The 283,769-nt window shown below is 41.0% G+C and overlaps 15 protein-coding genes across 36 annotated transcripts in view; 8 read left to right on the top strand and 7 right to left on the bottom strand.

Annotated features, from left to right (window-relative positions):
- rph3aa (rabphilin 3A homolog (mouse), a) overlaps positions 1-36,361 on the bottom strand; it is a 38,690-nt gene extending 2,329 nt beyond the window's left edge. Inside the window, exons 1-16 of one of the 3 annotated variants that reach the window (XM_074690274.1) lie at positions 36,215-36,361; positions 31,327-31,482; positions 11,316-11,444; positions 11,029-11,158; positions 9,333-9,416; positions 6,849-7,005; positions 5,546-5,749; positions 5,234-5,440; positions 4,966-5,045; positions 3,493-3,567; positions 3,091-3,200; positions 2,768-2,894; positions 2,200-2,253; positions 1,665-1,816; positions 721-802; positions 540-636 (exon numbers count right to left, since the gene is read on the bottom strand). In XM_074690274.1, the coding sequence (XP_074546375.1) occupies positions 540-636; positions 721-802; positions 1,665-1,816; positions 2,200-2,253; positions 2,768-2,894; positions 3,091-3,200; positions 3,493-3,567; positions 4,966-5,045; positions 5,234-5,440; positions 5,546-5,749; positions 6,849-7,005; positions 9,333-9,416; positions 11,029-11,158; positions 11,316-11,431 (1,675 nt within the window). In that variant the 5' untranslated portion in view covers positions 11,432-11,444; positions 31,327-31,482; positions 36,215-36,361. The remainder of the gene's footprint in view (positions 1-539; positions 637-720; positions 803-1,664; positions 1,817-2,199; positions 2,254-2,767; positions 2,895-3,090; positions 3,201-3,492; positions 3,568-4,965; positions 5,046-5,233; positions 5,441-5,545; positions 5,750-6,848; positions 7,006-9,332; positions 9,417-11,028; positions 11,159-11,315; positions 11,445-31,326; positions 31,483-36,214) is intronic. The other 2 variants (XM_074690273.1, XM_074690275.1) reach the window with 2 other exon arrangements.
- An 8,776-nt stretch (positions 36,362-45,137) lies between these two features.
- ptpn11a (protein tyrosine phosphatase non-receptor type 11a) lies at positions 45,138-68,373 on the bottom strand. Of its 2 annotated transcripts, none has more exons than XM_074689724.1 (16): positions 68,101-68,373; positions 67,220-67,342; positions 58,108-58,302; positions 57,604-57,796; positions 54,539-54,658; positions 54,344-54,457; positions 54,164-54,260; positions 53,974-54,071; positions 52,350-52,508; positions 52,108-52,239; positions 48,869-49,023; positions 48,698-48,765; positions 47,911-48,062; positions 47,702-47,820; positions 47,483-47,588; positions 45,138-46,012 (listed from the first exon to the last, which is right to left on the bottom strand). In XM_074689724.1, exons 1-15 carry the CDS (start codon positions 68,112-68,114, stop codon positions 47,519-47,521), a joined length of 1,809 nt encoding a protein of 602 aa, XP_074545825.1. In that variant the 5' UTR covers positions 68,115-68,373; the 3' UTR covers positions 45,138-46,012; positions 47,483-47,518. The 2 variants fall into 2 exon arrangements, with proteins under 2 accessions (XP_074545825.1, XP_074545826.1); XM_074689725.1 differs by having other exon boundaries at positions 53,992-54,071.
- A 3,023-nt stretch (positions 68,374-71,396) lies between these two features.
- Positions 71,397-75,916, top strand: tmed2 (transmembrane p24 trafficking protein 2). The gene is made up of 4 exons (XM_074689726.1): positions 71,397-71,774; positions 73,153-73,345; positions 73,806-73,913; positions 74,429-75,916. The coding sequence occupies exons 1-4, from the start codon at positions 71,595-71,597 to the stop codon at positions 74,551-74,553; spliced, it is 606 nt and encodes a 201-aa protein (XP_074545827.1). The 5' UTR covers positions 71,397-71,594; the 3' UTR covers positions 74,554-75,916.
- Positions 75,917-77,291: 1,375 nt separating this feature from the next.
- On the top strand, positions 77,292-82,717 carry ddx55 (DEAD (Asp-Glu-Ala-Asp) box polypeptide 55). Its single transcript, XM_074690708.1, has 14 exons — positions 77,292-77,523; positions 77,644-77,694; positions 78,596-78,682; positions 78,770-78,861; positions 79,411-79,473; positions 79,593-79,742; positions 79,849-80,038; positions 80,118-80,200; positions 80,300-80,431; positions 80,526-80,618; positions 80,974-81,088; positions 81,311-81,479; positions 81,587-81,879; positions 82,436-82,717. Exons 1-14 carry the CDS (start codon positions 77,407-77,409, stop codon positions 82,628-82,630), a joined length of 1,830 nt encoding a protein of 609 aa, XP_074546809.1. The 5' UTR covers positions 77,292-77,406; the 3' UTR covers positions 82,631-82,717.
- On the bottom strand, positions 82,691-85,858 carry eif2b1 (eukaryotic translation initiation factor 2B, subunit 1 alpha). The gene is made up of 9 exons (XM_074690710.1): positions 85,524-85,858; positions 85,337-85,438; positions 84,971-85,107; positions 84,007-84,123; positions 83,503-83,615; positions 83,356-83,424; positions 83,184-83,259; positions 82,928-83,053; positions 82,691-82,846 (listed from the first exon to the last, which is right to left on the bottom strand). Exons 1-9 carry the CDS (start codon positions 85,534-85,536, stop codon positions 82,691-82,693), a joined length of 909 nt encoding a protein of 302 aa, XP_074546811.1. The 5' UTR covers positions 85,537-85,858.
- Positions 85,859-87,828: 1,970 nt separating this feature from the next.
- bcl7a (BAF chromatin remodeling complex subunit BCL7A) lies at positions 87,829-97,066 on the top strand. 2 transcript variants are annotated; one of them, XM_074690797.1, is made up of 6 exons: positions 87,829-88,012; positions 90,553-90,634; positions 90,790-90,886; positions 93,229-93,378; positions 94,771-94,874; positions 96,659-97,066. In XM_074690797.1, exons 1-6 carry the CDS (start codon positions 87,921-87,923, stop codon positions 96,731-96,733), a joined length of 600 nt encoding a protein of 199 aa, XP_074546898.1. In that variant the 5' UTR covers positions 87,829-87,920; the 3' UTR covers positions 96,734-97,066. The 2 variants fall into 2 exon arrangements, with proteins under 2 accessions (XP_074546898.1, XP_074546897.1); XM_074690796.1 differs by having other exon boundaries at positions 90,790-90,901.
- Positions 97,067-99,817: 2,751 nt separating this feature from the next.
- clip1b (CAP-GLY domain containing linker protein 1b) lies at positions 99,818-143,363 on the bottom strand. Of its 2 annotated transcripts, XM_074690108.1 has the most exons (23): positions 143,230-143,363; positions 138,092-138,293; positions 137,467-137,907; positions 137,251-137,381; positions 136,998-137,122; positions 136,693-136,894; positions 136,350-136,547; positions 134,805-134,908; positions 132,880-132,940; positions 131,191-131,295; positions 128,317-128,478; positions 127,936-128,031; positions 124,472-124,529; positions 124,298-124,383; positions 121,147-121,221; positions 110,580-110,686; positions 105,381-105,426; positions 105,150-105,193; positions 103,179-103,281; positions 102,892-103,057; positions 102,764-102,819; positions 102,555-102,667; positions 99,818-102,423 (listed from the first exon to the last, which is right to left on the bottom strand). In XM_074690108.1, exons 2-23 carry the CDS (start codon positions 138,180-138,182, stop codon positions 102,189-102,191), a joined length of 2,805 nt encoding a protein of 934 aa, XP_074546209.1. In that variant the 5' UTR covers positions 138,183-138,293; positions 143,230-143,363; the 3' UTR covers positions 99,818-102,188. The 2 variants fall into 2 exon arrangements, with proteins under 2 accessions (XP_074546209.1, XP_074546210.1); XM_074690109.1 differs by lacking the exon at positions 131,191-131,295.
- Positions 143,364-144,648: 1,285 nt separating this feature from the next.
- On the bottom strand, positions 144,649-145,632 carry LOC141805785 (hydroxycarboxylic acid receptor 3-like). Its single transcript, XM_074690976.1, has one exon. It carries the CDS (start codon positions 145,630-145,632, stop codon positions 144,649-144,651), a length of 984 nt encoding a protein of 327 aa, XP_074547077.1.
- A 383-nt stretch (positions 145,633-146,015) lies between these two features.
- denr (density-regulated protein) lies at positions 146,016-151,189 on the bottom strand. Of its 3 annotated transcripts, none has more exons than XM_074690386.1 (8): positions 151,024-151,189; positions 150,256-150,368; positions 149,850-149,869; positions 149,651-149,735; positions 148,589-148,669; positions 148,248-148,364; positions 148,009-148,148; positions 146,016-146,344 (listed from the first exon to the last, which is right to left on the bottom strand). In XM_074690386.1, exons 2-8 carry the CDS (start codon positions 150,356-150,358, stop codon positions 146,300-146,302), a joined length of 591 nt encoding a protein of 196 aa, XP_074546487.1. In that variant the 5' UTR covers positions 150,359-150,368; positions 151,024-151,189; the 3' UTR covers positions 146,016-146,299. The 3 variants fall into 3 exon arrangements, with proteins under 3 accessions (XP_074546487.1, XP_074546486.1, XP_074546485.1); XM_074690385.1 differs by lacking the exon at positions 151,024-151,189 and adding an exon at positions 150,846-150,963 and having other exon boundaries at positions 148,589-148,679; positions 149,652-149,735; XM_074690384.1 differs by having other exon boundaries at positions 146,017-146,344; positions 148,589-148,679; positions 149,652-149,735; positions 151,024-151,187.
- A 490-nt stretch (positions 151,190-151,679) lies between these two features.
- On the bottom strand, positions 151,680-155,083 carry LOC141805586 (uncharacterized). The gene is made up of 3 exons (XM_074690703.1): positions 154,341-155,083; positions 153,900-153,969; positions 151,680-153,700 (listed from the first exon to the last, which is right to left on the bottom strand). Exons 1-3 carry the CDS (start codon positions 154,928-154,930, stop codon positions 152,948-152,950), a joined length of 1,413 nt encoding a protein of 470 aa, XP_074546804.1. The 5' UTR covers positions 154,931-155,083; the 3' UTR covers positions 151,680-152,947.
- Positions 155,084-155,406: 323 nt separating this feature from the next.
- Positions 155,407-162,960, top strand: ccdc62 (coiled-coil domain containing 62). Of its 2 annotated transcripts, XM_074690670.1 has the most exons (13): positions 155,407-155,795; positions 155,889-155,929; positions 156,252-156,386; positions 157,411-157,603; positions 158,007-158,173; positions 158,390-158,491; positions 158,606-158,777; positions 158,980-159,081; positions 160,401-160,489; positions 161,014-161,114; positions 161,835-161,997; positions 162,455-162,628; positions 162,746-162,960. In XM_074690670.1, the coding sequence occupies exons 1-13, from the start codon at positions 155,723-155,725 to the stop codon at positions 162,809-162,811; spliced, it is 1,578 nt and encodes a 525-aa protein (XP_074546771.1). In that variant the 5' UTR covers positions 155,407-155,722; the 3' UTR covers positions 162,812-162,960. The 2 variants fall into 2 exon arrangements, with proteins under 2 accessions (XP_074546771.1, XP_074546772.1); XM_074690671.1 differs by lacking the exons at positions 155,407-155,795; positions 155,889-155,929 and adding an exon at positions 155,952-156,018.
- Positions 162,961-163,413: 453 nt separating this feature from the next.
- On the top strand, positions 163,414-176,732 carry hip1r (huntingtin interacting protein 1 related). The gene is made up of 33 exons (XM_074690472.1): positions 163,414-163,649; positions 163,919-163,982; positions 165,276-165,418; positions 165,524-165,580; positions 166,143-166,223; positions 166,312-166,388; positions 166,466-166,527; positions 166,619-166,759; positions 166,842-166,899; positions 166,979-167,054; positions 167,141-167,278; positions 168,142-168,264; positions 168,361-168,544; positions 168,846-168,934; positions 169,084-169,200; positions 169,315-169,413; positions 169,647-169,841; positions 170,191-170,301; positions 170,386-170,580; positions 170,680-170,827; positions 171,005-171,091; positions 171,181-171,288; positions 171,390-171,526; positions 173,009-173,119; positions 173,207-173,265; positions 173,355-173,385; positions 173,463-173,525; positions 173,826-173,926; positions 174,015-174,120; positions 174,255-174,375; positions 174,498-174,559; positions 175,822-176,475; positions 176,571-176,732. The coding sequence occupies exons 1-33, from the start codon at positions 163,569-163,571 to the stop codon at positions 176,604-176,606; spliced, it is 3,915 nt and encodes a 1,304-aa protein (XP_074546573.1). The 5' UTR covers positions 163,414-163,568; the 3' UTR covers positions 176,607-176,732.
- A 1,632-nt stretch (positions 176,733-178,364) lies between these two features.
- rilpl1 (Rab interacting lysosomal protein-like 1) lies at positions 178,365-194,542 on the top strand. 3 transcript variants are annotated; one of them, XM_074690575.1, is made up of 9 exons: positions 178,365-178,954; positions 183,744-183,891; positions 184,527-184,645; positions 185,067-185,303; positions 188,628-188,678; positions 188,767-188,924; positions 189,640-189,744; positions 191,261-191,348; positions 192,514-194,542. In XM_074690575.1, exons 1-9 carry the CDS (start codon positions 178,667-178,669, stop codon positions 192,517-192,519), a joined length of 1,200 nt encoding a protein of 399 aa, XP_074546676.1. In that variant the 5' UTR covers positions 178,365-178,666; the 3' UTR covers positions 192,520-194,542. The 3 variants fall into 3 exon arrangements, with proteins under 3 accessions (XP_074546676.1, XP_074546675.1, XP_074546678.1); XM_074690574.1 differs by lacking the exon at positions 191,261-191,348; XM_074690577.1 differs by lacking the exons at positions 188,628-188,678; positions 191,261-191,348.
- Positions 194,543-195,690: 1,148 nt separating this feature from the next.
- Positions 195,691-223,944, top strand: tnpo1 (transportin 1). Of its 3 annotated transcripts, XM_074690097.1 has the most exons (25): positions 195,694-195,916; positions 196,611-196,722; positions 198,444-198,519; positions 199,049-199,198; positions 201,682-201,788; positions 210,985-211,118; positions 211,746-211,827; positions 212,237-212,359; positions 213,621-213,739; positions 214,032-214,092; positions 214,449-214,617; positions 214,902-215,054; positions 215,167-215,392; positions 215,516-215,687; positions 215,903-215,989; positions 216,083-216,190; positions 216,731-216,889; positions 216,970-217,057; positions 217,150-217,248; positions 217,920-218,015; positions 219,501-219,576; positions 220,275-220,374; positions 220,466-220,540; positions 220,648-220,787; positions 221,971-223,944. In XM_074690097.1, the coding sequence occupies exons 2-24, from the start codon at positions 196,618-196,620 to the stop codon at positions 220,753-220,755; spliced, it is 2,673 nt and encodes an 890-aa protein (XP_074546198.1). In that variant the 5' UTR covers positions 195,694-195,916; positions 196,611-196,617; the 3' UTR covers positions 220,756-220,787; positions 221,971-223,944. The 3 variants fall into 3 exon arrangements, 1 of the variants encoding a protein (XP_074546198.1); XR_012599700.1 differs by lacking the exons at positions 219,501-219,576; positions 220,648-220,787; positions 221,971-223,944 and having other exon boundaries at positions 195,691-195,916; XR_012599699.1 differs by lacking the exons at positions 220,275-220,374; positions 220,466-220,540; positions 220,648-220,787; positions 221,971-223,944 and having other exon boundaries at positions 195,691-195,916; positions 217,920-219,188.
- Positions 223,945-226,097: 2,153 nt separating this feature from the next.
- On the top strand, positions 226,098-282,426 carry fcho2 (FCH and mu domain containing endocytic adaptor 2). Of its 10 annotated transcripts, XM_074689912.1 has the most exons (30): positions 226,098-226,274; positions 237,801-237,892; positions 244,118-244,192; positions 244,298-244,439; positions 246,923-247,075; positions 247,241-247,345; positions 248,938-249,036; positions 254,300-254,396; positions 257,704-257,748; positions 259,399-259,468; positions 259,556-259,580; positions 259,697-259,753; positions 259,880-259,939; positions 260,132-260,305; positions 262,449-262,473; positions 264,119-264,157; positions 264,834-264,873; positions 264,981-265,066; positions 269,561-270,052; positions 270,566-270,681; positions 270,765-270,894; positions 271,028-271,114; positions 271,317-271,376; positions 273,735-273,846; positions 274,553-274,708; positions 276,748-276,880; positions 277,304-277,503; positions 277,592-277,656; positions 278,029-278,193; positions 279,440-282,426. In XM_074689912.1, the coding sequence occupies exons 1-30, from the start codon at positions 226,242-226,244 to the stop codon at positions 279,460-279,462; spliced, it is 3,156 nt and encodes a 1,051-aa protein (XP_074546013.1). In that variant the 5' UTR covers positions 226,098-226,241; the 3' UTR covers positions 279,463-282,426. The 10 variants fall into 10 exon arrangements, with proteins under 10 accessions (XP_074546013.1, XP_074546017.1, XP_074546016.1 ...); XM_074689916.1 differs by lacking the exon at positions 271,028-271,114; XM_074689915.1 differs by lacking the exon at positions 271,317-271,376.
- The last annotated feature ends 1,343 nt before the right edge of the window (positions 282,427-283,769 follow it).

Genomic DNA, 283,769 nt, shown 5'->3' with positions numbered 1-283,769 from the left:
TATAAACATTCTGTAGTATTTAGCTATAAGGCTAAGGCTATAAGATTTCCCTCATCACACACCAGTGAATCCATGGACATGCTCCCTGTACCTCAAAGAGCTCCTAAATCCACAGATCACAACACACTCCCTCCACTCCACCCACTCAAACCTCTACCACACACCCCGGACCAGGTTGAGGACTATGGGTGATAGGGCCTTCTGTGACAGGGCCCCACATCTCTGTTATGCTCTACCTGACACCCAAAGAGCCACATATTCCACTGACTGTTTTAAAAAAGGGGCTAAAAACATTTTTTTTTAGCAAATCTTTTAGCTAATTTTGATGCTTTTAGGGTTGTCTGTTCTAAGCTATTTTTTATTGCTCTTTTCTTTTAAACTGTGTTATTGCCCCCTTTTATCTTTTTTAATTTCTTATTCTCTGTTTTTATGAGGTTGTAACCCTTTGAGATCCTTGGATGAAAATGGCTTTGTGAGTAAAACGTATTATTATTATTATCATTAGCTGGATAAGTCACAGTGATTGTAAGATCTCTTACCAATAAAATCGTTTGATTTCCCCATGTCATAGTCCCAGACAGAGACGTCCAGGGTCTTCTTAGCCAGCTCTCCGTGCTTTATTTCATAACTGAATTCCTGAAACATGGTAAAACAAGTTTATTTTATTTCTGTAACAGAGCCGCTGACACATTATCTGACATCAGGTTTTAAATTACCAACCTCATTATACTCTGGATTCAGGGTCTTCTTCTTTATCTGTGTCTTGTTCTTGGCTTTCTTTCCCATGTCCGGCTTCAGATTTCTACCACACAAAGAGGATTAAAATTAGATATTATATTTCAAAAAAGAACAGCTGAAATACACAACACCTGTAGGTGTGTATCTAAAGAGTGTGTATTCTGCTTCCCCACATTGTAATCATGGATTTAAAGCCACAATCCTGTATGTTCAGACTAAACGTGTGCAGATTTTCAAACTGCTACAAAAATCCCTGAATCTGTCAGTAAATTGATAAAAATGATCCATTCTAAAAATAAAACACTGGATCTTTGCCTGGCTTGCATTAAAGGGGTGGACCTCAAACACCAAGGTCTGTCCATAGTTTTACAGGACTCTGGAGGGCTGGCCAATCAGAGGAAAGGGGGTTTGTGGATCTGGGGACCTTAAAGAGACAGCAGCTAAAACAAGGTGTTTCAGACAGAAGCTGAAATAAGAGTTTTCTAAAACACCAGTGAGACAAAAATAGGGATTTTATTAAGTTATGAATCACCAAGATACTACGGGGGTGCCAGAGGGACAAAAAAGACTTAAAATTTTTAAAAGTTAAATTAAATTAATAAAATCAATTTTACTATTTTATCAATAATTTAATTTAATTTAATTTAATTTAATTTAATTTAATTTAATTTAATTTAATTTAATTTGTTCTTTGTTGCAATGACAAATAAAGTTCTAGTCTGTTCTATTCTAAAAAGTCAAATACTCCCTCTTTGACAATCTGTTCTGAATAAATCTGATGTCTCACAAAAGTCTTTTAATGAACCTTGACAGTAGAGCCAGGAGACGGTTAGCTTAGCTTTGCAGAGGACTACAGATCAAGGTGAAAGAGCTGAACCCCAGGAGGGAAGAAGACGGATGAGGATTCAGCAAACAGAAACACATACACTTTCACAAAGGGGTCAGAATATCCGTTTGAGTCCATGGCGGCCAGATGAGCACAGCGGACCACGCCCACGATCAGACGGCCCTGCTGGCTGTTGTAGGTCAGTGACACCAGGATACGCCCCCTCTCCTCTGAATCATCTCCCTCATTCACCTGCAGACACACACAAACACACACACACACACACACACACACACACACACACACACACACACACACACACACACACACACACACACACACATGAGAGGTGGGTTAAAAAAAAACTTTTTGATGTTTTGTTTTCCCTCACGAAGATCAAATCTGTACCAGGAGGACTGAGCACAAAGCTTTGCACTTTATTTTAACATCAAGAAAGTGTGTGTTAGCCTGTGAGGGCTCAAAAAAGGTTTTATGTGTTAACAGAGTTTTGGATTTCTATTTAAAGTGATGTTATAACTCTGATTCAGTCTTCATTTTGCATCCTGGACCGTGAGCAGTAAATGGATACAGCAGATGAAGTGATGAGCAGAATGTGATTGGTCAGAGTGTCTTACATCGTCCTCATAGAGTGCCATGCCCCTGGACTGTCCTCCTACAGCCTTCTTCACCTGAAAAGAGACAAACATCTGAGTTTTCATCTTCACCTCCAGAAAAATCGTTACTTTTCCTCCTAACACTCAGCTGTACTTCTCAGCTGTTTGATAAATGTCTCCTCTGTAGCTTTAACTCCAGCCTAAAAATCAGCATCATGACCCCACATCAGCTGATAAACCTGTTCTACTCTTTACATCCATCCCTCCATCCCTCCATCTGTAAGTAAAGGCTGGTTTTTGTCTCTGAACAGATAAGTGGCGCCACCCACTGTTAAAAGAATGCAATATAATATTTTTGATTTTTTAATTTTTCATATACACTTCCCTTACAAAAATAAGCTATAAAGATTCCTGCACTGAAGCCAACAAATAAATAACAGTTGAAGATAAATGGTAACCTCACTTCCTGCACCTGAGGAGAACCTGTAAGGTGTTGATTTGGGTGAACTGGTCCTTTAATTTGAACGCACTGAGAGCTTAATGTTCCCTGTCTGATAATTTGGGACGTCAGAGTCGTCCTCGAGCTCACCGGGATCACTCGCTCCAAACAAACGCTGAAGTTCTTCTTCTGATCAAACTTCAGCTTCTTCAGGGCGACTCGTGTCTCTCCGATGAATTCATTGTGTCCAAACTTGTCTTCATCACTGACGGAGAGCCTGAGGACAAACACACACACTTCAGACTCTTTCTCTTCTTCCTCTTTGTTTCAGAGCGGTTGGATGTTTCAGGCCGTGCAGAGGTCACCTGCTTCCCTCTTTCTCATCCTCTCATCCTCTCTTTTACTCACTCCTCCAGCTCTGCGTGGGTACGGCTTAAGGAAAAGGAGGATGAGGAGGATGAGGATGATCTTACCGCAGGGTTTTTCGTGTCATTTCATCATCGGTGATGCCGTGGTAGACCAGCGTCTCATTCCACACAGGGTTCAGAGTGTTTTTCAGCGTCTTGGTGCGAAGTTTGTTAGACTGAGGAGTGACGAGATGAGATGAGACATGGAGAGGAAAGAGAGATTTAGGACATTCATTTAAAAACAGACACATCAGAAATCGTTCCTCTGTGTCTGATGTCATGAAATCAGCTGATGGGTTTTACTACATCGGGTCTTTGCAGTTCATCTTGACTTCAGGAAGTCCTCCTGCATTGAGCTGAGAGTGAGCTGATTTCACTTTGATTCTCAGCTTCATGAACTTTTTAAACTCTGATAAATGATCAACCACAGTCTTACAGAAACCTTAAAGGTGTAAAAATCATCCTGACCTTACTGGCGCCAGGTAAGAGATGCAGCTTCACGTACGGGTCAGCCAGACCGTTAGAGTCCATCGGTTTCAAACCCTGAGACACACACATAAAGAAATCATTTCTGAAAAAAACCACTAAATTTGTTTCCAAAAACTTTGTTAGTGAATGTTTTGCTTTTATTTCCAACATATGAAAGCGTCACTGATTTAAAATGTCTGTTCATTTTTAAACTAAGTGAATATCTTGTTATTGTTTTCCCATCTTGTGTAATCTTTTCTTGAGCTGCTGTTTCCCATCTGTCTTAAACTATCTTGTTCTGTTTCAACTCAGTTCATCTAATTCCTCTTGTTTTACCTAATATTGTTTCGTACTGTTTTTTGTCCTATCAGTGACTTGGGACTGAACAAGATAGAAGATATGAAACAAGATCTACAAAAATAAGACAAGATGTAATAAAATGAGGCAGAAAAGAAGATAGGTTACGACAAGATAACAAGATAAGATAACAGAGATCAGTCAACACAAGACAAGATATGAGGGAATTAGACAAGTATTCATTGCCTAAGATGATAAACAAGATGAAACAAGATCAGCTTTGATAAGGTGAAGAAGAGATGAATCCTCATCATCTTGTTTTGTCTTTCTGTTTTGTCCCACTTTTTCTTTCATCCTTTACTTCTGTTTTATCTTGTTTTGTCTTCTCACATGTTTTACTGTCTTTTATCTTGTTCTTGGTTTCCTATCCCATGTAGCCCTGCTCTCTTATCTTGTCTTATCCAATCTGGCCCCATCTTGTTCTCTCTTTTTCCTTCCTTTTTGTCTCCTCTTAATGTGTTTGCAATCTTGTTTGTGCTATCTTGTTCCATCTTGTTATTCCTGTTTCACTTAATCCTGTCTCATTTTCATCCTGTTTGGACCAATCTTGTCTAACATGCCTTCAGTCCAATCTTATTCCATCTTGCCCTTTGTTTACAGATCTTTTATAATCCTGTTTATCTTGTTTTATTAAATGATGTCTTGTCTCCTCTCATCCTATCTTGTCTTGTCTTGACTTGTGGCCTTTAACGCATTTTTATCTTTTGTGTTTCCTGTTTGTGGTTTTGTTAATCTTGTTTTGTAACTTTTATCTTGCCAAGTCTTGCCTCCTCCTTTCTTGTTTTTCTTCCTCATCTTGTTCTTGTTTTTTCTTTTTAGTCCATTTTTTCCACAATGTTCTGCTCTTTTTTGGTCTTGTCTGTTTTTGTCTTTTAGTATCTTGTTTTGCTGAGCTGAACGTGACATCTTTCTTAGACTAATGTTTTCTTCCATCATCCTGTCCTGTCCCATTTTACTTTTAACAGTCTCTTTCATCTTTTCTTTTTACCTCTAGTGTTGTTCTATCCTTTCTTGACCTTCATCATCTTCTGTGATCTTGTTCATCATTCCCTGTGAGTCACATCTTGTTTTGTCTCCCCCTGTCTGGTCTCACCTGTTACCTGTTGGTGTGTTTACCTTTGCTTTGATGATGCAGCAGTGTAGACTGTGGCTCTCCTGTTCGTAGAGGAGACTGAACTCCAGAGATCCCAGCGTAGCTGCAGGAATAAACACAGGATCAGTTCAGAGATACAGAACCTGTCTCCTCTGAGCTCTGAAACAGATGAACATTGATTTGTTTCTCTTCACTGCTCCTCTGGGATTATTTACAGCTGCGGGAACAGGAGGAACAGTTTTGTCATTTCACTAAGTGAACAGTGTCTTTAAAGCAGATGATTCTTCTTACTGGCGTCATCTGAGTCGTACTCGTCCTGGTCCTCTGCAGGCTCTGGTTTGGGTCTCGGGGGAGCGGGGTTGTTGACTGCGGGCTGGGCAGGTGGGGAGGCTCTGTTTGTGGAAATATTGGATGAAATAGAGCTGCAGACAGCAGGTGGTGGAGACACAGCCTGGGCCCTCTCTGGGGTTTGATTTTCCACCTCTGCAGGAGGAGCTGCTGACGTAATGGGACACAGAGGCTTTAGGAGTCATCTAAAAACATCTTCTGCTCTGCTGCTGGTGGAAAAGCAGCACGATCTTGGAAAGAGCAGCGTGACTTTACCTGAGGAGGGGGCAGCTGGTGGGGCGTGGGCCCGAGGTGGTTTGGGGGCGAGTGCCGGTCTTTCGCTCTTCATTACAGCCGCTGGACGAGTCTGACTCTCATTATAGCTGTCAGCTGTTGTTCTTGCTGTCTGCTCCCATTGTTCAGAGCCAGAGGACTGCTGCTGCTGCTGCTGCTGCTGAGGCTGTGAGTCTGCACCCGGCTCTGAGGACACAAAGTCATTAACATCACCAAACAGCACCAAAACCCAGAGAAACAGCTGCTACTGAAGCGACTGGAGCAGACAGACCTCCTATCGCTGTTCAACAGCTAAAAGTTAACAATAAGAGGACAAACCAGGGATCTGACAAAGTAAAGACAAAAATGGCACCTGAATTTGAAAAAAAAAAAATCAGAAAAAAAAAAATAATAATAATAATAATAATAATAATAATCATAATAATAATAATAATAATATGAAATAATTCAATCAACTTTTCTTTTTTTACCCACATTGGCAGATTTTTTTATTGTCCTCAGTCATAATGTTTTTCTTCTAACATCTTGAAATCAGATTTTTTTTTTTCTGGACTTGTCAGGTGGCTCATAATAAGTCCAATGGAACTTTTTTTTTAATTTTTTTTTACAAAAAATTAAAAAAAATTAAAAAAGGAAATAAACACTTTGTTAAATTTCAGTTTTTGCAGTGTTAAGAGTTTGAAAAGCTATATTACAGGTCTAAAAATATGAAAATAGATGTGTGATCTACAGCATATCTTAACCACTATGACTACACATGGTTTTAAGTGATGGGTACATTGTGTGTTTATACATAAACCAATAGAAGCTTCATTTGAAGATCATGGATCATCATTCGTAAAACATCAGAATTCTAGTTTTTTTAATATATTTTATGATCTTTATAATTTGTAATAATCTTTACAGTGCGATGTCATGGGGGTAAGAAGTCACATTAAAATCTAACTCCTAAGAAATGTTTTCAGGTATCTAGCCTGAGCTTGCTTTGCAAATGTTTTAAGGATATTTAAGGATTTTAAGTTATGTTATTGAATATTTGAGTTTGGTTCCTAAGATTACTGTGTAAGTTGTTATAATTAAGGCAATAAGATAAAAGAAGTAATTTTACATCAAAAATCAAGTTGACTATGACTGAAGAAAACATTTTAAAATGTAACTCATGCTAACATCAGATCAGAAGTCTTGTTATAAACACATTTAACTGTTTGTGTTGAATATCAAACCCTTAAAGAACATGATATGAATCGGTTCATCACTTTCAAACATCTTTTTCACTTGCTCATACCCTGGTGTTGTGTCTGAGGTTCCTGGGATCCATTGTAACCTGCTGGGGCAGAACCGTTCTGAGTGCTGGACTGAGGAGGTCTGGACAGAGGGAGGGGGGCCGGCAGACTCTGTTGCTGTCTCCCTTTGAAGAACCAGGCTCCTGAACGCTTCTGGACCTGCAGGGGCGCACAGAGACCACCTTGACCCCTCTCAGACAAACTGTACTCCTGCATGCTGATAAACTGCTCTCTGACTGATTTTAGTCTTTTTGAAGTGAAACTGTTTCCTGAACCAGAGGAAGGAGAGCAGAGAGAGGATCAGCTGCTGACAGCTCTGTGAAGAACTGGTCCTGCCTGTCCCCTCTCAGGTCAGACTGACCAAAGACTCAGGGGGTGATGGTACTCAAATGCAGATACTTTAGTTTCTGTTATTTGTCTGTCAGCTCGTCTATCTCTGCCGTCTAACTTTAATCCTTTGACTGTGTCTGTGTTCAGATTCAGTCACATTCACCTTCATTGTAAAACTATAGCAGCGGTAAAACTTGGATTTGCCACTAAGAGCTCCAAAAAGTGAGCTGACGGAGCTAAAGTTTTAAAACTTCAGATTAAAAAACTGTTTTATGATCATTCTCACTCTGTTTTCACAGTTAAAGATTTTTAAGAATTTTCTCAACCACCTGCTCTGAAATGTCCAAAAGTTGTACGTCCAAACCTCAGAGTTCTCCATCTTTTGCCTTGGCTGTGTCATATTGTTTATCGTGATATTCAAGATTTCCTCCCAGGGGCATAACCAGACTTTTTTGACAGGGGCACAGACCCCCTTGTGCAGCAGGTCCACCATGAGGCTTTGTGATTCTTTTTCTGTGCACCTGTCTAAAGAAATCTGTGTGATGATATTTCTATGAGTTCAGAATTTGGACACTTTCTACATTTTTACATCTGCTCCACAAACATCTAGAGCAAGGGTCTTCAACCTGCGGCTCTGGAGCCTCAAGCAGCGGCTCCAAATATAGAATTTTTATTTTTCTAAGAGTATAGATGATTAAAGACATTGACACCAAATAAAATAACTTTAGCATTTTGTATAATGAAATATGCGTCACCTTTTGCAATAAAGCTTTCAATTTTTTAAAATGTTTTTGCAAATTTTTGAACTTGAATTTTTCAACTTTTTATAATTTAGGAAAAAAACATTTTTGAGGACTTTGCTACATTTGAAAAAAATATATAATTTTTTTTTCAAATGTAGCAAATTTTGGAAATTACATTTTTTGAAAACTGGTGAAATATTGGCTTTTAAAAAAAAAATTTTATTTAACTTTTTTTTTTAATGTCAAAATTTTTGAAAAATTTTGTAAATCATTAAAGTGTTTTGAATTGTGCAAATTGTTCTTTTAAAAAAAAATATTTGCAAATTTATCAAAAATTTAAAAAAAAATAAGACATCACAGTTTCAATTTTATAAACACAAAAACTTCTTGTTTAGTTATTCACTCATTTTTATTTTTCACTATTTTCAGAATTCTAGACACTTTTTGTCTTGATTTTAAAGATAAAGTAGATTTTTTGGCTCCTGAATGACTTAAATCCAGGTGAGCTGAAGCAAAATGGCTCTTATGACAGTAAAGGTTGCAGACCCCTGATCTAGAGGAAATGTTTCTAACATGCTGTCAATAAAAGTTTGGATTGTCTGAAAGAATTCAGTAAATGCTTTAAGTTCAGTACGTGTGGATATTCACTGAGCTCCTGTCATGTGGTAACATTTTAAAAGGGTCAGAGATGAATCTGAAATGATGACACATCATAGCTGAACCAAAACAGCTCATCAGTGATCACTTACAGTGAGGTGATGATGAGTATGTCTGTCATTCACAGCTTGTCTTGTGTGACTCAGAGGTTCAGAGACTAAGAATTGTAAAGTGTTGGACACAGTGTTTTCATTAAACCTCAGGTGTGGAGTAACACAGGTCACAGTCTGTGAGACGGTGTGACTGTCCAGCTGACTGATGTTTTATGAGCAGGGTAAAGTGATTACTCTGAGGAGTGGAGGGGATCTTATTCCTCTCCTGTAGGGAGCAGAAATGTGTATTTTCATCCCACAGAGGAGTTCTTCAGTGTGTGACTGACAGGAGAGAGCATTTATTTAAAGAGTCAGAGCCCCCTGAGACCCTCCAGGCCCCCTGAGGCTGAGACCTGCATAGACTCAGCTCCTCATCACAGCAGGGTTGTGTAACGGTGTGTTTTATGTTTCTCTGTCTCAAGTTAAAGCTGCGTTAGAATAAACCTCTGCTTCTTATTTATTTTTCTACGTCCACGGCTGTCGATGGAGGGTGGTTTTCTGGGTCACAGTGAAACGCAGTTTAATGTGAGTCTAAAAGGCAGAAAATGGTTTGAATCAGAGGAAAATCTGCAGCTGTGTGTCAGATTAAAGACATGATGGTTCCATTTAGACATCATGATTCTGCTTCTCTCCTCCTCTTCCTCCTCCTCCTCCTCCTCCTCACCTCCAGATGCTCGTGGCAGATTCTGCAGAGCCACACAGGACACGACCTGCTGTTGCTGGAAATCCCACATTTGCTGCATATGTGCTGTAAGGAACACACACACACACACACACACACACACACACACACACACACACACACACACACACACACACACACACACACACACACACACACACACACACACACAGGGTTATAATCCTGCACAGATTTAGTGGATGCTGATGGACGGTGGTGCACACATGTATTTTACAGTTCAGATGGCTTTAACCTCTGCGAGCTCTGACTGAGAGCAACAGGAAGCAGAAAGTGATGTAAAGAGCAGAGGAACACGCCGCACGTCACAACACGTTAGCACATGACCTGCTCACTCCACAGGACACCACTTAGCATCCACACAATACTGTAAACACTAATCTCCAAGGAGAGGACCAGGATCAGGACCGCAACCAGTCAGAGGAATAAACTCAAAGATGAGAAAAACCATGAAAACAGTTTCCCCTCTTCAACATTTATTTTCTGTGACTCTCAATAAAGACAGAGGTTTGAGTTTTACATGAAAAAGCAGATTTAACTCTTAAGGTTTGACATATTCTTCACATATTTCTCAGCTTTAAACCATATTATCAGATTCAGAGTTAGTTCTCTGTGGATAATAAACAGTGTCCGACTAATTTTTTTTCTAACTTTTTTTTTTCTTACAATTTTAAACTCTCTGGTTCAAACTTTTGTCCAATGTTGGTTTTTCTCTTCTGTGGAAGACACTCACATTGTTTTGTTTTTTTTTCAGTCAGGATTTATTTTTTTCTATTTTGTTTTACTCCTATAATACATCCTTAAAATCATCATTAATTCTTTTTTTACTTTATCAAAAAAAAAAAAAATCATGTAATTTCTTTTTGCTTTTTAATTTTTTTGTTGTTGTTGTTTAATATTTACAGAGTTTTAAGATTAAACCAAGAGTCTGATTTTCATGACCGGTTTATTTCTGTGACTGTTTTTTTTTTGTTTTTAAATATTTTTTTTTACTCATTCTGAATTCTTATCCATAATGTTTTGCATTATTTTGTCATTCTAATGGCAGTGGTTCACATAAAGATACGTCTATGACAAAACATCCTAATGCAAAAGTAACAAAAAAAAGGGTAAAAAATGATGTTTTTGTCAAAATATTTTCTCTTATTTTCCCTTTACACTCAAAATTTTTGTTATTAATTCTTTCTGATAGTTTTATTTTTGGCAATCATTATTGGTTTTTTTTTGACATTTAAGCTTTTGTCACTATTGACTTTTTTGCATTTCATTTTGTCAATGTTAATGGATCACTTTTGATGATTTAAGTCGACTTCTTCTGACTTCTTAAAAAATGATTTAACCATTTTAACCTTATCTTTTCATTTATTTTCTGAATGCTAAATCAATACTTCAAAAAAAACAAAACAATTCCATTTCTTTTTATTGACTGGTTGAGGATGGAAGTACTCTTATCATCTTTATCGTACTGAGCTCTCGACATCTTATCTTTGTTTCTGTGTCTGTGCAGATTTCACAAAACTTTTGCTCTTTGTATTTTAAAGAATGTCAAAACCATCTCCCTCCATCTTTGAGTCTGTCTCTGTCAGTCTCTGTTCTTTCTGATCTCTAGGAAGGAGTGTTGTTCTGGTTTGGTGCCGTGCAGGGAGGATGGAGCACCTACGTTTTTGCACTGCACACAGAGAACAGCTGAGACCCCCTGCGGTCCAAACGTGGCTCCACACAGCAGGCACTGCGACTGTCCATCACCGCACGCTGTCTTCCTGATGTCATCCAGGCGGTTGGAGAGACGCCTGTGAGGAAGGTGAGCACAGACACACACACAGACACACACAGGGCTCAGGTTTATCATCCAGCTCAGTGGACATCTGTGTGAGGCTGACTTAAGAGACCCAGAAAGACCCTGAGAGACCCTAAGAGTGACTTGACGACTCTGAGGTTTGTACTCACTCGATCCTCTGCTGCTCCGTGCTCTCCATCATGGCCGCCCGGGCCAGCACACTGTTGATGATCTCCTTCTCCTCATCTGTGAGATCCTCCCCCGGGGGCCCGCCAGACATGTTCATCGTCCTCCTAACCCTGGACACACACACACACACACACACACACACACACACACACACACACACACACACACACACACACACACACACACACACACACACACACACACACACATCCAGATTAACACAGCACGGACAAAAGGCCTAAAAAAGTCCAAAGGTGCAGAAGTGAAAGAGTAAAATCTGCAGACTGAAGCAGAAACATTTTGGGCTCATAGCAGAGAGAGTCACACAACAACACACCAGTTAGTAACACATGGATTCATCTTTAGTGAACAGGAAACAAGTTCAAAACACATTTTCGAGTTTGGGTAAATTTGAAGCCAGTGATTTTATCTACAGAGGCAAACAGAGCCACCAAGGATAAATTATTTCTCTGGGTTTAATTTTGATTCCTGTCAGATGAGATCGAACCACCATTTTTACAAGCATTTGACTGTCATCAGACACCAGGATCAGGTTTTTCATCAGGAAACACACACATACACACACAGATGCACAGGCTGAAAGAAGAGAGAGGAGGGATGCTTGAGACCTGGACTCCTATAGATCTCCTAAAGTCCTGTAACATGTGAGGTGGAGCCTCCATGGATCAGACTACAGCTCATACGACACAATCTTGCACCTTAGACTCATCAAGTTCCTCCAGACCTCTTTCTGCCACCTGGTTCAGGACTGTGTGTCCAATGTTGGAGCCTAAGACAAGAACAGGATCAGTATGGACACCCCGGTGGTCTGCAGCTGTGTTAAAGCTGTGTCTGTAGGTGTGTGTGAGATAAGGACAGAGGTACATAAAACCCTTCAAACTATGCAGAGGCAACAGAGAAGCACTAATTTCTGCTTCAGATCCTGAACGACTTCAATGTAAAAATAGAAATACAGGCTTCTTACAGGCCTCCCTGGGGAGGTGTTTCAGGCCTCTGGGAGGAGACCCCGGGGCAGACCCAAGACTCGATGGAGAGATGGATAGATTATATCTCTCAAGTGGCCTGGACTGTGTTTGTTATTGCCATTGTTAATTCAGTTGCCTTAGTCCGAGTTTGAATCTGTTTGAATTTACAGTTACCTTCGCCAAGTAGGTTATGTTTTTGGGAGAGTTTGTCTGTGAACAACATTACTCAAAAATTGATGTTGAAAAATTTTTTTAGGAAATGTTCAAAATGGGATAAGGAAGAAGTGATTAAATTTTGGAGGTGATCCGGCTCACCGTCTGAATCCAGATCCAGGATTCTTTATCATTGTGAGATAGGGCTGTTTTCACCTTAAGTGTATATAACTCCACCATAAATAGTCAGATTGCTTTGCAAAACAATACAAGACAAGGTCACCATAATTTCTGACAGATGTAAAAGTATGATCCAGATCCTGACAATATTCTGGATACTAAGATCTTGAATATGAAATGTGTTCTGGGTCATCATAATTTTCAACACTGTCAGGAAACAAATTATCGTACAAACCTGCAACTAACACCAAATTGTAGCAGACAGTCTGCTGAAAGGGAGTATAACATTAAAGTAGGACTACAGTGTTGGTGACAATCACAATATGCTTGGCAGAGGTCTGCGCTTTCTGAGTGCGTTGTCCAACCGTATGTCTCCTCTTGTTTGTCATGGCCTAGAGCTGGAACAATGGATGGATGGATGGATGGATGGAGGCTTCTTTAGTGTTTCTGGACACATCACAAAAATAATCAGTCTGCAAGTTTCAAATTTGATGGGAGTTTTCTTTTCCTTGACAGGTTTGTTCTGGTTTTGATCTCCTAGGTGTTTGATGTTGTCATTTTCATTCTCGTTGTCAGAGTCATTTGATGGCAGTTCAAACAAGGTAAAGGCCTCAGGATGGGTGTTGCTCATCTTATTGGAGGCCTTGAGTGGTCTACAGAGACATCAAAGTTACTAGTGTCAGAGTTACAAGAGAGCCTGGGAGTTTTAGAGTTGGAAAGACCTTTCTTGCAGGGAAAAGAAGTAGAAGATGAAAAGGAGAGTACAACAGAGGAATATAATGTGGTGATGTAGAAAAAACATGTATCTTCATATTTTGGACCTTTACTGTTTGTGTTTTCTGTTAAGTTGTCTAAGAACTAAAAGAAACTACAGACTGTAGGTATCTGATGTGTGATGAATGGTTCAGAGTTTAAACTGAAGTCTGTGAGACACTCAGCCTCCAGCATCAAGCAGCAGAGGCAGCTCCGTGTCGTACTCTCCTGTGAGACACAGGTTTTATAGTCCATCGGCCTGTCGGAGCGCCATGTCTGCAGCAGCACTCTTTTTAAAAGGTCTGAGAGGAGCTAATGTGATTAGCCCTGATTTATGTCTCAGATGTACCCCACCTACTGCTGCAGAGCCTCTGGTGCTTCTCAAACATCTGCTGCTCGTGCCCGAGCGCGCAGACACGGCGTGACTGCTGCAGATGCTTAGGAATCAGGCGTTAATTGAAGCTGACTGTGGGAGAACTGTTAGCTGTAATGTGTTATTGAAGTGTGGTCTGAATGTGTGAGCCTGCAGACATTTCTCACTGCAGAGGCAGAGAGAAGCTCGCTCATTATCTGCTCACAGGAGCGCCGTCCAGAGGGAGGGCGTGACCTCGGCTTCTCCCCTCTGGTCCCACCCGCTGCTCAGGAAAATGACACCTCCCTGATTGACTGATGCTGCAAAAACCCAAGGACGGCATGGAGGAAAATTTGAATAATACACGGAGAATATTCAGTCCTTAGTAAGCACATTTCATTGTGTGAGTGAGAAGAGCTCTTTAAGGAGTTTAAGAGGTGCCAAACCAGGAAATGATCAATGAATCAGACTTTTACCGGCCAGAGCTACTGACTTTATAATCTGCAGGCTGAAGCTGTGTCCAAGCATTAATCATCACAGAGGATCAGTGTGTGTGTGTGTGTGTGTGTGTGTGTGTGTGTGTGTGTGTGTGTGTGTGTGTGTGTGTGTGTGTGTGTGTGTGTGTGTGTGTGTGTGTGTGTGTGCGTGTGTGTGTGTGTGTGCTCAGTCAGAATGTTTTAATGCCTCACTCACTAAACTGCTCAGCATCCTTCATCCGTCATCCGTCTCTGGAAGTGTCCGGGCTCTTACGTATGTAAATGTCAGGAGGTTGTTCTCATCGTGGACGAAACCATGAGCTGACAGATTGATGCTGATGATGTCAGTGAGTGTGTGTGTGTGCCGTGTTTGTGTTTGTGTGTGTGTATGTACAGTTCTGAGTGTGTGTTTGTGTGTGTGCTCCTGCCTTGAAGGGATCACGGGGAAAGAGAAAGGTGGGGTCAGAAAGGAAATGTTCTAAAATGGCAGACACATTCAGCCCGTGAGTCAACAAACACACACACACACACACGATGACACAGATTCACACACACGCAGTCACATACTGTCATCATGCATCACATCACTGCAGATACAGCCTGTACCATACAAACTGGTCATATACTAAGAAAGGAAAGTTAACAAACAGCACTGAAAGACTAAGAACAAGAGTTACATTCTGATAAATAAACACGTTTAGGCTAAAAACGCACACACACTTACTTGTTTTTATCTCGACACTAAGCTGCGAGATCAGGCTGTCTAAATAACATATAAAACAAAAGTAAGACGTAACACGGGTTTCTTTTGGGAACGTGGAAGAGAAAGTATAAGAGATAGCAAACAATTTCAAACCCCAATTACAACACTGCAAAAAACTGATACTTATCAAGTGTTTTTGTCTTATTTTCAGTAAAAAGTAGCACAATTTCAGTGTTTTTAGGAAAGGTTTTCACATTTTTTGGTGTGTGTTTTTTGAACGATGACAAGCTGGAAGGAAAACATTTTTTCAAAACATGCAGAGTAGAACTTACAGATATTTGCCTGAAAATGTAAGGAGTAGAAGTTTAAAGTCAACTAAAAAAATAATTACTCAAGTGAAGTTTAAATACCCTAAATTTTTACTTAAGTAAGGCAACGAAGTATTTCTACTTAGTAACTTGATCCCTCTGAAAATGAGCCACATTCACCTGACTAGTCCAGAAAAATGTCTTGTTTGAAGTTGTTTAAAGACAAAAATGAGGTCTGAATATCTTTTAACAAGTCAAATAATCTGCTAATGGAATCAGAAAAAATTGCTTAAAAATTCACTTGAATCTAGAATATCTCAATACAAGTAACTTTTCTCTTGTTCCATTGGCAGATTTTTTTGACTTGTTACAAGCAAATCAGACCTCACTTAAGTCTTATAACAAATTGAAACAAGACCTTTTTCTAGACTGGTCAGTTGAGTGTGGCTCATATTTAGATTAAAAAGACATTTTCTACTGAAAATAAGACAAAACACTTGATAAGATTTCAGTTTTTTGCAGTATAAAAATCTTGGAAACTTCAAAAAATGTTGATCAAAAGAACTTGATGCAGAAAATTCAGCAAAACTTAAACTAGACACCTGCAGCACGTTAAAAAAAACTTTTGACAGAGTCAACCAAACCAGTAAACAGGTTAGACATCTGTGATGGCTCCATTGATGCTGGAAAATATCTACAAGTCTAAGAGCGACACATGCTGCCATCCAGACAAAGAGCTCACAGATTTCAGAGACACAATGACAAACCACATTCTGCAAGGATTACAACAGCATGGCTCTGTAGTAGAAAAGTCCAGTTAATAAACTGAGCTGAGCAGCTGAAATCCTCTGTTAGGACAGAATGGGAATAGTTGCTAAGTTGCTGGGTGCCAACCTGTTGCAGCTCTCTCTTCCTTGCGTGTTTTCTTGTTGTTTTTTTTATCTCTTCTTCATCATCTTTGTATTTGGAGTGGATCTTTACTTTGTATGGCTGGCTTGTTGGTCGTGGACACCAAACTGGTTTTGTCTTTAGTAATAATTTTACTATTTTTGCTCCTGTGTTTGTTGCAAGATACTACATGTAACCATGGCTGCATTATTTATGAAATCAGCTGTTAGCAGCATGTCAATGCTAACTGGTGCAAGACCTGATGTTCCCCCACAAGGTGAGGAGAAGGAGGTGAGGACGACGTGCTGGTTCTCAGGTGTGAGCTCAGAAGTGACGACATGGACCTGTCCTTCCATCCATTGTTACTGGGAACGTAAGATCTATCTCCAATAAGATGGATGAGCCCAGCAACAGAGGGAATACCAGAAGGCAGAGTAGCATCATGCTATTCACAGACATGGCTAATGGAGCTAACATCAGACACCAACACCACATTGGAAGTGCTTGACCTGCTGTGAGCAAACAGGATCCAGGAGACAGAGACTGAACAGACTGCTGAAGAAGCTCAGTCCTGGACCCTGTGGAGGTGGAGACTGGCTGAACTGGAGAATGATGGACAAGCTGTCATCATCTATTTTCTTATGCACTTTTGCACCAGAAACTGCTCTCCTGGCTCACAAATGTTACCAGAGAGTGTAAAAGAATCTCCAGCTCTGAACGACCATCATTATTCTTGGTTCAGCACACCCAAAGAAAAACTTCTTTGTTTTCTGCCAAACATCCAAAGTTAAAGGTCAGCACGCGCTCCACAGTATAACTGATGAGTCATGTTAGGATTACAGTCAGGGTCAGTGCTTCTTCTCTCACATGCACACACACACACTCAGGCGTCATGAATCGTGTATTGATCAGAGCCGTCGCTGCCTCACAGCAGATCAATGAGCCCTGCAGCAGCAGGACATGACACTTCTGTGTGAAAGTCATCCAGAGAAGAGGACACAAACTGCCCACACATGACAGCATATCAATTAACTCTCCTCCACCTCCTGAGCCCTCACTCAGCCTCATGTGAAGCTCTGCAGAGAGGCCTCAGTTTGAGCAGACAGCTGAGCTTATTAGAGTCGAAATTAAAGAAAAAGATGGGGACAATAGTCAGACAGAATGAGCTCCAGCAGTACGTAACACAACAACATCATCAGCATAGAGACAGATTTATAGAAAGTTATTTTAATGCCTGATTCTGCTAACTTGGGGTTTCAAAGAAAGATGCCATGTTGTTGTTGTTGTTGTACACGCTACTCACACACATGTGCAGGACACATCAAAGGGGCTATACAGCCTTTATCCACAGGGGGCGCCATAATCAACAAGATCCTCACAGGAGCTTTGGAGTTTCAGAAGATGTCACTGTGGATATAATCTTAGACATCAATAAGTAACACAAGAAAAACAGGCTAAATATAAATATATATATATATATATATATATATATATATATATATATATATATATATATATATATATATATATATATATATATATATTTTTTTTTTTTTTCTTTCTTTCTTTTTTTTAAAAGGTGTTCTCCGTTGTAGCGGCAAATTTTGTAATTTAAGTGTCTGGAAAAAATGTTGGCCACTTTTTCTTTAAATTACCAAAATTATTCCTTCATACTCAAATTATTCAGCAATTAATTAACTTTGTATCAATCTATAAAAGATTTGCAGCTGTTATCCAGGTAGACACTTCAGAGTCTTCTCATTTCCTAAACTTGTGAAATTTGATCTAAAAGGGTGTTTGCCATCGATCTTTCTACTGTGAGTCATTTATTACTCTATTTTTTCTACAAAGGGTTCTGTGTCATGTCTCTTCTTTGTGTTAACATCACACATTTTAGTCCAGTCTTGTCTTTTTTTTTGTCTCGTCCTGTTTTATCAAGATCTATTTTAATGGCTTCTCTTTGGCAGCATGTGTGACTGATGTGTGACTGTTTACACAACAACGGTTGTACGTTAAAACGCAAACGTTTTGTTGCATTTCAGCCTCGCGTTTAGACGGAAACAGTGTTTCAGCTGACCCAAAACGCAAACTTTTGAAAACGGCCTCCAGAGTGGGATTTTTCTGAAACGCTGCCGACACCATTGTTGTGTTAACAGTGAGCCGGCGTTTTCAGTGGAAACGATGGCGTCGCACTCCGTCCTGTTGTCCTGTTGTATGCACTCGCTGGAGTGCATACAACAGGACAACAGTACCGTTGTTACGATCGTCGCAAACTACCGTGTTGTGCTTGTCCTGCTCAATCTGCTGAATCTGCTGACTGTCTTCATACAAAATGTGCATCTACTGCTCCACTTTTGCACTTAGTATTCCCCAATTCACAGTTATAGCACCACCTGCAGGCCTGGCATGCTTACTACAGCGTTGTCAGTCCCTCAGCGTTTCCGTGTCAACACAGATTTTTTTCACTGCGTTTTTGCTGCATTTTAGCGTTTTCAGATGAAACATTGTCGTGTTCATAGGGCTTTAACTGAAACAAAGAGCGATGCACAGAAGGGGGCAGACTCTTTCTTGGGGAATGAACCTGTGTTCAGGCACAATTACACAAATTAAAGTAAAAAAAAAACAAAGGAGAGGGCGCTCGAGACAAAGGTAACAGAAGACACCATGGAAGCTGAACAAATCACCAAGGAGGAGCTGGAGCAATTGGAAGTTGATGCTTGAAAGAAATTATAAGGTTCAAGGTCTGAAATTGGAAATGGACTTTTTAAATCAAGTAAAGGAACTACCTTAGGATGCCAAATAATTTACTTCCAGCTGCATGATGCTTCAGGGAGAATCAGAGACGCCCGGCAGAGAATCAACCACTTGGAGGAAAGAAAAATATAAAAAAAAAAACAAGCAATAAAGCACCTGTTATGCAAAGAAAGATAAAAAAAAAAAAAAAAAAACATTACTATCTGGAGAAAAAATCCCAACAAAATAATGTAAAGATGTTTTAGCAACAGGAACTGCTAATATTAAATCTAACAGGTTTATATTCTTGGCAGGAGCAGAATATTAGAAATGCTTTTTAAAGGAAGTGAACCAGCAGGAATATCTCAAACCTCAGTGATAGATGGGACGGAGTAATGACATATGGTGTTTCTATTATATACAGTGTATTATGTAAAATGGTGCTTCAGGCAGCTTCCTCTGTGTGTCCATGATGGGGGCTGACGAGGGTCTCTGTAAGCACCACATGAGAAGGCCAAACCAAGGACACGTGTCGTCACATGAAGCTGATTTACACTCCTTTTACAGCTCCAGCTGACTGCACAGCGAAACGAGCTCCACTGAACGAGGTACTTACATGTTACTGTGTGTGTGTGTGTGTGTGTGTGTGTGTGTGTGTGTGTGTGTGTGTGTGTGTGTGTGTGTGTGTGTGTGTGTGTGTGTGTGTGTGCACGTGTGTGTTCATCCGCTCCATAATTCACAGGGTGAACTGAGTGTTAACGACCAAACGATGACGAGCTGTGTTCATCTCTGCACCAACAGTTGTTTTCTCATCAATTGCAGACGGAGTGATATGAAGGCATGAAATGATGCACACCGAGCTCTCACACCAGGGCTGAATAATCTGATCCTAATGTCTGAGCCTACTTACAAATCAAGACAAAAAACAGATGCTTCAGACATAAATCAGTCCATCAGCCAGTCTCTTCTCCTCTTCAGTCTAAACTGAAATTTCTCTGGGTCTGTATCATGGATTGTCCTGACATTTGGAGCAGGTTTTTGTGTCTCTGGGAGGTTGAATTGATTTAGCTTTGGGGTGTCTGTGACCCTCCTGTGTTTACAATAACACTGACATGGATCGTCGTGAGTTTGTGTTTGCACATCTTGGCTCCCCTTGAGAACAGCAAAACACCTCCAGAAATCCCACAGACTGCCCCTGGGGGAAAACAAATCCTCCTGCAGAGAGCGTTTCCAACTAAACACTCAACACAGACAATCAATGCAAACCTAAAGATAGCTCTAAGGGCATAAAGACCTCTCCACTCATGACAGAGTCTACGGTGAGACCTGTGGAGTGACATAACAGAGAGTGGAAAAACAACAGCATGATGGGCTCAAAGAGCAGAGACTTCTTCTTCTGTTCTGTTTGAGTTCAGTCCAGAGGAGACTCTTTCAGATCAGAAAGTAACACCCCCCTAAACTGGGTCTGCAAGATAAAAACTTGCACCACTTTTGGGTCGTTACATCTCACACAGATAAATGTGATCATGTGTTTCTAGAAAGTCTCAGTTTCATAGTAAATATGAAACTGAAGAGGCTTCACTTTGTCTTCTTACTCATAAACTTAAACTTCAGAGACATTAATTATTCCATGTTTGAACATTTAATGTTATACTACAGTATCATTATACTTCCATGTCGAAGCAAGAACTGAATAAAAAAAGAGCAGAGACTTTCTTTTTTTAAGTCCATTAACTTTCATATTGAATGTGAAGGATGTTGCACTCTTCCAGAAATGACTGCTGATAAATTTCATTTCCTTTAAATTAAATCCCCATGGTTAGACCTGTTCACATGTTTCTGGTAGGTCTTAGTTTCAATGCAAACATTAAACTATAAAAAGGTTTATAAGAATTGAATTAGCCAATACTTTCCTCTTTTCTTTCTAGTTTAATCAGCAGTTTAAGAAGTGCTGTTTAGATCAACAGTGGACAAGAGACGTCTGTTCGCTTTTTCTTGGTGGGTCTCAGTTTCACTGTAAACAGTAATTCACACAGAGGCTTGGCTCTAGGGGACCGTTTATAGACAAAGGTTTTAGGCTGAAACGCAATTGTTGCGTTTCAGCCTCCCGCTGACACGGAAATGGCGTTTCAGCCGACCTAAAACGCAAACTTTTGAAAATGGCCTGCCAGCAACGCTGCCGTGTGGACAGTAAGCCGGCATTTTCAGTGGAAACGCTGACGTCACACTCTGCTCCTCATGAGCGCATACAACACCACCATTGTTACGATCGTCGTGAACTACCGTGTTGTGCTTGTGCTGCTCAATCTGCTGACTGTCTTCATACAAAATGTGCATCAGTTGCTCCACTTTTGCAATTAATTGTCCACAATACACCAGATGACCGGCTCAGCTCAACTTTGGTGGAGATCTCCCAAAAGCAGCTTCTGGACAAGACAGTTATAGCGCCGACTACAGGCCTGGCATGCTTACTACAGCGTTTTCAATCCATCAGGGTTTCCGTGCAGATTTTTTTTCACTGCGTTGCAGCGTTTTCAGATGAAATGCTGTCGTGTAAACGGGGCCAAATTCCTGATTTAGAAAAAATAAAATACTGTTTTGTTATGTTTTGGGATTTTTCAACCATATTACTTCATAGTGCAAACCATTTTAAATAACTCAAGGTGATAGAATTTTTTTTTTGAAAAACAAATGCATTGTCTGTTTTTAAACCTTAAACTCCCTTTGCTGTTTTTGTTGTTGATGCTATGTTCACACCGTGCCCAGCTGGTCGCTCTGAAGCCAGCTCATCGTCTAAACATCCAGAGATTCCTGCAGAACTCTGGATGGGGATGCAGAGGAGGCAAAAACTAGGAGGGAAGAGAGCTGGAGCGAAATGATGGAGGCTTTAGGAGAGGGAATACAAGTTTCTCTTCTCTTACTATGGAAAACGTGAAATCTCGGCTAAATGAGATGGAGGAGCTAACAGGACAAGTTTGGGGAATGCAGTATGGTGAGTCCCATGGAGATATGGCTGTATCAGGATATTGACTGTAACCATCCACAGCTTCAGGCTGTCTAGGTTTAAAGTTCAGAGATTATTACAACTACTCTTGATTTTACTTATTTAATATCTAGTCAGTATTTATTCCTCATTTAGCTGTACTTTATGTTTCTTTTGTGATATTCTTACTTTACTAATTGTAAGGGAAACTGTATAGATTGAATGTCCCCTGGGATGAATAAAATGTTTCTGATTCTTTTACATGAGTACAGAGGATGGGGAACTTTCATTTGGAGTAAACTTTGTACTATTTTCCTCTACATTTCTTGGTCTCAGGTTTGTTTGAGGTTTGTCTCAGGAGTGTTTGAAAGTTTGAAGTGTGTATTGTTGTGTTGTTTAATATTTGCTCTTTCAACTCCTCTTCCTCCCACTGTCTGTTCCTCAGCTGCAGGCGAGTGTGGTAAAGTAGGTCCTCTGTTATGGTGACCTTAAACAAACCAGCTTTAACGCTACTGCAAAATGACATCTTCACACACACATGCGCACACACACGCACACACACACTGGATCCTCCCACAGATGAAGAGAGGAAATGTCACAAACACTCAGCGGTCCAGAGAGAAGCATCACAAAGTGACGTGAGGTAAGAGGAAACTACGGTGTTTTTAGCTCCATGAGTCTGTGTGGGCTGACTAAGAGCTGCAGGGCCACACTCACACACACACATTCACACACACACACATGTTGGTCACATCAGCACACTGCTGAACACACATTGTGTAAGAGCGTGTGTTAGCGCTGCAGGGAGGAGGACTCTGACAGATTGCGTCACCGTCCTGTGTTTCTGTGACGCTCTGAGTCTCTCTTCTTCAGAGCGCTCTGACTTTTCCAACGTTTCATATTCATGTTTCATGTTTGGGGAGAACACGGAGAGAGTGCTTACGCTTCATAAAATAAGCATCAGTCAGGCTCACGGAGCCAACACCAGATTAAATAATCCATCCATCCATTATCAGAGGCTGCTTCAGTGGGAACATGTGAAACCAGGACATCCTCTTCTTCCTCCTGAGGTGATCCAGATCCACTGAGGGTCTCCCTGTGAGCTCTAATCCAGATGAGGTTATAATCTCTTCAGTCTGTTCCTGGGATTATCCTGGGGTCTCCATCAGACGGATGTTATTGTTCATATTCAGCGTGTCAAACTAATTTCTCTGATGAGCAGTAAACTCTATTTAGCTTCATCCCTCACAGGTTGGTTTTTGTGAATGATAATAGCAGAGTTATTGGCGTTAAACTTACAAAGACAAAGCTCAAACCACCTCAACAAGACTCAGAGGGGTACAGACTCCCTCCAGATGTCTCCTCATTCACAACTCTCCCTGAAGACCACGAGAAGTGAAGACGTGGACCAGTGAATCAAACATATGAGTTTTCCTTCCTCTCATCCCCTCAGTCTCATATTGAACTCCTCACGACCTCGTAAAGAAAACAAAGCTGGAGGTCACCGTCTGATGGAGCCAATATTCTCCGTCCTCTGGCTGAGCCTTTAGATCCTGTCCATGAAGATCAGGATCAGGATCAGTGACAAGGGACAACCTCAGCCAAATGTCTGCGGGTTTGTTCAGAGTCGTGTTTATTTTACTAACCGTACTTCAACATTTCAGTCTTCCTCTCAGAGGACCAGAACTATGAAATACGGACGAGTTGATGATAGAGAAGATAAAAATGAAAGCTCCAGCTGAACGAGAAACCTACTTTCTTAAAAAACAATGTCAAAAGGAGGAGAAATCCTGCAGATGGATAATTGAGGAGAGCTGATTGGTCAATTTGTGGCTTTATTGAACCATATTTCAGACGCCTTTAGCAACAAAGAGTTTGGAGGCTCTGTCATGGAAGCACATATTGATCTTACTCCTATCAAAGAGCAGGGGGTACTGTCTATAGACTGTATAATAAAAGTTCTGTTCCTAAAACAGACTTCCAAAGCAAATCTCTTTTTCTTTTTTCAAAATTAGGCCTTATGTCTTCACAATTCCCACAGTCCTAAGATCTGTCTTCCAAAATCAGTTTTTTGTTTGTCTGACTTCAGGAGACAAAAACAAGGGTTCACCATCTACAAGCTCTGCTTCAGATGAATCAGCCTATTTTATTGTTTCTTGCATGATTGTCTGCTGCTGCTGATTGGAATAAAATAACTTATTTATTCATTAATTTTCTATAAAGTGCTTTTAAAAATCTTGTGGGTTAGGGCTTAGATTGGAGGAAAATGTGATTTTTCAATCTAGTTTTGAAAATTTCCTTGAAATACTGGAGCACTGGGCTGTGGGAACACAGGGCTGTCCCTATGCTGCTTGGTACTGCTGTGAGTCCCTCTCCATTCAAAACCAATCACAGGCAGTCAAGCCCTCCTCACCCGTCTGCACAGCAGTCTCTCCCAGCTGCAGCCAGAGCATGCGACTGCATGCAAATGCAAAAAACAAGAATGGAAAGAAGAAAGTCTGTTTGTAGTTCTCAGGATACTTGCAGTGTTTTTTACTCACTTTTTGTCGCTTGTACAATGTTCATCTCCAACAACGTCGATGACAAACGCATGCAAATGTCCAATTATGCAAACTAGGCAACAATGTCATTCAGCAACTTTTTGACAGCCAGTAGCTATTTTCCTTACTAAGGAGTTAGCTACACTGGCCAAAGCTGTAGGCTGTATAATTAATGGACGTAGTTTCCCTGACGTCACCTATCTGTTTCTGAAACAGACTTTTGAAGCAGATTGGCTATCGCTGCCATATTGGAAGTGACGGGGGCTTCAATTACAGCTATAGGGAGCATGTCAGTCACATGAGCTGTGCTGTGCCTCTGATTGGACAACCTCACAATCATAATATCCCTTAAACTAGAAAGAAAAAAATTACAGTGAGGGATGTACAGTGTGTGCTGATAGTGAAATTAGGGATTCAGACAGGAGACATTTTTTGAACCAGGCTGCTAATAGGTTAATTCCTGGTGTGAAAACAGCTTTTTTTTTTTGGCTTGGTGTGTATGTGACCTCTGGTACTTCTAGAGCCAGCAATTATCTGTTAATCTTGCAGACTTCTCGATGAAGAGCTGCAGATGTGGCTAAAGTTTAGTTATCTGTGGCCAAACATGTTTCTTCTTCTTCTCTTTCCAAATCAATATAACTTCTACTTTCCAAAAAATTTGTCACGAGCAGAACACACACAGTGTAACGCTTGGTTCCTACCTGTTTAAATTACATACACACTGTGGTGAAACAAAATTAAACCACAATAAATATCATAAGTAACATAAATATCATAACATGAATAAATAAATGACATAAATCATATTTATGGCAGCTCAACGCGTTGATGAATTCTGAATAGAAATGTGCTGGAATCTCCAGATAAAGCCCGATTATGCTTCAAAAGTGCAGTGACAGAGTTTTCAGGACAGAACAAATGCTGCTGCGGGGCACAGATCAGTCTGTGGACTTTAAATGAGGTTAGTCATCTTTAAAACGCAGGTTCATCTCAGACTAACGTTATTTACGGTACACAGAACATTCCCCATGGAGTCCACACGCTCCGTACCAACACGTCTGGAACAGTTCAGCTCTCTGACAGACACGCAGCATTCATCCCCATGCCGCCACACAGCTGTCACTTCTACAGTCAATCCTTCATCATTTAGTCCTCCTCCATTCATCCATCCATCCATCCTACCCTCATCCCTTCATCCTTCATTCCTCTGCTTCCTCAGCTTATGGAGCTAAGCTCTGCAGAGATGTTTTACCTCCCTCTCTATCCGGTGTGTGGTGACTGTGGTTATGGCGAAGGTTAACCCTTTCATAAACACTCCCTGAAGCCCCCTCCTGATGACTCCTGGGTAAAGCCTGCACAGATATCAGAGTAATCTCCTCCTCATCTCGACTTGCCGGCTAAAAGCTCTGACGTCAGACAATCCGGTCTGTGTGGCTGGTCGATGAAACATATATGTCAGAGACTTCACAGCCTTTTTGTTGTTCGAGGAATGAAAGCAGATATTTCTCCAACAAACAGATGAATCTGTTCAGCTCAGCCTTCAGCCTCTACGCTCCAAACACATCAAACACAGCAAACACAGCGGCTCAGCTCAGGACCTGTGCTTCAAGCTGCGAGGCCACAGGATCTCCTCAGTGTCACGCTGAACGCTCTCCTCCACCACAGTTTGAAGCTCCTTCAAAGTCTACTGACTGCTGTTACATAAAGAGCCCAAAAGAGGAGAACAGAGAGGAGTCAGGAGAGGAGGATGGGTCACACAGACACCATGAAGACAAAGGTTTGGTTCAGGTATGATACAGATTTCAGCTCCTGGTTTCTTTTCATGTTACGTAACAAGAAAGAGGTAACCCAAAAAGAGTGGACTGCTGTCATCGTCAGTCGATATTTGGAGACAAATCTGGAAAAGTATGCAGCACCTGAAGTCCTACAGAGGTGAGAAGACTTCACTGGAGTCTGAGTCACATTAAACCCAAAGATGGAAACGATTTACTGTAAGCTGTGTCACTCCACAGGAAGTAGCACAGACCATCACTTGTAGATGTGTGTAAACTGCAGCCAGCAATGGTCAACCATCAGGATGTAGATCAGAATTATACTTAATTATATCAAAGATACCAGAAGATAACGCTGATTATCCTCCAAGTCTCTGCAGCATCCTGCTCACCATACAATCATCCATCAGTCTATAGAAACAACATTCAGGAGCGTTGGTGTGGGGAGCAAAAAGGACATCATGTTCCCGTGTTTGTCTCTCAGACAGAGAGGACAGCAGCAGCTGGTCCTCTGTTACTCCATTTTCCACCACACCAGATCCAGGGCTTGTACCTAAAGATCTGACTCTAGAGGCCCATTTAAGCTCAACGTTACTTATGGATATGGATATGGATACCGATACCGATACGGACGGAGCCTCCTGCAATCATTTTGTCTATATTTCTGCATGTTTCCATGAAACTTACAGATACAGATAGGGTAACCAGGTGCTTATAAGCCACATGTGGGACAAGGAGTGTTTGTGTGGGACATTGTTGGACATGTTACTTCAACGCTAAAACATAGACTACAATTTTAAGTAATGTCCATCTAACCCTGAAATATTAATATTTCTAATGAGACCAAGCTTATAATTATACAGAAATCAACTATTTGATTTGGTTGCACACAATATGCACATTTGTGTTTTGTTTTTGTTTTTTTCTCCCTTCAATGAAATTTTTCCTGTTCAAAAGACAAGGAAACGCATTTGTCACAGGAAAATGATACTCATAAAAACTATTAATAAATCGACTTTTCACAGCTCTTAAAGGTCAACTAGTCTGTGTGCAAAAAAAAAACAAAAATGCACAGGTGATGACATTTTAACTTTCTGCGCGGGCCATTTCTGTAGGTTTTATATCATGACGTGTGTCGCTTCACGAAACAACTAATCAAGATCCTTGAACACTCGCTGTGAATCACCCTGCACTGGTTTCAACCTTAAATAAACATGTTCCCAGCTCATTTTTCTCCCAGGGATTTCATGTTTCTCGACCAAAATCTGCAGTTTGGTGGCTTTTACCTTTGTTTTTTGTGTCAGTGGGCGGAGGTAAGGAGGTCGATACACTCCTGACGCCACATGTACATTTGACTGGCAGTGGACAAATGTAATGGCAATAGTCCTCTTTCAGCTATTGGATAAAACTCATGATTTCAGAAAAGAGACTGCCGCACGTTGGAAATGCGAGCAAGAGCCTATCAGATGCAGGACATCGTCTCAATTTGCGGTGGTTAAAATGCTGTGCATGCCCGCACAAAGCGGGACGCCTGGTCACCCTAGATACAGACCAAACGGAGCAGTACCATTGGAAACTGTGGGGGCAGTGTTGCTGTTACTACTCGAAACAAAGCTTTAGTAAAATACAAAGAAGAAATAGCAATGGCGAAACTTTCATGATGTATTTGACTGCCTCACCAACCACTGCCTGCTACAATTCTTTCTTTGTTTTTGTCTTTTATGCAAGCGATGCATTAGCAATACCCCTCTACAGTCGCCATGCTTGTTTTTGAGTTTTGTTGTCACAAACTTTTGACTCTGGGCTGCCCTACCCTGGTGGATGGGTTGGTTAACTGCAGTGCCAAACATAGACTGTATATAGAGTGGACAGCTTGGATCCGCCATTTACCATTGTACGGTTTTGAAGCCAAAATTGCTCCATCACAGGCTCAGCCATTGTAGCAGTTGTGCAGCCAGAGTCTGCGCAGTAGACTGTGAGGGATTCTGGGAGAATCTGAGTGGAGCTGGGTGATGAAAAAATTTTTTTTATTTTCTTTCGAAACTCTAATCACTTCTTGACTGTACCTCCCGACATATTTCACAATCCCCGAAAAAAAAATACATGAGAACGGCAGCTGCCAATCATCATTAAATGTGGTGTAAAGCCTCGTTTTTAACCTCGTATAACTAATGAAAACAAAACTTTTCAGAAAAAAAGAGGACTTTAATACAAGACAGCCAAATGATATCTTCAAATCACCACAACAATCGGACATGAGAAACATTTCTATGAGGCGTATCAATTTTTTAAAGTTTGACCACAGCCCATCTGGATTGACTGGAGAGACAGATTTTTACTGTAGCCAGCCACCAGGGGGAGCAGTTTTTGTGGCAACCTCACTTCAAGCTGAGCAAGATGACGTCCATTTTTTTTACAGTCTATGGTCCCAACGTAAAGGAAGGTTACATTGTTTGAAACTGAAAGATACACTTTCGTACGTAGAGGGAGTATAAATGGGCCTTAAACCAGAAACACCTCATGGACTGGAGGTGGAGTTATCTTGGCCAGATCTACACCACCTAAAACTCTGTTGTAACCAAAGGCAGATGAAAAGATTAATCTAACATTCATCCATCCAATAATTCACCCATCAAATCATCATCCATCCGCTCATTCAAAATCCATCCATCCTCCATCCTTCATCCATGCATGCACCAAACACTTTTTGAGTCATCTGTCAGATTAGAGCCGCCCTCCAGTAGATTATTTTAGAGTGGAACAATGATAAAGGCAGCTATAATTAGCAGCTTCACGTGTGTGTGAGTAACAGTGCTCTTAAATATGAGATTAAACGCCCATATGGCGGCTGTGGAGAGAGGAGGTCTCCGACTCTCTGTGCGTGCAGTAATGCACCAGGGGCAGAGCTGAACTCCTCTCAACCAAACTCAAACCTCAGGCTCATTGTTTCTGAGTGTCCTCCTCAGGTTCTATGTTTCTCTGAGAAAGAGGGTTTGTGTCTGAATGAGGTTGTCTGAAGGGGTGAAACCTGAGGTAGAATGAGGTCAGAGACCTCCTCAGATACTACACACTCATCAGTCACTCTGAATCCTCCTCAAAAAGAGATTGTGAGAGCGTTAAGAGCGTCTCTGACCGTGTCATGGCCACCACCTGACGTCCCTCTGCTCGGAGAAATGATAAAACGTGTCTGATGATGGGATGAGATGATCCTTTTGTCCTCTGGGATGGTCACTGTGTCACATTGGGTGATTATAGAGTCATAAATTACTGCAGGGACACGGGGAGAGATATGACAGATTACATGTCAGCCCTCAGCCAATAAGAGCTGACGTCCTTCACTGCACACATGATGTCACCTAACCACAAAGTGTGATTTACAGCATGTATTCAGACCACAAAAAAAGGTGGTAATGCGATATAACAAGACTTATTCTTGTTCACAGTGCAACACCTTCACATAAAAGACGTCACATCAGAACAGATCAGAATAAAAACACCCAGATTGGTGTGAGGATCACTTTTTTTTTTTTTTTTTTTTACATCTTCGTAAAGGGCCTAATTCTGGATCAGGTCTTAAAGAGTCTTAGTTTTAACTCTGACTCTGAGTCAACTTAAACCTTAAAAGAGTAAACTCAAGCTTTGACAAAGATAATGACTTAATTTAGACCTGTTAGTGTGAAAAGACTCAAGTGATGGAGATTTAACTGTATTTCAATCCAGATCATGGAAACCTCAGCTTGGACTCAGGTGATGGAGATTCAATTTGGACTCCAACTAAGGTAATGGGTTCTTATCTCTTGTTTGAATTTGGGGATTTCTGTGATGTGGACTCAGACCTGGACTCCACTGATTGGGTCCAAACACTGACTTCTTTTCACTTCATAAATAGGGTAATGAGGACAAATCACAAAATGTAAACTTGACCTGGACCTGGATTACAGTGGTGGTGACCCAACTGGGACTCAGACCCTGGAGAAGGGAACGTAACAAAAACCCCAAAACAGGTCACAAGGCCTAAACATTGACACACACTCAGGTAAAGAGGATGCAACTCAGTTCCTGAAATCACCCGTTAGTTTCTGAAGCAGAGTTTTGAAGCCTACCAGCAGTCACCATCAGTCAGTCAGGTCAGTCATGCCCTTATATGGACATAACTCATTAGTCTAAAGCCCTGTTTCCACCAAGCGGAACGGTTTAGATCAGTACTGTTTGGTATGGGTTGTCTCAGTTAAGCCTGATCCTGTTAGGGTTTCCACAGCCAACTGTGTCCCCTCCTGGTAGGCGGTCTGTAAGCTGGAGCTGGAGCCGGTAGCTGCATCAGTTAAATAACAGCGTGACGCCATAGCAGAGCAACACAGTGTACTCGGCTAATAAATCCAACGAAGAAGAAAAACTCAACACAGTAAACAAAGAACAGCGATGGAAGGCATCCACCAAATTGTCTTCTTTGTGAATGTCATGTAACTCTCTGTTACAAAGTGCAATCAAGCTTCGTTTCAGAGAAGTCTGTGTGCCGCCAGGAGAAATGCTGCCACTGTCGCTCAGTAAATGACAATTCTATCAACCAATCAACGGTCTGCAGTGTTGTAGCTCCACCTTCCAAGATCAGTTTGGTTTAGTCTGGCACCCATACAGATGGGTCCCAAAAAGTGGGACAGCTTGTTTCGGTTATTTGGGGATCTGTCCCGGGATTAGTCAGTGGGAACGCCATTAAATGTGCGCCGTACCAAGACAAACTAGACTGAACTGCTTGGTGGAAACGGGGCTTAATAACTTCATAAATAATGAGTCACAATAACTCCTCCATCGTTCGAGAGAAATCTATCAGACTAAAATCATGTTTTGAACCAGGCTGTAAACACCCTTTTTTCTTCTGTAAAGATGGGCTTTTTTAATGGGTGTGTATGTGATTTCTGCTGTTTCTGCAGACAGCCTCTAGTGGACACTTGAGGAACTGCAGGTTTTCACACTTCAGCTTTGGACGTTTTACTGTTAACCAGGAACAAATGGGTCCAAGTTAGTATGACCTGAAACTTTTGGATCATTTAGAATATGTGGATCGTGCAGAGGAGCAGATTTATATGTCACTGTTCACACACACACACACACACACACACACACACACACACACACACACACACACACACACACACACACACACAGACCTGTCCCTTGGTCTGTCCTCTCTGTGAACAGTGTGAGTGCCCTCGTGATAATCACACTGCGTGGGGCCTCGGTGGGTTTGTGCAGCACATCTGCTGTTCCCTGCTGAGCTCAGAGAGTTGCTGCACGCTGAACACGATCATGGCTCAGCTGCAGAGCTGAGGAGGAGGAAAAGTCAATTACTGTACATCTCCAACGGCTGAACGCTCAGATAAACCCGCTCGTGTGGAACGGAGATGGGGAAAAACGGAAAAGTCATGAATTTCAATCGATTACTTAAATGGATGGGCTCCGAATGGACTTGACCTCAACCCTGACTCTGTTTTATGATCACAGAGACAGTTTGAGCCACTTAAACTCAACATAGATCATCTATCAAAAACACAAAGCTGCTCACTTTTACTACCTGTAATGATGGCAGCTATGGACATACATGCTTAAACTTTACATTTTAATGTTAAAGGCAGGGGTGGAAGAAGAGTTCAGAGCTTTTACTGGAGGATAAAGATCCTCACAGGGTGTGAGGATCAATAAAACCTGACCTAGACACTAAATTGTCCTGCCAGTGCTTTACTTCTTATATGATGGCGGTAGATTAACATTATCACTCTCCTTTTTATGATTATTCATCTAATACTTCCAGTAACAACTTTATCAGCCAGGTTTAAAAGCCTTGGATTTAGTCAAACTATTGTATGTAATTAATTCCTTCTCATCTTGTTATTTCAGTGTGAAAACATCAATCAGCCCTTTGTTTGACGTGTTTTATGTATTTCTTTAAAGAACTCTACAAACAGCACTGAATCTAATAAAGCTCAAGGTCTTTGCACTATGAGTCTGTTTTTTTCAGATGCATTTTTTGGATCCGAAATCCGAAAAAAAAAAAAAAACGTCACGCACAGACACCGTGCACACTGAATTTGTATTAATTGTGAAAATTTGCAGCACAAGAAAAATTGAATCCTCAAGCAGCTGATCCTGAGCAGCAGCTGTCAGTATGTTTAAGGTATGCGTGCATGGCATGCACACACACAGACTCACCGTCACAACACTCACACAAGTCTTCATTCATCAACTAAACATAGCCCCAAGATGTGCAGAGAAAATATGTCAGAAAATGTGAAAATGAGATTTTGCAAGTAGCCTACGGTGTCTCTGAATAGACAAACTTCCTTGGAAACAAGCTGGGAGGATGCGAAATAAACGCAAAAAAAAACGAACCTGTAATCTGTAAAAAATAATAACGGACAAAAGTTTTGGATCGAGTATGCAAACATGATTAACATAACATGGGATCAAATTTATTTTTTAACATGTGCAACAAAAAAATGGAGTCAGTGTGCAAAGGCCTTCAGTCTCTGTGTCTGTCGTGTTTGTCATGTCTTCCTGGTGCACAGTCAGAGCTAAGGACGGATTCGTTTTGGTGGTCAAAAGTCAGAGGTCATTATGAACTCATTCCTCAGATATCTTGCTGGATGACAATGATGGAATGATGGTATTTCATATCACAAAGTTCAAAGGTCACTTCCACTTTGACCTCACTCTACTTAAAAGTCGTACCTCAGCATTTAACAGTGGCGTTCACTGAAAGCTGATATTTCTGCTTTCCTCAGAGAATGATGCCCTCAGAGGGATCAATTATTTTGACCTTTTTCATCCTTCCTGATGTCCACCTGGAATGATTTTGTGGCTTTTTTCATTCTGTGACATTTGCACTTTCAGCTCCTGTGAGGAGGTTTTGGCAAAAGGAACAGACTGAAATTATTATTGATGCCTCGTTTTGACCTAAAGCAGTGGAATGACCACCAGCAGGATGATCTGTTCGTTCTCTGCAGGAATATTTAAAGTCTGCTGCAGGGTCAGAGTCACAGAGGGATAAACAGACTGATGTTTATGTTTTTAAAGCCAAAAGTTTCAAACAAATGATCAGTAATATGTAAAAAGAAAAAACACACCAATACCTAAAAGTTTAAAACTTCGCCCACATTCAATAATAACATCAAATATAAAGTAAGTTTTGTTTTCTGTGTCATGCACTGCAAAAACTGAAATCTAATCGAGTGTTTATGTCTTATTCTTACTAAAAAGTGACATTAGACTTAATATGAGCCACAGGTCCAGAAAAATGTCTGCTTCAAGATATTCAAAGACAAAACCTAGGCCTGAATTGTTAGAATAGAAAAAGAAAGAAACCCTGTTCTTCTCTGTACAACAGACCGAGCTGTCCACACCTTAATGTCTTGTCAGCTCACTCCTTCCCTCTGATACGTTTTTGTAGTTTCTGGTGTTTTTCAGCAAAAAGCTCAACTCAGGACCACAGAGTCTTTAGAGAGGACGTCTGAAGAAGCACAGTGTGGAGAAAAACCAGCGACAGTAGGAGGTATTTCCCTGAGTTCAGCAAGCAGGGGGTGTTGAGCTGGCGTGAATTGTCCCTATTCAAGCACATTATCCACATCAGTCAGTCAGCACCTGAGAGCTCAGCAGTCTGAATAATCCACCAACACCCACCTCACACAAAACGCAGTCAATACGGCTGATTTAGGGTCAGGAGGGCGTTCAGCTGGGATTACAGAGAGCATGGGAAAGAAGAGAGGGACTCAATAAACGCCACAACACCAGAGGAGGAGAGACCAAATTATAAAACAAGAGCTGTAGCATCACAAATCAATTTTACACACACACACAGAATACAATCATGCTTTCTTCCTCCCTCTGTCCTTCCTCTTTCTGTCCTTCCTCCCTCTGTCCTTTCACCCTCTGTCCTCTATCCCTCTGTCCTTTCTCCTTCTTTCCTTCCTCCCTCTTTCCGTTCTCCCTATTTTTACTTTTCCCTCTTTCCTCCCTCCCTCTTTCCTTTCACCCTCTGTCCCTTCTCCCATTTCCTTCCTCCCTCTTTCCGTTCTCCCTATTTTTTCTTTTCCCTCTGTCCTTACTCCCTCCGTCCTTCCTTCCTCAGTGGTCTTTAGAGTTGACTAAACTGCTGCCATCAAGCATTAGGCGGGGAGCTGCGTGCCCCCTCACCCTCTGTGCTGCCTGTTAAGGCTGAACGCCTCCTCAGCTCTGAAACACCCTTCGAAACACGCTCTGAAACACACTCTGTTTAGACTGCCTGCTCCTGAGAATTTACAAAGCGCTCCTAAAAAGGGATCAACACTTAAATAATCGTCCTGATAAGACTGGTATCACTTCCATGTCTGAGTGTTTGGTATGAAGCCACACCTGGTACACAGTTAGCTTAGATTAGCACAAAAAGCGCGAGCAGTGCAAACAACAAACACAAAATCCAATGACCAGCAGCACCTTAACTTCACTGTTTATATTTGACATTCAGAAAGTTTGAAAGTGACAGGTTTAAACTTTGGTGGGTTGGTAATGACCTTTAACTTATTGATTCATTATCAGTCTGGTTGTGTACCTTAGCCTAAAAGAGCCAGGGCTACAGTTTGCTTAGCTCAGCTCAGGTATATATCCACCAGCACCTATATTTGGTCAAAACAAAAAAGGATGAGGTCTGGAGATTTGCTAATTGAAGTTGGAGCCAACTAGCATTAGCTGCATAAATACTTGAAACTAGAAGTTAAAAACATGGCGTAGCTTTGCTTTCTTTCAAATTGTAATAAAGAAGAATCTAAAACTGGCCCGATATCAGAGTCGCCCCATCCACGCAGTCAGTGCCGTGTTAAAACAAACTAAAGTTTGGTATCAGGTAGAAATGTGCCAGACTTAGCATACTGTAGCCGTACCTAGCTCTATCAGCTAGGTTAGCTGGCTGCTAGCATTTTAGGAATACAAAATGTCTCGACATTTATTATCAAATCAAATTTTGGAATTTAGCAATAAGTTGGCATGTTTTACTTACTAATCATTTGCTGAAGTCTGTTAGCTAAACTGTGCTGTTACATCTGAGCACTGGAGCTAACAGATCAAGCTTAGCATAGCTTAGCTTTGCGAGAATTAAAACCAGATGAAAGAGTTGATTCCGGATGTGTCCTGAGTTCCCTGATGGAATCAATTATATTTGGTAGCTTATATACAGTAATTTATACATATAGTAATTTTAACATTTTGTGCATTGGTATGCTTTATGTATTATTCTATATGTATACGTATATAATTGTTTCATACCTGATGTGTTAGAACAAATACTGGGATTTCTATGGAATAACAAAATATAGCCTGTAAAAGCACTTAAGTATAGGATGTGAGTGTGAAGTTGTGTGTATGGTAAATATATTATTTATTATGTAAGACATTTTTTTTTTTTAAACTTTTTTTTTTTTTTACTTCCCAAGGAAATATTATGAAACATTTTTTTTAAAAAAGAATGTATTGAGATGTGTAAAATATCAACATTTATTTAAAGATCCAGTCTCAGGTTAGCTTTATGAGATGTTTTTTATGGTTAAAAGAGATCTTTAAACCGATTAATATCATTTGGAAACAAGGAGAATTCAGCTCTTAAAGCAGGTTTTAAAGATTCAAAAATATATAAATAAATAAATGAAATAAATAAAAACATAAAAGTCAAGAATATTCCAATCTTATGAACATTTTTTTTTCTGATCTGGTTTTGTGATGAATTTTATGTCAAAGCGATTTCAACATTTAGTTGTTCTGAAGTGGATTTTGGAAGAAAAAGCCTTTTGGTGAAATTAGAAGTTTTGAAATTTCAGCTGCAAAATCATCATAATTAAAAAACTATTATTCATTTCACTTCAGCTAAACCACCCTAAAGCTGCAGTCTGTGTTTGCCATTTAAAACCAACAGGAAGTCATACATTTCCAAATAAAAGCCACAAAAAGGAACAGTTTACTATTTAAAAAATGTTTTTTAAAAAAAGAGGATAATTTCAAAATAAAAGCCTCTGAATTCTTAATATGTGTACCAACCTGAGGTTTCTGTACAGAAGTGTTGGTCCTCTTGTTGTTCCTCTCCTCTCTCTGGTCAGGGTGAGATCAGCTTCAGAGTCACAGAGAGGATCACCAGCAGCTCCGTCTCAGCATCCTCTCCTCTCCTCTCCTCTTCCTCACTGCCGACCTGCTCGACACACACAGTGTAGTAGAGCCTCGCTCCGCCTCCCTCCATCACCACCCCCCCATCCCCCCATCCCTCCCTCCCCCTTCCTCTCTTTTTCTTAAACCCGTCTACTCTCATCTCATCATCATCAGGAGATAAAATGGTGAGGCTATCATTTCTGGCAAAGTTGACTATAATTATTAAACAGCTTAAACAAAAATCAGTCACTGACCCTGCAGCTCATCTGGACTGTAAAATACTTTCATTTACCTTCATATAAACCTGTACACATTTACTTTGGATCAAAGCGTATCAAGAAATATATTAGCTGTTACTGCTATTGTTCGGACTGAGCTGTTTTTCAGGCCCCCGTAATTCAAACAAACACTGGGACATCTTATAAAGTCATCTTCAAATTGTAAACATTGCTCATTTTAAAAAAAAAAGACAACAGAAGAAATATGTCCATTACCATGTTAGCATGTTATCACCCAAAGTCAGAAAATCTTCACTGTTGATTCTCTCTGCAGATTCAACTCTGATGACAGAATCTCGTTAGAAATTTGAGCTTTGACTGAACTCATGAGCTCAGAACGTATGGGCTAGTCTAACTATCAGAAGTCATCTGATGAAGATCTAACTGAAACGAATGTCTGCTCAGCGGACCAATCACAGGGCTTACAGGTTTGCAATGCTTCAGCATTTTGTTATATTTGAGAGGAGATGCATGGCAGGTTATGTGTGTGGGTTACTGTGTAGGTAGGGGGGGGGGGTTGCAAACCCAGGATGTGGCCTTCAGTGTTGTTTCGATACAGAGGCATAAACGGTGCTTTAATGCTTGATAAAAGGCGCCCTGTGATTGGTCCTCCAGGTAGCATCTTATTTCCTGTGTTTATGTTTCCAAAATCACTGCACAGCGACTATAGCTTCCACCTCCTCTAAAGTATGTCTTCTGTTCTACTCCATTATACTTGCTTTGTGATTGCAAACACATCTAAAAGAATATCAACTTCATGCTTTCACACATGCAGCTTACCCAGAGAATTTTTGCATTTCTGCATGTGTTAAAACAGCTATTTGCCTTTTAAGCATAAAATAATCAAAACTTTATGAAATGCAGAGGCTGTAAATAAGAAGAAATCTTCTCTCCTCTTCTGATCACCATCAGATGACCTCTTGTAAATCTGCTTATTTCACTCTGAACTTTCTTTGAATTATGTCCCTGATGAAAGGTTTTATATCTGCCTGAGCGTGCCGACATCAGTCCGCTCATTGTAAATGAATCTGATGCTCTTATCTTTGACAGTAACATCTTAAAGGATCAAATATCCTTTCCTGTTATTGTGTGATCCGTCAAAGTGCTTCCTCATGTTTAACCCTCCTCTCTGACTGTAAACATGTGCAGAGAAGAGCTCACATCCATGCTCCGTGTGGGAATACTTTCTATTAGATCTATTTTTGGTCCTTTATTTCCCCTGAAGCTAAACAGCTGCACTTATTATGCGCAATACAATACAAATCCAATAGGCCGACTGCAGCGTGCAATTAGAGGCCATGAGGATTATGTAATTCTATTATTCAGACAACAAGCCAAGAGTTAACCTTAAGCCATTTGACATGAGCGGTCAGTGGAGCAACAAACGCTGTCACAGCGCGTCACACAGGATGAGTTTCACGCTGACTTGAGGAGTGTTCGCTCATGTCAGCATCTCTGGATTTACTCTGAGTCCCAGAGGAGCAGTTTCTGTCTCTGAAAGCTTCAGATGAAATTAAAAAACAGTCGGTCATCTCACAGAAGAGCAGAGTCCAGCCTGCTGTCGCCCTCCAGTGGACTCTTCAGCATACTGAATAATGATAGTTTGCCACAGGCTCCAACCCCTCGCTACAAAATTAGCCCAAAATTAAAGTTGACTCATGTTTGACAAAGAGCCAAAATAAGCTTTGAGTGAGAAACAAGATGTGAAGAGACAAGAGCTGGTGGGAGAGACGACAAACTGAGGAAAATAAGGAATTAATGAACATAAAAACAAAAATTAAAAAACACTGAGTGTAGCATAAGGAATACATGGCATGACACAAAGAAACAGAGACTAAACACACAGGAAGTCGGTTAACACAGGTGTGACTGAGACACAGGTGAGAATAATGAGTTCAGAGAGGAGAGATGAGACACAAGGATGGAAGGAGAAGCTAAACCAGACACACAGGGACAAAGATCACTAACAAGAAGACATACAGAAGAACTCCTAAGTACACCAAGAAACAAACAAAAAGACGCTCAGATAAATCCACAGAGAGAAAGAGCAAATCAAAGACAGATTACAACACAGAGAAAACCGATCTAAAAGAGCAACACGAGTGACATGTTCTCAGGCTGTAATTATACCTCTCTCTGTCAGTCAAGTAACATCGGGCGTAGTTCACTGATGTTGTTACATGTATTTCCCATGTTATACACATGGATACAAAATAACAGTGTTGGATGTTTAAACAAAAGGTATGCAGTTTCAAAGCTCTACATATTCACAAGATGTAGAAATCCCTGAATCTGTCTGTTAACTGATCACATGAGGATCTCCTGACTGGCTCATGCCCGGTACCTGGCGATCAGTATCAGTACTCAATGGTACCAAATTTCGGTACTTTTTTGTCTTTGTGTGGTAAAAAAAATATGAATTTGTTTAAAATAAAATCTCAATGTTTTTCAATTTAACATATTTATTCTTCAATATATAACCTTGCAATGCTGTGTTCATGTCCAGCATGGAAAATCACCTACTCTTCCACTCCCTCACAGTCACAAAGATGTGTTCGGGTAGCTAAACATGGCACCTCTCGCTACTACATGGATCGGTACTCAATACTTTTGACAGAATTAGGTTGGTACCCATAAAAGTTCCTAATTCAGTACCCATCCCTGAGGACAGGCCTCAAACACCAAGACCTGCCCATAATTTAATAGAACTCCAGAGGGCTGACCAATCAGAAGAAAGGGGGTTGTGGAGCTGGGAGCCTTAAAGAGACAGCAGCTGAAAAGAAGTGTTTCAGACAGAGGCTAAAAAGCAGTGAGGGGAAAATGGTGATTTTTATGAGCCGTAAATTATGTAAAGATATTACAGGGGCACCAGAATGAAGACTAAAAAAAGGAACAATAACCCCTCTTTAAAGGCAGAATTAAAAAGATAAAAATGACTTGCCTAACTTCAACAAATCTCATTGGCTAAGACTGTGTACTGTACTGTACCACATCAGATTTTATCCATCTGCACAGTATCATAACATACCAATGTAACCATAATATATAAATGGTGTCACATATTGTATTGTACTGTATCAGAAGTTATAGTTTGAATTGTGTCACATCATAACCTGCCCCATCAGATCAAGTCTTTGCATTGAGGCTTTAGGGTTGTTCTGTCTCATATCTCACGGTGTTATGTCTCATTTCGTATTCCAGAGTGATTTTTCAGGCTACAGGAGGATTTATTCAGAGAACAGTCACCTAGGGACCATGATGTAACCAGGAAGAGACAGAGCATGCTCACACCAACACAAACACAGGGAAACACCATTTTTTGTCTGTTCCTAAAAAAGCCCTCATTACCTTTCGCTGAATTAGAACATGAAGTGAACCTTCCCCTTCAGTGCATCCTGTCCACAGACTGACTCTTTCAGCCGTAGGTGTCTGAAGTCTGTAGCTTTCCTCACATTTTTACATAATTAAGCAGAGATTACATAAACACATGGTTAATTATATAATCCCAAACAAACTGGGGCTGAGGAGTTCCTCCACGCTGCCTGTCTGTCTCAGCTCATTACCGTGAGTTACCGCATGGTGAGAGGCGCTGCTGGTTACATGATGTGATGGAATGAGATCTGTAAATGGTGCAGAAGTGCTGCAGGATAAACTGAGCTGTGTTTGTACAGTAGTTAGAGCAGAGGACGGCCAAAGGGCTGCCCACCAACCCCCCAACAACAGAGGAGTGTGATTACAGAGACGAATGCTCAGGAGGCTGAATTAGGTCTGAACAAGCTGGACGATTTGTCTTCATCAGGTCCAGAGGAGACGTCAAGAAGACTGCAGGCTCCTTCAAACATGCACGAACTGGAAGTGGACCAGCAGACAACACTTTCCTTACCTTCTTTGAGAATAGAGACTGCTGTCATATCTGTGGATCTCTTTACACATGTCTCAGTTAGAGATATGTCCACTGTCTCCAAATGTTTAAAATGCAACAGTTCAGCTTTCAAAAACCAAAATCTACGCCAACATCGCCTGATTCAGTTCAGCTGACTTATAGATTGATTCAAAGATTCTTTAATCATGTTTAAGACCCAACGTGGACTCATTCGTCCTGATATTTCTGAGCCAGGATCTCAGAGCTCTGACACTTTAAACAGTCTGCAAGGGGATCAGTTTTTGTTTTGTTTTGTTTTTTCTTGTAGATTTATTTATTTTATTGCTTGGCTGCGTCTTCTGCCCACTTTTGTTGTTTGCTGTTCATGTTTTTGTGTCTACTGTGAAACAGTTTGTGACCAAAAAGGAAAGAACTGTTTATTTCCATTTAAGAAACAGGCTCCTGTTCATTAAATGAGTCAATTGTAAAAACTCCTAAACTGTTTGTCTGTGAACAACATTACTCAAAAAGTAACAAACTGATCTTGATGAAATGTTCAGGAAATGTTCAAAATGGGATAAGGAAGAAGTGATTAAATTTTGGAGGTGATCTGGATCACTGTCTGGATCCAGGACTTTTTTAAAGGATTTTTTTTTTTATCATTGTGAGATAGGGCTGTTTTCACCATATGTGTATATAACTCCACCATAAATGGTCAGATTGCTTTGAAAGACAATACAAGACAAGGTCACCATAATTTCTGACAGATGTAACAGTATAATCCAGATTCTGGCAATATTCTGGATACTAAGATCTGGAATATGAAATATGTACTGGGTCATCATAATTTTCAACACTGTCAGGAAACAAATTATCATACAAACCTGCAACTAACACCAAATTCTAACAGACAGTCTGCTGAAAGGGAGTATAACATTAAAGTAGGACTAAAGTGTTGGTGACAATCACAATATGCTTGGTGGAGGTCCGTGCTCTCTGAGTGCTTTTCTAGTTATTTCTTATTTTAGTTTCATGGGCTTTCACCTGTTGATGCTGATTTGTAAAATCAGGACATTACTTGTGAAACTGGTTTAACTCTGTATGATGGATAAGTGGCTTCATTACAAGCCTCAAGCACAGACACTTACTGTTACAATAAAACACTCTGCACTTAATAACATCAGTCCACTGATACTGGAAGTCTTCACGGAGCTGACGGAAAACGTACACACATAAAAAAAAAAATAGAGTGAGAGAGAAAAATGAATCCTTGTGAAATGAAAAGAGAACAACCACAGACAAGATGGAGATTGAAACATGAAGCTCTTTGTGGTCACTTTGTTTGGTCTCTGATGGCCTTGTTCCCTCTTTTCTTCATAAAGGTGGTTTTCCTCATTTAGCTCTGAGCTGCTGTCAGCCTCATCGTATCTGGTCCCATAAAGCAAACAGGATTAGGATAATCTGACACTGATCCCTGAACAGAGCTCAAAGGTCTCAGGTGATGTTTAATGTAATTATAACCAAAAACAGGTAAGAAGCAACACAAAAATCAGATTACACACACAAAGAAGAAGAAAGGGATTAATGTGATATATTTAGAGTATGGATGTGTAAAACTGTTGTTTTTGTTGCTGTGGTGTCTAAAATTTTCAGACTTTCTCAATATGTTTTTGTTTTGTGCAGTACAGGGTGAGGAAACATGCTGAAGCAGATCCTACAGACGGGTAAACAGAGAGGAGGGAAGTCATGTTATTGTGGCACATGTTGCCATTTATTGTTATTGAGTTTAGTTAACATGGTTAACTGCATTGAAAGTCATACAATAAAGCTGTGAAGCTTTGTGAGAGCTCCTCCCTGTGTCACAGAGAGAAAGCTGTAGGAATATACATACAGTATATCTTATTGGCAAGTAGATATGTTTTATTAAGTACATTCTCCTCTACCATCATGTACAATATACACGTTAAAAAATATAGTTTGTTTGCATTGCGGTCACCGTGTTTCCTTTTTTGATCAGGATGAAATGATTCACATTAAAGTGTTACAGGTTCTTGGATGGCGGTGGAACTAAAGAGCACTGAGTCGTTTTATTAATAGCTATCACATACACAGAGAGGCATATGCATAGAAGGCACATCTATGCATCTACATTGCTTACATGGTTAATGGAAAGCAGTTTTATCATCAGGGAAAAGAAGAACAAAGAATAGAAGACAAACACATGTCCACACACACTCACACTCTCACACACACACGAAACAGCACAATCACTCCACAAACTGTGGACGAGGAGGAACTCGTCTGTGATGATAAAACTGCGTACAGTACAACAACGTACAGAAGATCTCAGAACTCAGTCAGTGGATGAGGATCCCCCGGGAGGAGACACAGCCGGGTGTTAGGAGTCCACCACGAGGACGAGGCCTCCAAACACAAACTAAAACAGGTTTCATGATTCTACTGCTGTGGGAGAAGCTTCCCAATCTCTACATCAGGGGGTGGTGATGAACATCCCTCAAGGTGAAGAGGAGAAACACTTCCTCCTGTTTCTGTCCATTCTGAGTCAGCACGGTTTCAAAACTTCAATCATATGACTGCAGTTCCTCAAGGCGAAGAGATGGTGAGCAAATGTGCAGAAGATGGAAAGGCTTCATAAAGAGAAAAACTCAGGCCACACGTCTGAAACCGGCTCACAATGACCCCGAGCTTCAGACTTCTCTTAATACTGCAGCTAAATGCAAGATGGAGCGAGTTCAGGTTTGACATTCAGGGAAATTCACTTCTTTAATGAAAGTCAGATAAAAAGATCGATATCACTCTGTCATCTGTCGGCTCACCGTATCTCTTAAAGCCAGGAGCTAGTTATCATAGCTTAGCATACAGTCTAAACCAAATAGGCAGATAGCTAGCTGTGCTTTTTGACAGAGAACACACTTAATCTTTCATCCAGCTTTTGATTTTTACAGATTTAACCTTAAGCACAAGCCAGGCTCCCTGCTTTCAGCTCCTATGCTAAGCTAAGCTAACAGAATTACTCGTGACACCCTAGGGGTGGTATAAAATTCTTTCACTTTACTAATATGATGTCAGTGAAAAATAACTCCCAGGGTTTGGGAGCTGTTTGGACCTGTTTCCAATCTAAGTGCTAAGCTAACTAGCTTTTACCTGTTGCATGTATTTAGCATAAACCTAAGATCGTGGCACTAATCTCTTTGTTAGGAAGATTTCATGGAAAAACTATCAAGAGGTTGACGTAAAGGGACTCCCAGAGTAACCTTTGGAAAGAGTGAGGCTAGCTAAATCAACCTGTTCCCTGTTTTCATGCTAAGCTATTCTAATTAGCTGCTTGGTTAGTTGCACTTCTTTTTTACGTGGCACAAGGACTTAAATTTCTATTTATGAGGTGTATCTGTCCAAACTTTAAATAATCAACTGACAAAAAAAACTTTTAAGTTGTTATAATTGAGGAGAGACTTAATTAACACAACCTGTATCCTTCTTGATGCTAAGCTACGCTAACTGACTCCTGGTATAAGTTTTAAAACAGCTCCACTAAAGAGTAGATTTTTCTGGACATCTAGCATGTTGACGTTAATGTGTTTTTTTTTTGTTTTACAGAGAGTATTTACTGGAACTATTTCAAGGCTAAGCTAAGCTAACCAGCTGTGGCATCCTCTTCCACACGTTATGCTCGGCTTGGCTAATCAGCTGCTAAGAGCAGCTTCATATTTAGCACACAATCATGGCTCTCCTCACTGAAATACAGATTTTCACTCAAAACACCAACTTAAGCTTTTAATGGACAACAGCCAGATGGACCTTATTTCAATGCTAAGCTAGGCTAATCAACTGAAGGTAACAGTTTCATATTTAGCATATACCTGTTTCTGTACATGTTACACCTGAAAGGTATGCTGTTTTCACCAGTTTCCAGTCCTGTCAAAAGCTAGGCTAACTATCTAATGGAGCTGGCCTCCACAATTAGCATGATGGCAGCAATAATCTCTGTGTTTTAAGGCAGACGTTGTTGCCAACCGCCAGTTGAACCCTAACAGGAAGCCACATGCCGGGACATGGCTCAGCGACTCCTCAGAGTAGAGTCTCCAGCTTTAAGAGTCAGTGATGAGCTAAAATTACTAACTGTAGCTTCAATGTTTGATGTTTAAAATATAAGACTATGAACAAACTAAGTCGCCTTTCGTAAACAGTTTAAAAGAAGTAACTTTTATTTCCTGTCCCACATTAGTGACTTACTACACTCTTCATCTGTTGACAGAGCTCCTGGTTCACGTTCTTTGTGCTAAGATAAGCTCATTCGCTGTAACTTCATATCTAGTTGACAGACAGTTAATCAAGCTGAAAAGGCAAATTTCCCAAAGTGTCAAGCCTCTCTTTTTTAGTTTGATTTGACAGAGAGAAGAGATCCTCCTGAACAGAAACCTGTTAACATAACGGTGTGTCTGAGTTTGACTTAAAACAACGTTGACGATCTACAACCACAACAATAGCCATCGATACTGCCAGAGCTGGGAAGTGATTGCTTATTCGATCAGTGACTCTTCAAATTAAGTACGTGGTGCAGAATAGTTAATGGCAAATACACAAAAGGCAATCATCTTTAAGTAAAGAAAGAAAACATGAGAAAAAGTAATATGCACTTAAAAAACTTAAAAAAACAAAGTTTTTTTGGCAGCCGTGTGTCTGTGACTCCCCTGAAATCTGAACACATCATCTTACTGAGGCTGACTGAACTCCTTCAAACCCCAGATCAGATTATTATTTTCATTCCAGCAGGTGAATCAAGGCTTGACTTTCGCGGTGGATGCTGCTAAATAAAAGTGCAGCAGTAAGGGCATTCGGCTTGAGCTCAGGAATGGTTAACAAACAAACACTGAAGAGTTAATTCACACGCCGAATATCCTGAAATAAAGTTTCTCTGCGACGCCGTCCAGGCACCAGAGCTGTAAGGAATTCATGTCTAAGTTTACAAATCATCAGTAAATATGGTTTAACACGACAATGCCAATAGTTCTTCATTCAGAAACATGATTCTATAGAACACAGTGAAACTAGGCAACAAGCGTCCACAGATAAGGTCTCGTCTCCCTCTGAGACTTCAAATGGCTGAAACGTGGATTGGATCATTCGTGTTTGGCACAGGCCTCATTTCAGAACACTAAGTAAAATCTACATAATCATCCTTTGGTTAATAAAAGAAATAGAAAAGATGACAGATGAGCTGTGTGATGACGGTGTGTTTCCCTCTGAGGAGCGCTCGCTCTTCAAAGCCCTTGTTGGGATGAGATTAAAGAGCTAACCTGTGGTTTAATGATCTACGGTTTAGTGTGTTAGCCTCTCAAAGGCTCTTCTGACGATCACAGTGGTTAAGAATTCATCTAGAGGGCGAGCGACAGGCTGCAGGAGGACCTGGATCTGGGCTCTCCCAGTTTTGTTGAGGGGGAGGGGTTATTTTTAGTTCCATTGATCCTTGTCATTACGGTCGAGTCTCAGGCGTCAAGGTGTGGCTGGCAAAAACTGTCAGGTATCAAGATCCTGAAGAGACACAGAGAAAGAGTGTGTGAATGCTTTAAATAAAAAAAAAAATAAAGTTTGTTCTCTGAATCTGCTCTTTCTTCATTGACTTATTTGTGATTTCTTTTCTCTCTGTTTCATTTTCAGTATTTAAATTCTTCAAATTCTTAAACTATATTTGGTCAGGGCTTAGCTTTCAGTGATTGTAAAACTTCATGTCCTCATGAACTCTTGTTCAGGAAACATGAATGTTTTTGTGTTTTAAGATCGGGTTTGTTGTTGTTTGTGTGCATCGACTCCTCACTGTCTACTTACTCATATACTGTTGGCATCTAAGTCTCCTTTCTGTTCTTTTACTTCACAATACTTGCACTCCAATATTTTTCTCCAGTACTGAGGATTCTTTTGTAAATTTCTATGTCCTAACATTTTATTGGCTTAAATATTTTTTTATCTCGGTTTTATCATTCCTTTTTATTATCTGAGCAATTGTTTTATGTTTTATTTTCTTGAAGTTATGATTTTAGCATTTTAAACAGTAGACTTTAGTCTCATGTGCAATATGGTCTGTGTGTTGTGCTGTCTGAGCTCATTGTTGACTGCTCTACGCACCGTAATTCCCCCTCGAGGATAAATGAGGTTTTCCATTCAAGTCAATTCATCAGGTGTGTGTGCTCCCATGAAGAGCATAGAGGAGTTACAACTTGTGTTTTTTAAGTTCAATTAAAGCGTTTTCAGCTGTTTGTGAAACACACTAAAACTGATACAAGTCCTGATACAAGAAACTTTTTTAAGACTTATTATAATTTATTTATATTATTTTAAATGTTTGACCCCTGGTTGGTGGACAGGTGTCGGATTGAGTAGCAGCATTTAGCTAACATGTCAGTTTTATCTCTGACAAAGATTCATCCTAAGCTGAGTTTGATCATTTAAAGGAAGTATTTAATGAACCTGCAGCATGCATCAGTGCCATAACAGATGGGACTCTACAGCTTCATGTTTGACCTTTTTAAAAACTGTATTTTTCTTCAAAAAGTGTCTGCTCTGTCACTTGGGATGCTAAGGACTCAGTAAAATATCTGTGTTTGGAGAGTTGTGGGGCCCAGTCATGGAGCTTCCAAATCAAAGTCAAGCAGCCCCCTGAACGCACGCTTCCTATTAAACCGTGTTTTATAAATGAAACATTCAGCTGTACAGTTCAGCAAGTTCAGCAACAAACAGAAGGAGTAGGATCATCTGAACAGTTTTAACATGAACTGTATGTCTGAGAAAACATATCATCTCATTATTTACTCATTGGACCACTAGAGGGCAGCAGTTCAGTGGTGTGCAGCTCATGTTGGTTGTTGTTTTCATGTAGAAAAAGAGCCCGATTTACAACTGAAACCTTGCAGATTTAAGTTGTAAAAGAAAATGTTTGCATCCTGATTTCTCTGCCTGTGTATAGCCCTGTTCAGTCAAGGACCCTCCTCCTTTTCTGTCTCTTACCTGGAAGTGATGAAGCGCAGGGGTCAAAGGTGAATCTCATCTGTAGCTCTTCTGCTGCTGCATCAGGCCCACGTTCTCGTACACTCTGGAGCTGTCATCCCTCATCCTGACGACACATTACAGCACAACACTCTCATTAAAAACTACAAACATGGCTGTCTTAAGGGATGAATGAAGGGTAGAGTTCAGCAGCAGTTTGTCTGAAAGCAGGAAACTCACTCTGTGCAGGTGGGAGTAGGAAGAGGAGTGCAGGGAGGCAGAGGGCTCTGCTCTCCTCCGGTCAGGTCAGATAAAGAGTACTTAATGTTGGTGTACTCGCGTCCTTTAATCTTGCTTTTCTGTGGAGAAGGAGGGAAACAGGGAGGTTAGAGACAGGAGCAGGAGAGGAGACAGAGAGGTTAAAAAGGTGAGTGGTTTCCTGCCCACACCTGCTCCTCCTCTATGCGTCTCTGCAGAGTTTCTATGTAATGCTGCACAGCCATGTAGATGAACCTGTACTGAGCCTCCGTCTGCACCATCCCCGAGCGCTGAGACCGCACCATCTGGATGGTCTTTGGCACGTCGATGTCGCAGTCCACTCCTGCAGGAGGAAGACGATAATAAACACTGATGCATCTAGAGCTGAAACGATTCCTCAAATAATTTGAGGTACTCGATTACAAAAAATGATCGAGGAATTTTCTCCGCCTCGAGGAATCGTTTAATTTCAAAAAAGATCAAAGAGTGGCATTTCAAATAGAGCTGACGCCATATTTAGATAGTTTTCAGACCCCTCAAGCCACCTCTTTTTCAAAATAGACTCGCAACAAATCTAGCTTCTTTTCTGGAGTTTGGAAACTGATATAAAAACATGTATTGATCTGCATCAGCTGCTTGTATCTCATATCTCATCAGATTGCATGGAACTTGGAATTCATCACTTGATTTTACACTTGCTTGAAACAAATTTTCATTTGAAAAATAACTGCTCTTTAACTAAACAAAAATGTGTTTTATTCGATTACTCGATTAATCAATGGAATTTTCAGTAGAATACTCAAATACTAAAACATTCGATAGCTGGAGCCCTAGATGCATCTACAGACTCACACAACCAAAGAGGTCAACCACAGGACTCACATGTCTGACTCTAGTTTTTGTACGTCACAACCAACAACAGAGCACATTGAAGAACAGCTGCCTGCTGCCACCTGATACCTGGACACACAGACTGACCTTTTTCTCTGATCACATCTATCAGGATGTCGATCACTATAAACGTTCCCGTCCGCCCGATCCCTGCACTGAAAACACACAAGAGAGGAAAAGGAGAGGAGAGGGTTTTAGGGTTTAACATTTTCTCTCTGTCTGATAAGCGTCCATCTAGTGTGCAGCGTCTGTCTTTACCTGCAGTGTACCGCGATAGGTCCAGCATCCAGGATGCTCTCCTGCTTCAGGTTCACCTCTTCCAGGAAGTCCAGCACACCTCCAGGGTCAGTGGGGACTCCATGGTCGGGCCAGGCCCTGAAGTGGTACTGCCAGACTGTGCGTTCTGTGTTCCCCTGAAACACACAAAGAGGGCGCTCCGTCAACAGGAAGTGAATCACAGCTGTGTTTAAAACAGATTGATGTTAACAGGATCCTGCTCCCTGCTGCTTTTTATAATTCTGTTCCATCTTTTACAGATCAGACACCAAACCAGGTTTCAGAAATGAAACTCCAGCCTTTTTATTCATCTTTGTCTCCCTTCTGACAGTTTACGGTTCCTCCTGAGGAAAAAACTTTAAAAAATAATCCCTGCTCGGCTCATTTTTTAAAACACTCTGTAATTTCTGCAGCTCTCAAAACGTGACTCAAGCAGGAAGACTCAGAGCGTTTGTTGGGAGCTATTTCCAGCTGCAGATGAATCCACTTTTGATATCCAGGGTTTATTTCCAGCAGCAGGAGGGCGTGAGGGGACTGAATTAGCTACAATGCTGCTGTTCATCTTAATAAAGAGCGTGTCAGCTCAGGGAACAGGGAGGCTTATTGATGGACTTCATACAGCTGGAAACGGAGAAACATCACCAGGCTTTAACTCACTGATCAGCAGGGTTCAGGGAATGAAACATGAAATATTCTCAGTTATGAAGGTCATGTATGAAGCTTTAATCGTTCATTTAGTGACAAAATTTTAACAGTTTCTTTTATTTGCTGCTTTGATGAGTTCTCTGTCTAAATTAGTTTATTAAAGTTTAACATCGTCTGAGGCCAAACTCGGTGTTCCAGAGAGCCAAAGAAAGCATAAATGATTCAGACACATCCTCTCCTCTAAATCCTCTGTGGTGCTTCAGGACAGACCTTTCTTCGATGAAAATTATAATCTCAATGAGGCTGATTAGCTCCACACAACAGATCTATGATGACTAACTTTGTGTGTTGTATCATGGCAAGGCTGAAAAACTGAGCTGAGCATTGAGAGTATTCCTAGAGTCAAGGGAGGACTTCTTGAAATTCTTTTGAGAGTTAGTTTTGTCCTTTCTTAGTCTATATTTTGTCCCTCTGCTGCCCCCATAGTATCTTTACATGATTTAAAGCTAAAAAAAATCCCTATAGGAGGGTATGCACATGATGTCACAGCAAGCAGTAGTCACTGTAGTTACACCTACTGAGTGGCAGAAAGAAGCAGATGAGTGGCAGCGTTGGCTTACATACCGTCTAAACTCGAAAACAAAATAAAAATATGGGGAAGAGCTGTTGCGTGATTGACTGAACGAACATGTTTGAAAAGCAATCAGAGCTGTCTTACTTAAAACAAAGAGAAGAGAAACTGATAGGTTGCTGCAATTTTTAGAAACAATCCAGGCAATGAAAGCTGGATTTGAGGTTCCCATTTTGTGTCAGTTAACGTTAATTTATGCTGTATTTTTGGGTTAAAGCATTCCGTAAATTATGATTTCTCTAAATGTTAGCATTTTTTCATTCATCAAATTTTTCATAACTGGAACTTTTTTTTGTCTTTGTGTGATAATGAGCCTTGTGTTCAACATGATTTATAAACTAGCTTAAACTGAGGCTAACCCAGTTTTCCAAATAAGGGGAACTTCAGCACACGCAGCTGTAGCTGTGTTGTATACAATTTTTGATATTAACTTTACTTAAATACCATCTCTGAGACTAAATGTCTATTAATAATACAGTCTATGTTATTGACCAAAAGTACAAATAGGTCATTTGTGTATTCACTCAGGGCAATACGCTGAATACTGTCAATTGAATCATATAGAGGCTTTTGTAGCTTTCAGGCTTTACATTGTGTGTTTTCTGGCATTGAAATCAGACACAAAAAAAAGTAAGGACATGTTTTCTGGCTACATGTCTATATTTGTGGACCCCTGGTTCTTTGGTAGCTTTAACAAATCAACAATTTTTCCAGGTCTCACCATGTCAACTGCCGCTCTCCACAATGCTACGTGGGGTTTGTTTTGCCGCTCAGTCTGACTGAAGTGGGCGTGTCTCAGAGGGGAAGTGATGTGAACGCATACCCTCTATTTTTCTATTACTGTTTTTTTAGAAACCTATGGAAAGCTAAAAACCCACCCTTAAAGTGATACTCCGGGATGGAACAAGTTGGGTCCTATCACAAGGTTTAGGGCAGAAATTACCCATACAGCAGTGTTTTAGTGCAGCAGAAGCCCAGAGCGCACGCACCAAACACCCCCTCCCTGCTCCTCTTCCGGTTTCTTATGCATTCAGATGGGGCCATTTTTTTACTTGACCAAAAACACAAATAAACACACCCCCTGGCGCTGAATTTTCAGCGCCAGGACGAAGATACACGATGAGAACTAGAGCCTTATTTAGCTGTGTTTTTGTGTGAAAGTAATGCGCTGAAAATTCTCTAAATAAAGCATGAATGCAGACCTATATCAGATTTTTTTCAGTGGGAGTCTGTTTATTTGTGTTATTGGTCAAGTAAAAATTGGCCCCGTCAGAGTGCAGAGGAAACCTGCAGAGGAGCAGGGAGGGGGTGTTTGGTGTGTGCGCCCTGGGCTTCTGCTGCACAAAATCACTGCTGTAGGGGTAATTTCTGCCCTAAACCTTGTGATAGGACCCAACTTGTTCCATCCCAGATTATCACTTCAAAATATTTTCTCTCTTTTCAAACAAAAAAAGAGAGTCGATGTTTTTGTTTGTGCTGTGCATCTCAGTTTGATCTAATTACTTTAAACTTGATTTATGAATGTGGTACTGAAACACATACATCTCAAAAACTTTCAAAAAGCTACTTTTGGGGCATTTTTTGCCTTCATAAGGAACATGTGATGAGTAGAGAGACAGGGAAGACTAGCAGCAAATTGTCATTGCTGGGAGTTGAACCAGTGAATTACAGTCTCTGTCCATGGGGCATACTCTCAAACACTGAGGTCAAGGGCACACCTAAAAATAATCTTAACAGGAGAACATGCAGCTGTAAAAGGAGCCTTCACCTCATCAAAAGAGCAAAAACAAAACAAACAAAAAAAGTGGACTGGTGTGCAATTCCCCTGCTTCTACTTCTTCAGTTTGTTGTTAAGGTGATACTTTACTTTTCAGGTAAACTTAATTTATTATCCTGTGACCTGGCTCCTATGTGTCACACGTTCAAATAGAGTCAAAGAACGTACCTGGCCCACTTTGGACAGTTTGAGTTCTCGTAGGATGTAGTCGTGAGCAGCTGTCTCTTTGACGTTTCGAACACGCATCGCCCCGTACTCCTTTAGTGCTGACATGTCAGGCCAGTACTTCACACATTTACTCTGAGGACACACACACAAACATTCACTGAGGTTAGAAAACGACCTGAGCCAGATGCACACTCACTTCATACTGTTTATTGAATGTGGATAAGAAGATTAAAGAAGCGTACCTTGCCTCTCTCAACCTCCTTGGTGGTCATGACGATGACTCTGGAGTTCTCCTGAAACACCATCCTCCAGAAGTCACTGATGGTGTTCTGCAGACAGCCCTGAGTGGCGATGTAGCTCTTCTTCACCTTGGTGCTGTTGCACTTTGTGTCCAGCTCCGGCTGCACAGACACACACAGATAAACAGAGAGAGATCGGTCTGCAGCTGTGATCCCACATGATCAGACTGCAAACACATGATGACTCTCAGCAGAATGAGCTTTACATTCATACATGTCATACAAATACACAACAAAACTTGAGCTCCATGTCTTTTGATAGCTGAGACAGTCAGTGGCTTTTACTCAATAACATTTATTACCCAGATTTCCCACTGCACTTTTAGCTGTGTAAGATGCTTGATCTTGATTGGTCAATGATGATGATGTCGATGATGTTTATTGACTTTCACTGACATGCTCAAAGCCAGAAGCAAACTGTCATGTCACATCATGTCAAATCAATCCACAGAAAAAAGTTAGCTTCTGTTAGCATCAGAAAAAGTTAGCAACTGTTAGCATGCAGGCTAATCAACATGGATATTTTCATCCTGTCCATCAGTTGTGGAGACAGCAGAGGAGAGAAACTTTAGGTTAGCAGTCTTTACATAGAAACTTAAACCATGAACGGTGCTGATGATAGCAGCAGAGTTCAAAGGTGAGACTTTAGTTTGTTTTTAAAGGTGAGTCGACCTTAGAGCTCAGAGAGCCTATCCTTAAAAACTGGGTTCATAAATCATTTATCTTAATCTTTAAATCAATGCCAACGTGTTTGTTTCCTTAGTTAGTAGTCGGGTAAACCTGAGGGTCTATTTCACAACTACATGATTATCATATATTATTTCTTACCTAGGCAATGTCCACACATAGCTAGGCTTTTTCATTAACAAATATCTCCCCCTCATTTGTTTTTAAAAATACTTTGGCCCACACGCAGCGAGAAAATCCGCCTGTAAGTGCGGCTCAAAGCATGCCAAACCCATTTTTGGCAGTGTTTTCCAGACATAAAACCCCTGCCAGCCAATCAGAATGAGCCCCTGTCATTCAGCTGTGACATTTGAGAACCCAAAACTAACTTTAGTGACATCTACACAAAACCATGAAACCAGGGTTTTCGAAAATCTTCACTTTGACCGGAGTTTTCAGAAAACATAGTTTTATCTGATGTAAAACTGTGGTTTCGTTCGGATAACAGGCGTAAACTTTTAAAAATACATACGTTTTGCCAGATACCAGGCTACATGTGGACATGGCCTTAATTAATGCATTTAGTATCATTTAATAGCAAAGATTAAGTAGCAGTCGTTACAGCCTGTTTCAGGGAAAGTAATCTACAGAAGTGTTCACTAAACATTTTTGTTTCAAAGTTGTTTGACCGCCATAAGATGTAAGAACAGGGCTAATTTTTTTTAAAATACCGCCCTCAGTTTTTAAATGTTAGCTTTAAACTATCAATACCATCTTGAGATATCCAGGGTTATCACATGCTGTAGCCTGCATAACCACGTACATTATAACATAATATTATAAGAGTGTGTGAGAGTGTGTATGTGTGTGTGTGAGTCCCCTGAGGATGAAGTGAGTTTACCATGACAGCGGATACTACCATGATGATATTGGCGTTGATGTAGTCAGAGCCGGGCTCGTTGGGGTCTCTGTCATTCAGCACCACACGAGTGTGATCGACTGCAGAAACACAAACACACACAAAGGGTTAGCTCTCCTCCTCGTCCAATCAGAGGAATAGCAGTCTGTAAAGTTAGAGTAAAGTTCCTCACAGGGCAGGATGTTCTTGTATCGGTTCTTGTTCTTGTTCTCGGCTCTCTGTCCCTCTTTACGACTGTACAGCAGTTTGCACTCCTGCTGTTGTAAGGTCTGAAGGAGGAGAAAAGAGGAGGTATAAATCAGGATTCAAGTCAGAACAAAGAAAGCAGACAGGGACAGGTGGATCCACTCACCTCAAACTCCTCCCAGAAGCCCTGTTTGACCTTATCTGTGGCCTCGGCCAGTTTGCTGAGCTCCCGAACTCGGCTTTCGATCTCTGCAGCGTTGATACGAGTAGTGTTGAGAGGCTGCAGGAGGAGCAGAGTCAGGGTCAGGACGATGCTGTGTTAGTTTGGGTAAAAACAGAGGAGAATCAGGGTGGAGGGTACCTGTTTGAGCTGCAGCACGGTGCCCAGAGTCTCCACCATGGGGTTCTTCTTATAATGCTCCACCAGGTCAGTGAGGGAGTCAAACTTCTCCCCTCCTCCAACGTCGTACTTCAGGTCATGCTGAGGAAGACACACACGGATCATAAGTATTCACACAGGACACCAAATGACACACACTCACAGGATGCTTTACACGCACTGAAATACATTCGTCATGATCAGGGGTCTGCAACCTTTACTTTCATAAGAGCCATTTTGCCTCAGCTCACCTTGATTGAAAACATTTTGGAGCCACAAAATCTATTTTATCTTCACAATAAAAACTGTAAAGTGCATTAAATTATATTCATAGTTAAAATCTAGTGAGTAATTATCTAAACAAGAGGTCTTTTTTGAATTTATGAAACTACATATGTGAAGTTTTGTTTTTTTAATACATTTGTGAAAAATTTAAACAAATTGTGAAATAAAAAAAAAAAAAAAAAAAAATCAAAAATAATAATAAAAAAAAATCAAAAATTACAAAAAAATAAATAAATTCCAAAAATTTTAAAAATGCTTTTTTTTGAAAAGTCAAAAGTATAAAAAAAAATTGCACAAAATTTTTAAAAATGTTTTCTTTCTGAAGTTTCAAAAGTTTGTAAAAATGTCAAACAATTTTGAAAAGTCTGTGGAAAACAAGAAAAATTATGAATTTTTGAATTTGATAACTTTTTTTATAATAGTCCTCAACTCATCATTTTTGTTGTTTGCTTATCTCTTGCCACATATCAAGCATGCAGATTAAGCCAGCACGTTGGCAGTTAAATTAACCCATACACTCCAAATTAAAATCTGTATTTTCTTTCTGATTTGTCTTTTTGTAGATTTAGTCATATAACCAGGGGTGTTAAACTTGAGGTTAGCCACAGGCGCATAAAATTTGGTGGGCTGTTGATGTTGTAGGAGGTGAAGTAGAGCGTTGGCAGGCTTTATTGACAGATGTGATGCATATTTAGTTCAAAAAAAGGTTAACGCATGATTTGATTTAGTGTCAGTGTCTTTCACCATCAATACCCTCTGTAAGAAAAATAAAAAATCTTTATTTCAATAACAGTTTTTTTTAAAGCTACAAAGAGCCACAGCAAAGGAGTCAAAGAGCCTTATGAGGCAGCAGAGCCGCAGGTTGCAGACCTTCATAATGAAGCTGACAGGACACAGAGAGAGGAGCTGCAGAGTCTAATGACTGAACAATGATCAGCTGTTTGACGTGAGTCTGAAGATTTAATCTCTTAGCTTCTTCTTCTTCACTCAAACTAAACTCTTTGCTCCTCCATGTTTCAGCTCAGGATGTGACAACAAATCCTCTTTTTCAGGTTTAACGCTGTTACATTTCATATTGGTCTCTAATCTGCTTAAAGGTCCCACATGCTGATATTTTTAGCTGCTTATAACATGTCGTAGGTTTGAATTCATTAAAAAATAAACTGATTCCCTCTCTCTGTGCGGAGGATCTGCAGCCTCCAGGTTTCCAACCTCGGTATGATCAGAGTGAGAAGACATCAGGACTTTCCTCTCATGACTCAGTCTAACACCAGCACAGTTTGGAGATGTGAAATCTTCACATTAAGTTCCTTCATAGAGCTGTGGTGACAGTTAAACTTTGTCACAGTCACGCTGTGATCTATGTCCATCCCTCAGAGCTCTGGCAGTTGGTATCAGAGGTCTGTTCAGCACGGTGCCAGCCTGTCCACCTCCTGTTTCCATTAATTTAATGATCCCCATGTTTAAAAGTCATTACGTGTTAACGTGAAGGAAAATCAATATGAGCCACACTGTCCTACAGCTACAGCTGCACTCAGCGCTGAAGAGCTGCCTGAACACCAGGACCAGAGCCCTGCTGCACCTCTGTGTGTCAGGGGATCTAAACACTAGAGAGACTAAAACAAGAAGGAGAGCTTTCGAAAACTTTCCAGAACATAAATATATAGTTTTAAATCATTAAGACTACAAATTTCTTTTTCTCTTCTTAGTTTGTTGCTGCAGATAGTTCCTGATCATCTTAGGATGCTTCTTAGCCAGGCTCTTCATCTAAAATCTAACACATTATAAATTTCTGAATGTCAAAGTCAGTATAAGACAATTATTTTGATTTCAGTTTTTGCAGAGCTTTTTTTAAATGTTCCCAATGTGCTGCCCCTCTTGCTCTGCCACAACAGCCGTGTTGTAACAGTTTTTTAATGCTCATGAATGTTTGAAAGGTCTGTATTCTTTCACCAGCCATGATTTACAGAGCACGAGACCAGATCTCTGAGACAAAGCCGGCTGTTCTCCAACAATACTTCCCAGAGATAGACCAATATGGGTTTATTCAGGGCTGATAACTATACTGATAATCAGTAGTACATGAAGCCGATAACTGATATTGGGGGCCGATATTCATTTACAGTAAAAGTCGTTGGCGTTAAAATTTGAGACATTACAAACTCCAAAACTTTGTTTAAATGCCTTTAAGCATTTGTTTATTTAAATAAGTTCCCAGGATAAGCAGCTGTCTTATAAAGTTAAATGAAAACTTAAAAAAAAAATAATTTCTCCCGAAGTTTTCTACAGTAAGTCAAGTTTTCCTAAAAATGGCTCAGTATGTCACCAATCAGATGGTACTGTGGGTGAGACATTTCCAACAAGTGCTGACAGGGAGGCACGGCTGTATTGGAGCTAAAGTAGCATCGTCTCAAATTTAATTTCTTTTCTACCGTCGGATTAAAAAATAGGCCAATGCCGATATGCCTCAAAATGCTAAATATCAGTGCCGATAATCAGCCTGGCCAATATTCATCCCGGCCAATTATCAGTCTATCCCTGAAACTAAATAACCAAATCATCACGCTCACGTCTAAAGAGCCTCAGTCTGTGTGAGAAATGCATCTTCTGTTACAGTCCAAATATCACCCTCTCCTGATCGATATCACTGAGTCCCAGACTCACAGAGAAGGAGTCTTCGTGTATCAGCTGCAGGCTCTGAAGCCAACCTAACAAACAGCGCACACAGCAGACAGGAGGAGAAACAGGTGAGGTGTGTTTACCTGGCAGCGGATCATGACGTGAGTGACTTTGGGTTTGCTGTCACTGCTATCCGTCTTGTCGTCTCCCGTACGCACCGACAGGACGAAATCCCCCGGATGGCTCTGGCTCTCCCTCACCAGGAAGCTCCCGTTCTTTCCTTTCTCCGTCAGCAGCTTTTCAGCCTCCCGGCCTGACAGGTGTCCATGGAACCACCTGAAGAGAAATACGACACAACACTGGGACTCAAACAGCTACAAAGCAGATCTTCAGAGGAGGAAATGTTAATGAGTTCAGACATGAACACAGTTTTCTTCAGAGCCAATAACCTTGACACTTCCTCTTTACAGTGAGAGAAAAACTTTCACGCTAACTCCTGATCAAAGAAGGATGAAGTTTGGTCACTGGAGTTATTCAGCTTTCGAAATGACGCCATGCTTCAAGAGGAAGAGTTAAACAGGGAAACTTTCTACCCACAACAACAAAAATAAACAGGCTAACAGGTTAGGTGTGGTCTTATCTCTCACCTCTCTGAGGTGGGGTCTGCACAGTTCAGCGGGTACTTGAGCTCGATCACGTCCCCGTTCTTCTCTTTCAGCTGCCCGTGATGCTCCATGTAATACTGCACCAGCTCAGCCAGAGTGGCAAACTTCTCCCCTCCGTACAGGTCGTAGTAATCTCCTGTGTTCTGGATCTTAATGTGGGTGACGGCTCCATTTCGCCTGCAGAGATAAACGAGGCGGGTTAGAGAAACGATGCCTTCAGGGACTCAGATCAGACTCTGACAGGGGACTTCTTATCTTAAATATGAGCTTAAACAGTTCATATCAGATTATCACAGTGTGTAGAGGAATGGCTGAATGATGGGGCAGCAGCTCAGTCTGTAGAGACTCTGTGAATGAAGGGTTGTTGGTTAGAGTCCCATAATGAACCCAGAGACCAGGCTGACTGGTGGAGGGGAGTCAGATTACATTGTGCCCCCAAGAAGTATTTCCTTATTTTCAAATTAGCATCTAAGAGTCTCTTTGAATAAAACTGTAGGGGTCAAGTTGTTACTAGTGACATGTAACCCTACTTTATAAAACTGAAATATCCCTTTAAGAAGGCACCAAACTGCCTCCCATGGGCAGCCCTATTCAGATGTTGACCAACAAACATTTATCGTATCATCACCTCTTCAGCTTATTCTGAACTCAGCTGATTCGACTCTACTGTTGAAAATCCTAAAAAATAATTTCTGCTCTCTGCTTCTTAAACATTTAGACTTTCTCATGTTGTCCTCCTCTGTACAGTCGTCTCACTATTCTGGGAGAAAATATACTCAGGGGTAGGGCTGGGCGATATGGCCTAAAAACAAAATCTCCGATTTTTTCACAAATAATTTGATTTACGATTTTTTGACGATTTCTTTTTTTCCTTTTAAAGGAATCAATAAGTAAAAATGAAAGAGATGACGCAAAACCAGTATGACTTTAATCTTGTCAAAACTTAATAAAAGTAACCTTTATTTGACTCTTGTAATTGAATTTTCAGCTTTTCTTCTGTTTCAGTAACTTAACTTTGTGGTTTTAAAGGAGGCAGACTTATTTACATTCACAGAGAAAGCTGCACCATTTTGTACATTTTGAATTTAAAAATACTGCTAGGAAAAGCAGTACTGTTTCAGTGCACAGCACTATTCAGATATATTCTACTTTGAAATGATTAAGAAAAACACTTTGATTCTGTCTTGTTTCATTTTTTTAAGGCTATAGACTGTTTATCCTTTAATTTCAATACAAACAAGTAAGTAAAAATAAATGCTATTTATTCAAGTGTGGACTCAAAATTCATGCCTCCCTGCATAAGTCAGTGCCCTGGTCGGGGGCACCCCAGTCTAAAATGTCTGGTCCGCCCCTGCTTGACAGAGCGCACCTCGATGCTGGCTCGTTATGTTGCTCTGTTTGTCAGCGGATGGATTTTTGCTGAATGGAGGATTTAGTTGGTGGAATAGAGGAAGTTACAGAGAAAGACAGAACTCAGCTTTCCCCAGGTAAAAGTTTAAAACTTCTACGTCATGTCTGTCCGAGCAGCGCTGCTCATCATCGTCCCGTCTCCCTCCCGCAGTCTACTTCCACAAATCATGATCCATCCAAATCACCATAAGAGGGGATTTTCTACGGTAGAGTGAGGGTGTTCTGAGAAAAAGTAATGTATATTTCTTTACTGTCCAAGACTCAAAATGATCAGAGTATTAACTTCGAAGAGCAGCAGGTTTTACACGCATCATGAACATAAAAGGGTGCCGGCTTTGTAAATGTTTCAGTCAAAGATCTAAACAAACTCCTGAAAAGTGACGGATAGAAAACAGAGTATTGGAGGAAAGGGATTTGAACGTTTACTGACGAGAGGTCTAGTTTATATTAACCTCTTTGGGCTGTTGATACGGACCATAAGGAACACGTCTCCGTCAAGGTGTTGGGTCTCAGAGACGCACAAGAACATTTTATGACATTTAAGTTTCTGTTGTTTCGTTAGTGAACTGTTGCATCACACTGCACACACACGGAGTCAGCGCTTGCTGCGGTATAAAAGGTACGCAACAGCGGGGAGAAAAAAATTCGAATTTTTCATTTTTTAAATCGTCCACAAGAAAAAATTTGAATTAATCGAAATAATCGAAATAATCGATATAATCGATATATTGCCCAGGCCTACTTGGAGGCAACATTTTCTCACTTTTGGGAACCTTTTTAAACTTTCCATGAAATCTTAACAACCAAACAACTTTAAACTTTTGCAGAAAACAGATCCAGCGAAATGAATTCAGTGGTTTGAGCTGTGATTTAATCTGTTGGTGTGTTCACTCTGCTCTGCTGCCCTCACAAAGCCTGACGGATCATTTTAATGTTAATTTTAATGTGAAGAAATAAAACAGTCATGCACCACGCTTTCTGCATGTGTCTTTATGTAAAGCATGTCCATAGGGTCCTTTGTGTGTGAATGTGTGTTAGTGTGTGTGTGTGTACTCTGGCTGGTGTGTTTGTTTAACTTTTCAACAACAGAGTGGAAAGTTTAGATTCTCCCTCAGGGATGAATAAAGTTAGTCTTCTTTCTCTGTGTATACTGACTCCAGTGTGCTCAGCTGTTTTAATTCAGAGAAAGACTGAAGAGCTGGAGCTGTTCAGAGTGTGTTAGTGTGTGTAAGAGAGAGCAGCTCTGCTAGGAGACAGTGCGACAGTCTGCTATCATCAGTAATGACTTTGATGAGGGTCAGGGTTAGGGGCGGGTACCTTTCACATTTGAAGCCTGGCAATCAGTACTGGTACTCAACTGAACTACTTTTTGGTACTTTTTTGTGTTTATGTGGTAAAAAATATCGTTTTTAAAAAAAAATAAAATACAGTTTTTCAATTTCACATGTTGATTCTTCCATATATAACCTTGCAATGCTGTGTTCATGTCCAGCATGGAAAATCCCCTACTCTTCCACTCCCTCACAGTCACAAAGATGCATTTAGGTACCTAAACATGGTACCTTTTGATTTTAGATGAATCAGTACCCAGTACTTTTGGCAGAATCCGGTCGGTACCAATAAAAGTACCTAATTCTGCACTCATCACTAGTTGGGGTTGTATGTATGAGGCAGACAGGTGAGACACAACTCCATGTGGTCACTGGAGGAGGTCACTTCAGGGATTCATGATGATGCTCAGTGTGAACACCTGCACCAAGATCTGACAGGATCGCTCTCATCAAGGAGTCACTATCATTTACAGGTAAAAAGATCAATTTCAGGGGTGAGACATTGATTTTCGAATATTGGAATAGTCGTTTACATTAAAACAAATTAACAGTTCATGTGACAATGGCTTTTTCCTGTTTGTGGCAGGACAGTTTTTTGCCAGATGCTGAAGCTGTTTCACGTCAATTTCTCATAAAAGCAGGTCAAGCAGGACAGGAAGATGTATACGGAAACCACCTAAAATGCCCAGAATATCCAGATTATTGCCAGGGTCTGGATCGTACTTTTGCATCTGTCAGAAATTATGGTAATGATTATTATTGATGATGATGATTATTATGATTATTGTATTGTTTTGCGAAGCAATCTGACCATTTATCATGGAGTTATATTCACATATGGTGAAAACGGCCCTATCTCACAATGATACAGAATCCTTTAAAAATATCTTGGATCCAGACAGTGATCCAGATCACCTCCAAAATGTAATCACTTCTTCCTTATCCTATTTTAAACATTTACTGAAAATTTCATCAAGATCTGTTTGTTACTTTTTGAGTTATGTGTCCCTGCCCGTCCATGTGTCTAAGTGGAATGCTAAAGCCTGAGGAAGGCAGAGCACACACCCCCTCGCTTCTTCTACAGGGGAGAGCATCAGTCAAGCACCCTGGGGTCCAGAACATGGGGGATCAGTGAGGATCCATACGACCCTGGTATAATCTGATCCAGCATGAAGTAGGAGCTGTACTGGATTCAAAGAGGTCTGAAGAGGAAGAAGAGGCAGAATGAAGACGATGGAACAGACCAAACCTCTTACTGTCTGCTGATTGGATGATAGATGGGATCAGCTGATGGACTGTGGGCAGAGCCTGACTTTGTGGTGTCATAATGAACATTTTCTATGAGTTTTATTTCTGGGAAAAAAATACCAACAGGACAGTTTAAGAGAAAGATGAATGCAAGGATGCTGAGAGCAAAGAAGGACGTGCAGCAAAGAGACGTGGTCAGGAGTCAAACCATCAACCGCTGCAACGAGGGACAAACAGCCTCTAAACACAGAGAGCACACTTCAGTCATCAGACCAAAACTTCAAAAGCTAAACACTCAGAAGACTATCTGATATTTGAAGACTCTTTAAACTTTAATAAAACCCCTTTTTCACAGATCAGATCATGATGAAACCAAATGTTCAGGTCATTTTGGGAAATCAGATTCAGGTCTGTGAAGCAGATGACTCAGTGCTCCCTGGTGACTCCACATAATGTTAGCAGAGGGTATCAACTGAGCAGCTTTCAGCAGCTTTTTCACAAAGACGAGATCTGTTTTCCGTCAAACTCCAAATCAGAGAGTGCTGAAGTCTCAGATTGTGAACAAACCCAACACGTCTGACTCTGACCGTAAATCTGAACACCTCCTGAGGCCTTGAGCGGACTGATGTCTCTCAATGAGCCACGTGTGGATGCCTCCTCCATTATTAGAGACAATAAATAACAAACCCTGTGACGTGTCAGAGAAGCAGATTGACAGTGGAGTCTCTGAGAGCGAGGTGGAAAAGGAGCTTTCAGAGACACAGAGCAGATAAACTGAGTTGAGTCACTGTCGGTGACCACCACTACATCGGAAAATAGAAAAAGGAGAAGTTGTGGCCGACGTGCAGCTCAGAGACTGCGAACGACTTCTGTTACAGAGGATCGGAGACAGACGTGAGCCGGTCTGAGTGAGTCTCCCTGCTCAGAAACGTCTCCACGCCAGGAGTCTGACTTCTTCTGTTTCCAAAGGAAGTAAATCTAGTCCCAGATGAGAGGCTGCACGGCTTCAAAATATGTGTCTGTTACCAAAATAACATCGTCTCCATCAGCTGAACGGAGTTAATGATACTTCATCTGAAAAATTTATGACTCCACAGGCCCTGAGATAAAACCACGCACTTTTTTTCTATTAGCTAAGAGCTCCTCGTCCTTTTTGGATGACGCTGGATTCTCTCATTCTTTCAACACAGACTCAGGCTGAAGATGAGGCACGGCTATTTTTAACATCATCAGTCAAACGGCAGGGAAAAGTGAGAATATTTCTGCACATTTAAAGCTTGTTCGTGGATCTGAACACGTACCAACAGATCACATCAGAGCTGAAACCACCGACTCCATTTCAGTTTTTTGGTTGATGAGATCTCAGGAGAAGTTAAAAAAAGACTTTCTATTTGGTCTTCATCTTTAGGATATTTGGTGCTTTATCACAAAGATGAAGATAAGTGAGAAAGTCTTTAAAATTCAAGAAACCGGGAGCACAAAATCTGGATTTATTAATAGAGATGCACAATATATGGATATCAATATCTGTATCGGCCTTTGATAGTTTAACATATCAGCATCGACTGATGTGTAAAATTGGGCCGATATTTACTCATTAGCTGCTAGCCATTTTCATAGCATCTTGAACAAGCTTTCAGTACCCAAATATTTTTTTCTATGACTATGTAAACACCAAAACACCAAAACTACCTAAGAAAAGTGAACAAGGAAAAAAAGTTTGAAAATAAAGGAAGATCTTGAAAAATTCAGTTTGCATGATTTTCACTATATTCTATATGTATGTTTTATATATTACATATGTTCTGTACTATGTTTGCTAGGCGCCGCCCTGTTGGCTATGGCTGCCTTTTGCAGCAGCTCTCTCTTCTTTGTCCATTTCTTGCAATTTTTTCCTCTCTTTTTTGTAATCTTTGTATTTGGAGTGGATCATTACTTTGTATGGCTCATTTGTTGGACATGAACACCAAACTTTTTGTGTCTTCAGTGATATCTTTACTACTTTTTCTCCTGTGTTTGTCTGGAGATCCTACATGTAACCATGGCTGCATTGTTTACATGTGAACTCAGCTGTTTGCAGCCTGTAGCATGTCAATGCTAACTGGTGTAGGGCCGGATGTCTTCCCACAAGATGAGGAGAAGGAAGTGAGGACGACGTGTTGGTTCTCAGGTGTGAGCTAAGAAGTGACGACATCGACCTGTCCTTCCATCCTTTGTTATTGGGAACGTAAGATCTATCTCCAATAAGATGGACGAGCTAGCTGTACTAACCCAGCAACACAGGGAATACCAGAAGGCAGAGTAGCATCATGCTATTCACAGACATGGCTAACAGAGCTAACATCAGACACATTGGAAGAGCTTCACCTGCTGTGAGCAGACAAGATCCAGGAGACAGAGATGGAGCATGACTGAAAAAGCTCAGTCCTGGACCCTGTGGAGGTGGAGGCTGGCTGAACTGGAGAATGATGGACAAGCTGTCATCATCTATTTTCTTATGGACCTTTTTGCACTTTCTATACACTTTCTTATGTTTGTTTTCTTGATTGCTGCTGTGACTTCAATTTCGTTGTACTTGTTACAATGACAATAAAGTACTATTCTATTCACAATTTGATCATCTTAGATTGTTTTGGGTTTTTTTTTTACCACTATTGATATTAGTAAATATTGGTTACAGGCCACAACAGCAATATTAATATCAGATATTGGTATCAGCCAAAATCTCAGTGCATCCCTATTTATTAATACTCTGGATTGTCATAAATTATGAAGATGACAATTAAGAGATATATATGTAGCTCAACAACATATCAGATGATAAATGTATGGTTTCAAATTGCTATTAGACACAGAGTTGTTTATCATCATCATCACCATCATCATCCTTCATTCTGGGTTGTTTGTTGGTCTTGTAAACGTCTGCTGCTCTGACCTTATAACAGTCTGCATGTAAGTGGACAAAGTCTGTTTCCGTGAGTCAGAGGAGGAAGAATCCAGTTAAAATAATGAGCATTTAATTTGTTTTTTTATCATCACATCACATCAGCTGTCTGTGCCCCAGCTGTAAAAAAAAAAGGGTTCATTCACATTTTAAAACCTTTTACAGTGACTCATGATTGTTGTTTCTACTTTCTGTCAAAGATTCAGAACAATCAAAAAATTCTGCTTCTAAAGAGAAACGTTTAAAACTCCTGTGTACAAGGACGTTACAGTGTCAAAGTCAAATCAGAGGAAAAACAGTTTTCCTGTCCTGGACTCTAGTTTCAGAAACAGTCTCCAGGCAGAGAGGTCCTGTTTGTGAGCCTGTATCATGTTTAAAAAAAATGAAGATTAATACAAGTTTACCTCTTCATATCTCATCTCTGTCACTTCTACAAACACATGACTGTCACATGTGAAAAGTAGCGTTTCTTTATTTTTATTTTAGACACTGAGATATTATCTACATTGTCAGTGTCCTCCATTCCTAAGAATTCAGGTTTTGTTTTTGAAGCAGCTCTGCAGAGACGGACAAAAACCAGCTGCTGGTTTAGATTCATCACACAGGGTTCAACTGAAGGCGGGTGCACACTAAAGGATAACCAGGCTGATTTTTGTCCCGATCGCCTTATGATCAAAGCCAGCAAAGGCCTGATTGTCTGATGTCTGCAAATGACATCATGTGTGATTTTCCTGTGGTGTGGGGTGTGTTAAGAGTGATTTTGTCTGGTCAAAGCTGCTCATAATAATGAACATGTTTAATATTTGCGACTAAAAATCCTGTAGTGTGTGGGGCGCTCTGAGAGAAGCCGAGTAGGTACAGTGTGTAATGTCACATGTTCCTGTGCAGAGCCAATCAAGATGCGAGCTGACTCAGCTGACCGAAGAGGAACTAAAACTACGACTTTTTCCATAATTGTTTTTCTTTTTTGGTGTTATTTTTCCAAAATTTTAGAGTCCGAAAACAACCATCATTGCTTTTTCCAGTTCGTCCGTCATGTTTGTTTACACTGAAGTCACATTTACTACGCAAAAATTGGAATATTGAGCGTGAAGAAGCTGATACTCTGCTGAAGAATCGGTTAGTGTTGGTATCCTCGGAGTGCACACCACACACTATAAGATTAGAAGAGAAAGATCTTGCGCGATCTATGTTTTGTTATCATCAAGTGTGTGAAGGTTTGGAGAATTCTGTAATGTGCGGCAGCCTTTAGATGTTGAAAAGCAGTGAATCCAGTCAATAAGATCACTGGAAAAGCACAGAACCCACTTGGTGAACACTCCCCGTTTGTACATCTCACATCAGGTTGGAGCTTCAGACTGATGAATTAAACAATTCAATATCAACCCAAAGCTAAATTCTGAAAAATGACAAACCATCCATATTTATCAGCTGTGAACTAATCTATCTGTAAAAAATGTAAATGACCCCAATGTTTGTTTATTTTTGACTTTCGCAGTGCTGACAACTCCTCATGCTTCCTGTCTTTGTTTTTTTTGATGTGACTCAGATCACTGAGTGGTTTTCCTGACTCTGCAAATGAAGTGTTACAAACTGCAGTTCCTTAAGTGCCCACTAGAGGCTGTCTTCAGAAAACAGCAGAAACCACATACACACCCATTCAAAAAGCCAATCTTTACAGCAAATAAATAAACATGTTTACAGCCTGGTTCAAAACATAATTTTAGTCTGAGTAGTCAGACAGTGACAGGCTTCACATTTTGCTTCAGAAACAAACAGGTGACGCCACATAGACTACATTTTTGACCAGTCTGGGGATTTTTCCTATGAGGCTGAAGATAATTTTCCACCTTATGAAAAATGAAGTCAGTTCTGTTTCCCATCACTCCTCACACACAGCAGCACAGAGCCACAGAAACCTCATGTTATTATTCACTCTCTGTCAGGGGTGACGCTGGCCTTGTGCGAACAGCCTTTTACCAGCACACAGAGGCTGTGTATGCATGTTTCCCCTGCTCTACTCCCAACATTTCCTCCTTCTATTAATCTGTCCTTTCCAATAAAAAGTCACAGAAACACGACTTCAAACAGAAAATAACTGCTTTGAGATAATTGGAAGTGAGCTGGATGTTGTTTCCCACCATGTGCACGCAGCACTCACCGGACTGAGAGCGTAAAGTCTCCAGGGTTACTCTTACTGGGCCTGGCCAAGAAGCTCCCATCCACCCCTCGAGTCAGCAGGAGGTTTTCAGCCTCCACACCTGTGATGTTGGGGTGAAACCACCTGAAAGAGGAAATTGAAACTACAATGAGCCTTGTTCAGGAGTGGATGGTGATTTGTCTAATCAGCATAAAGTTAAAGTTATGTATTTTCAACATCTGAACTGAATCATCTCACTGTGTGGTCCTGAAGCAAAAAGATCTGTGTATGAGAACTTGTGCTCCTAAAAATGTCCCCAAAGTACAGCTCTTACACTGTGCAGTCTATTTAAAGAAGAGCATGGTACAACAAGACATAAACACACAACGTTCATATAAACACACTACAAACAGTAAAAACTGTGCTCCCTCTGTCTCTGAGTGTCTTTCCTTTCTCTCCCTCTTTCTGTGTGAGTTTTCTCCTCCTCTCAGCACACAGGCTCCTTTAAGCTGCACCATCAGCTATTTTTGGACTTTTCTCTGTTTCTCTTCCAATCAGAGAAAAAGCTTCAGTCCGGCTCGATCAGGCTTCCTCCTCCATATTGTCCTGCTGTCTGCTCTGGTGCCTGTGCTGTGGCTCACTTCGAGCTGTCTATGTGGAACAAACGGAGCTGTAAAAGTCTGAATGTTTCTGAACCATCTCCTCTCTCTGGGCTCAAACTCTAAACACCCGGTGTGTGTGAGCTCAATGAGGCGGCTCTTCCCGAGCTTTTCCTCTGGCATCAGTCCTTTCTTTCCAGAAGCTTCGTCTTACTCTGGGCTTTTTAATAGACTCAAAACCCCCTCAAACAGCTAAGTTTGGGTACAGTGACCAGCTCAGACCTTGTTTTCAGACTCTCTTACCTCCTGGATGTCATTTTTTCCTTCCTCCCTTCCTCGCTGGCAGTTAGCTTTAGCTTCAGTTAGCTGGTTTACGTTTCGACCGATTCTGCTTTGATCACAGAATAAAGAGCTTCATCAGCTCGAACCCGGTCAGAACGGGCGCCGGGGGCCAGGCATCGATCCAGACTTCAGGGACCAGACTTCAGGGACCAGATCCAGGAGCGGTCTAAAAACCTTCTGTAGGCCTCTGTAGACCTGAAGAAGACTACAGAGAGAGTCGATTATTGGTCGTCACCAAACATGCGACAAAACAGAGAGTGCGCGGTAGAGATGAGCAATTAGAAAACGAGCTGAACAAAATAACCGACTCCTTCATGTGAAACATGAGTCCTAACTATTATATTAATGTATCTATTTCAAAAAATACTTTTATGAAGTGCTTGTTGAAGACCTTTCAAAAAATCCATAAATCTAAAACATGAAGAAACAACGACAGTATATTTGGAAAGTGAATTGTATTTAATTAATTACTCATTTACTAATTATTTTATTCATATTATTTGTATACAAAGACACCATGTACGATATTTTACATTAATGTCAACACTTGATGCATTGTACCAGTTAACTTAAAGTGAATTTATATCTGCAGTCTCTTGGCCGGTCACAACTATACACCACATTGTTGTGACGCGCACACACACTCACACACACACACACACACACACACACACACACACACACACACACACACACACACACACACACAAATTATTTGTGTATTATTACTGTATTTAAAGGTATTTCAAAGTAATTTGGTTCCATTCTACAGGGGTCTCAGAAGTCAGCTCTAAAAACCTTTTTCAAAACATACAAAAAAATCATCCAACATAAAACAGAAAACAGTCCAATACAAGTGATACGTATATCATAAAAAAAATGTGATATGATTTTTTTTTAAAGTTTTCATTAAAGCAAAAAAATATTACAAAATCTAGAGGTATTTATGTAAAAAGAAAAAAGAAAAAGTTTCACATAATGAAACTGATATCTCATCACACACAAAAATATTTTAAATTGCATTTTTGTAGAAAAATATCAGAAAAGAAAACAGAAATGTGATTTGAATTTACTCTATTTTTTCCTTGAAAGTGTTCAAGTACATGAAAAGTTTGCGTTCTCTCAAATTTTTTTGTACCTTATGCAAAGTTTTTGAGATTTGTAAAAGGTGTTGTCCTTAAGTGTCATATTTAATTGCAGTGTGTAGTTGACCTTTAGGGCTACCGTAGCCTCCCACCAGTACATTGCATTTAATGCGCAGTATCACCAGATTTTCATTTTTTATTTTTTAGTATTCAGTATGTCAAAAATCTTGTAAATCAGTATGCAAAGTTAATTACAATTAATGTATCTCATAGAAGATAAGCCACTGGTGTTTCTTTAAAGGTTATAATTTTATACAATAATAATAGATATGTTTGGGAGCAATGAGAGCCGCTTCTTGTTTTGAGCTGAGCCAGAATTTGCGACTCACTGAAAGGAGCTGGACTTCCCATCAGTAGTGAGAGGACTTTTCTCATCTGTTCTTCAGCGCTCCTCTCTGCTGCTCCGCCCCCACCAAATAAACCAGAGCCCAGACCGTCTGTGGTGAAACCCTAAGATCAGGGGTGGAGCAAGACTTTAGCCAGACCTGGATGGCATGATGACACTTTGTGTAAATACATTTATTCATCAGTTTCATCTTTTTAACTCATATCTAATACTTTCACTGTTAAGGTGCATGTAAACGTTGTGAGGTGCATGTAGGAATAACTGGTGCTGCTTTCTCCAGCTTCAGTGTTTAACCCAGATTTTGAGTTACCAGTTTGAAATTAAAACTGAATACAACTAAAGTCGTATAGTCTGTACGTTGCGAGGTGGGTAGACAATAAATGTGGCTGTTTTTTTTTTTTTTTTTTTTTTTTTTTTTTTTAACTATGATTTTTAATTCAGTGATAGCCTCATCAAATGATGTAATATGCACTCAGTGAGGCAGGCACTTGACATACACTCATGAAACAAACTTTATGATGATGACCATGTCAAAGCTCTAATGACATCTCAGCAGTAGACGTGAGGTAATCTGCTGAACTTTCTGATGATGCCATCTGAAAACCCAGCCCGTGTGCAGCACTTCTGTCATGCTGCTGGAGCACTTTGAGTGATGAACCAAGGTTATTATGACATCTGACACAAAGCGAGGTCTCCCTGATGTGAGGAGACAGAGTAAATTGGTGCTGGCTGAGTAGAGACACTCTCATGTAGATAAAAGGACAACAAAGATGGACAAACAAAAGGGGACTTTTAATCACTTCAGAAGATTTTTTTTTTTTTTTTTTAAAGGGCATGGTAGTGTTTAATGTTTTTTTCTGTTTGGACTCATATCTATCAAATAGCTAAGGTCTCATACAGGCACACTTACATCCTGTCACACTGAACACAGTCATGGTACACTCACACACCATCAGCTACTGATCTGACCTTAAGTGCAGGACACATTACCTTCAAGGCAAGTAAAGAAAAATCCATACATTGATTCATAACAACACCAAAACATAACCCATTTCTCACCACCTGTTGTCAGTTGGCTGGCTGAGAAAGAGAAGTATGTTTCACTTTATTGTGTGTTTAATGCAATCAATTTACTGAGAAATTAAGCCCCAGATCCCTCCAGTTTTTCTTCATTTGGACATTTATATCGTCTCATGAGCGCACAAAGGTTTTCTATTTCCAGTTCATTTTGTAAACACATGTTAATGCTAACAAATCAATGGGCGCAATATGAAGTAAATACTTTTTGGGACTTCAGAGGCAATGAAGTAATTATCATTGTAAAATAATTTTTAGGGCAATTTATTTACTTATTATTTTTGCCATTTGTACAACCCCCTCACGGGAATACACTCACTGTGTGTTGTATTTGTTTCCCAAACAACAAAATTCTGTTCTTTCTTCTTAACATACTTGAATAAATTACTTAATTTTCAATGCTTTGGTTCGCTTCTTATTTATTTGAATTATGTCTTTTTAATTATTGTTGAATATGGGGTTTGTGATCTCACCCGAATCTAAAATGAATGTCATTTAGAGTAATACTTACTAAGTGTGGGGGGGAAAAGTCATTATATAAATACTAAAGTCTGATGATCAAAGAGTTGAGCAGAAGGACCGGACTCCAGATCAGCTCTGGCTGAATGAGGATCTGGTGAGGAGCATAGAGGTGAGGTGTCGTGTTTTGCTTCATGTTGGCAGCTTTGCGCTGCGCACGCTCTAAAGTTTGTCCCACTCCGCTCTCCGTTTAAGCCCGTACGTGGCAGTCAGAGAGCAGCACACAGCAGCTGAGGCTGATGCGGCTCATCTCCGCAGTTCTTCCCTCACACACACTGACATCCCGGTGTTTTCCAGGATACACTGAAGCTGGGAGGCTCCCTGTGTCTTCAGGTTTGTTGTGACCCCCGCTGTGACACATTTTAAACATGTTCACCTCCTCGGAGCTGCTGGTCCTGCTGGCCGTCCTCTCTGCCACCGCGTCCGGCTACTTCGTTAGCATAGACGCCCATGCCGAGGAATGCTTCTACGAGCGGGTCAACTCCGGCACAAAGATGGGCCTCATGTTCGAGGTAGCCGAAGGAGGCTTCCTGGACATCGACGTTGAGGTGAGATCTTTTATGATGATCATAAATGAAGAAGCTACAATGCAGGGATAATTATTATTTTTTAATTGAGCTGTGACTGAGACACTTCAGGCCTGTGCTAATGTTAGCCTGCGCCGTCTTCGTAACGTCAAGTGAAACTGCTTCTGTCAGACTGCTTTGCAGTTGTTTTACTGCCTGTCCTAAAAGAGTAAAATCGCCCGATTTAATCTCTATTGAATCCCAAGTCATCAGTTCATCTATTTTATGAATACGTTTTGGTTTGTTCTTAACGATACAGGAAGCACAGCTTTAGTATTTTGTCCGGTGTACTGCAGAATAGTGCTACCTGTAGAGATGCGCGACTCAGTGGTTCTTTGCACATCTGCGCATGCCCAAATCCTTGGCGCTTGTCATGAGTGGAGCGTTAGAAAGTAATGAGATCCCATTCTTTTAATAACGCTATAATTAATGATAAGATGTAAATATAAGAGTAGCAAGACACATTAATCTTGTTTTTGATCTGAAGAAGTAAATAATTTTACCGAGTGTCTGCTTTCTGCTCGCGCTACGAGAGCACTTATCAACAAAGTAACCAAACTCGACAGAACACCGGCTAGGTAACGCTAGCTAACCATGAAGCAAATCTTCAACTCGACCCCATCTGAAGACATAAAACTGCATATTTGTTTGGTCTATGTTGAATTGTTTCAGCAAAAGTGTTACCTGTATGTTTCTGAAATGCACATGACTGCGTTTTGTTGACGCATGGTGATTCCATATGTTAACGCTGGCCATTCACCAGGGTAAAACCATCATCATGCTGCAGTGTTCTTTCATGGACCAAGACTGGGGTTATACGTCTTTGATATGTATGCAAAAGAAACCCAAGGAAAAAAATGATATACATATTGATATAATAATCTTAAAGAGGAAAGGCTTATCTTAAACTTTATGGAAAAAATCTCAGTTGTTTGAATTTACAGCAGCTTTATGGTCATGATAGAAACTCATTAATTAATTATAAATACCTTGAGCTTTACTTTCTTAAACCTTGGTATCTGTTAGGTATTCAAGCATAATATTAAATCAACCACAACAGGTTCATGAGTGAAACCTTTACTACTACTTTTCGAGCAAGAGTCTCAAAAATGCGAGCCGTGCACATCCTGACAGATGGCATTCAGAGTAAACATAAAAGGCCACTTGTTTCTTAGCAAAGTCACTGAGTAGATGCACTTTGTTTAAGATCTCAGAACAAACAGCTTTTGTTTTGTGTTCTACAGGGTATTTTAGTATTTCTGATTGTATTTCAGTGGTTTCTGTGGGATTATAATGGGTATGAGATGTGTGCAGCTGTGTTTTTGACTCAGGTGTGTTTGCTCTCTCTTGTCTCTCCCAGATAACAGGGCCTGATGGTAAGCAGATCTACAAGGGTGACAGAGAGTCCAGTGGGAAATACTCTGTGGCAGCACACATGGACGGCACCTACAAGTTCTGCTTCAGCAACAAGATGTCAACCATGACCCCTAAGATTGTCATGTTCACCATTGACATCGGAGAGGCCCCCAAAGGCCAAGACATGGAGACAGAAGGTAGATAGAGGGTGAAGGGTGTACATTTGATTCAGTTCATCCTTAAATCCAAAGTGTTCTGACCTTATTCTTCTTTTATCTACTCTGTTTGATTTTTATTTTGGGGGTTTTTCTCTTTGTAGGTGGTGACAGCTGGGATGGTAGGGCTCAGGGCCAAAGTGCTGTTTCAAATAGACCTTTGAGTTTGTAATGCACTGCAGCGTTTCCTCTAACCAGTGTTGTTTCCATAGCATAAACTAATATTTTTGCATTTCTACTGGACACAGGAGGCTGTGCTGTTTGTGATTGGTTTGATTATTTGCACAGTGTAGGATTCATAAATGTCTCTGGGGATGGAAAGGCATCACCAGAGACATGTGTCACGAAAATGTTATGCATGAGTTGCATACCCCATGCATGTCCTTCGTACAAGATGAGCATGTCATGGCCTGAAACTGATGGATATTTCTGCCTATTTCAGCTCACCAAAACAAGCTGGAGGAGATGATCAATGAGCTGGCAGTTGCCATGACAGCTGTAAAGCATGAGCAGGAGTACATGGAGGTTCGAGAGAGGATACACAGAGCGAGTGAGTCATTAACTAACACTGGCACGCTTTGTCCCTTTTTTTTTTTCAGGAGACCCCTTCACAAAATGTCAAAATTTCTAATAAATCTCCAGTGGCTATGCTGGAAAACATTTCTCAAGTTGCTTCTTTAAACATGTACCTCATAGCAAGATGTTTACAGACCAGGGTGGTGGGAAAGGGGCAAGAAATATGTGAAGCAGAACATGCATCAGAAGCAGGCTGCAAATCTGTTTTATGGCAAACAGAGCAACAGAGACGTGCACTGTAGAGGGAAATCTTTGAAATGATCCGTCGACTTCAGGTGTTTTAATTGTTCTGTTACCTGTTCATGTTGCACCTGTCACATTAGCTAGTTATTACATAGTTTCTTCATATTTTCTGTTGTGTTTTAACATTACCACACCCTGACTCTGTGCAGGAAACTTCTTGGACAACAGTTTTCAGGCGATTTCTGCATAATGTGAAAACAGTGAGTGGTTCACTGCAGTCTGACACGCTGTCTTTCTCTCTTTCAGTCAACGACAACACGAACAGCAGAGTGGTGCTGTGGTCGTTCTTCGAAGCTCTGGTTCTGGTGGCGATGACGCTCGGACAGATTTACTACCTGAAGAGATTTTTCGAAGTACGACGAGTGGTGTAGTGTGATCCAGTCCCTGTGTGTCCTCTACTGCTTTTTCCAACACCAAGACAGTTATTTACACTCTGGATATGAGACTGGCAGTTTCGAGTAAAGCCTACTTATGATTGGATCTCAGATGGTTTTGTTTCCTGTTATCTATTTGGTTCCTTCTTAAAGATGTTATTAGTGTTTGTATGGAGCGGATGGCCAAATCATTTAAAGAAAGATGCTGTTCTGTTTAGTTTTAACACATTTTTTTTGTCCACTTTAAGCACCAGTGACCTGCCAGTTCAGATTTACCTGTGAAAGGTGATTCCGGCTCATTATTAGAAGTAAAGGCATTGAAATAAAAAGACAGAATGGGTGTGTATGGAGTCACCACAGGAGAATGTAGCCCTGGTTAAGATAGACACTGAACCTTTTCCTGAAACATAGAAAAGCACCACATTTAGTCTGAAAGCAGGACGTTTTGTTTCCTGCATCTGAGCCGAGTCAGACGGTGAATTGGCGGGTTTGTGATATTTGTACATTGTGTCTTTGCTCTAACAACAAATTGCACTCCTGATGAATGAGCTGAATATCTGAAGGATTTTCACTGCAGCGGGTTTTGAGGGAAACTGTAAAGCTTCTGTCTGTTAATTCATAGCGATACATGCCACGAGTGCTGAGGACGCTGCAGCAGATTTCTTTAGCGGGGACGCTGTGCAGCTCCCTCTGTAGTTCAGAAAGATGGGGGCTTTGGAATTCATAAGTTGACTTAATTTTCACACCCAGTTCAGTTCAAACTTTCACTTAGCATCAAGAGCGTGAAAAGCTAAGGTCATGTTGGATTTTAAACCCAACGACTCAGGAGAGCGCCTCCTGAGGATGGTGTGGAGAGTACTGAAATACATGTTACATGTTGGGTGAGGCTGGGTGGGTGCGTGGGTGGGCGGGTCTGACACCTAATGACTGCTGTGTGCTTTAGTTGCTTCTATTCTTTTGTTGGGGTCAGGGATTTTAAATTATGATTGTATAAAATTCTGAACTGTTGGTTTTTTTCATGGAGCATCTTCGGTCACATGCAGCTGTTTGCATGATGCCTTCAAATAAATCTCTTTACCTCGTTCTTTTCCTCCACACGTGGTAAAATCTCGCGTCCAAGGCTGCAGCTTCACATCCAGCTCACAGGTGCAGCATCACAGGTGCTGCGTGTCACTGAACATGCTCCAGTTTTGTATCAGAAACAATCCTAGGTGAGCTCAGGCAGGTGACCTGCTCTGTACACAGTCTCTCCTTTTTGTGACCACAAATAAATCTGATTAATGGATCTGTACAAATGTAGATTGGTTGTCCGTGGAAATTGCCCCAGGTTTCATAATAAAGCCAATATTCTGTACAATAACTCTCAAGTCTTCCTCAGAGTGTGGAGTCCAAGTCTTCCTCAGAGAGTTTTCAGAGAGAGTTCATCCTCTGTGCTTCATCGTTCTTAAACATTCATATAAAAGTTTTAAGTTTTAGTTCACAGATTCACAGATTAAATTTAGGTCACTGCATGATTAGAGGATCACCAAAGTGTTTGTAAAACAGGTTTAAAGTCAGCTGAAGGAGAAAAATATGCCCTAACACCGTCACATAGCAAATTATTTATCTAATGACTGTAAACTTCATTTTAAACTTACATTTTTCAAAAGAATTGTAATTCACAGGCAGACTCTTGCTTGTAATCCTTAAGTAATGTTGACTAGATTATAGCTTGATTGAATTAGATTATGTTGGATTAAATTATGTTAAATGAGATCTTGTTGGATTGGATTAAGTTGGATCTGTTTTATTGTCTTGTGGTGGAACTTTGTGTGGGACCATAGTGCTAAAGAAAGAAAGCCAATGTGCTGTTTGATGTGATGTAAAAAAAAAAACATGCATGGGTCAAATACGAAACATTAATGAGCTCCTGGAAAATGCACTTATTAAATAATTATTAATATAAAACAAATAAAAAAAAATAAACATGAAGCCTGAAACCATGAAACAATTTCACAGATTTACAGGCTGGGAACTTTCATGTGAAAACATTTAAAGAGGAATTATTTGACTCAGTAACCTGAAAAGCTGGTACCTTTGAATTTGTATGTCCGCTTTCTCAAAACGTAAAAACAACAAAATGAAATAAAAAGAGTATTTAAAAGTTTAAAATGAAGTTACTCATTTGAATAAAAATGATGTCAGCAGTTACACAAACTTAAGCTCATAGAAGAAAAAAACCTACAGACTTTCATCAGAGTCAGTTAAATATGACAGTGAGCTGTTTGTTACAGAAAACATTTACTAAACTGAACATATGTTTTTATTTGACCTCAGTGAATCCACTTTCTGGATCTGAGTGTGTTAAATGAACTTTAAGAGGAAATGATTAAACTCTTCTTTGTTTCCTTCATATAATGTAATAAATTATTCAACACTACAATTTTAAAGCTCTGCTTGAAGGGAATTAACAGCTATTAAATGAGATATTAACCAATAAACAAATTCACGTCTGAACAATAAGCAAAGTACTTTCTTTTTTTTTTCTTTATTAACTTGAATAAATCAGTTCCTATGTTGGGTTATTTACCACCTATTATGCCATTATTAAACAAAAGAAAGATTAATAAACATGTTTCGACCTCCGCTGTCTCTCATGAAAGCAAATAAAATGATGTTATTTTAAGTCTTTCTGTCCTAAAATCAGTCACAAAACCGTCCTGTGTGTCCGGAATCATGTCAGTGTACGCTCCTTAGTTCCTGCCCGGCTTGTAAACAGTAGCGCACCGGAAGCAGGAGCAGCGTGGAGTTGCCTGAGCGGAGGCTAACTGGCTAGCTTCTGTCCCTGGATTTGTTGGTCAGTGTCATTATATGTCCGTGATGGAAAACACGACGGACGGGACGTGGGACAGTTTACCTGTTCAGCTCCACGAGAGCATCCTGGAGACTCTGCGCGAGCTCAAATTCACTCACATGACACCTGTACAGGTAAAAGGAGGGCTGTATACACATGCTACAGCTCTCTGCCACACAGACAACACATAGTTTAATGTGTATTATCTTAATGAATTTTATTTATTGTGTCTGTCTCTGTTTGTATGGTGGCAGTCGGCCTGTATCCCTCTCTTCATGGGGAACAAAGATGTGGCTGCTGAGGCGGTGAGTGTTTTTATCCACACTAACTTCATCATCTCACATTGTTCTGCATGATAAAGTCCCTCCACAGCTGACATCACTGGTTTCTATACTTTTCTGAGTTCAAAAAAAACTTTGTAAATAATCCCAAATGTTGTTTTTGAATGTAAATGGAACTCTTGCAAAGTTCAGTCCACTTTCTGCACCGCACAAGGTGCAGCCAACATCAACAGCTTCTTGAACCTGAAGTCAGTGTCTGATTCAGAGCTACACATTCAGCTGATCAGGAAAAAGTTGATGAACAGGGACCTGCTCCAAAAACTACAAAACTACAACTGTGAGATCTGGGCTGTTACACACTCTTTGAAACATGGCTTCAGACTTGTTCTTGTGTCTGTGTTATCATAAGAAAGGCTTGTCTCACTGCATGTTTAAAACATGAAATCAGACTAGGGGATTAACACATCCTGGATCTCTCTCCGATACATGGGTTGACTTAACAAGACATTTGCAGTCCTGATAAACGGTGCTGTGAAGCTGGATACCAACTCAGTAATGAACCCGGGGCCTTCCACATTAAAGGGGTGGTGTATGCAGCCACTGACCAATCACAAACATGGAGAAATGGGAGAAACCCTGCAGAGCTGCCTACTTTACCCTGGAGGAGCAGACAGTTATTCTTCAGAAATACAGAGAACTCAAACAAATCATCCAGGCCAGAAAGCAACGCTGCTGCTGCAGTAAAAGCCAAGAAGGGATACTGGCAGAAAATTAATCACTTAATTTCACTTTATCGCGGCACAGACGTTTGATGCAGGGTGCTTCCTCACAGGATCAGAGCTCACAAAGATCTCAGTCCGATGTTTGGAGCTGCAGACGCTCTCTGTGCTGCTCTGACCTCTAATCAAAAGTCTCTTCACTACAGGTGACTGGGAGCGGGAAGACGCTGGCCTTTGTCATCCCGATCCTCGAGCTGCTCCTGAAGAGAGAAGAGAAGCTGAAGAAGATGCAGGTGAGGATGGGAGCACACCTGGGCTGCAGCCTTTGAACCTGCTGGATGTTTGGAGAGTTTCACTTTGGATGATTTTTCTTTCTGCAGGTCGGAGCGCTCGTGGTCACTCCCACCAGAGAGCTGGCTTTGCAGATCAGTGAAGTCATGGAGCAGTTCATCCAGAAGTTTCCTCAGTTCAAGTAAGAACCAAAGGCTTTCTTGACTTTAAGATGTTCGAGAGAAAGAAAACAGAAACAAGTCCAGGTATACTTTCTAGATTTGTTTACTTTCTATCAAGCCCTGATTGTTAAACTTCTCAGCCTTGATGCCTTTGAGTTTACCTTATAAAATTAAATATTTTTACTCCTTCTCAAGCTAAAATCACTTTTTTTATAAAAGAAAAAAATATCTTTGAAAATTATCTAAAAGAAAAGATGTACAGTAAACTGATGGAGGAAATGTTTGGCATATAGAAATTAACTCAACAACTATTGGATGTAATTTGGATGTTACTGATCATTTTAAGGGAACAATAAACAATAAAAATAAAATGAGCAAAGAAACTAGAATGTTTCAGAAATCAATTGCACTAAAAACTACAAAGTGAAAAAACAATCCTGTGGAAGAAAAAAATCTTCAAATTTTCTATGTAAAAGCAGCATCAACAAATCTCAACCTCTTGAGTTACTGTGGCTTTTCTTCGCTGTCTCCTTCCTCCTCTGAATATTTCTTTAACGTCTGTTTTTCAGGCAGATTTTACTGATCGGAGGAACCAACCCTGTCGAGGATGTGGAGAAGTTCAAGGAGCAGGGGTAAGCCGTCATTACGGGGCCTGAGGGCCACGACAAACACAGGAAGTCATCAAAAAAGATTGAAAATCTTGAATATCTGTTAGAACAAGAGAAGACATAACTCATATACTCTGTTTCAGTGCAAATATCGTCATAGCAACCCCAGGCCGTCTAGAGGACATGTTCAGGAGGAAGTCTGAAGGTCTGGACTTGGCAGGCTCGGTCAGGAGTCTGGATGTTCTGGTTCTGGATGAGGCTGACAGATTATTGGACATGGGCTTCGAGGCCAGGTGGAGGAATCTTTATTTGTTAGAGAATGAAGTCAGCGTGCTGATTTTAAATCATCTGTGGTGTCTGAGTCTCTTTGAATCATCCTTGTTTGTGTCTGTGTCCCAGTCTGAACACCATCCTGGGCTACCTGCCCAAACAGAGACGCACTGGTTTGTTTTCAGCCACTCAGACGCAGGAGCTGGAGAAGCTGGTGAGGGCGGGGCTTAGGAACCCTGTACGCATCACTGTCAAGGAGAAAGGTGTGGCTGCCACTGCTGTCCAGAAAACGCCGTCCAGACTCTCCAACTACTACACGGTGAGCTCAGTCTGGAGCCAGCTTCTACATCCACCAGCTGTAAACTGTGGCTTTATTCTCATTTATCCTGTCTTTACAGGTGTGTAAGGCTGAGGACAAGTTCAACAACCTGGTGGCGTTTTTACGGCAACACAAGCACGAGAAGAACTTGGTCTTCTTCAGGTCTGTTCACCCAGAGAAACATCAGGCTAAGTATAAACTCTAACTCTAACTCTAAAAAGACAAAGACATGAGCTTCTTCTGCTTCCTCTTGGTCCTCAGTACCTGTGCGTGTGTGGAGTATTACGGTCGAACTCTGGAGACTCTGATAAAGAAGGTCTCAGTCCACTGCATCCACGGAAAGATGAAAACCAAACGCAACAAGATCTTTGCAGACTTCCGCGCTCTGAAGAGGTCAGACTTCATGAATATGAACATGTGCTGGTGCTGGCTCTCTTTGTTATTCGTTGAAGTTGAATTTGATATTGATCTGTGTGTTTTCCTGCAGCGGGATCTTGGTGTGCACAGACGTCATGGCCAGAGGCATCGATATCCCTGATGTGAACTGGGTGCTGCAGTACGATCCTCCCAGCAGTGCCAGGTGAGAAAACAAACCTCAGCTTGTTCAAGTAAAAACAGGAACAAGAGGTAGATTTCTCCTCATTGAAGGTACAGTTTTATTTAAAACAGACCAAAAACATTCATTTAAGAAGTCATGATTATGTCACTTGTGTCAGCGTCAAACATATTTAGTGATTTTTGAGGATTTTGATGCAGCTGCACAGAGAGGAACAGGAAGTCTGAAAATTTCCAAACTCCAGAAACATCTGTCGTAAAGAAACAACTCTATTCTGGATCAACGTGTTTCTTAAAAAAGTTACTTTTGATAAGCTGTATGAAGTAGTTAGATCATGATTTAAGCTTCACCACTGCTCACCTGTTTCTCTGTCTCTCAGCGCTTTTGTTCATCGCTGCGGAAGAACCGCACGAATCGGAAATCAGGGAAACGCTCTTGTCTTTCTACTGCCGATGGAGGAGACCTACGTGAACTTCCTGTCCATCAACCAGAAAGTGAGTTCCCTTCAGACTTCACGTTAGTTTTCAGATTTATCTTAATTTAAGGCTTTAAGTTTATTCCAAGCTCATCTTAACCTGAGGTATCGCTGGCTGTGCCCCTGCTAAAAATCCTGAAGTTCAGTGTTTTGTCTGAGGACGTTGGGAGGAGACAGTAGCTCGTTGATCTCAGACGTGTTTGATCGTACATGGCGTGTCTTTGGTTGTTTCATGTTTTAGTGCCCGCTGCAGCTGATGCCCCCTATTGGTGATGTGGTGGATGTGCTGCCCAAAGTTCAGGCCATGTCTCTGGCTGACCGCGCCATGTTTGACAGAAGCATGAGAGCGTTTGTGTCGTACGTCCAGGCCTACGCCAAACACGAGTGCAGCCTCATCTTCAGAGTCAAAGGTGAGATCCAAACACCTCATGACCCAAGTTTATTTGCTTAAGCACTTTTCTACAGTGTTCCAAGGTACAAACATGATGCTTCAAACTACATATTTACTCTCCTCCAGACCTGGATTTTGCCACCCTGGCCCGAGGTTTCGCCCTCCTCCGCCTGCCTAAGATGCCCGAACTGAGGGGGAAAAACTTCCCTAACTTCACACCAACAACAGTGGACACAGAAACCATCCGCTACAAAGACAAAAACCGCGAGAAACAGAGACAGAAGATGCTGGCCGAGCTGAAAGACAAGGAGAAGACTCCACTTCCCAGAAAGAACTTCACCAGGAACAAAGCCTGGTCCAAACAGAAGAACAAGAAGGAACGCCGCAGGAAGAACGCCGCTAAGAGGAAACTGGATCAGGTATTCATTTATTAGATTATTAATTATCTTAATGTTTATTTTTAAAGTATTTATCATCTATCAATTTATGATTTCATCTCTGACTGAGGAAACTGTGGCACATTTAGATTAAACGTTCTCAAATCACTCTTCAGGCGTCTCATAAAACATCTCTGTTATCATGTTCTGATATTTACCTGTTACACACTCTGACAGAACTTTCCAGAGGCACAGACTTTTAGATCTCATGGTTTCACTCTGTAACTGTGGTTTATCATTTACTTTAATGAAGATTCCTCAGGACCAGAAATCTTCAGTTTGCAGCAGCTCAAGAGCTTTAAAGAAACTCTGAATTCAAATGTGACTCGACCTGTTTCTCTGGTTTTCAGCACCAGATCAGTTTGTTGTTCAGAGGGGGAGCAGAAACCTGGTGAACTTGTAACACTAAACACACCCTAGCCCAAGAGAAACTTGTGCTCCATGTTCAGAGACACGTCCGTAAATGTAACTGCAGAGGTATTAAACTGAATAATTCAGCCATGTTTTGGATTTACTGATTGTTTGTTTCTGTTTGCAGGACTCTGAGGCTGAGGATGAAGACCTGTCAGAGCTTTTAAACGACACCCGGCTCCTGAAGAAACTAAAGAAAGGACGAATCACAGCTGAGGACTTTGAGGAACAGATAACCAACGGACCAAAATCCAAACACAAACCAGCAGCAGCAAACTGCTCAGAGGGAGAGGACGTTGAAGCTTTGAGTGAAAACCTTTAAATAAATCCAAAAAACACCTTTTGATATTTTTATTAAGCATTTTGAGGCACAGTCTGTTTCTTATAAATAAAGTTTGATAAGTTCGTCGCTGACGGCCGACGGTGTGAGGACCCCCAGGTCAGTGAAGAGGAGCGTGATGAGGGAGGGCGGCGTGTAGTCGATCATGGGGTGCTCTTCTGACAGGTTCTGGACGCTCTTCAGGGTGTCAGCTTTGTACTGAGGAGGAGAGGAAGAGGAGAAGATCAAAAAATATCCAAAAGCATCATAAATACAGCTCCTAAAGTCTCAGAGTCACACCTTAAATTTATCAGGCACATCCTGCTGGTTCAGCGGATACAGACGGACGAACTTGAAGCTTTCTGCCACCACATAAAACGGTTTGTTGTGAGCTTTGGAGCAGACGGCCGTCTGATACGTGCCAATCTACAGGACAGAGAAGGACGAAGATTTTATGAATATGTGTAAAATCACAAAGTTTCTACAAAACCATTTAAAAAGTGTGATGCATTATGTGACTGGATAAATCCTCCTCAGAGATTGATATAATATTTACCTTGTTGATGATTCCTCCGCTCTCTACAACTCCCTCTGCACCAACAATCACCAGGTCCACCTTCTCCAACACATACCTGTGAAAACAGCATCAACAGAAACATGGCAGAAATGAGAAACGCATCAAAAAGTCAGAATAAGGAAGGAACTCGTAACTCTCTATGTGTTTTTACCCGACAGCTGCGTCCAGCACCACGGTCACGGGAACGTTGAGTTTCCTCAGAGCGTCCGCCATCTGTCGTCTGGATGAAGAATGGATCATTCACTGAGCGTGTGTCCTTTCACAATAAAACTCTTCAAAGTCTTTTTTTCTCACTCACCCGGCTGCGTCAGGCTGTGATTCAGTCACGTAGACAGAGAAACGTTTCTTCTCGGCTGCAGCTTTCTCCAGGACCCTGAGGACCACTCTGGAGGATGAATGAGTGAGGATTTTCTGAGGGGTGGAGAGAAATAAACACAGATCATCACTGAGCTGAATGAATAAACTCAAGGTTTATAAAGAGTTTGCTGTTTCTGAACTATTTGATTTCGACTTTCTGGAGGAGAGAGATGCATTCAGGGACAGTCAGGGAGTATAACCAAATGTTGTGCTCATCATTTTTAACTAACTGTAATTAAAACACTGTGAATATTTGTGGTCTGTTTAGTAGTTTTCTTTTTATAGATGATGACATTTATGTCGTAGATTTGTTCCTGCAGGGTTGTCCTTTAAAAGCAGATGATGTGAAATACGAATCAACAGGAGCCCAGATTAATTCATGTGTCATTTATGAGCTGTCTGCTCTGGCGTGCTTCAGACGCATCGAAAATGAAGTCAAACGTACAGCCCCGTCTTTGATGAAGGTGTGACAGAGTTTGGCAACTTTGCTCCTGGACAACGAGATCTTCTCGAGGAAGAGTTCTCCTCTCTCCTCCATCACCTTTTTACAGCGAGACAGATCCTGCAGAGAGGAAGGAGAGGAAGAAGAGAACAAAATCACATTGATAACTCTCAGGCTGACTGGTTTAAAGCTGAACTAACGAGAACAAAAAACATAACCAGATTTAAATGATGAGAAGTGTACAGAAGAATCTGAAACCTGTGGAGTCTTTGGTGTCCTTACGGAGCTGAGGAGGATACTGATTTTAAAGTAAACAGGTGAAACTTTACAACATCCCTATGGCAGAGAAAGACGCCAAAGAGATTGCAAACTGAGTTTTTGGTGAAATATTTAAAATATTTTTTACTTTTTCTTTCTCAATGTTATATATTAAACCATTTTGTATTTTAATGCTTTCATTTGCTGCTCAACATTTTTAGTTTACTGCTCTCATCTTCTTGTTTTTGACTCTGTAAAGCACATTGGGTGGTTCTTTTAATAAATGCTGCTTCATATATTAACTAATTATCAATCAGACAGTTTCTTTCTTATTCACAGACTTTGTTTCTTTTGACATTGGGCCTCAGGAGAGCTGAGTTACTTAGGATGAGCAACAAAAGCAAAACACCATAAAAATCTTTAACCAACATCCATCTAAATCTTCCCTTTAGTCGTTTAATCATTGTTCACACAGTGGTTGAAAAATTATTAAAGCATCTAAACCTCTAACTTAATCACCATTATCTCTGATTTGACCAGTGCTGTAAGTGTTTCCAGATATACAGTCACAGACTGGAGTAATCTTAATCCAACATGAATGCCCTACTGCATCTCTGCTACCCAAACTTAACCAACTGCAGACTTTAAGAGTTGTTAAATGTGTTAAGGACTTGAGTACTGTTTGTTGGTTTCTGGACAGGTAGCTCACCTGGTGCTCCAGGGATGTGAGACTGATGAAGCGAAGGAAGAGCTCTCCCCCTGAGGACACGGCCACAGAGGAGTCCACTCCTGTCAGGCAGGCTGTGGCCCACTTCAGGCTTTCTCTCAGGCCCAGGATGGTCTCACCTGAGGAGGTCAGGGTCAGGTTTTAACCAGCCACCACTACATTTACTGTTAGAGCTGTGGTCTAAACTGCATTTAAAGAGCAGGAATAGAGAAGTGATTACACTAAGTATTTCAGTTCGGTGCTTCTCTAACTTTGGAGAGTATGTAGGATATATCGAGTTTCATTGGTCTGTATATTTCTCAGGTAAACACAGTAGGTCTTTCTCACAGTCTGCTGGGGATGACCCACCTTTGTCTCTTTTGAGGAACTCGAGTAGAGTTCGGATCGCGGCCACAGCTGAGGCCATGTCCGGATCCGTCCTCATCTGAGTCCTGAAATACTCCACCAGCTCTGAGCAGGAAAACAGAGAAATTACGTTCATTTAAGCTCTGACACACCTGACATAAAGCCGTAATGTCTACCTTAAGTAACTAACCTTCTTCGTCCATCTTCAGTGTCAACAGAGATCCAGAAACCAGCAGATCTTTGGATCAAAAACAAACCTGCAGATGTTTCAATGAGTTTCGTCAGCTTGGACACATGCAGCTGCTGACTCTGCTTCACTTCAGCCTCCGTTTAAAACGAAGATGTGAAATAAAGTTTTTTAAATGTAATCTTTTCAGCCACAAATCCTCAGATCCTGTTTGAAAAATAAACTTCGATTAGTGCATAAAGTTTTATTATCGGTGTTTTCAGAGTTTTAGCATGTAGCTTCTCTACAACAGGGCTGCGTGTTCGTGTGTCTCACAGACATGACGTAACGACGTTTTCAACGTGCCTCCCTTCTGCTGCTGGCGCTCATTTCCGCCAGAGAAATAAGATTAAAATAAAATAAATGAACGCAAAATAAGTAAATAAATACTTACAAATCTCCCTTTTCGACTTAGTTTAGTTTCCTTTTTTAATTTATCTTATTTTTATTTTTATTTTACCATGGGGAAATGAACTTCAATAAAATGGGCAAGTAGGGAAAAAATAGATCTTGCCCAAGAAAAAATAAATAAATAACCTTCGGAAATGTTTTTAAATTTCTGCAAGAAAGACTTAATTGTAAAGAAAAGAAAAAAAATGTTTTTTAATACTGTCAATAATTATTTCTGCAGTTTTAATTTACTCCAGCAGAAGACAATGTTTTTATTTTTTATGTCTGAAAAACTCTAATTTAGGTTTACTTGTATGCTGGTCTAGATTTTTGTTCAGGCTGAAAAACAAAAAAACAAACAAACAAACAAACAAACAAACAAAAAACAGTTATCTGTGTATATAGAAAAATATAATTGAGAAATAAAAAAACAGTGACTGGCTGTTTCTAGTGGAGGACATCATGTCCTTTAAGGATGCTTTTCCGATTCAGATGACTTTATTCCCCTTTAGCAACACTTCTACTTCAGCACCATTTGAAATGTAAAACTTGAAATAGCATTGAGCTCACTTATGGCACAAAATTGGTAAAGCTCAAAATACTCTTCAACACACCTAAGAGGAAGTTCAGATTATAGGTAAGTCACATTTCAGTGCTGCTACATGTGCAAAGACTCTAACTAAATGTTAAATAAGATGTTTTTAATGCATGCTTTTGTAAATAATGAAATTGATTTGCTCAAAAATGTCAGAGGTTATCAAAATAAAAGGATCCATCCACGGCCTATGGAAAATTCCCTATTAACAGGCTGTGCATAAACCTCAAACAAACAAAAGACCTCAAATAACAGTGTATATTTTTTTTTTATCAATTTAGTGTCAGCATGCTCAGGCTGATCTTAAACAAATCACCTAAAAAGAATCACACACTTTATCCTCTTCCTGTTGACACTTTGGAAAAAATATTGGATTATATCCTAAATTAGTGAACAACATGGAGGACAGTTTTATTTATTTATTTATGTCAAACTTATATATATATATATATATATATATATATATATATATATATATATATATATATATATATATATATATATATATATATATATATATATATATATATAAAGTTAAAATATTAACATGTAAATATATATGGAAGTATCTATCAATTCTGCAAAGTGTTGGTGAAAAATATGATAAGGATAAAAAAAAGAGAATGAATACAAAACACTTCACACAACTGTAACATTAAACGTTTTAATTTGGGATTTTAGTTTTGTACTTTTTGTACTGGTGTTGGGTTTTTCACTGAAGTACAGAATTTGTTCACTGGGCTCGGAGATGATCTGTGTTTGTAAATCAGAAAACAACTTAAGTAGAAGCAGGGCTTTCTACTGATAGTTAACTTTCTATGTCTCATTGTTTATTTATATATTTTCAGTCACAAAGTAGTACTGTGACCTGAGTTCGGCCTTATCATTTACCTCAAAAACAAAGTATTATACAAGTTAGATATTAAGATTGTTCTTTTGGTTAAATCTCTAAGCCATGTATGTTACTGGAGGACTGGGAAGTACCATAAATCTGCTCTTAAGTGGGCCTCTTGGTACTTTCCACTGCTGTTCTTATCCACTTTCTTCAGAGATGGACTGTGCTGATAATGTAGTATGTATAGAGTGTTTTATTTTGACTTCTATTACAGTGAAAATTACAGATGAGTGAGTCCGGCACAGAGGACATCCATGCTGTTCGCAGGCTCTTTGTTCTCCTTCACACACACACACACAGCAGGAGGCTCATCTGTGCTCGGTGCAGCTGCAGCCTGCAGCCTCGCTCCCTCTCTGCTCCGCTCTGCTCCCTACATGCTACATCAGTCAGTCCGCGCCTGCGCAGACGGCTCCCCTGTGCTCCTCTGTGTGCATTGTGTCTGAGCTGCCGGAGAGCTTTAAAACATTAAACCAGCGCGGAGATGTCGGGACGGTCGGTCCGAGCGGAGACCCGGAGCAGGGCCAAGGATGACATCAAGAGGGTCATGGCCGCGATTGAGAAAGTACGAAAATGGTAAGAAAGAGGGGAGAAGAGCGGGCTTCGTTATCTAACAGGAGAAAGGCTTGTTGGGGGAGGAGAGGAAGGAGCGAGACGGAGTGAGGGATGAAATAGAAAGAAGAAAAAGGAGAATTAGTGAGCGGGAATCAGGGCAGATGTTGTCTGTGCTCAGGTGCAGCGCGGCGCACCGAGCGGCGCAAACCCGGTCCGTCCAGCAGACAGCGTGTACCCGGTGTTCCCTTTCTCTCTCCGGTTAAACGGCGAGGCTCGGACCAGAAGCCATTTCGATGCAGTCACATGAAGCCATTTCTGCCCGCTGCTCGGAGCGCAGGCGGAGGATTTTTGCGCCCAAACGAGCGAAAAGTGTCGACCCGCGAACATTTAGACGACAGCGCTCCGGAGTGAGAGGAGTTTAGTCCGTGTGGAGTTTAAATGAAGCGCTTTGAGTCGCCCTTTAGGCTGAGAGGGAGAAGGAGGCTCGGTGGGGGTTGGGAGATAGAGAGAGGGAAGTAGGCTGCATGGCTGAACACGTAGTGACTCAGTCTCTAACGTTAAACACTGAGAAATATCCGTTTAATCTTTATTTACCGACACAAACACGAAACAATATCCGAGAGAAGAGGCTGCTGTTCCGCCTGAGCGACTAACCCCGCCCGGGGATGTAATTTAACTATGTGAAATATTTTATCAGGTCGTTTAATCAAACGTCCCCAGGTCAAAGTCAGTGAACTGAACCAATTTTAACAAAAAAACACGATTTTATCCACTATATTTTCTAAATGAAAAAAACAACGCATTGAAGATGTACAAAATGAATTATAATACATTTATTCAACTTTTTATTAGTTGTAGTTTTTTTAGCAACAGTATTGAAATGGAGTGTGTGCACACAATCGAATAGTAAGTAACTAAAACTTGTTATAGTTTCCTTTTCGTTGTACTATACACATTTTCAGAGCATAATGTTCTTTATGTTTACGTTCAGAAACGTTTAAAAGCTAATTTTTAATTAGCTTTATGAAAAAATAATAAGTCAAAGAGAACACACAGGGTCTGTAAAAATCTGTTTTAATGTTATATTCAAAGCTCAAAACTACATCAAGTTACCAAAGCTAAACAGAAACACCACGTTGATTTGAATTATTTATTTAGTTCTTTTTAGAAAATCGATTTTTCTTGCTTTAAGATGGTGATAAAGTCATTTACTAGTAAAAGTATTTTTCACTTCTTTATGGAGAGAACCATATTTAACTACTTTTGAGGTTAAATATTGTATGTAATTGATAATACACACCAAAAAAAATCACAATCAAGTCAAATATTGTCAAAATAAAGTCCATGTGTTTTTAACAAATTAAGCTTTTCCTCTTGTAATCTATCACCCTGACGTTTTAAGGAGATAAAGCTGGAAAGTGACTTTTTAAGAACAGATATTTCCTTTCAGTACAGGCATGAAACTAATTTTCTTTAGTCTGTTATTTTTACTCTTTAAAACATCAGATTTGGACGGCAATTCTTTTTTTTTTAGTGTTCAAGGTTTGCAAAAAGCCAGCATGTTGTCTAACACAAGAATTGAACTTAAAAATATTGTTGAAGGGTTTACTTTTGGAAAATTTAACGAAGGATTACTTAAAGAAAGTAAAGAAAAGAAACTCTATAATAACATGTTGTTAAAGAGTTTCCAGAAATTAAATTTAAGCATAACTTTATTTGACAAATATAGTTGTAAACTACCAATTTAACTCAACTATTGTCATTTTTCTAATTTATGCACATCTTATTTGATACAACATTAGATAGAACTATGTGTACATTTTAGACTTAACTTCCAGTTTATATACATAAGAAAATATCTGCATCACTCAATAAAAGCTTCCTGCACATAATTAAAGTTTTTTAAATAAAGAACAGTCAGGAATCATTTTACAGGAAGAATACGGTACTTTAATTAGTCTTATTATTACATTCACTCACAACTTTTTCCTGTATTGTGTTTCATCTGTTGTATTTAGAGATTAACTGACTTAAGAGTTAATTTATTCAAACATATGTTCCCCTCTCTGTTAAACAAACTGTTTCACAGCAAACAGCAGATTTATTTTGTTCATTAAGAAAAAAGCCTCCAGCCTCTGAAATATAAAAACTCATTCTTCTTCTTCTTCTTCTTCTCTGACTTTTATTGTTGTGGAGTGAGTTAGAGCTTTTTTTTACTAACACAATCAGTCATTAGGCTTTGAGTTATAAGCTGTCATCAACTTCAGAAACAGTGATGTTTTTTAATTAGGTGAGTGTTTTCTGATTAGAAACAGAACTGGGACGCTAAAATAAAACAAAGATACAGAGCCAACCATGACTGTATTTGACTTTAAGCAGCGTTAAGCAGGTCTGTCCTCTGGTTTTTGGGTTATATTTTACACTTTACTTTAAAGTAAGTCTGCCAGTCCTGGTGACCGCAAACTGTGGTGTGTTTTGGTCTGCCGTCTTGTCATTTAGCAGTAACTGGGTGTTTGGCGTCAAGGAACCTTTGACTCAGCTCTGTTTTCTCCTCTGCTCAGGGAGAAGAAATGGGTGACTGTAGGAGACACGTCCCTTCGTATCTACAAGTGGGTGCCGGTGACAGAGCCCAAATCAGATGATGTGAGTCCACGATGTTCCCCCTTTGAATCAAGGACTAAATCTATTTTATAATGCATGAACACGTCTCTAAAGTCCCTCCAGCCGGCTGTCTAATGATTAAACACTGAGTGCTTTAAATTCAGCTCATTTGGGATGTTGTATTTTTGTCCTCGTAGAAAAATAAGAATAAGAAGAAGGGCAAAGATGAGAAATACGGCTCTGAGTTGACGACTCCAGAGAACAGCTCGTCTCCGGGGATGATGGACATGCATGGTAGGTGCTCAGAGGGTAAGACCGTGAATCCTGTTTGTTTCCTTTACTCAAGAAAACCTATAAGAGACAAAAACCTGGAATAGATTTAACCCCATTAGCACAGTACAGGATGACAGATATTTATTTTCATAACTGTAAAATATGAAGTAGAACTGAGGGACTGGTCATTTTAAGTGTGTGAAACATTTACAGCAGGAGTCCTGAGAAAGGTCAGCTCAGCGTCTCATTTCTTTCACATTCCTCTCTCTGGAGCATTTTGAGGTCTTTTCACGTCCAGGCAGACGTTCTTTTGAAACCACACTCTCTTGTACTGATGCAAAGTCAAGTTTTAGGTCCACAAGATGAGTTTCTTGTTTATAAGATCAGTTTTTGGTCTTTTTCTGCCTTTCTTGAGATGATATGAGAGAGATTGAGGTCAAGAATGTAAAGTAGAAAGAGGAACGCAGCATGTGGTTGAAGATGGGAGTTGAAGTCAGGGCACCAACTATAAAGATGTAAATCTGGAACTCTGAGATGTCCATGAGCTGAACATCTCTTAAAGTGATACTCTGGGATGGAACAAGTTGGGTCCTATCACAAGGTTTAGGGCAGAAATTACCCCTACAGTAGTGTTTTTGTGTAGCAGAAGCCCAGAGTGCTCGCACCAAACACCCCCTCCCTGCTCCTCTGCAGGTTTCCTCTGCACTCAGACGAGGCCATATTTTACTTGACCAAAAACACAAATTAACGGACTCCCTCCAAAAAAATCTGATATAGGTCTGCATTCACACTTAATTAAGAGAATTTTCAGCGCATTACTTTCACACAAAAACACCGCTAAATAAGGTTCTATTTCTCATCGTGTCTCTTCATCCTGGCAGACTACCTGCGTTTGTTTATAGCTGGCATGCTGCGCACGGACTGATACACTAAGTGGCGAGGATCTCCTTGCCAGCTGTGGCTCTGCATCAGAGGTAGCGCCGTTTTACGACACGATGAGAACTAGAGCCTTATTTAGCGGTGTTTTTGTGTGAAAGTAACACACTGAAAATTCTCTAAATAAAGCGTGAATGCAGACTGATATCAGATTTTTTCAGTGGGAGTCCGTTTATTTGTGTTTTTGGTCAAGTAAAATATGGCCCTGTCTGAGTGCAGAGGAAACCGGCAGAGGAGCAGGGAAGGGGTGTTTGGTGCGAGCGCTCTGGGCTTCTTCTGCACAAAATCACTGCTGTAGGGGTAATTTCTGCCCTAAACCTTGTGATAGGACCGAACTCGTTCCATCCCGGAGTATCACTTTAAGGTCTCTGAGCTGCAGCAGCTTCAGTCACCATGAGCTCGAATTTATGATGGACCGAACGTTGATTGTTTTTCTTTGCTGCTCAGTCACGTTCTGTGAGTTAAGATCACTCACTCTTCATTCTGTCCCTGGACATGTTGTCGTGTGGTTTTCACCAACAAGCTATCATCATGTGCTGCCATCTCTTCAAACATGCTAACATGCTAACAACACCAGCAACAGGAAACTGATAATCCTCTGTGTCTGAATCACTAAAAGCACAAACAGTGAGAATGTAAAAATGGATGACTCTCCTCCTTCTCCTCACTTTGTTTAAAAAAATAAATGCCAAAGTATAACACCTTCACATTGACTTCTTGAGGTGGTGGTAGATTCTTGAATCAGTCCCACATTTACCTCCTGATAAATCGTCTTCACTGTTCTGGTGTTTGTTTTATTGTCTCTCTCTGTTCCACCTGTACCATGATAATCCAGATCACACAGCACTGCAGGAGCCTCATTGGTCAACACAGCTGTCAATCATGATATCACATCCCCTCTTTTTATAACTTAAAGTTACTTTTTATGACACAATTTACAAACAGTAGCGTGATAAAAACTACATAATGACTTTGATCACGTGTCATAAAAGTTAATTTGGCCCATGTGTTGATTTTATAGTTTCACTCATGTTCCATTTGTTTCCATGGAGGAGGCAGGACTTATACTTAAAACTGCAGGTAGTCTGGAGGAGAGGAGTGTCACTCATTTTGGCCTCACCTCAGGGGGGCTGTTAGGCCATCAGTCTTTAAATCCTGTCTGATGAAACTTGCTTAGCACTGTTAGCATCAAGTTAGTTTCAGCTCATTGATTTAGCCTTTTGAGGAAGACAGAGATATTTTGATAAAAGATAAATTTAAGAAACAGGTGAGAGGTCAGGATTTCTCCCTAACATAAGGGAAAGTTTTAATTTCTTTAAATATGTCTGTATAGATGTTTTTTGTGAAGGTTTCAGTGCTCAGAATGTTGTTTAATCCCATGATGAGAAACTTAAGTCTAAAACAAATCCTTCTTCATGTGTTTTCAGACGACAACAGCAACCAGAGCTCCATCGCCGACTCGTCTCCGGTCAAACAGGAAAACAGTTGTAGCACGAGCCCCGCCCCCGAGCCTACCAACACGTCTCACCGCGAGAGCAGCGAGGCCAAGAGTGAGCAGAGCCCGGACAGCAAGAGGGGTCAGACTCACACACACACACACACACACACACACACACACACACACACACACACACAGTGGCACTTTTTACTGTCATGTGTTGTATGGACCTGTACGAGCAGGTCTCAGGTGTCTTGTGGTTGGATGATGAGCTCGTCTTGTCTTTGTTTCCTCCTCTGATCCCCTGAGTGTCTGGTTTCATCAGAACAGACGTGGTCGGACTCAGAGCGACGTCTCCTTCATCAGTCAGACTCACACAGTTTACTGGGGGACTAACAGCTGTGGCCTCTCTGTCTCCCTCAGGACTTCAACCGTCAACCTCGCTCTGCTTTCCTCTCACTCTGTTCCCCTCTTAGAGCCTGCAGGCTCTGACCTCTGCCTGTGTTTAATCTGAGGCTCTGAATCAGCCCTGGCCGGGTATCTGACTGACATTTACACAGCTCTTAAACTCGTCTGAGCACAGAGACGATCACAGATCATCTCTAGCTAAGGTCAGAGCGGAGCGTCGAGAGAGAATCAGACAGAGAGTTAGTTCAGCTCTCACTTTTAGACCAAACCACTGAAGTTATTGTTCTGAATGAATCATAATCACTCAGACAGAGGGAAGATGAAGCTGAAGAATATATCTTCTAAATATTCTTCTGTTGTTTGAGACGCTTATTACGATTTTTTTTTTTGCCAAAGCCCAACCCCAACACAACAGCAGCAGGATCACATAAATAAGAAGCTGGAAACTTTTTTTTACAGTAACTCCTTAAAAAAGTGACCAAATTCTTATTCTTAATGTATCAGCTAACAAAGAAAATTTTTGATGTAACCAAAGTACTTCCATGCTGTGTTTTCTTTCTTTTTTATGGTTTATTTTTTATGGACAGATACAGAAAACATGGACAAATTGGAAACAGACAATCACTACAAGCATCGCAACATTTTATATCAACAGCTGATATGTACCAGTTGTCTCTTAAGAGCTTTTAAGGGAGTCAAATATTAAGATAACTTACCCTGACTCTCAAAGAACTGATCCTTTTACAGCTTCCTCAGACCAGACTGTTAGTTTATCATGTTTGGGACTTCTACGTCACGTTCTTGTTCCTATTTTAGTAAAACAAAGCTGATCACGTCACTGTTACACATCACAGCTGACTCCGTCTGTCCAAATGTCCCTGATTTAACCCTTAATATTGTTTCTCTTTATCTGTTTTTTATTTATATTCTGTAATAAAGTCAAACAGGAGTCTTTCTGTCTGATACTGCTGCCCTATATCTGCCAATATGATGCAGTTACTCTGCGCGACCACACGGTGTCAGCACAGAGTCAGAGAGCAGCTTCAGCACACCCTCTGTGGTGTTTCTGATGTCACATGATGAAATGAGCTCCTAGTCTGATGTAGATGTGTTTGATCCTCAGGTAAGAGCACCCCATCAACAGAGACCTCAGAGAGAGCACAAAGTGCCAAGAGAGACAGTCTGTCCTCAGGAGACAAAGACTCCTCAGACAGCAAAGCCACTCAGGTAAGAAACAGAGCTCATCAATCTGCTGCAACCAGCCAACAGAAACACCCCTTTAAACTCTAATAACAGAATTAACTATAAACAAAGAGCTCTCTGTACTCAGATAATGAATCTGTAGACCATCAGCACGACAGCAGGAGGATCAGTGGGTGTGTGGACAACATTTAGTGCAGGGGGGATCAAAAAAGCAGAAACCAGTTAAAGAGAGATCTAATAGAGTCTAGGTGGGAGCTTTGAGAACTCTGAGACCATGAACTCTGAGTCCTCTGAGGCTTAAAGGTCTGTCCGGACAAATGGGAACATTAACAGACGAGATGATGATCATACAGCCCACAGCGCACTCATGTGTTTGGGAGGGGTAAGACGTCTTTCATCAGTGAAGATGTCGTCTCTTCCTGTGTCTTCATTTTGACTCCACATGTGATGATTTGACACAAACACAATAATAAGAAACCCCCAAAACAGAAACCTGTTTCTGATTCTCTGCTGCATTTTAACTCTGAGGCTGTGAATCTAAACACTGGAGCAGCGTGAGTTCAGTTTCTGGGCTCACCAAGAGTTCAAACATCCTCAAAGCTTCCCCTCCTGACACCTGCTCCTCGAGTGTGTCCGAAATCAGCCACAGACCAAAGAGACTGAATGATGTAGAGCCAGCTTGGTGAAAGGGAGAGAGAGCGCCCTCTGCTGCTAGAGGAGTGTATGATATAAATGTAACAATAATCATCATCAATCTCATGGGCTGTTTTCCAAACTAGCTACATGTGAATGTCGTGTGTAGTATATACAACACACTGCCTGCTGCTTCTGCCTGTAGTCTGTAGTCTGACTGATCTGCTGGGTCTTTTTGTTGTATTCAATGCTGGTTTTCAGTTTCAGAAAGCAAAAGTACAGCTGTTGATTTAATTTTTTAAAACTTTATTATAACAAAAAACAAACAAAACAAACTATGGGTTCATCTTGATATTCCAATTGTAAATGTGCAATGAGATTACCAGATGGAGAATTTTACATAAGCCAATCAGGCTTAGTCAAGATATTGGAACAATACGATAATTTGATTTATTATTTAAAGGTACACAGTAATTATATGTTAATGAAACCAAGCTTAGGAAGAGAATAGTTATTATATCTCAGTGAGGCGTCCTTTTAGGTAATTTTATATTTTTTTCTGCTCCTTTTTTAATTTCAGTGGTTTTATATTCATTTAGATAAACAAATTCAGGAGATTTCAGGGTCCCTGTATTTATGAATAGATACAGCAGAATTCATCATACTTGATCTTAATTTTAAATCATAAATTAAATAATTTCTTAAACATAAATCTGGAATGGATTGACTTTTAGTGTTACAGCTGATGGGAAACAGCTTTCGTGTTATCCTGTAGGAAATCCCCCAAAAAGTGAATTAGTGGTTAATATGGACTTAAATGATTTTCACAGAAGTAAAAACCTCTTTTACAACAAGAAATGAGAAGATTAACTGGAGTTTCCCAAACACAACTTCACTTTTATCTCACAGACCAGCTAACGTTAGTGTTGTTATATGGTAGATGTAGTGTCAGGCTTAACTACAGCAGGTGGCAGTAATTCACCTAAACCTGAGTGTCACCCTCAAAAATCAGAGAAAGAAGAAAAAGAGGGACTTAGTGCGGAGTTTTCTCTGTCACAAACCACACTCTGAATTTCCAATTTGGAAAACAGATTTATTTCTGATGTTAATCTGTTGTTTCGAAGATAACCTCAACTTCCTGTTTCTGAGCATCACTTCCTGTCTGTTTCCTGCAGGACCTGGAGGAGGAGGCTCCGCCCACTAAGAAAAGCAAACTGGAGTCCTCACCTCCAGACTACGAGGAGAGTTAAACCTCCCCCTCCTCTCTTTTCCTCCCTGTTCCCCTTTCTCCCTCCGTTAACTCTAGATGGGGCTAATGGACACACCAGCTCTCCTCCCTCCTCCTTCTCCTGCTCCTCCCAAACTAAACCAAAGGGAGAGTAGCTGTCTCTCTTCCTCCCTCCTCCCTCCTTCCCTCCTCCGCCCTCACACTCCTCTGCCACAGAGGGAGAATGGATATTACCTCTATTCACTGGTCCCCTCCGTGCTTCCTTCCACTTTTCAGTAATGCCAAGAGGAGCTCTGACCCCGGGGCTGCAGGCCCCTCTGTGACCAGGGGGGCGGCGCTGTCAGCGAGCTCCAGCCACCACCAGGCCAGAGCCCAGACCCTGACCCAGACCCTGACCTGCTCCTGTGACTGAGAGTTAACACTGGGACCTGACTATGGGCCGAGGTTAGACCGGGGGCTGCTCTGAGACCTTTTTACACACTGCTAATGCTTTAGCTCAGACGCTAACGCTGGTCTCAGATCAGCTGCTGAGGGAAAACCTCCACCCTGAGACCACGACACTTCAATCCTCCGACCCGACCCGCCTCCTGGTAGACTAATGTTCTCTCTTTGTTTAGAAACGTGTAGGGTTCTTTTCTCAGGAGGGTCAATGCACTGTTAAGGTTCGTCACAATCGATCACAGATAGATTTGCTGCTGTAGTGGACGTCTTTTTTCTCTATCCATGAACACTTCTCCGCTCACATCTTTTAAGAGATTAGCTCGTGTCCTAGAAGAAGAAGAAGAGATGGTACTGGTCAGAGTGGGTGAGGCAGGCGTAGGTAGCGTAGATCCTGACGGTGCCTTGAGCTGATTAAAAACTCATTTTAGGTCAAACAGTTTTGAATCACGGTTTGGTGCCATGTTTAGTTTTTCTTTTTGCCTTATCATTGTCACTAAAAAGCATTATCCAACCTTCTTACTCCACCGCTACACGCTCGTCTTTAACTGAAGGAATAGATCCACAGTTTGGAAACAGGTCACACAATGATGTTTGGTTTTCACCATCAATTCAAGACATAAAGTCATGAATGAGGTTTTCAGTCATAAACCAGGATCCTGTGTAGTCTGAGTGGTCTCTAAAGTTCCAGGAACTCTTTTTGTACTCGTGCCACCCTTCACTAACTCCTAATACTGCTGCTGTCAGCGACTGAAAGCGTTTAGCTTAGCATAAAAACAAGCTCAAAGGAGAATCAGCTGGATTCATTTTATCCACAGAAGAAGTAAAATCAGTTCTCAGTGCCTCAAGTTGAACTTTTGACACAATTTTTTCTGTTTTTTTTTTTTTTTTTTTAAATTTATTTCTAGGAACTCATTCCTCCTAAAGTTAGCCTCTCTAGACTTTGTGCTGAATCTTAATCTGACGGCGTGTTTTAATCGGCGAGCTTTAGAAGTTCTGTTTCATGGATTGAGCTCATGTAATGAGTCGGGCTGATGTAAAGTGAGCAGGCTGTTATGAAAACTAGCAACCCGACAGGACGAGCAGGAACTTTTGAGGCGTCTTGTTTCCGTTTCAGCCTGAGATAGAGAAATGTGTTTTTACCACAGAGCCAACAGGCAGGAGGAGAAATGTGCCTTTCAACAGAATAATTCAAAAAGACGTGAAGGATCAGGACGCCTCTGTCGCTGTGTTTGAGGAGTGATCACTTGAGAGAGAGTAGCCGGATAAAACAAATGGTTTTAAACAAATCACACAGATAACTTCACCTTAAACTGTTTAATGCATTTGTGAAATCCTATAAATACTCTTTTCTATATTAGACTGTTGACTGGAGCTACAAACAGTGAGCTGATGTTCAGAAGGTGAAGAGAGAACATCATTGCGCCTTCTATCTGTAAAAAAAAACAGGATTTCTGTTCAGTTTTCATCAAGCGAAGCCAAACTAAACGTTCTTCTCAATTATAATCATCACAGCAGCTGTTTCTAAAATGTGGAACTATTCCTTTAACTAGAATGCAGCCTGGAGTTTATACACTATCCAGAGGAACTCTTAGACGTCTGTAGTCCTGGTCCTCTGTTCTGGGTGTCCTTCAGGTGACTCTGTCCTTGTGGTTTTGGTCCCTCTGAGGTAGACTTGGACTCTAGACCCACCCGTCACTGATCCCCCGTCAGATGACCTCTGATCTTTGTTCATGAATCACTACTCCTCTCTGACCCTCACGTCTCTGCAGCTCCAAACTGAAGGCTCCAGACTCTGAGCTCAGATGTTGGTTCTGATCCTCCTTTAAGGTGCTGTCTGCTGGCTGAATCCACACACACTCACACACACATACACATACACAGATACACACACACACACACACTCAAACACAAACTAACACACACCTGACACCAAGGTCTCGGTTTTTGTGCTACTTACTTGAACTCTTTCGTACGGATTCAGACCTCGGACCTCTAACCTCACACACGTCAGACTTCATTTCTGGATGTGACCGCGTGGTTCTGGATTTGGGATCAAAGAAACCAATGACTTCATGACTTCACCGAGCTGCAGGAGAACTTTTCCACAGTTACTTGACGGGCTTTCAGAGAATCAGCCTCACATGGATGGAGAGAAAAGAAACCGAAGCAGAGTTGTCTCAGTTTAGAGGATGGATTAGCATATACCTCATTCCCAGTCCAGCGGCGCTGGATCTTAAAATGCTATCGTAATGACATTAACCGTTAGAAACCGTATCACGTACACTCGGTTTGGAAAGATCTCACTTCTGTTGTAGCTTCACCTGATTGAGCCGATTGCTTATAGTTTGCTCATAACTGTGTGTTTAAAAAGAGCTGTGAGATATTAAATCTTCTATGTGTGTGTGTGTGTTTTTTTCTTGGGACCATTTTTGTTTCACTTTAGATCTTGTACAGATTTATGGTTTGGTTTGACTTATTTATTCCATCAGTAGTGCTTGGTTTTTATCATGTCCAATGGTTTGTTTTCTTAATAAAAGTCACAAAACTGACTCTTTGTCTCTGTTTCAGTGTTTTTTTCAGAGGTTATTGGAAAAGCTGACACAGCCTGTCGTTAACTCGGTGAAGAAACAGGTAGAGAGGTGAATAATCAGAGCCAAACTCAGACTTGTTTGTTTTTCATGTATTTCTATTGGAGCGTTCAGGAGTATTCAGGACATAGAAAACAGTGACTCTTACACCACGTCAACATCTGTAAACTGGTTTCAACAGAACCACGTCTAGATGGCGCCATAGAAAACATTAAAACACTAATATCAGCACGTAGAAAGATCACAAGAAGTTTTTACAAATCAGCTTTTTTAACTTTCTGAAACATTGTGAATCTTCTCCACAGGGCAGAAAAATAAAATGTCGTACACATAAAAGCTTTATTTCTTCCCATGGCACTGTGTACACGCTGGTCAGTATTTACAGGTTAGTTACATCTTTTTTTTTTTTACACCCAGACGCTGAGATTCAATATGATCCCGTTTGTGCTTCATCAGTCCGATAAGTGTTAAAAGGAGCAGTTCAACATGTTTGGAAACACGTCTGAGCTCTCAGATGAAAACAGCAGAAACTAAACTTTAAACCTTTCTGGATTTGTGTTTGGTTTAAAGTTTGACTTATTTTCCATCTCATCTTTGTCTCAGAACAAACATGTTTCTGTAAATGTTGAGCATGTGCTTGAATAGAGCGCGGTATAAAACCAGACAGTACACAGATGAACCTTTAGTTTAATTCATTCCTTTTTTAAATCCTAAAGTTAAAGCGCCGTGCGTTTCTGCTGAATCTTTAAAGTGGACAGTGCAAAACAAAGTTAGTTTCAGTTATTTGAGGCTTCTTCAGGTTCCTCTCTGAGCCTCTGACTCTACAGTAGACCTCTGTCAGACCACACACCTTTAACCAGTGCTAGCTTATATCCTGTGTGAACATTAGGGGTTAGTGAAGGGATTAGACAATAAATTAGAAACAAAAAACAGATCCTCTGGGAGCTTCAGATGTAAACCTGCAGGAAATGTTGGCGTTTGATCATACTTTTGAAATAACCTTTAAGACTTCAAAATAAAACACAGAGGAGTCATAAACTGAGACAGGAAGTTTGCTTCAAAATAAAAGCTCCAGAGCTGCTGTCAGGCCTTTTCTTTCACCGACAACAAAAAATTGTTTAAACCCCCCCCCAAAAAAAAGTAAACACTTTTAACTTTTTATCTCAAGATTAATAGGAAGTTAATTTACAGTAAACCCACTCTTCAGGGCGGCAGGTCTCAGCTCTGTAAGTTCTGATACAACATCACGTTAGTGTCACTGATTAGTGAGTGGGATCAGGTCAGATCAGTTCAGGGAGACTTCAAGAGTTTAAAAAGAGGTACAGTTAGAAAAGTGTTTTAGATGTTGGTCATCAATTCAAAAAATAAAATCTAGTCAAAATTTTTATATTCTAAACAAAAATCCAACCATGTGATCGTGACTTTGTGAAAGAAGTCAAAGCAAAGTGTTTTTTTATGTCACTAAATTAAAGCAGAGAGTGGTAAAGATGAAATCTGGAGGTGTGGAATTAAGTTAAAAAAAAAAACTCTGTGATAAGATCTCAGTGTTCTGCGTTTTGGTAAAATTGTTCCAATATTTGAGGAAAAATTAAAGATATCTTTGAAACAAATTTGCAAAAGTCATTAAATGTTTTCAACAATGAATTAAAAACAAGGTTAAATATCTTGTGAGTGAATCTGTAAGAACAAAATTATTTTTCTGAATATCTCTTACAGTTAGGAGAAATTAAGTATTTAAAATATACAATATTTAAATATGGATAAAAACAGTGAAATGGTTTGACTAAAGCTGTAATAAGTTATTAGAGTTATTAGTTAAGTCTATATAACCATGTGAAGATTATTTTTAAACACATTGAGAATAATTACTCCTTAAATAAAGTCATGTTATCTTCAGGAAACTTATGAAGTGTTTTTTCCTCTGATCATGACCTCCACACGCCTTCAGGTTCCTCCAGGAGAAGGATTTTAAAACACACCTGAACAACTCAAGTTAAACGCTGAACCTGGCGTTGTCTCTGAGGCTGTTTGAAGCTGGAGCTGTAGAAACAGGAATGTAGAGTTTTAATGGTGCTTTAGTTTCCCTCAGCTTCATCTGTGCTTCTTTCTGATGCTTTGTTCCTTTTTTTTTAGTTCAATAACAAATAAGTCAGTGAAACATCTCAAATTTAGACACAAACTCAAATCAAAGAGCAGGTACAAAGGTGGAGTGCAGAGGACGGATCCCCCTCGTCAAACATGAATATTGCACCAAAGCAGCGTATTTGGACGAGCATTTAGAGGAGGGAGGGCTGCAGGGGGAGGATCAGGGCGGGGCTACAGTGATATGCATAAATACAGTATAAAAATACAATATATGGTCAATCTGTGACGGCGTGAGAGGAGAAAGAGAGAAGGGGGAGTCGTGTTTCAGAGAAGGAGGAAGGAGGAGGAGAGTTTTTGGAGCTACTAGAAGGTCTGGTCGTCGTTACACGACTCCGTGGCGTGTCCGAAGGCCTCGCAGATGTCGCAGTACGGCCTCTCGTCGGACGCCTTCCCATGATAGGTGGTGTGAGGGACGGAGTCAGGGCTTTGCGCCTGAGTGGGACAGTCCTCGGTGTCATGGAGGTCGAAGCAGTCGCAGATATCGCAGAAGAGACGAGGAGTCGCCTTCTTCTCCCGCTTCGACACGCCTTCAATGAATCTGATGGGGAGGAGAGGATGATGGGATATTTATTTGATGATATAGACAGACACTGACACACACTGGTGCGTTTAGGTTGAAACAGTACAAGAAAAGAACAGACGTCACATGATCCTCTGTAGACGTCTTACCCATCAGCCCCGTCGTTTCCGTTGAATTCAGCGAGCGCCAGCTTCTTCAGCTTAATCTTCAGCTCCTCGTTCTTCCGCTGCAGGTCCACGATCACGCTGTTCAGGAAGTTAATCTGATGCAGAGACACAGAAGAAGAAGAGGCTGTGAACTCAGACGGATCAGACGGATTAATGAAGCGTTTCTGGGAGAGTCGTGGTGGCGGTCTGACCTGGCCCTCGGCGAACTCCTTCTCCTCCCTCAGCTGCTCCAGAGCGGCAGAGTCACCTGCAGACAGAATCACCTTTAGAAACCCAGCGAGTAACAAAACCTTCATCATCATCATCATCATCTCCTGACCTGTGGGAGGAGCTTCCCTGTCTCCACCATCTGACCCCGGCGTTCCCATGAGCCTTTGCTCCAGGCTGTGAACTCGCCCCTGTAGCTGAGCTTTGTCCTTCTCCAGTGTCTCCACAGCCGACTGCAGCGTCTTAGCCACAGCGTTCTCACCTCGCAGCACAGCGATCTGCAGAGACCAAGACACCGATCAACCAATCAGAGATAACAGGAAGTAGCTTTTCAGAGTAAAAGATTTGGAAACAAAGACAACAGGAAGTTAATTTTTCAGAAAAAAAAGGAGGGGGTACCTCGTTCCTCAGAGTCTCCAGCTCTCTGTCTTTGTCTGACAGTAAGGATCCGGTGGAGTTCTGGAGGTTCATGTCCTGTTTCTCCTGGTGTGAGATGTTTTCTCTGGGGCAGAAAGAGGATAAAGAAACTATTTCCACTTTGACTTCTCCGGAACCTTCCCAGACATCAACAAACCAGAGCTCTAAAGGCAGCAGCTCACCAGGGTTCAGGATTACAGTCTTAGTTCGATTCATACATGAACTCCTCTTGAGACTGTACACTGTGTTTTTTTTTTAAATATTTTATTTATTTATTTATTTATTTATTTATTTATTCATTTATTCATTTATTTATTTATCTATTAATTTATTTTTGTATTATTATTATTATTATTATTATTATTATTATTATTATTATTATTATTATTATTATTATTATTAAATTGTTTTTATTTTATTTTTATTTTTTTGTAGGATTCAATTTTCAAGCACTTTTTCTGTTTCTCCTGTGGTAAATTGTGCAGTGTAGTAACCAGTAACCTAGTGGTTAAACTGAACAGGGCAGCTTTAGTATAAAAACATATCCAGAGAAACAACTCAGTGTTGTATTTTGTGGGTGACTCTGGCTTCAGATTCAATCCCATCAGATCAGAGACGTCCAGCTGACGCTCCGTCAACATCTCAGTTCATGACAAATGGATCTGGACGTGAAGCTGCTCGTTTCTCTGATTCATGTCTCCTGTTTCATCGATTTACCTGCTGGCTCACTCCGATATTTCTGCTCTGACTGTTCATCACCTCATCTTTGTTTCCCACCAGCCAACACCACAGAGCTCCGAGCTGCTCCTCTCATCTCTCCTCCATCTCTCTGTTGCTCTCCTCTTTCATCACAAACCACAAACAGGACTCTGATCCATGGCTGTCACTGCTCTTTGCTCTCTGTCTCCTCCTCTCTATCAATCGTTCACTCCTCCCTCTCCAAGCGTCAGTCGCTGCTTGCAGCTCTCAGCTGGAGGTCGTGAGCAACACGTTTTAATCCTCTGATTTCTGACCTCAGACGTGCAGAGGGTTTAAAACACGACCAAACAAACATGAAGAACAGATGTAAAAACTCAAAGCACATTAAGAGGAGAGCTTTTGAAATAAATCTGCAGATTTATTTTTTTTTCACGATTAACTGAACAGAGAGGCTCAAAGTTGAAGCTCCTATGCTTCTGAATGACTGGTCAGTTAAAAAAAACTTCACAAATAACCTGTTATAATAACTTCTCCCTTTTCAGTGTGAGCTAATAGAGAAATGATCTGTTCTCTAAAATCATGTCCTGAAGCAACATGTTTGTTTCTGCAGTTAGGATCAGCTTTTTAAATGGGTGTGTATGTGGTTTCTGCTGTTTCTGCAGACAGCCTCTAGTGGGTATTCAAGGAAATGCAGTTTTAACACTTCTGCATTGGTTTCATTAATTTAACACCAGAGGTTACCTCTTGGTCTGAGTTCTGTGAGGAAAAAAAGAAACTCTCAGTTGTTGTTTTCCTGTTTACAACATGTGTAAAATCTCATGAATATCAATGAACCCAGGACTTCGTTCCTGTAAAGAGTGATCTTTAACGTGATGCTAAAAGTCTGGAAAACATGAGACTAACTTTCAAAGTTTCAGAACTGAAGAAGAGTCTGTAACTTTTCAATGTTTGAGTGTTATTTTTACTTTTTTTTGGATTTTTTTTCTCTGCTCTTGTTCTTAAAAAAATGGAGGAAAAGTTTGTAAACTTCACATACTAACCAAAGTTTTCATGAAAACATGGATTGAAGAAACATCAAGTACAAACTGAAACCTGTGTCACTCAGAAGATAAAGATAAGTTCTAGTTTGCCTCAACTCTTTGTGGAGTAGAAAATATGAAGATTTTTTCCATAGAGCAACAAAAAGGTGACATCTTTTTAAAATGAAATGTATAAATAAAGTAAAAAAAGAGAATCAGGAGGATCAGTTCTTACCTGGTCTTCATGTCGGCCTGCTGACTGATCCTCTCCTCATTGTTCTGAGGACACACAGACGGAGAGGCGTTTAAATAGAAGATAAACCCGTCTGAGCTTTAAGACTTCATTCACAGCAGGAAGTAAATCCTCACCAGACCAAGACCTCTACATCAAAAGACTCTGCTCGTACCAGGACCGAGGAAACACGTTATACAACAAAAAGGCCTGTTAGGAAGAAAAGGACAGTACCTCCTCCAGATGCTGAGACTTCTGGGAGGCCAGCTTCAGCTCCTCACTGTGGGACAGAGACACAGGGAAGGGGAGATGATGATCTCTGTGATATCTGTGTCATCTGTTTAACATTCACAGAGATTTAATGACCTACACTGACATGAAACCAGAGCAGAGCTGACCGCACAGTTTAAGTCCTTACAACAGTTTTGCAGAATATCAGTGACAGGATGCAACAAAGACAGACAAAAAAAAAAAACCTGGTTTGCAGGAAAGCTGCAGGAAACTTTAACTTTTCTGTATTTTGAGGTGTAAAAGATTTTTTTTCCCTTGCATTTTTCATAAAACAAAGTTTCCATCAAAAGTCAAAGAGAAAAAAACTCTGAAACTTTCCAAAGTTTAATTTTATTTTAATTCAAGTTAAAGTGTATTTTTGTTTGTTGGTCACACAAAACAAAAATTAGAGATCAAGTTTTTTGTCGTGATTTTTATATCAGTGTATAAAACAGGGCCCTTTCCTTAAGGCTGATTTTCTGTTTATCGGTGGTACACAGACTGTAAAACAAATGGACGTCCGCTTGCTTGGCTCGAAGTGAGGTCTCCACAAAAACTGCTCCCCCTGGTGGCTGTCTGCAGTATAGGTTAGAAAATCTGGCTTTCCAGCCATTCCAGATGGGCTGTGGTCAAATGTAAAAAAATTAATACTCCTCGAAGAAATGTTTCTCACGTCCGATTGTTGTGGTGATTTGAAGATATCATTTGGCTGCCTCGTATTCATTTTCTGAAAAGTTTTGTTTTTATTAGTTACAAGAGGTTAAAAACGAGGCTTTATGTAAGGTTTAACAATGATTGACAGCTACCTTTCTCGTGTATTTTGTCCGGGGATTGTAAAACATGTTGGGAGGTAGGGTCAAGAAGTGATTAGACTCTCAAAAGAAAAAAACTAATTATTTTTGTCACCCAGCTCCACTCAAATTCTCCTAGAATCCCTCATCGTCTCTACTGCGCAGACTCTGGCTGGAATTGCTACCAATGGGTAGTAGTAGGTATCTGCTCTCATCCTGAAAAATTTCTCCTTCTTAAACCTCATGTTTGTGTTTCTCTCGTTATTTGTCACATGAAATAAACGTTATCACCTGATCAGGTAAAAGTCGTTTTGCTGAATATTTCGGGTTGCCTTCAGCAGATCCACAAGCTTCTACCAAACATTCATTCAGATGAAAGTTTGGGATGTTTGTGTTCACACATGAAGCGCAAAACAAAAACTGACCTAAAAAAAATAATATTTTTCACATTGGTATGAAAACAAACACATTTCTCAGGATTTATCTGGTATTTCTTGAGAAAACTAGTCTGCAAGGAGTTAAAATCAAATCAAAACTTTTTTTCCCTGATAAATATAAAAAAAATTAACTCAAGGCTTGACTTTTGTTTTTGTTGATTTGTAGTTTTGTAGATTTAACAAAAGATCTATGAGCTTGATACTGAGACTAAACCTGATGACTTCTTTCCTTTTCACACACCTGATCCCCACCCCGCAGCTCTCACTCCGTGTTTATTTCCTTTATTATTCCCTGAATGATGACAACACATTCAGCACCAGCTGTTAGCTCCTGCAAAAAAACAATCAGCATCCTCAGGTCCCCCTGGTCCTCTCTGGTCTCCTCCAGGTCCTGACTGAGCCAGTTTCCTAAAGATCTGCTCCATCAGGGTTTTGTGAGGCACTGAATGTTTTTTTTTTTATTCCACAGTGAGGATAAAGAAGTGTACAAACCGCACTAAGACTGAGTTAATCCTCTGATTCTCATCATTCACAGCATCTGTTTGTTCACATCTGCTGCTCATGAAGAGCGGCAGAGGATCCTCTCTGAGAGGATTTACAGGCTGTGACACCCCGCGGAGAAATTCACAATCTGCACAGAGATCCACTGATCATTCAGGGCACAGATAGCATCAGGTAATCCTAAGTCTGTGCATGAAATCAGGTGTAGACCTGAGACTTCAGCACAGACAGAGCTCTCTGGTTATTTATGATTCAGGATATTTCTGGGAGCTGAAACAGAATTTGCAGCCGGAGTTGAAATTAGCTCCATGTCGCCGTTCTTCAGCTTTGTGTCAAAGGATGAACTCGGAGGCTTTCTGAGGGACTAATAAGCGGTCTGAACAGCAGCTGGGTGAAATATCAGACTGATGCTGGATAATTACTCAGATGTGGCTCTACGGCGCCGGCTGCTCTCGAACAGAAAGGAGGAGGCTGAGACAAAGAGGAAAACAAGATTATTAGACGTGTGGTAGAGATGGAGCAGAGAAGCTGCTTTACACTCTATCTGTCTATGTGTCAGTCAGATAAACAGAAACAGACGGATGCTTCATTCACAGAGAGGAAGGGAGCAGCTGGAGCTCAGCGCCTCACATTTCACTCCTCGGATTGTTTCAGGCATCATCTACAACATTTTAACACAGAAATCTACGCTCCACCAAACACAGATGCTACATCTTTTTTTCTAATCAATAACAGATTTTCAGTCACCTGAACATCACAAACTCATCTTTTAAATCTGCTGGCGGAGGAGGGAGAACACCACCAGCAGAGAGCGGTGACGCTGCCGTAAGTGTCACTGTATGCACGTGTGCTGACACGAAATAAGGAAATAAAAAAGATAAATATCTCTGAAGTCAGCTGTGTTTGAAGATGATCGATCAGAGTCTGAACTCAAGTGGGACCAAAAACACAATCGAAACATCCGATCCGTGCAGATTAAAGCTGCTCTCTGTGAGGACACAAAGCCACATTGATTCACACACACACACACACATACACACACTGAAACACACACACATACTGCAACACACTCTCTGATGTCACAGTGAGAGTTGGGGCCGTGTTGGAGCCAGGCGGTCCCAGGAGGAGAGTTGGAGCGGTTACATAAGAGCAGAGAGAGGACGAGTGTGTGCAGGATGAGAGGTGTTTTACATCTCTCCTCTTTGTTTGCTGAATCTTTCATTGAAGCTGAAGACGCTGCTTATTTATTTTTTTACTGTAACTAAAAATATGTCCTGACATTCCTCCGTCTGCTCCCTCCTCCTCCTCCTCCTCTTCCTCCAGAACGCCTCATAGCAAAGATCAGGATTCAGCCAATTAGAGACATCTGCAGCTGTGACATCATCAGCTGCCATGACTCAGAGGAGGAGGTGTGTCGGGATGATGTAAAGACTCACACACACATGGACGGAGACATATCACATACATCCGCATGTGATGCTCACACACACACACACACACACACACACACACACACACACACACACACACACACACACACACACACACACACACACACACACACAGTCTATAAATAGAGCTCAGCATCAGGCTGGAGATTGAGGACAGACTCGTCACAGTGGGTAAAACACGCTGTAGGAAGGGAGACGCTGAATCAGAAACAGGTTTCACTGAGCATCAAAGTGTTCCGCTTTATCTCTCTTTCTCTTTTAAAGCAGGCAGCAAAACTTTACAGTAACGATCTGAACATAAGACAAGTACACCAGGAGACATGGGATCTTCCTACACTGAGGGCTGGGACTGTAACGATCACATCATCCTCTGACGCTTATAACCAAAGCTCCAGGGGATGAAACATGGAGAGAAACAGTGATCGTCAAGAGCACAGTGACCAAGTCATCCAAAGACTGAGGCAGAGTCAGGACACTGGTGTTAGGATTAGAGTAATTAATGCAGCAGGGACTTTTAACAGCTGATGCCAAAACACAGAGTCACAGAGAGTCTGAACAGATCTGTCTTTTTCTCTGCTGAAAACTGTGATTAACTTTGTAGTGATGGTGGACACAGGGGCATAACTTTCAGACAGAAAAAGGACAGAAGAGCAGAAGAAAGATAAACAGGGGAGTGATAGAGCACGAGCGAAAAGGCTAACAGTTCTTGAACAAAGAAAATTAGTTTCAATCCAATCCCTATTTAACTCCAAAATAAACACGTCTTGTTAAAAGTCACGTCTTCAGTGTGCATGAGACTCCAGGCCAGAAGGTGGCGTGGCAGTCCAATTAGAACAGATCCTCCTCATAGCATCTTAAACATAACCTAGCCTTAGGAAACTCAACCTAATGTACTCTAACTTAACGTAACATATCCCTGGTGTTGTGCCTTGGCATGTCCTGATCTCAGCTCCCACTTTGGGACCACTTAATGTAATTAGCTGAAAAGCCCTAATGTAAAAAAAATCCTAAAAATTTACAATCCATGAAAAATTAAAGGAAACATTGCACTGCAAAAAACTGAAATCTTATCGAGTATTTTTGTCTTATTTTAAGTAAAAACTGTCTTGTTATACTTAATATGGAACACATTCAACTGACAGTCCAATAAAATATCTTGTTTCAAGTTGTTAAAAGACAAAAATTAGGTCTGAATTGCTCTGAAAAAGTAAAAAAAAAAATCTGCCATTGTAATAAGAAAAATTTGCTTAAAACTAGAATAATGTAATAATATTAATACAAATAACTAACTTGTTACAAGCAATTCAGACCTCATTTTTGTCTTTAAATAACTTGAAACAAGACATTTTTCAGGACTGGTGATGTGAATGTGGCACAAATTAAGTCTAAAAGACATTTTCTACTGAAAAATAAAAAGAAACTACTTGATAAGATTTCAGTTTTTTGCAGTGTGGGAGGATTTCATTCAACGTTGACTGGTGGCTCTGTAGCTCAGACTTGATTTGTATTTTTGGCTCATGTTTACATTGTTAGTCATGACTCATGCTGTAGTGTTTCCTTTAACAGAGGCTCTAACTCTGAGGTTTATCTGGTTCTGTAGTTATTTTTTCTGCTTATCATTGTTTTCCACACCTTCTTAAACATAATCCCATAACAGCTGCATTTGGATTACTTTAGGCTTTTCACTGAGATTTTAAACGTGTTTTCAGGTAGGAGACTTACACATGAAGCCTCCCTGAATAACATGTTTCCAATTTCTGTTTAGACCCATCAAGGTGTTATTTCTACATGTTTGTATCATTATAGAGCTAAGAAATAGAGCCTTGTGTGTTTGTGCTAGATCATCACTTTCTAATAATCAGTTCATTCCCTGCAGGAGACACTCAGCTCTGTTGAGCTCACAGGTGAGGGTCACCTTTAGTGGAGACTCAGACTGGGGTCATCTTTAGAGGAAGAAACACTTCAGTTATCCCCAGTACTCACATTTCCTTGCAGAGCACTCCAATCCTCTGGTTCTCTGAGCTGCTGCGCTCCTTCGACAGACTCAGCTCCTCCTGGTATTTGGAGTTCTGCTGTTTCAACGCCTCGAGCTACAGAGACAAACACAGAATACAGGAACAGTCAGGGAAAAAAATATATATATACACACAACAAAAAGAAAAGATCACAAGACACAGAGATTTAAATAAAGCAGACAGAAAATAATCCTCCAGTCAGAGTGGTTTTATTCCTCCAGAGAAGCTCGGATTATCACAGAGGAACCTGTGAGTCCACATTTAATCCTGTCTGCACGTTTGCTTGGGTACTTTTCACTTAAACCACACAGAGGGACGACTGCCTGCTCCTCTGGTAGGTTTAATTCTGTCTGGAGAGTCACTCGTGTTTGATAGAATATCACAAACAGCTGGTTTGCTGCTTCATTTATTCTTTAATCATTTGGAGTTAATGTTTGACACCGAGAACAAATCAACAAATCTGAGCTGTAATCCCATCTGAAGAGGGAAATAACAGAACGCCATCAGGAGAGCAAACAGGCTGTTGTACTGTCAGCTACACGTGGTTTAGAGAAACTATCACTGGATGATAATCAAACAGGAGAAGGATTCAAAATGTGACAGAACTCAGGCTCCCTGTGGATCTGTAAGTAAACTCAGGATGACTCACAGCGTCCTGTTGCTCTGCACAGAGCCAGGTCTTCACTGCTCCCTCTCCTGTCCCTGCTGACCTGAACTCACACTGCTCCAGGTCCAACCTGACCTGATCATGGTACCTCTTATGGACGTCATCAGGGCGTTTTATGACACATGCATGGCTTTGCATCATCATCATCACTATCTCATCGTAAGTAGAGTCAACAACTCAGAGAAGACTTACATCTGTCAAACTTCTAGTCATCACTCCACCTCTGTACCACACCTGTCTAAACACTTTATGACCTCATATGCAGCACGTTATGTCACCATGGGTACCTGAGCTGGAGCTAATGCACCTGGAGCGTTCTGTTTGTTGCTGGGAAACTCAACAGTGATATAGCTGTGAGATCTAAATCTATATGTTAAGATTTATCACGCACTGACTGAACAGGGATGTCTTGATCTAATACACTGATCTGTTGGAGGATCAGATAGCCTCAGATCTCGTTACATGATCGGGACTGATCCAGTTTTTTACATGTTTCCAGCAGGTCACGCTTTACGGCTGCTGTAAATCAAACCACGTTGCAAACATGTCCGCTGTGTGGGACTACTTCTCAATGGAAAGCAATGATAGTAAAACATCGTGTAACATTTGTAAAGTGAGTGTTCCTCGAGGAGGTACCATCAGGGCTCACTTTAATACAACAAAAATGATTCATCATTTACAACAGAATCACCCAACAGAGTATGGTATCAGATCAGTATCAGCAAAACATATCATTAAAAATCAGATTGGATTCAAAAAATCTTTATCAGGACATTCCTAGTACTGACTCTGAGCAGAAGTGCTTCTTTAGAGAGACACAGGAGATGATGGTAAAAGTAGAAGAGGGGAATGGGATGGGGGCTTATAGTTAGAGTGCATGGGGCACCTACTCTACCAACTGAGCCAAACATGAACCACAAGAAGAGCTTTCTCTACATTTAAACTTTTCATACCAGCTTTTCTCAGACTTTTTTCAGCACTCTAGTGAAACTAAAAGATTCAAAGTGACAGGGGTAATGATGCTGATAGGAAGCTACCATCGACGTCTGAATGAGACTAATATAGTGCGTCCCAAATCGCATACTTCCATACTCAAATACTCAAAATTTTGAGTATACTGCATCAAAATGAAAAACAGTATGCATAGTATGCGAAAAATGAGTATGCAAAAGTACCCGGATGATGTACCCAAATCGACCTGGATTTTGAGTATGCAGCTGTGGACACTCAACGCACTCATTTCCTCCTCTGGCAGCAATGGCGGAAGAGAGCTGTGGTCGTTCGCTCAGCACGGTAAAAGTACAAATAAACAATACATACCGGGACATCTTCAGCCAGTAGGAGGAGGAGGAGATGTTGTTGGCGCCGATTATGGCGTAGCAAAGCGCAATTGAAATTCATTGTAATTACAATGAAAGATGGTAAGAGCTTGATATTTTGATCGTGTTATTAGCTGTGTTTAATATACTACTGAAAAGGCTTTGAAAATTCGCAGGCAAATAGTGGAGAATATTTGGCAGAAATACGCTGGAAGCCGGTCACAATTAGACGACGAAGAAGAAGAAGAGGTCGACATCATGTCGTCATTTCCGGTAAGTGCGGTGCTCAGCAGTATGCGATTTGAGACAGCACTACACCCTTAAAATTCGCGCTCTAAGCCAGTGAGTATGTAGTATGCTTAGTACACTCAATTTGAAAATTTTGAGTACACAGTATGGAAGTATGCGATTTGAGACACACTGTAAGTTTGTTTTTGTTTCTCATTCAGTCTGTCAGGCTTGAAATTAGAGATGGGCAATGATTCTCGACTATTTGAACAGTCTTCAAACAACCGAATAGTTCACTCGATAAACGCTTTGTCCTGTCTGCAGCATATCACAGTTTTATGCAGGATGCCTGAGATGTTAAGCATCAATTTCACAAAAACAGGTTGGAACAGGAAGTTGTGCATGGAAACCACCTGACTTGTAAAATAAAACAAACTGTGTCCAAACTAGATCGTGTTTAACTTGAAAACGTCAACAAACTGACATAATGAAAAGAGCCAGATTAGAAGTGAACAGGTTGGTGGATCCATTCAAATATGGATTGGGAAGTTCAGGAACTCCCATGAAAAATGAATGAAAATGAGGTAGAGTGCCAACTCTGCAAGGTTAGTCTAGCATATTACAAGTCACCAACAACTATGCACAGGCATGTGAGAGCAAGGCACACAGAGGAAAGTGCGGCACTGTCAGCAGATCAACATTCAAAGAAATGGAGGTGAATAAATGATCAGTATGAAGATTTATGAGGGAACTTTCTGCTTTCAATGTAAAATAATCCACTTTTTATAAACTGACTATTTTCTGCTCTTTCTTGTGTTTTGATGTTTGAATTTCAGCCTTTATTTTGTAAAACTGTCTTTGAACTTCATGACCGCCTGAAACCGAGCCGCTGGAGCTGCTTTGTGTGTTAATATGTGCAGTGATATTTAAATGCTCTTTACAGCGAAGGCTGCTAGAAAAAAAATAGAGCTCACATTTCAGTTTAATGATGATTTTTCTTTCTGTTTGTTGTGCAGTAATCCAAGACTGCAGCTAACGGCAGTTTTCATCAGTGACTGTGTTCTAGGATGTTATGTTGAGTCAGTGTCTGAATGTTTCCAGAATAAAAAAGATGGAGAAGAAGGATTCTCACGCCTCTCTGCTGTCTCTATTAAACAACTCTTTCAAAAGTTTCTGTTTTCTTTTCTTAAAGCTCATGTACTCAGATAGAACATCAGCTTTTACTGAACACCATGAACACACTTCTGACATCATATTATTTTTGTCATAAGCTTCAAAAGCTGCAGAGAGACCAGAGAGTTTCTGGGCCATTAAGTGAGATGCTGCAGCTGAAACTTAAAATACACCCTGCCTTGATGAGGCTGCAGACAGCTGAGGATCAGTCCACGTGAAACTAAAAATACAAACCCTCAGACTTCACCTCAGAAAAACTTCTGTCAGCACTGAAACAGAAACTGTTCCTGAGCGCTTCATCAGACATGTGCAGCTTCAAAACAGCAAAGATCAATGATTAATTAACAGGAATGAGTCTAAAATCAATGCAAACACACATCAGGCACTTGTATTAAGACATTATTCTAGTTTTAAGCAAATTTCCTGCCAAGTTTTTTCTCGTTTCATTGGCAGATATTTTTTACTTGTTACAAGCAATTCAGACCTCATTTTTGTCTTAAACAACTTGAAACAAGACATTTTTCCAGACTAATCAGTTGGATGTGGCTCATATCAAGTATTACAAGACAAAAACACTTAATAAGATTTAGTTTTTATGCTGTTTGCAGCTCTTCTGTAAGATCTAAACCTCACACACACACTAAACACAGGTATATCAACACATACAGACCAGACAAGCTGAGGGAAGAAATCACCAAGTAAAACAGAAGAACTTCAACATTAATCTGCTCCTCCAGAGTCAGATCACACACCCCAAACACTCACACATGCTCATACAAACACAAACACATGCAAAACGACAGCAGCTCAGCAGTGCTGGAGAACAATCCTGCAGCTTTACGATCACCGTGGTTTTGAATCCATTATCTACTAATTCACAAGAGTGACTTTAAACTGTTTCAACAACTGGCTTCAGATCAAACATAAAGTGATAACGTGTTCTGATTTTCACCGTCTGTCAAGCCGTCTGCTGTTTCTGTTTGCATACTGTCGGCTGTGACATCAGCTGTGTTGTGATGCCTTCACACGTGAGTCTGTGGGATCTCCAACGAGAGTCTCAGTGTGCAGAAAGACTCACAAACACACAGATATAAAAACAGAAAGCAACAAAGTAAATACTGGGTCACAGCATGAAATTCTGCAAAGTCAAAGTCCCCTGATCCTGCACACACAGATTACACACACACAGACACAGTGAGCTGCTTCTGCTCTGTGAGGAAAGCTGGCGGTCGTACCTGGTAGTGAGGCGAGTAGATGTTGGTGGAGTAACCCTGATGCAGAGCAGCTATGTCCATGTTGTGCTGGTTAACCTCTGCTGATGTTCACCTGATAAAACAGCTGCAGCGTTGTAGCGCTCCCCGCTCACCCCTCGTCTCTACAGCCTGACACAGACTAACACAAGCTGGGCATCAATAAAGCATCAGCTCTGATCCCCCGCCGTGCACGCTGCAAGAGGGGGAATGGAGAGAGTGTGTCGCCGAGCAGACTCCCCCCTTTCCTCTCCCTCGTCTCTCTCTCAGTCGGGTTAAAGGAGCTGGGCTCTAACATTATGTAAGCCTGGATAAGCTCCTCCCCCTCTTCCCCCTCCGCCTCTCTTGAATCTTGTCACCTTGCTCTCTGACAGCGTACAGAGGAGCGTACACACGCTCTGAAGGATTCACCTTCATTCACAGCCTCTCTCATGACTCACAGCAGCTGCTTTACAAACCTGACAACAACAAACAGACGCTCACAGCTCAGACTTTCTGCAGCAGAGGAGATGGAGATCGATTCCTCTCCGAGACAATCAGAAGAATATTAACCTCATCTGTTTTAGTAACCTGTTATCAATCCATTATCATTTCAGCAAGAGCACACAGCACAGTCAGAGTGTTCTCTGTTTGTCATCTATCTTTGAGTTTTGGACTCCAGGCTGCTGAAACAAACCATTTCAAGATTTTGTTTTGTTTTGGGGAACTTGCAAGGAGTTTTTCTTGTCAATTTACCAACTGAGCAGTTCAATCAAATGTGAAAACACCAAATCATAACTGAACAGGTGAAGTCCTAAAATAATGAACCATTTTCATAACCAGTCAATCCAGCAGAGACTCTCTCAGATGATTTACTGTTAATAAACACAGGGCAAAGTCTTTCTTTGCAGCTCCTGTGAGGACTTTTAGCTCAGTGCTTCCTCTGTGTGATCAACAAAACCTGAGATGATGAGCTGCTCTGTTCACCCATTTGTACCCGTTCATCATCAACCCTTCAATGAAGAGCTCCAGCTCTCATCCCTCATTATCTGAGTATAATTTATTTCTCTCTATAAACCGATGCCTGTATGCTGATCTGGAAAGCGTTTCTCTTCTGTGGAGGAAACACCTGATAAAGCTAACAAACTTTCTCTCATCTAAATCTAAATATAAATCGTGATGTAATTTCAGCAAACATCTGTAAAATAGGTGGAGATGAATAGTAAAAATAGATCAGCTTCTTTTTTAGGCTTTTCTTGCTAGAGCCAGCCTCAGTGCAGCACTTGTGTGTCTACAGTGAAACTAAGACCTTTGGTTGCAAACAGATGACTGGACTCTACGCTGAGCGACATATGAACCAGGAAACCTCGGTCTACACTGATGTTTCTGGACTGAATGTTCACTAAAAAGGAAGTCTCAACTGGAAGTTGTCTCACGTTACCTGCAGACTCACTCCAGAGGAAGTGAGAGCTGACACCTGTCCACACAGGTGGGGATCACTTATTGCTGTCACGTGATGATCCCAAATCAGTTGAAAATCTTTAATAAAGCTGTTAAAGCTATGGTGTACAATTTGGAAGCTTTGTACGTCTTAATAACACTGTTTATAGGGCTGTTATGGTCCTATGGTCCAATCTACACAATATAAAGACCAAAAAGAACGAAAAAAATCCATTCAGTATATCCACTGCAAAGCTGCATACTAGTTGACCAAGCCGAACCCCGCATGGCGGTTCAGATTGTTCTGTGTGTCCATCCAATCTGTCTCCCTCGCTTCGCACCGTCATGCCCATGTTCCCACCTCGTCCTTCCCCACTACCCCTCTCACGTCAGCTAGCTGCTCAGCTACCGAAGCCAGAGAAGCCAGAGAAGCCAGAGAAGCCAGAGAAGATCGAAACCAGGAAGTTGTTAATGTTACCCTCCACAGGGAAGGGAAGAAAATGAAAAAGTTTCAAGGAAAAGGCTGAAGCAAGGAAGAATTATGAGCGATACAGGTGCCAACAGAGACTGAATGTTGGAGAAATGTACGACCGGTGGAAAAAGCTGCAGAGGGATTTGGGACTGGAGAGTGGCGCTGAGACAGCTGAGTTTCTGTTGAACAGGTAATGACTTTGTTTACCTTAGTGGGAGATGTTAGCTGAATAACTCTGGTTAGTCTGTGCCTGTACTGGCTAATGACTGAACGCTGCTGGTCGGAACGGGTCAGCTCTGTCAATAGATTTTAGCATAAGTTAGCCACACATCTTTAGAATTGTAAACTGAGCTGGTGAAGACACGCCGACAAAGGTAAAGCCTCGCCCACAGTCGGCTCTGCTCTGATCAGCTGACAGTGGCAACGCCAGACCTGCTTCGCCAGCTAATTCATGGTTTTGATCGCGCCCATCCAATTGAAAAAGCTACCAGTGTGTGTTACAAGGAGGATGACTATCTTGTTTGTTAAATTTTCTGCTGGCCGGCTTCTTGCTCTGTTGGAGGGAGGCGTGTTGTTAGGAGGCGATGAAGGGCCATACGAGCTGGGGGGGCGGGATCTTGGAACACAGAGCTAGTGGAATTGAGAAATAAAACAATGTTCCCCCAATGTCCAGGAAGTGAAAAGTTGATGCAGATGAAGGCTGTTTCAAGAAAGATGAGAAGGTGAATGCATGTTTGTGCTTAAAGGATAAAAACTGGTGTGTCTTTGTGTTGAGGCTGTGGCGGTTGTAAAAGAGTACTGTCACAGCAGGATGTGTTCAAGAAAGCCACATCTAAAAACAATGCAGCAGTAAAAGCTAACCTTACTGTGGCTGAAAAAATTGTATTTTTAAAGCAGTAGTTGCATTTATTTTATTTTACATTTAGTGACATTTAGCTACATTGTATGCTGTCTTACAGTCTTACAGTTACATTTGGCCCTTTTCGGCCAACCATTATGGTGATGTGGCCCCTAGTAAAAATGAGTTTGACACCACTGGTTTAGAAGATAATGGTCTTCTCTCCAGTGATGTTGTCTCCTTACTTAGGTATCGGAATTCAATTAAATTTAATGCAAAACCATTTGAAAAGCTTTCACAGAAGCTTCAAGCAACAGTTTAGGGTCTGTTGATGATTTATCCAAGAGTTTAAAACAAACTTCCTGGTAGCATGGATAAAAAGGTGATTTTGATTTTTCCCCTGGGTAGATACAGTAAGTCAGAAATTGTCTCAGTATCTGAAGTATATGTGTCTACAGATCCAGTAAGAAAAGATAATCTCCAAAGAGAAATAATATTTTACATTTCTGAGGCAACCTAGTGCAACTGTGACAGTTACTTCTTTTTATGTTATGAAATCAACAGGCAAAGTATTTACTCATTCTCATTTTGAAGGAGCCAATCCTGCAGCATCAGGACACACACTTTATTATCGTACAAAGAGGAGATAAAATCATTCTCCCTCTTTGTGAGCTTTAAGAACCTCTTCAGTCCCCTTCAAACTGCTGCTCTTTGATTTCAGCTCTGACAGTCAACGGAGGACGAGACGGGGAGGCCAGAGGAAAGGGTCTCTCTCAAGTCAAGCGTTCTTAAACTAAAGCACTGCTCTGTTCAGCCAGGCATCACACACACACACACAAAAAACTCTCAGACATGTGCAGGATGCAGTATTACATCACAACTTACAGAAAGAAACAGCTGAGCGGAGCACAGAGGCAGATGTAATAAATAAATAAGAGCTCTGAAATGTGTGTGTGTGTAAATCGTCCTCCACGGGGACTTACTTCCTGTTCTCTATCTCTTCTGTAGTTTTGTTGTATATGTAAAAACATTTTTTCAGTTTTTGTGACAGTTGTATTTTTCTGATCCTGTCAGTTTACTCTGAGTGAAAACATCACGTGTGTTTAACTTTATTTTGTTCACAGAAAAGGAGAAAGTGTTTGGATTCTTCTCTCAGGTGCAACAACCAAACTCACTCAGTAAAACGCTCTGATTCAAGTTAAAGTCCTGCTTTAAAACTAAAACACCTTAAACCATAGTGTCTGTTTGAATCCACACAGTAAGAGATCTTCATCCACAGTTAGATCTGCTAAATGTCTATCCCGGCCATCATCACACAAAGAAGAGTTATAGACAAGGATCAGGAAAAATCACACGACTGCTTGAAAAATTAGGAGAGCTCCAACATATCCTGTTAATAGTTTAACAGTGAGAGGATCCCAAACAGCTCTCTACAAACTGATTCAAAGTCATCTCAAAGTCTCCTGTAAAAAAAAAAACCTTCAGAAACATCAGGAGCTCTGTCTAACGTCTGATCACTGATCTCTGGAGTCATGAGTGAGAGCATCTGGAGCTCACAGGAAGCTGGAGGCACAGAGGAGATGACTGCAGAGAGGCTAAACAGCTGCAGGTGCAGCTCCGTCAGAGGAGCGGTGTGAAAACATGGATTCATAAACAGAGGTGAAGAAAAGAGGAGAAGAGAGAAAAAAAGAGAGATGATCTCCTCTCATGCGTGGCTGATTAAATACGATGACTGAGACGTGAACAGTCACATGCAGTCAGTGAGGGGACCCTGATGAGAACACGTAACAAAACCGCTGCAGGCTAAACTTATAGACGAGCATGTGTAAAGGTTTAACAGAGCTGTAGGTGCACAGGCACACACACACTGCTCTGTATTTCTCCACATGCTGAGCAGCGTGCTTAAAGCTTCACAAAGAGAGATACTTCAGAAACCAGAATATAAATGTTTTTGAGTCCAAAAAAACAGTTTGCTCGACTCATCACTTCAAGAAAAGAGGGAAGAGAAGTTCTGGTGCAGAGCCTTTATTTTTGTCCTTACATTCCCCCTTTCCCCCATCTAAAGTCTGTAAATGAAGCAGTCAAACAGGTTCAGATCTCTAAAAAAAGAGTCTCATGTGTTCAGGTTTATAGAATGACTTATGCACCAGAGATGCTCCTCACAAAGTTTTATCACAACGACTCAACTCTTTGAGATGAGTAATAAATAAAACTGTTTCCCAAAATGAGTTTCCTTCAGCAAAAAGACCATCAGAACGGAAAGGAGGAGAGGGATGCAGATGTATCGTTTTCTGCCTGGTCTTTAAAAAACTACAAAACATAAATTCACCATTTCAACATCAACCTGAGATCAAAACTGAGATGAAGCTGGAACAACCTGACCACACCATGACTCTCAGTTCAGCGATTTCTGTTTCGTGAAAACGTTTAGTTTATACAAAAAAGGAGTCAAAAGAACAAGGGATGAGTGGGAATACATCAAGAGGGGGAGAAAGAAAAGAAGTATCCAAAAAAACAGAGAAGAGGATGAAGGAGAATAAGAGGAAAAAGGATGTGAAGAAGAAATAGAAGATTAAGATTGTTACACAGGAGAAGAAGGAAGCAGAGAAGAAGGAGGAGAAAGATGAAGATGAAGGAGTGAAAACAAAAAAAGAAAGCAGAATAGAGATGTAATGAGACAAAGCAAAAGATAAAAAAGTAAGAAGAGGAAAAGAAAAAGGTTAAATAAGGAAGGAGGAAGGAAGAAGAGGAAACAGAAGAAGGACAAGAAAAGAAGACAGTAAACAGAAAGCTAAAAAGGACAGAAGCAAAAGAGAGAAAGAAAGAAGACTCAGAAAGAAAAAGAAGTAAGATTTAAAGGAAGAATAGTAAAAAGACAAAGAAAAACAGGAAGAGGTTGAGAACTTGGAGAACAGAGATTGAAGAAAGGGGAGTACAACTGAAAAAGAAGAAGCAGAGGGAAAAAGAAGGACATGAAGAAAAAGGAGAGAAGAAGGGAGGAGATTAAGAATGATAATAGGACAAACAGCAGGGACTGAGGAGTGAATCACTTCATGAACCAAAGAAAACTCGCCCAGATATTTAAGTTAAAGAGTGGTAGTGTTGAGTTCAGGGAGTGTGGGGATTTACAGACTCCTCCTGAAAATGCTCTTATGTGTTTTCAGCTCACCTGAGTCTCCAGCGTCTTCTTCTCATTGGTCAGCTGCTCCAGCGACAGGGCTGCCTTCTCTGACCTCTCTGTGGCCTGGAACAGATTTACGACATTTCAAACATCTTCAAGATCTCATCAAGAAGTCTTTAAAACAAGAAAAAATGGTTTAGTTCAGAACTAAAATAACTTTTTATGTGATCAAAAGTAAATTGTTACTTAAAACTTTGACCTAGAAACATAATGTCTGAACTTTTCTCTCGGATCAAAATCCAGAAATGCAACAAATATAAAACAATCTAAATTTTCTTTGATAATATAAGCCTTACAAAAAAAAACTCTGACCACATGGAGGCAGCAGATAAAAGATGGACACAAAAGCTAACAGGAAGAGTTCATATCAGTGATTATTTACAAATCCAGCTGCAGAAAAACAACAAAACAAGTCATAAATAGACGCATCTGTGTGCAGTCCACAATTTACCCTCCATAAGACATTTTTCCTGATCTTTACAAACTAAAGAAAATCCTTTTCAGAGCCCACCCTTTGAGCTGATCCACAGGCTATATGTACATTTTATTTTTTACATTTTCATTCAAACAGATCAGAGTCCAGAGTCAGGAAACATCAGCCCTGCTCTGGATTTCAGGCCCAAAGGGACCTTATCATTTAAAAACCAGCTCCAGTGAGGAGATCAGACAGAGGGTGGTAAAAACGTGGGCTAAAAAAAGGGAAGAAAGCTCTTTACTGAGTCCGCCCTGAGCCTGTTTGGCTCCATGAAGAGAGACAGAGAAGAAAGCTCTGACTTTAAGGAACGAGAACAAAACTCTCTGTTATGGCTGCGAGCTGTAAACGCCACCGTCCTCCTTCAGTTTGAGATAAAAACAGACGCTGTGCTGAAGCTCAGCCTCTTTTTCACCTCACTGAGAGAGAAGAGCAAGTTTAAAAGATTTTTACTTGTAAGGCATTTTTAAACATATTTTTTAAAATGAAGTCTCAAAGATGGCTTATGACAATTATTATAATTTTTCTTTGAATCATTACTTTTTCTCCACAGTGAGAAATCAAACACAGGATGGTGATTTGTTCGTGCTTTTCTTTTTATACTCAGCACAAACATTCGGTGCAGTACTCTTTTATCTTTTTATTTTGACTTCATGTATTTTCATATAGTTAAAGAGTGGGTATTCTACTCTACCATAATTTAAACATGGGTTTAAAGTAACAACGCTGGATGTTCTGACTAAAAGTGTGAAGATTTTCACACCTCTGTATATTTGTAAGTCGTAGAAATCCTTGAATCTGTCTACAAACTGCTTTGTCTGCTCCTCTCCTAACAGGCCCACAGGGGCTGGCCAATCAGAGGGAAGGGGTTTGTGGAGAGTGGGAACTTAAAGAGACAGCAACTTCAATGAAGTCTTTCAGACAGAGGTTAAAATAAGGGGTTTATGAAACACCAGTAAGAGAGAAATAGGAGGGCTTTTTTTTTACTTTAAATCATGTAATGACATCACAGAGGCCTCAGGGGGATGGAAGAAAAACAGATTTGTTGCCGTGTGTTACTTTTTTATTTATTCTATTGTCCTGTCTGTTCACTCTACAGCGTTCACTTCATATCTTACGGGTACATAATTTTGCATTTTTTAATTTGTTGTTTCTAATAACTTCCCTTTGTCTAAGTATAAAGTAAAATATAAGTTTGTATTCTGCTATTTTTTGTTTTCACCTGTAATATCACTCAGTTTTAATTCTGTCTCTTGTTGTAAGGTGCTGGGACGAGAGAACTGAAAGTTAAAAAAAAAACGTTTTATCTTATTTTTGACCTCTTTGGTGAAAAATATTAAAAATACATGACACTTGGTTATATACTGGAATAATGGGAATATAAATAAATATTTGTTGCTCCATGAATTTAAAATAAAACCCTGACTTTCCTCCACCACACGTTCTTAGTCCAGCTGCTCTTCTCTCCATCTGATGAGAACAGATTTAGTGTTTCAGTTTAACACGTCCTTACGCTGAGTGATCGTGGCTGACAGACTGGACTGCAGTTTGAGTAAAAATAGCTTTAAACTGCAGCGTGGACTCATCAAACCCAAATGGACTGAGCGTGCTCAGTGCATGTGTGTGTTAGTAATGTTTTAACAACATTAAATTCAGCCCGGGGACACGGTCGGCCTCAGAGAGGGAGAGGAGCTTTGAGCACACAGAGAGGAGGAGATTACTTCAGAGGGATTTAAAGATAGGAGCCCACTTTAAGTATGAAAACTTTATATAACATGAAGCTGTGACGTTTCATGGTTCCATAGAGAAATCTGAATAAATGTGCAGACAGCTGAAGCAGACTCAGCTCAGAGAGGAGTCGTTATCTCCATTATCAGAGCTGCAGATGTCTGAGAAACAAACACTGACTGCATGCACACACCTTCGACTTTATGAATAAAAAAAAAAAACTCAAATGCGAGACTTTCAAAAAGTTGAAATTCAAGTGAATATCCTGCATCTAAAAAAGAAGCGTGCAGATTAATCTGACACTGAAATATGACATAAACCCAGACTCTTTAGCTTGTGTGTCAGTGAAAATCTCCTCTTTTAAAGCAGACTGTCTGAGTCTCAGTGAAAAGCTCTCACAGTCTGATTAATAAAGTCTTTTCAGATGCGTCAGAGTTATCTGATGGTGTATTTGATTCACTTCAGCTGTAAATCTGACGCCCTGCTTGTGTTACATTCTGAGTTTATGATGCAGGAATGTTCATTTAAAGGCTCACAGGATGTTAGATGGTCCACAAAACTTCAGCCACACAAACTGGTTTCTGCTCTTACACAGGATTTTAACTTCTTTTTTCATTTATGACATTTTGTTCAGTAGAGAAGCTGATGGAGTGATCTCATAACCAACTGTGAGTTTAATTTTATCTCACCACAGCAGCCAAAACAAATAAAAATGTTTTCAATTATTATTTTTTTATTTGATAGTTGTTTTTTTTTGTTTCCTTCGACACTACATCCCCATCCTTCCCTCTAATCTGTGACTGATGGGAGCAGCAGATGATGCAAGATTAAAAAATAGTTTTCTTAACTGATGACTTAAATAAGTTGAAGAAAAAAAACCATAAAATCACACCAGGAACGACCTGCTTCAGTCTTTTCTATCAGCGAGTGTGAGTGTACCTGTTTGAGCTCCCGCTCCCTGCTCTGACTCTCCTCTCTCAGGGTCTGGTTCTCCTTCCTTGACTGCTCCACACTCTGCTCCACCTCTGAAAGAAAACAAAACACTGACTTTAAAAATCATCTCCACACAAACACAGAGAGACAGAAGTTTTCAGACTCATCCGATGGATTTACCTAACATGGCCCTGGCCGTCCTCTGGCTCTCCTCCTCGGCCGTCTCCAGCTTTTGTTTCTGAAACAGAGAAACATCAGCGTGACTTCAGGATAATCACTTACATGCTAACATTCCTCTACCTTTAGCTAACCGGAGAGTAATGACCAGAGACTGAAAACACGCCAGCTTTGGGATAAATGCTTCTGTTAATGAGGCCACTTTCAGGATGCCCACCAGCAGAAACACTGAAGATAACCTGAGTGAGGAAAGCTGCAGTTAAGCCCCCCTCTCAGACGGGTTCTTCATTATAGAAATATGCAGAAAATTCAGCCTTAAATAAACCCCCTGAAGGTCTCTAAAACTTATGACGACATCATCGACTCAGACCTGAAACCAGCTCAATCTGCATCCAAACAACAACATGAAGGTTTGTTCACATGCTCAGAAACAAAACTCTCACAGAATGACTTCAGTTACAAAACTAAACCGGCCCCCTCTGCTTAAGAAAGAGTTTTATAACTTCGGTTTAAAATGTGTGTTGTTTTAGAGATTCTGAGCCTGCTGTACTTCACGTCCCATCCAAGAAGCACAAGCTAAAGGTACAACGGTTGACAAACTGCACAGAATGAGCCTTTAAGCATCCAGAGAGGGAGATGACACCTTTCTCTGCAAATTCACAAACCATGGATCCACAGACACTGAAGATAGAGTTTTTATTTCTGGAGACTTCACAACAAAGCGAGTTAAATACATCTCAGATATCTCTTCAATCCGTGTATGGTTCGTTCTTTCGTTATTCTGTTTCAAAACAAAATGAAAAAAAAACAAAAAAACTGACTTGTTTTTTGGTTTTTCTGTTTAAAACCAAAACGGAAAAATGGAATAACAGAAAAAACGAAAAAACACGTTTTTCTGTCCTTGTTTTAAAATAGAAAAAACACAAAAAAATAAAATGTTGTGTCAAAATTGTTTGTGTAATATTTTGATATTTAATGTGAACATCTCTATATAAAAATTAGACAAATAACTCACATTGAAGGTTTATACAGACATGTTCCTGAGCTTTTTTCTTTTTTTTTTTATAGCTAAGCAACAAATCGCTGACGATCCACTCCATCTTATCCGCCCGCATCTGCGCACTCCCGTGTGTTTCAATGAGACAGTCAGTGCACAGTCTGCTGCTGTCTGACATGCTCTCAGATAAACCAAGAAACATCAGAGAAGATGATAAAGTTTTTTTTCTCTTCCCTCTTTTTCACCTGTTCCGCGAGCTATGACTCATTTAATGCGTAACGGCTTTGCGCCTTAATTTCTCTTCCGCAGCGATCTCTTATTGGTAAAGGAGCCGCCTTTAGGATCATAAGAAATAAAATATAGACTTTAATTGCTTCAATATTGGCTCACAGTCAGTGCACAGTCTGCTGGATTAAAACCAGGACAGAAAAACATGGTTTTCGGTAATTCTGTTATTTCGTTTTTCCGTTTTGGTTTTAAAACAGAAAAACAAAAAAACAAGTCAGTTTTTTCATTTTTTTGATTTTGTTTTGAAACAGAATAACAAAAAACGAACCATACACGGATTCTCTTCCTGATCCAGCTTCACTTTCACTTGAGCTGTCACACAGAGCTGGTTATCAATATGATAAATCAAACAAGAGTTCGTCTGAGTGCGCTTGCTGAAGCAACATCTGACCAATCACAGACATGAAATGTCTGCAGTCAGAACATCTTCATATTTTTAACTCAGAGTACCGATGTTCAAAAGCTAAACTCATAATCCAGACCAAAACAATCGAACTGTGTTTTCAGTAATGAAGGAAGAACTGTCAGATTGGACAAACTTTCACAAAGTGAACATGTGAATCACGTCTTAATGTTTCACTTTCACTCCAGGTGTACAGACAGATCTGACTATAATAACTCTCATTCCCCAACAATAATCTATCTCTGATTTCCTCTTGTGTGTGTGACAGGCTCAGTAGATCTTATATTCCAGCTGCGAGTCCTGATTTTATCAAACTGAGCAGTATGGAGATCTCTGCAGTTCTACAGTTTCATTTAGCAGACGCTTTTGTCCAAAGTGACGGGCAACACAAGCAAGAATTTAGACAGAAGGAAAACCTAGTTAGTGTGACAAAGTGTGACAAGTTATTTGTCTGCAGGTGCTGCCATTAAGTGCAGGATTTTTTTTTTAATAATGTAGGATAATCTGACCACAAGTAATTGCTGCAACAATATAGTTCAACCTTCAACAACGATCATATAGAGTTAGGTAATTCATCCCATCATTTGGGCACAACAGAGGAGAAGAGTCTGGCTAGTGATTTGGAGCCGCGTTGGGAGCACCAGGCGTCTTTCACAAGCAGAGCGCAGTAAACCAGAAGGAGTGTAGACCTGGATGAGGGACCCTCAGGTAGGCAGGTTTGGGCTATAGGTCTCTATAGCCCAAAGGTAATAAACTCTTAACTAATGCCTCTAAATACTTCTGTGATATCACCATCATTACAGTCTCTGTTGATATCAGTCTGAGGCTCAGCTCGGCACAAGCAGACTTTCCCCATGTGGGGATGGTCTGATATGTTCTCCAGGACAGGAATTGGAGGGTTTTTCCTGGAAGTGCTGCTCTCCCAGGATCCAGAGAGTAAGCGTGTTGTTATTAATCAGTACAACTGTGTCACCTCTGTTATGTGTTAACCTTACAGAAGAAGAGCTCATTGTTCAGACTTTATGTGTGTTTGAGTGTGAGGCTGCTGACAAGCATATCAACATTTAAAACAAGAGCAGACTGCAAAGAGCTGCAGAACTCTGTGGGCATGTTTGTGCCTGAATATTATTCATCCAATACTTTATCAACTATCAGATAGAGGAAGAATTTCAGTCTTTTAGTGGACTCAGTCTTCTCTCCTCCTTCTTTCTTTTGATCCTGATTAAAGCTGAACTGAAACATCAGTTTGCTTTGAAGTTTTACGTTTTGATAAGAGGTTGACATAAACTGAGGGACTGTTATAAGTAATTGCTTAAATTATATTAAGGTAGAAGCTGCATCATACTAGAAACAATGTTAAAAAAGCACAATACCACAACAAAGCTGGTAAACATTTGAGGAGGAGGAGGAAAAAAGCTTTGGTCAGTTATTTTGTTGTTGTGGCTCCATTTTTGCTGAAACTCTAAATTTCAAATCCAAGTGAAAAAACAGTCATATGTTGGGTGCTGTCTTGGCTTTGACACAGGTTAAACTGCTGAAACAAACCACTGATGTTTGTGTGACTGTATCACAAACACCTGAACATTTCATTCTTGGGATCCAACGCTTTTGCTTTTTCCTGTGCACGGGATGTTTTGTCTGTCTCAGGAACTTTACATCTAAACATGAGAGCTTTCTGCGTTTCATAGACGTGTGTTACTTATTCCAAGAGAGAAGAAATAAACTCATCATTGAGGAAATGACGCTTCAAGGACATAACAGGGACAGACGTTTCCTCACCAGGTCATTCAGCTGCTGCTCCAGCTCGCTCTTATCCTGCTGCAGAGACTGAAGCTCCTTCTGTTTGCTTTCCACGTCCACACTCAGCTCACTGATCTGTTAAAGACACAGCGTATAGAAGAGCTTACACACAACACCTGAGAGGAGCTGTGAATTATAAATGAAGCTGGTGGCGAACAGAACATACTGAATATCTCATACTGAAGAACTGTGAACAGAAACTACACCTCTCTTTGTTTACGTTTCACAGCCTGCTCTGAGATGTATGATGAAGATGATGAGAAACGATGAGTTTTTACACACAGGAAGTATCAAGAATCTGCAGCTCAGCCTGAGACAACCTAAAAGACAAAATGTGTCTGTGAAATGTTCAACACAAACCTTCTTCTCCTGAGTCTGAGCCTGGGCCTTCAGGCTGCTGATCTGCTGCTGGGACAGAGACGCAGCGTCTTCCTTCTGCTGGGACGCCCGCAGCCTGAGCTGCAGGTCTGACACCTCCCGCTCCAGCTCCATGATCCTGGAGCGCTCAGACACTGTGGCCACCTGCAGCGGGACGAGTGGAGAAGAAGGTGAAGGCAGAGAGGAGACAGACCGAGGGCTGAGAGCTGAGGGAGCAACCCTGGGGTCAAACAGGGCTGAGATCAAACACCTTAATCACAAAAAATGTATCTTTTTCTTCTAATTACTAAATAAATAAATGAAAAAAGTACAGATTACCTCATTAATCACTTCATGTTCTTGTCTTACCTTAACGACATTATTGTTCACTCAGGGTTTACTGCTTCAAAAATACATCCTCATATGAAGCAACTTAAAAGATGAACCTCTGGATGATCATACCATTGTCTTTTTTGCTGTCATTTCATACAGAAACTAAAACACTATGAGGTAAACAACCCCTCAAAAATACGCATGTTCTACACGGATCAGGTGCTGATGTGTTAGATTTATAATGTTTACACACAGTCAATAACTTAGAGCTGTAAACTTCAAGTCCTCCATCATATGTCTAATGTAATAACCACTGATCTCTGATAAATAAAACAGATTATTCAGTTGTTATTTTTCCACAGGGAGTTGTAGAGGAGGAGACTTTGGGGATTAAAGTCTTACTCCTGGAACAGTTCGAAGTTTCGACTTTCGGCTTTAAGAAGCAAAGATAAAAGATGGCAGAGCTGAACATTTTTCTTGTTGTCAACAAACACCACGAAAAAGACCAAAACCAGTGATGAAAGCATCTTCTTTAAAACTCTATTTGAGTTTGGTTTGATTTGAAACTGTCAGCGTGAGGCTATTTATAAAAAAACAATCCTGTGTTTTTCAAACTCCTATCTGTGATCTTGTACCTTTTGTTTATAAGTAACTATTTTCCGACGTTGATCATGGATTATTTATTACCACACATGGGGCAGACGTCTTGGTCAGGTCATCCTGCAAAAGAGATCTTGATCTCAACAGGTTTTTATCTGGTTAAATAAAGGCTAAAGAACTTTGTTTATAATGTCAATCACAGTCTAATATACTATTTTTTCTTTCTTAAGCACTGAGCAAGTCCACAGCAGCAGGAAAAAACATAAAAGATATTAAGTTAAAATCTTGTCATGCTATTCATTTTAGGGATGCACGATATTGGATTTTTGCAGATATCTGATATGCTGATACATCGAAACCCCTTTTGGCCGATAATCACAAGTTTGTTTGTTTTTTTCACTGTAAATAAAGCTAAGTCTATCCTGTACTGGAATTTATTTGTTACTCTTATTGTGACTTTCTTATTTGTTTAAGAAACACACATAAAACAAGACAAAAAACATTTGATTTTACCATAAATAAGAAATGTATTATTTTTTCAAACTCAAGACATTCAGTATTGAAATACAGAAAAATAATTTCTTTAGATCACATGAACTTTAAATGTACAATGCATTTTTAAATATAACCAAGTTGCATTTGGTTATTTTAGAGCTACTGTAACAACCTGGTGACAGACACAGAGCTCTGCAGTGCAAATAAATGAAGTGCTATATTTTATTTAAGGAGCTTATTTTTCAGATGGTAAATAATAATAATTCTAACTGAATAGCACCTTATCGGCTGTGCATATCAGCAGAAATGTTCATATCTGCCGATACCGATAAACGTGTTTTTAAGCTTTTATCAGCCGATACTGATATTGTGCCGATAATATTGTGCATCCCTAGTTAATTTCTCCCTCCTGCCTGCTCATCTTCTGTCTTTGTCAGGTAAAACACCATCATTGTTTTAATTTCTAGTAAGATAATTTTCCTGCTTTTTCTTTGCTTTAGTTTAAAATTTTACAGACCATAAGTAAACCATGATATTTACAGTGTTTTGGAGGTTGTGTTTAGTTTTGTCTTAGAAATGTTTTCCGAGTGTGGTTTTCATAGATGCTATTTCAAGTTTTAGACCCAACACCCAAGCACATGGTTTTTATACTTTCTTAATTTCCTTTTAGCTTTATTTTTGTGCATCAAATAAATAAATATCTTTCCTGCAGTCATCAGCTCTCACACACTGTCACTGTTAATCTATTTTATTGTTGCTGTCTTTTTAAACGTGGCTTTCTCTTCTTTCAATCCATTCATGTTGTTTTACACATCTCATCATCTTGTCTCATCTGACTGAAAAGTATTTAAACAAGTACCTGTTAATATTCTCTGGCACCTCGTATTTCAGAGTTTGCCTGATGCAGAAAATGTGGATTCATCTTTAAGTGAAAAAAGCCTTGAACATGTTCATGTTTTTATTAGTCTAGAAACTATTTTTCCAAACCAACTTTATGCAGCTGTTAAAGTGAATTATAGATGCCTTACAGATGTGATGCTCATCATTTATGAACTATTTTAATGTTTAATGCGAGTTTTAAATGAACCCATGAGTCTGAGGCTGAGTGTGGTAAATAAGAGGGTCTAATAATAATGGTTTTGGTCTTTCCTCGGGTGATCTGTTGAAGAAAAATGAAGGCTGACTTTTTAAAGGGAAGGCAGAAGTCAATCTCTTCTGGAAGCGTCATGCAGACATGCAGATTTCTCAGTGACAGACCTGCACCGTTAGAGAAGCTGGCTGAGATGTTTGTGCCCCTGTGTTTGAGGCTAATCCTGGACTGAACCATGAGGGATTAAACTTCTGAAAGTCTGCAGAGAGTTTGTGTTTCCTTCAACATGTCCTGATCATCATTATTAAAGCACATCACTCAGTCCTGCTGTGGGGACAGAGCGGGACTGCCAGCATTACCCTAGTGTCCTCTAAATCCCTCTGGAGTTTCTCAGCTTTGGTCTTTTCAAAGAGCAGGCTCTGCTCGAGCTCCTTTATGTGGACATGCTCCAGCCTGGTCTGCGTCTGTTAGTAAGAGAGAGCAGGAAGAGAAGGAGAACAAACACCACAGTAACACTGACACGCTGGCTCAGAGAGCCGCCAACAGAAAGAGGACTCTGAAGAGAGAGGAAGAGGCAGTGAGTGAGAAGCTCTGATCCTGTTTTATCAGCTGCTTTTAGACAAAAGAGAAGATCATCAGAGGAACTTGGGAGTTGATAATTCCAATAATCTCTTTCAGAGTCTCAAAAATCTTGTATTTCTCTTCTAAAAGAACTTGTTTGCTTGTAATCCAGGACTTGAGGGAAGCTAATTCGGGCTGTAATTCCTCTGAAGAGGACAAAGATGAGGACAAGAGAAGGAGATGAAAGTGTCTGAGAAGACTAAAAGAAGAAGAAACAGCTTCTGAAAAGAGCAGCGTGGATGAAAAGAGGGTAAAGTGAGAGCTGCAGATGGTTGGAAAATCATAAAGTCAGAGTGAGTGAATGAAGGATGAATGAATAAATAAAGGAGCAGGAAGAAAGGCGATGTCAGAGCCAGAGAGCAGATGAATGATTCAAAGAGTGCAGGAGGAGAGGAAAACCCTTCAGACGGTGATTGATTTCATCAGCAGCTCTTAGGTTTCAGAGAAAACTAAAAGCAAAAAGCAGCTAGCAGCCAAACTCAGCATTATTAGAGGAAGTGAAGGAGGAACTTCGAACAGAGCGGGACGAAAAACAGCAACACACTCAGGCTTTAAGTCATTAATACTGTGGTTTTAATTGAGACTGAAGCCGGTTCAGACACAGGTGTCAGCTTGAATCACACGTCATGATTTCATCCCTGACTCTCTGAAATACATCAGAGGAAGATCTCAAAGACACTATCTCATTGGTTAAATGTTTGGATTCATCCCTTAAGTGTGAAATTTATTAGACAGCCGTGATGAACCGATGCAGAAGATACCGGACGAGGGGAATATCTGAGAGAGGATTCATAACAACCGAAACGCACCGAGAGGAAAGGACAGGTCTGCTTCAGACATCAGTCTGTCTCATGCATAATCTGACACAACAAGGACTCATTTGAATGAAATATGCATAAGTGTTTATGCCTTGTAGTAAAATTAACCTTATTAGACTTAATATGAGCCACATTCAGCTGATAGAGCCTTCATGGTGCTACAATCAGCTGTAGTGATGCTTTGACGTCTTTTCAAATAGATGAAAAGAAGGCTAAGAAAGATCTACATTTTATTCTGAAGGTGAGATTTTATCTTTCAGGTTTACTTCCAGTCAGGAGTCAATATCAGTTAAGTGAAGCCAATGCTTATCTCTGTTGTTCAGTGTTTGACATTATCATTTTAAATTTTAAAGAAACACCTAAAACAATAATAATTCAGAGCCCAGCATCTTCAGACTGTGGGACTGAAACCTGTGATGATGGCGATTCGAGGATAAATCTCCCGTCGTCTGACCCCGGCTTCACTCTCAGCAGAACTTTAATCATGGATCCATTTAGTCTGTCATTACTTAACCATGAATTCAGGTTCAGACACGTGGGGGGATAAACAGCTGCAGTTAGAGAGGGGAAATGTTTAATTGAGGAGCAGATTATATAACAGAAAGTTACCTCCAGGTCTCCTTTGGTGATGCACGCTTCTTCCACACGAAACTGCAGATCCTCCACTTTCCTGTCAGACAGGGACCATGAAAACACTTCCTCACAGAGCCTTTAAACTCCAAAGACACATGCAGGAAACTTTTCATTCACTCAAATAATTTAGGTTAACTCCTGTATAACTTTCAAAGTTTTTAAGATTTTTCCTTTGAATTCTTCTTGTATTTTACTTTGCTTAAGAAATGTTACGACTTGTAATCCTCTGGATCTATGTGACAACAGGTGTTTGATTTAAATTCTCTAAATGTGACCTAAAAACAGGATGCAGAACTTTTCCATGTCACAGGAGTATTCAGACAAGAGAGATATTTGTCATAATTTCAACTTAAAAGATATATGAAGAAAGCTTTTCTCATTCCGATCAAAACATGTGGTAGAAAAATTTCTTGGTGTTCACTAGAGACATAGAGTATGTATCCTCAAATATTAAATCATGTTATGCAACATGAAGCTTCAGAGAGAAGTCACTTTATCAAACATAAACAGTTTTCTCTCTGGAAACAAACCTTCAAAGTGAACAAACTTTTTCACAGTTTGTTTTCAGCAGGCTGCGGAGCTAAGGTGTAAATCATTAAATCAATGTGTTAAATGTTTTGATCAGCTGTCTTTTTGTCCCTTGTGGCACCTCATAGTGTGGCTGCTGATTCCTGCTGATGTTGTGATGGAAAATAACAATACACAGCGCTTCTGAACGGCTCATCTTACTTTGAAAAGGTCCTGAGTGGCTCAGCTGTCAAGTCAAAAGTGCACTTTGTGTCAAACAGCATTAAAAATCACTGAAGTACTGAAAAAGCTGAACTCAGCAAAGCTTTGTATGAGTTAGGATAAGGTTGCTAGGCGCCGCCCTGTTGGTTGTGGCTGCCTTTTGAAGCAGCTATCTCTTCTTTGTCCATTTCTTGTAATTTTTTTTGTCTCTTTTTTTGTCATCTTTGTATTTAGAGTGGATCATTACTTTGTATGGACACCAAACTTTTTGTATCTTCAGTGATTTTATTACTACTTTTTCTCCTGTGTTTGTCTGGAGATCCAACGAGTAACCATGGCTGCATTGTTTACATGTGAACTCAGCTGTTAGCAGCCTGTAGCATGTCAATGCTAACTGGTGCAAGGCCTGATGTCTTCCCACAGGGTGAGGAGGAGGTTTGGACGTCGTGCTGGTTCTCAGGTGTGAGCTAAGAAGTGATGACGCGGACCTGTCCTTCCATCCATCGTTATTGGGAACGTAAGATCTATCTCCAATAAGATGGACGAGCTAGCTGTGCTAACCCAGCAACAGAGGGAATACCAGAAGGCAGAGTAGATTCATGCTATTCACAAACATGGCTAACAGAGCAGACAGTGATCCAGGAGACAGATGGAGCATGACTGAAGAAGCTCAGTCCTGGACCCTGTGGAGGTGGAGGCTGGCTGAACTGGAGAATGATGGACAAGCTGTCGTCATCTATTTTCTTATGGACCTTTTTGCACTTTCTATACACTTTCTTACTTCTGTTTTCTTGATTGCTGCTGTGACTTCAATTCTGTTGTACTTGTTAGAATGACAATAAAGTTCTATTCTATTCTATTCTATTCTATTCTATTCTATTCTATTCTATTCTAAAGAGGCGGGTCTTAAGCCTCCTTGCTAACAGCTACAGAGTGCCCACCTGTCAGTCAAACAGCCTTGCCCTTATATAGAGAAACCTCATTAGTTTAATAACTTTTACACTTCTGGCTCCAGTTTTTTTCAGAGGTTACTGCTTGGTCTGACAGTATCAGAAAATAAAGTTTTAAACAAACAGGAAAAGTATGAATCAGAGAAACAGCCGAGCTGGAACTTCTGTCTCTGATTGCACCTTCACTGTTCTCTCAACAGGTAAAATCTGAGGAGCACTCACCTCTTCTCCTCCTCCAGCTGGTTCAGCAGCTCCACTTTGTCCCGGTCTGCTGCCTCCACCAGCGAGCGCAGCTGATCCATCTTTGTCTCCATCTCCACTGCGTACTGGGACACACAATGAATATCACAGAGACAAAAACAGTCAGCATGGCCGCTGATCATAAGCTGCAATCACGAAGATTTGATTTCCTGTATTCCAACCTCGGAGGATTTTGTCTTTAAGAAAAAACACGTCACTGTTTGTTGTTCCAGATCATATCTTTAAAATCTGCAAATTTCAACGAAGTTACTTAGACACTCCTCGTGAGACCTGACCTCATGGTTCAGTTACTGCTTGTTCAATCATAGTTTAACCTTAGATTGACAAGTTCTGTTTGTGGAGCACATCCAGCTGTCAATAAATCTGACCAGTATGAACAACAAACTAAAAAGACACAAAGGGATGCAGGTTTATCTGAGTGCTGTCAAAGAACACCACGTGTACAGACGTTATGATCATCCTGCGTTTATATCTGATCCTCTGCACAGTGCTGTGACATTCTCCACCCTCTCTTCTCTGTTTTCTACTCTCTCAATCGACTAGTCTCTGAATAAATGCATCAAAAGAGCCAAAAGAGAAATATTTGACAATATATTATAAAGCACAAAGAGGAATAAAAAAATGGAAATAAAACAGCTTAAAGGATTAGTGGACCAAACAGGCAGGGGAATAAAAACGTGTCTTTAGCTGAGATTTAAGGACAAGATGGAGGGAGCATGACGTCAGACCTCGTTTTCATTTACATTCAGGGAAAAATTAATCTAATATTTTATAAATCTTTACTTATTGATGGACTGTAGGGGTTTAATCTTATGAAAAAGTTGCTTATAGAGACACACTAAATGTTCCTGATATATCAAATAATCGCAGAATTTATTCAGAGTGGAGCTTACATCAGGAGCAGCTGTTTACAAAGCTCAGATAAGTGGTGTTTACACCTAAAATCAATTACAACAAATTTATTATTTTTACAGATAAACCATAAATTTTGATGTGTAAGAAATACTCTTGAGTAAAAGAATCTTGTGAAGTGGTTTGACTGTAGCTCACAATAAATCAAAGTAAGGCTGAACTGTTTTACTAACAGCCAGCATTACTGAAAACAGATGCTCTCTGAGGAAGCTGCGAGGCTGCACACTGTGGAGGAACCTCTACTCTCTGGGAGACCCCAAAAACAAGCTCTTCGCTGTATATATAATCTGTGTTTTAGAATTTATGTAGTCTGACACTAGCTCAAATCTTTCAAATAAAAAAAAAAATCAAAAATATATCTTAATGATTTTTAGTTTTGAGGAAAAGGAAAAAAAGAGATAGATTACATTTGATTTAAAAGTTTCTAAAATAAAAGAGTAAACTAACTTTTTATATAACTATTTATTATGAAATCAGAAATGTCTGAGCTACACTGACAGAACATAAAGAATTGGATAAATGATGAGAACAAAGAGAAGAAAGATTTTTTCTCTGGAGCGTCTTCACTGTAGGATGTATGTTTGTGTCTCTGACCTGATCGCGTCCTTTCCTCAGCAGCACCAGCTCCTGCTGCACCTCCCCTGCCTGACTTGTTGCCTTTGCCACCTCGTATCTCTCCAGGTCTCTCTCCGCCAGCAGCTGCTCGATGTGCTGCTGCTTCTCCTTCAGAGCCTCCTGCAGCGCCGTGGTACCCGAGATCTTACGGGCGTAACGAGCAGAAGTCTCCGTCAACTGTAGAGAGACAGGGATTTGATTTGTGTAAAAGCCACAGATCCTTGAATTATGTAGGGTAAAAAAATATGACTATAGTTTCATTCAAAGCATGGATTAAAAACAGAGGGAAAGTGGTTTGGTGGTTTGGGGGTCAGAGTCTCACCAGTCCCGCTCGGCTGGGTTTGCCGCTGATGGAGGAGGTGGCTGAGCTTAATGAGCTCATGGACGACGCGCTCGGGCTCCTCTTTAAACCGGACCTCCTCCTGGAGCTCTTGGCTTTGGTTGGCGTGGTGCAGGGGAAGCCGATACGCGTCACCTTATGGACCGGAGCGAACAGGCCGTACCGGGGCAGACACTGGAAGTATCTGAAGGACACAGAGTATCAGATGTGACGCCTGTCTTTCATGTTTCTTGTCTGATTGTGTTAGCTCAGTTAATCCTCAGTAGTTCTTCGTGAGTTTTGTTTACCTGGTTCCTGCTACAGCTCCATCATTCTTGCCCAGTGGTTCGTCCAGTTCCACCCCACACCAGTCCCCCTTTGCAAAGTCTGTCTCTCCCAGGAACCGCACCACTCCTGCTTTTGTCCCACCAACCTGCACAAACACACAAAAGAATGTGGTTATGAACTCTGAAGGACTTCAGAGCACAGCTGAGCTCTGATCCTGGTCTGATGGAAACAGATTTAATAGTTACTGGTGTCACTGGATACAAAGCTTGTTACCAGCACGCGATCCCCCAGCCTCAGCTCCCTCTTGGCCTTCTTGGTGGTGTCTGTGTCAGAGAGGTTGGATGCAGACTCTGTAGATGCAGCGTGAATCCGCTGAAGAGCCGTCTTGATGCCGCTGCCCTGAGCTGAACAGAGACAAGCATTCATCCTCATCCTAAGATCTCAGAGCAAACAAGAATCAAACAACGCTGCAGAGGGACTCATGTTTACCAGCTGAGGCAGTCCCAGGAGCAGGTGCAGACTCATTTGTTGCAGGTGCAGCAGGTGTAGCAGGTGCAGCAGGTGCAGTGGGTGCAGATGGAGCAGGTGAAGCAGTTCCAGCTGGTGCAGGAGCTGGACTGGCCTGGTCCCCGTTCGCCTCCTTCTCCAGCAGAGCCGTCTTGGAGAGCTTCGAAGGTCTTGTGAAAATGCCCCTCCCATCCTCACACTGGAAGTATCGGACGCCCGCCACAGAGCCGTCGTTCTTCCCGATTGGCTCATCTAGAACAATCCCCGCCCACTGCCCGGGAGCAAACTGTGTCCCCCCGATGAACTGAACATAGCCCGGCTTGTTGCCATTGACCCAGACCCGCTCCCCGATCTGGAAGTCCTCTAAGGTCGGAGAGGTCACAGCACCTGGAGATTTCTCAGGAGGGACCGGCTTCTGGGAACCTAATGTTACGGGAGAGATGTTAGCTAGCAGTACGTTCTCTTTACGGGAATCAAACCAGAGAAATAACAGACAGCAGAAGTGCTAATGACATTACATCAGAGTTTCTTGTATAAATGAGCAGAAGAAATAATGACCAGGAGGTAAAAAAGGTGATGAGAGGGCAGATCAGAGAGATAATCTCACCAGAGGATGGAGACGTCTTTCCCGGCACCGCAGAGGGGCGAGCGATCTTTGTGGGCGGTTTGAGCCCGCTGGCTTTGCCTGTTGTGCTCATGGCTCCTGGTTGGTCTGTCGGTATCAGGGACCTGTGGGGCTTTGGCCTGATCAAGGAGGGGGACTAGGCCTTCCCCAGCCCCCCATAAAGTCCCAATGTGAGAAAAAGGAGCTGCAGAAACAAACAGAACGTTCTGGAGTGAATGAAAATAAAACAACAACAATACAAAGGAAGAACACAGATATTAGAAACAAAGACAAAGACTTCACTGGACTTTTTCCAGTTTTATTAAATTATATTTACTTTACACCGGCATCTATATCACATTATTTTTCTATATCTTTTAATCCTGAAATATATTTTATATGCAAAGGATTTGTTTGCAAAATCCTCTAATGTGATGGGTTTAGTTGATTTGAAATTTAGCAAATTCAAGTAACTTCCTCAATCACTGCGCCCCCTGCTGGCTCAGGTCATATCTCTCAAACAGAGCACAGTTAATCAGCTTCTCTAACTGCTCTTCCTCCAATCCTCAATTTCTAGAGGTTCCATACTTGGTTCTGTCTTGGTCCTCTGCTGCTACGCTGATGATATCCAAATCTTCATCTCTACCTCACAACAACCTGCTGCACTCTGACAGACCACTTCACTGAGATAAATCCATCAGGGATGAGAGAAACTTTCACCAACTGAACTGGGATGAAACAGACATGATAATCCAAGGTTCCTATCACCAACAGCTTTCTTCTGTTACAACAACACAAGTTGTTTTTGACAGCGACCTCTAGGCTTGTCACGATAACAAATTTTGCTAGACAATAATTTTCCAAAATATTATAGCCAATAAACAATATTATTTTCAATATTATTTTGATTTTTTTTTCCATTTTTTCATTGATGTAATTATGATATATGGGATAATAAAGTGAGTACACCATATCAAAAGCAAGAAACTTTAATTTCTTAAGAGTATTTAACTGTAATTAAAAGGTCAGGATCTTTTGAATAAAATAAATGAAACAAAAAATATAATAAATTTAACAAACAAGAAAGAGAAAAAAAATACAATGAAAATGAAATGGACTCTCTTTTAGAAAAAAATACATGTCAATGAAAATAATTAATACTAATCAAAAACAATAAAACATAGACCCTGTCTCTAAAGCAAAAACAAAACTCCAAAAAAAAAACAACAATAAAAACTATAGCCTAAATAAAAGAGAGTTTATACAGTTCCTGAATTGTTTGTAACATGTCCTTTTTCCCAGTCAATCCGTACTGTCTGTCAAACATTTTTAACATTTCTGGCTTTCAACCGTATTGAAGGGCTGCATTTCTTTGGCAATGTAGCTGTCTTTGAGCGCCCACCATTTGGTGCTTTTATTTCTATTTACTTTGCAGACCAAAAGCCTCAGTAAGAGCGGATTGTCAAAGAACAAGGCTCCGCTGAACCTCCCCTTCTTCTTCTTCATCGCCACCATTTTCAAATAAATGTGACATATCAGCTCGTTGGTGTTCATGAGCTCACACTTTGTTCATTCTAATAAAAAAAAAAATATTCCCACACTGGGACTGTGGCAGGCTGCTTAAGAACTGTATCTTTTGTGCCATCACTCATATTAGCGTGTTTCCTCCTTACCCCTCAGGACGCTAGCTTCAGCTCTCTCCGTGTGTACGCGCGAGCAGCCCCGTCTTCACCCCAAAGATCGCATTTTTGAAAGATGCTCACTCCGCTATAAATCCGCTAAATCCGCTATAGAACCTATGCACCCTGATGTTAGGAAAGATAGACGTAGTGAGCCATCTTCTCATTCAGCCTCTTTGGTGGAAAGAGAGGAGGAAAACAAACATGCATGCACGTGTCGGTTTATCGAGGCTGGCAAAGTTACAGAGGACATTTTTATTCATCGTTTGGTTAATTGATTTATTGATTATCGTGACAGGCCTAACTCTGAACAAACCATCACAGCAGCACTGACTCTTCTTCTGTCTGCCAGCTCTCAATAAAAACTGATTTGACTGAATACTGAATGACAATAAAACAAAATGGTTGTGACCTCAGCCGTTACCACAGCAGTATCTGTGGACATCACTTCTCATATCTCACAGCAGACTGTTTATGACCAGACTATTTATTATCAACCATCAACCACCAGTCTGACACCAGCTGACCTCTGCGGCATGTGTACACTTTCACTCTGCTGTCATGAACACACACGCCTCTGATTTCACACCACCTTTAAAATAACTTCAAGCAGATTTTCCACTGAAGCAGGCGTTATTTCTCTACTCGAGCTGTTTTTATTTAAGTCCTGTAGGTGTCGGGTGAAAGCAGCTCGACTATTTTATTCATTAAAACATGACTCACTCTGAACGAGGTCAGGACAGACGTTCTGTTTCTCACAGAAAAGGTTGTTTAAACATTTCAGCCTCTTTAGAAAAACACACACAATCTGATGTTATCCAAAGAAGTTCTATCAACGAGGAAGAGATCATTTTCTTACATGTCAAACAAATATAATAAAATCCCTACATGGTGGTTTTTTTGTTTATTTCAGTTTTTACAACTACAAACTAATCATGTATTAGTTATTCAATTGATTCATATTCTTCCTGTCTTGATACATGTTACCTAATTCCTTTGTTTCACAGAACTGTCAAAGAATAAATCTTAAGAGTCCTGTTTCTAACGTTGTTCACTCTTCATTTGAGTCACAGGGAAAACCATCTGTTTACATGAAATATAAATACCCTGACATGATCGAAGAGCCCCAGAGGTTGTTGAACAAGACGTAGTGCAACTAGAGAAAAATAAAAGAATCCTTCTTTCATTTAAATAAAACACAACTCCATCTGCTGCTTCATTAAAAAGATATTTTTCTTTTTTTCCTGGAAGAAACTGTGATTTTATTGGAAAAAAAAAAGAAGAAATATCTCTGCTTACTTTGTCAAACACTTTGTTTAAATTAAAAGGGAACAATGTCACTCAATATTTTCTGGCTGGTGTAGAGGAAGTTTTCTTCATCTACTAAAATTAAAGTATATTTGGAATGAAAGAACTGATCCAAGACCAAAAACTCTAAAGCCTTGGTTCACTGAAGGTTCCTGGTCCCTATAGTAACTACTGCAGTGGAAAAACTTTTTTTTTTTTTAAAGCAGTATAGATGTTTCTCACTGTCACAGGAAGCTGAGCATAGCATTTTACCAATCTGTCAGTGAAATAATACTCAATTTAAAGGTGTAGTGTAGTGTCACAGAAGCTTAAACCCAGCGATGGACTCTCTATAAAACAAAGCCCCAAAATTCAATAAAAACTCTTGTTACAATTAGAGCTGAAACGATTCCTCGAATGATTCGAGGTACTCGATTACAAAAATTACTCGAGTAATTTTCTCCGCCTCGAGGAATCGTTTGATTTTTAAAAAGATCAAAGAGTGGTATTTCAAATAGAGCTGAGGCCATATTAAAAGAGTTTTCAGACCCCTCAAGCTACCTCTTATACAAAATAGCAACTAGCAACAAATCTAGCTTCTTTTCTGGAGTTTGGAAACGAATGGGTCATTCTACGAAACGGGTGCCATTTGGGTCCGCAACATTTGATGAGATGTACAAGGCACAAAAATGTGTCAAAGTGTGTTTACAAATTTTGGAGCTACCAAAGCAAGTGCTCTTATTGACATGCTGTATCAGAAAATTATATTTCTTAAAGAGAAAAAATTTCATTTGATAAATAACTGCTCTTTAACTAAACAAAAATGTATTTTATCCGATTACTCGATTAATCCATGGGATTTTCAGTAGAATACTCGAATACTAAAATATTCGATAGCTGCAGCCCTAGTTACAATAAAGGTTCCTGGTCTTTGACGAAAAGTACAGCAGCAGAAGCACATAAAGAAATAAATTGGTCTTGAACCCAGTGTATAAACTTTCTTTTGACAGTATAATATTCCTCAATCCAAAGCCTTATGGCACTAAAAGTTCCTGGCGTCCTATGGTAACTACTGCAGTGGAAACACAACTTTTGAAGCACTTTATAGATGTAGCTCCCTTTAACAGGAATCTCTGAATCAGCAAAGAGATTTTCTATCTTCGATATAATATCCCTCAATCAAAAGTCTTGTTTTACTAAAGGTTCCTGGTGCTGGGTGAAATCATCTACAGTGGAAATATGACTTTGTCGATAACACTGAACAGTTTCAGTGTTGTCAAGATGGACAATATGTCTGCTGTGTTTTGGTTCATCAAAACACAGCAGACTTTTGAGTTGTTGAACAAATGATAGACCTTAACTGGAGCTGTGCTTCTTAAGTCCCGGTAATAAATGGAGCTAATAGTCTTGGTGCTGAACTGTTGAGTGTCCTGTCAGATTCACAGCCTGTTGTGCAGAATTCATGATGATTTTTATTTGAGGGAAGGGTTTTATCTTCCCACTGCACAGATTTTTAAGAGTAATTGTCAGCATTAAAAAACAGAAGCTGTGTTCATAATGTAATGTTAGGCGCTGCTCAGGTAACAGGAGCAGCTCTGTGTGCTGCTACATTACCTCAGTGCTCCCTCCCTCCCTCCGCCCAGCCAGGGCTCCCAGACCAAAACAACAAGCACACCCAGAGCTGTCAAACCTCCTCCTGTGGCTCTGAAGTCTCTGATAGTCTGTCAGACCAGCCTTTGTTTCCAGCCCCACGCAGGCAGACCGATAGTCCGCCCTGAACAACAACCATGAATATATGATTAGAGTATACACTCAGAATATATAATCAGTCATTGTAGCAGAGGATGGTGACATGGGTCGGGCTGTTCGTGTCTGAGCTCCTTTTACTTACAGCATCTCTGGAGACAGCAACTTCAACCGCTATAACACTTCATCCTGAGCATGTTACACATATTTCACAGTTTCTGTGTGAATACGATAGCTGTCAGTGTTTAACAGAAGCTTTAACTTATTGTCTGATGCCCAGTCACAGACTCAGTCCCTGCTGGAATGCGCTCCTAGCTAGCTCCACATTAGCATAAACTAACGGTCCACAGAGGCGCCCCGGCCTGCAGAGAGGAAACTAAAGCGAACATAGAGCGGATAACTGTGGATATATGTTCTGTAGAAGCTTACTTGGTCTCTCTTGATGAACTGGGTCTCAGTTATGGGATGCCGTGGGTGTGAAGGAGCTGCAAACCCTGAACAGCGTAACATGTTCTCAGCCCCAGCCCCATCGACCGAATGCATGACGTCATCCTGGGAACTCATGATGCCTTCATGGAACTGGACGTACACTCTGTTCATCTGAGCTCTGACATTTTAAAATACGATTCACGGAAAAAAAGTTATGAAACTAACAAAAGTACGAAAAAAGAGGAAAAGGATTCGCAAGTCAAAATACGTAACCAGTTTTATTTATTCCGATGTTGATTTATTAATCTAAAAAAATAAAATGTGTACAAGTAGTAAGTTTAAGTGTAAAGAAATAAAACACGAGATCAAATATTTTAAAGAAAAATCACTCACGTATAAGTTAAAATAGATTAATCTCACAAAACGAAGAAAAAAGTTCCACCATTTACAGTCGACCTTCAGTTTGTGGGCAGATCAACCTTTCCATCACCGATACTTCCGCTGCCACGTGAACGCACCATCGGTTGTAGCTGTCCAACTTATTTGCGGTTAATTTGCACAGTAAATATTAACTTAATGTGACTAAATTCAGAGATTATGGTTCATGTAGCAGTGATTGACTGTTTAAACCAATTTTCCCTGTATTCTGTTATTAGCCTGAACGGAAGACACCACTAACTGACCAGAAAATGCTTTTGTAGACATTTAGAGCGCGTATCTGTTTTTTCGACATTCAGCAAAAGGCACTCGAAGGCTTTTCCAAAAAGCTAAATAAATTGATTAGAGGATAACTATTCACATTCATATTTTTATCGTTGTTGTAGAAAGAGAATCATCAAATACTGAGCACTTATTCCAAAACACTTGGGAACAAATGAATTATTTAATAAAGATAAGAAAAATCGAATTAATGGCTATCAATTAATAAAACAAAGAATGGCAAAATTCAGCATCTCATAAACATTATCCTAAAAATAATGAGATATTTCAAACATTCTTAAATTGTAAGTAAGATATGCTAAATAAACTGGTATTTTATAAGGAACACACATTGAATGTCAAAATTAAAAATGCCTCATAACTTGACATCGTAAAATAATTCATTATTTGGAGAAAGTCACTTGTAAATCTGGGATCATCCTTTTTAAATTACAGAGTATTATGAAAGCTTGACATTAAATACAGAGCATTACTGAAGGGGACTTCCATAGTTGTATAAATGTTTGTGCTTCACTCAGGAAGTTCAGACTAGTGGGCCTCTTATATGATTGTAGGCTGGTTATTTCTTTGTTAGCTCACAGCAAAGCCTCCTATCTATATTTTATAGCAGTTATAAAGCACGATAATGGTTATTTTATCAGGAGCCAGGGCTTAAAAAGCATTATGAGCTCATGTAACAGATTGAAACAGCAGCTGGCTTTATATCCTCCCTTCAACCGTTGAAATGTCATTTTGGGATGCATCCGTCTCATCGTCGCTCCTTCTCAGCAGTTTGTTCAGAACCTTCTTAAAGGTGCCACTGAAAGCTGGGCTGGAGAAATAATACACCACGGGGTTCAGGACACTGTTGAAGTAGGTGAAACACACCGACGTGTAGAACGCAAGGTTGGCCTTCTCAAAGTACTTGCACTCGTGGTACCACGCCTTGAGGATCCACACAGCGATGCGGGAAATGGTGCTTGGGAAGAAGCAGATGATAAAGATCAGAGCCACGGCCAGGACAAACTGTACGGCCCTCTTGATTTTCCCCTTCTTGTCCACAGTCCTGGTCCTCAGCTGCCAGGTGATCCGGACTGTGCAGAAAGCCACGATGGATGTGGGGAGAAAGAACTGGACCACGTAGAACGTGTTGTGCCAGGTAGAGAGGGGTGTAAAACCCATACAGATGTTGAAACTTTCACACTGCGTACGGTTACTGCTGGTGAAGAAGTGCTCCTCAGCAAGAAGATACCCTGTGGCAAGAAAGATCAGACCCCAGAGGAAGAGGGAGACCCAGAGAGCGTAGCCAAGACCAAATTTGTTGATCCGGTTCAAGGGGTGGACGATCTTAAAGTATCGATCGACAGCTACAGCCGTGAGGAAGAAGATCCCCGCCGCACGGTTTGCAGCCAGCAGGAAGAGAAGGATTCGACACAAGGCGTCCCCGTACAGCCAGTCCTTCCCCCGTCTGTAGTAGTCTGCTCTGAAGGGAAGACAGAACAGCACGATGGAGTCTGCTACAGCCAGGTGAGTCAGGTACACAGAGTTCGGCTTCCACGTATCCATGTGGAAGATGAACATCCACAAGGCCACAAAGTTCCCCAGCAGTCCAAACATGAACTCCAGGACCAGGATTGGAGGCAAAACCTGGTCCAGGATGGGAGACTCGAAGGCGCAGCACACGTCCGGTTGAGAGAGATTCATGATTAGAGAGGTCGATACGGAGCAAAGCACCAACCTGCTGCTCCACGCTGAGTCAACAGGTAGATATGGAGCTCCAGGTGATCTCTGTGGCAGGGAATGTTTGCGCTCATGCAAACGATTCTCGGACAAACATGCTAATTCCTCAGAGGAGCATCTGTGCACTGCACCTTATCTTTTGGGGAAGTGATATTGACCCTGAGGAGCGTGGAAACAACTGTAAATGTTATCTGCCAAGGGAGAAAGGCCTCATTATAAAACTATTATGCAGCAGAATAAAGATTCACTCATGAGGATAGAGAGGGACGCCTGAAACACCTGCAGCCTCTCAGTGACTCGACACAAACCTGGAATAGAGATCATTTTAATGAACACAGAGAAACAAAAAGAGAGAAAGACCTTTGAGTGTACAGGCGAAGGAGATTGAAATTTATTAGCCTACAGTTTGCTTGAGTGAAGAACATTTGGGAGGGATTCACGTCATACCACACCTTTGGCAAACGAGAGAAAGCAGCTATTGACTAAAAAAAATGCCAAGTGAGTGGGCAAGTCCGCAGCTTTTCTGAACAGTAAATAAAATAGGTATAAAATGACTTAATGAGTACATTTGGCCAGGTTGTTGTCGCTGTTACAGGTCTCATCCGTTTCAGTAAAAGTGCATATTTGGTCTTCACTTCTTCACTTCACCCAGATCATCAATGCTGTCGTCGTCCACCTGGAGGAAAGAGAAAGAGGGAGACAGACACAGAGACACAGAGTCATCCTCAGTGAGTCATCCAGAGCTGTACACACCAACACAACAACACACATCAACATGTACAAGAAGTTTAAGGGATGTTTCTGAGTGTTGGGGTCATTTTATACAATTGCCTTTTTGAAGGGTCACTATTACTGTCACTAAATTTCATTTTTGTGAGGTTTTACTGATGACTGCTGCTCAGTTGTGTGGGAAGAGACAGAAAAAGGATGAGTAGACATCAATGGTTTCTGTCATCATTTTCACATCATATTTCTTCCTTTCTTATGTTTGGTTGGACTCTCCTCTATTGAATACTTTAAACCAGGGTTGGCCAACCCATGGCTTGCAAGCCGTATGTGGCTCTTTGCCTTTCGGTGTGCGGCTCTTTGACCCATTCATATGAGTAGTAATCTAAAATATTGAAAATATTGATATATTGATGCCAACGTAGGGGTTCAATATTGATCAATACTTGGGTGATGAGGTTGATACTTAAGTTTCAGTTTCTCTTCTCTACATGTACTCCTCTCATAGCTCATGTGCTCATAGCTATCTAGATAGATAGATAGATAGATAGATAGATAGATAGATAGATAGATAGATAGATAGATAGATAGATAGATAGATAGATAGATAGATGGAACTTTGTCTCTTCTGCAGTAAAAACAAAAAATCGTCTTTGACACAGCTCCAAGTAAGAATTTGAACACGCTTACAAACTATAAATCTTGCTTTGAAAATTGGAAATGTATTGATTTTCATTTTATGTCATTTTGTTTATGTGTGAAAGGAAGTGCATTCATAAGACCACGTGTGATGTGGCTCTTTGTGGTACCACAGTAATTTTTGTGGCTTTTGGTCACTGACTCGTTGACCACCCCTGCTTCAAAGAAACAATTTAATTTTTTTTGCCCTCAATTTGATTTTGGAAATACAGGCCTCATGACGAGCACATGGAAAGATGATTAGTATTTAGGATCTAATCTGTGCTCTCTGTCTTCCATGTGTGTTGGACCTTGTAAAGGGAACTTTATCGGCCTTAGTCCATGCTTCATCCCAACAACGGAGCTATTCAGAGTAAGCACATCATTTGTGAGCTTTGGTTGTGTTACGATTTGCTGTCACAGTGTGAGCCCTCTTTCCATCACCACATTCACACAATTGAAGAGTGTGAGCCTGACCCAAGAACTGCCAGACGCAGATCTGTAAAGTGTGAATCTTTGCTCCGTCTATAACCAGAGTGGTCTGAAAGCTTCTGCTTAAATGTTAACTGTTCACAGAGGAGGTCAGGCTTAGAGCAAGAATGACTTATTTAAGCTTACATGGCCCCATCTAGTCAAGTCAAAGGAGAAAGAAAAATCTCAACAGAGCAGTTTTGTTTTTTTTTGTTTTTTTTTCACCATAGACAGCTCCAGAGCCTGTGTGTATTGGCTTGTTTGTAGATATCTAGAACAGTTTGATGCATCAGCCTCTTTTGCACATCACATCTGGTTGACAGGATGAGCAAACATTTGAGCAAACACGATTTAGTTGGTTCAAAGTGTTCCGCATCTTGGTTATTTAAACTCAAACAAACCCCATGCGTGTATGAAAAAGCTTTCAGTGGAGGTTAAACAGGTAGGTAAATGTAGTTGACTCACCTCAGGCCACTTCTCTTGAATGACGTCGATGATGTCATCTGTAAAATCTCCCTGAATGATTATTTCATCCTCTGCTGTCACTGAGGCACCACAAGAGAATTTCTGAGCAAAGAAGCGTTGAGCCTCTTTAAGGTCGATGTCTGCAGGAGGAAACACACACAGGGCTCATTTTTAGAAAAATACATCTAAGGAGGACGAATAAAACATTTATGGGTCAAATAAAATCAAACGTCTCTTACCAAAGGTTGCCAGGCCACACACCCGTGTGACGTATTTCTTCTTGGCTCTTGGGATCTTTGCTATCGTAACTTTCTGAGGAACAGTCTTCTTTTTCTGTTTTATCTGACCTCTTCCTCCTGATCAAAAGAAGACACAGTTCAGTCAGATGGACATCTTTACAACCAGAAAGTCTTACAGATAATAAAACAGAAATACTGCAGGTACATGATTAAAAGCAACTCTTATTTTAAGTTAGGATACTGATTCAGTTCATGTAATGATTGTTAAACCATAACTACATGGTTTATGTAACCTCCAGTAAGCCCTGTGAGGATGATGATGACTGAATTTGTCACCATACCTCTCTTCTGTTTCTTCTTCTCCTCCTCCTCGCCTGCAGGGGGAGCTTCTCCAGTGCCGGTTTCCTGCTTGGGTGCATTTGCTGCCGGGCCAGTTGGACAAAAGGAAAAAAAGGGAAATATCAAAAAGAATCCTCCAGAAACAGAAAGCAGAAACACTTATGAACTTCTCTGGGTCTTAATGTTGGTGGATTAAAGGAGCTGCCGATCTGTGTGTGTCTGTTTTAGTTTCAGACCATTGATTTATTGAATACTTAAACAGCACACAGTCACATATGATTCTGTTGTCTCTTTATTCTGTTTTTTTGTGTGCTTTCATTATTTGCAAAGTGATCCAGCATTTTGCAAAGCGCCATGAAATACATTCCTGTCAAACACTCATCCCATCTTTCTCATGTAAGATATTTTCTACTTATTTGTTCAGTAGTTTTACATATGGCTCATACAGCCAGACACAAACAGACAGCAATAGCCGGAGCCGGTGGCAGAATGACACCTTCCCTTGAGAAGTAACTCCTGAAGAAGTCGATTCAGTCTCACTGAGGGCATCTTCACTCCTAACCTCATTAGTGCATCAAACACAAAATCCTGAGCTAACCACACACTTCAGATATGACAATTTAACACTAAAGGTAAACATCTCAGAGATAAATGTTCTGAAAACTTCTTTTAAAATCAAATATCAACATATCTTCAAGAAACCACCCTGCCCAGCTTTTATTGTTTGAATTTACACCCAGAGATTGAAAGAATAAAACATGTCAACAGAGGGGCAGTCAGAGCCTTTGTGTTTCAAAGTGAACTAAATATGATGATGATAAATCAAAATAAACTAGATATTTACACGACAATACAATGGAAGAGAGAACACATAGATGAATACGACAACCAATAGACTATTAATTTTGTAACTTCATTAACTTCATGTCTAATTTTTGTTAGGCAACATTTTTAACAACAAAAGACATTAAAACAGAACATCAGGGACCCAATATTCAGGATCCAGCACATGGGTATTTAAGGACCACGGGGAAAGTTCAGTGACAATGTAAAATGTCGCTCACCTAGAGTCATCCTGGCAAACACATCTGGAAAGTTCTTCTCAAGCCATTGCCTACATTTAGCCGGTTCAGGCATGTACTCACAGTACTGTAGACACAACAGAGCAGACTCAGTCAAAGCTCAAAACACAACCTAACAATTCATTAATGAGTGCTCAAGTGATGTATTGGACCTGTCTGTTTGTCTGATGATCAGACTTACCTCTGTAGGCAGAGAGCACACTGTGGAGAAGAAAATTACCACAGTTAGACTTTGAAAAGTTTAAACTCATCCTTTGATTGGGTAAAAGTGAGTTTAATCAAGAAAAGTATCTGCTTTATGGGGAATGTGAAATTCTTTTTGTTAAAAACACTGATTCCAGGAAAAGTGCATTAAACCATTCAGTCAGGCTGAGGTGAAACTCAAAACAATGTTCTTAACAAATAATATCAGAATTAAAAAGGAGCTCATGATTATCCTCCATAAGATGAATTAGATACAACTAACCCTGTCAGCACCCATACGCTTATCTGTATAGACATGACAGTGCTTGGACTCCTGTGTTATCAAATTTAGCACACATATATCGTTGAGAGTACAAAATAAAGAAAGATTTCTAGGACGTTACCTCCACAATAAAGGACTTTCAGTGGATACTTTGAATCAGAGTCAACTGGTCCATGGTCTGATCTGCTTTCTGAGGAACCAGACTCCATCTCAGTAGTAGCCATCACAATTTACCTGGACAACAACCACAAGCAGGGAGAAAGGTTTAACGTTTGAATGAATAAAACATTTAAAACAAACAAGAGAACACCCTACAGCTTCGACTGTATCTCTAAATGAGTGTTAAAGATCATCAGAAAGACAGTTATCAGAGTCCAGAATTAGCATGATGGAACAAGGTAATGTTTCATCATGCTAACTCTGCTGCTATCATCACTGTCAGCAGAAACTGGAGCAGCACACACTTTTTTAGTAAGAGAGACTGTTGTCAGGATAATGCCACAGGTTCTGATTAAATGAAAAGCTGCAGTGTTAAATGTGAGCCCTGAAGGCACACAGAGTCAGTATGACTGGATTTAGCAGGCTAACACATGCGGCTATTTTAGTTAGTGAGCTATGAAACACTCAGCTTAGGTTAATTACATCTAAAAATGAACTAGTTTTATATTTCACCGTTAGTGTGGACGAGATAGCTTACTGAACAAGCTCTACCTTACAGAGAAAGCCTTTAAATACAAGTCAGAGGTCTCATCAATGAGGAGCGTTAACTCATCCAGCTGTCACCATTCATATGAGCCTTTAGCTCTGCGGGCTAACGAGCTAACGGTAGGCAAACTAAACAGATTGAGAATTAACTGATCTAACCCCGAGTGAAGGTTTAAACACCTACCCCACAGTCTGAACTCTTAAAATCTGTGTCTGCTCGGTGAATCCGCTCGCATTATCGGCGTTATTTTGACTTTAGATCTTCATTCTGACTGAATCAGGTTAGTTACTTTGAGCACGCCTAGCTGGGCTTCTTCTATGAGTTGGTGGAGTGGAGTAAACGCAGCGTTCACGCGCAACATCGCCCTCTGGTGCCTGGTGGACGACTCGAGTTTTTACAATTCATTCAATCAATTTAATTTAATTGAAATCCGATTTTCAATTTTAATTAATATCATTTAATGGTAATTCATTTATGTTGATTTTGTTTTATTTTTACTGATTTAATTTTATTCTACTGATTATAACATTTCGATTGATTTGATTGATATTGATTTTTTTTCTTCCTATGGCTTGTTTTTTTTAAGTATTTTATAGAACCCTTCTCACATGATGCTGTTATCTTATGTAATACAAAAAATTTATGTATTTTGAGAGTTTGAGTTTTTTGTTGTTGTTTTTCCCACATTTAGAAATACACAAATATCTCTCAGAGTATGAAAACCGCTCAAGTAAAAATCTACAGAAAGCAAGAGGGGCAATTTTTTTTTTTTTTTTTTTTTTTTTTTTTTTGATGTATTTCAAGTAAAATTTGTTACAGCGCTTTAGTTTGTACAGATGTTTTGTCAACTCCAGAAGCTCCATGGCCCATACAAGCATCTCCCGATATAATCTTATAAATAAATAGAGAGTAAGGTGGTGGTAGTGAGGCCCAATCAGATGCAACTTCAGCAAGCAGAGCTGGATATGCAGAGGCCAATTAAATAGATCTACACTTACATTGCTACAGCGGTGAGCTACCAGTCCCATGAACCGGACTCTTTTCCCTTTATACACATGATGAACAGCTCATCTGAGAAACCACTTCTGAACCTCTTAAGCAAGGTACAAATTGGCTTTTTTTTTTTTTCAAAACAACAGCCACCACCTCCACCTTACAGTGTTGTTATCCATGAGAATGCACCACTGTACCCAAATGTGCCACTGGAGGGTTACCATGTACAACCTACGTTTACAACCAGAGTGTTCAAATAAGATCGTAGCATATCAAGAAAAACTGCGCTTCAGTTCTCTGCCTGTGGCTTTGTCACAGTCACACCTGATTGAGGAAGCAACCAAATGCCAAAGTGAAACAACCGAGTGGCATTCACTCTGGAAACAGAGATTGACTGCTTCACATTTCTAGGAGTTATGCCATATAAGAGATGCTAGCACAGCTGAAAAGCTAACAGAAAGAATTATCACAGGGACAAGGCAGACACCACTGATGAAAAGGGGGCTGGGAGTAGAAATAGGTGCATTGAAGGACTATGCAGTTCTACAAAATCTTGATCTGACAAAGTTTAGGCTAGTTGTGCATCTGAATTTGCCTTGGCTGGATGCGTTGCATGATGGGCCTGCATATGAGCTCCTGAAAGACCATCATTCAGTATAGTTGAAATTAAATGCTCAAAAGTAACAAGCTACATAGACTGCAAATTCCTCAGATTTACACATGGCCAACACAAACTGAAGGAAGGCCATTGTTTTTATTGGCAAATTACTTATCACAGGCCTGGAATGGTTTGACTTTGCTGTCTGTGCCCACAATGACATTTTCATGCAACACATTTGCAGAGACAGCTCTGCATTCAGCTCCCTTAAAAAAAAAAGATGTAATTTGTTTTTAACACATACATGCAAAAATACCTCAAATTGAAAAGTGAGTGAACACATGAATTCTTGCATTACTGTACAATCATTTTGAAATTTATTATGTCAACTGTCTTTTTTACAATATTGTTATAGCGATTGTCACATAAAAATACATGAATTTTAATCATACATTATCATAACCTGTTTTTTCCATAGCCATTGATGGGTGTTCATTTAGGGTTGTGCTGCCAACACTAGCCATTGGTTGCCCAGTCATTAACCAAGGGTCTGTTTTCATAATTAACCAAAAGACAGGCGACTGCATAAAGCTGATTAATGCTACCTGTCAGTGAAACAGGGACCACTGTACTGAAGAGCTTACGTTCCTTAACCCTGCGAATGAGCCCTTCAACATGGACTCTCAGTTTTGCAATAGATTGCGTCTTTCTGACCTCTGGCTCAGACAGTTGAGCTTTCTGTCTCAGACAGGTAGGTTTGTAGACCTTGCAGGGTACACAGTCTTCTACACTGAAACTCTTATCAACCATTATGGCCATAGATGGGTTTAAGAGAGACACAATCCCAGACTGCTTCAGAATGTCTTTATCACTGATGGCACCTTCAAAGAGGGATGACACAAAGGTTACTGCACCATGAGGGGCCATCCCAATTAATCCTTTAAATGTACAGTGTGGTTTATAGTTTGACAACACCTCACTCTTGAGGAGAAGGGAGCTTGGTGTTTGGCAGCGTATTTCAGTACAGTCCAAAATAATTTGTGTGTCAGAGTAACCCTGAAAAACCTCTGGCATGTGAGATTTGATAGTCTCCTTATCTAGCCAAATGCCTACAGCCCCTAGCACGGTATACAGGAAGTTAGCCCATGTATTTATGATGCGGCTTACAGCTGAATGGTGGATTTTGAATCTGTGGGCCAAATCCCTCTGCATCAGACCCAATGACAAGTAATTCATAAAGAGGAAAAACTCATCAATGGGTTGAAGAACCTGAAAAAAGAGACAAATCCATTATTATCTCATTACAGTAGATTGTGACCAGTCTATGATTGCAGCTGGCTCAACTCATTTAGATGTAATGATTAAGACAATGCAACATTTATTGCTTTGAACAAATGTCAAATATATTCACAGTTGCAATGCTAGCGTGAGGGACCTCAGTGTTCGCTACACTTGGTGCTCTTGTCACCTGTATGATCCTGCATGTGGCTGGCTCTATCTGCTTCCAAAAGGCCATCAGGTGAGCGTGGCTTGCAAACCTGTGGGACAAACATGTTAGATTTCTATATGTTCAGTGTCCATACACAACATTAAATTGCAGGCATGTTAGCATCCTTATTGACAGTTATACAAAATCCTGGAACAGGCACAAAGGTCAGAAACTGAACCAAACCCCCCCCCCCCCCCCCCCCCCCACACACACACACACACACACACACACACACACACACACACACACAATACTCCAGGAGACTGATAAAGATAATTTTAAATAGATGCTTTACTCATTCTGAGGGGAATTCAAGATTTCCAGGGATTTACTACAACTTAAATGCAACATAGGCCTAAAACTAGCCACTGATGACAGCTCTAATACCTCTATATCAAACACTGAACATTTTTCATTTACCCTGTGAAAAACCTTATGTCATCATCAGATCCAGCAAACCGCTCCAGGCAGAACTTGCTGTTGATAGTAATCTCCTCGATTTGATTTCGAAGCTTTGCTATTTCTGCATGAAGTTCTTGATTGTGGTCAAGAGACATAACCATATCCAGCCCAGCAGGTTCAGTGATGCTGCAGTAGTCATGGTCAGGAGGATAGCGCAACCCCACAAATGGTTCATTTATGCATTCTGTGTCGGGACACTCGGTCCTTTCCCAAACTTCAGGCCGTGGGTCCAGAAAAGTGAAGTTATTCCATGGAAAAAGCACAGGAACAGCTCCCTTCTTCAGACGTCTACGCCCAGCTGGAGTTGGAGGCTCTATCACATCTTCACTTTGAAAGTGTAAGCCGCAGACTCGAGGATTTGTTGTGACAAAGTTGTCTCGTCGGATGTTAATCATCCATTGTTTATGTAACTCATCGTCTTTGGGGAAAGAAAAAAAACTGACAGAAGAATTGAATCTTGCAGACACTGAACAATGCGGCACACAGCAGTGGTGGCTGGAGCCATCATCCCGTCTTTGAAAGGACACTTTTGTACGTTTACACGTCATCGCACCAAGTACCAAAAATGTAAGGCTAAACGAAAAAAATAATCAGAAAACTAACATAGACAACACAACAGCAACGAAAATGAACAGTTATAGTGTCATTGGTAGCATACAGAAGCACAGCACGCTACAGTAACCGGAAGTTTACATCCACCCTGACCCATAATCGGAAACACGTCATGCTCGTCTGTGCATACCGCCTTGTCATTACACTCAAAGTCTACTTTTATTTTGAAAGGACCAAAGTGAAAGTTCGCCGACTTTTCATCTTCCTGTGATGAATATCACAAGGATTAGACTAAGAACAGTGATAACAAAAATATCATCCGCCGTATTCTTGTCGCAATATAGCTTATTTCTTCATCTGAGATTAAAATATGTATGGAAAAATAAATATCAAAATAAGGATGTTCGGAAAATACTTCGACGTGTGTCCTTTGTTATTACGTCACTGACCAATCCTTGTCGATGGACCTCACCGTTCCTATTCAAAACCAACTTTGGTGTGTGCTAATGCTAGCTCGTAACTCAAGTTTGTTTTTGGCAGACTTACTTTATTTCTTTTACAGTTACAGTTACAGTTACAGTACAGTACAGATACCAGTTTCAGTTAATTTATACATTCAAGTTTTTTCTTTTAGAAACGTTAAGGGGAGGTTCTTCTTCTAAACCTCAGCTGGCTGACTGACATGTCTACTAAAGATGACCACAAATTCAGGATAACTTCAGTGAAGCTGAAACCTAAAAAATGTGGATCTGAGTGTTTTATAACCACAGAGTAGCTGTTACGATGTGATGGACGGAAATAAAACACAGATCCCATCACATGGACGGGTCAGTGGAAAAGACTGTTTCTCTGGACTTAAAGGTAAACATTCATCCAAAACAACAAAAGAGTGAGACAGTTATTTTCAAGTGTTCAAGAAAGATTCACCACGTAGCACCTTTATCCTTGTTTCAGATACATCAGCTGATTTCTGGCACAGCACCCCCGTTAAACAGGTGAATGAAAAGTCGGGTTCAGTGCTATTGCAGAGAAAGTAAACAAACTGGAATTTACTTTAAGACAGGACTTCACACACAGAAATGAAGTAAGAAAAATTCAAGATTGTAAATCATGTAAAAATGCTACAGAGCTCTCAGAAGGACAATATGAGGTCTAAAAAATGAGCATAACACTTAAAGCAAAGTAGTTTGTGAAAAGGAAATGAGTCCACATCAGTGTCTGAGGGTTTGCTCTGGTCAGGTAAGCCTGATGGAGACAGGCGAGAGAGGCTTCCTGGTTTTCTACTCCTGACTGTAACTGGTGTTTTACACTCCCCAGAGGAATGAAGTAGATGCCCGACAACCTTCTGATCTAAGCAGCGTTAGGATGGAGCAGGCAGCACATCAGTGGGGTCAAACTACATCTTCTCCTCCAGAGGATATCCTCAGACACCGCAGCCTGCAGGAAGCAGAGGTGAGACCAGACGACAGCACAGAAACTCCTGAACTGTCAATAATCTGAGGTGTTAATGGAGCAGGGTTTTTTTTCACCTGAGTGTTCCCACTGAGATACAAAATCTCTTTTCAAATGGAGTCCTGACAAATGACAAATGACAGTATCCAGTCTCACATGGAAAAAAGGACAAACAGACATAACTAAAATCATGGCATTAATGAACAAATCAGCTGTGTTTAGCAGTAAAAGATTAACCCCGAATCCTGCTCTCTTAATCCTGTTACCTACGAAAATCATCCAGCCTGTGGCTCAGACCAGGATGTGGGAGTGACTGTTTGAAAGACAAACTAATTCTCAATCCCTCTGTTAGGAAGTCAAACCCTGTTTTTATGGAAGACACAGCGATCCTTAACCAGAGACAAATCTGGTTTTGCATTCAGTGTTTGATTATCATGATCCTGGAGTCACAATGCTAAAGAATTGTGCAGCTTTTGTTTCCAGAAAAGTCATCATGATAATGATTCTTATTATCTTTGTGTTTGCTGTCATATGTAAGAAACTACCATAATGCACTTTACTCTGTAATACTTTGATGGTTATTTGTCAAAGTGAACTATTGTGCACACATAACTGACTGATAACACCAGTTCCCAACAAACCTTATCTCAAGACAGAAACAAAAAAGGTTTCCACTGTCGTACTCTTTGTTTTATTGTTCACAAAGACCCAACATCCAGATCAGATCTAAACAGATCTTTAGAATCTGTGTGGTCTCATCATATCCCATCATGAAGAGAGACCTTACCAGCATTTAGTGAGTTACAGGAAAGAGGAGGAACATGCTTTAACAGACAGAAACCTCAGGTAGAGACAGACTCATGTTAGGCAGGCATCTGCTGAGACCGTGTTGGGGTTAGAAAGAAAAAGGAAGAGGGATAGAGGGACAACAGCAACAAAAACAAAAACTTGAGCAACAACAGTTCAGGCAAGCTCTGGTTGCAATTCAGGACTTTCCTCGTCTTTCTTGGTTCCTGTGTCCCAGTTTCCAGTGAGTGACCTGAGCAGCTCTACCATCCAGAGGCAGAGGAAAGAGCTGCAGCTGCTGATGGCTGAGCTGAAGGATCGAGACAGAGAGCTGAACATCATGGCGGCCTCCCATAGGAAGCAGCTCCACGCCTGGGAACAAGACCGCCAGAGAGCGCTGACTTCAGAGCAAAGGTGTGCTCGACTGGACGGTGAGGAGACCAAAAACACGCAGATCATTTTCATTACTGCCTTTCTCTGCTTTGGGATCAATGCAGCAAAATGGGACTAAATTGTGAACTTTGTTCACCCGAAAGCACAGCTAACTATAATTTTCAGAGTGACTGAATCACAGAAACCATCACAGAGGAATACTTTCATCATTTAATGAGCTATAAACTTTGTTTGAGTAGAGGACGTTTCCTCATACTTTTCTTTAGCATCTAAAGCTTCTTTCCTTTTTAACAGAAACCCTGTGTGATATAATAAAATGTTTGACATGTTTTAGAAAGTGGAATCAAAGAATGGTTGACAGTTTGAGTCAGAAACAAGCTGAACATCTCATCTCTCTCTGTACTGCTTTTCACTGCTTCCTATTGTTTCTGTCGGCTGCAGACGAGCTGATGAAGCGCAGCGAGGTGATCAGAGTTTTGACTAAACGAGTGTTTGTGGTGGAGACAAGGGAGGAGGAAGTCCAGAAGCAGCTCAGAGCGGCCCGACAGGAGCTGAGTGAGCTGGAAGAGAAACAGCAGAAAGTCAGACAGACATGTGAAGACTTTCAGGTACTTTGTTAACTTTACAACATGTAATAGCACTCTCGTTTAAGGTCTGTATGAATAGATCTGCTCAGGTCCTCCAAACCACATTCACAAGATGAATTCATGAAAACAGCAAAAGAGTAACTTTTAATGTGTCTTTTACCCCATCAAATAATAATAATAATATCAGTATAGAATTAAGACCCAATGAGTCAAATGGAAGTGTTTTGTCTCTTGTAGGAGAAAAACCAGAGTCTGAGCTCCACAGTCATGGCTCTGTCCTCTCAGCTCGGCTCTCTCCAAGTCAGAGAAGAAGAGCTGAGCTCCATGCTCAAACTAAAGGTCGGTTTCTGAACCGCTTTGTGGCTGAAATATAAAAGTTTTGTCTCATAGTCTGAACTGAGATATCAATAAGCTCTGAATGTCTGATAATGTCACATTTCTTCTACCCATGAGGACAAGGACGTCTCTGAGGCTACGAGTCAGATCATTGAGCTCACGGGACGACTGAAAGACCTGGAGACATCTCTGACAGAGAGCCGCTCACGAGAGAAAAAACTTCTTAAAGACTCAGAGGAAAACAAACACAGGCATAAAGAGGCCCGACAGGAGATCACACGTCTGAAAGGTAAGTGATATTTGGTAAGGTCAAACTGTCACAGGTTTACCTGTTAGAGAGGCTGAAACTGCATTTGTGGGAAGTTTTTGTTTGGAAAAAGATGAAACAAGTACACATTGGTGAAATTAGTCACCTTGTAGTGTTCTGTGTGTTTCATAAATCCTCTCTTTTTTCTGTGTGTGTGTGTTTCTTGCTCTCTTTCTTTGTCCAGAGGAGCTGCAGCAGCAGGTGAGTCAGAGCAGCTCTCAGAGGGAGGAGATAATCCGGCTCAAACAGGAGCTGCAGCTGCTCCGCAGAGATCTGGCTCTGACAGGTTAGTTTCTGTTATTTAAGTTTGAATACATTTATCTTACACTAAATTATCATGATCTATTATCTGGGTCGGTATTTGCACACCAGGGGCGGAGCCAGGATTTCAATTTTGGGTGGGCCAAACCAATTTTGAGTGGGCCTCAAGTTACAAAATTTAGTAAATAACTGTTACCATATAGATATTGATATAGTAATGTTACTATGTGTGTTTTAAAGCAGATTTAGTTGCTTTGATTCTTTAATATTTAATCAAATTTTCAAACATTTTTGGGCATCAGACAGCAGTGGCTCACAATGGCCAAAGAGTTGTGCTCTAACGCACCAATGAGCTAGGCCGCCTCAACTTTCCATGTATCATAAACTGTAAGAGCAGCAACTTTAACCAGTTAAATAAAAAGACAAAAATCTATGGTCTTTCCCAATGTCATCCTCTATTCCTACCAGTAAAACATGAGGCTGAATGAGTCATAACTTTTTTACCAACAGGCAAACAAATTGCCAGACTTGGCTCATTTTATGAAGACAGGACATCTAACAATTAAAAAAAGCGTAAAGTGACAACATTTTGTAGTAACCCTCTTTAAAACTGATTTTTTAAAAAGCAAATGAAGAAAAAATATTTTTTTCAAAGAAAAGTTTGAGGTGGGCCTGTCAGAAAGTGGGTGGGCCTTGGACCGTTAGGCCCACCCACGCCCCTATTGCACACAGTGTCATCATCAGTGTGTCAGCTTTTGGATAATCTCACATTATGCTATGTAAAAACTGTTCTTTTCAGCAGCTCACACTCCCAGTCTGAAACTCATTATTTATCATGTTGGGTCCATTTCATCTCATGTGTCTGGTGATTTTTCTGTAACTTTGCATGATATTTGATCTTGGTCTTTGCCATTATGAATTATACATGTGTTATCTTCTTTGGTTTGTGCTTGTGTAGCCCACAGCTTATGTGAAGTGTTTCCATCCTCTAAACAATACATTAAACAATCAGAAGCTCCAAACTGTCAATTTAACTTTATATATGGAGTTTATTAAACTTCTTTAAAGAACTCTATGTTAAATATTTAAAGACACTTTTCCTGATTGTCTGAGATGTGAAACAAAAGAAATCAGTTTTAAAAACAGAGCTGGTACAGGAAGCATGTGTTTGTTTACCAAAGATAGGTCTGACTATTAAAACATTAATAATTTTATTCAGAAAAAAATGACCCCTCCAACTTTTAAGTTTGTGTTTGTTTCCTGTTTTAAAAAAAAGAAACTTCCTGCAGAGGTCAGAGCATCTGAGCTCTTTTCATGTTTGAGTGTTTCTCTGTCTTTCACCAGGAGAGGGCGACAGCTGGAGAGACGAGCTGCTGGAGCTGGCTCGCTCCAAACAGGAGCGCACCATGTCGGAGCTGCGCTGCCTCAGACAGGTGAAGGATCACATCTGAAACACAAACACAGCCCCTCAATAAGACTGCACACTGAATGGACTGTAGAGCAGGAACAGTTCTGGATCAGTTTAACTCTTTCTGAGCTGTCAGGGGACGTGTGTTTCCTCATTCCTGCTGCTCGGCCTGATTGAGTTTGAGGTGATTTTCTGGTTGGACTGCATGCCACAGACTGACTCCTCAGAGTCTGTGTTCAGCTGCGTGGCTTTAGGTCACTGTCATGTCCATTACTCTGTAAAAAACACTTCTATGAAGAGATCTGCTTCATTATTGAATCACAGTTGGTGTTTTTTAAGACTCTGGTGTGGCTGTTTTCACCAAAAAAAGAAATTTAGAAAGGGGCTGAGGTGAGCACAAGAAGAAGGGAACAGTCTTATACATCTGTCATATCTGATAAAGACGCTCAGACTGCTGTTTGATTCCCCCCTAAGTGTTGACTGCCTTGTCTCTTACAGTATAAACAGATAAACAGTACACCATGCTGCATGTGTGTGTGTGTTTTCAAGGTGTGTGAGAATCAGAGGAGTGATCTGCAGCTCCTCCAGCTGAACCTGGAAAATGCCCGTGAAGCTTTGAGGAAACAGACTGGTCAGGAAGCACCTGACAGGTGAGCAAACACGGCGACACAAACATGAAAATATTTAGAGGGAACAAACAACCTGAAACATTAAAACTGCTACAACCTCAAACTCCACAAAAGCTGTAGTGCCTTCACTCTGCATGAGATATTAAGACAAACAAGAGAAGATAAAAGCCACAGATTTCAGAACTACAGCTGTCAGACTGGTTTAATTCAGAGCAGGCAGAGGGACACAGTCAGTGAGCTACATGTCAAATAACTGTCTGGACCCAGGAAACCAGACAATGACTCCTTCAGACCCAGATCAGATCTCTGTTAGAGTCTGATGTTATCTTTTTTTACCTGCTGAGGGAGTTCATCAATGTGACCACCTTCACAGTTTACATTCGTCCCATCAGGGGCGCAGCCTGTGACATCCTCTGTTCAGTTACCTCTGATCATCACACTAAGCATTCAGGAGCTTTATTATCATCACCAGAGAGTTTAAACAGGGCTGTCTCCATCACACCAAACTGTCTCCAGGATTGACCATCAGATACTCCTGACTGTACACAGTTTAAATAATGAGCTGTAAACAGTTTATTAGCAGCTGCATGTTTCTTTTAGTGTAAACTGTGTGTCATGACTTGTGTTTACAATCCCCCCCACCCCCCTCAGGGATTATAAAGTAAAAACCTATCTATTTTACTTGAAGCCAGTGTTTATTAAGCTTAAACAGCTGAGTTGTTGTCTTGTTTTGTGTCTCAGTCAGGAGGAGTTTGGATGTTGTTGTACAGAAAATCGATCTCCTTCATCTCTCAGAGCGAGGAACTTCAGACTCTCTCAGGACAGTTTCTCTCCACCTGCGGTGAACCAACACAGGGCCTCCAACAGAGAGCGGGGTGGCGAAGTCTCAGAGCACAGGACAGATGTACGACACAACACCTTCCTTTTTTTTTGTTAAGATCCCCATGATCACAGAAAATCCAGATTAAATTCATTAAAAGTATCTGCAGACTCCAGAATATGAGTTTTTTTAAGTTCTGATTTTTTCAATTATTGAGTTTGATCTTAAATCTGAAACTTATAACTTTACAGTTAGAGTTTTTTTTAGAAATTGCAGATTTTAAAATTTATATACTGGCCAAACTAGAAAATAAAAAACATGTTGGACCTTAAGAATAGTTTTACATTCCAAGGAATAAAGTGCTCTCCTCTTCTTCTCAGAGTGCATTAAAGCCAGAATTACACTCTAATTTTTTTAAGCAGAAGTTTAGGATTCTGTCTTTTAAAAAGCTGGTAAAAAAAAGACTTAAATTTGTTTCCTAAAGTCACTGGTAATTCCACTAAAGCTGAGCAGTAATGAAAGTTTTTGATCCTGTCCTCAGGGTGAAGATCCTCTGTCCAGCCGATCCCTTCAGGAGCTGTTGGATGAATCCAGGCAGGTCATCCAGACTGCATCAGAGCGAGGGGCCCTTGACCCTCTGAGCTCTTTCAGGGGTCAGACATCTCCCCACCAGTACCACCATCACCATCACCACCCAGCTGCCCCCACTCACAAGGTAGTTTCATCTGTTAGAAACCACAGGGTGTGGTCTACAGGTGTGAAATGATCCGTTAAACTTCTCATAGTCTGGGTGTGTGAAGACGTAACAGCTTTATTTCTCTTTAACCAATAGGTCGGTGAAACTCCACCCAAAGCCTGCCCTCCTCACAGAGCCAGCAGAGACCTGTGGATGAGCTAACACTGACTCTATTTACACTTCAGTATTTAACTAGTTTACATAAATCTGTGTCACCACAGAACTACAGAAGGTTCAACTCTGCTGTTAAAATACAGACTGGAATGAATTTTTTATTTTTGTAACTATTTTTATCATTCTGTGCCTTCATGTTTTTTTTTACAGTACTTCTCATTTTTTTAAATAAAGACGTGTGTATTTTTGTCCATGTGTGTATGATTTTGTAGTGTATTATGTGGAGTGTGTGAGACGTGAAACCTGTCCTACAGGCTGTTGCTGGTGTGTCCTTGTTTTGTCTTTCCAGTTTCACTGCCTTCAGATCTGACTCAGAGGAAATCTGGAAAGCTGCTCTAAAATACTCCTAACTCTGAAACTGCAATGTGGTCAGTTTTTCACTATTCTATGGATACAATTTTTGAAAACATCGTTTAGGGGAGTTTTTTTTCTGCCTGTTCCTGCTCTAATCTCAGTTTCTCACTGATGCAGACCTGATCTGGAGTTTTCTTTTGGTTCCATTTTACCCAGAGCGCAGGAGACAGACATTTCTTTATTTTTTTAACCTCTTTTTAGGAGAAAACTTTCTTTTTAAGTATTTAAAGCGGACATAAAAAGAGATATTCTGGGAACATGCGCGCGCCTCGTATGACGCACCTCTTCTCGTTCTGAGCGCGCGCACAGGTGATGATCTGAACCTGGAGCGGAGTTACTGTGGATTAAAACCACGTTCTGAGTTTCAGTCTGAGTGGAGATCTAAATCAAGATGAGTAAAAGTAAGAACAAATCGGAAAATAAGACGGAAAAGGCTTTGGCTGCGGAGAAGGAACAGTTCGGGAAACAACAGGTGAGACTTCTTGTTATTTTCAAGGTTCCATTTATTTAGGTGAGCCAAGGCGCAGTGAATCAGACGGCAAATTTTTAGTTTTACCATTTTATTCGTGAATTTCTACTTTAATTACTACCATGAACTCTTTCAATAACTTATTTCACGTGTTAACGAACAGGTGTAGTTGAGAAGAACTAACTTTTAGTGATTATCTCGAAGTCGCATCTCTTTCCGTGTGACCTGCTGTGTGTTTATCTGTTCTGTTTTCCTGTTGTCTCCTCTTTCAGCTCCACAGCATCAGTAAAATTGTGGCTTCCAGTGAAACACCACCTAAAGAGAAATATGTCCGCAGTATCCTTTCTTCTGGAAATAAACCACATTATTTTAATTTGCTGAACTTCAGAAGTGCTCATCCATTTTTTTTATTAGAATAGTTAAAAGTAGACTAAAAGCCTCATTAGTGGTAGAAAAATGCTAATATTAGCATGCTAATTAGCTGGTGACCCAATTTGATTTTCTGTTAAAGATTAGCATAGTAGCATGCTTTTGTTTAGTAGACCTTCATGTAATATCTTTATTATTTCTCAGTTCGACCGCATGGTTTTAATTTGGTTACTTCAAAAAGCTGATGATTCAATTTCACTTAAGATGACTGATATTAAAGTTTGCTAAAAGCTAAACCAGAAGCTGTAGTAATTGTAAAATGCTGACATAGCATGTTAATTAGCAGCTTTGTAGCATCCTTATTTTGTGGTTTTTCAAGCTGCAAATATCACACATTTTAACATTACTATCATTTAAGCAGGAATTCTGTTTGTTAAAGTATTTACACATCTGTGTTTCAGTAATTTAAAATCAGGGACAGAAGTATCCACACATTTTCCTCTGTTTATATTTGATCATATTGTGTAACTTTTTCTTGTTTTCTTGATCATCTTAAGTTAAGACAGATCTCAAGTAAACAACTCAAATGTATTTGTTTTTGTGGTGCATAAGCTTGAGATTTCCATGGATTTGACACCCAATTGGGGTGAATGTTTTAGCTTTTTAAAATAGAGAGTGAGCTATCAAGTTTAAGATCTTTAAATTTTTATCATTACACGGATACTCTGTGGTAGTCAGGTCAGCCTGAGACAAACAGTGAATGTAAAGCTGGTTGTGGTGCCACAGAAAGAGCTTCAGGACATCCTGAGTCAGTCAGACTCATCCACATGTCACCATGTTTGGCTAAAGAAGATATAGTTTCAGTTCACCCTGGTTGATTTTGAGGATTAGCATTTCATAAGCACAAATTTAGTCTCACTGGTAACTCTGGGAGAATGAGCAAGTATCACAAAAAAGTTTTCATAGATTCATCCTTAAGAATCTCAGATAAAGGAGAAATGTTAGGTGCACTTCAGGTCTGCCTACAGGATCCCAAAAGAAAGTGGAATCATATGCTCAGGTTGGGATCACTAAAATATTCATCCTCCAGGTACAGTGATGATATGACAATAACTTTGTTTATATAGTCCTTTATATAGACAGTCTTTATAACCTTTCAGGACCATCTGCTCTGTTTTTGAGGTCAACCACACTTTGATTTGTTGAGGTTTTAATGAATGTTTGCATCAGTGTTTTAGAGTTTCCTTAACGACAGCGAAGCCGTCATCATGGGGACTCACAAAGAGGCTGGAGCGACGACTTTCTGGTCCTACATCTCAAACCTGCCTCTGTCAAGTAACTCTATGGTCAGCTGGAAGTTCTGCTACCTGCTGCACAAAGTGCTGAGAGATGGACACAGAAATGTGAGTGTGAAAGTGAACAAACAACAACAGCAGTCCTTCTTTTGTTATACTTCTTTTTGTCGTGGAAATCACCTGTAACTTCTTATCTGTCTCTCTGTCTTGCAGAGCGTCAGAGATTCTCAAAGACACACTCACAGCGTCAAAGAAATGGGCATCCTCTGGGTGAGTTGCAGCATAAAAACCTGCACTGAAGTCTCTTCAAAGTAAAAGAATCTGGGTGTTATAAGCTGGAGGTGAAAAGGAAAATTATCTGCCCTTTGAGGTTTGAAAATAACTTTACTTTTTGAACAATTAACCATAAAAAGAGTAGGAAGTAAAACTGAGTTTGTTCAATGATGAGCTGTCGGGAGAAGCGCTGATACCAAATGTATATTTCTTTTTAAGATTCAAATCTCAAACCTTAAAAAGGTGGAATAACTGTAGGGAAAGAAATTATCTTTTTATGCTCAAGAAAATGTATATTTTTTTATTTTTAAATAAAAGTCTAACTTCTGCCCTGCAGCAAAAAACTGACAATGTATTGATTATCTGTGCTAATGTGCTGGATGAATTTGGAGTTAGATCCTTCCCCTCTATTATACTCCTCTGAGTCTGAAAAAAGAAGATTATCATTATCACTCTTTTTCATGTTTAATCCTTGTTTTTTTGTGTGTGTTTTCTAACAAACAAAAACCTAAAGGACTTGTAAATGTTTATTCCTGAGCTCATCTTTCTTTCCTTTCAGGGTAATCTGCACGACCGTTATGGCCACATCGTGGCTCTGTCAGCGAAATACCTCTGCCTTAAAATGGACTTTCATACCAAGGTAACACATTTGTGTCTTTAAATGGTACATGTAATTAAACATTAGTTATTCAGAGCAAAAAAAACTGAAGTAGAAATATTGTCTACAGCATAAAGTGATTCCTGGAAACATGGAGGTGAGCGATGAGACTCTGGAGAGAGAAGCAGGAACAGACATGACCAAAGTGTAAGTTTAGACAAAAGCTCATACAACAGAAAGACTTTACTGCTCTTCTTTACTTATTTATTGTTTTTTGTTTGTAGGTTGGATATGACTCAGGAGCTCTTTGGTTGTCTGGATGCTGGATTAAAGATGTCCGATACAGGTCGGTCCAGAGACAGTACCACTCTTTGTATCATTTACTTATCACAAACTCTTCCTGTGTTCTGACTCTAATGTTTGTCTTTTCTCTGTAGTTTTCAGTCAGATGGATGCAAACGGAGCTAAATCTTCAACAGCAGCCGGACAGTGCAGACTGACGCCTCTGATCCCGCTCATCCTGGACTGCAGCTTCCTCTATCACTTCTCTGTTCTGTTGATGTTCAAACTTCACAGCCGTAAGAGATCCTCCATGCTAAAACCTTTAAGTCACACCTCACTATTTCAGAAAATCAACCTGTTTCTTCCTCTGGTTTTCAGGCATCGCTCCGGATGTTCTTCTGGGGCACAGAGAGAGGTTTCGTGACCTGTTTAACGGGTAAGTTATCAGAGCTTTTTGACCTGCTGAAAAAAAAACAGGATTTATCTTAACAGATTTATTTGTGTTTCCTCCTCAGGCTCACTCAGTTCTTCGACAGAGCCAGGGAAATGGAGTTCTTTAAGAGCATCATCCGTATCCCTGATCTTCCCGATGTAAGTGTTCACTTTCTCCTTAGCTATTTCACTTAAATGTGTTTTTCTCATCAATCCACCACATGTATTTGCTTTAACCCCCACAGGCTCCTCCTAACTTCCTCCGAGCTGCTGCATTGGGAGAGTACAAAAAAGCGGTGGTGGTGATGCCGAACGAGGAGCGTCAGGAGGAGGAGGAGGTGGAGCCACAGCCAGAATTCAGAGAAACACAACAAACCCCTCAGGTGAGCTAACACACAGACATCAGCTGAACACACATCTGAATCAGTGTCTCCTGATTTCTCTACGTAGTTTTACCTTCAGGACACGTGCAGCATGTCCTGACTTTTATAAAGTTAACCCCTTACTGCCTGAATTAGTTTCAGTTATATTAAAATATTGTTTTTTGTTTTATTTGCATTCTTACATATGCTAAATTGAGGGGAGATTGTTGATTTAAATATGGCACATACAATAGTTTTGATAAAGTTACATGATGTGTATATATACAGTAAGTTCACCTTCTGTCCATTATATCGGGACATAGTGCATTTCATACAATCCTTTGTATGTGTGGAACATAATTCAAAAGGCATTAGTGGGATACAAAGGTCATCTCAGCTGCATCAAGACCTGGCAGGGTGTGTGGCAAATTTGCGACAACAGGCATCAAGGGGTTAAAGTTAGGGCAAACAGTAAATATTTGAACAAGTTTTATATCATCCACATATTCTCCAAACTCCAGCCCACACAGAATGGAATAAAATAATAAAATAGATTAGTTTTGAAGACAAGTTTTTGAAACTTTTCTTTGATTCAGATCCAAAAACTCGTTCAATAGCAGGTGTCTCATTTGTCTCCTGGTTTCATGTAAAACATGAAGTGAAATATAATATAAACCTGTGGATATGATTACTTACAGTTTTTTTTTTTTTTTTTTTTGAGGGAAAAGGCACAACCCCTTTCTTGAACAATTTTTTTTTTCTTTGCCATTCCTAAAGTTAAAATTGTTCATTTTTTTTTCTTGAAAATATTTGAATTAAAGACTTTAAAAAAGACAGCTTGTGTTTTTGGTCAAATGTTTGAAGTATTTGATTTGTCTTGTCAGTACTATTTGATGAGCCAGATGGGAGGACCAGAAGCTTTGGTTGAGCAGAGAGAGATAGAGAACGACTGCCTGAAGAGAGAGCTGGAGGTGCTGAAGCCAGAGCTACAGCTCATAAAGACAGAGGTAACATCACAGAGGTGACACTGAGCTCACGTTTAGAGAGTATGAACGCTTTGATAAAGGTATAACACTCCTCCTTGTCCTTCTCTTCATTCTCAGGCTCAGAGGGCTGTGACAGAGTTAAAGTCTCAGGTGAACCGTCTGGAGGCTGAGGTGGAGGAGCAGCGCACACACAAACAGATGGCCATGGTGGAGAACGAGCACCTGAAGATGGAGGTGGAGGCTCTGAGGACGGCCAACGTTGCCGGGGTTGGAGCTCAGATTGGACTCAAGGAGGCAGACAGTGAGTCAACACAGGGTTAATTTATGAAGAAAGTTTAGAAAGTTTAGAAAGTTCAGGACTCATACAAAGTCTGAAGCCCCCAGTCAGAGATATAAGGTGAACTCTTTCATCCCAAAACCTGGTCCCAACTAGTTCAGGATTTTACAGGAAGTTATGGTTTTACAGAGAGCCTGCTTGGAGCTCAACAGACTCAAACCAAACATCTCTTCCACCTTTAATTCAACCAGCAGCTCAAACTAATCAAACTGAGTGGTAGCGAGGAAAGGTTTCATCCTTTTCCCGTTTGTTTGTTTCCTCACAGCTCGAGCTCAGGCAGCAGAGCTTCGGTTCACTCAGCTGAAGGAGAGACACGCTGAGCTCATCACCAGCCACGCTGATCTCATGAAGAAGGTCAGTGTACACTTCCTCCTCATCATCATTATCATTATAATCATACAATAAAACACTCCTATTACTTGAGATAACTTGTCCTAATGTGTCTTCTTTGTCATTCCTCTTGAATAATATTTTGTTTCTGTTTGTTGATGTGTTTTGTGCAGAACGCAGACACAGTAAAGCTTTTATCTGGTGCTCAACAAAGCCAAGACGACATCCTGAGAGCCAAACAGCAGCTGGAGAGTGAGGTGGAACAACTCAGACAGGAGAAGAGAAACATGGTGAGACTTTTAACACAAGAGTCGAGCAGGAAAAGCTGCTTCACCTCCTGAAATCATCAGTTGGAAAACTCTGAAGTTCTCACCTTTAGCATGTGTGTGTCCTCTGTCCTTCAGATGAATCACCAACAGGAAGCTGAGCGTCTGAACAAAGAGCTGCTGGAGCAGAGAGCAGAGCTGTCTCACCTCCGCAGCACTCTAGAAAACAAAGACAGGGTGAGACACAGTATAAAATACACACACAGACCTTTTTTTCTCTGTAAGGACAAGAACAGGTGAGCAGGAGGAGAACAGATCCTGAGGAAGCTCCCTCCTTGTGTGAAAACAGTTCAGTGGGTTAAAGATAAATGTCTCTCAGTGAAACCAGCTGTTAAAAGTAAAGAACTTTGACCTACATCATTCAGAGGTTTGATTTTCTTCACCTGTCTGTGTCTGTGCTTTGTCTCCAGGAGGGATCTCAGGTGAGCAGCAGTCTGGCAGCTCTTCAAGCCGAGCGGGATGTCCTGCTGCGCTCTGCTGCTGAGAAGGACTCAGAGCTGGCCTCTCTGAGACTCCAGGCCCAGCATCAGCAGGGGTCCCTGGACCTGGAGAGAGACCGACTCAACCGGGAGCTGGAGTCCCTGAGAGCTCAGCTGCAGCAGCAGGTACACACTGAAAACAGAGCAGCTGATTGACACATTTTACTGATCTCTATAAACTGTTTAATGTGTTTGATAAAATTTAGATGGTTTATTTTTTAACCTTTCAAGGAAATCAAAGTTTGGCATTGAAAACTGTAATTACAAAATGACAAACAGCAGTAAACTCTCTCATTGAAGAAGCTAAAAATAGAAAATGTTTGTCAGAAAAACATCACTTATCAGAACATTTGACTTTTCTTTCCTTTGGTTCTTTCCTCTTCAATCCTTTTTTGCTGGTGTTTGTTGCAGCTTTAATCTTTAGAAACTATTATTAAAAATCTTCTCTTAGTCCTCTTGTCCTGTGTTTTATCAGCTCACTATCAACGCAGAGCAGAAGCTGGAGATCGATCGGCTGAGACGAGAGCTGGACTCGGTGCGAGCTGAGCTGACGGTGGCAAACAACATCCTGAAGAGCAAAGAGATGGTGAGAGGTTTCTCTGCAGCCTCATATACTTAATGTTAAGATGATGAAACATTTGCTAAACTCTGATGTGTTGTTGATCCTCAGAGCGGGACCCAGCTGAGCAGCTCTCTGTCCGGCCTGCAGGCGGAGAGGGAGGTGCTGCTGCGCTCGGTCAGGGAGAAGGATGCTGAGCTGAGCTCCCTCAGACAGCAGGCTCAGATCCAGCAGAGCACCATGGATCAGGAGAGGCAGAGGAGCAGCATGGAGCTGAGCGGCCTGCACGCTCAGTTACAGCAACAGGTGCTGCTCTCTGTTTATGTGTTTCTGTCTGTCTGCACGCTGCGGAGGCGGCTCTGATGTTCATGAGGTTGGTCTCTGATCTGTGTTTGCTTAAATCAGGCGTGTCGAGAAGGAGAGCTCGCCAAGAAGCTGCAGGAGGAGCAGTTTGGTCTGCTGCAGTGTGCTGTGGTGGAGGCTGAGGGAATCATACTGGATGCTGTGGCCAAACTTGACGATCCCATACACGTCTGCTGCATCAGCTCACCTGGTAACACTCTTTATTTATTCACCAGTCAGAAACAAACACATCTGTATTAACGTCAGTCAGCTCATCTGTAGGATGAAGAGCTTTAATTTCTGCTGACAGGCTCGTATTGTTGATAAAAGTGTCCATTAGACTGATGTTCAGGCTTTTAAGATCAGTTTCTTCTTCTTCATCTTTCAGATTATTTGGTGAATCGAGCTGAAATCACTCTGGGCTCCATCGACAAGATGCAGCAGAGTCACGCTGTTTACCTGGGAAACCAAAATGGTCAGTCCACAGAGAGTGTGTGTGTTCAGGTGATGGGTGTGTTTTTTAGTCTGGATGTGTGTATATAAAGCTCTATCATTCATTCCTAGATGCCAGTGGTTTGCTGAGAGCGGTCACTCAGTTTGCTCACCTCGCTGCTGACACGATAGTTAACGGAGCAGCGACGTCTCACTCTGCTCCTACTGACCAGGCCGACCGTAAGACACTCAGACTCTCAAACATTCACTCTCACAGCTGCAGGGGTTTCCATCACAGACATCAGAAGCTGTAAACTCACTGTTTGTCTGCTCTCGTGCAGGTTTGACAGACAGCTGCAGAGATTGTTCCAATCACTGTCTTCAGTTCCTGAAGGAGTTAAAGTTTCAGGCCAGTTTACCCAGAGCTGATCCGTCTGCCATACGATACACCGTACAACGACTCCTGGCTTTGGGTCAGGTGAGGAGCTGTCTCATATTTTTGTACTTTGGGCTCTAATTTCGTAGACCAGGCACAAGCGCAGGCGCACCCACGTGGACAGGGCGTGACCGGCGCACTTTGCAAGTTTCCTGCAGTGCCAAGAGAGGCGCAGTCAAGGCGCAGAGGAGCGCAGAGGAGCGCAGAGGAGCGCAGAGGTGCGCGTCCACGCCTCCCTCCGCGCAAATGGCAGAGAGGGAGGAGAAAAGTCGTGAGTGGGTTTAACACAGCCGAGCGCTGTTTTCACCAATCAAATGAGCACCTCTCCTCGCCTTTAAATGCCCTGCAGCTGAGGCGCAGCGTCTGATTGGTCTGACTGATCCCCAGCACCGGGATGTGCTGGAAAGACCCGGTAGCGGAGACGGTCAGAGCCGCTGTCCCTGCAGCAGGAGAAAGGACAGCGGGGGCATTGGAGGACACGAAGTGCGTCACCGTGTGGGCCAGCTCCCGGGACAGATTTAATCTGTTCCTTTGTCATTAATAGGAGTAAAAAATGAAGAGACAGTTACACAGCTGGCTTATCCATTCAGAATACTTTTGATCCACCTGCACTCCTGGTTTGTCATCGCCAAGCAGAGCCTTTGGTGATATACTGTATACTCTCCCAGTGTCTCCACCTCATCCTCCTTACAATAATGTACTCCATCTTTTTAGATCATGTTAAAAATAAAGACTAAAACAGAGAAATATGGGAAATCACGGGTAAATCCTGAGTGAAATACATTTATTTTTTCTCTTTTTTCTTTGTCTTTTCTCTCCCTCTTTTCTTTGAATTAAATGAAATGAGAGAACCAGATATTTACTCAGTATCAGATGTTAAGGCTGTTAATTGTTTAATTGTAAGATGTGCATCAAACTTCCAGCTGCCGTCTGGTTAACTTTCCATTATGACAAACGGCTTTAATCTGACATCAGATGTGACGGGACAGTTAATATAGATATAAATGTATATGCTGGTTCAGACAGTTACATTAAATAGTGATTGCTGTGATTGTTTATTGCATTTAAATGTGCCTGACACTCTGGAAACCTGCCTCTGAGGCTTTGTTGACATGTGCGCACATGTGCGCCTGTCACCAAATTACAGCTGTGGAGGGTGCGCTCTGTTTTGTGCTGAGGATAGACCAGGTTGTAGCTGGCGAGCTTTCAGCGCACTTTTTTTGGCACAAAATTGTCACTGCGCCAACATGAATCTGCTGACACCTCCCAAATTGTCAAATTGGCAGCACACGGCGCTGCGCAGCACGAAATTAACACTGTGCAGGGTGCGCCAGGCTTGTGTCCCCTGCGCTGCGGCACGAAATTAGAGCCCTTTATCTTTAACACAGAGTATCTACAACGACAGAGTCAGATCTCTGGAAACTTGGCTCTGGTTTAGTGTGTGCTGCACACACTCCTTATCTATGACTCCGCCTCCAGCTCTAGAGTCGTCTCTAACCGTCTGATCTGTGTTTCTGTGTTCAGGATTTGCGCCCCAAAGGTCAGGATGTGTGTAAAGAGGAGCTGGGGTCCATGGTGGATAAAGAGATGATCGCCACATCCACAGCCATCGAGGAGGCAGTGCTGAGGATGGATGTAAGGAGGACACACACACACATCCTGACAAACAGACTTTATGAATCCTACTTCATGATGAATCTTGTTGTTTTTCCTGTCCTTCAGGAAATCCTGAACCAGGCTAAGAGAGACACCTCAGGAGTGAAGCTGGAGGTCAACCAGAGGTAGATAAACGCTGCAACATGTTCACATATTCAGACTCTGAGCCTGTCCTCTCTTTGTTCGCTCTAACCTGTGACTCCTGTTTTATCAGCATCCTGGGATCCTGCTCAGACCTAATGAAGGTGAGGAGTCCATCTGCTCTCAGATATGTTTCTAAGAAGAACTTATGATCAGGTTTAACTCGTCTGTTTGTCTCCAGGCTGTTCATATGCTGGTGACGGCTGCTACTGACCTGCAGAAAGACATCGTGGAGTCAGGACGGGTGGGTCACAGAAACCTCTCAACTACACATACATTTTATCTCCCGGAGAAATACACCAATGTTAAAGTTTATAGAAGAATAAAACTTAGGTGTTATGCCTGATAACGCAGGTCCTTTTTTGTCTCCACTGGTTTCCTCCCTCTGACCGGTTTGATTGTAAAGACATAAAATTCATTCTGTTGGGTCAAAACAGTCTTGAATTTATCTGATGAGCTCTGCAGAAACCTCAAAAAATAAAAAAAAATAAAAGTGTGAGTAAATAAAGTGAAGAGTCAACTGCTGATGTCTGTTTCTCTGCAGGGAGCAGCGTCTGTCACCGAGTTTTACGCCAAAAACTCTCGCTGGACTGAAGGACTCATCTCTGCTTCTAAAGCTGTGGGCTGGGGCGCCACTCAGCTGCTGTGAGTGTTCAGACAAACACATCAGTCAGGAATAATACAGACCTCTTTATGATGATGTTTATGATATTTGTGTTTATTTTCACCTCAGGGACTCTGCTGACCGGTTTGTGGGAGATAAGGGGACACACGAGGAGCTCATCGCCTGCTCTCATGAGATCGCAGCGAGCACGGCTCAGCTGGTCGCTGCATCAAAGGTTTGAAACAAACTCACATCATTTCATGGCTCCTTTGCATCGTACTCTTTTTACTTTCAGTTTCTGCTGAGTGATACGAGCTGATAATTCATCTCTGTTTTTTTTTCTCTGCGGCTGTGTTTGATTCATCTCAGGTGAAGGCCGATCAGAACAACAAGAAGCTGTGCACGCTGCAGCAGGCGTCCCGACACGTGAACGACATGGCTGCTGTGGTCGTCACCTCCACCAAACACGGGCAGAGAAGGACCTCTGAGGGTGACAACAGGAGCTTCACTACAGCTCTTCCTTTTAAGCAGCTGAAACAGAGCCATGTTTGAACTGAATCAACTGATTGTTGTTCATATTTAACTTCTCTATGTTTTAATGATCTGTTTCAGGTACCATGGACTTCTCTGGACTGAGTCTGATCAAACTGAAAACAGAGGAGATGGAGGCTCAGGTGAGATGGCCAAACTCCAGATCTAACATCTTCTCTTTCAGACCTGAGAGAGCCACAGTTTTTCTTCTTTTAGAGCATCAGTAAGCAGGACTGAGTCTTCTTCACCTTTTTAATTCTTCTTCCGAAAAGGTCCCTCAGTCAGACTTTCTTCTTTAGGAGGGTTCCCTATTGTGTGTGCTGCTCCTGCTGAGGGCCTCTTTTCTGCCTCTCAGACCCATGATACTTCATTTTTTTGAATTTCACATTTAGTTTTTTCTGCTAACTCAGTCCCTCACTCGGTGTGCTCTCATTTACACCTTTTTTTTTACATGTATGGACGATGTCATTGGAAGGAAGGGGGATTTTTTTGTCTGAGATAACAAAAGAAATCAATTAATGAAATGTCACACATAACCAGCAGGGTTATTCATTAAATGTTCTCCACTATAAAGACTTCGGGCTCTCCTTTAACTCACCTGCTCTAGAGCCCTCTGTGGACCACTTTGTATCATTTTCTTGACTAAAATGAAGTATTACATAAAGTCCACATGCAGGGCTCTGTGCTGCGTTTTTTAGTCCACTAATGAGCCATTGTGAGGGACCCTGCTTTAAATTTCTCCACTAGAGGGCACTTTAACCTCTCAAGACCCAGTATCCACACATGTGGACATTACATCTCTGCCTCTCAGACCGATGATACTTCATTTTTTAAAACTTTGACCTATTAGCTACATTTATGGACACTGCCCACACCATATTTTGGTGAAATCACATCACACCCATTTTAGTGAAAAAAAAAAGTATTTAAGTACAATAACACGACAAACAATCAACTAATAGAGAATGCATAGCACAAATAATCAAACTTCCCATACAAAGACCAAGTTTAGTTATTATATCTATTAGGTATTACTTATTCCTAATAGCAAGGTGAATTAAAAATTGCACTCCAGAAAAATAGCTGGAGTCTGAAGAGGATAAGGAGAAAACAGAGCACTTTATTTTGTTTTTCTACATCCAGGGTTCCCTGGCACTCCGCTTTACTTTCTTCCGCGTCTTGGTTTCCTCGATAGACATTTTTTGGCAGATTTTCCTTAAGAATACAAACAGATCTGCTTATCTCTTTTTCTCAACTGAAAGAACTGTCTTGAGTCCATGACCATGTGTTTTTTTGTATGCTAAGTTTTTTAAGGAGACAGCACAGGTTCCTTTCATGGATACATCAGGGGCTGAGTCTGTCTCTGTCCTGCAGTGTCCTCACTCTGTTCTCTCTGCTTTCTCAGGTGAAGGTGTTGCAGTTGGAGCGACAGCTGGAGCAGGAGCGAGTACGTCTGGGTGAGCTGAGGAAGAGACACTATGACCTCAACAGCTCTGATGCTGCAGCTGAGGATGGAGGAGACAGCTTCCCTCCGCCTCCACCACCCACTCTGCTGGACCCCACCACTCAGTCCCTCCCACAGACACAGCCGTACCTGAACACTCAGAGCTTCACCAACCCGTTCACACCCACTCAGGCTGCTTCACTGCCACAGACTCAAACAGCAACACACACACAGGCCTATACACCGTCTCAGAGCTACACGCCATCCACCACCTACACACCATCCACTGCCTACAACCCATCCACCACCTACACGCCATCCACCACCTACACGCCATCCACCACCTACACGCCATCCACCACCTACATACCTCCTCAAAGCTACACCCCTTCCTCAACGTACACCCCTGCTTCGAGCTTCACCTCCTCCCAGCCCTACGTCCCCCCTCAGGTTTACACACCCAGTTCTGCCCAGAACTTCTTAAACCCACAGCCTTCAAACACGTCCTCGTCTGCAGCTCAGGCAGCCCCACAGAGCAGCACCAACAGCCCCAAACTGTCCATCAGGAAACCAAACATCTTCACCAAGTCTGGTGTCAACCGACTGAAGAATGCGGTGAGCCCAAAACTTCTCCTTCCTGAACAGAATATAGATCCTGAAAGCTCCCTGAAGATCATGAGTAAGTCAGTGTTTCTCTTTCTCTGTTTCAGTTCAAACGAGGTGAGGGAGGAGCAGGGGAATCTTAAAGCCAAAACACAGAAGATCCTGAATCTTCTGAAAGCCATCACTGCAACTTCAAATGATTTTAATACAGCAAAACAGCTTTTAATGCTTCTTATCTGTCTGTACAAATATAAATTCACACTTATATCCAGAACTAATGTATTTGTGCTGTCACAATGAAACCTTACAGCACATTATATAACAACTTAATGATTTGATTTATGAAATAAAATAAGAATCAGAAAAAACTTTTTTTAAATTTCAACTCCATTTTTTCTTGTGCAAGGTTATTTTGAGCTCAATATATCTTTGAGAACATTTTTTTTCTATTTCTAAAAATGCAAAGTGATTTCTTTCAGAGGAAAAATGGTTATTTGAAGTAAAAAATGTGTGAATAATGTAAACTCAACATTATAGATATAATAAAAATTCATGTGTTAGGTCTGGGAAAGTGTAAATTGTGTGACAGCATTTACAAACACTGTAACTAGTTATCCGAAGTTTTTATTAACTTTTCCACAATAGCCCTATTTTAAAATTAAGCATGTTTTACACCAATATAAAATGCTAAATCTGTAGTTTAATGATTGGAAAACAATAAAGTAAACAAAACTTAAAATGAAATCTGATCCAGGATGCCTGGCATAGTATTAATCAAATAAGTATATTTTGCATTCAAATTAAGTCACTTCAACAGCTTTTATATGTTTAAAATAGACAATAGAATAATAGAAAGGGATCAATAAAGTCAGTCATTTTAGGCTGTAACCTAAATGTAACTGGTACAATCTAGCTGTCTATATGTCTGTACACATTCAGGTAGATGACGAGATGAGTTGTGGTTTTCAGAGTCCAACTTGTGACTGTGTCATAAACATAGGTCATAAATATTCTCACAGCGACCTCATCTGTCTGTTATTCCTGACATGCGCATAACAAACTGCGATCTCACCACCATGAGAGGATCCGCAGAGACTCCTGATGGGACCAGAGAAGGGCTGCAGCAAGCTGGAGACAGAATGACGGAAACGAACCGGAAAATAGGGCAATCACCTTCAGAATAAAACACTTGTTGAACTCGCTGTGAACATGCTGCTTTTAGAGGGAGCGCCTTTCTGCAGATTTTTCCATGTCCTAAATGGTTTATCCTGCATATTAGGGGTTATGTCCAATTAAAATAGTATTCAATATTACTACAGGTTCAAAGGATCTATTTAATATTTAGAGATTTTACTTTACACTTACTAAATTTGATATGAGTTTTCAATGTGTCACATCCCTAAACTCAAGTAAAGTTTACCATCATGGCACGTTTTGAGCATATTGTTTTCTTGTTACGTCTACACTAATAATGCCAATAAATACAAATAATTTGAAGTAAGTAACTACCCTTATACAATTACAGAGCAATCTTTATGATTTAAGGTGGTAGAAGTCAAGCAATGCAACTCAAATTAACGTTAAAACAGCATTATATCATACATTATATATATTTGGAAAAAAAAAAAAAAACAACAATAAGCAAAACAGTATCTTCAGAATTTTTATTTTCATGGTCCCCTACAGGAAAAGACTGCACTCTTTACTTTCACTGTCTGTTATTTACCTATTATTAACTTTTTATAATCATTATTATAAATAGTGAAATATTGTCCTTTACTGTTAACGGTGATGTAACTTCAGGTTAAAAAAAAAAAAAAAAGGAAAAAAAAAAAAAAAAAAAAAAAACAGAAAATTTTGAATTATTTTGAAAATCTCGGCCGGATGTAGTGGTTGTTGGTTTAGTACGCTTCACAGCTGTATTGAGTTGACGGAGAGGACTGACCGCGCGATGGTCCACAGCTGATATTTATCAGTAATAAATCAGAGAACAGCTCAGACTCTGTGGTTAGAGATGGAAGTTCAATGGTTTCGGTGTTTTGTGTAGTTTTAAAGTGTATCTATTTAATTTAATAAGGGATACAGCGGCAGAGTTGAGCTAAGTTAGCAGGATTGTTCCTCCGAGGGAAGGAAGTTTTCCTGCAGCGGAGGAAACAGTAGAGGAAGCCGGGAAGGGCCGGACTCAGGGCCGGACTCTGCCGGCATGGAGGACTCGGGCTCGGCCCTGGAGAAGAATGTGGCCGACCTCACGGTCATGGACGTGTACGACATCGCTGCGGTGGTGGGCCAGGAGTTCGAGCGGATCATAGACCAGTACGGCTGTGAGGCTCTGTCCAGGCTCATGCCCAAAGTGGTCCGGGTCCTGGAGATTCTGGAGGTGATGGTGAGCAGGAATAACATCAGCCCGGAGACCGAGGAGCTGCGGCTGGAGCTGGACAAGCTACGGCTGGAGCGGATCGACCGGCTGGAGAAGGAGAAGAAGCACCGGAAGGTCAGATATCCACAAACAAACGACAAACAGACAACAATCCACAGACAGATAACAGACAGACAAACAAACAACAGACAGACAGACAACCAACAGACAGACAAACAAACCACAGGCAGACCAACAACAGACAACAAACCACAGACAGATAATTAACAGACAAACAACAGACAGACAAACGACTGACAGACAAACAAACTACAGACAGACAAACAAACAACAGTCAGACAGACAACCAACAGACAGACAAAAAACAACAGGCAGACCAACAACAGACAACAAACCACAGAGAGATGACAGACCGACAAACAACAGACAGACGAACAAACAACAGATAGATATCAACAACAGACAAACCACAGGTAGTCAAACTAACGAGATCCACAAACAAACCACAGACAAAAAAAAACAACAGACAGAAAAACAACTAACAGACAGACAAAGAAAAGACAGAAACTCAACTAACAACAGTTAGTCAAACAACAGAAAAACAAACCACAGACAAACAGACTAACAAACCAAAGACAGTTCACTGACAAATAACTGACAAAACACAGCTAGTCAAACCAAAGACATCCACAAACAAACCACGAAGAACCACAAACAACAGACACAAAAACAACAGACAAACAACAGACAGACAGAAGCATTACAAACAACAGGCAGTAAAACAACAGTCAAACAACAACAAAAAAACAAACCACAGACAGTCAAACAACGGACAGACAGACGAATAACCACAGACGAACCTCAGGGCTCGATGCCTGATTTTAAGGAGGATTGATCTGTGATCTGTATTTTCACACCAGTAATGCATCAAATGGTTTTATTCACACTGATTAGAAGAAAGTATTTAATCTATTGCACTGATCTGACGGTTCGAGGGACAATAAAATGTTACTGAAACTGAACATAATCAATTTACAGTAGACATACTGGCTTTTCAAAGCAGCAGACGTGATCAGACCATTGATCAGACTGGACTCAACATATCTGGTTGGGTTGTTTCATCCCTAATATTACAAACTGCCAGAGACAGATTATTCCTGCTCTACTTTAGAAATACATGAAGGTTTAATTTTTTCCTGCACTGATAATCTCTGACTGTGTGTATCGTAGTTTAACATGCAAATGAATTCTGTTGTTCGCATTAAGTTTGTCCGTTAAAAACAGTCAAACAGAGAGTTAGAAGAAGAGACAGAATCACTTAAATCGTTTATAGATTCAGCTTTCTGTCCTGAACATAGAAGTTATATGATTTATGAACTAAAAGGTCACCGCAGCAGACCTAAAATCAGAGAAAAGTAAACTTAAGTACCCTGAACACATCTTTACAGCTCCTCTTTTGTTTAACTCCACACTCCTCTGTACTGATTTTATACAGAATATCACCAGAGAAATATAATAATCAGCTGATCAGGGATGAAGCAGAGATTAAATTTTCCTCATGTGTCTCTGTTTCTGCTTCAGCTCTGCAGAGTCATTCAAGGTCAGGTCATCCTGCACACAATGTTGCTTTTTTATGCACTGACTTGTGTTAAATGTGAATATTTGTGAATATCAAATTAAAAGAAAATGTTTATCCCATGAGACCTGAGTACTCCAGGATTTAAAACAGAAATGAGGCACTCAAGTTTTAGTTTGGGGGAATTAACTTTAAGAATCTGCAGATTTTGTTATTAAAACATTAAGTCAGCAGTTTTACTGATGTATAGACAAGGGAGGGAGCTGAACACCTGCTGCCTGCTTGGGCCTGATGGCAGCTGTGTGTAACTAGTTATAAAGCTCTAATGCAGTCCAATGACTTTTAAAAAGACAAAGATGTAAAAAAGTTTCCCTAAAAGAACAGACTAAGTGCTGAGATGAAGACAGCTGCAGTCAGACATCATGTTTGAAGCTTGTAAAATCAGTCTGGCTTATTTCACAGCTTAAGTAAGATGAAGGACTTTCAGACTTTGGTCTAAACTTTCTTTTACTCCACCTCAGTGTTTCTTTGGCTTTACCTTGTTAGCCTGTGGAGCAAACACCCTTTGGTGTTTTCTGGATATAAAATCTAAATCCTGAAAAGCAAATAAAGGGAAAAACCTCTGAGGAGGAGGTGTGATACTGAGCTGACCTTGTGCAGACTGTGTTTAGTACTTCAGAGTTAAAGATAGACGCCGTGACGTTTCCATGTGAAATCTCGGTCAGTAATCTGAGCGTGTCGTCTCAGTCAGAGCAGAAAAATCCACTTTATCTGGCTCATGAGACACAGTTAATCATTTTCAGCAGCTCAGTCAGCGTCACGGGAAAATCACGCATAAACCTTTTATAGCAGCCGGCTCACTCTCAGCGTAAAACTGAGCTCCTGAAGAGTTTGTGTATTATCAGTTCAGTCATAGATTTCTTCTTTATCTCCTCCTCAGGTGGTCCTGTCAGAAACACCAGGAGGTCATTTCTTTTGAGATTTTTAGAGAGCAGACTGTTTTATCCTGTTTGACCCCTGATCACTGGACATTATCCAACTTTTAGCTTCTGTAAGCAAAAACCAAAGAAGCTGATGCAGAGATTCAAAAATGATTTCATGATATTTTTATGACTCTGATTAGAAAATGTGAGATAAAGAGCTTAAGTGCTTGAACTTAATTCCTCCAAGATTCAAGCAAAAAATATCAGCACTCCTGATAAAGTTCAAACTTTAATGCATAAAAGAAACTGCTGTGTCTGCAGCTTTCATTCAGAACAGATTGGGTAATCTTTTATTCTTCTAATAATCTGATGACCAACAGCAAACAATCACTCATGTGACAAAAATAACCCCAGTGTAAGAGGAGACAGTTTCCTGCTGAGTCAGGGAAACACTTCCTATTGGCTGTCAGCAAAGGAAAATAAATAAACAGGAACTCTAAACTGTAACTGCTTTATTGAATATTTCAAAGAGAAGATCTCACCTCTCTCTGTTGTAGTTTCTGATTTAAAGCTCCTGTGAGAAGTTTTAACCGGTTAATACAGGCTGAGATTATTTTGAAACTTTTATATGAGGAATGAGAGGAAATGACACCATCAGCACTAAAAAGAGATTATTTCTAGTTTATGTATTTACAATCTTTAGTAGGGCTGGGACGATATGCTATTCTCACGATTCGATTCTATTGTGTTTTTTGGGGTGCTGATTTGATTTAAAGTGCGATTCTTTGATGTTTACAATTGTTGCAATTTTTAGTTTTCTTTTTTTAATACCAGACCATGTGATAAAGTTAAATGATGATGATGATAATGCCTACAGACAACATCAGGAACTCTTCTTTCCCATAAAATGTACATCACGTGAGTCAGAGAGAAACATTTCACCCTCTGCTGGAGAAAAGTGGTAACTTTTTTCCAATCCAGTTTGTAAACAAAGACTGAAATGAAGAATTTGAAACTGAAAAGAAAAAAAAAAGATTTTTTGACAGAGGATCCAGATGTTGATATCGTCAAACAAAAAATCCCGATATATCGATTTTTGATTTTTTTCTCCCACCCCTAATCTTTAGTGTCTATAGCCACAGTTGAGGTGTGGTCAGACTAAATGACTTATTAGCCTTTCTCTAACACTTACATTAATTATTGGTAAATGAATCTGTGACACAGTCACACCCAGTCATACACCACTGACCAACAGTGAAAACAACTTGGGGTTCAGTGTCTTGTTCAAGGACACTCAGGCCTGTGACTGCAGGAGCTGGAACCAGACCCCCAATCTGCCAATTGGTAGGCGACGACTCTACCACTGAACCACAGCCACCCACACTGTTAATGGACAGTGTGGGAATATCAATACAACTTACACACGAACAAGACATCTCCAAACACAGAGGTTTTACTTCCTCCATAGGGGGCGCCAACACCAACACACTGTGAAAGTATCTCACAGGAGCTTCAACGATCAAAAAGAAGAACTTTCAAATTAGAGGTGGGGGTTTTATCGAATACTCAATATATCGCGGATTGTTGTAGGTGATATGTATGAAATAACTATATCGCAACCATAGAGTAGAAAATGTCACGTAAATGTTTTAAGATGTCAGGATGTGACTCTTTTTGAGTTTCACCTCTTTGACTTTCTGCTGGTGCTCCTCTTACAGCAGGGGTGGCCAACCTGCGGCTCGCAAGCCACATGTGGCCCTTTGCCTTTTGGTATGCGGCTCTTTATCCTTTAATACAAATATATATAGGGTTAAGAGTAGTGGTGTGCCGATCAATATAAAATATTGATATACTGATGCCAACGTTGGGATCAGTGTTGATCAATATTTGGGTGTACACATTGATACTTAAGTTTCAGTTTCTCTTCTCTCGGACAAATTTAAACACACTAACAATCACAGTAAACCTCGCTTTGAAATGGGAAATGTGTTGATTTTCATTTTATGTCATTTCGTTTTTGTGTGAGAGGAAGTATGTTTGTAAGATCCTGTGCATGATGAGGCTCTCTGTAGTACCACTGTAATTTTTGTGGCTCTTGGTCTCTGACTGGTTGGCCACCCCTGTCTTACAGCAAGCAGCACACTCCCCCACTCACCCAGAAAACTCAACTGAGCATGTGTGATTTCATATGAGGAGAGGAGGGAAAAGAGCTGCTTGCATATCTCTTTAGTCGTGTGTTTGGGTTTTGTAAATGCCAATGTTAAAAATCTAACTGAAAGGTCTGCTTGAATCCTTATACTGAAAATCTCTGGGACAGAATGAGTGTCATGTGGCCTTACGTAGTTTACCTAAAGGATGTGATGGTGTTAAATGTTATTTCCTCTGTGTGTGTCTGTGGTTGTAGGAGCTGGAGCTGGTAGAGGATGTGTGGAGAGGAGAAGCTCAGGACCTCCTCTCTCAGATCGCTCAGCTGCAGGAGGAGAACAAAAGCCTGCTCACCAACATGTCCAACAAAGACCCCATGAGTGAGGAGGAGCTGCAGCGGCACGAGGGTGAGGAGGACAGGCAGGGAGGGAGTCAAACCTGCCCTGCTCTGCCTTCAGACACTTCTTCAAAGCTGCACAGAGGGAACACAGACACACAGACACACACACACACACACACACACACACACACACACACACACAAAGGGTCTTTTGGATTGCTCGGAGTATCGTGTGAGTTCATCTAAAGCTTCAAATCCTCAATGCTTAAAAGTTAGAACTTATACTTCATGGTTTGCAGGTCAGGGTTTTATTCTTCATCTTTGTTATGCACACAGTAACACACTTACACACACACACACATGCACACACGCACGCACACAAACTGCACACAAAGGCAGCCTTCTCTGGTGTGTGCCTCGTCCCTGTGGTTTCACACAGAGGACACAGTCACCCCGACACACTGCACAGACAGGCCTCAGTGTGCCAGCACACCTGCTACACACACACACACACACACACACACATGCATGCACGTGCCTGTTTCTGATGTATCTGCTCTCAAACTGTGATTTCCTCTTTTTAAATCAGACTTTTTCCCTCAATAAAACATCATCATAAAGACTTCATCCTGTTTCCAGTCAAATTAAACTTTCTGTTCTTTCTCTGATGTTTGTCCTTCCCTCTCTGTGTTCTTCCTGCAGGTATGACGGAGAGGGAGAAGCAGGTGATGAAGAAGCTGAAAGAAGTGGTGGATAAACAGAGAGACGAGATCCGAGCTAAAGACAGAGAGCTAACGCTGAAGAGCGAGGACATAGAAGCTGTAAGAGCAGCACCAGCAGCACACTGAGGATCTAAATCATGTCTGCACACTTATTTTGATTATTTAACGCTCCATGGCTCAGACACGGCTCAGCAAACCTGCCTTCTGTAAAAGAACAGCAGAGAGTAACATGTAAAAACTTCAGCATCATTGCTTTCTTTAGGTATCCTCAGAAAATCAACAATAGCAGCAGACACAGAGTGAATCCACCATTAATTTGATGTTTCCTGCAAATAAAAACAAACATTTATTGCAGACATAGAGATGTCTTCTCAGAAAACTGACCGAAACTAAACCGTTATTGACGCCTTAAATTCATTCAGCTGTGACTGTTTCTCCTATAACTCCATTATTCACCCTGCTCTCTATGTGTGTGTGTGTGTGTGTGTGTGTGTGTGTGTGTATGTGTGTGTTTGTGCAGCTCCAGCAGCAGCAGTCCCGCCTGATGAAGATCAACCATGACCTGCGCCATAAGATCTCGGTGGTGGAGGCTCAGGGCAAAGCTCTGATCGAGCAGAAGGTAGAGCTGGAGGCCGGCGCTCAGGCGCGGGGACAGGAAGTAGGCGCCCTGCGACAGGAAGTCACACGCCTGAGGGAACGACTCCAAGGAGACCACAACACAGAGGAGACTCCGCCTCAGCCCCCCTCACCTGCAGAGGTAACACCTGACGCTGTTATTAAGTTGATACAGAGTTTAGAGCTGAGAGACAAACATCTGAAACAGCAGGACGAGGGAGACTGATCTTAACACACACACACACACAGCATCAGGACAACAAGAGGAGCGGATCGGCTCTTCATCTGTTTTACACATACAGCATAGAAAAACATACATGACATGACTGCTCCATAAAAGTGAAGGCAAAGCATTAGGGGCTCCCTCTGCTGGCTGGCTGCAGTATGATGTTAGATCCAGCCTCAGTAACATTTGTCCCAGACATGGTTTCTTATTGTGCTGATTTCTGTCACAGTTCAGTTCAACTCAGTTAAAAAAGTTTTCAAAGCCATGATTGACAACTGTGTGGACCAATAAGGCTCCAGCAGTGCTGTGAGCTCTGGAGTATCAGAGAAGCGAACACTAATTCAAGAGACACTGAACTTAACAGAGCTGAGAGAGCCTGCTTCAACAAAAAAATACCTGAATTGTTTATAAAAAGCAAAGTTTGAAAGGTTTTTGTTTTTTTATTTGAAATAAGAGTGATTTCTAAATTCAAGAAACAAAACATTCACATTTTCTTTTTTCTCTTTAAACAATTCAGACATCACTTTTGTCTTTAAAATCTTGAAATAGGAAATTTTTCTGGTCTTGTCAACTGAATGTGGCTCAGATTGAATCTAATAAAACATTTCTTGCTAAAATAAGACAAACACTTGATTAGATTTGATGAAGATGTGGCCCCAGCATTGATTCCTTGATCCTCAAACTCCAGATGTTTGATATTTCAGCTTTATGGGAGTGTTTTGGTTTCACTTTTGTACATAAGTCAGAGTCTCCAGCAGAATCAAAATCAGTCTTTTCCTGTCTTCCTGATCTGATGTTTGACATTTACTTTTCTTGCTGGTTTTATTTTCCATCTTCACAGTTTCAGATTTTCTATCTGGATGTGTAGAAGACATCAACAGATTTAACTCGAACATCTTGTTAAATACATTTCCTACTTGAGCTTTAGGTTGTGCAAAAATACATGAAAGGTGTGAATAGATTTAGTTTATCAGTGAACTCACAGACTTCATATTGACACAGAGTGCAACAGGTTCATTTCTGATCCCCTGAGTGTGTTTCTGTCTGAGAGTTATCAGACATGTCAGTGATAAACCTGAAGAAAGAGGGATTGATCTTCAGTTTGTGTGACAAAGAGACTTGATCGTACATACGTTCCATTCACCGTGAGTTTAAGAATTGTGTGTAAAAGGAAGATTCACCAAAGTCAGATCAGCTGTTTCTTCCTGAGTCAGGAAAACATTTATTTCACATTGAGATGGTCTGAACTGTCCTGTGAGTCTCTCTGGAGGCAGACTGAAGCGGTCTGCTCTCCTCTTGATGATAAACAATAATTTCCTCTGAAGTCAAAGATCTAACCTGAGCTCATAACAACCTGCTCTGCTCTGCAAACACCCATTAAAGTGTCTTTTACTCCAGCAGCGAGGGGAAGCTGCTGCAGAGGGCTGGTCACAGAGACCCGAGCCCTCTGAGCTGATGGTGGGGGGGTTCGACCCTCCTCTCAGACCCCCGCCCGGCTCCCTCAGCCCAGAGCGACCTGAGGATGAGGAGGACGAGGCCGTGTTGCTCTGGGTAATTCAGAAGCGATAGTTAGAAACTGGAGTGCTGTGATTGCCCTGATTCTAACTCAAACACAGAATGAGTAGCGACAGAGACGGACTAACACTAGAGAGGAGAGCTGACACAGCTTTGAATCAAACAGACTAACATCAGTTTTGCTCCTGTGGAGAGCTGACAGGGCTCTGTGTGGGTTCAGGAACTAACAGTGTCTGTAGGATTCACAGCGGTCAGCCAACTGGGTGAGACTGTGTGTCCGTCTGCACCGATGACCTTTCTAAAAACAGATCCCTCCCTCTGCTCGGCCTCTAACAGCACTTCAGGGTCTCCTTTTTGCACCATGATCCTGAAACACTGGCCATAGAAACGCTTACTAAAGTCTGACTGAAGGAAAGCACGTCTGATCCTCATCGTGTGTTTTAATCTGAGCACAGAAATGAGAAACCAAAGTGTCTGACAGTCTGACCAAAGATGATGAGTTTTACCTGAAAGTCTCTGAAACACTTTCCTAACTCTTTCCTTGTACTAACACAGCTTTAAATTGTCACAAACTAAGAGCAGCGTGTCAGGTGTGCAGCATGTTTTACCAACAGGTGAAACCCTCTATGTTAGGATCTAGTCTGGCATAGTTTCTCAATGTATGTGTGTGTGTGTGTGTGTGTGTGTGTGTGTGTGTGTGTGTGTGTCTCAGTGTAATGTCTCTACAGGACAAGTTGGTTCACTTTGTCCATTCCTCCAGTCAGACATAACTGATTTGAGTTATTTTGTTTCATCTTTTTAAGTTGAATTTAAGTTAACTAGAAAGCACAGCTTTCAGCAGACTGTCTGCTACAATTTGGTGTTAGTTGCAGGTTTGTACAATAATTTGTTTCCTGACAGTGTCCAAAATGATGATGACCCAGTACATATTTCATATTCTGGATCTTAGTATCCAGAATATTGCCAGGATCTGGATCGTACTTTTACATCTGTCAGAAATTATGGTGACCTTGTCTTGTATTGTTTTGCAAAGCGATCTGACTATTTATCATGGAGTTATATACACATATGGTGAAAACAGCCCTATCTCACAATGATAAAGAATCCTTTAAAAAGTCCTGGATCCAGACAGAGATCCAGATCACCTCCAAAATGTAATCACTGCTTCCTTTTCCTATTTTGAACATTTCCTGAAAATTTCATCAAGATCTGTTCATTTCTTTTTGAGTTATGTTGTTCACAGACAAACAAACAAACTCTCCAAAAACACGACCTCTTTGGTGGAGGTAATTAAGAGAATTTAACTTGATTGATAATAAAGTCAAAGGAAATTAATCTGACCTCATGGGGAGTTGATTACTCAGATTTCAGCTGTACTTCAGTTTGCTTCTGGAATAGAGAGGAATAAACATCAGGATGTGCTCGTTGCTTGTTGCATTATGAAGTGTGATCTGCAGCATGTGTTGCAGAAGCCTGCAGAGCTGAATCTCAATGTCCCCCCAAACCCTGAGCCTGGAGCCCTTGCAGACTTTGCTGGGGTGCACCTCAGAGTTGATGAGTGTGTAAGTGTGGACATTGAGACTGGGCCCAGGTGTGTGAAGCGTCTGACGGGGTTGGACTTAGACACAGAATCAGGACTGTTGCTTTAAGGGTGTAGGGGTTGGGGGCTGAATGTATTGGAACAAGGCCTGATGTCTGACTTAGAGTTCACCATTTGACCACCAGGAGGCGATGTGCGATGAGGACATGCCTGCTGTGTTCCAATACTTTACCAAGGTATCCTCACCTCCTTCCTTCCTCTCCTTCTTTCCTTCCTTCTTTTCCTCAGTCTCTGTCCCTGTTAGTGATGGTTTGTGTCTTACAGGAGGCGCTGTGTGAGGAGGAGTCAGGAGGAGGTCTGGACCCTAAAGACCCAAACCGGCCCTGGTTTACCCTGCAGGAGCTGAGGGACGTCCTCCATGAGAGGAATGAGCTGAAGGCCAAAGTGTTCATGCTGCAGGAGGAACTGGCCTACTACAAAAGGTAACCAGGGACTGGAGCACCAGGTGGACCCAGAGTTCTGATGCAGTCCCCTGGAGATCAGGATGATGTTTTTTAGGCAGTGAGGTTTTATTTGGCAATGCTTTTCCCCACTGATGCCACCAGAAGTGAACCTGTTTGGATGGAGAGGGCTCATGTGATAAATGTTTTTTTCAGGGGTCAACACTGATACTGATTATTAAAATCTAATGAGACGGATCAGAGATATTTTTAACCATTTACTGTCAAAATTCAACATTTGGACTATTAAAAGCTTCAAACAGAAGATTTCACAGAGATGCTTTTTTGTAAATACTCAAACTGAAACTTTAACTTGTCTATCAGGTGAAGGTGAGACAGAATGGAGAGTGTAAAGAAGCACACTATGATTGGCCGTCAGCAAAACAAAGAGATGAATATCACAGAACAGAAATTCACATTTGAAAAACACGTTTGAATTTCTGTCAAATCATGTTTTCAGCTGTAAATAGTACCAGATAAAATAAGATGGGAACTGTCTCAGCTTGATTTGGAGGTCAGGGTCATAAACTCATCAGATAAATATTCAGTGAAGGAGAAACTCCCTTTTATCAGACTTCTTGTTCCTACAGGGCCCCCTGCTGACTGTCAGACAGAATGCAGGTTTTGATAGTTAAAGATGAGGTGATTATTTCTGTTCTCTCATTGCTAATGACTGTTCTGTGTTTGATTGTTTCAGTGAGGAGCCTGAAGATGACCTGGGGACTCCCTCCCCGTCTCCATCTCCTGAGCTCAGGACTCGCTCTCGTTCTTCTGCACAGCCCGAGTCTGGAATCAAACGCCTGTAAGTCCAGCTCACGTCTCTGCACACACGCTCAGATACATGTTCAGTGTCAACACTCTCATGAAGAGCCTTCCTTCACGCTGTTCATGGATCAGTTCAGAAACACTTTGTGTGGCTGCTCTGCACGTGTTCAGCGAGGACTCCTCTGCATGCTAACGTCAGGAGAGTCTGCAGATGAAAAACACCCAGAGCTGCTCTTCTCTACAAGAAATGAGAGAAATATTTCAAACACAGATCTGAGTTAGAGAGTCTGTCAAAGTGGTGATTAAGAAAGAAACATGTTTCAGAAAGAGAAGTAATATTTGTGCTGAATGAACAAGAAAATTAACACAGTTAGACTGATCAAAGTTTATGTGAATGTCCACTTCCTGTGTGTCTGCTTCTTGTTTGACCTGAAAAATCAAAGCAGAGATACATTTTTAAAAAACCTGGTACGCTTTTTTAAGGAGGGAATGTAGCGCTGAGATGGTTGACCACGCTCATATTTTCTGGTCTTGTCTCCTTGTTAAGTCTTTTTGGAAGGAGTTGGCAACAGTTATTTCAAAAGCACTTGGCTTTATGATAACCACAACATTTATATCCCTTTACCTCAGACATATATATACCAGGTGGACTGGGTAAAAGTGACACCTGGTTCTTAAAGATCTCGCTGCCGTCAAGTGAAAAGGCCATCATAAAATTTTGACAACAGAAGAAGTGCCCAACTGCTGGTATTTGTATTAATATTTTCAAACAACTACCTCTACTGGAGAAAATGACCTTTTCTATCAGACTCTAAAAAGAGCAGTGGGAAACGATGGGAGAAATGGGGTATTTATTTGGCCTGAGGGAAAAAAATTATATATGACTTTATGATGACATGTGTTTGTGTATAATCTTTTTTAATAGTGCTTCCTTTTGTAGATTAACCCATGACCTCTTTCTCTGGTGTTCCTCTGTGTGCATATGTGTATGTATGTACACAAATGTATTCAAAAAAGATAAAAAAAACAATGAAAAGTTAAAAACAAAAAAGCAGAGATAAGTCAGTGGTCAGAGGGGATGATAAAAACATCTGACTGCACAGCATCTTAGCATCACAGCATCTCAGGTTTTTACTTTACAGACTCATTCCGTTTTGAGGACTGTGGCAAACACACTTTATATGTTTTGAAGTCATGCTGCGGCTACTTCCTGTTAATGACAGACTGAGAGATCAGTCCGTGGTCAAACACCTCATGAGGTCATGTCTGATGCCAGTTTATTGATCTGATCCTGCCGTGAACTGATCTCCCCTCTCTGTCCCTCTCTGAGTCACCTGTCAGCATGCTCACAGGATAGTCTCACCTGTCTGTCCCTCCGCCTGCTGACTCACCCGCAGCATGACTTCTTTTGGTTTGATGTTCTCTAAATGAAGTCAGAGGTCAAAGGTTGATGTGGTCCCTGTCTCCCCCCTGTGCGTCCTCCTTCTCTTCCTCTCCCCCCTCCTTTCTCTTCCTGTCTCCTCCCCCTGTGTGTCTGTACCTGTGTGTAACAGGATCTTCACAGCCATCATGCCGATGGTAACAGCTGGTTTGATCCCAGATGACCCCACTTTACAGCCAATCAGACGGCTTGTTTCTCTCGTATGACTCTTTCTTTGGTTGGCTTTCTTTAACTAACAGCCTCTTTTTCTCCTTTTCTCTCTGCATGCTGAGCTGCTCACTCTGTCCCTTTCCCCCTGTGTTGTATTCTGATTGGCTGATTGTGGGGCTGTCTGAAATCAGCCAGTCAGAATATGAAATGTGTTAGATGTGTTCTGACCTGGTGTTGTCTCTGACCCACTGACCACATTAACATCCTCTGAGCTCCAAACACTCTGAAGAAACTTACAGACTTCCTTCAGCTGTGAGAAATAAAATTCTGAGATTTAATCATCTCCAGTTCACTCAGGATCACAGTTAAAGTCAGAAACGGAGTCACAGGCCATGTCTACATGTAGCCAGGTATCTGGGACACCGCCAAATTTTTTACACATTTACTCCTGTCATCCACAGGAAAACGCAATGTAATTGGAAAACTCCACCCAAAGTGACGATTTTTTAATAAATTGTGGTTTCATGGTTTTGGATACATGCTGGTTAACAGAGTTTTCGGTTCTCAAACGTCACAGCTGAATGGCAGGTCTCCTTCTGATTGGCTGGCACGAGTTTTACGTCTGGAAAACACCGTCAAATATGGGTTTGGCATGCCTCAAGCTGCACTTATTGGCGGATTTGCCTACTGTGTGTGGATAAAAGTATTTTAAAAACAAATGAGGGGGGGTTTGTTTTAGAAAATGCCCGGCTACTTGTTGACAAGGCCTCAGTCAAATTTAGGATCAGCTCGTTCCTCTGAAATAGTTTCTTTAAATGAACTTAAAGCTCAATCAGAGCCAAGGCTCTGCACTGATAAAATGAAGAAAAACAGCTTTTTCAATAAAACATCCGAAATGGATAAAACCAAAAGACCCACAGACGCTCCAATTAAAAGCATATTTGATGTTTTTTGACTGATCAAAATAAATCTGACAGCTGATTCTGTCTGTGGAGCCCTGAAGATAAACATCACCTTTGACCTCATGATGCAGCCTCACGTCTATTCACTAACCATCCAGATGTTTCCGCTGATTCACCTCAGTAATAGTTTAATTGATGCTTCACAGATCGTAACTCTCTAACTCTGCTTTAAAAAAGACTGACGCTCTGCTCCGTGTATATCTGACCTATATCAAGACCTCTGCTTCCCCCTCTGTGTCCTCTGTCTCCTCAGGTTTAGTTTCTTCTCCCGGGACAAACAGCGGGGCTCTCAGAGGAACTTTGACGGCTCGTGGACGGGGAAAGACGACGTGTACACGGAACAAGCACAGGAGGCGTTACAGCACATGTAGAGACAAAACTCTTAAACACTCCACGGACACCATGGACATCCGTCACAGCCAGCTCCTGGAGGAACATCTGCAAACAAAAAAACACAGCGGAGCGACTCACTAAGATCTCATCATCTAATCTCTGCTCTCATCCAGGAAGAGGAAGAGGAGGATACTGAGTGAACAGTTAACATGAAGACGTGTCGACAGTACGTGAAGTTTATTCAGATGAGAAGTTCAAAGTCTGTCTTAGTGAGAAAACATTCAGTTTGTAAGGGTGAGCTCAGACCAAACATGAGGGAACTTTTCACCTGAACAGCTGTCGACAACAGGAGCTCAGCTGACCTTCAGTCATCTGATTTTAAACTGATTTTAGAGTCAAATAAGACACACATTAAAGCTTAAAGATGGAGACAGTAAGTTTCTCCTCTTCTCCTGAATCTTTGGTCCAGCTGCGTAATCTGACTAAATCATCAAACTGTTTTTATTTAAAAGTCGGATCATGAAATCAGACTAATGACGTCATTAAGTCTTATTTTGATCCGAACAGAGGACTGGATTCAGAATACATCACAGGAACCCGTTTTAAGTCAAACTCACTTAAGAACATTTTTACACAGATTTTTATTCTTCAAGATATTTTACATCATTTGCACTTAATTTTATTTAAATCCAACATCAGGATTGTAAAAAAAAATGAATAAAAATAAGCTCTTAGGTCTTTATCAGCATGAAGCTTAAATAAATACAGAGCAGCAACAAGGATCTTTCCTTTTTGTGGGGATTTTAGCACCTTGAGATTTTCTGTCGCTGAGGATAAAGAGTGAAAATTATCCTCCTGTTTGGTCTCAATGCTCCCTAAAACAACATTTTCTTGATGCCTTTAAGAGTTTCTGAGCTAGCACTAAAGAGAGAGCTGATGTTGTCTGAAGGAGAGAGGGAAGTTGTGAAGGATGTGATGAATGAAGCATTAAACGGAGATGAAGGATTATGACTGTGACGCTGCTGGAAGAAGGATTCATTCATATGTCTGTTAAATTCACCCTCCCTGCAAAGGAAACTACTCTGATCATCAGATTCACCCTTGTGCTGTTTGTTTCCTGTACGTTTGAATTCAGCAGCTTATTGTAGGCCTTTCACCAGCATCCAGAGAAACATGCAGCTCTGCACGTCTGAAGAGATCAGCTCCATATTTAGGAACTCAGTTTAAGAGCTGAGGATCACACAGAGCAGGCTTTTATTCATCATGTTTATCATATATTGTTACATTATAATGAAAGTATGGAGGCCAACAAGTGCCAAAAAAGAAAATTAATATGTAGACCATGTGTAAGACAAGAATTACTTGAGCCATCAGGTCAGTCAAGAATCCCTATTAGAAACTATGAACCCAACACCAAAAGGATGAGGGACACAAAAAGAATAACCCCACCAGATCAACACAGATTTTTCCCTGATAACTTTTTAAATCCTGACTTTGGATTAAAATTTCAAAATTGATGCAAATTTTATAGAGTTCTGATTTTAATGTCAGAATAGAAGAAAAAGAAGTGAGAAACTGTTCATGTCAGTGTCTGTAATCCTCCTTTGTGCTTCTTTGCTTTCCCAGAGCTCAAACCTAACACAGACACTATGTCAGAGTGACTTTAGTGACTTTATCTGCATTACTCTTTCACTAAGGAGGACTGAATAACTGTTAAATGGTGAACACACTCAAAGTGTGTTTCGTTATGTGTCAGAGCAGCTTCTTCTCTTTTTCACATGGATCCTGGACAGTCTCTAATCTGGACTTAATCTGGACATTGATAAAATCTGGAATGTGATCCTGATCACTGAGAAACATAAAAGGGAAATCTCCTCAGCTCTTCAGCTCAGTGTTATATGCCGGTGCTCACTCCCATCTCTGATGTATTAAAATGCATATTTAAAACATGTCATGATGATTCAGTTCTTTATTAAAACACACTGGTTTAATGTCCCCTAAATGATAAAGATAGTCTGCACTCTCCTCGTGTATCTGTTATACAGATATTTAGACAGTTGTGTGCCTTACAGTTATGTGTGCATTCACTTAGATAGAAAAGGTAAATATCTGTTCGGTTTTTTTTAGACTGTTAGACTGAGCATAATCTTATATATCTTATATATGAGCATAATATTATATATAGACATTTTAAATTAAGAGATTAAATACCACATTTTCACATTGAGCCTCACTTCACAGCTTGTCTGCATCTTAAGCCATTGAAACAGTTATTAAATGATTTCTTATTTTTCTTACCTCCTACAAGGTAAAAGCTGGTCGAGTACAACTCGTGATTTACAGGATGACTTAAGGCTGTGTAATGTGATCATTTAATTTTCTTAACTTTCTTTCTGGAGGTTAAAATAGGAGACTTAGTATTTTTCCCACCAGTAAATCACCCGGTTTTCAAGATTTTTAGGTTTATTCAAAGCTGGGTGATAAAAGGATAACTGTATCAATGTTTTCAGAACAAAGAAAAAAAATAATTTGATTTTTTTTTTTTTTACCTGTAGTTACATCCCCTAACCACTAGATGTAGCGGGGGCTCTATTGTACCTTGGAGTCTAATTCCTATCCAACATTACAGAGACGAAGACGATGCCGACATGCAGCCAATCACAAGACAGAACCAGAAGGAGGCGGGCTCACAGAAGCAGAAAAAGCAGAAAAAGTCGAAAAGGGTTGAGAGGAGCCGAATTTATTCCTTTATTTTATCGATAAAGTATTTAATCTCTTAATTTTTCTTAAATGGTTTTCTGACCGACGCTGTCATAGATTTTCTTTTGCACCACCAGCAGCTTTTTGTTCTAGTTTTTTCGATAGTCTTGAACACAACAATGACGTCAGAAATCTTTCGTGTCAGCCGCGCTGCGTTTAATTGCTGTCGGAGAACTGCAGTCTGACAGACCTTTTTCCAAGCCTGTTTTAAAAAGAGTAAGGGTTGGCCCTTACTCTTTTTAAAATCATAATCAATTTGGAACTAACAGAAATTGGTCTTGGATTAAGAGAATGTCGAACGTATTTGCCAAAGGTTAAAAACACTGACGGTACTCCTGTGTAAGGCCATGCTAAGTACATGTACCCGGCTGGCTCTAGGACCTCTCGGCCGTGTTCCAGTTGGGGAAGCAGACACATAAATGCGTCGCGGCTGTGTTTGGTCCGCAGCTTCCAGCTTGTTGCGAAAACGGATGTTCTGCTGAAACAGGCCCATGTCTGAAAACCAGACAGACGGTCACATTTCTACAGAGAGCCAGACACAGCCGACGGTGAAGTGAGAACAGGTAAACATTACACGCTGTGTAATATAGATACGCACCTCTCTGTCGCTAAACACACCGTCTGTGTGTGTATGAAGCGTTTACCTGCTCCTGTCTTCAAGTGGACTAAGTGAGACGTTCACTGACAGATCCTCTCTGTTAGCTTTAGACGGTTAGCCTCAGACTGTTAGCTTCAGACTGGTAGCCTCAAACTGTTGGCTAACAGACTGTCAGTTACAGTTTGTGAGCTACTGGATGATAGCTTTAGACTGTTAGCTGCAGACTGTTTGCTATACACAGGGTGCTACAAACTGACAGCGTCAAACTGTTAGCTACAGACTGTTATCTGCAGACTTCTGTTTTCAGACTGTAGACTGTGAGCTTCATATTGTAAGCTACACACTTAAAGCTGCACAATGCAGACTGTTGTCTACAGACTGTTACCCTCGGGCTATTCTCTGCAGACTTCTAACTTCAGCTTGCGAGCTATACACTGTTAGCTTTAGAATGTGAGCTGCAGAGGGTTAGCTTCAGACTGTAAGCTACAGACAGTAGGCTTCACACTGTTGGCCTCAAAATGTTGGCACTTCTTTTGGCCTGTGTTGGCCTAAATCTGTTAGCGTGTGCTAGTCCCTGTCAGCCTCCGTTTCTCTTAGCCTGTTAGCCTGTAATAGCTCCTGTTAGCCTGTGTTAGCTCATGTTGTGTGTTTATCTGCAGCATTAGGATGGAGTGTGAGTGGAAGCCAGACGAACAGGGACTCCAACAGATCCTCCAGCTGCTGAAAGAGTCTCAGTCCCCGGATACATCTACACAGAGATCCGTCCAACAAGTATCCTTAACCGGACGTGAACATTAAAACATGTATAATTACATCTAACGTGTTCAAGTATCATGTTCCGGTATGTGCTTTGTCTTTGGAACATCACATCCATTCATCAGGCTCGTCTCCGCTGCCGAGCAGGTGTACAGGTGTGAAACTGTTCAAGGACTCAGCAAACTGATGTCTAATCTCAAATTTAATTTATCAGTGTTTTCAGTAGTCTCATTTCTCTCATGTTTGTGATGTAAATCCAGCTATAACCACTTTCCTAAACTTCCCAATTTAATGACGCTTCATAATTAAGTCCTTTAAAAATACAGAATACAATGGGCTTAAAATGTTATTATTATTGATATTGTAATTATTATTATTATTATTATTATTATTATTATTATTATTATTATTATTATTATAAATCATTAATTATTGATATAACTAACAATAAATTTGCATGCAAAATATTAAGATATATTTTTTAATGCAGTAAGAGAATTTATTTTACCATTATTATTATTTTAGTTAATACTTAATAAACAAATATCATTAAATAAAATTGTATCATAATCACCTGTTATATTAACTGTAATGGCTAACAAGTTATTATTTTGTACTCACATGTTGATATCTTATAAGCACACATTATTATTATTATTATTTTTATTATCATTGTTATTATTATTATTATTATTATTATTATTATTATTATTATTATTATTATTATGTGGGTACAGGATAAAATATTGTTCCAGAAAGATGACTGTATTATATTCTCATAGTATACAGTAAGCAAACATGTTGATTCCGGATGGTTGTCATAAATATGACTGTGTGTCCATTAAAAAGTCTCCAGATGAGATGTCTAAATATTAAATATATTTTAACATTAAGTTTTTGGAGACAATGCTGAAAAGATAAATGACACTGTTCTTTTCACCCACTCTTCACCCAAATGATCTTTCTTTATCAGAAGGATCATTATAAGAGGCTACTTACCCTGTTAGTATTTATTTGTGAGGCATTTCTAGAAGAGGTATCTGTAAGACAGCAGCTCTAGTTTCCTGTGCTATAATTTTATTGAGATGTTAACACACATTCCCTCCTACACTGGATCAGTGTTTCTGTTTTCAAGCATCCTGTCAGTCTTTAAATAACATAACAGGATGTTAAACATGTAAAGGCGGGTTATAAGCATGAAAAGGTTTTAATAACCAAGCCAGCATCAATAGCAGACCAATTATTTCATGTCAGCACTGAAAGGTAGTGTTTAAACTAGTAATATCACATTTGATATGTATAGCCCTGTAATACCTCTGTTCACTCTAAATCTAAACTTCAATCTCTCCTCAGAAGTCTGACTGTGTTTCTGCTTCAGATGAAACACATCCACAGCTCTGTGCCACTGCTCCATATATCTCCTGTTAGGCTTCACGCTGGTCCTCAATGATTTGCTTATGTAACGCCTCGCATGTGCTGCATCATTAAGTCATAGACAGGCTGTAAATACGCCATCTGGGGGAGATATATCAGAGTCAGTCTCATCACATGACATTTTTACGACCCCCTTACACTCACATGTTATTACACTGTTACTCCACACCTGCTCCTCAACCTCTGCTCTTCATCTCCTCACACGGAGCTGAAACTCTTTGTAGTAAAACAATCTGACATGTATCACATCTTAGTGTTAATCATCGTATATGTCAGTTGTCTTCCTGAACTGGTGTTCCCAGAGACTGGAGCAGCTGAACCAGTACCCTGACTTCAACAACTACTTGATATTTGTTCTGACAAAGTTAAAATCGGAAGGTAAGCTCTCCATCTGTCTGTGTTGGTGTATGTCTGTATCATATCTGCACCTGATGCCAGCAGACATGTTAATTTTTACATAACCGCTCAGTGACTGTCCGCTCGGGTGAGACTTGACTGACTTGATGGCTCCTCTGCCACGGATGATGTGGCTCTGGGAATATAGGTCACTCTAATTTTAAACCAAATTCTTGGCAGCATTTAACTCTGGGCTCCATCATCATCATCAGAGGGGGAGATGACTCAAATTTTACTGTTGTTCAGATATTTATGATGGTGTTACTTTATTGCTTCATGAATGGAAATTACAATTCTCAAACACCAGTGTCTGATCATACATCTGTCAGTGTCTGTGTTAGTGAGAGTTTTTGTCCTTTTTCATCATCCAGGTGAGGAAGGATTAGGATTATTTCTGCACTCAGTAAAACAGAGTTGCAAACTCTTTACTGTGAACCTCTGAGTGTGTCTGTGCTCAGTTTAAACTCTGTCTGAATAAACCATTGATTTGTTTTGTTGTCTCGCCCTGAAGATGAACCCACACGCTCTCTGAGTGGGCTGATCCTGAAGAACAATGTGAAGGCTCACTATCAGAATTTCCCTAACGGCGTCTCTGATTTCATCAAGAGTGAGTGTCTCCAGAACATTGGGGACTCCTCGCCTCTCATCCGGGCCACTGTGGGTGAGTTTCAGCGTCTGGGTCGGCTGGATGTGACGGTGTACTTCTTTACGGTTGTTTTCTGTGAAATGAAAAGGAATGGATTAAAGAACAGCGAGTACACAAAGGAAATGAGGAACATAACGTACAGAAATAACTTCTGGAACTTATTGAAAACTGAATAACAAGTAAATGAATCTGAAGTCTGTGAGGAAAACACTCAGTCTCTTACCTGACAATAAAATGACTTTTTTGGTTCATGCATCAGTAGAGTAGTGCATCAGCACATCTCTTTCTAAGTAGAGTTTATATCACTTCATAAGATCAGGAGGACTGAAAGATGCCACCATGCCAATATTGTCATGAAACATGACACAAATGCAAAATTTGGGTCTGTGGATTGGAATGTGTGTGGTATTTGAATGTTCTCCTCATGCATGTGTTAGTTCTTTCCAGCTTCCTCCCACAGTCCAGAAAACATGCTCATCAGGTTGATCTGTCACTCTAAATGTTGGTGTAAGTTTGTGTGTAAGTGGTTGCGTGTGTCTCTACATGTGAGCAGAGCCCTGCGAGAGGCTGGGGAGCTGGTGCAACCGCCTCTCATCTAATGACAGCTGAGATACACCCCAACCCTCCTCAAACCCTCAATTGAATAAGTGATAAAGATGATGGATGGATGGTTGAATCAGAGTTTGGTGCAGAGGTCATCAATCAGGAAACAGGCGGAGGGATCCTAAACATCAGGCAGAAGTCAGAGTCCGATAAAGTAGTCATCACAAAAAGATAAACAAGTACAGGAGGAAAGGAAGACAGAGCTTGAATTCATGCAGGAAGTGAGGGGAACATGCCTCTGGTGAGGCAAATTCTGGTGAATCAGGGAGCTGGAAATTCAAAGAGGAGGGAAGTCAGTTGACTGAGAAATAATGGTAAATATTGAAACAAAACAGGAAACACGTGAAACATGGGGGAAGGGAGGGAAGGGGACTGGTACCTGATCTAACCAGGAGACGTGACATTACTCAGCAGTAGGTCATGAGTTAGTTGGGATGCATCAGTATGTTAACTATATTTTTCAGAATCCGGCAAACAATGCTGAAAGGATTTAGAAAAATAGACGTCAAGTTTACAATCTTGAAACACTGTCTGCATGAAGCCTTACACATTAACTGTGAGCGTGAGGTTTATAATGTGACCTGTTCTCAAATAAAACTGTAAAAAAATATGTGTCATGTTGTAATCTCAGTGTTTGTGCTCTGTCAGAGCAGTTCTGAGTATCAAAGCACCAACAGATTAATCATTACAGCTCCAAAACTGTATCAGCTGCTCAGTCAGAAGTGTTTTCATGCTGGTAAATGAAAAAGGAAAACATAACGGCATAAGTCTGTGTCTCTTTTGATGTACCTGGTGTTATCATCACTCTTTTCAACTCTCATCTCCAGTGAGTTTATGAATGCAGATACATACTGATATCACCACATGTAAAACCTGTAGCTTTAAATCTGACCTCATTCATTTTTCATAAGTCCATTCTCTTTTCTTTTGTGGTAAACAACTTAAAGTGTGCGAGTCTTTAACACATCCCTACTGATGCATTAAGACAGGGGTGTGCAACCTTTACTTTCGAAAGAGCTGTTTTGTCTCAGCTCACGTGCATGAAAGTCATTTGGGAGCCACAAAATCTACTTTATCTTCACATTAAGACAAAAAAGTTTATACATAATATATGATATATACATATAATCTGTTAAATAATTGTAAAAGCTTTTGTGTTAATAAAATTGTAAATGTAGTTTTTTAGTTTTTTTTTTATTTTCAATAAATTTGCAGATTTAAGGAAAAAAGAAATTTGTAAAATTTGTAATGTGATAGATTCAATAAATACGCACAATTTATGAAAATTCAATTAGTTAAATTTTTTTTAAAAAAATCAAAAAATTGGAAAATGTAATTTTAGTAGAAAATGTTAAATCATGATTTTACTTGGTGAGGCTCCAGGGCCACAGGTTGCAGACCCCTGCATTAAGAGAAGTCTATTCTACCTCTCAAAGCACCTGTAAAGTAAAGTAACAGGTTTATAACTCTGAAGATCATCATGTTTTCAGTCGCATCATTTGCTTGTTAAATCTGTGACGTTCTTTGTTTTATGAACTCTCATCTGTGGGCTCTGCCCTTAAAACGTAAGATCTGAAACATAAACAAGAGAAACCTAACACTTAGTCAAATGTTATAGATCTGTAGGAGAGGTTTTCCTCCAGACTTGAACTAAAGTGTGTTTGAATACAGATGTCTGAAGAAATTTGTGCTTGTTGCACATGTACAGTGACTCAATATGCAGTTTTGTTTCTGATGAAGTAGAGATTGTGGCTATGTCCATGTATACTCATTGTACTTTAATATTGTTTCCTTTCTTCCCCTGATTTCCTTCTTTTCATAAGAATGTGTCATGGATGTCCTGTAATTGGATCTGTGACCCCAGCACAGCTGACAGTTCATTCTCTCCTCTCCAGGAATCCTCATCACCACCATCGCCTCCAAAGGAGAGCTGCAGAACTGGCCCGAGCTGTTGCCCAAACTCTGCCTGCTGCTGGACTCAGAGGACTACAACACCTGTGAGGTGAGGTGGAGGACAGGGGAAGTGTAGGAGGACAAATGAGGAGGAGTAGGTGGAGGTGTAGGAGGGATTTGACTCTTTGCCTGCAGTGTTTGGGAGGATCCCTGCCATGTATTATTACACACACAGAGCTGCTCCTCTGCAGATGTTGGAGCTCGTCTGGGGCAGAGGAAAGCTTCAGTTTCTGCATGTTCATGCTCACAGGGAAAGACATGGATAAAAGGAAATGGAGACATAACAGCTAAAAAAAAGGAGAATATATCTTCATTTTTTTGATTAATTTAGCATCAGAAGGATATTAGACAATGTTCCAAATTGGCCTTAAGAATAACTCACATGTCAACATAACCATGGCATGAACATGAAAATAGGTTTCTGAATTTATCTGCTCTTTTTTATGTGACAGAGGTTTATGTATATCGTTCTATAATTAATGATTGGACGCATAAAATAATCTTCTTTAATCAGATTAACCAGTGAGCGTCAGACAGGCATGAAAGACAATGAGAAAACAAAAACAGTCACATCTACAGTTTGTTTTTGGCTCTGTTTGGAAGTTTTTGAATTCTCCTGTTGTCAGGAGCAGGTGTTTAATTTGGTTTCCTGAATATAATCAGTCTGTCAGATCGTCTCTGTATTTGTTTGCATAGCCTGCTCGTAAGAAGTGGAGGGGATCTGGACTGTTTTTGTGGAGCTGAGAGAGAGGCAGATCAGGATTATGTGAGCACAGATTTGTGATCATATGTCCTTCCACACTTGTGCTGTAACTAAGCGTGTCTGGGCACACACAGAGCTCTGTGTGTGTGTGTTTTTATTTATTTATTTACTGTGGGAAAGGAAACAGAGAGAGCTGGGTCAGCCTTCAAACAGCAGCTGGAACTCGTCCTGCTGGACAGATGAGCTGGAGGCAGCCTCACAGCTGGAGGGCCACAAAAACCCTCAGATTATTCACCGTGGATCTGTTATTCTGTCTCCATCCTTTGCTCCAAAACAACATTATGACCTCGTTCTCTGACCAGGCTCGCTCCGTCTCATAGAACGGCTTTTATAACCTTCAAATCTGCAGATTTAAAGACCTGATTCTGTCACATGCTGTGTGATATTTGAAAATATGACGGAAGAGTAGCTCCAGTGTATTCTGGATCATCTGATCCAGCTCCAGAGTCAAGCTGGGGCTCATATGGACTCCCTGTTGTTAATATTCAGTCAGCTGCATGTGCCTCCACAGAGGAGCAGATCCATCACAGAGCAGAGCACCAACACGTTAGGCAGCATGTTAAATTCAGACGTGTTGGAGGGCAGTGAAATGTGTCTGCAGGATTACTCATCACCTCCTCCTCCTGCTCGCTGCAGGAGCCGGCATACGATGATTTAAACGCTGCCTTAACCCAGAGAAATATACAGGAAGGAGTGAGCTCTGCCTCCATCTCTCCCTCTCATGAAGCTCATTCAGAAGCTGAGATGTAGGTCAGTTATTTACTGTGGAGGATCTTAAAGTGCATGTGTGTGTGTGTGTTCAGAGCTTAGCAGCGAGCAGCCTCCAAACTGCTCAGAAGAGGAGCCGTGGTTTAAAAGCAGCCTGTGGAGGCTGGGAAAGCTTCTTAAAGGCTGATTATGAAGATGATGAAGTTTGTAACGGATGTAAAATGTCTTAATCTTTTGGTTAAAGGTGCAAAAACATTTTTTAAAAATAGTGTTTGTCATCAGAGGTGAGGAAAGATAAAAGCACCACTTCAGTTTCACACTCTACACACCCATCATGAGCAGAAAATGCTGTTAACTCATTACAAAAAATGTTGTTCCTTTGTGTTTCAGGAGATATTTTAGTGTTTTTGGAAGTTTGGAAATATTTTTCACAGTTTATGAAATGTTCTGATATTTGACCTTCAGGGCCACCGTAACTCTGTTGCACTGAGCTTGAGCTACAGTTGAATGAAAGTTGATGTGCTTCCTTCACATCACATCAGGTTTGCGTTTGAAGCTCTTTGCAGCTGCAGCCTTGTGGCGTTTGTGTGTCCAGTGGAACGAGGGATGAAGTGACGCTGCTCCTCCTGGTCTGTGACGGCAGGTTTTGTGCCTCTCTCTGGACTTCAAACACCACCTGATGCAGCCTGCAGAGCTGAACAAAGCAGACAAACAGAAACAGACTAAATGTTGCTGCTGATTTTCTGTGAGGTGATCAAACTCCTAATGCCCACACTGTTGGAGTTCCTGTTCTTTGTTTTGACTCCTCTGACGATTCGGGTGGTTGTGGTGCTCTCCAGGGAGGACGGAGAGCAGACGCTAATCTTCTCCTCTCAGAGAGTTATCCTCTGCAGAGCCTTTTGTCTGCCAAGCTTGCACACCACCATCATGTTGAGATTTAAAATGCTCTCAACTCCTCCATAACCACCTCTGTTGTTGTTCACCAAGTTGATACTGGGGGTCACACCTATTTTAGATCCTGTTTGATTAATGATAAAGAAGTGACACTGATGAGTAGGGCTGGGATGATATGCTATTCTCACTATTCCATTACAAGTTTTGGGGTGCTGATTTGATTTGAATTGTGATTTTTCAATATTTATGATTTTTGTGATTTTTATTTTTCTTTAATACTTGACCATGTGAAAAAGTCATGATTAGGCCTGTCACGATAATCAATAAATCGATTAACCGAACGATAAATAAAAACGTCCTCGGTAAGTTTGCCAGCCTGGATAAACTGACACGTGCATGCATGTTTGTTTTCCTCATCTCTTTCAACCAAAGAGTCTGAATGAGAAGATGGCTCACTACGTCTATTTTTCCTAACATCGGGGTGCATAGGTTCTATAGTGGATTTATAGCGGAGTGAGCATCTGTCAAAAATGCGATCTTTGGCATCTTTTGCGACGGGGCTGCTCGCGCGTACGCACGGAGAGAGCTGAAGCGAGCGTCCTGAGGGGTAAGGAGGAAACACGCTAATATGAGTGATGGCACGAAAGATCCTGTTCTTAAGCCGCCTGCCACAGTCCCAGTGTGGGAATATTTTTTTTTTTTATCAGAATGAACAAAGTGTGAGTTCATGAACACCAACAAGCTGATATGTCGCATTTGTTTGAAAATAGTGGCAACGAAGAAGAAGAAGGGGAGGTGCAGCGGAGCCTTGATCTTTGACAATCCGCTCTTACTGAAGCTTTTGGTCTGCAAAGTAAATAGAAATAAAAGCGCCAATTTGGAAAAAAAAAGATTTTTTTGATAAAGGATGCTGATTTTGATATTATCAAACAAAAATCTCAATATATCGATTTTCGATTTTTTTTCTCCCACCCCTGCAAGTTAGGAAGCTGAAAACCCTAAGAAAAGCTGATCAGTGTGTTGGAAGCTCGTTCACAGTCAATGTTCAGTGTGTTGCACAGAAAGATATTCAAACATCCAAACTTTGACTTCCATTTCTTCATTTTAAATCTGCAGCATTCAGGTTTTTGAAGTCTACAGAGTCCTGGAGGCTCTGACAGACTGTCTGAAGTTTAGTTTCCTTTCATTATAAAATGTTTTAACACGTTCAGTGTCTGCACAGGACGCTTTTCTGTGGTAGGGAGGGAAATCTACACCAGCAGTTCCCTTACTAATATGAGGGTTAGCAGCCATATCTGTACCCCCCTCCCCCTTTCTCCCCCTCTTCCCCTCTCTCTATAAAAAGACTCCAGCAGCTGTTTTGGATGCCGAGTCTAACGTTGTCTCTTTATAGATTTTGCCCGAGAGCAGTTTTACGGCTCTGATAAATGGGTGTTTGGAAAGTGCTTTTAAGGGTCAAGTTCAGGTCAAACAATCGTGTTTTCAAGCGCTTTGTCATGCCGTCTCCCTCTCCCCCTCTTTCTCTCGTAGAGCTAAATGTTATTTAGACTCCACAGCTCAGCTGGATAAACTCTCTCCTCTCTCTTGTCTCATGACTGACAGACTCAGTTTTAATGACCTTCAGCAGGCTCAGCCTGAAGGGAGGATTACACTTCAGATGTTTCAGCATCGCAGGAATGTTTCAGGCCACTCCCATTTCTGTACCCTTCTCTGATCACACACGCAGACACACAGACACACACCTCAGAGGGAATGATCTGATGCTGTACACACACTCCTTCAGGTTAGAGGATAGATTCAGTAAATATCAGCTGTGATGACCTGCAGCTTTTAGCCTGACTTGTGAAAAACGCAGCACATATTGTAACAATGAGTTTGTTTCCTCAGCTGACTTCGATCGTTTTGAACAAGGGGACAAACTCGTCATCTGGTTTGAGTCACAGCACTCTGACACCACATGGTGCCAGTGCCTCTAAAGAGCTCCACCAAATACAAATCTGTTCAAAGATCGTTAGCTGACCACTCCAGAGACTCTGTGAACCAGCCTTCAGTAAAGCATGATAACCAACCATAACTAGGCTCTGAACAGGGAATATGAAACATGACCTCAAAGCTGACACACTGCTCTCCACTTCTAGAGAGGTCAGATTGAATTTGTCTTTGATTATCTAGTGACATCTTCATCTATTTTCGGATTTCTTTTGTATGATTTGTTTTTGGTGGGAAAAGATTTCTATCTCCAATAAAGTGAAATGCAAGACAACAGAAGAGTCCAACCTGATACAATATCAGTGATGAGATGACTTGTACAGTTTTTCTTTTCAACCCATATCCTTGCCCTCTCTGACCCACACACACACACACACAAAAAAGGAAAGAAAAGAAGGACAAAATGTAAATAAAACATGGGAAAAACAAATAATAAGAAATACGAGGATAAATCAGAAAAGAAAGTCATTTAGTGAAAAAGCAGTAACACATCTTTACTGACATCAGTGGGTTAATAGTAAGCTATTTATACATCTGTATGCATATGTAAGTGTTCTAGGGCTGCAGCTATTGAATATTTTAGTATTCGAGTATTCTACTGAATATCCCATCGATTAATCAAGTAATCGGATAAAATACAATACAGCAGTTATTTTTTGAATGAAAATTTTTCTCTTTCAGAAATAGAATTTTCTTATACAGCATGTCAAAGAGCACTTGCTTTGGTAGCTCCAAAATTTGTAAACACACTTTGACACATTTTTTGTGCCTTGTACATCTCATCAAATGTTGCGGACCCGTTTCGTAGAATGACCCATTAGTCTCCAAACTCCTGAAAAGAAGCTAGATTTGTTGCTAGTTGCTATTTTGTATAAGAGTTAGCTTGATGGGTTTGAAAACTCTCTTAATATGGCCTCAGCTCTATTTGAAATACCACTCTTTGATCTTTTTTAAAATTAAACGATTCCTCGAAGCGGAGAAAATTACTCGAGTATTTCTTGTTATTGAGTACCTCGAATCATTCGAGGAATCGTTTCAGCTCTAAAGTGGTCATTTATGTACTCATGTGTTTACATATCAGATACCCATACATTATGTATACATAGGGATGGGTACCTTTCACATTTGAAACGATATGGTACCGATGCTCAGTACCTGGCAATCGGTATCAGTACCAAACAGTACCAATAATTGTTACTTTTTGTGTTTATGTGGTAAAAAATATCAATTACAAATACATGTATATATATATATATATATATATATATATATATATATATATATTTTTTTTTTTTTTTTTTCAATTTCACATATTTATTCTTTGATATATAACCTTGCAATGCTGTGTTCATGTCCAGCATGGGAAATTGTCTGCTCTTCCACTCCTTCACAGTCACAAGGATGCGTTTAGGTACCCAAACATGGTACCTTTTGATTTTATGCATATCGGTACCTGGTACTTTTGACAGAATTTGGTCAGTACCGTTAAAAGTACCTAATTCCGTACCCATCTCTATGTATACATAGAGACGACAGTTGCACATAATGATAAGGTCTACCTGGCCTTTCAGTACTTGGGATCAGACAACCACTCATTAGTCTCCTTTAGAATATTCCTCTAGATCCAAGATTTATGGAAACCAAAATTCTTGAAAAATGATAACATGATTGTATTTTCCAAAGTTAATTGTTCTAGTGGTAAAAAAGCTGAGATCTGATTTGTGAAGGTCTTGTGAGATTGAGAGAAGTCATCTTTCTATAGTAAAACACATGCATGTAATCAAAATTGATATCCTGATTTTTTCCTGTCAGACTTAAGATTTGATATATATCATTCAATAAATAAAAACTTGGGGTGAAATATTGGATCTTTTTTTTAATTTTTCAGTGTATTAGTTAGTCTGACCAGCTGTCACTCTGTTAATTTTACAGTGGCTCCTCCACACCTCACAGAGTCAGGGTGAAACAAACAGAAAAATAAAACACATGGTGATATTTTCCTCTTTGACACTGTAAAAGCAGTGTCTCTCCTTCCCTGTTGGAGTTATTGGTTTTCTCCTCGTGGAGTATTCAGTGTGTTATATCCTCACTCTCCTCGTGTTTAATCGGTGTCTTTAGGGCGACTGAGCTGTCTGTGACTTTCTTCACCTCGGCGTCTCTTTGTCTTTTCCTGTTTGTGACCTTGACACAGTCTCTCTCCTCCTCTTCCTCCTTGCCTTCTCCCCCTCTGGCTTTCTCTCTCTTTTTTTTTTTTTTTTTGGATCCGTCATCTCAGAGGAACGCCGACACGAGGATGGTTTCCATGGCAACGTGTTTCAGACAGCATAAGTGTTAGTGCGGCGCCGTAATCTGCTTCTCAGACGGCGTTGAGAGAGAAAGAGAGACTGAAGTCTGCAGCGTGCTGTGAACATGCATACTAACCATCAGAGGAGCAGCCAGTGCTAGACGCAAAGTGTGTGTGTGTGTGTGTGAGAAAGTGTTAATGTGTGTGTGGGGGAGAGAGGGTAAATGTGTGTAAGAAAGACTGCGTGCCGACTGTTTGAAGGTTATTGGAGCAGAAGTGGATGAATCTGGTTGTAGATTACGAATGAACGCATTTTCATTTCACTCACACAAGGAGGAGATCCTCTGTGAAGAGAACGCATCTTGAATTTTATACACACACACACACTCGTCTGAGTATATACTGAGCTGTGTGAAACAGCATCAACCATCACTGTCACACACAGCTCAGTGCATATTTATGTATTTTTACACTTGTTTTTGGTTTTTTTTCTAACACTGAGTTTGAATGAATATCAGATCTCACTTCTTTTACCTTCATGTGTTTCATATATCATACAAACACAGTGTGCAGCAGTTCCTTCTAACACCGTCGTTTCACACTACTATCAACATTTATTATCCTTTATCCCAGATTTGTTTCATCCATAGTTAGGAGTGCACAACATATCACTATTAATATTGGTATCGGACGATGTTCGTCATTTTTTAACACATCGGTATCGAGCAGATATTTACTCATTAGCTGCTGGCATTTTCAGAGCATCTGTAACGATCTTTCAAGACCCAAATTAAATTGTATTCTATGACTATGTAAACACCAAAAGTATCTGAGAAGAGTGGACACAATTCTTTTATGTCTCCTCCTGTTTTTGATCCAAAAATCAGACAAAACATACTTTTTTGATCACATTCATCCCGGGCACTCCATCCTTTGATCCTCTCCAAGGTCGACTTTTCTCACGATAGTTTCACTCCTTTCTTCCGACCTACCTTGACACATCATCTCAGATAGCTTTTGTTTTTCTTTTTGAATTATTTTTATTTTTATTTTTTACCAACATGGATATCGGTAAATATCGGTTATCTGCCATAACAACAATACTAATATCATTATCGGCCAAAATTTTCATATCGGTGCATCCCTAATCACATCACTTGAAAACTGAATGGATTATGAGTAGAAAACGTGGAAACTAAACCTCAAAGTGAAACCAGTTCCGCTCCACGTTCTGGTCTGTAGAAACAGACTGAACCGCCTCCAGCAGTAAAGGAGAACAAAGAAAGCAGGAATCTAAAACATGTTGGTCATTTTTTTAACATATCGATATCGGGCGATGTGTAAAAGTGGGCCAATATTTAGTTATTTGCTTCCAACCATTTTCAGAGCATCTCGAGTAATCTTTCAAGACCCAAATTAAATTGTATTTTATGACTATGTAAACACCAAAACTATCTGAGAAGAGTGGACTTTCTTCTCTTATGTACTTTTTTGATCATGTTCATCCGGGCTCTTCATCCTTGGATCCTCGTCTTCTCACAATTGCGCCACTCTTTCTCTCTGAACTACCTTGACACATCATCTCAGATTGTTTTTGTTTTCTTTTACCAATAATGATATCGGTAAATATCGGTTATTGGCTACAACAGCAATATTAATATCGGATATCAGTACCAGTGCATTCCTAATCCAGACATTACCTGAAGTGTTCCAGGAGTCTAGATGTAAAACTGGAATGGTTCACTTTCTCCTCTTTGCACAAAAGTGAAGCCAAAGTACCCTAAATATGAGGCTGAGATCTCCCAGTCCAACTGTTTAAGTCCCAGTACAGAAGCTGTAGGTGAATGGTACAGGACTGGGTTGAATCAGGTGCAGAGCTTGGCTGACTGGTTAAGTTGCGTGCCTGCATACCGCGTGGACATGGTTCACTTCCAGCCTGGGGCCCCTTTCTCACATGTCCATCCCCCCACCCTCTGTCTCTCTCCTAGTTTCCTGCTCCATTCACTGTCCTATCATTCACAAATGAAGTTGTAAAAGCCCCAAATGAACAAAAATCAGAGTCGCGTAGTTTTATTGTCCTGATAAATTGACTCAGTCAAAGCTTTTAAACAATCCTCTTTTGAAACTCCCTCTTCTTGATTCACTGTAAAAGTCTCTGGTTTTGGTTTATTTCCTGTTCAGACACGTTGAAGTCCAATCTCCTCTGGAGTGGGATGTCTTACTCCAGCTGTCTCTGTCTCTGTCTAGACGGTTTAATCCACCAGACAACATGAACTGCCAGAGGAGGTTTCAGCACTATTTTTTAAAACCTCCTCTTTATTTCTGCTGATATCAAATCAGAGCTCTCAGATAAAAACCAACAGCAGCACCTGTCCTGTAAAATAAAAAAAGGTTCAAATATAATGGAATACAGTGTGGAGCTTGTTGGTCTCAGCTCTGTTCAGCTTCATGGATCAGATCCCTGGTTTGAGAAGAAGTCACATTATGGGGTATCTGCTCGTCTTTTGATCCTGTAACAGATCTTTCCCTGACTTTTCACACAACCTGAAACTATAATAGGGTCAAAGATCTCATCCTCTGTGTTTCCTTCTTTATTTCATCCCTCAGGGAGCATTTGGTGCCCTGCAGAAGATCTGTGAGGACTCTGCTGAGATCCTGGACAGTGACATGCTGGATCGACCTCTGAACATCATGATCCCCAAGTTTTTACAGTTCTTCAAGCACAACAGTCCAAAGATCAGGTACTGTTTTCCAATCAGGAACCATTAAGTTCAGGTTCTCTTGATATCAGGTACTATATTAAGATCTAGTTCTGAGTTTGCTTTCAGTCACACCTTAATCAAATTTAAGACAAAGTTTATTTAGATGTTATCATTAGTCTCTGCAGATGTTCAAGAAGTCATTTCTTAAATCTTTACATAGTAATTCTGACCACAATTAATTGTATTTAATCCAGTGTTTAATCCAGTGTTATCAATCCATATTGATGGGGCTAAATTTTCCTGATAATATGAACACGATCTCTGATGTATTGTGTGTATCTGCAGCACATTGGAACCTCTTTGTTTCAATACTGAAAGTAGGACATTTACATTAAAGCTCCGCCTCCTTTTCTATTATTAAAGCTTCTGTCTGAAGCTTATCTTAAATCATAAATAAATAGTGAGTATGTTTTATGCAGCACATGAACAGCATGTTATGATTAACACGATACAGAGACATTAAGAGTGACCTCACCGTATGAATAAAGGTTTGGATTCTGTAAAGCAGCAGGTCTCCTGACGTAAAGAGGGGAGCAGAGAAGACAAAGATGGGCTACAGAGTGTCAGTGTGTCTGCATGCTGTAACAGTCTGTGTTTGTGTTTCAGGTCTCATGCCATCGCCTGTGTCAATCAGTTCATCATCAGCAGGACTCAGGCCCTCATGCTGCACATCGACCCTTTCATCGAGGTGAGTCCGCTCCTTCAGGCTGACGCACAGTATCATGTCCTCTATGTGGTGTAAACTGTCTCCTTTTAGAAAAACCCTCTTTATGGGGGCAGTCACCTGTTTTCTGCTCCTCCAGCTCTGGGCAGGCTAAATGTCTGATTCTTATTGATGATTCAATGTCTTCTTTCTGTTAAATCAGTTGATCGAGTTATCCGTTACAGCAGTGTGCTGTTGAAAAATGTCAATACAATGCTGTGCAGTTTTGTCCAACAAGAATCAAGCATTTTATTCCAGCCATGGAAACATTGCAGTATCTATTTATAAGCATACATTGTTCTTTATCCACACATACGTCATGATTCTGCAGCAGAAGATTTTGTCGTGCAGAGCAGACTCTTGAATCTCCTCTCCTCTCCTCTCTCCTCTGCAGAACCTGTTTGCTCTGGCGACAGATGAGGAGCCTGAGGTGAGGAAGAATGTGTGCAGAGCTCTCGTCATGCTGCTAGAAGTTCGCCTGGATCGCCTGCTGCCGCACATGCACAACATCATCGAGGTGAGAGACTGGAGGAGAGGGGCAGTCTCTGTCACAGTCTGATATTAATGATGATTGGATAGTTTCACACTGGCACAAACCGTCACCTTATTCTTGTTTTTCTGACTTAACTCTTGCTTTGTTTCTTCATCACTGAGTACTCCTTGTTTAATAACCATATATATAAAGTTATAACATTTTTAAATTAGGGCTGTCATTTTAACGTGTTAAGTAGATTAATTAATTACACCGCAAATTAACGCATTATAAAAATTGACGCTGGATCCCAAACATGCGGGGGGTTTCAAAGAAGCACTTATTTTTAAATGTCTGGCATTTACAAACCGTCTGTCCTATTCAAAAGCTGTAAAAAAAAAGTGGTGGTCTCGTCAGATCCTCAAATTTCAGGCGATCCCTGAATGTATCACACTTGGTGCTTTAAACCGGGGGGAAGCGAGAGTGATTTTTGTGAGACTGCCGTCCACATCTCGTTTATCCACATGTCCTTTTTGAAAATCTGCAGAAAATCAACCGTTTGCTCTAGCTCAATTCTGTAAAAAGCAGATAATTCTACACTCTTTACTGCATGAACCAAGCCCTGAATGATCGATATTTGCCCTGTATTTAAATCTAAAGAATTCTTTGAAAATTTCCTTCCATCGTCCTGGTGTCATGTTTCAGCTTGGGGCTGCTCTGCACCAATGAGCAACAGTTTGTGTGTTCAGAGCATGTTAAACTGAAAATACTTAACTTTTCTTTGATCCAAGACTTGAATTAAGTGTTCTGTACATAATTCCTCACAGTTTTTAGCCTTTAGCCCTGGTTCTCCTGACCTTATAGAAGTGTAGAAGTTCATATTGCAGTGAAATTGAGTCCACATTGTGTAAAAATGTCACAGAAGTAAAAACCGTCATAAAAATCAAATAAGCTTATCTTAGGTGCAGGAATGTGTAGATTTTGTAAAGATAGAACCATAAAACTTTTTTCATGTGTTCCTTATGCATCAGGGTACCTAAAAATATGTTGTATATATTCCCACCTTATTTTTAAATGTTTTTTTAATGTCTTTTGATGTAATTTTAATGTCCTGGAATTCAAATTCTTTATTTTGGGGACTTAAGCAGAAATGGGATTAAAATGCGATTAATTAGATTAATTAATTACAAATCCTGTAATTAATTATATTAATTTTTTTAATCGCCTGACAGCACTAGTTTAAATATGTCTTTGTGTGTCTCTGTGTGGTTGTAATATGTGTCTGTGTTTCTGTCTGTGATGTCAGTACATGCTGCAGAGGACTCAGGACCAGGATGAGAACGTGGCCTTGGAGGCCTGTGAGTTCTGGCTCACTCTGGCGGAGCAGCCGGTGTGTAAGGAGGTGCTGTGTGGACACCTCTCCCAGTAAGAGCACACACACACACTCACACACACACACACAGACAGTGATCTCGAATATTACAAGCTGTTGATTCATGGCAACCTTGGTCCTGCTTGGTGCAGACCTTGTAGTTTAGCATGATATTTTCCCGCCTCACCTCAGGACATCTGATTAAGAGCCTGACCTTTGACCTGAGCTGTATCGTCTGTCACCAAACTGTCTCTGTCCTCTGCACCCGCAGCGAGACTCACATGTGAGTGATGCTGCTCCTCTCCTCGCACTCTCTCCTCATCATTCTTCTCCTCTTCCTCTCAGGCTCACCCCGGTGCTTGTCAACGGGATGAAGTACTCAGAGATCGACATCATCCTGCTCAAGGTCAGTTTATATGGTTCAATATGTGGAGCTGTGGGTGAGGAGACAAACTGCCCTGACAGGATGACATGTGCTTCAGTTCAGTTGTTTATGTGACTGTTGGTGGGCTGAAATGACAGTGTAATGGAAACCCAGCTCCACAACAGAAAGAGTCCGTCTTACTTCTGCACAAACCCCAAATTACAAAGTATTGGACATTAGATAATTAATCAGATAGTTTGTTTTCTTTAGATTAAACATTTTCAATCCAGTTTCCAGAATTTAGTGACTCAGTGCTAACTGTGCGCTGATCTTTCTGTCAGAAGTAACCTGGTAGTGTATCTGTATTTTACCTCTGGTGCCTCGTGTTTTTCCATCAGGGCGACACAGAGGAAGATGAAGCCATTCCTGACAATGAGCAGGACATTCGACCACGCTTCCATCGCTCCCGTACGGTCGCGCAGCAGCACGAGGGCGATGGCATCGAAGACGATGAAGACGAGGACGATGAACTGGATGATGATGATACCATCTCAGACTGGAACCTGCGTGAGTTCAGAGCCTGAGAGGATGAAGATGTCTCTGTTTCAGAGTGATAAGATTCTTCCTCTGACCTTCAGTCTCCTCAGTCACATCTTTGAAGCTCAGTGCAGTGATGGCTTTTCTTTGTTTGTGATGTCTGTCTGCACATGTCTGTGTGTGTGTGTGTATGTGTGTGTGTGTGTGTGTGTGTGTGTGTGTGTGTGTGTGTGTGTGTGTGTGTGTGTGTGTGTGTGTGTGTGTGTGTGTGTGTTTGTGTGTGTGTTTGTGTGTGCGTTTTCCCTCTTACACAGGAAAGTGTTCGGCTGCAGCGCTGGACGTGTTGGCAAACGTGTTCAGAGACGATCTGTTGCTGCACATCCTACCGCTCCTCAAAGAGCTGCTCTTCCACCCGGAGTGGGTGGTCAAAGAGTCGGGCATTCTGGTGCTGGGAGCCATCGCTGAAGGTAAAAGAGGATGTCTGTTTTTGATCACAGGAAATAAAGGCATGGTGATGTCAGTTCTTCTGAAACAGAGCAGCAGCAGAAAGACAGATGCTCATTGTCACCTCTGCTCCAGGCTGCATGCAGGGAATGATCCCATACCTGCCTGAGCTCATCCCTCACCTGGTCCAGTGTCTGTCTGATAAGAAGGCTCTGGTTCGCTCCATCACCTGCTGGACTCTGAGCCGGTACGCTCACTGGGTCGTCAGCCAGCCGCCTGATACGTACCTAAAGCCTCTGATGACGGAGCTGCTCAAACGCATCCTGGACAGCAACAAGCGTGTGCAGGAGGCCGCCTGCAGGTGAGCGCCAGCTCTAAACCCTGACCTGTGTTTTCATCTCTTAAACATGCACTGATCCCCCTCAAGTATTCGCTGATTTATCGCCTTCTTCTCCCTCTGCTCTGATCCTCTCCACACCTCCAGTGCCTTCGCCACATTGGAGGAGGAGGCGTGCACAGAGCTGGTTCCCTACCTGGCCTTCATCCTGGACACTCTGGTGTTCGCTTTCAGCAAGTACCAGCACAAGAACCTGCTCATCCTCTACGACGCCATTGGCACCCTGGCTGACTCAGTGGGACATCACCTCAATAAACCGGTACACAGATCATCAATATTAATATTTATAGGAGAGTTTCACTGTTATTGTCTTGCTGGGGTCATGGGTACTTTTTGATGTTTTAAAAGGTGCTCTCCAGGAGGTTAAAACAGTGAACTGGTCTCTGATCAGTCTGCAGTGAAGTCTGTGTTTATCTGTTTATATCTGCTCCCTGTGCCTGAGCTCAGGCTGAATAACGTCTCTGTGTTTGTCAGGAGTACATCCAGATGTTGATGCCCCCGCTCATCCAGAAATGGAATCAGCTGAAGGATGAAGACAAAGACCTCTTCCCTCTCTTAGAGGTCAGTCTGTCAGTCCTCATTCTCCTATAACAGACCTCTGTCTTTATCTGACCTTTGACCTCTGTCTTTACCTAACCCATTTGTCCTCTTCAGTGTCTGTCGTCTGTAGCCACGGCCCTGCAGAGTGGGTTCCTGCCGTACTGTGAGCCTGTGTACCAACGCTGCGTAAACCTGGTCCAGAAGACTCTGGCTCAGGCCATGGTGAGTGCTCAGGATGGTCTCTCTAACTGCTTTTTGTTTTCCTTCATGTCTTAAAGAAGCTGATATGTCCTGCTGTAGTTATCTTCTTTGTTTTCAGATACTTTGAGATGTGGATGAAACAAAAACACAATTGAAAAACTTTGCTGTAACATACTTAAAACCTCTGGTAGCTTTTGGGCTTTTCGAGCTGATTCCCAATCATTGTCTGTATGGAAGATCTCAGCAGTCTATCTCAGAGAGAAGCTGTGATTAAAGAGAAAGCATGAATCAGGATGACCTCAGAGGAAGAGGATTCCACAAAATACAGAAGCTGCAAAGGGACAAAGAAAGAGAAGAAATGATCAGAGTATGACAGACGGAGCACATGCTGTATGAAGTAACACTCTTAGCTGAGTCACAAAGCATTTAGTGAAACTTTGTAATGAGACGTGTTAAATCAGAACAGATAAAGAGTCTGTAGGTTATCCTGGTTCTCTTTGTGGTCGTTTATGATCAGTAATTCAACCTTCAACCTTTCCTCATTATCCCCTCCTCCTCCAGCTTCATCAGTCCCAGCCGGACCAGTACGAGTCTCCTGACAAAGACTTCATGATCGTGGCTCTGGATCTTCTCAGTGGACTGGCTGAGGGTTTGGGAGGAACCATCGAGCAGCTGGTGGCTCGTAGTAACATCCTGACTCTGATGTACCAGTGTATGCAGGTGAGCAGCTGTGACACCTGAAACTTACCTGTCGAGGTCTTTCTGTTGTTGTTTTTCACCTTTGTTCTGTCACCGCTCAGGACAAAATGCCAGAAGTGCGTCAGAGCTCCTTCGCTCTGCTCGGGGATCTGACCAAAGCTTGTTTCCAACACGTCAAACCGTGCATCGGTATGTGTTAGCGCTAAGAGTTAGCTTCACAAACACTGTTTTAGAGTGAGCTGTTAGCCATGTGCTACGCTAACCTGCTCTCCTTCTTGCAGCTGATTTTATGCCCATACTGGGAACAAATTTAAACCCAGAGTTAATATCAGTCTGCAACAATGCAACATGGGCCATCGGAGAGATTTCTATACAAATGGGTGAGTTATTCTTTATTTTTGTTCTGGTATGAGCCTTACCCTCCTGCTTTCATTAAACTGTTCCAGCACCAACACCTGAAACACCTCCAACAACACTGAGCATTAGTTACCTCGGCCCTAGTTACAAAAGGATCTTAATGAAATTTTCAGGAAATGTTCGAAATGGGATAAGAAAGAAGTGATTACATTGTGGAGGTCATCTAGATCACCATCTGGATCCAGGATTTTTTTAAAGGATTCTTTATCATTGTGAGATAGGGCTGTTTTCACCACATTTGTATACTCCACGATAAATGGTCAGATTGCTTTGCAAAACAATACAAGACAAGGTCACCATAATTTCTGACAGATGTCAAAGTATGATCCAGATCCTGGCAATATTCTGGATACTAAGATCTGGAATATGAAATATGTACTGGATCGTCATGATTTTCAACACTGTCAGGAAACAAGTTATCATACAAACCTGCAACTAACACCAAATTGTAGCAGACAGTCTGCTGAAAGGGAGTATAACATTAAAGTAGGACTAAAGTGTTGGTGACAATCACAGTATGCTTGGTGGAGGTCTGCGCTTCTGAGTTTTAAAGCGTGTAGATTTTTTTCCTGTATATATTTACAAACTGATGACCACCCACAGGTGTAATTTCTCTCTGTTTGGTCTCCCTCAGGGCCTGAAATGCAGCCATACGTCTCCATGGTGCTGCACCAGCTGGTGGAGATCATTAACAGGCCAAACACTCCAAAGACGCTCCTGGAGAACACAGGTACCACTAGGTGGCAGTGCTGAGCCAGGCAGCAGGCTCTCCTGTCACTCTCAGGGAGGTGTTCACACACTCAGGTCCATTCAGTCAGGATCCAGCACATCCCTCAGGGTGCCTGTCCTGCCTGTAATCTCTGTCCAAGAAAAACCTCCCAAGTCTGAGCCTTACAGGTTTCTCTGCTTTCACTAAAACATGTAAAAAATTCCTGCAAACTGGCCGAGTAAATACAGATGAAAGGAAGAGAAAGCCTGGGCACGCCTGGGTGTGAAATTCTTCACACTCTTGACTCGAGCGAGCCATGTAAGCGCCCAGTCTTGGGACTCAGTAATGTGGACTGAGCAAGCAGCAGAGTAAATGTAGAGTCCAGAGAGACAGAGCGAGAGAAGGATCTGTGAGTTCACACTGCTAGCTTTTAACACGTAGAGAAGAACCCCTCAGTACTCATTGAGAGAAGTCCAGAGCTGACCAAACGCAGAGCAGAGAGCCATGGACAGGTGGAATCAGAGGTTACACTCTGGCTCCTGGTGTTGGAAGTTCAATTGGATTTAAAGAGCCAAATGATCCTTAATCGATGTGTTCAGGGCCCGGGTGTAACCAGCCAAACCTAAACTCAGAGAGGGACTGTAGACGTGTTCCTGTTTGTTTGCTGTCAGTTTATTTGTTGCTTTTATTTACTGTTCTTTAAATGTGGATGCATATCTGCCAATAGATGTTAAATGTTGTTAAGAATGGCCGACGTTTGATGCAGGATACGTTTGTAACTCTGTTTCCCCAGATTAATGAACTTTTTCAATGCAGCGACCAAAACCTGAGTCTCAGAACATGAAGCTGCACGAATCAGAGACTTTTAACGTAAACCAAACCACTAGTGGAGCGAAATTCTGATTGGCTCGTCCTATTAAAGCCACAGTCCTCCTAAAGGTGTGTGAGTGCGCTGAGTTTATCCTGCACTGAAGCGTTCTCTGATGAGCTACCATCTGCTTTCTGCATGTGTCATTGGACTGTTCATAAATGCCTGTTTGTTAATGAGAATGTTGCATAGTTTGTGTCTCTTAAATCAGGTCGTCCCTCCTCCTCCTCCTCCTCCTCCTCTGCTGTGCTGGACTCTAGTCTCCCTCCATGTAGTCTGCTTGGAGTAAACAGAATAAATCAACCTTTGTGTTTCTTATGAAGTCTGTGAGTTTAAGGGAGAATCTCACTCTGAGACTCTGATGACCTCTGAACCATTGTTTGCCTCTTTTCTATGAATGTCCTGTCCATGTGTTCTCCCTTAAACGTGTTGTATGTTTTTGTTAGCGTGTCATATTTTGCCCTCCTCCCCAGCAGGGGGCAGTAATAGTGAAATCTTCTCTTTCTTATTATCATACACAGATTCTGTTGATTTCTGTCTCTGAGTTGTTTGTTTTTTCTTTATTTTTCTCCTCCCTCCTCATTGCTCATGTCTTGGTTGGCGTTTGGTGGTGTGTAACCGTGATTGCGTTACCTTAGCAATAACAATTGGTCGTCTTGGTTACGTTTGTCCTCAAGAGGTGGCTCCCATGCTACAGCAGTTTATAAGACCCTGGTGTGTATTATTCAATCTTTTATTTACTTCATCTCCTCTCTGCTGTCTCCTGTTGCTCTCCTCCTTCTCTCCTCCTCCTCCTCTTCCTCCTCCTCCTCTGTTTCTTTTCTTTCAGTTTGTAATCATTGCCAACCATGTGACTAACCTTGTCCTCTTTTAGGTCCTCAGTGTGATGTGTTTTTCTTTGCCTCAGTAGCTCCTTCATGTATTGGACATTGATTTGTTTCAGTTGTAGTTTTTGGTCATTGTTAAATGTGGCTAACGTAGAAATGCATGGGATCAGAGCTGCAGAGAGAAGGAGCAGTCTCAATCCTTTCTCAGAGCTCTGTAGTCTCCCAGCTGCATGTGCCTGTCCCAAAATCCTCCCAGACCTCCAGTCCATCCCTTACTGAAATAATGTTAGAGTCCAGGTGCTAAAGCTGAGCTCCTGAAGCTCTTAGATAAAGTTAAGAGAGGTCTCTCTGTTTAGATGTTTGTTAGACTCTGTTCTATAAGCATGCTGGACTCTCTGATAGTTGGGGACGTCAGAGAGATGAGAACAGAGAGCCTGATCAGGAGATAAACACTGAGACAGACATCAGTATGAAGGATTTAAGCAGTGATAACATCAGTCTGTAGCTCTAAACCTGTCTGTAAATGTCTGGACTTTGAGTTTTTATCAGTATTCTTGGTTTTAAATGTGCTGGTCACTCTCTCAGGTGCTCCTCTCTGAGAAACATCAGAGACAACGAGGAGAAAGACTCAGCGTTCAGAGGAATCTGCACCATGATCAGTGTGAACCCAGGAGGAGTGGTACAGGTGAGCGTCTCTCAGGTGTGTCTCAGCTTCATTCTGCTGCTCTCTGGTCTTCACCATCATCACCTCCTCTTCTCCTTTCCTCCTGGGGCAGGACTTTATTTTCTTCTGTGACGCAGTGGCCTCCTGGGTCAATCCTAAAGATGACCTCAGAGACATGTTCTACAAGGTGAGTCAGTCTGCCCCCTGGTGGTCAGACGGGGGACATGCAGTGCCTACATACATATAATCTATTTTAAAATGCGTTTTAACATTTCTGTTGGTGTTTGTGATCAGATCCTTCATGGCTTTAAGAACCAGGTGGGCGAGGATAACTGGAGACGTTTCTCAGATCAGTTCCCACTGCCGCTGAAGGAACGTCTGGCGACCTTTTACGGGGTGTAACTGTTCCCACAGCCATGTGCCTCTTCACCGGGGTCAGTCACTAGTTTTTATACTGAATGGAAAATGTTTTTAAACTATCTGTTAGGAGACGTGTTCAAGGCTTGTGTATTGTCAGAGCATTTCTTTCCCTCTTACTGTTCCCAGCTTTTGAAAGTTTTATCTGATGCACGTTTGAGCTGATAGTCTATTTTAAAACTCTGCATGCTTTGTGTGTGAATTTTACAAATGAAACAGATCAGGTGATGAACAGTGTTGTAGCTGCAGATCAAGAACAGGAAGATGTACTTTAGTCAAACACATCTGTTGATTTCCTCCTTTGCCAGTGAGTCCCACCTCCTCTGGAAGTTGATTGGCTGGTCATTTTAGGCCATGTCCACACATAGCCGGGTATTTTCAAAAACGAGTATTCCCGCTTTTTAAAGATACTTTTGTCAACACGTAGCGGGTAAGTCCGCTAGTGAGTGCGGCTTGAAGCATGCCAAACCCATAACAGACAGTGTTTGTAAAACCCATTTCAGCCAATCAGAGTGAGCCCCCATCATTCAGCTGTGACGTTTAAGAACCGCAAACTCAGTTTACTGGCGCTCACATGAAACCATGAAACTAGAGTTTTCCAAAATCTTCACTTTGGCCCTTGTTTTCAGAAAACATTGTTTTTAGTGACGTAAAGCTGTGGTTTCGTGTGGATGGCAGGTGTTAACATATAGAAATATATCCTGTTATACCCAGCTGTGGACATGGCCTTAAATGTGATTTTAAAGTGACACTGGTTTGGTTTAAAAAATGAGGACTGCCAGTGAAGAAAAAAGGCTGCCAGTGGAAACAGGCCCTGATGTCAGGGAACTGCCAGTACAACAGAAAATAACCACATGCATGAAATCAGAGAGCCAGATGTTTGGATTGACATCAGTTGAAGAAAACAGACGTGCAGATCTGGACCTGACACACGGATTGATTTATTGGTGTTGGATGTTTCTTTTCTGTAGTCACTGAGCGTGCTCTGACTGCACACTTTATAACACTCAGAAGTCAGGAGCTCATATTTGTCATAAATGCATGCTCACTAACAGCATCGTGATGCTGAGAGTGTGCAGTGAAAGAAACAACCTCTTCAAATGAGATTTTTTTTTTTTTAAATTCACGGTCTGCTTCTTCATTCCTTCAGAGATATTTTAGAGTTCCTGTCCTTATTTTGACTCTTTCTCTCTCTTACAGGTGGTTGACTTTGGGAGCCGACACGGGGAACCTCTTTTACCCAGGGATACGTTACCCTTTATCGGGGGGAGGGTCTGCGTGCTGAGGGGGAGGGACAGGGTGAGGACCCTCCCCTGCCTGACAGACGGGGTGGGAGGGAGGTGTAGCTGCAGTGCTCGGTGCCCCCCAGCACAGGGACGACGGTGGTAGTGGTGGGGAGGGGAGGGACTGTCAGAACAACTTATCATGGGAGGAAAATTCATGTTATCACATCTGAGTCAGAAACCTGGAACTTTTTCACCTTTTCTCTCCGTTCATCCTAAAAACACACACCTTCAGCCTCCTTCAGTTAGCTTCAGTTTCCTTCAGTTACCTGAGAGATGATGGGGAGGAACAAGAAGAAGAGAGCAGGATCTGACTGTTGGATCTGAAGAGGAGTTTCTTCTCAAAGTTAGGTCAGAGGGGAAGCTGTTTCTAATCGTATCAGACTGGTTGAAGGTCTGTGCTTGTTTTTATTGGTCTGGATTCTCCCAGAGGATCAGAAACCTCTTTAATATAAAGTTAACTTAAAGTTCATGAGAGAAGTTTCCTCTGCTTAGCTTCGAACTATCAGCTGATGCTCAGAAACCATCGTTTATAACCTGGAGGGTAGGATTTTAAATGCTGCATATCAACAGGAGTAGGTTTTATTTCAAGTTTTCAATTCTTTCAGCGCTGTTCTTCTTTAGCGGGCGAAGGCTGATCATCACGTCACTGAAGAGCACAAGAGCAGCTTATCTGGAGTCGTAGCATGCTAGTATCATTGTGATGATGAGCTGTGGATCATTTGATGTGTGTTTCGTTCACAGTGGGCCCTGTGCTGAGGTTCTTCTTTAACTCGTTCTTTATCTATGACATGTTTGGTTTCTTACGGCTCTGAGCTGTAGCGTAGCATGACTGAGGTCTGACTCACAGGACTTTATGAGAATCTGTGACGTAGAGGTTTGGTTTCCTGCTCGTCCATCAGCAGAAGCTCTGAACGCTCACAGAGCTTCATGTGACGGACCAGGAGGAGGAGGAGCTTCCTGCTGACAGATCCTGTTGTAGAGATGTTTGTGAACCTCTCAGTCCTCTGAATGAATGTCAGACGTGTTTCTTTCTAAACTTGTTTCTTTTCTCGGGTGTTTGGCTTCTTGTGCTTAAAGCATGATCTGGGATGACTGTAAACTGTTTCTGGGTGGTCGTGTTTCTGTGGGTCTCTTGCATGTTGGTGGCCCCTCACAGCCCGACATACAGTGTGAACAGGAGGGAGGGAGGGAGGGAGGGAGGGAACTACATATTAACCATTTATGTTTTAGCACATGGGGGCTTCTCTGACGTGTCTGGAGTCCCCTCTCTGACCTGTGAGCCCTTAGCTGGATGTATAGCTCTTAAATGCTGTGAAACCCCTGGTGTTGTCGTCTCTGGATGTGTTTCTGTTTTATGAAGTGTTGAAAAGTGTTTGAGTTTCAGACGCCTGAATGTATTCCATGATGGGTTGGAGGAGGAGCAGAGGAGCTTTAGTTTGTTAGATTCTTTCTTTTTATGCCCAGACAGTAACGTTTCTCTCTGCTGGACAGAGTAATAACTGCAGTATTTAATCTCTTTACGATGCACATGACTTGCACTTAAAGTTTAATCCAGGTGCATTAAATTAAAGATGTAGCCAAACCCTGAAATATGAGCTTAGTGTTAACTCTGAATGAAGATTTGCTGCTAAAATGTGTTTAAGTGATGCAATAAACAGGGTTACAGGACTGTTTAGTCGCTTGTGGAGCTTTGAAAGGCTCTGTTAGAGAAAGAGAATATTTAACGTAATAAGTCATCATGGAATACAGAGGCAGATACGTGTTCGTGCCACATCCGTCTGTGTTTGAAGTGATTCTGTCTCGTCACATTCCAGCTGTTTGGCATGCAAAAAACGGAGTAATTACAGCGTGATGGAGTGTGTGAGTGTGTGTGTGTGAGCGTGTGTGTGTATAAAGTCCTGCTGCAGGTCACGCACACACCTCTCTGTGCTGTTAGTCTGACTCGACTGCTGCTATCCATCGTGGTTGTGTTTCATACTTGAATCCGTGTTTTCTCTGTGTTGACCTCAGGTTGTCTGTGTTCAGTGTTTATTATTATTTACCCCCCAACCCTCAGTGTGTTTGAGTGAGTGTGGGTGTGTTTGCCTTTCATGCATCTTCAGACTAAAGCCCGTCATGTTAGAGATAAATAACGTGGGTGTAAATTGGCGTTAGTGTCCTCATGTGTGCAGCACTGCTGGCTGATTTGGAGGGGAGGAATTCAAAGGTAAACTTGCACATAACTTCTGTGCTGTTATTGTGAAAGGTGATTGTTCTAAGACTGGTTAATATTTAGTGCACATAATGCCTTGAGAGCAAATCCTTTGTTGGCGTTTTGCAATAGATCTACAGTATTCTGTATCTAAAGAAACCCAAAACTAAAGTACAAAGACGTAGTTTAAAACGTTACCAAACATAATGTTTGCAGATATAACTTTGACTTTCTATGAAGCTTTATCTAAAATTTGTATTTTATAAAGCACCCACCAATAATAAGGAATGTGTCCTGGTTTCTCATTTAGCCTTTAATCGATTAGACGATCTGCCTTCATCCTTTTTGCTGAGAAAAGCAAAAACATCATTTTGATAGACATGGTTTGATTTTTTTTTTTTTTATAAGCTGCTGAATTTTAAAAACGTAATACTTTTGGGGCCACCAAATATTTTGGATCATGCAAAGAATCTATATTGTACTGTAGTAATTTTGTAATCTTTGTAAGATGATATAGTGGATGTGACCGGCTACCATTGCTTGAATCTGTACATTGTTCCAATAAACTGTTTACATTAAAACCAGTCTCTGTGTGATGCTTTCTCCACCCGTCTGATCCTCAGTGTGTCTGCAGATTTTGGAAACTTGGATGATAAGTTTGTCTGACCTTCATGGGAGGGACCATCTTTGAGAGCCAGAGTCGACACGCTTCTTGTTAACAAATATCACATATTAGGTTTAAATATGACTCTGGGTTGTGATTGATATTTGTAGTTAGTGTTTAAACCAAAGTTGCAAAGAGGTTTATTATTCCCTAAACAGAAAAAAAACAAAAACAAAAAAAACAAGTGTCCATGTGAAGGAAATCCACTGAAACACAGCTTCACACCTATGGTGTAATCTATGTGTAATCTATGGAAGCCCTGAAGCCCAGAAACCCTCAGCACAATAATAAATAGAGTAATGCCACATTTACAATTATATATAATCTCTTTAACTCAAGTTAGCTCTGAAACCAGCAGATAGCAAGAGACATAAGAAAACATTTCATATTATTGTGCTCAATGAAATAATTTAAAAAATAAATCACAACATGAAATGGAATTAGTGCTATTATGGTTTGATGTTTGACTAAAGATTAAAGACTCACACAGTTTACGCCACAGTAAGAAACCGAGGAAACACTTTTCCTCAACTCTATGAATTATTTCAGGAGAACAGAGTAACGGCATTTCTAAAGATGCCTCCTCTGTCCCATTTCTGTTGATAAATGTCAGAAATTGAAAAAAAAAAGCCATTCTTGTTATTAACAAAAGTTAAAAGGATTTTAAGTCATAAGTCAAAGATGCATGATGGGAAATATTTTATCCATCCTTACTTCAGTTAAATATCTGAACATTATTTATCGTGCCTGACAGAGTCCTTCAAAGATCAAAAAATGAAGGTTGTTGGCATATTTGTAAGTAAAAGCGCCACCTCGTGTCTACAAACCTGAACTACAGTCAGGACTGACTTGTATTTTTACAGCTGTATCAAAAGTCAGTGCTGTATGTTTTTAAGAATGAATAATGCTGGAGCAGAGAGGAGGAGGGTTTTTTGGGACTTGTTTTGATTTTATCTTTCTTAGTGGTAAAAGAAGACCCTCCTCAGTCTGCAGGTCCACCAAGTCTGCATGAGAACTGTAGTTTCCGCGGTGTAGTTGAACGCATCATTTTACCAAACGTCAGCCCGTCTCAGACGCACTGATCTCTGTCATGAAAATACATCTGTAGGTGGCGCTGTTCGGTCCAGCTGCTGTCTGAGGAGACCACAGGGAGAGAGCCAGAGCCCAGGGAGGGGAGGTGGAGTCTGAAGGAGGGGAGGAGAAGAAAGGGGAGAGGAGGAAAACGGGGACAGGCAGAGAGAAGAGAGCCGGGGGGAGGACGGTGGAGGATTTACGGTTTCAAAGTTACTGAACTACAAATCAAAGATTTCAGAGAAGAGGAACCACAAAGATGATCGCTCCGTACTTCCTGGAGAGTTTCTGGGTAGGTGTTGTTCTTAATTCTCCGTGTTTACACCGGAGCTGCTCCAGAGCGGATCCGTGTTATTCTGCTGCTGTGCTCCGTGTCAGCAGGAATCAGACCTTATTAAAGGCTGTGTTATCCGGCCTCTGGCTCTCCTCTGAGCTGTCTCTTGGTCTGGAGCTCTCCGGAGCCTCCGGGGCAGCTGTGCGGTTCCTCTGAGGGACCGGAGGAGCTGCTGAGCTGTCCCCAGACTTGGCTTCAGTTCCTCGGTCATCATTATTTTACCACCCCGGGGTTTGGGCCTCTGAAAACAAACTAACATGAATTCTTAAAGACCCGCCCACCTTGTCTGCGGTTGGCCGGCTCAGGCTCGCTTGGAATGTTTATGGTCAAGTCTTTGAATGCCATTGGACAACTCAGCTGTCAATCACAGCTGTCGGCTGGACGCGTCACTCAGTTCGTCACAAAGTTTCACTGAGAGGCCAGATGTTGAGTAAGTTACAGAGGAGCTTTAAGATCGTCAGAAAACTTAAAAAACAGACTGAAATACACTGTGAGATCAGACATTTAACCAGTTTATTAAACAGGTTGAGCTTCATTAGTCCGTGTTTATGTTTCTCTGTTTCCGGTTTAATGTTGGCTCAGTTACAGCAGTGCACAAAGTGAAAGAGTCCGTCTGACTGATACTACAAGTCTACTTTATTTACCTTTTTATTATGAACGCTTTGGCCTTTCATAAATCACTCACAGTGTCATTAAATCAAAAACACTTACGTAATAATTTATTATCAGACGTTTTGAACTCAAATATTAGACTATAACAGCACTGAGAGCGCCTAAGTGAGTTAAACAGATTATATATGAGCATAAATGTGTTATTACTGTATTTGTTAATATATGTATTTAATATCTTTACTAATGGTACCTTGGAAAAGAATTGTATAAATATAATTTCCCCTGGTAATGCACAATTTTGAAAGAATTGGTGAGATATTGGCTCAATAAAGTGTGTTTTCTGATAATAATTTTCTGGTGATGAAGAGTGCAGTATGTCCAGTGTGGTATGTCAGACCAAACAGTCTGTGGTAGTTTTTTTTCCCATGAAGTCCAGATCTGGAGAAAACACCTGAAACTGACTTTTTTTTTTTATCCCTAAGGGTCTGTTGTTTTCAGTGTTGTGGACTTCAGTTCTTCTCTGTGACCTGGTTTGACCTGGGCTCAGGTGTTAAAGCTGCAGGAGTCCCTAAATGAGCCTCAGAAAGTCAGCAAGCGTTAATAAATCCAGAGGTGTCGCTCTGAGAAGCCTGGCTCCTCAGAGAGCAGAGACTCTCCTGATCCCTCAATCTGCTCTTTGTGCTCCTCAGAGAACCACAAGAGTATCTAGTGATGGCAGAGATCAGCTGTGTGTTTAACATGCAGGACACACACACACACACACACACACACACACACACACACACACACACACACACACACACACACACACACACACACACACACACACACACATTAGGGGTGGCTCATTTCTCAGTGAGTTGACTACCAATCATGTCCTCTGGACAGACTCATGCACAGATTATAATCTTAGTTTTATAATCTCTGTCTTCAGTCAAACCTGCTACAGCTCTGCCTCTGGTCTCAGTCCCTAACTTTGTCTTTGTCTTGGGGGAGGATTTTCAGTCGGATCTCTTCCTGATGTGTGATCTTGAATCTTGGTGCAGGCGTTGCGTCCTCGGCTGAACAAACAGGTTCTTTAGGGATCAGGGGCCACACACACTGCTGCAGAGTGGGGTCTTCAGCTCTTGAACGCAGCCTGACTACAACGTTTCCTCGCTCTTGTTTTAGTTTCACGCAGACAATGTCCATTTCCCCTTTTACTGCACGTGTGCACGAGTGTGTGAATCCATTGAGGCCTTAATGTTGACAGTGAGATTTTAAAATCTGCCTGTCTGCTCTGATACATTAGCAGGGATGGTTGTTTGTGTTTATTTAACTGTTGGCCCCAGGGCCCCTGAGCTGAGTGCATGAAGACAGATTTTAAGACAAGAAAGTTACCTTTAGTTATTGAACGAACAACAAACCACGGATTATGGAGATGAATCTCTGTCGTAGAGACTAAAATGCTCTGAGTGTTTGACACACTGATATCCTCATCTATGGTACGTTTATATGGAGTGTTAGCCGTTAGCATGTCATGGGAAGAGAGCAGAGAGATAACAGTCTGTGTTGATACAGCCAACAGCCCCAGGATGCCATTCTTCACAACACTGTGTGTGTGTGTTAGTTACACCACTGACCATCTCCTGCACATACACACATACACACACACAAACACACACACACACTTGTTGGCTGTCTGTTTCTGTCTTCACAGAGCTCTCTCTAAGTTTTGAGGCTCAGCTGTGAGCTTAAATCTTGCGCTCAGGATGAGTTTTGGTGAACGTTGTCTCTTCTCTTTGTCTAAAGTAGATTCAGCTCCGTGGTTTGTTGGTGTCATTGTCTCAAGAGCTGCAGACTCCCTTTTTTTTTTGCTCCCTCACGCTCTGTAATCTGAGGTTAGCATGAGTGGTGCTAAGCTAACCTGTTGTGTGTGGTGTTGTCTCCTCTCTAAGTCTCAGTGATGGTCCACTTTCTTCCACATTAGCTCACTCCATCTGTGTTTGAGCTGCTGCTGCTCTGTGATTGGTTAGCTCAGAGAAGTTCTCAGGTCACATGACTGAGGCAGACGCTGTAATGTCATCGATCTATCGATCTGTCTGTCTGTCCTGCAGGAGGCTGTGTGGTTTTGTACGGGCTGCACAGGGGGCAGACCGTCTGAGGAGGAGACAGACCTCTTTAGACAGTCTTCAGTCTGAGAGAGAGCAGACACACACGTACACGTTTTGTTTCCTGAATGAACTCACTGTTAAAAGACGTTAACAGCCTGTAGAAGAAGATGTTCTTCTGTTCTTCTGTTCTTCTGTCAGACTAATAACTTATTGTGTGTAACTCAGACCGAACCTCTTCTCTCTGATTCTGTCCTGATCATGTAAACATCGTGTTTCTTAAAAACATCTCCTCCTGCCTTTTTTGTACCTCCGCTGTAGAAAATAGGAGCATAACTCTGTCCCTGCAGCGTTCAGTCACCCGCTTCTGGGTCCTGTAACAATTGACCCTCACCGGATCTGATGCGGTTCACTGAGGTTAGTGCTCGTGTTCCACAGGAAACAGCGGCATGTCTCAGATCATTACAGAGGCGACGGAGTCTCTGCTTTGATACACGGATTAAGCTTGTCCAACACACCTGGACTGAACAGAACGAACCAACCCAGACAGGAAGTCAGACAGAAGCAGTGTTAAGTTTTTCCTTTGTTTTTTAGAATTTCTTTTTATCCATTGTTGTTGTTTTTTTTGCTATAAATATATTCATATGGACCTAAAGGTCTGGAATAAATTATAAAGTAAAGTAAAGTAAAGCATCAGGTCTCTTTCAAAATACAACACTGTGAACAGATCAGATGATGGAGAGCTGAGGAGGAGTTTATTGAGAACTACAGATCTGTGATCCATGCTAACTCTGTCTGCAGGCTGCCGAACAACAAAGAAGAATATGATGATAAACATTTAATCATGCTGTGAAGTCACCATGGCACAAGTAAAAGAATCAGCAAATACAGAAAATCATCCTCTGACTGGAGCCATCTCTCCTCAACTTTTTTATTAATGCTCTCAGGTGTTGAAAGTGTCAGGTTGGTGGTATCAGGAAATGATCCCATTTAAAAACAGGTGATAGCGATTCCAGCTGAGCAGAGAGAGGAACTCAGAGACCGAGGGAAAGAGAGGAGATTACACAAGACATAAAACAAATAAAATAGAATAATACTTCCTGTGATTTGATGTTTCAATAACTAACAGCTCACCCACAGACAGACTGTTTATCACACCTTTAGTAGCTCCTCATAGTCCACTGTCGGCTCAATGTGCTGCGGTCACAGGCTGGCCTCAAAAATAAAAGCAAAGAGCCGAACTGCTTGTATTTTGGCCTGTTAGTTCTGATATGTCTGTTCGGACGTCTTTAAAAGTGATCAGCTCTATCATTTGTAGGCCTCTCATCTCGAGTCTGAGTATTTACCCAGGGTGAGTATTGGCAAGACCCTTACGATACGATACACATCACGATACTTGGGTCACGATACAATAAAATCATGGAGTCATTAGGGATGAGAATTGATAAGATTTTGTCAATACTGATGCCCTTATCGATTCTGCTTATCGATCTGATTCTTTATCGATTCCCTTATCAATTCCTGTTGTGAATTTTCTTGGGCCAAAAAGTAGCTGTACAGGTTTTTGTGTCAACAACAACAGGGTTTTAAGGCCCTTAAAAAGTATTAAAAAGTCTTAATCGTAATGTTGTGCGGTATTAAATTTTATTGGTATTCAAGCTTTGACTCCAGAAGTATCCATGAATATTTATTTTCCTCCTTGCGAGTGTTACAAACTTACCTGAAACACCAGACAGACAATTCCATATATCCACCATGGAAATAGTCCATCTGTTCGAAAATGTTTTCAGGGTCTGAACCTTCAAAAATAACCATACCTAGTGATTGGACGATCATTCTGCTCGTCACACTCATCACAGACCAGCGTGAGGATCTGGAAAAAGCTTTAGCGTCACAAAATAATTCTCTCTAAATAATAAAAGTTTCTCAAGCCTCCTGAGAACATTTCTCAAACTTTTGAGCACCTGGGATCTTGGATTCTTACGATTTAGAGAAAGCTTCCCCCAGCTTCCCCTGATCTCAGTTGTTTTGGAACAAATTTTCTTCGTTAAAATCACCTTTTTACTGGATACTACGCGATGAGATAAGGTATTTCAGTACAGTTACGCTGTTGTTTGAGACATGACAACAAGCAAAGTTGTAATTTTGTGAGGCGCGGGCTATATGTATCGCTAGCAGCCCAACACATCCGTAGGCTAATGTGACAACAAACTCAGTTTGTACAGTAGTTTAGTAGCCATCCGTATGTATTTTATGCAAGTTGGCCTTAAGTAACTGTTACTTGCGGTAATGGGAGTGTCAATTAACCTGCTTTTAGTTTCATTTATACTTTCAAGCTTTATTCCTTCTCAGCTTATCTAATTTGATGATGTATGCTAACTGCTAGCATATCAATGCAGTTTCCCATATACGTTAGCTTCAAGCTTGCGCTATTTTGTTATTTTGATAAATGAGGTGATTTATTCCATTCAAAATGTACTGAATATGAATCTCCTGAGAGAGAGAGTAATGCACATTTCTTTGTGAAGTCAGTTCTTCAGTAAAACTTCAAGCTGAGAATCAGAGTTTTCTTGGGAAACATTATCTAACTGCTAAGCTAAGATAGCTGCAGCAGACTAGTCGTCCTAACGGCACAATTTAAAGAATTGATAAGGGAATTGTTAAGCACAAAGACTAATGATATCGATAGATTGAAACATTTCTTGATGATTCGCAACAGGAACCGGTTTTTGATTCCCATCCCTAGAAGTCACAATGTTGTGATAAATTGTGATATTTCAAACAGTTTAACTAATTGATTGAAAACAAGCTTTTCTATTGTATTTAAAATAATGAAGGTCTGATACAGTGTTTCATAAACTTAACTTGAAACAGTAAATGTGTCAAGTTTGTCACTTAAATTACTTTGACATTAAACTAATGTTGCAAAAAATTGTTGGGTGAAAGATGTGGTCAGTTGGTGAAACTGAGCGAGAAAACTTACAAAAGTTTAGGAAAAAATATTTTGAATATACTTTGAGATTATATTTATTATACGGTTTATGGGCAACATACAGTGGAGTGGCTGTTCAGCGCCAACTACTGCAGTGGAGGTGCAAAGGATGTATTGTACTTCTAACTCAGCTAAAATATGAATTTTTATATTCACAATAATATGGATGTTGACAGTTGAAATATCAATATTTTAACACAGGTCAAATTATTGGGATATATAATGCTGTATCGATATCATTTACATCTCTAGTATTAACTGATATCTGAAATTTGCTCAGACAGAGTCTGCAGTTAGTCAAATCAAAGTGGGATGTTTTGTAAAGATTTAGGAGAGGAGCTTGCTTCGGTTTTTCTGTCTCAGGTGTTTTTAATGAACCTGTGAATAAACGTCAGCAAAGTTTGGAGTCTGCAGTTAAGTATCATCTACCCTCTGTGTCCTGGCTTTGAATCCCGTCTGTCAGGTCGTAAACACTTGATTTTCCTCAGCAGGACTAACTCTGCTGTTGTCTTCTCGAGGATTCCTCTGCTGCTCTACAGATGTGAACAGTGGCTGGATCTGTTTGAGTTTAATCATTTTTTAAGGTGGTATTACAGGCTGAAGGTTTGTCATGAAGTATGCGTTCTATGCAGACTTTCCCTTCCTCATATTTGTATCTTAATGACTAAACAGATTCAGGTTTTCAGGCTGCTCAGAGTCTGCAGGTCTTTGGTTCGGTCTCTGTCGGTGTGGATCAACTCTCTAAGCTGCTGTCAGGTGTCTGAAAGCAGACAGTGAAGCGCTCCTCAGAGGTAAACATCCACTTATTGATGATGATAATGATGATGTGCTCCATCCTGAGTGATCTCTAACCAGAGAGTTTGATGGACACTCAGCAGGTCTTAGTGCTCAGTTTATTTAAGTCTTTTTTCCTGGATCTGGCTCTGTGCGTCTCTTGATAAATGCTCAAAAACCTGAAGTTTATCTGTCTGTCGCCAACTGTTGGCTAAATCTTTAAAGTTTGTTAATATGCAGCTTTTTTCATCGTAGCTCTACCTGTCCATCCGTCCGAGGTCAATGTCTCTTTCTAGAGCAAAAATTAGGGAACATTTGACCATAACCTGTGGGCTCCATCAGCTGACACATTTCTGATTACCTCCGCCAAGGAGGTTATGTTTTTGGGAGAGTTTGTCTGTGAACAACGTAACTCAAAAACCAACAAAAGGATCTTGGTGACATTCTCAGGAAATATTGAAAATGAGATAAAGAAGAAATGATTACATTTTGGAGGTGATCCTGATCACTGTCTGGATCCAGGATTTTTTTTAAGGATTCTTTATCATTGTGAGATAGAGCCGTTTTCACCATATGTGTATATAACTCCACCATAAATGGTCGGATTGCTTTGCAAAACAATAGAAGACAAGGTCACCATAATTTCTGACAGATGTAAAAGTACAATCCAGATCCTGGCAATATTCTGGATACTAAGATCTGGAATATGAAATATGTACTGGGTCATCATAATTTTCAACACTGTCAGGAAACAAATTATGGTACAAACCTGCAACTAACACCAAATTGTAGCAGACAGTCTGCTGAAAGGGAGTATAACATCAAAGTAGGACTAAAGTGTTGGTGACAATCACAATATTCTTGGTGGAGGTCTGTGCTCTCTGAGTGCTTTTCTAGTCGTGGTGTGCAGCCTGCTACCTCAGGATGCTAACCTCTTAGCATGCTAACCTCTCAGAAGGATGCTAACCTCAGGATGCTAACCTGCCTCTTGGTGGTGCAGAGGGATTAAATATCCTGTCAGTGTCTGAGCAGACCCTGGATTTCTGATGTGTGGATCTATAGAAGAGAGTCCCTGAGTGACCAGTCCAGAGCTTGGACACAGATCTGTGGTTTCACTTCCTCCTCCTCCTCTCTCTGAGCTGCTGGTGTTGATGTTGTTTGGCTCTCCTGGACCTGAAGCTGTCAGCCTGTGATCAGCTGTAGAGTTCAGATCTTAGTAACTTCAGTTTGTGTCCATGTGATTTGGAATACTGTGTGTGAGCAGAGAAACCCGCCCCTGAGCCTCTTCCTGTGTTTGTTGGTTTGTATTCTTTGATTTCTGCCTCCATGAGCCCAGCTGCTCTCTTCCTGTTGCTGTTCTGCTTTGTTTGGCATTTTTTTACTCACTTCCCTGTTCTGCGGCCTGATTGACCAATCATCAGCAACATGTTTCTGTGTGTGTGTGTGTGTGTGTGGGTTTGTGTTCCTCTGTGTCTATTCATTCTTACAACAGGTTATGGTGTCAGTGCTCTGTACACCTGCTGTTCTGCTCCTCGGCTTCTCGTGTTGTTCTCAGGTTGTGTTGCATGGCTGTCTGTGCTCAGAGGGTAGAGAGCGTGTGTGTTCGTCTGTGTTCAAAGGGTAGAAAGAGTGTGTGTGTGTGTCTGTGGAGGAGGATGTTTTCTCTATTCCTGCCTGTTTGCTCTGTAAATAAAGCACCGTATGAGTTTGCTGTGAGCTTCATCTGGACACAAACTTCCTGACCTTTCATCGCACTTGGTGTGGAAACATACTCACTGATGGTTTCTCAAACTGCTGACTGAGGATCGCTGCAGGAACCAGGAAATATCTGGACCAGGAGGAACAGAGTTAGAGGGCAGATTCAGCCTAGGTTAGACTTCAGGCTTTGGTTCAGTCTCAATTTAATGTTCTGTGTTTGTCATCAGTCAGTCCTCCTGATGCTGAGGAGGAACAGAGTTTTAAAGGTGAACCATTCAGTATGAATTTGATGTTTGCTGTCAGACTGTGTAATGATCCATGTGTTAGAGTAAGGTTACTAACTTCTCCTCTGAGCCCTGAATGATCCTCCTCTCCCTCCCTGAACAAACTCACCAATGGAGGCAAAGCGGTCCTTCCTCTTCTCTTTGGAAGATTGTGAAGGAGTTTCTATGATGTTGTCTCTCTTTGAGATGACCAGTCAGCTTTATAACATGTACAGACCACTGTCTGCATGTTCAGGACTAATCGCTCTCTGAATGCAGAGCAGAGACCATTCACTCCAGCCTTTAGTCCTTTCTATGCCTGTAACACCTGAGCTCTGTCTTCCTGTTGGATTTGTTTGACTGAAAAAGAGCTTAAAACTGTTAAACCACAGGTTGTGTAAAAGATGGATGACATGTTAGCTTTTCAAAAGTGAAGTCAAACATTTAGAGCTCCTCCTGCTGACTCTAAGCAGTGAAGGTCACAGTCACAGAGCCAAACTTTATCAGTCAATCATATTTGGTAAGGATCTTCTGAGGTGATTCATCTCTCACCGTATACTTCGGGGTGGCTGTGGCCCAGTGGTAGAGTCATCGTCTCTCAATCTGAAAGTTGAGGGTTTGATTCCAGCTCCTGAAGTCACATGCACATGACAGAGCATGACACTGAACCCCACATTGCTCCTACTACTGGTCAGTGGTGTGTTAATGAGTGTGCCTGTGTTAGTTAAACTGACGGTTCCTACCACAGCAGTTACTACCATCAGTGTGTGAATGTGGTGTGGATGGGTGAATGAGACCAGCAGTGTAAAGTGCTTTGAGTGGTCAGCAAGACTAGAAAAGCACTATACCACTTACTTACAGTTTTCCTATTATTAGGGATGGAAATCGAAAACCGGTTCCTGTTGAGAATTGATAAGAAAGGTTTCAATCCATCGATATCTTTAGCCTTTGTGCTTAACAATTCCCTTATCAATTCTTTACATTGTACCGGAGCCGCCGGGCCTTACATCAACTAGTCTGCTGCAGCTATCTTAGCAGTTCCATAATAGTTCTCAAGAAAACTCTGATACAGGATTTTCAGCTTGAAGTTTTTTCTGAAGAACTGACTTCATAAAGAAACGTACATCACTCTCTCTCAGGAGATTCATATTCAGTACATTCGAAATGGTATAAATCACCTTATTTACCAAAATAACAAAATAGCGCAAGCTTAATGCTAACGTATATGAGAAACTGCATTGATATGCTAGCAGTTAGCATACATCAGTACAACTTCAGCTTCAGAATAGAATTTCAACTTTCATCACAGAAACATATCACATCAACTCTTTGTAAAAAAATACTGAGAATTTCAAATGTCAAAAGCTAACAGACAATTGAAAGGCTCATGGCTGACTTCATAACTACGGAAAGCTTCCAAACAACTTAAACCATTGCTATAACCACTTTGAGACACTAGATGGCCTACTTGAATTATTGTGTTACAACACAGTACATCAAAGTCACATTGTGTGCAATTTTTACCTGTTTCTGTATAATTATGCCCAGAAATATCCAGACTCAGGTACCAATTACATTTTATTCACTTACAGTATGAACTCAATTACATGTTGTTGACACAGAAAACCTGTAAAGCTACTTTTTGTACCAAGAAAATTCACAACAGGGATTGATAAGGGAATGGATAAAGAATCAGATCGATAAGCAGAATCGATAAGGGCATCGGTATTGACAAAATCCTATCAATTCCCATCCCTACCTATTATACAGGCGTGAATTTTATAAGTGCTGGACTTGAGGTATTCTCAAGAAATATTCAATTCCTATAAGTCTGACTGATAATGGAGGAAAGCCCTGCACATATTTAAAATATAGAAACATATAACAACACAGGGTGAAAGCATCACTCCGAATCAATGCTTCTCTGTCACTCCTGCATGCGTTGACTAATGTGTGTGCTGTGATATGGGAGGAGACTGTCTGCAAACAGACCATGGTCATAGCTTCAGCTGATATACAACCATGTTTGTGTCCTAAACTTTGAGTAACGTAGCTACGCTCCATTAGTTGATGATTGTTCAGACGTGTGTGTGTATGTGTATGTGTGTGTGTCCTTTGTCAGTGTTTTGTCCCTGACATTGCACAGTCTACGGTTGTCTTTGTTGTTAATGTTAGCCTATCTGAACTGTGACTGTAGCTGCACAGTGTTGGGAACAGAGGGTTTTGAAACAGGTTTGTTTCATTTTATTCAGAGGAGCTGAAGGAGAGATGTGACTATACTCAGAAATAGAGCTGAAAGATTTTGGATAATAATCTAGTTACCTCTGCCAATGAGGTTATGTTTTTGGGGAGAGTTTGTCTGTCTGTTTTTTTGTCTGTGAACTACATGATTCAAAAAGTTACAAACAGATCTTGATGAAATTTTCAGGAAATGTTCAAAATGGGATAAGGAAGAAGTGATTAAACTTTGGAGGTGATCTGGATCACCGTCTGGATCCAGGACTTTTTTAGAGGATTCTTTATCATCGTGAGATAGGGCTGGTCTCACCATATGTGTATATAACTCCACCATAAATGGTCGGATTGTTTTGCAGACTTTTGCTGGTGTCAAGGAAGATGAAACTTGGATGAAACTTTTTTTTTTTAATCACAGCCTCTGTGATTTGAAAATGAATGATCATCAATGATCATCAAACATCTTCAGCATCTTTACCCCTGAATTATTCAGACGTCTGTGGCGTGAAGCTGCAGCGCAACCAGACACTGTTTACTGCTGCCATGGTTACAGCACACACACACTTTCACACAGACAGTCATCCATATGTTCACATTTTAAACACATCAGGTCTGTTTTAGTGTTACTCATGGCTCATATAAGAACTGTGCACCAGACTCCCCTGGAAGCTGTGAGGAGCATCAGAGCACTTCTTGCGGAAAAAGCCTTCATGGTGACGTCTTGATTGAGGATTTCTGTAATGTCTGAGGATCTATGTGTGTGTTCCTGCAGGTGTGTGTTCAGGTGACTGATCTCTGCTTCTGTTTGTCTCTGTATCAGGGGGAGAAGAATAATGGCTTCGACGTGCTCTACCACAACATGAAGCACGGACAGATCTCCTCCAAGGAGCTGACAGACTTCATCAGAGAGAGGTGAGACTTTCCTTCATCTGACTCAGAAATTTAGTCATTACCTGTTTCAAGGCGTCACCACCACATCAGCTGCTCTTGTTTATTCTCTTTGAGGTGAATTAGTCACTGACGTGTTGTGGTTTTCAGAGGTGATCAGATCTATTTTAAGGGCTGAAGCTGAAGTTCCGGTTCCTGTTGTTAAGCTTGTTTCTATAATCAAATGTTTGGTCAAAGCTAGTTCACCAGTTTCCCCTCATGAACTGTCACTGTGAGCCTACACACACACATACACACACACAAACATTGGTCTGTCTCTTGTGTGTGCGGCAAACACTCAGTCCAGCTTCTTTATCAGACAAAGCGTCAGCTGCAGCAGAGAGATTAGCATTTTATTATCAGTTTTAGAAATTCTTGTCATGTCTCAACACAAATTATAACATAGAATAATCCTGTTACATAAAGTGGTTGTGTAGCTCACCTGACTGACACCTGTGAGCACTCAGCCCCACATGACTCACCTACAGGCTGAAGCTTTAGAGCCACTCACAGACACATGCAGAGAAGAGGAGAAGAGTTTTATCTCAGTCAGATCAGATCATCACTCTCTGTCTGACCTGCAGTCTGCACAGACTGAATCAAACACTGAGCTGACCTCTGAGACGTCACTTGGTTGTTTCTACAGAAGCGTCTTAAAGCCCTCTGATAACAGCCTCCACAGATCCTGACTCTGACTCACTCCTGGCTCAGGTAGGAGAAGGAAGAGAGGAGGAGCTCAGGTTCTCAAAGCTACAACACGCCCACCTTTCAGTCACATCAGCCACACCTCTGATTACCCACAATTCTTAGCCTCAGACAGACAAATTATAAAACATTGGCCTTCAGTCAGCTGGCATGGAAAGGGAAATGAGCTGTAGAGATAAACAGTTCCCGTACTAGTTTCAGTGTAAACATGACTCTATAAGATGCACAGAGTCCCTTTGTACTTTTGAGAGATGTCCTGCAGCTTAACTAGTAACTCTTGTCACACTAACTAAGATTTTCCCTTCTGTCTAATAAATTCTTGCTTGTTTTTTACGTCTGCTAAATGCAAGTGTAGAACTGTAGCTACAGGGTGTTAGCCTGTCAATCAGCTAAGCTTTGCCTCTGATTGGGTAAACTCCTCATCTTAATATTTTCTGTTAGAGCTGTAACAATATGCTATTCTCGTGACTCGATTCTATTACAATTTTTGGAGTGCAGATTCTATTTATATTGCGATTCTTCGGTATTTAAGATTTTTGTGATTTTTTGTTTTCTTTAACACCAAACCATGGGAAAAAGTTAAATGATGATGTTAATGTCTACAGACTCTATCAGGAGACATATTTTCCCATAAATTGCACATCACGTGAGTCAGAGAGAAACATTTCACCCTCTGCTGGAGAAAAGTGGTCACTTTTTTCCAACCCAGTTTATAAACAAAGATGAATGAAGAATTTGAATTAAAAATAAAGATTTTTTGACAAAGAATCCTACTTTTGATAACAAAAGTGCCCTGAACAGAGTTTGATATTAGTGAAATGAGTTATTCAGATTTTTTTTGTACCAGGCTGTATTTCTGCTATGAGGATGACTTTTTTTGGCTTGGTGTGTACGTAGCTTCCCTTACTTTTGTAACCAGACTCATATGGACGCTTCAGGAACTGTAGACTTCAGCACTTCCACATTGCCTCTTAATTTTAGAACAGAGGTTGCTACTTGGTGTATTTCTGCTGTAATTACAGTTTGGGATGTTGGAACCGGCCTCTAGTGGACTTGGTTTTCTGGACCTGTCAGGTGAATGTGGCTCGGATTAAGTCTGATAAAACAATTTTTACTTGTAATAAGACATAAAAACTTGCTCAGAGTTCAGTTTTTGTGTTTGTGTGTTTTCCATCCTTATGTAATAAACCTGAATTTATCTTGCTGTGTGTCTTAGATCTTTCCCCTGTTAGCAGAAAGACAGAACTGATTGAATCAGTAGGTTCAGGGTCAGGCTGAGTGTCTCTTAAACCTGATTGTCCAGTTTGAGTTTGTGTGGCGTCGCCTGAATGTTACCGTAATGACTTGAATAGACAGAGTTTAATCTAAAAACTATTGATGAATAAGGATGCCTCTATATTCAGAGTTTTCATTGCACAGTGGACAGCTCCACTAAGCAATGGGTTTTTACCTCGATGGAACCAAAAAGATGGAGTGACCCGAAAGAAAAACCAGACAGCTCAGGTGGACTTATTTTGCCTTAGGATGCAAGATATTAACATTTTATCTTTGTGTAAATTGATATTAGCTTATATTAAAACTAGATTTGTTCTTTATATTTTTTATTTTTACTTGTAAAGAGGAGATGGTCTAAATCAGGAAGGGTCTTATATTAGGGTCATTACGGTAGTCTGGAGAGTTTAAAGTGAATTTGTTTTAGTTTCGTCTGCTGCTGGTTGCATTGTTGCGAGTTCACTGTCATATTTGCAGTTAATGTTTGACTGTTTGAGTTGCTGAAGTGTTAGAAGAGCACACACACACCCTTCACAGCTCAGATATTTAGATCCAGACGAGTGTGAAGCTCACCTGACCTGTACCTGGTGTGATACCACACACCTTCAGTGTCTGCAGCTCCATAAAAGCATAAACACAGATAAACTCTGCAGAGATCAGCTGCAGCCGCTCAGCTTCAGCTTTGTTTATAACCTGACAGATGATCTGCTGGATTCCTCCGTCCACCTGACCCACAGGAATGCACCAGACTCTGTGATAAACACCTTTGTGTGAGCGTGTACCTGTGTGTGTGTGTTTCCTGAAGTTATTCTGCTGAGCTGAATGGTTTATGTGTGATCCCGTCCAGATCATCTGAAGGTTGATGTTTAAACCCTTCAGACTCATGGATGTAATAAATCACTGTTTAGTTTTTTCAGTCTGATGAACATGAACTCTTTGTGCCATTTGAAGGACACCTGAAATTTATTCTGAATAAATAAATCATCAACAGGTCAGGTCAGGAGGAGTTTTACAGATTCATTTTGTTTCATATTTGGATCTGATAAATTCTGTTCACACATTTGTAGCTCATTTTGTTCTTCAACATGACTTTTTTCAGGAAAACTGCTCTCTGGCTCTATCTAGTGGACAGAAAGGCTCAGTGCATCCTGCTTATAGCTCCAGCATCCACACTCTACTTTCTATGAACAAGGATTCATATTTTACAAACGAAAAGCTCTTTTTCTTAAACAATTTATTTTTCCTTTTTTTTTCTTTTTTACATTTTATTTTTGCAGTTATTGTATACATATACCTTGACACAACTGATTTTAACAATTTTAGACCAATTTCAAAACTTCCCTTTTTATCCAAACTTTTAAAGAAGATGGTTTCGACACAGCTTTTAAGTTTTTTGTCTGATAATAACCTCTTTGAGAAATTTCAGTCTGGTTTTAGAGCAGGTCACAGCACTGAGACAGCCCTCCTCAGAGTGACCAATGATCTTCTTTTAGCAGCAGACAGAGGGGAGGGCTCAATTTTAACTCTTTTAGATCTCAGTGCAGCCTTTGATACTGTCGACCACACCATTTTCATTGAGTGTCTTAAAAATTGGGTGGGTATCAGGGACACTGCACTTAGCTGGTTTCAGTCTTATCTTTTAGAGCGAACCTTTGCGGTCACCATGGGCAACCACAGCTCCTCTTCTGCTGCCGTTGCCTATGGTGTACCGCAGGGTTCAGTTTTAGGTCCAATTTTATTTTCCATTTACATGCTGCCCCTTGGCCAACTAATTCAGCGCCACCAAATCTCCTACCATTGCTACGCAGACGACACACAGATATACCTTCCTCTGAGACCTGAGGACCCACAGGGCTTAGCTGCTGTCATGGACTTCCTCAGGGACATCAACAGATGGATGGCAGAAAACTTTCTTCAGTTAAATAACTCAAAATCTGAAATAATCCTCTGTTCCATTCAAAACTCCCCCCTCATACAGTCTAGCCTTGGTCCACTATCAGTAAACATCACCCCCTCTGCCAGAAATTTAGGAGTCATTTTCGATTCGGACCTCACCTTCTCCACCCACATCAATAAAACCATCCAGTCCTGTTTCTTTCATTTACGATCCATTTCAAAAATAGAACAAATTCTCACCCCTCCAGACCTCCTAAAAGTCACCCATTCATTCATTTTCTCCAGGCTCGATTGCAACTCCCTCCTCCCCGGTATAAATAAAAAATCTCTCCATCGCCTCCAACTGGTCCAGAATGCAGCAGCTAGGCTTTTAACTGGTTTTAACAGATGGCATCACATCACTCCAGTTTTAGCCACCCTTCACTGGCTTCCTGTGAGTTTTAGAATTGATTTTAAGATTTTATTGATTACTTTTAAAGCAATCATGGGGCTGGGCCCCAGTTATTTATCTGAGCTTTTAGTCCCATATGTGCCAGCCCGCAGCCTTAGATCCTCTGGTGAAGGCCTGCTGGTCGTTCCAAAGTCGAGACTCAAAACTAAGGGTGATCGAGCTTTCTCCATCCGAGCTCCTCGACTTTGGAACGACCTGCAGGAGGAGATAAGGCATGCGGAGTCTGTTGCTTCTTTTAAGTCCCTTTTAAAGACTCACTTTTACTGACTTGCTTTTATGTGATGCCATCTATTACTGTTTTTTACCATCTTTTAATGTCTTTTATCTCTCTCTTATTTTGTTTTATTGTTTGTTTGTTTTTGTTGTTTTTTTTAACCTTCTTTTACTCCTTTTCGTTAATTTATTAATACTATTATGTGTTTTTATTTATTTATTTTATTAATTTAATTGCGTTTCCTATTCTTGCTGATTTTATGTTTTTTATGTTTGGTCCTCATGGTCTCTTTTAGGCTGCATGGTTCTTGTATTGTCTGGGTTTCTATTAAGTACTATAAATTATGGAAAGAACCTTTTCACCCCATGTCCTTTTACACTGTCTCTCACTGTTAGTCTTATTTTAAACTGTGCTTTTTGTTTTTATTTTATTGTCCTCATTGTTTGTTTGTGTTTTATTTGTGCTGAATGCTTGTAAAGCACTTTGTAAACTTTGTTTTAAAAAGTGCTATACAAATAATAAAATTATTATTATTATTATATAACATATTTATTCCGTCATTTTTTTCATTCATTTATTTATGTTTTTTTTGTTTGTTTGTTTGTTTTTTTTTAAATTTTTTTTTACATTTTTACTTTGTTTTAATACTTTTTTTTCCTTTTTTCCTTTCTAGATTTTATGTGTAAAGATGCAAACAGCTGTAAACAGCCCACTTAGTTCAGTCTGAGTTAAAGGACAGACAGTTAAAATACGTAGGATGTGGAAACAATACAATATCAGGTAGAGTCTACGGGGTATCCAGGTTTCTGTTACTCCTTTATCACTTTTTCCCAGTATATACAGGAAGTGTTTAAAATCAGAGGAGCTGAGTGATTAATTAGTCTGTCAGCAGACAGTCAATATGATTTTAAATCATCAACAGAAAAAGACTGTCCTCTGATTTTAGCACAACCAGCTACACAAACAGCTTGACGAACAGGTTTGATTATAAATCACATAAATAACTTCTGAGGGAGAGTGAGTGAGAGAAAGGAGAAAGGAGCCATGACACACAGAAGAGGAGGATGAAGTTAGTTAGTTTGTCAAAGTTTTACCAGTCATACCGTATGAAACAGGAAGTTACGGTACAGAGGAGATGTGTGCGTGTCTGAATTTGAGGTCAGAAGGTTTCAGTCTAAAATCGAAGTCAGAGCGTTAAAGAAAGGAATCCTCCTCCTCTCAGTCTGTGCTTCCCCTCCGTTCACAAACATTACACCAGACGCTCCACCTGCACTTTATTCACAAAGGACGGTCCAGAAATAAACCCCTGTTCTGGGCCCAGACTGAGACCTGAAAGTGAGAATGTGATGATGCATTTGGAGCTGCTCCCATCCTCTGTGCAGTTGTTGTGCTGGATGTGTGTGTGTGTGTGTGTTTGTCCCGTTTCCCCCTGGCTGACCTTCTTGCTGTGAAGTAACAGCAGCGACCGTCTTTCTAAATGAAACCTGAATAATTCAGACGTTAGCTTTGCCTGAGATTTTAGGGTTTGTTCTCTTCACGCTGAGCAGCAGATGATGACTTAGGGAGGATGGGAAATTCAGAGCAACAGCCTCAACATGAGGTCTATGAAGAGATCTGAAGCCACGTTAATATATGAGTGTGTTTTTTTCTGCTCTTTTCTGCTCTGTCTTAGGAGTACGATTGAAGAGGCCTACGCTCGGTCAATGACCAAACTTGTCAAATCAGCCGGGAACTTCTCCCAGCTCGGGTGAGTGTGAGCAGATTCTGAATTAAACACATAAGTTATATTTTAGTGAAGTGTTTTTTTATTACTCTGTGTTTTTGTTGCTGAAGCTTCTTGTGTTTTTTCCAGGACGTTCGCTCCAGTCTGGGATGTGTTCAAGAGCTCGACGGAGAAGCTGGCTGGCTGTCACATGGAGCTGGTGAGGAAACTTCAGGAGCTGATCAAAGAGGTTCAGAAGTACGTGGAGGAACAGGCCAAGGCTCACAAGAAGGTACGCACACTCAGACACACACACCCAGGGACATTTAGAAACTACTGATGCTAAACACACTCATCTCCTTAGAGCCTGCAGGTATCAGACGTTTGATGATTCTGATCCCTCAAACTTCACACAATGTCAAACTGATAGAACTTCAGGAGCTTGTAATCAGAGACTAAATAACGTTTTGGACTGGTTTCTAAGCCTGGAACCTTTTTTTGTATTTATTTTTTCCTTCTTGGTTTCCTGTAACCAGAAGCAGCCATGTTTATTTATTAATGAAGGTCGGCATTTACACACATATCAAATCAATTTTTGAGGGGTTGGGATGTGGTGGCAACAGATGAAGGGGGTGGATTCAAATGTATGCTGGTCTCTCCAGGTCCTCCAGAGGGATCCTGAGGTGTTCACAGGCAGATATATGATTAAAAATCATTGGGTTTTTTTTTTGTAGTTTTCAGTGTTCCTTTAACAAACTCAGTAAATTGGTTAGAGCATTGCCGGGAGAAATGTAACTAGATACTTAATAACTCCATATGAAGACTAAGATAAGACCCCAAGTCCAACAAATTAGAGACTGTGTGGCATATCATTTTCATGTCTTCTGAGGCTGCACCAAACTCCAAAAGAGTTTGACTGAATTTTGAAGGTCTTTATCTAAGTAATATTGTTTCCATAAAAGAGAGGAGTAAGAAAAAGTATATAATATAATATGTATATAAGTATATGTATGAAATAAAAAAGATTAACATTTAAATCAAGAAAGAGTGGTTAATCGCTGTACAAAATACACTGGATTTATCTGGGATGATCCTTGGGATGCTTTTTGTGTTTAATTTTTTTGGGATAGTTTTTGTCGTTATTTGATTGGACAGCTGAACATAAACAAGAAATATTTGGATTACATATGCAGAAAATGGTAGAGACTGAAAGTCAAACCAGTGACCTTTGTAATGAGGACTATAGTCTCTGTATGTGGGACATGCAAAACCACTGGTCTAACAGCACACCATCATTACACAGAACCTCAGGCTTGAACAAAGTTAAACAGCTGTGATGTTTTAAAACTCTCCTCCTGCACTGGAATCATGACTGGAGAGGAGCTGAAGAGACTCAGCATGTTCAAACACCAGGACATGATTCTGTTTTTAAGATGTGAAAGATCTATTTATCAGAGATATCAGAGTCTGTGGGGATATACTGACTTTGGAAGGTGGCCTCCAGTGGTCATTCAGGGAACTACAGAAATAATTTAGCATCCTTAGCATCTTAACTCAGAACATCTTTCGCCAATAATGTAGTTGTGTAGTTTGTTGTTTCCCCTTGTAGTTTTCTCCTTCAGTGAGTTTGTCTCTTGATCCCGTCAAACTTTATTCCACTTCTTTTATTCAGCGTTTCAGATTCTTTTTAATGCTCCAGCCTCTAAGACATGAACAGTAAACTAAAACCCGGTATCAGACCTAAAGTGCATTTCATCCTGGATCAACAGGGCATGCAGTGTTGTTCTTAAATACACCTCCCTCCTCCCTCCTCTGTTTCTCTCCTCCCTCCTCTTCCTCTCTGCCTCCTGCTGAGACCAACCATCAGTTCGTATCTCATGCATGAAGCCACAGAACACAAACTAAAAGAAGGAGCTGTGTTTGTGCTTTCTGAGTGACGGAGAGGCTGGCACACTTTCTCTCCTTCAACGCTCTTGTATCTCTCTGTTTCTGTCTCTGTTTTTATCTGTTTTCATATCTGTTTCTATCTCTGTTTTTCATCTCTGTCTTAATCTGTTTTCATATCTGTTTCTATCTCTGTTTTTTTCTCTGTTTCTATCTCTGTTTTTATCTCTGTTTCTATCTCTGTTCTATCTCTATTTTTATCTCTGTTTCTATCTCTGTTTCTATCTCTGTTTTTTATCTCTCTGTTTCTATCACATTTTTATCTCTGTTTCTATCTCTGTTTTTATCTCTCTGTTTCTGTTTCTGTTTTGTCTCTGTTTTTTATCTCTGTTTCTTTCTCTTTTTCTATCTCTCTGTTTTATCTCTGTTTTTATCCCTGTTTTAATCTCTTTGTTTTTATCTCTGTTTCTGTCTCTGGTTCTATCTCTCTGTTTCCAACTCTGTTCCTATCTCCGTTTCTGTCTCCATCTCTGTTTTTATCTTTGTTTCTATCTCTGTTTTTATCTCAGTGTTTCTCTCTGTGTTTCTCTCTTATTCTCCCTCTGTGGTTCAGAGAGAAACACACTAAAGAATACAGGATCTTCCCAGGAGCTCCAACTGTTCCTTCCTATGATGTATGAAGATCAAATCATGTGGTCTTAGACACAGAGAGTTTAGAGTTGATGAGAGGCTGCTCTGAGACTGAGTCTGTTTGGTTTAGTAAATGAAGCGACTCCAGGAGTAGATTTGATCGTTTATTGTTTCAAACAATGCAACAAAGCAGCCATCAGCTCACACATCTACTTATTCTCCAGCCTGGTGCTAAAATCAATGTGAAACGTTTGTCTGTAGACGAAAGAGGAAGTGGCGTCCACGCTGGAGGCTGTGCAGAACATCCAGACCACGTCCCAGGCTCTGCAGAAGTCCAAGGAGATCTACAACAGCAGGACTGTGGAGCAGGAGCGGCTCCGCAAGGAGGGCGCCACCCAGAGAGAAGTGGACAAGGTGGGGGGTCACGAATCACACACACATGATATGACATACTGACTAAAAAAGCTTTATCCACAGAAACTTCTCTTCAGATGCTTTCTCACTGATCTTATTGCACTTTATGTGTGTGTTTGTTTATGTGGAGTAAACTGATTACATCTTTGTGTTTTTATTTTTCAGGCTGGAGTGAAAGCCAAAAAAGCCACAGAGACATATCGGTCGTACGTGGAGAAATATGCAGCAGCTAAGTCTGAGTTTGAGCAGAAGATGGCAGAAACAGCTCAGGTAACTCCTCTGTCCTCACAAACCCTCTGTGTTCTGTCCCTGTGGTATCAATGTGTGTGTGTGTGTGTGTGTGTGTGTGTGTTCCTCGTTTAGAGCTCCATATCGGATCCAGATTGTGTTTTTTCCTCCACTCTGGAGATCCCTGATTGGATCCATCTGAGGGCTGATTAGATAAACTCCAAATTAAAATCAGATCAACAGAATTTAACCTCCACTTCCTCCTTCCTCCGCCACCAGAAATGGTTCCAGTTAGCGTTGAGCGTTTGTGTTTCCCCTGGAGAGAGCGTCTGCAGTCTACGGCTCGTCTCAAACACAGCACATGTGTACAGAGCCGTAAACACTGAACACATGTCTGTGACATCAGCCGGAGCTCCAACATGTGTGTTCTCCCTGTCTGCAGGCGCATGTTAGCTGATATCTGACTAACAGAAGACTTTAATATGAGTCTCTTCAGATCTGCTCTACATTTTATGTTCTATATTTACATCATCCCTGGGTAACCTCAGAACCTTAAGGTCAGACACTGTAAGAGAAGACTCCTGGTGCTGTGCTGAATTGGTTCATATACATCACGAGGACTCCTTCATGTCTCTTGGTCATATCTGAGCACAGAAAATAACACAAGGTGTCCCCCAAGGAACCATCCTCGGGCCCCCACTTTTCAAAATCTACATGCTGCTGTTGAAACACAGTAACCTGAGTTTCTATGCGTTCAGGAATGTGCAATTCCTGTGCAGGTGTGGAGCTCCTTTGAGAATCTGCTATCACCACTTAGCTAATAGCTAGCTTGTTTGCGAGCTAAGCCTTAAGGAACCCTGACAGATGTGAGGTTTAGATGTTTGTAGGCCTTGAACTTGGCAGTTTTGGCAGCCAACATCTTTCTTTGGCCCTAAATGACCATATTTGGTCATGGGGGTGGCTAAACGTGTGTATGTACCCAGGTTACAATTAGGGCTGCACGATTATCGCAATCGCAATGTCAGCACATGCAATTACGTAATCGCAAAAGAGGATATCGCAATCGCAATCGCAATGTCAACACATGCAATTCAAATTTTTCTCCATGATAACCAAGCAAGTCTGTAGACTCATCATGACACAACTTTTTTTATTAAATCGCAAGCACAATCGCAATCGCAATATTGTCCACCTAATCGCAAATCGCACCTTTTCCCCAAATTGTGCAGCTCTAGTTACAATGCTAGCAACGTGTCAGTTCCTCAGAGGCTGGCCCTTATGTACGCTCTGCTACATGACCTGTGTTATTCCAATAGGGCCGAGATTAAAAAAATACTTCTTGCTGTTTTATAAGAGACTCTAAACCAAAATGTGTCCTGAGGTTATTAATCAAGAGGTGCAGTACTTAAATAAAATCAGACTTCTCTCTGTGAACAGGAGAGTCTCCCCCTGCTGGCCTTCAGGCAGAATGACAGCCTCTGCTCTCCTCTCAGGCTCCACTCCTTATGCAATCCTCGGTTTTAAAGTTGTCCTTAACTTATCTGAGTTTTCCTGCGTGAGAGCGAAGCCTTGATGCAGATTTCAGACGACAGGATTATTCGTTATATCATAACCACTTTCCCCCTGTGCCGCAGAAATTCCAGGACATCGAAGAAAACCACATCCTGCACATGAAGGAGATCATCCAGTCGTACTCACAGTCTGTGGAAGAAACACACGTTCAAATAGGAGAGGTGAGTGTGAGAGCGCACACACACACACACACACACACACACACACACACACACACACACACACACACACACACACACACACACACACACACACACACACACACACACACACATACACTCATACACTCACACACTTACACACACATTCCTGTGGGTGGAGGCGTGTCTTGTTGACCTGTGGCTGTGCTCTCTGGGTTCACGGTGTCAGATCAATTATCGTCTTCTTTGATCTTTTTAATCGTTTAACTGAGAAACAGGAAGTGCTTCATTCAGACTTTTATAGCAAGCAATTAAAAAGTGATCAAAACTCCCTCTCAGACCATCTCAAACACCTCCACCAGCCCAAACACTTCCTCAGCTTCTGGCCTGATGTTTGCTGCTGGTCTCATTACTGTTCCTCACAGAGGGTTTAAGGTTTGAGATCAGATCAAACATCAGTCTGAGATTCATTAATCAGGGTTTGATTTGTGTATCAGAGATGTTTATTTATTCCTTCAACTGTAACAATTAGAGCAAAGCTGCTCAGAGTAAACTCAACCTGCTGCTCTGTCCTGATGTTTGAGCTGCAGTTCTCTAAACACCCACAGGGGGCGACCTCGCTCCATCTAAAGCTGCTCAGTGCGGCCTACAGCTGCTGCTTTGGAAAGGATCTGAAGTGACAGGTCAGAACAGGTTATTCAGGCCTCTTAGCTCTGATCCTGAGCAGCAGACGGACTTCACACATCACTGTTTCTGAATTCAAACCTGTCTCTAGGTTTGAATTCAGAGTCCAGGAAAACCTGTAATGAAGACTCGAAAGTAAAAAAGACTGTGGCCAATTTCTCATCACAAAAAAGGGAGGAGGAGAGGAAAGGAAGTAGGCAGGGTGAGGGAGTCTGGATCTGGTTTTTGACTCAGATGAATATTTTGCTTGGTCACTGAGTCCTCAGGCGTCCACGCTGTCAAGTTATCACACAAACACAACTGAGCATTAGCATAGACTTGGATTTAAAGTAGAAGATAAATTAGTTTGATGTGTGCACACACACACACATATGTCATGTCTCTGTGACTCATTTAATTGATGTGTTTTATGCTGCTGTGGTTTCTGGGTAAGACTGAGTCTAAATTTGAACCTCAGCGGTGATTCTTTAACATTTCTAGCAGTTTTCTTTTTCTCTGTTGTTTTATAGCTAGCCTGTTTTCTGATAACATGTGTCTATAATACTCCTAAAATTAACAAGACGCTAACACAACTTTCACTAAGAATATGTACGACGTGTTTATTTGTTAAATTTCAGCAACGAGACAAATCAAATTCCTCCAGATATTAAAATCATCCTGGCACCACGTAAAAGACAAACACACTTTAGATAATCACACAAATTCATACAAGGGCCCAAACAAAAAAGAAGCCAGAATTATAATAATAATTTAAAAATGATTAGAATGATACTACAAAATGCTTCAGAGATATGGTCATCTTTGCTTGAAATCAAAGTTTGAGTGAGCGTCCATGGGTTAAAGATTTAAAGGGAAGAAAAGATAAACTTTGCTCTTACTCTGGTTCAGACTCTGGAAACCAATGTGAGATTTCAATAATATAAAACAGACTTAAGGAAGATTTTAATCACAACTTTATCAGGAAGAAGATACCAAAATAATTTCAATAAGTCATGTTTTAAGTATGAAGTGTAAATGGCTGATTAGTAAATGCCATTGTGGTTATTTTAGACTTTATTTTATTTTTAAGGGAAGTTAAGGAGCCCAGTTTATTGCAGAAGCGGAATCTGTTTTCACCCTAAAGAAGCATCGGCTCTAACTCACTCGGTTCTCTGTGAATCAGGTAAAACCACCAGTGGCCATAACCCAGGGAGAGCTTCTGTCAATGTGTAAAGAGGATCAGAGCTCTTCATACAGGTGTTTGTGTGAGAGTCAGAGCTCTTTATACAGGTGTGTGAGGATCAGAGCTCTTCATACAGGTGTTTGTGTGAGAGTCAGAGCTCTTTATACAGGTGTGTGAGGATCAGAGCTCTTCATACAGGTGTTTGTGTGAGGATCAGAGCTCTTCAATACAGGTGTTTGTGTGAAAGTCAGAGGTCTACCTGTAGGTGTGTGAGGATCAGAGCTCTTCATACAGGTGTGTTAGGATCAGAGCTCTTCATACGCGTGTGTCAGGATCAGAGCTCTCAACACAGGTGGGAGGATCAGAGCTCTTCATACAGGTGTTTGTGTGAGGGTTAGTGCTCTTCATACAGGTGTATGCAGATAAGGTCTCAATACAGGTGTTTGTGTGAGGATCAGAGCTCTAAATACAGGTGTTTGTGTAAGGATCAGAGCTCTAAATACAGGTGTTTGTGTGAGGATCAGAGCTCTAAATACAGGTGTTTGTGTGAGGATCAGAGCTCTTAACACAGGTGTTGTATGAGGATCAGAGCTCTTAACACAGGTGTTGTATGAGGATCAGAGCTCTTAACACAAGTGATTGTGTGAGGATCAGAGCTCGTAACACAGGTGTTGTATGAGGATCAGAGCTCTTAACACAGGTGTTGTATGAGGATCAGAGCTCTTAACACAGGTGTTGTATGAGGATCAGAGCTCTTAACACAGGTGTTGTATGAGGATCAGAGCTCTTAACACAGGTGTTGTATGAGGATCAGAGCTCTTAACACAGGTGTTTATATGAAGATTAGAGCCCTCAATACAGGTGTCTGTGTGAGGATCAGAGCTCTTCATACAGTCCTAAAGATTAGAGCCCAATACAGGTGGATGAGGATCAAAGCTGTTAACACAGGTGTGTAAGTATCAGAGCTTTTTATGTAGATTGTGTGAGGACCAGAGCTCTACATACAGGTGTGGGAGGATTCCAGCTCTACATACAGGTGTATGAAAATCAGAGCTCTCAATACAGGTGTTTGTGTGTTGATCAGAACTCTTAACACATGTGTTTGTATGAGGATCAGAGCTTTTCACACAGGTGTGTAAGGATCAGAGCTCTTTATACAGTAAAGTGAGGGTCAGAGCTCTTCACGCAGGTGTGTTAGGATCAGAGCTTTTTATACAGGTGTTAGTGTAAGCATTAGAGCTCTTGATACAGGTGTTTGTGTGAGGATCACAGCTCTTCAGACAGATGTTTGAGTATCAGAGCTTTATATACAGCTGTGTAAGGATCAGAGCTCTCAACACAGGTGTGTGAGGACCAGAGCTCGACATACAGGTGTGTAAGGGTCCAGGCTTTTCATACAGATGTGTGAGGATCAGAGTTGCTCATACAGGTGTGTGAGGATCAGAGCTCTTCACACAGGTGTTTTTTATGTGAGAATCAAAGGTCTTTTCACAGGTGTGTGACTATTAGAGCTGCTCATACAGGTGTGTTAGGATCAGAGCTCTTCACACAAGTGTTTGTGTGAGGATCAAACAGGATGAGTGCAGAGAGGAGCTTTACACTCACAGAACAGGTGTGACAGAGTTTGCGTGCTCTGTTTGTTTCAGTAAGAGAGCATTTCTGTGTGTGTGTGTGTGTGTGTGTGTGTGTGTGTGTGTGTGTGTGTGTGTATGTGCACGAGTGTGAGAGAGATAAAGGGAGTGAGGATCCCTTGAAGGCAGATGCATGTTTTGAGCATGTGGTCGTGTATGTGTGTGTGTGTGTGTGTGTGTGTTTGTGTGTGTGTGTGTGTGTGTGTGTGTTTGTGTGTGTGTGTGTGAGGGGTGGATGACCTCCGTCATAGCAGCAGCACCTGACAGATCGCGTGTGCTGCGCTGAGCAAACTTCCTCACCGCGGCAACCCCCCCTCCTCATCCCACCTCCCCCTCCTCATCCTCCCTCCCCCTGCCTCCCTCCCCCTCCTGTGGCGGTGCACAGAGGGTTAATGCACTCCCCCTCTCCCGGGCCCCGGGGGGACAGACTCATGTGTGTGTTTGTTTGGAAGTGGAGCCTCTCTGAGCTTACAGTATCACGCACATCTAAAGTGTTCTGGTGAGATGGCAGCCAGCCGCTGCTCTTCATCCCTGAACTATACATCACTTCCTCTTCCCCCTCACTGAGCACACACACACAAACAAACACACACTCACTCTCAGGGACACTAGCAGATCCAAAACAAACAAGCAAACAAACACTGTGGATGTGGATCCTGCCCACAGGGCCTCAGCGCGCTCAGAGCCGACCACAGTGATTGAGTGTGACACAGAGAAACACAGTTAAGTAGAGTTTGTCTCCTCAGGCCTGATTTAATGTAAATATTATAAATATCAGATTATATTTAAAGGAGCAGAGCGCCTCGTCCTCCTCTCTGCAGAACAGGAAACGGATCACACCTAACGGCTAGCTTGTGATGCTAACCCTTGTTTTCCTTCACTTAGTGAAATTCTCGCTCTGTTTGACTCGACTGTAAACATAAAGGTCAGAAACAAAAATGCTGACTGAACTCTGACTCCCAGAATCCTCCAGGGCCAGCTTTTTATCACTTAGCCCCTCTGGTCAACTCTGATCTGACGAGATAAAGAAATGTGATTCTAAAGACAGAAGATCAGAGCTCTGACAGGACAGATAAACTCATCATATAATTCATTGTTTTTATCATTATTATGATTTGGAGATAGATACAGGAATGGAAATAGCACGGTAAGGTTAGACTTTAAAACTCCTTTGAGGAGTCTTTTTCTGCTCATGAAACAGGCTAAAGCTAGCTCTGATGCTTCTATCTTAGCTTCAAAAGCTGACCACACCATCAGAAAAGAGATGATACAGCACGCTGCAGAAAGTTTTTGTTACAAAATAGAAAGTTTCAGAGAAAGGAGGAGTAGGAGAGATTCTGATGTTAACTCTACACTACTCATCAAACTTCATCACCAGCCTACTTCATGCTAACTGGATGGTTCAACAAACAAATCATATTTTTTAAATGTGAGTTTCAAATGTAGGTTATGTTGTATCTGAGCTATATCTCTGGTTACTATCTGCTCACGCTCTAAAGCTCTACTACCTGGATGAAAACAATCCCACATGATGGAGCTAGCTCTTCTAATGTTAGACTAAAACTTTGATCCAACCTCATTTAGCAAAAGGATAAACACACAGGTCTCAGATATTACCACCTCACCTCCACCACCACCTCCACTCCTCTTCCCACTGATAGATCTCGGTGAATGTTGGCGTTGAATGGACCGATCATTTGTTGTGAAATTTAGATTCTGCTGCAGAACTTCATTTTGTTGCATTCTCTCTTGAACTCTGAGCTCTTTGATCCTGACGACCCGTGTTTGTGTCGTTTTGTGTTTTCAGGTCCACACAGAGTTTGTGAGGAACGTGGAGAACACGTCTGTGGAGAGTTTGATCCAGAAACTGGCTGAGAGCAAAGGAACGGGCAAAGAGAGGCCAGGTAAGTCACCTTTACATCTCAGAGGATCTGTTTGTCACGGGGACTGAACCTCCGTGTGAGCGAGGGCGAGGCCTGGATGGAGACGGCCAATTAGACGTGAGCGAGCCCATCAGAGTGGATCACAGTAATCTGCTGTAAAGGTGGGCCAGAGCTGCATTCCTCGGATCATGTGACACTCGGGGCTTTGCTCTGCTGCAGACTAAGCAGCCAGAACCAACCTCTGAGGAGGTCAGGGCTCAACAATGACTCCTGTGTAAACTTCTCCATGCCACAATAACCAGGATGCTCCTCCTCCTCCTCACTAAGCCCCGCCCCTCACTGCCACCTTTCTCACAGGTTACAGGTCACAGAGCGTTCTCAGTGATCACTGAGAAGTCTCAGGGTGGACACTCCCAAAGTGTCTGCCTCTCTGAGCTGGATCTGTGAAACCACATGAAGGGTTCTCCTCTGGTCCCTGTACTTGGACTACATTACGCCGGGTCACAGGCTCAGAAGGTTCAGCTCCGCTGTGTTTGTGTGTACACACACGGCGCCCCCTGTGTCCAGACGCTGTGTCGTGGAGTGGTGGCCCTCATTTGTTTGGACAGCAGGATTAATTGAGGCTGAAGAAACGGTCAGAAAATTCCTCTGGTCCGTTCATTAGAGGCGGAGCCGAGGCCCCGGGCCTGTCAGAAAAATGAGCCCAGAGTCCGTCCCCTGATTACAGCGCTGAACGGATGGCCGCTCGCTGCCCGCTCGCTGCCCGCAGACACAGAGAGGTTGAATAAACTTTCTACTGCGGAAACAATCCCAGAGTGACACGCTGCGAGGCGGCGAGGTGGGGGGCTAGTGGAGGGGGGCGAGTGTGCAACGATATCCAGCTGAGCTGTCAACTGGACCAGGGCCAGACACGCAAACACTCCCTCCACTACTACTCCTCTGCTCCTCCTGTCCTGTGAGTCCTCTGTGGTGCTGTCGATGGTCCTGCCATGACGAGTGTCTTCATGTTTCTTTCTTAGACATTTCATCCTCAGCGTGATCTGGTCTCTCTGTTTGGTCTTAAAGTCGTCTGTACACTGCAAAAAACTGAAATCTTGTCAAAAAATGTTGTCGTTTTTTCAGCAGAAAATGTCTTTTTAGATTTATTATGAGCCACATTCACCTGACCAGTCCGGAAAAATGCAAATGTTTCAAACAAATTTATGAGCAAATTTTTCTTATTCCATTGACAGATTTTTTTTTCTCATTACAAGCACTTTAGACCTCACTTTTGTCTTTAAATGTCTCAAAACAAGACGTTTTTCTGGACTGATGAGTTGAATGTGGCTCATATTAAGTATAATAAAACAATTTTCTCTCCAAATAAGAAAAAAACACTTGATAAGATTTCAGTTTTTTGCAGTGTAACGTCAGCCCTCGTTTGGTTAATCTTCACCGCCTGTGTTTGGACTCCTCTTCAGTTGGTCTGAATAAATATTGTCAGATTTAATTTCAAGACGCCGTTGGGGGTTAGGGGTTGGGGGAGGGTTCCTGCTCCTCCCCGGTCTTTAGTGGATCCTTCAGAGAGTACAGATCAGACCTGTGTGTGTGTGTGTGTGTGTGTGTGTGTGTGTCAGGTATTCCTCCTCTGAGTGTGATGAGTTTGAGGAAAACATGTTTGTGTTTTTAAAGTGACTCTGTGTTCACATCGACCTGCTCAAACCTTCTCACCTGTTTCATGTCAGCACGCTGACCCCTCTCACTTCCTCCATCAGTCCCACACTGAGCATGCCAATTTAGCTCTGACTGGCATGAAACACTCTCACACACACACACACACACACACACACACACACACAGACTGTTACAGTGTTTCGTGCCTGCTCTGTGTACTCGCCCGGCGGTGAAGAGGCCCTGTGATATTGCACAGTAGAGTAGATCGCTCATTGGTGTACTTTATCCACTTCACTTGGCGTGATGCGGGCCTCTCGTGACTCGCCGCTTCCCTGCGCTTTCACTCAGCATCGCACACGCCAAACAATGCGTCAGTTCTGCTCACGACCGGCTTCCTCTGGGAGGGAGTGACGGAGCGCTGCTGCTGCTGCTGTATCCGTTTTTTTAGATAAAATATCATCAGAGTGTGTTTTCATATCAGCGTGATAAAGAAATACTCAAACAGAATGCTTCACCTTCATTCTTTCCTTTCCTCTTCTTCTTTTCTTCCTCTCTCTGCTGTGAGGCTTTCTTGGCTTTAAGTTTGTACTGAAAATGGAATGATATTTGTTGAAGTGTAGGTCTGACTTTAAATCATTAGATGTCAGTGTTTCTCCTCCTGTCTCTCAGAGATAATAACAAAGTCTTTCAGACTCCATCACCCCGGCCCCTCCTGACTGACACGCAGCCTCATCGCATGCCTCTGCTCTTCATCCGTCTTCCTCTTAGTGTGTCAGTGAGAGCATGTGTGTGTTAAAGTGCCGTCCCCCTCTTTAAAAAGCCTCTATTAATGCTCCCCGAGGCACATTTGGAGCGTGACAGTCCCTGGACGAGCAGGAGGAGGAGGAGGAGGAGGAGGAGGCTGGGAGGTGAAAGTGTATAATTGATGAGCATTAAATGAAGTGTGAGCGTTGTTGTTTTTCCTGTTTGGATCATCTTTCCTTGGTAAACTGAAGCTTTATTATTCTTCTGCTGAAATAAAAGCTGGTGCTGCTGGAGCCGGGGGTCTGATTCGATGTGACGTGTTGTTGGTTCAGCCTGTTAATGAAGATTTCCTCGATTATCTGAGCAGCTCTGAGCGGCTCTGCTCGGCTCTGAGCGGCTCTCTGAGTGTTCGTGCGGCTCGTCTGTTGGTTTATGAGGACTGTGTTTGCTGTGGCATGCAGCAGAGAGGGGAGAGGGCATCTCTAAGCCCCGCAGCAGATTTATCCATGTGGCTTTAAACACTTCCCTGCATGTAATCTGGGTCTGTTTGTCTTATTCTAATAGGGTTAGTGTGTGTGTGTGTGTGTGTGTGTGTGTTTGTGTGAGCGTGTCTGCGCGGGGCTTTAGGTTGTTACCTGCTGTCAGCTGAATCCCCCTCATTGATCATCGATCAGTGATCGGGTTGTGATGGTGTTGGCTGAGCTTTGTGTTTTCAGGATGAAGTGTCTCTGAGAGCCACCAGACACTCAGTTAACTCTGCTGTTGACCCCGTCTGCCCCGTGGGACCAGCCCCGCTCTGTGTCACTGTGTGTGTGTCACTGTGTGTGTGTGTGTGATTATTGCGTGATGTACATCCTCAGCGCTCTCAGCAGCGGCTCGTTGACCCTCCCTCTGCCTGATGAACCTTAATGATCGTTGTTTGTGTCTTTAGGAGCCGTGGAGTTCGAGGAGTGTAACACAGCCATCGCCACAGAAGGTGAGACCCAGAGTGAGACACACACTGTGCAGGAGTTCTGCAGGAGAGAAAACACACAAAGTCTCTTTCTATTTTTACTTCATGAGTCAGAAATAACTGTCTCTGCAAACAGAGGAAATGGTTTGGAAGCTTCAAAATAAAACAGGAACAGTTTAACGGCGAAGCTGCTGAATCATTAGAATGAATGAATTCATCTTGACTGTGAGGATCTGAGTGTTAGGCCACATCAATCACAGAATACAGATTACACATTCATAAAAATAAAGAAAAAACATAATTTAGTCTTTTATTTTGAAAAGCTGAACCCCTTGCCTCTTTAAAAGAGTTCAAAACAACATCATCATCTCAAACTCTCTGGTTTGTTATAGTGGGAAAAACTGGAGTGGGTCATAGGGATGGGTACTGAATTAGGTACTTATATAGGTAGGGTAACTGAATTCTGTCTGTAGTACTGATTCACGCCAAATCAAACGGTACCAGAAGAAGAAGTAGAGGAGTAGGTGATTTTCCATGCTGGACACAGAATTACAAGTTTATATTTTGAGAAAAAAAAAACTTGAAAACCTTTGAGATTTTATTATTAAACTAATTAATGTTTATATTACCACATAAACACACAGAAGTGCTAAAAATTGGTACCATTGGTAAAAGATACCGATTACCAGGTACCGGCGCCAGGTACCATATCGTTGCAAATGTGAAAGGTACCCTAGTTGGTCATGAATTTGTATATCTATGTTCAAACATTTTAAAAGTTCAGCTGTTTGCCTCTAGAGTCAAACATGAAGAATCTCAGTTTAAAAAGTATTTTAATTTTTCTGCTGGTCCTCATCCTCAGTATCTCTAGTTATTTTAGTCAAATCCTCTGAGGCCAGAAAGATTGAGTCCTCCAGGTTCATCATATTCAGGAGGCGCAGGTTGAAGAAAGGTTTCACCTCTCCAGAGAAGGGCTAAACAATTGCAGAAAAATAATCTAATTGCAATATTTTTGTACCAATATGCAATATTTTATTTTATTTGATTTGATTATTATTTTATTTATTTTATTTTATTTTATTTTATTTTTATTTTTATTTATTTATGTATTTATTTATATATTTTTTATTTTTTTTTTATTTTTTTTTTTGGGGGGGGGGGAGTGGTATGATCCTCTGAATTATTCACTAAGCACAAGCAATGAATCATTCTATCTGAACACCAATACAACAAACAATACTTTCAACATATAAACACATCTTTCCTGCAATTTTTAATGAAAAAAAAAGAAAAAGGAACACTGAAATGTTACCGACCTCCAGTTGTCAGTCAGAATAAAAGAAACGTACAGAATAAAGTGAACAAGAGGTATAGCTCTGCCAGCTGCAATTATTTAACTGTATGGATCTCTGTAGCTTACAGGGTTTTTGTCATAGAAACAAGCAGATTGACTTTTGCTGTTTCTTAGGGAGAACGAGTACAAGTTACTATATTTCCTCCAGGTCTTCTATTGCAGTGTGATGTCGGTTTGAATCCGATAAATTGTTCAGCCCTACTCCAGAGTGAAGCACAGAGTGTGTGAAGCAGACTGCTGGTTTAACAAACACAGGTAAAACTTCCTCCTGTTCTTAAACTGTCTGTGTGTCTGTGTCTGTGTGTCTGTGTGTGTCTAAGGAGCTAAACCCAGGAAGAGGAAACCATTTGGCATCCCAGGACGAAGGAAAGACAAGGACACAGACTCCACGTGAGTGATCATCTGCTGTCCATCTTTACCCAATCTATGCTCCATATATCTGTGTTTATTTTCTCACTTGTCTGTTTTGTCTGTCAGGGAGTCGACAGAAGTTGAAACAGCGGTGAGCAGTTTTTATCACTTATTTTCTCTGCTGTAACGCTCGCCCTCTGTCTCTGTCTCTCTGTCTGCCTCTTCCTGTTTGTCGCTCATTCAGTCGTTCTCTGTTTCTGCTCGTAGAACACGGCCAACGGCGCTCCCCCTGGATACTATGGAGCCATCGACATCCAGAATGCTGTGAGACAGCCTGTACACTCTGACACATACACACAAATATGTTTCCTGTTGAGTAAATCAGTGTTTTTAACTGCCTCAGGTTTGATCTAAACATTGTTCTGCTCTCGTTTCTCTGTGTCCCATCAGAATCTTCCTCAGGTGGACGCAGAGGGTTTCTGTATCCGGCCTGAGGCCAATGAGAATGATATCCTTTCCTCCGTATGAAGCTGCTGATCCTCTCAGTGTATATGGCAAAGCTTTAACTCTGTGTGTGTGTGTTTTCTGCTTCCTGCTGGTCTATAGCCTGACCTCAGACCTCAGTCAGAGCAAACTGGAGGCTGTAGACTGACCCATGTCTGTTGTTCTCCTTAACTTCTCCTTCTTCCTCCGCGCTCACATGCCAAAGAGAATTCCTTCTACTCGTCCAGTGACTCAGAGGACGAGGATGAGCACAGGAAGTTTCATGTAGAAATCAAACCGCTGCAGCCCAACAACGGCACACATCAGAACCGAGCCACCATCGACGAGCTGAAGGCCTCTATCGGAAATATTATCCTGTCCCCGTCCACTTCGGTAGGACTCTCACACACTCACAGGGACCAGGTAGAGGCTGACAGCTGCAGCTCTGCCTGAGCGACAGTAGAGGGCGACAGGAAGATGATAACCCTCACTTTAAACTCCCTCAGTCTGCTGCTGCTCTCAGAAAAAACTCACTCAGAGCTTATTCTACGTTTACGTCAGGTCTGAATCACTCCAAACACCACCAAGGGCTCTACCTCTACGCAGGCACACCCTTTATCAAGACTCAGACCCAGACTCAGGCCCAGATTTAGACCTAGACTCAGATTTAGACTCAGGGGAAGAGATCCAGGGAAACTTTAGAGAACGATCCACAACTCAGGAATAAGCTCTGAGTTAGAGATCTGATGTTTGTACCTTTCCCCACTCTCACACACACAGACACACACACACTCATAGGCTGCTAGCCTCGTAAGCACTTAAGGGAACCCTGTGCAGCAGGAAACACACACACACATACTTTAAAAGCGTACACACAGTAACACACACATCCACACACAGTGTGATCTGTGACCTCAGTCATGGAGACGTTCATTCACCATCACTCTCTCCGGATCTCTCTCCTCCTCCTCCTCTGTTGCCGCTCTGTGAAAATAGATGCTGCCATTAAAATTTCGAACACACTACTGTGTGTGTGTGTGTGTGTGTGTGTGTGACTGTGTGTGTTTATGTTTGTATGTATGTGTGTGCGTTTGTGTTGGCTGAGAGGGCACGCTCAGTGTGATGGAGTGTTTCACTCGCCTGCATCCATGTCACGACATCTCCTCCCCTCGTCTCCTCAGCTGTGTTTGACTTCCTCCCTCCTTACTTACCTATCTCCTTTCCTCTCCTCTTTGCCTCCTTTCTTCTTCCTCTCCTCTTTCCTCCTCCCTTTCTCTGTTTTCTTTCTGTTTCTGTTTTTCTTGGAGCCCTCTCCTCCTTTCACTCATCATGTATTTGTGGTGATTCGTCGACTCTTTACGAGCTCCGTTTGTGTTTTTTTATCTTGTGTTTTCTTCCTTTCTGCTCAGAGCTCATGATGAAGAGAAGTTTTATGTTTACAGAGGATGTTTTTGGCCTTTAAGTGTTTGATTTCAGTTTATGTTTAAGTTGAGACTCAAACCAGAAGGAGCACAGAGACACAGACATGTAGATGTTATCTACCTTCCTCTCTTTCTGTATTTTAAGACTTCTTTAATTCTTCATCTAGAGAAAGTTTTGAAGGAGGTGACGTCCGATGGATCATCTGGTGTGAATTAGATTTTCTCCTCCTCCCAGCCCTCGTTCTTCTCTCCTTCCTCCTCCCGTCCGTCCCTCTGCGGTGTTTCTTTTATTGAAACAGAAATGGAAGTCGTGTGTGTGGCCTCTGAGAGCCGTAATTGAACCCATTTGCCGTTTAGCGCCTGTGGGACTAAGGTTGGCCCCTCAGCTCTCTCCTGGTTAAACTCCTCGGCTGTGCTCGCTCTTCGTCCTGCTCGCTGTGTCTCATAAACCCGTTTGATTCCCTTTCTTCTCCTCAGACCTGGAGCTCTCCTCCTGTGAAAACAAACTCTCTATTGAAACTTTTTGCTCTGAGTCTGAGCGTTTCTCTCTGACCCTGTGGACTTAATCGACATATCTGGAGGTTCACAGCGTGTTTCCTCAGATTTACCTCCAGTCTGAGTCAGAGGAGAAGCCGAAGTGTTGAGGCCACTGTTTAGAGTCCGGTTCACGGCTCTGAGCGTCTGAATCTTTCACCCTAAATTGAAGCTCTGGTATGTGAGAGGGGAGCTGATTTACTGAGTCTGAGTCTGAGGTGGAAAAAGTCCTGGACCGTGGGGAATAATTCATCACAGGGTTTAAAACAGGAGGGTTTTATTGAGTTTTTACACTTTAGGTGATAAATATTATTAAACAAACACCATCAGAGAGGGTAAGGGCTTCAGAGCGCTGAGTTCACAAAGAAACGACTGAAGGAGTTTAAACTGAGAGGGACACACACAAGCTCACAAAGAAAACTTTAGAAACTTTAAGAAATCTCTGTTAGTCTGTTTTATGTTTCCTGTGTCAATATGCTGATTTTATTTATTCAGCTCCAAAGAGTTTAAATTCTGTGTGTGTGTATTTTAAGCACATTAACCAATTAATTACTAATGAAGGTGTGTGTTTGTGTTTCCAGGGTCAAATGCGGAGGAATCAGTCCAGTGAGTATCTCCATTTCTCTCTGTGTTTTTGTGTGCTTTTGTGTGTTTTTGTGTGACTGTGAAGAGAGATGAGTGTCAACTGTATGACTTCTCTTCCACGTTCGTCTCTGCCTGAGTTGTTTTTAAAGAGGAGAATCCAGACAGCTCAGCCAAAAGCAACACGTCCTGAGAAAAAGTAAATATCTGCTGTTTTCTGTGAACGTGGGTCTGAAGGATGATTTCCCCCTGAGGAACAAATCAGATGAGTTTCTGAATGAGTTGTTTACGTTTAAGCACGTCAGAAGTCTTCTTCAGTCTGATGTAAGTGTTTACTGTGAGCCTTTGCAGCACCTGAAGGTCTCACCTGGAGGTATTATAGCTTTACACACTTTCTTAAAGCTCAGGGGAGACAGTTTTTTTGAGTCTGTACAGAAAGAAGAGGAGATGCTTTGTTTGGTTCCTCTTTATGAAATATTATCAGATACCTGAGAACGAGCTGAGTGACAAAAACACCCACAGGGCTCCAAAACCCCTCTGTTTGTTCTATTAACCGAATTTTCAGGCATTTCACTTCATCTAATGTCAAATATTCCTATTCAGACTGAAGCATTACCAGGAAGTTAGATGACAAAAGTTCAACTCATGACAGGGGCTTGTGCTACATGCACTTTGGGGTATTCTGGGGTGGGGGGGTTTGCAGGTTTGGTTGGAAGCCCCAGGATGGTTCTCAACAGATCTCAACAGATGCGGACTCTGGAGCAGTGTCATACTAAACTCAATTCATTAACAAAAAATTATATATACATTTAAAAGGATGTGTGAATGGGGGTGTCTATACGTAGAGAAATTATCTCAGGTCTTGCGTTTTGCAAATTTATCATTATTATTGTTGTCACTATTTTTCTAATTACTGTAGTTATTATTGTTACCCTTGTTTTTATTACATTTTTTAATAATAATAATAATAATAATAATAATAAATATAATAATAATAAATAGTATATACAATATAAATATATAATATATATAATATAATAGTAATGAAAATAATAATAATTAGTATTATTATTTTAACTATCCTTTCGTGTTTTTATTCATTTATCTATATATATAAATATATATATATATATATATATATATATATATATATATATATATATATATATATATATATATATATATATATATATATAAAACGTTATTATTATTATAATTATCATAGCTACCTGTGCAATCAATCACTGTCCTGTCCTGTTGCCCAATTAAAAAATAAATAAATAAAAAAAAAAGGATAATAAAAGTTCAAAAGTCCAAACCTAGATAACATCTTATTTGAAGATATCATCAAATGTATAAATCAGACAGGCCACGGAGAAACACAGGAGTCGAACATACAGTGGACTGACAGAGAGCAAGAACAGGAGCAGGCAGGAGGAGAAAACGGCTTCACATTGAAAACATGACGCCTTTGATTTTAAGACCTGAAGGATTAAAAATGCAAAGAGGGAAAAAAAACGAGATTTTCAGGAAGAAGTAGCAAATGTTTAACAAAAAAGAAAGTTGAAAGAAAGAGTGGTAAAATATGAGAGTGAAGTCTTGAGTTGGCTGACGTAAGGTGGGAGTTTGATTGCTCTTACCTAAAGCTCTATACTCTACACACGCTCAGGGGTGAAGACAGGGTCCACTTTGACCTCTAAAGGTCCCGGTGAGTATGTTTCCATCCAGCAGTTATAACCCTTCACCCTCCTCTTCTCTGTCCCCTGATCGGAGCTTTACAGCCGGCTGACTCCAGCTAACCTCACTGACGCTGCGTCCTCTCCTGCAGATTTTTTTTAGGTTTAACTCAGATTTCAGTTTTTATTTTGGGACCTGTTTTTTTTTTTTTTATCTCTGGTGCTTCCTCACTGCTTCAGGTTGCTTCTTGTAATGTTTCGTAACACTTCAGAGAGAAGTGAAAGGAGAACAAAGCAGAGTTTCAGTCTGTTTCACACTCACTGGCTCCTCCTCCTCCTGCTGTCCTGAAGTGTTACCAAAGATTAAAACACGTCAGCGTTAACTCTTTCTGCAGTGTTTGGGTCAGAATCAGGTTTTTAACGTGAGGCAGAAAAAAGAGAGAAAGAGAGAAACACTGACTCTAACCCACTGCACATCGATCTCTGATTCCTGCTGGCAGACGTTTGTTCTCACTGGATGAGTCCAGACCTCAGTTTATGTTCCTGCTTCAAGGTGTGATGAAGATTGGACTCCACTTTCTGAACACAGGCCATGAAAAGCTCTGGAGTCTGGATTCAGTTTCAGTTCTTGGTTGGTGTGAAAGTGTTTCTGCTGTCACCGCTCGCTGAACGTCTGCAGGTTTAATTCTCTGTTTGTTGTTCCTGCAGGCGATGAGCTGGCCAAACCCAGAGTGCCAACAACATACGAGTGAGTGAGAGCGCTGAGATTTCCACCATGACTTCATGTTTTTAGAGAGTTTGTTTTCTGATTGTGATGTAGATCAAACACAGTTTAACTTCCCTCTCTGTCTGCAGACTCGCCAACAACGACCTCCTCTCTCTGGACCCGTTCGGTCCCACGCTCACAGGAAGCTCCTCCCTCTCTGCCTCCTCATCAACAGGTAATCCCAAGAGTCCACTTTAGCCTCATCCTGCAAACATTCACACCTGGAGACTTATAAGGGCTGTGAGGAGTTTGAAAGTGATCTTGAAAAAGTCTCTTCTAGATGCCTGATTGTAATCCACTCTTTAAAATGAGATTATCAGCGCCAATATTGCTAGTTACAAGTTATTTTAAATTGCTACTTCTTAGCCTCCAGTTCAGGTCGTCCAGGACTGGACTGGTTTACGGCATGTATAGGTCTCTATGACAACACCACGCTGGCTGACGAAGTTCAGTAGTGAGAAGAGATAAAACACAGAGATCTGTGTTTTTCTCTGCTGAATCAATTTCTATGGCTAATTTTGTAGTGATAGTGGACACAGGAGCCCGAGCTAAAAGCGAATTAGCCTTTAGCTCGCACTGTAATAGGAACTGAACTGTTTGTGCTAATGTTCACTCCAACTCACAGTCAGCAGTTATTCTGCAGTGGTCTGTTCAAACTTGAGAGTCTATCAATAAAATGAAGAGTGAGGTTACGTAAGCTCTGTTTGGTAGACGACAGGCAGGACATAGCTAACCAGGATTTACTAACGTTACACATCACGGACATGTCTTAAAGCAGCAGACCGCCAGCTGTGCTAAATATAAACGGCTACCAAACTACTTACAAACTGACAGTATTTACTTTTTGTCACGTTAGCCTGCGGATACGTTGGAGCACTGGGTTGCTGATGCCGCTAACATATAGCCGGCTGCAACAATGTTTGCTTGATGTCACGTTTCAAACTGTAGCTCTTTGTAACTGTACTGATAAATGCCTTTCCTCGGTGTGTTGTGTCCTGTACAAAGTTGTCCTGAACAAAGAAATCTTTTTTTGATCCAATCTCCATTCGATTCTAAAACCACCACATGCCTCACCTATAGTAATTTACAACAGTGTGAGAAGACTCCAGGCCACAAGGTGGCGAGGGAGTGCAACTAAAACAGATCCTCCTCATAGCATCTTTAAACTGTGAAATACCTGATGACGTTTACACCCTGAGGTTTGCTCTCCTGCTCCGTTTATCGACACTTAAAGTCACCGTATGAACACACCAAGGTTATAATAGTTTTGGATTTGTCATTATAGTTTAGTATTAGTTAGTCATGACATTTTTTTTCAATTACAGATTAGTTTTAATTAGTTTTAGAGCAGGCATTCTAGTTTTTATTTAGTTTTGATTTTTGCAACAAGGCTTAGTTTTAGTTTAGTTTTAGTTTTTCATACCTTATTAACCAGGTGCAGGATTCAAAAAGGTCAGAGTAAATATTTTGTCATACTGTTTATTTTCAAGTCCAACATAGTGCTCACCGCTCAGTCAACGCTGATACTGAACTGTTGGCTGCTGCCTTAAACGCAAGAAAATAATATAAACTTAAAATAAAAACATAAACATAAACTATATAAAAATAATGGTAACATAAATCACATAAAATAATATAAACATAAATTATATAAAAAAATATAATATGAGCTTTAATAATTAGAAACTTGGACTCTGTAACAATAAAGTCAGACTCATATGCAGTTAAACTATAACAGATGTTCTGATTCATTGCTCCACTAAGTTTCGTTGCAGCACAGCGCACAGCCAGTCAGTGCAGTAAACGAGTACGTTCCAGTATGTTGCTATGATGGTGCTGTAAGGCGCTGACAACTGCCGAAAACTGTCATAAAGTTAGTTGGGAAAATGTGTTGGATTAATTTAAACCCCTAAAGGCTAATAATGTTGTCAAAAACTATAACTAAGGACTTTTTATCCATCATTTTCGTTAGTTTCAGTTAGTTTTGTGAACACAAGATACAGTTTTAGTTTACTTATCGTTTTTGTTTTCTTTTCTAGTTTTTATTAGTTTGAGTTAACTGCAATGTATTTTGAATTTTAGTTTTCGTTTTTAGTTTCATTTTAGTTAACTATTATAACCTTGGAACACACATGTCACACACATGTAGCTGCCTCAGCTTCTTCAGGTCAGAGTCCTCTGGATCAGATAGACATTTATTTCTTCCTAATGTCGAGGCATCCATCAGCTCAGAGCAGGCTAATCTGGATATGAAGTTAGACATTGAAACATCTGGTTCACTGTCAAAATAAGATACCCAGTATTGACATCAGAACATTTTTAACTTTACTTCAACAACAAACTGACCCAATATGCAGAGCCAGGCCAGGAGGGTTTACAGACCAACATGAATGAGGAGAGGATCATTGAGATGGGACGTCCTAGGTCACATGACTCCAGCTACCTGGTTGTCTGAACCAGAACAGGATGGAGAAGGACAGGACGTGGTTCTTGTGAAACTCTGTTTCAGTAGCAGCAAGGGGGGTCTAAGGTTCCTGCTGCAGAGATCGGAGTTGATTGACAATGTGGTAAATATTTGGAAACAGAGATCTTGGTGTTGTTTGGTCTAATAAAGGACAAGAGGAGATCAAACTCTTATTTCTGCCCCAAACCACCATCATCTGATCCAGATCCCCTGACCTGGTCCTGCTGCTCTCCTGCCTTTAACGTGTCCTGAACCTCAGGTCCCTCTGCACCCAGGTGTGCTCTGAGGGAAACAGGTGAGGGTGGTATTTACTGAGCTGATGGAGCTGCAGGTGCAGACTTCGTGTCTTAACTAACCTGATGGAGTGTTCAAACCACGCAGCGGCCTCAGTGAGCCTCTCGTGGCCTCAGAGCTGACTCCCGTGTTTAAACAGAGTGACATTAGCGCTGACCCACGGCCCGGGTTAAACCTAATCCACAGTTAATTGGCACCTAGCTGAGGTCAGCAGGTCGGATATTAAGCCTCCTGGCACGTATGTTGTCAAACAAAGTCTGGATTCTGTCAAAGGTCTCAGCTTAGAAGTCAAAAGAGCATCTCACGGAGCTGAGATTAGGATACGAGGAGGAGTTCAGGACGGCTTAGAGACTTTAAATCTCTCCGTGAGCAGAGAGGACGCTTCAGCTGCTAACACACACACATACACACAGGATACACCACACAGGTTTACACACACATCACACCCTACAGGTTAACACACACTCTGTGGGTTTACACAGATCACACACCTGAGGAAAGCAAAGCACAGACTTTATGTTTCAACTTTCATAAGTTCATTTGGTCTGGATTTCTTTGTGCATGTTTGTTTTATTTCATTTATTGATTTATTTTTGTTTAAAAAGATTTGAATTGTTTTTGTTCTTTAGATTTATTTCTGTTTTAATTTTGGTTTGATCGTTTCCTGTCAGACCTCGCCTCTATCTTCCTTTCTATCCCTTCATCTCCATCTTTACTGCTCGACGACGTCTTTCTCCCAGAGGCCTCAGGTAACACGTGTGAGCCTCAGGTTACATGTGTGGTCAGCTGTTTGGGTTTTTTTTCTGTTCAATGTTTGAGCTGTTTTTTGTTTAATGCATGTTATATTGACATTTGGATAAACTGACCTTTGCTGAGAGTTCATGCTTTGGAATTGTTGATTTGCATGTTTACATTTTATTAGAGGATGACTTCAGTGTGACTCATGTGTCGGTTTGAGTGTCAGAAAAAAAGTTAAACTTTGGCCATTCAGATCGTTAAAGCTCCTCGAGCTGCTTTAAAGATCCTGTGAGGAGTTTTTGACTGCTCATAAACTCATTGAAATTAACAAAGAAGCTTCTTTATGGTCTACAAAATCAAACCAGACCAGATCACGTCTAAACTCTGGTTTTACCTCCTGATACCTCTGGGGAGGGAAGTCTATTTGAGGACAGTAAAGATTATTTTACAAGAAAACACAACAAATAAAATCAGCAAAGAAATTAAAGTTAATATTTGTCCACAGGGGGCGCCACAATGGACACAAACAGGAAGTTCCTTACTGGTGCTTTGTGCTGGTTATGAAACAGACTGAAACATGGTTAAGAACTTTGCTCAGTGACACGTGTGAGCGGTAAAAGAAAACTAGGGGAGATTTCATTGTAGGGCAAACTCTGATTAAAGATATTCAGCACAAAACCAGCAAAGTGAACAATATGACACTTTGTCCAGAGGGGGCGCCAAAATGCACACTAACCCAGAGTCCTTCACAGGAACTTTTCTGTAATAAAAAAAAGTGATTTTAGGAACATTAGTCACAGTCACTTACTGAGGTTTGAAATGATGATACGCTGAGACTTTGTGTCACACAGTTATCCTCTGACAGCAGCGAGCAAACACTCGTACTGTTGGAAAACATTTACACAAACACCAGAAGAAGAAGATTTTGTCGTTATATTGTTATAAAACATCTTGTTCTTGGGACTCCTCAGTGCTGGTAATCTGAATGTGTCTCTCTCAGGTTAAAATAGATTAATTCTTATTTTCTGACTCATTGATGGTTGTGAACTGACACTAACTGATATATGGATGCTGTTGTTTTGCTGTTGTGTGACTAAAGCTCTGATCAGTTTACGTTCTGTACCTGGTCTTTGTTGTGTTTATCACCTCTTTCGATCACATCGCCCCCCTCAGCTGAGACGGCGCTACAGCCAGAGCGCTCTCCTCCTCTGGCAGAGCAGTCCAAAGACGTCTCCTCGTTCTCCTCGTCTACATCCTCTCCCTGGGACTCCCCCGAAAACCCTTTCCAAGCCCTCAAACCAGTCCCAGCGAGGGCCCAGAGCGCCCCTATCACCCTGCCCACGGAGCCTGTCGACCCCATCAGGAGCCCCTCAGCCTCCAGTCCTCCAAAGAGCTCAGACGCCTTCTCCGCCGTGTCCTGGTCCCAGAGCCAGTGGATCGCCTTCAGTGATAACTTCACTCCAGCTCGTCGTCAGGGCTCTGGGTTTGCACCGAAGGAGGTCCAGAGACCGCAGTCTGGCAGGTTGAGTCGCTTCCTGTCCGATGAGTCTGCCGAGGCGTTCAGCAGAGCTGGAGGAAGCAGAGACGAGCACAGCTCCGGTTTCTCGGATGTTTTCTCTGACAGGACGACGACTGCAGCTCCAACAAACAAAACTTTCACAAACGGTAACACAATCCATGATGGATGAGACTTGATGTGTGCCTGAGGTCTGGACTCAGTTTGGTGTTTTACTTTTTTACCTTTGAGTTCATGTGTTGGTTTCATCATTAAAGACGCTTGTTTTGAATATTTTTTTAATTTGTTTGGTTTTGTTTTTGGGTTTGAAATGTCTGTTTGACTTACTGCCTGGTTTGATGTCTGTCTTTGAGTTTCCCTTTGTATTATTTCGTTCGAAATGTTTTTGAAATATTTCTTTTTTTGATTTTACTTCTGTAAACAGGTTATGCTTTTATGTTTGTGTTTTTATTTTGAGTGTGACAGTTTTGTGAATCAATGAATGAAGCTCTCTTGCATCTTGTGAACTCTTGAACGTGCACTACAGCCTGACCAGCGCTCTGAGAACTTTCCTTAACATCCTGGTGGCTGAGGTCACGGTCAGGCTGTACTTTGAACCTGATCCAGGTGCTGTTTTCGGTCTCTAACCCGACTCAGTGATGTTTGTGTTTTTCTTCTTGCAGTTCCGGTGCCAAACCGACCAACGACCCCGCTGACAGCCGGGGCTCTGGTGCCTCCTCCTCGGCCGTCCTCTCGACCCAAACTATCCTCTGGGAAACTCACGGGGATCAATGAAATTGTGAGAGCACACACTGTCTCAGACTTTCCTTCCTGTTAGGTTAAAAAGTAGAAATATTGTTGTAATACCAACTCTTACTTCAGGTTCGACCCTTCAGCCCTCCCAAAACATCGAACGCCAGCCCTCCTCCTCCAGCGCCACTCGCCCGGGCGGAGAGCTCCTCCTCCCTGTCCTCAAACGCCTCTCTGAGCGCTGCCAACACCCCCACTGTCGGTGAGTCTGTCAACTTTCCTCTTTCTGTTTTTCCTCCTTTTCTCCAGCTTCTTACTGACCTGTTTCTGCAAAACAACCTTCAGTTTCCTCTTCCTTCCTTCCTGCCTTCCTTCCTTTCCTCGACTCCTCGCAGGAGCTGAGCACACCTCTGCTCCTCCTCCTCTCTCCTCCCCTGAACCAGAGCTGCTCTCCCTCTCTCCCTTTTTCCTCCTCAGTCAGAGTGAGTCTTCCTCTCCACACTCTTGATCCTTCCATCTCTTCATGGCTTTAATGCTACCATGATTAGCATCAGTTAGCTCTGTGAGGTCATATCAGCCTGAAATCATCAAACGTTTGTGCCTCTGTCAGCCTCACCTCATCCTCTCACTCTCTGGGTTTGTTCCTCTTCTTTTCTCCTTCTTTCACTCTGATGTGGTGTAAAGAGGACGATGTGTTCATAGCTAAGCTGCCGACCTTTGAGAAGCGATGTGAAACACCAGCAGGTATGACTGAAGAGAAGAATCCTCTGAATTTGACTCAGACTAACAAACGCCACTCTGAATGCAGGCGCTAATGGAGAAATGGATATCTTTATGTCATGCGATTTAATTCCTGAATGTTCTCTTTGTTTTCACCTTTCCTCACATCCTGCATCCTTTCCTAACAACAGAATAATTCAATTAAATAACAATTCTGTAACGACTTATTTAGCATTTGAATGTTTAACATTATTACATAATGTAACATATAACTTTATTAATCCCATATGGGGAAATTTGTGTGGAGCAGCTCGTAAAAGACAGAAACACAAACACAAACAAAGACCAATTGACATACAAGCGGCAATAAAAACTATGCAAGGAGTTAAAAGCTAAGAACATCAATAAGACTAAAGGAGATGATGACACTGGGCTCAATTAAAGTCAGTCAGACTGAATACAAATTTTCACTAAAAAATAATAAGTAAATAAATAATTTAAAGTTTAGATAAAATATATACAGCACCAAGATAAAAAAGATGGTTAAGAAGCATATGGAGCAATCAGATATGAATCAAAGGTTAGATATGGTACAACTTTGTATAATGGGACACAGAACAGTACAGTGTGATATGAAACCATGTGGTTCAATATGGATCTGTACAGTACAATACGAAATGATATGGTGGGATATAGACTAATATGATGCAGCATGAAACAGTTTAAGGTGTGATGTAGAACAATACAGTGTAATATCGAACAATACGGTGCTGTATGTAACAATAATGAGCCATATAAAACAGTATGATGGGATGTCCCGCCTTTTGTCCAATGACAGCCGGGATCGGCTCCAGCCACCCATGACTCTCAACAGTATAAACAGTTCGGAAAATGAATGAATAAGTAATGGGATATGAAAGTAGGGATGCACTGATCTGATCCTGGTATTTGGTATCGGCCCCGATCCAGGCTCTCAAAGCTGGATCAGGTATTTTGTTGGCAAGAAAGGATCAGTCCAAACTTGACACTGCGGCTAAACTATGATTTAGTTTAGAGCTATAAAATTTTACAATTCAATATTCATTTGTGAAGTTCTAAAGCTTTGTTTACACTAAAATGCTATTAAACATTTAAACACTCAAAGTTTAGATAAATTTCAACTTTGGTAATTCCATATGTACTCATTTTTTGTCTTTTACTCAACACTCAACCAGTGTTATCTCACAGTAGGGCATGCAGATTATTATTTAACATTGAAATTGGATCAGTATCGGTATCAGTCGATTCACAAAACCCAGGTATCGGTATCGAAACCAAAAAAGGTGGATCAGTGCATCCCTGTATGAAACTATATGGTGCAATATGAATCAAAGTGAAAAAATTGGGAACATTATGGTGCAATATGGAACAATACAGTGAATTATGGAAAGCCACATTAATAAAAACAACAATATGGTGCTACAAGGAATAATACACTCTGATATGGAACAATAAAGTGTGTTATGGAACAGCTACAAAATTTTATCCTCATTAAAGTCTCTGTTAGTACCCTAAGAGCAGATCACAGGTGTCAACAAGTGATCCTAGGCATCAAGCTTTGGTACAAGGCGGAACAGGGTTATAAATGGTGTGTTCCATTTGTACTCGGAAGTCAGAATATCCCAGTTCCGAGTTGGAACACCCCCAGATGTTGGAACTTCTAACTTGTAAGTTGGAGCACCCACACCACCCCTGAGTTCCCAGTAGGAAATTACGAGTTGAGGGGCAAACAGTAATTAAGCTCCTGTTATATTTTTTTTCATTATAGAATTTCTGACTAGTGTTTGTAACAATAAATCAGCTGTATACATAGCATTATTCTGTGTTTATATACAGAAATACTGCTGTTAAGGCAAGTTTTTTTTAACTTGGCACTCCCACTCCTGACTTCCCAGTTCAAAGTACAAATGGAACGCAGCGAAATATCCTGCCACTCTCAATCTGTCAGAGCCTAAGTTTAGAAACGCCCTCTGCTGGTCATTAAAAGCACTGCAATACATTTTTTTTCCTGCTGATGTTATTTGTCCCATTAATTTCAAGATTTTGTGTTAATCACGAGGTCCAGTTACATCTGTTTCAAACTCTCACACAGAGAATCACAGTCTTAGATATTTAAAGTGTTTTATTTGATGTAACATGTCCCTGAATAACGGAATGTACTGACTGTAATGCATTAATGAGTTTAATATATTAATGACTGAAACATCTATTAATGATATAAATACTGATAACTGTGTGATGCCTCTTTGCCTGAAGCTTCTGATTTTCACATCTGATTTGAAACGTCCAACCTGCTGCTGGCTCTTCACAGACCTAAACTTTCTCCTCTTCCTCTCTCCTAAGGGACGTCTCGGGGTCCCAGCCCTGTGACCTTGGCATCCCAGGATGCTTTGCCCATTGCCGTGGCCTTCACAGAGTCGGTTAATGCCTACTTCAAAGGAGCTGATCCTACTAAGTGAGTCTCACATGACCTCTGGCTGCCACAGGCCCATACTCAGACCTGCACGCACGCACATTTTTCTCCATATTTGACCTTAAACCATAAGAGTACAGGGACCTGACCGCACAGTCTTTACCCATAATGCACCCTGCCAAAGCCAGCACAGCCTCAGAGTGTTAGTGTGTCCCGCTTTGCCTGTGAGGAATGTTTAGTGTTCGTCTGACACCATTCTTTCAGAGTGGATAACCTCCAGGAGGCAGATTATGGTGTGGGGCAGAGGAAACATACGGCCTTTTATTGGTTAACTGCTGCTAAATTGCTGCTGTGCAAACGGCTCATTTTTTCAGGGATTAGCTCACGGAACATTTCAGAAGCAATGCAGCAGAGACACGGTGTGAGGTGGAGACCTGCTGCTGCACCAAAACCACCAAAGGCTCCTCGAAATGTAGAAAAAAACCCTGGATTCATATCAGACTTACAGAGACGCTCACATGTTTGTGATGAAGGAGGAAGGTGTTTTTTTACCTGAGCTGGTTCAGGGTGATATCTGCTCTTCAGATTGAAGCAGTTTGAGCTCACATTGCTGCACAGGAAAAGCTGATAGATATTCTTCCCTGATCTCCAGGAACATTTTCAGAAAGACCTGAACCTGACCGAGAACTGATCTGTCTGAGACTCTCTGAGTGTTAAAAAAAGCTCTTTCTCTCTGTTTGTTTTTCAGGTGCATCGTGAAGATCACAGGTGACATGACGCTGTCCTTCCCCATGGGCATCATCAAGGTGTTCACCTCTAACCCCTCCCCAGCCGTGCTCACCTTCAGACTGAAGAACACCAGCAGACTGGAGCAGATCCTGCCCAACCAGCAGCTCCTCTTCAGGTGATTTAGACCCACTGGGTCCTGTTTGAATCAGATTGTCAGAGCGCTGAGGAGCAGGTCTGATGTGGAGGTTTGGACTGGATGATAGGAGGAGATGTGGTCTGCGTCAGAGAGAGGAAATTCAGTTAGTAACCTGACATAAAGCTTTCATTACGCTGTCAGGGAAATATTTTCCAGCAGCTCGTTGCCTCTGAAAAACTTCACGCCCACAGAAACTTCATAAAGCAGCTGCTTCATTTTAAACACATTCATCAGTCTCACCTCTTCAGTCTGAAGCAGGGGAGGGGGAGGAGGAGGGCGAGAGGGAACAAAGTCTTTCTACAGGACTGAAGGTTCACCCAGTCTTCCAACACCTTCAGATACATGAGCCCACATTAGGGACGACATTCACTTTATTCTGGCATCTGCTCTTATTGTGAAAGGATGCACAGGAAGCAGCAACAGCAACAACCTGCCAAACACTAACCCATCATGTGTTTATGAAGGTTTAACAGCGAGAGATTTCTGAATCAAACTCAGAAAATACAAAGTGTGAGATTTACAGTCTGTGTTTCTGTGTTTCTCTGAAGCTTCAGACAACTTTTACTCTTTAAGCCTCAAAAAAACTTCCTCTGTTACTGAAGAGTCGGGAAATGGACGGTGGTTCTTGGATGGGATGAAACTGATGTTTTTTTCTGCATCATGTTATTTATATCATTCATGTTTTCAGCTTTTTTTAATTTAAAAAAATCTTTTTGTTTGTGCCATAGATCATTTTAAGTACAATTATACAATATCCAAGCCATAACAAAGAAGTATACTTCTTTCTTATCTCCTTGAATACAGTTTAAAACTAGGGATGCACGTTATTGGATTTTTGCCGATATCCGGTATGCCGATATATCGAAACCCCTTTTGGCCGATACCGATACCGATACCGATACCGATACCGATACTGATAATCACAAGTTTGTTTGTTTTTTTCGCTGTAAAGCTAAGTCTATCCTGTACTGGAATTTATATGTTACTCTTATTGTGATGGTCTTATTTGTTTAAGAAACACACATAAAACAAGACTAAAAACATTTGATTTTCCCATAAATAAGAACTGTATTATTTTTTCAAACTAAAGACATTCAGTATTGAAATACAGAAAAATAATTTCTTTAGATCACATGAACTTTAAATGTACAATGCATTTTTAAACATAACCAAGTTGCATTTGATTATTTTAGAGCTACTGTAACAACCTGGTGACAGACACAGAGCTCTGCAGTGCAAATAAATGAAGTGCTACATTTTATTTAAGGAGCTTATTTTTAAGATGGAAAATAATAATAATCCTAACTGAATAGCACCTTATCGGCTGTGCTTATCGACAGAAATTTTCATATCTGCCAATACCGATTAACGTGTTTTTAAGCTTTTATCAGCTGATACCGATATTGTGCCGATAATATCGTGCATCCCTATTTAAAACTTTTATCTACATTTTACTCTCTATAGACTTGTTTTATCTTTTTTGTGGCAAATCAAAAACTATATATATCCAGAGAGAAAGCATCAAAAATAAAACAAGTCAAGCAATATTTGCAATCTGGTCTAATAAACATTTGAATAATACCAATAAAATATAATATTATGACACAAGGAATTAAAATGAATAACAACAGTAAAAGTTTAAAAAAAGAAAAACATGTTCTTACCATTTAATCAACAAAGTCAGTTAGAAGTTAAACATATTTTACCCATTTTGCCCATTGTGATCTGAACATGTCTAGTTTTAAGTTTAAAGGGAAAGTTACCTTTTCCATCCTAAAAAATGTCATTTGTCACATCTATCCACTTACTCACTGTAGGGCCAGTCTGTATCGATCATTTTCCAGTGAGAGCCTTTTTGCCTGCTGTCAGAAAAAGAGCTATTAAGTATTTGTCAACATCTTTTACTTTAGGGGAGACATAGTTTTGAAATCAAAAGGTATTATGTTGTTAAAAATGCTCTTTTCTATATTTCTTTCCAGTAATACTGATTTTTTTTTGGTATTTGTGTGTGTTTTCAGTGATCCTTCCCAAAGTGACTCTAACTCTAAGGACTTCTGGTTCAACATGTCAGCCCTGACGTCGTATCTCAGGAAAGCGTCTGAACAGAATCCTTCAGCTTCGTACTACAACGTGGACATCCTCAAATACCAGGTGAGTGAAAACCACATGAGAGCCTGATCCAGGTGCAGAACCTGCAGACAAAGAGGGAGTCATATCTGAACAGTTCAGACTTGTGGTCTGGGCTATACTTCTCTTATCCTCTGTTAATCTCCGTCTCTCAAACTGTCTGTGCCCATTTTTCAGACCCTTAAACAAATTCACCAAAGAGGTATTTTCCGTATCTTCAAACCAGCTTATCAGCTTTATTTTCATACATTCTGATTTATCTTCTGTTGGTTTGATTTGAATCAGCTGGCAGGTGGTAAACTTCAGTCCACACAGTTTGAGTTCACGTGTAGGGGAACGACATAGAGAAAGAGAAGGTGTTACGGACAGGTCCACAAACCCTCTAGATAACTATACTCCCTCAGACTCAGACCCTGTTTCTGTGTTCCTCTGTGTGTGTGTGTCCAGGTGATGTCTGATGGGATCCACTCCACTCCCCTGAACCTGGCTGTTTACTGGAAGTGCACGCCGACCACGTCAGACCTACGGGTGGATTACAGATATAACCCTGAGTCCATGGCGACCCCTGGTCCTCTCACCAACGTGCAGATCTTAGTACCTGTGGATGGAGGAGTGACGGGGATGCAGTCTCTGCCCAGCTCGCTGTGGTACAACATCACCCTATTTCTTTCATCAGTTTAAAATATTTCTGCTGTAGTTACACCTCCTGACCTCCAGGTTACTGTCTTCATTCAGGAACGCAGAGCAGAACAAGTGTTTGTGGAAGCTGAGTGACATCTCAGAGAAGTCTGAAAATGAAGGTGAGTCCTCCGTCTCATGTCCTCATTAATCTGTGTTCAGACTAACAGGCTGACTGGAGGTTAATCTGGAGGATGTTAACTCAGCTGTTTACTTCATGGAGTTTATTCTTCTACAGAGGAATAAAATCTGACGTCATGTCGTCTCTGATAACATGATCCCTACTCTTTTCAAATATAAAAACAGAAAACAAACACACACAATGTTTCTCTCATATCAAACATTTATCTTTTGTGTGTGTGTGTGTGTGTGTGTGTGTGTGTGTGTGTGTGTGTGTGTGTGTGTGTGTGTGTGTGTGTGTGTGTGTGTGTGTGTGTGTGTGTGTGTGTGTGTGTGTGTGTGTGTGTGTGTGTGTGTGTGTGTGTCTGACCCAGGCTCTGGTTCTCTGAGGGCCAAGTTTGAGCTGTCCAACGGCCCGTCCAGCCCCTCCACCCTGGCGGTTCAGTTCATGAACGAGGGCAGCACTCTGTCTGGAGTGGACATGGAGCTTCAGGGGAGCGGGTTCAGACTCTCACTCAACAAGAAGAGATTTGCAACAGGTACACACACACACACACACACACACACACACCAATCACCTGCTACATCTATAAACACCTGACAGAGGTAAACCTGAGGAAGACCCGTCATCAAACAATAACAGTGAGACTAAATGATTAAACAAACACACATCCAGACAACGTGAGGAGGACTCAGGGATAACAGTTACAACAAGAAGCTGAGTACAGTGGCTGGTAAGTGTGAGACAATCTGCAAAGGCCAAATCACAAATATAAACGGAATAACACAATAACAGATGCAATTTGCAATTTGTGTGACACTTGCCAGCCATGGACAATGAGGGTCGAAGTATTCATCAGATAAAAGATTAAATTTATCGGAAATAAAGTCATAAATATGATGAAAGAAAAGAGGTAAAATACAAAGTTGTTAGATAATATCTAATTTCTACAGAAAAAGGGTCAATGCAAGTGAAATACAAATTATAGACATTAAAATACACAAAAACACACAAACATATGCAAAACTTATAAAAAAAAATACTGGTGTAAACTCTAGAATTGTCTGTAGTATCAAAATGGGTCATTTTTGAATTAAAAAAACTCACTTTTTCATATTTGTCTCATAATTTTGGACTTGTTTACAGAAATATAACATTTGACTTTAAAAAGAACTTTATATATGTTAATATTAATAATAATATATTAATATGATGATGATAATAGTAATAAAAATAATGATAATAATAATAATAACAATAATAATAATTATAATAATTATAATAATAATAATTATAATAATAATAATAATTATTATTATTATTATTATTACTGTTGTTATTATTATTATTATTATTATTATTATTATTATTATTATTATTATTATTGTTATCATTTGGAGATGTTTTATGCAAAATAAAAAAATCCCTTACATATAATTCTCACATTTACACTGATTTTATCCAAAATTACGAAAAGACAGGTTCAGTGGATTATATCACATTTGACTTGGACCTTTTCCAACCCTGAACCTGAACTTAAAGTTTGATGAATCTGATGCAGAGAAGTCTCAGAGTGTTAAGAAGTCAGAATGTCTTTGCTGGATGACAATCAGAGGATATTAGTCTTTAACCAACCCAGACATTTAGTTTGGTTAAGTTTTAAAAACATGATTCACGTTAGCACAGATCATCAAATGTGTGTGATCATGATGTTTGTTGGTGCTGTCTGATGCTCACTCCTCCTCTCACCTCGGTTTGGCCTGCTCTTTCTGCTCCTCTCTCAGGACGCTACATGGCCGACTGCTGAGGCGACTCATCCTTCTGCTTCTCCAGATGAAAAGTCGGTAACTTTAGGAGGTGCCTCAAACCTCTGGATCCACCCGAGCGCAGCCTGTGCTCAGCTTGTCCCTGAAGCAGGAAACTCACTACAGTAAAGCAGCACTGAGTATTGAACACTGTCTAAAGAAAGAAGAGCTTCAGGAAACGTGTAGATATGAAGTCTAATGATGCTTTCTGATCAATTCACTTTTGTATAGTCGGAAACATTTTATGGATTAGATAAAAATTTATATTGTATTTGAAATCATAAAAAGAAAAAAGTGCACTAACAATCTTTAAAAGCTCCTTCTCCTCTCTGTATCCATCCTTTGAAGCCTTTAGGGAACAGAAACAGGATCCTGCCTGCATGGAAGAGAAAAGGTTTCTGCCTCTCTCCGATCTGTAAATATTAACGCTGAATATTCTCTGACTCAGATCTCTTCTGTTTACCGAGTCCTCTCTCCCTCTTTCCTCCTTTACTTCTCACGATTTGTCTTTTTGCATCGTGTGCGATGAAGCATTAAAGGTAGAATCTGTCTTAAACCAACTCGTGGCACAAACTCGACCTTTAAAAAAACATCCAAGTGCTTTCAAACAAACACAGAACCAGTCTGACCTCAGTGCCTCCTCTTCTCTGTGCTTCAGTGAGCAACAAGTGAGTCCAGGTTCTCGACACACGTGTGCTTCTGATCTGAGCTCTTTTATCAACTGTCCCCTCTGAGGGTCTCTGATCACATCTTTTTACGAACCCCTTTCCATACAGTCATTTGTGTTTTTTTACATTCAAAGTCTTCGTCAATGAAAATCTGCCATCCCGACTCTAACCCTTGTGTCATATGTTCGATGCTTTAAAAAAGAAGTCGAGTACGGACTTTTTCTAAACAGGCAGTTAATTTTTCTTATTCACATTTGTGCCCAAATAACAGAGACGTGCCTGAATCAAACCTTCTCTGTTTTTTACGCCACAGCACAGACGATAAGCAAAGCTCTGACTGACTTTTTTACTCCGTATAAGGATGATGAAGGGAAATTTTTACACCGAGCTGTCTTCCAGAAATTAATGAATCAATTTTTGCTTTCTGTGATTGATCGATGATTTTTTTTAATATGTTTTTCTACTCAAAGCTCGTCTGTAGCCCTTCACACACACACACGCACACACACAGACACACACTCTGTCGTAGAGTGTGTCAACGTTGGGATGTCAACGAGCAGTAGCACAATAAGGATTAATGATTGAAGCGCTTTAACTCGTCTGCTCTGAGGATTTGGTGACACAGCAGCACTGCCTTTGAGATAGCTCACCTGTCCTGCCTCTGCCCCATTGCATGCTGGGATCTAACACCTGAAACCTCTAAACAGCAAAAGAAGATAGAGAATGGTGGTTCATAGACTGTTTACAGGACGTGGATTCAGCCTCATAGTTTCATAATTTAAACAAAAAAAAAAAATTACCTGGTGAGCAGTTCCCTCAGCCTCAGGGTGAGGAGATCAAAGTTTTATGGGGTTTTTTAAAATGATATATTGCTTTAATTTCTTTTCTTTTCTTTTCTTTTTTTTTTTTTAACTCTGCTTGCATTTCGCCTCTGCTTGATTGATCACTAACTAAAAAGATAACCATGAAAATGTAGAAGGGAGCAGGTTTTATTTAATAAGAACAGCAGAGTCACAGCAGCTGTTACAAACTGTCAGCCTCCTCTAGCTAACTGTGAGGCTAAGCAGCTAAGCGGACTTTGAACTGATCTTAAACTGAATTAAAGACTTCAGGCTTCACTAAAAAGTTAGACTCTTTATAATCTTTAGAAGCTCTGTGCTCTTTGGTTTCTGTACACTTTCAGCTGCCAACTGAACAGTATCCAAAAAGTCAGTTATCACTGTTAGCTAACATAGCTGCTAGCTAACATCACTGTTAGCTCTGTGGTGTTTAAATCTTCAACTGCCAACCAAAATGTGCCAAGTCAGACATTATTCAGCTTGATAACCTTTCTGTTATCTAAAGTCACTGCTTATAAAACTCTTTGTTTCTAATCAAGTGAAGGTTTTAGTCTCTTGTGTGAGATCTGTGCTGCAGTATGTGTCTCATCACCAACACTCATTCATCAAAGAGGCTGCGTCCACTTCATGTACAGTCAATGAGACAGAGAGTTCGGCCATGTTTAGCTCTCGGTGCTTCATTCCTGCCTTAACTTGTCAAGTTTGCTGTTTTTGAGGCTGGCCTTCTTTAAGACGTCGTATTTTAGCTAACCCGAACGTGGATATCAGAGGAACAGTTTCCTTCGACCTCTAAGGGCTGAGTTTCAAACACTGTGCGTCACGAGGCTAATTGAACTCTGAGAGCTCAGAAAACAACTCCTACTGGAGTTATCAAATGCTCTGACCACATTTTAATGTTAGTGATGTTTGATATAGTCCTCACAGTCCTCAGTGTGTCAGAATCAAGTCGATTGTAAGAATTCAAAGAAGACGTGTTTCCTCAGATGAGTGGACGGTTTGAGTCGATCTGTCATATTGTACAAACGTTTTAAGATCGTCAAAGTTTACATGAAATCCTAATACAGCGACGGCTGATAACGATGTAAACGTGTCGCTCTGTGTCGTGTCTCAGTAATTCAGTCCGTGGTGACCTTTCTTTCGAATAAAGCACAAACGTGATTCAGTGGTTGTTTCCGTCTTGGCGAGCTGGTTCTTGCTGTCCGGACTTAACGTCAGAATAAACGTCAGAGGGCTTCTTCGTCTTCTTCTTCTTCTTCTTCCTCCTCTTCTTCTACTGTCACGGCCTTTCTTACTTTGTACGTTGAATTAAACAGAGTATAAAGAGAGCAACAATTGTGTAAATGATTCTCATAAATTGTACATTTTTACCAATATCACAGCCACTTTGTGTCTTTATGATTTCTCATGTTGCCTGTATTAAATGTGTAATATATGAATATATTCAAATATATTAAAACCACTCTGTCTCTGCTGTTTGATTCATGCCCTATGATGTTGAAACCATCCTTTAACCATTCAGTGATGAGCTCAGGTTTGATCAGCAGACATAGATCCGCTCTGTGAATCAAACGCTCTGAGATGTGCAGTCCTGTTCTGTGGGGCTGAAGCTGCTGTAGAGGTAAACTAGTTTCCTGTGGTTCAGTGTTTTTCTGAAGAGTTATCAGAAACACTGTTTCTCTTCCAGGAAAACAGAATAAAATCAGAGTTATCAGTAAAGCTGGTGTAAACACTTTATCCCTTTGTGTGGAGACAGATGGCAGCTGAGCTCTGGGAGACATTTTTTTGGGTGGAAAGGTTTAACGTTAGGAATTCACCCTGGAATGACCTGAATGGACAGAAACAACACTCAGGGGGGGGTGACAGAAATGTTCCTAGAGGGGAACTGGCCCTTTAAAGCCCCAAATCCCTCCTGAAATATTCAGGTTTATGTTTTCCAGTGAAAAATCTGAACGAGCAAATCTATGGTGGGTTTTTGGTGACAATAATCTGTGTCAAAGGTTTGTGTTAAAGCCTCAGCTGGCATGCAGGATGATGGAGTCCGCACACAGCCCGGACAGACTCAACCTCGAACAGATTCATCTGCCTGGGCTCAGCTCCATGTGTGTGACTGCTGCAGAGATCACTCTGTGAGGAAGAGGAGGAGGAGGAAGAGGATGCATGACTGAACTATCAGCATCACATCAACACCTCCTGAATGTTTACACCCAGTCGGTGTCTCTCAGGCCTCCTCTTCCTCCTCCTCATCCTCTGCCTCGCTGTCTGAGCGGCTTCTCATAACCACATCTGTGAGCCAGCAGTGCTGACGCTACTCTTCCCTGTCAGCCTCGCTCAGACAGGGAGGGAGACACAGAGAGATCAGAGGAGGAGGAGATCCTCTTAGAACCTCTGAGAGCTGGACTAAAACCAAGAACTGATAGTCTACATGGACCTTCATGTGAAGCCAGAACATCTCCATCCTCAGAGGATCAGCTGGTGTGATAGCAGCAGCTAACAGGCAAACAGGCTGACGAACTGCCAACACATTATACGTGGAGGGAAGGTCAAACGATTAGAGTTTAGGGTCAGAGGGTTGAGGGGTTGGAGGATAAGGAGGATAGAGTGTTTAGTGGTTGGAGGGTAAAAAGGGTAGAGGAATTAGGGTTAGAATTTAGGGTCAAAGGGTTGAAGAAGTAGAGGGTTGAGGGTCAGGGTTTAAGGTTTGGAGGATAAGAAGGTTAGAGTTTAGGGGTTGGAGGGTTAACTGGTAGAAGGATTACAGGGTAAGAGTTAAGGGTCAGAGGGTTTAAGGGTTGGAGGATTAGA

This window comes from Halichoeres trimaculatus, unplaced genomic scaffold, assembly GCF_033239565.1.
Source record: "Halichoeres trimaculatus isolate MK-OKI-2021-1 unplaced genomic scaffold, fHalTri1.1 fHalTri1_scaffold_16, whole genome shotgun sequence".
Lineage (NCBI taxonomy): Eukaryota > Metazoa > Chordata > Actinopteri > Labriformes > Labridae > Halichoeres > Halichoeres trimaculatus.
The sequence above is the reverse complement of the archived record's forward strand: the minus strand, read 5'-3'. Positions and strand labels throughout refer to the sequence as shown.

What these genes read in the sequence shown, in the direction of transcription:
- ptpn11a (XM_074689724.1), bottom strand. An exon ending in ATACAAGAACATCCTGCCCT is followed by an intron (nt 54,072 to 54,163) that starts GTGAGGAACTTT and finishes GTGTTTCTGCAG; the next exon opens with TCGATCACACTCGTGTGGTG. An exon ending in AACTGTCCAAAGTGGGCCAG is followed by an intron (nt 49,024 to 52,107) that starts GTACGTTCTTTG and finishes TGTGTGTTTCAG; the next exon opens with GGGAACACAGAACGCACAGT.
- tmed2 (XM_074689726.1), top strand. Translation starts at nt 71,595, where the DNA reads ATGTTCACCTCCTCGGAGCTGCTGGTCCTGCTGGCCGTCCTCTCTGCC. An exon ending in CCAAGACATGGAGACAGAAG is followed by an intron (nt 73,346 to 73,805) that starts GTAGATAGAGGG and finishes TGCCTATTTCAG; the next exon opens with CTCACCAAAACAAGCTGGAG. An exon ending in AGAGAGGATACACAGAGCGA is followed by an intron (nt 73,914 to 74,428) that starts GTGAGTCATTAA and finishes TCTCTCTTTCAG; the next exon opens with TCAACGACAACACGAACAGC.
- ddx55 (XM_074690708.1), top strand. Translation starts at nt 77,407, where the DNA reads ATGTCCGTGATGGAAAACACGACGGACGGGACGTGGGACAGTTTACCT. An exon ending in AGAAGCTGAAGAAGATGCAG is followed by an intron (nt 78,683 to 78,769) that starts GTGAGGATGGGA and finishes TTCTTTCTGCAG; the next exon opens with GTCGGAGCGCTCGTGGTCAC. An exon ending in GAGAAGTTCAAGGAGCAGGG is followed by an intron (nt 79,474 to 79,592) that starts GTAAGCCGTCAT and finishes ACTCTGTTTCAG; the next exon opens with TGCAAATATCGTCATAGCAA.
- eif2b1 (XM_074690710.1), bottom strand. An exon ending in CCTTCATCAAAGACGGGGCT is followed by an intron (nt 83,616 to 84,006) that starts GTACGTTTGACT and finishes TCCACCCCTCAG; the next exon opens with AAAATCCTCACTCATTCATC. An exon ending in GTGCTGGACGCAGCTGTCGG is followed by an intron (nt 83,260 to 83,355) that starts GTAAAAACACAT and finishes CTGTTTTCACAG; the next exon opens with GTATGTGTTGGAGAAGGTGG.
- bcl7a (XM_074690796.1), top strand. Translation starts at nt 87,921, where the DNA reads ATGTCGGGACGGTCGGTCCGAGCGGAGACCCGGAGCAGGGCCAAGGAT. An exon ending in CAGAGCCCAAATCAGATGAT is followed by an intron (nt 90,635 to 90,789) that starts GTGAGTCCACGA and finishes TTGTCCTCGTAG; the next exon opens with AAAAATAAGAATAAGAAGAA. An exon ending in CAGACAGCAAAGCCACTCAG is followed by an intron (nt 94,875 to 96,658) that starts GTAAGAAACAGA and finishes TGTTTCCTGCAG; the next exon opens with GACCTGGAGGAGGAGGCTCC.
- clip1b (XM_074690108.1), bottom strand. Translation starts at nt 138,182, where the DNA reads ATGAGCACAACAGGCAAAGCCAGCGGGCTCAAACCGCCCACAAAGATC. An exon ending in GGCTGGGGGATCGCGTGCTG is followed by an intron (nt 137,123 to 137,250) that starts GTAACAAGCTTT and finishes GTGTTTGTGCAG; the next exon opens with GTTGGTGGGACAAAAGCAGG. An exon ending in CTCAGACTCAGGAGAAGAAG is followed by an intron (nt 128,032 to 128,316) that starts GTTTGTGTTGAA and finishes TGTCTTTAACAG; the next exon opens with ATCAGTGAGCTGAGTGTGGA.
- LOC141805785 (XM_074690976.1), bottom strand. Translation starts at nt 145,632, where the DNA reads ATGAATCTCTCTCAACCGGACGTGTGCTGCGCCTTCGAGTCTCCCATC.
- denr (XM_074690384.1), bottom strand. Translation starts at nt 150,358, where the DNA reads ATGGCTACTACTGAGATGGAGTCTGGTTCCTCAGAAAGCAGATCAGAC. An exon ending in GAAAGTCCTTTATTGTGGAG is followed by an intron (nt 149,870 to 150,255) that starts GTAACGTCCTAG and finishes TCTTCTCCACAG; the next exon opens with TGTGCTCTCTGCCTACAGAG. An exon ending in GAAGAAGAAACAGAAGAGAG is followed by an intron (nt 148,365 to 148,588) that starts GTATGGTGACAA and finishes TCTTTTGATCAG; the next exon opens with GAGGAAGAGGTCAGATAAAA.
- LOC141805586 (XM_074690703.1), bottom strand. Translation starts at nt 154,930, where the DNA reads ATGACGTGTAAACGTACAAAAGTGTCCTTTCAAAGACGGGATGATGGC. An exon ending in GACATAAGGTTTTTCACAGG is followed by an intron (nt 153,970 to 154,340) that starts GTAAATGAAAAA and finishes TTTGTCCCACAG; the next exon opens with GTTTGCAAGCCACGCTCACC. An exon ending in CCACATGCAGGATCATACAG is followed by an intron (nt 153,701 to 153,899) that starts GTGACAAGAGCA and finishes CTCTTTTTTCAG; the next exon opens with GTTCTTCAACCCATTGATGA.
- ccdc62 (XM_074690670.1), top strand. Translation starts at nt 155,723, where the DNA reads ATGGACGGAAATAAAACACAGATCCCATCACATGGACGGGTCAGTGGA. An exon ending in GCAGCCTGCAGGAAGCAGAG is followed by an intron (nt 156,387 to 157,410) that starts GTGAGACCAGAC and finishes CCTGTGTCCCAG; the next exon opens with TTTCCAGTGAGTGACCTGAG. An exon ending in CAGCTGCCCCCACTCACAAG is followed by an intron (nt 162,629 to 162,745) that starts GTAGTTTCATCT and finishes TTTAACCAATAG; the next exon opens with GTCGGTGAAACTCCACCCAA.
- hip1r (XM_074690472.1), top strand. Translation starts at nt 163,569, where the DNA reads ATGAGTAAAAGTAAGAACAAATCGGAAAATAAGACGGAAAAGGCTTTG. An exon ending in GTATCCCTGATCTTCCCGAT is followed by an intron (nt 167,055 to 167,140) that starts GTAAGTGTTCAC and finishes TAACCCCCACAG; the next exon opens with GCTCCTCCTAACTTCCTCCG. An exon ending in AAACACAACAAACCCCTCAG is followed by an intron (nt 167,279 to 168,141) that starts GTGAGCTAACAC and finishes TTGTCTTGTCAG; the next exon opens with TACTATTTGATGAGCCAGAT.
- rilpl1 (XM_074690574.1), top strand. Translation starts at nt 178,667, where the DNA reads ATGGAGGACTCGGGCTCGGCCCTGGAGAAGAATGTGGCCGACCTCACG. An exon ending in AGAGCGAGGACATAGAAGCT is followed by an intron (nt 184,646 to 185,066) that starts GTAAGAGCAGCA and finishes GTGTTTGTGCAG; the next exon opens with CTCCAGCAGCAGCAGTCCCG. An exon ending in TGTTCCAATACTTTACCAAG is followed by an intron (nt 188,679 to 188,766) that starts GTATCCTCACCT and finishes TGTGTCTTACAG; the next exon opens with GAGGCGCTGTGTGAGGAGGA.
- tnpo1 (XM_074690097.1), top strand. Translation starts at nt 196,618, where the DNA reads ATGGAGTGTGAGTGGAAGCCAGACGAACAGGGACTCCAACAGATCCTC. An exon ending in ACATCGACCCTTTCATCGAG is followed by an intron (nt 211,828 to 212,236) that starts GTGAGTCCGCTC and finishes TCTCCTCTGCAG; the next exon opens with AACCTGTTTGCTCTGGCGAC. An exon ending in CTGTGTGGACACCTCTCCCA is followed by an intron (nt 213,740 to 214,031) that starts GTAAGAGCACAC and finishes TCTTCCTCTCAG; the next exon opens with GCTCACCCCGGTGCTTGTCA.
- fcho2 (XM_074689912.1), top strand. Translation starts at nt 226,242, where the DNA reads ATGATCGCTCCGTACTTCCTGGAGAGTTTCTGG. An exon ending in GACAAGGACACAGACTCCAC is followed by an intron (nt 259,469 to 259,555) that starts GTGAGTGATCAT and finishes TTTGTCTGTCAG; the next exon opens with GGAGTCGACAGAAGTTGAAA. An exon ending in TGGACATCCTCAAATACCAG is followed by an intron (nt 276,881 to 277,303) that starts GTGAGTGAAAAC and finishes GTGTGTGTCCAG; the next exon opens with GTGATGTCTGATGGGATCCA.